Source organism: Rhinolophus ferrumequinum, chromosome 3 (assembly GCF_004115265.2).
Source record: "Rhinolophus ferrumequinum isolate MPI-CBG mRhiFer1 chromosome 3, mRhiFer1_v1.p, whole genome shotgun sequence".
Taxonomy (NCBI): domain Eukaryota; kingdom Metazoa; phylum Chordata; class Mammalia; order Chiroptera; family Rhinolophidae; genus Rhinolophus; species Rhinolophus ferrumequinum.
Genome location: NC_046286.1, coordinates 24,738,502 through 25,026,859, shown reverse-complemented (window position 1 = coordinate 25,026,859; position 288,358 = coordinate 24,738,502). Strand labels below are relative to the sequence as shown.

General features: G+C 35.7%; 1 protein-coding gene and 1 long non-coding RNA gene across 2 annotated transcripts; both read left to right on the top strand.

Moving 5' to 3' along the window:
- Positions 1–86,035: 86,035 nt before the first annotated feature.
- Positions 86,036–86,536, top strand: LOC117020369 (40S ribosomal protein S25-like). The gene has a single exon (XM_033102801.1). The coding sequence runs from the start codon at positions 86,091–86,093 to the stop codon at positions 86,466–86,468; it is 378 nt and encodes a 125-aa protein (XP_032958692.1). The 5' UTR covers positions 86,036–86,090; the 3' UTR covers positions 86,469–86,536.
- A 47,875-nt stretch (positions 86,537–134,411) lies between these two features.
- On the top strand, positions 134,412–271,194 carry LOC117016143 (uncharacterized). The gene is made up of 3 exons (XR_004421835.1): positions 134,412–134,522; positions 244,739–244,821; positions 271,144–271,194. It is a non-coding gene; the product is annotated as an uncharacterized LOC117016143 (long non-coding RNA).
- The last annotated feature ends 17,164 nt before the right edge of the window (positions 271,195–288,358 follow it).

Below are 288,358 nucleotides of genomic sequence, written 5' to 3'. Positions count from 1 at the left end.
ATTTTCACTCAATAAATGACTGACAAATGAATTAATTAACCTTTGCATGTAAGGAAAATAACCTGCATAGGATAAGCACTCATTAAATACCTACTGAATAAAAGCATAAATAATTCTCTCGCCATATGTGGACATATACAGACATTCATATTTCCTATAATCTAAGAGTTTTTAAAATATAGATGTAAATTTTTCCTCTGTCTTCTACTTGGCCATGGGGACCTAAAACAAAAAGGACAAGAAAATGCAGAGTACAGTCATCAGCCCTTTCAATAGACCCATACCTCCAGCTCAGATCTAATGATAATAGTTAGAAACATCTGAACTAATTCACATGATCTGTCTCTGCCCACCTGCATTAGGCAGAACCCTTACGGGGCAAGGAACAGACACAAAGCTTTAACTGCCCAAGGGGTAACAGCAATTGTTAAAAGGAGTCCAGTCTGGAGTGACTCACAGAATTGAAAGAAGAGCTACAGCAAACAGGGGACTGGCAAGACCTCACAGAATAGAGCCAGGTACACTGCCCATCAGCTCAGTCTGGGCCCAGATGACCCAGACTAACCACTGTGGAAGGCGGGATGTGAAACTATGATTTCCCAGCCTGTGTCACATGGTCACAGAATCTTGACATCCACTGTGAATATTTATTTATCCCTCTACCAGTCACCCCATACACCTAACCCACTATTCAAATATCTCCAAAGTACCAGCTCCATAGTAACTTGTCTTCACAACTTAGACAAGTATTTATCCATTCATCAATACTTATTTGAGTACCTACCCCCTTTCCCCGACAATCACCGTTCTAGATGCTAAGGATGGAAATGTGAACAAGGGAAAAATCCTTGCTTTCTAGTGGTGGAGGCAGTAAACAAATAGAAAATGTAATGTTAGGTAAGATTAAGTGCTAAAATGAAAACAACATGGAGAGGGCATGATAAGGGAGGTTTGGGAGGACAAGACTCTTTCAGACAAGAAATTTTTCTCTTAGAAAATGGCATTAGAGGAGAGAGACATGAATAAAGTGAGGACACAAACATATAACTATCTGAGGGGAAGCATTCCAGGATGAGGGAAAAACAAATGCTAAGGTCCTAAAATGAAGTCTTCAAGAGACCACAAAAAACTGGAAAAGGAGTAGTCAGTCCATGGTGAAGGAAGAACAAACGCAAAGGCCCTGAAACAAGAAAGACAAGGTATGGCTAGACAGGAGTGAGCAAAAAGTAGTTTTACAAGATGAAATTGAACAGACAGGTTAGGAGTTGGAATAGATATATTTTTTTTTCAGTGTGACAAGAAACCATGGCAGTTTTTTCTCATTCCAAACAAACTGCTCTCAGTTGACACTACTTCTTATTCTAGAGAGAAAAAAGCAACTACAACAACTAATGACAGCATAATCCCTATAACAATCCCTACCACTATTATTTACTTTCTGAACGTCTGTGTAAATACTATCATGCATCAGGTTTTACAATCACTTATAAAGAGATTGTGTGCAATCATGCAAGTGAACAACACGATTTTAATTTTCCATTTTCTAAAGCTTTTAAATCTATAAAGCTCAAGGAAGGTCAAATAATATTTGTGAACAAGCAGAATGAAGTAAATGAATTTCAACTATTAAGAGAAACCAACAATCAAGTATTTGAAAGAGCATATGGTACTATTCAATCGAAGAACAAAATGATACAAAGTCTTGTACTATTTTAATGATGTAAAAACTACTTAATAACTTAATCATTTCGCACCAAACACAGGTCACTTTAGTTCTTTACTTTTTTACTGCTTCTACATCACAATGAAATCATCTCCTTGTGCCTTTCGTTTAGACCAATACTGGCTCACATTTCCCTGCAAGTTATGAATCCTTACATTGCCAAGAAAATAAATATTTCACTTGACCACAAAGATACTTCTGTTAGATGAAATATCAAGTCTTAGTGATTAATGATGGTAAAATACTCCACCACCTCCTCTCCCAGTCAAAACCCTATACGCAATACAACAAATGGCATTTCCTTCACCATTCCCATTCACTTCCAGCTGAACGAGTCTCTGCCTTCTTTTGCTTCCGAGGCCCACAGACTGTCCTAACCTACACTGAATCAAACGTCAATATTGACAATGCCTTGACCACCATCCTTTAATCTTTCCTGCATCACTAATAAAAAATCCTAGCTTCTAGTTGATCTTGAGAGAGTCATAAATTTTGGTTTGGGTGGTTTTTCTAAAAAACACGTATCACATGTGACTAGTGCATTTTCATGTTCGCCATAAAATTTTTTAAATGCAATTTCTTTCCGGCAAGATATATAGGTAAGCACATGTGTGTCCCTTTTAAAACAAACCCACTGATAAGTTTATAAGATATATTGTTTATGCTTCTAGCACTTCCTTTCACTGCTGCTGCTGTTTAAACATTTTAATGAAAGACTGTATTGTGTCATATCCTGAGGCTTTAATCAAAGCCATAGTTTTAAAAATAAATAATCTAGAATCATCCAACATGTCTTATAAAACAACAACAACAACAGAAAAAAAATTACTTCCCTAAGAGGATCGAGGAGTCCATCTGATGCTGGTCCTCAGTCGCTCCTCAGCAATAGTCTGTGTTCTGCACGTCCTTCTCTACTTTTCCTCTTAAGTCCGTGAAAGATACATTTAATTTCCTTCACAAGGATGGTGTTTTCTCCTGTCCCTTGATGTTATCCTCAGTATGCCCCTCATATCTCACTTCGATCAAGAACCTTTGCTCTGCAGCTTTGAGATGATTTGCTCTCACACGTATCTTAAACCTTTCATGGTTCTATTGGTTCCTCTTTTCTCTTTATAGAAACATTATTTCTCCTGTTTAAAAGAAATCCCAACAATGCTCACATTTATACCTCAGTTCCTTTGGATTTGGCATTTGCACGTACCAGCAGACTAATAATGCCTCCAACACCTTTTCCATCCCTATCTTCCTCAATCTTCTAAAGGATGTGACTCTGCTGATCAGCAATGTCTATTAATTGGGCTCCCTCCTCGATTTCCTTCTCTTCTCAATCTCTGATTTACATATTTCTTTTTCTTACTAGTGCTCATATCCAAGCAAATCTGAAGTATCATCTCTCCATATTTGATCTTCAAATAATTCTAGCCCTAACTTTTCTAAGCTACAGACTGAGATGTATAACTTTTTCTGGACATCTCCACCCAAGTCATCCATCTGCATTCAAAATGACCATACTGAAACAAAATTCATCTTTTTCCCTAAATTAAAACGAAAATTCTGATTTTTTTTTTGTCAATAGGACCCCAAACTTTCAGTCATCAAACATCAATGTCTAAATTTTCATTTTACTTTTTCTCTCCATTAACCTTACCTAGTCACATGCATGCAGACATTCTTGCCATTCTTTTTCTGCTCACCTTGGCTATCCAAGAGGCCTTCTGAATTTCCCACTTCAATAGTTTCCAAATTAATCTTTCCATCTCTTATTTCTGTCCTCAACTGTCCAAGCCAGAAAAAAACACTTTTATCAATATGTCCATTTCTAACTCAAACAGTATTTGATGGCGGGGTGGGAAGGGGGAAGAAACACATTCAACATCGTGGCTATGAACAAGGACTATTTTGCCATCTAAGACACAAACGGCTTACAACACAAATGGGGTTTTTAGTACTTTAGAAAATACTGCCTATAATCACATGTACATACCACTTGTTTTATGCTGATTTCTTCCACAGAAGTTATTATCTGCTTTTCAACAAATATTCTTTCTTCACTTGAGTTTCCAATGCCCTATCGCCACTCACTATCACTGCTATAGTTTCCTGTCTAGTATTCTACCCTTAAAAATCTATAGTCATTTACTATTTAACTACAATATCTATTATTACGTATTATTGTTGGTTTTGGTATCAGTAAGAGCATACAGCTTAGAGACACGCGAATGTAAAAAAATTACATGTCACAGTAGTATAAAAATAAACACTAATTTAAAAAATGTTAAACAACAAATACTATACAAATGGAAGCCATTTTGGTTTCCTTTGAAGAGTGGAAGAAAGGCTATTTTCTTTGGATTTCAAGTTTTACAGATACATTTTTGGTATTTGATGCTATTGATCCTGAAAATATCTTTATACTACAGTTAAATGAATATATATGCTCCAAACTATATCTCTTCAGTACTATTTCTAATATCTGTCATATTTTCAAAAACTAGGAATTAAATTTTACAAAATTCTTAAAATCCAACTCACAAAGTTTGCTATATTACAAATATGACAGTGACATTGTAAATATTTTTATGTGATATAATATTAAATAACATTAACAAACAGGAAAATATGACATGCTAGCTATTAATATAAAATCTAACTGAAGCAGATGAGTGGCATTTCAAAACCTCCTAAAGAGAATTTCCCTTGTGGAACTGTAGTTCACTCAAGTGGCTACAACTGGCATTTATGCAATGCTTACCAGGGTATGCAGAAGCTACAAGGTTTCCCATCCATTAAATCTGCCTTTACCTTGAATTCTAACTGAATTAAATAGGATATTAACACTGTGCAATTCTGGTGGCTGAATGTACTTTATCATTTCTGAACATTTCTGTATAATTTGGTACTACTAACTGATACTCTAAGTTGTTAGATCCATTATGACCCATAACTTTCATAATCAAATTTTAATATTTATTAGTTTTAAATTAGAAAACTTCCAAACTGACTCAGACTCATGTTTTAATATTTCAATTTATGGGGTTGGGGGAAGATGAATTTGTTGAATTCAGCTCATATCTATGAGAACCAATGTCACTTCATTGAGAGGTAAGGTAATGATAACAAAAAAAAACAAAAAAACCCACACCCACTGACCTAGGAGCCAGGAGAACTGGCAACCGCAAAGCACAAACAAAAGACAATTCTTTCCTTCCTCTGAACCTGACTTTGCTTATAACACATTTACAGCATAGGTCACATATTATGCCATTTCTTTTATGTGTTCACACATACTATAAAATCTAGCACAATGCTGTGCACACATTAGGCATTCAATAAAAATGTGATAAGTGCACAAAAGAACAAATGGCTCCATTTTACCCCTACCTCGCTGTGCAACTGGGTCTGTCCCCTCATGTGTTACTGAGAGGTATGGCTTTGGCTGTAGCAGCCAAAATAATGTTAGGAGTCAGAGGATAAAGATGGAGAAGCCACAATCCAATCACCAATCTGTTATATCCATACAATGGAATGCTTTTAGGCAATAAAGAGGAATAATCTACTGACACAAGCTACAGCATGTATGAACCCTGAAAATATTAGTCTACATGAAAGGAGCCAGTCACAAAGACCACATATTATAAAATTCCATTTTCATAAAATACCCAAAATAGGCAAATCCATAGAATAAAGACATAGGTTGATTGAGGGTGAACGCTGAACATAATAGGGTTTCTTTTTTGGGGAGACGAATATGTTCTAAAATTGATTGGGGTGATGGTTACACAACTTTATGAATATACTAAAAATCACTAAATTATATATTTTATATGGTTGAATTATATGATATATGAATTATATCTCTATAAAGCTGTTAGCAAGGAAAAAAAGAAAAGAATACAGTCGCCAAACAAACTGTATTTACACCTGTAAGGGAAATGTGTTAGTCTCCACAGGCCATTCTGAGGTCCCCATCACTATGTCAAATCCCCCAAGATGCCTGCATTCCTGAGTTCCCAGTGCACTATACGTGACAAAAGGATGCCAATAGCAGGTTGCTGTCTGATGCCCAAGGCTGGGTTGATGCACAAGAAGGAAAGAAAACAAAGAAGCTCAAGCAAATCAGGTCAATGCGTTGCTCTGGGAGGAAAGCGGATGTGAACAGGAGCTCTATGCTAGAATGTCAGCAATGAGATACACAGAGGAAGGAGAAAAGCCTGAACAGCGTGGGTGAAAAACCAGGTTCTGCTGTAGGCAAATCTGGGCTCTTCCACCTACTAGCCCCCATTTTCTTCTCACTTGTAAAGTCAGGATAATAAGAGCATGTACACCTCTGTGTCAGGCTCCAAATGGCTGATGTATGTGGAGCACTTGGCCCTGCGAAACACCAGTAAGCTTTCAAGAAACTGTAACTGCTACTACCATTATTAGTATTGTTAATATTCTCCCTTCAGAATTTCTCACAGTATCATTTAGGACCATCTGCCACAAGTAGATTACTATTTCCAAATATATTCAAGTAAAAGATAGCACAGGATTATTATATAACAAACACCACCCCTCAAATGGACAACCCGATGCTGTACAAGATGAATCTGTACTTACTTTGTCTCCTTTCCTTACAAAGAGGATGGATGATACTTATAAATTCTTCATGTGTGTTAAAGTTAAAGAAAATGGAGTTTAATGAATAACTTGCATGAAAGATGTAATGAAAAACACTATAAATCCTTATTTTAAAACTTTTCTTGGTCAAAATGTAATATTAAATATTCACAGGAAAAAAATGGCAAAGCCTCACGAAAAAGCAAGTGCCGGACAGAACTATAAAACAGCCAACTTTAGTAAAGAAATATTAGATTGGACATTCTTCATATGGGTTAAAAAAAAGTAAAGTTATAAAACTTAAGGGAGTTGTCAGGGAAATGTTTGCCCCTGAATAGAATTATGGAAGAAGCCCAAGAGAAAATAATGTAACCTGGTTTTGTTCATTTGTTTCGCTTGATCATATTTTCTGCTTGTAGAAAGAATATGGGAATATGAAGCCAAAAGCAAAGGAAAAAGAAATCTAACTTTTCAAGTGAAAAGCTACCAAACAGTACTAACTAGACTATGTTTTCATGCTCGGCTACACATTAGATTCAACATGGAGTCCTTTAAAATCATCCCCGTCCAGTATTTAATAGGGAAAGAGAGCTTTTTTTTAAGTCCCCACTTGAATCTAAAGAACAGCTAGGGTTGAGAACCACTGAGCTAGTTGCAAAGAGCCTATGCCGGATGTAGTACAAAGCCTGACACGATGTTATAAAGATAATAAACATGTGGTGGATAAACACTTTTTGGTTAATGTTTTGCAGTTTTTCCTTTTGAACCGAGTTGTGGGCCACCTCCTCATCACAAGACCAGTATCTCTTCCAGGTATCACCCTGCAAAGTTAAACAGCTTCTGCACTGCCCATTGAAAGCCAACTGAGAAGTTCTCACAGCATCAAGTACCTCAGATGACATTCTAAAAGACAGGATTTTCACTATTTAGCTTAAGACCTAATGTAAGCAATTCTTCTTCAAAAGGAGAATTTAGGTTTACTGAAGCAGAAAACGAAAAGCCTTTAATACAAAGCTGTAATTAATGGGTATTATAAATCATAGCAGCGCATCTATGATTTCAGGTTTGTGGAATGCACTGCATACAACGCACAGTAATTCAACAAAAAGTGGCCTCCTGCATATAATTGCCTCTCTTGGAGAAAACCAATTTGATCCCAAAAGGTTGGAAAAGAAGGCATATAATTACATACACTTACAATGCAATTGCTTCCTGCTCTCCAAAGCAAACTTTAAAACGTATGATTTTATTTTAACCAAAATAATTTTTCTTCCGCTATTCTTTTTTACATTCAGTCTAATAGACTAGTAAGGCCAAATTGTCACATCTGCCTATTATAGTCTTAATTAGTTATTCTGAGACCTGCCCATTCCAAGATTTCATACTGATTAAATTCCTGCATTCCCACAACAGAGCGATATATTAGGTAAAGTTGCCCCAACATAAAAATACAAATCAAAAGGGATTTGAAAGACACCATTCTTACGCTGTAACAAGCATCTAACACCCTGCTAGGAAACCACTAAATGAGAACAGATTGGCAGTCTCTCCTCCACACCTGACCTTCACTTAGACAGGAAAGGCCAGCCCTAGACAGAATCTGCTTTAATGCACAAGGAGCCTGTTTAGACAGAACCCTGTCTGCCCTCTGGTAAAATTCACACCTACAGCTCCAGCCAGAGCCTCAGTCTCTCCCTCTATCCCACATCAAACTCTTCTAACTGTTAACTGACTCCAGAATAACTACAGTTTAAGGTAGGCTTTGTTTACAGTTTTAAAATGTTACCTGATCGATGATAGTAGTTCTCCAGAAAAACAGCATGTCTCAAAACAAGCGCTCCAGAATAAGTGCTATCCAAAGCGGCTCTACGTATAACTTGCATCTTTAAAAATGTTTAGCTTAAGTTTTCCTTTCTCTCCTATCTTGAATGAAATATGGAAAATTCAACTTTTCATGTATGCAATAAACTATTAGCATCACAAAGAAATTCTCTTACTGAAGTGTATACTTAATTTTTTCAGAGGAAAAGAAGGTGCAGTATTTTGACGATTCATCTCATTAGTTTGTAACGCTACAAAAGTGACAGGACGAACATCACTGTTTGCCCATTCTCCTTCAGGAACTGCGAAGCACTAACCCTCACTGGGCCTGCCCTTACCTTCAACATACACAGACACAGTGGCCACAATGCAATTTTAGAAGAACACGGGATAGAGGATCCATCTCTTCCTTCCTCACCATCTTTTGACCTTATTTATTTCACTTTTCCCTACTCTGTACCTCCATCTCTCCCTTAACTGCTTTTTTGTTACTATTTTTTCTGCCTTTGAACCCATTCTACCTCCATTCTTTTTTTCTTTTTTCTTTTTTTGCATTAGATCTGTAATAAATAATAAATATATATATTTAATGAATTATACACAGAGGGTGCCAAAAATGTACACATATTTTAAGAAAGGAAAAAAAACTATTAAAATTGTAATACTCAATATATACCATTAACAAAAGATGAATACAAGTCACGTTTGACTTCTGCAATTACAAGAGGTGCTCAAAGTGGTTACAATCAGCATCCAGACACTTCTTTTTTTTTTAATTTTTTTATTAGTTTCAGTTGCACGAAACAATGTAATAGTTAGAAATTTATCATTTATATCCCTCACACTGTGTTAACCTTCCTACCCCCATCCACTATCCCTCTGACATCACACACAGTCATTACATTTCCATTTCAGTGCAGTGATCAGGCATCTACATCTTCCCTGAAGTTGTCTCCCTAACGAGACAGGTATCCATCGGATACCCTACAAAATCTTTACAACATAATTGATTACATTCCCCAAATTAATTTTGAAAACCCCATGGCCATCTTGTGGTTACTGACTGTTTTCTAATCCCCTCACCTTCCCCCTTATCCCCACCCGCCCCATCTAGCAACCCTCAGTTTTTCCTCTATGCCTCCAAAACTGTTTCTGATTAGTTCATTCATTTATTCTTTTCTTTAGATTCCACATATAAGTGAGATCATATGGTATTTGTCATTCTCTATCTGACTTATTTCACTTAACATAATGTTCTCTAGGTCCATCCATGTTGTTGCAAATGGTAAGATTTCTTTCTTCTTTATGGCTGCATAATACTTCATTGCATAAATGTACCAGTTTCTTAATCCAGAAGTCTACTGATGGGAATTTTGGTTGTTTCCATGTCTTGGCTATTGTGTATAGTGCTGCAATAAACATAGGGGTGCATAATTTTTTTTTTGAATTAGAGTTTTGGATTTCTCCGGATAGATACCTAGGAGTGGAATTGCTGGATCATAAGGTAGTTCCATTTTCAGATTTTTAAAATACCTCCATACTGTTTTCCATAGTGGCTGCACCAATCAGCAATCCCACCAACAGTGCACAAGCATTCCCTTTTCTCCACATCCTCGCAAGCACTTGTTGTTTCATGATTTATTGATGATAGCCATTTTGACTGGGGTGAGGTATCTCATTGTGGTTTTATCTGCATTTCTCTGATGGTTAGTGAGGTTGAGCATTTTTTCGTATGTCTGTTTGCCATCTGTATGTCCTTTTTAGAAAAATATCTCTTCATGTCCTCTGCCCATTTTTTAATTGGGTTGTTTGTTTTTTTGGAGTTGAGTGAGTTTTTTACAAATTTGGGATATTAACCCCTTATCGGATATATCATTGGCAAATATCTTTTCCCATTCAGTAGGATCCCTTTTTGTTTTATTGATGGTTTCCTTTGCTGTGAAAAAAAATTTTAGTTTGATGTAATCCCACATGTTTATTTTTTCTCTTACTTCCCTTGCCTGAGGGGATATATCAGTAAAAATCTTACTCCGGGTAATATCTGTAAGTTTCTTCCTATATTTTCTTTTAGGAATTTTATGGTTTCAGATCTTACATTTAAGTCTTTAAGCCATTTTGAATTTATATTTGTATATGATGTAAGGAGGTGGTCCAGCTTCATTTTTTTGCATGTGTCTGTCCAGGTTTCCCAGTACCATTTATTGAATAGACTGTCTTTACCCCACCGTGAATTCTTGCTTCCATTGTCATAGATTAAATGACAATATAGGCATGGATTTATTTCTGGGCTCTCTATTCTGTTCCATTGATCTGTGTGTCTGTTTTTATGCCAGTACCATGCTGTTTTGATTACTGTAGGCTTGTAGTGCAATTTGATGTCAGGTATTGTTATACCTCCCACTTTGTTCTTATTTCTCAAGATTGCCGAGGCTATCCGGGATCTTTTATGGTTCCATATAAATTTTAGGATTTTATGTTCTATTTCTGTGAAAAACAACCTTGGTAGTTTGATAGGAATTGTGTTGAATGTGTATATTGCTTTAGGAAGTATGGACATTTTAACTATATTAATTCTTCCTATCCATGAACATGGCATGTGTTTCCATCTATTTGTATCTTCTTTCATTTCTTTCTTCAGTGTCTTATAATTTTCTGAGTACAGATCTTTTACTTCATTTGGTTAAATTTATTCCCAGGTATTTTATAGTCTTTGAAGCGATTATAAATGGGATTGTTTTCTTAATTTCTCCTTCTGATGGTTTATTATTGGTATATACAAATGCAACTGATTTCTGAATATTAATTTTGTATCCTGCTCCTTTACTAAATTCATTTATCAGCTCTAATAGTTTCTTGGTGGAGTTTTTAGGTTTCCCTATATGTAGTATCATGTCATCTGCATATAATGACAATATTACTTCCTCCTTACCAATTTGGATGCCTTTTATTTCTTTTTCTTCTCTGATTGCTGTGGCTAGAACTTCCAGCACTATGATAAACAGAAGTGGAGAAAGTGGACAACCTTACCTTGTTCCTTATCTTAAGGGGAATGGTTTTAGCTTTTCCCCATTGAGTATGATGTTAGCTGTGAGTTTATCATATATGGCCTTTATTATATTGAGATATGATCCCTCCATTCCCACTTTCTTAAGGGTTTTTATCATAAATGGCTGCTGGATTTTGTCAAATGCTTTTTCTGCATCTATTGATATAATATGATTTTTATTTTTCATCTTGTTAATGTAGTGTATCCTACTAATTCATTTGTGGATGTTGAACCACCTTTGCATACCAGGAATGAATTTCACTTGATCATGGTGTATGATCTTTTTAATGTATTGCTGAATTCTGTTCGCTAATATTTTGTTGAGGGTTTTTGCGTCTATGTTCATTAGAGATATCAGCCTGTAGTTTTCTTTTTCTGTGGTATCTTTGTCTGATTTTGGTATCAGGGTGATAGTGGCCTCATAAAAAGTATTTGGAAGACTTCCTTCCTTCTGGATTTTTTGGAAGAGCTTGAGGAGAAAAGGTGATAATTCTTTTTTGAATGTTTTGTAAAATTCACGTGTAAAGCCATCTGGTCCAGGGCTTTTGTTTGTTGGGAGATTGTTGATTAGTGATTCAATTACCCAGGTGGTAATCAGTCTATTCAGGATTTCTGTTTCTTCATGAGTTAGCCTTGGAAGGTTGCATGCTTCTAGAAAATATTCCATTTCTTCCAGATTGTCAAATTTGTTGGCATATAGTTGCTCATAGTAATTTCTTAAATTTTTTTGTATTTCTGTTGTCACTTTTCCTCTTTCATTTCTGATTTTATTAATTTGGGTCCTCTCTTTTTTTTTGATGAGTCTGGCTAAAAGTTTGTCGATTTTGTTTATCTTCTCTAAAAAGCAACTCTTGGGTTAATTGATCTTTTGCATTATTTTTCTGGTTTCTATTTCATTTATTTCCACTCTGATCTTTATTATCTCCTTCTTTGTACTCCCTTTGGGTTTATTTTGCTGTTCTTTTTCCAGATCTCATAAGTGTGAAGATAAACTGTTGATTAGCATTGAGGTAGGCCTGCAATGCTATGAATTTCCCTCTTAGGACTGCTTTCACTGCATCCCATAGATTTTGGGTCACCGTATTTTCATTTCCATTTGTCTCGAGATATCTTTTAATTTCTTCCTTGATCTCATGGTTGACCCATTCATTATTTAGTACCATGTTATTCAGTCTCCATGAATTGGTGTGTCTTCCAGTTTTTTTTCCTGTAGTTCATTTCTAATTTCATAGCACCGTGCTAGGAGAAGACAATTGGTATGATTTCAATTTTTTTTAATTTATCAAGATTTGTTTTGTGGCCTAATATGTGGTCTATCTTGGAAAATGTTCTATGTGCGCTTGAGAAGAATGTGTATTCTGCCGCTTTGGGGTGAAATGCTCTGAAAATATCGATTACATCCAAGTGGTCCAATGTATCATTAAAGGTCATTGTTTCCATACTGATTTTCTGTCTGGAAGACCTGTCCCATGTTGTCAGAGGTGTGTTGAAGTCCCCTACTATGATAGTGTTACTGTTGATCTCTGTCTTTATGTCAGTCAATATCTGTTTTATATAGTTAGGTGCTCCTATGTTGGGTGCATAGATGTTTACTAGAGTTATGTCCTCTTGTCGGATCAATCCCTTTATTATTATATAGTGCCCATCTTTGTCTTTTAATATATTCTTCATTTTAAAGCCTATTTTGTCAGATGTAAGTATTGCAACTCCAGCTTTTTTCTCATTTCCATTTGCATGAAATATCTTACTCCAACCCTTCACTTTCAGCCTGTGTGTCTTTTGATCTGAGGTGAGTCTCTTGTATATAGCACATTCAAGGGTCTTGCTTTCTTATCCACTCAGCCACCCTATGTCTTTTGATTGGAGCATTTAATCCATTTACATTTAAAGTGTTATTGATAGGTACACAGTTATTTTTTAAATTTGTAGTTAGATTGTTTTCATCTTTCTTCTGTCTACAGAAGCCCTTTTAATATTTCCTGCAATGATGGCTTGGTCGTAATAAATTCCTTCAGCTTATTCTTTTCTGAGAAGCTCTTTATCTCTCCTTCAATTTTAAATGGCAGCCTTGCTGGATAAAACAATCTAGGTTGTAGGCCTTTGTTTTCCATCACTTTGAGTATGTCCTGCCACTCCCTCCTGGCCTGCAATGTTTCTGTAGAAAAGTCATTTGATAGTCTTATAGGAGTTCTCTTTTATGTAACCCACTGTCTTTCTCTTGCTGCTTTTAGGATTCTCTCTTTGTTTTTAACCTTTGCCATTTTAACTGTAATATGTGTTGTTGTGGATCTGTTTGGGTTTATCCTGTTTGGAATTCTCTGCACTTCCTGGGCTTATATATCGGTTTCCTTCACCAGATTAGGGAAGTTTTTGGACATTATTACTTCAAATACATTCTTGATCCCTTGCTTCCTCTCTTCACCTTGTGGTATTCCTATGATGCACATATTGTTGCGCTTGATGTTATCTCATAGGTCTCTTAAACCATTATCATGTTTTTTATTCTCTTTCCTTTTTGTTGTTCCGTTTGGGTGATCTCTGCTAACTTGTCTTCTAAGTTGCTGATTCGATCCTCTGCTTCATCTAATCTGCTGGTAATTCCTTCAAGTGTGTTCTTTATTTCAGTTATTGTATTCTTTAGTTTTAACTGGTTGTTCATTATGATTTCTCTATCCTTCTTTTTGTCATCACTAACCTCCTTAAACATTCTTATCATCAGTGTCCTGAATTCTGTCTCTGATAGGTTGGTTACCTCTGTTTCATTTGGTTCCACTTCTGGAGGTTTTATCTGTTCTTTTTTTTGGGACATGTTCTTTGTTTCCCCATTCTGGCTGACTCTGTGTTTGCTTCAATGTATTAGGTAGATCCCTTAGGGTTCTTAGTTCTTGCTGGGTTATCTTACATAGTATGTGTGCTTTATATTTCACTTGCATCACTTCCTTCTTCTCCTCTGCGTGTGCTCTAAAGGTGACTCTTGTGTTGTGTATATTGTCCTGTTAAAGTTGATCTTTAATTGCTTTTAGCTTGTGAGTATGTGGGATTGACTCCTAGGCTGACTAGTTGTGAGACTTGGCTCTGCCCACAGCAGGATGTTCTGCTGCGTGCGGGTTGACCGCTTAAATGAGGCTTGGCCTCTATGGGCTCTTGTGCCTGTAGAGAATTCCCTCTGGGTGTGTCACTTGTAGGTCAAACCCAGTAGTACTCTGGTTTGGTCTGGAGTTGGCCTCTGTGTGTGTTGAATCTTGTGACTCTTGAGCTGGGCCCTGGTGTAGGGCAATTTCAGAACAAAGCAAATCACGAAGCACAACAACAACAAAAACAACAACAAAGAAAAAATCAAATACATTCACATGTAAAAACAATCGATAATCCACATTCAACACAGGCAAAAATATCAAAGATATAGAAACGAAACAAAACAAAAAAAGCAGCACCAGTCTTAGCTTAAGCCCAAGTAATCTCCAGGTTGTCCTCTGCTATACCAAAGCGTATTGTGCAGGCAGAGCTGGTCACCTGGTGCCCAGAGTGACCTTGGGACTGCAGATTTAGATGAGTGCAGCTAAGGGGTCTGGATGGTAGTTTCTACAAAGTCAGTGCAGTTTCTGCTCTTGCCTGCACATGTGCACACTGAGAGTAACACAACCAGCCCTGTGCCCAGTTCTCCTGAGTCTTAGGGCATTTCTTCTGTGTGTGTGTGTGTGTGTGTGTGTGTGTGTGTGTGTGTGGTGGGCGGGAGATTTCTAGGCTGGAAGCCCAGAGCTGTGTCTGCCACCTACTGCTGATCCCTGGGATTATCTCCACAGATGTAATTGCCCTGCCCTAGGCAGGCCAGAAAAGGTGGGGACTGGGGATGGAGGGGTCTTCTCTCTCCCAGCCCAGTAGTATCAAACTCTTCACAGCCTCTTCCCTGGATCAGAGGTGCACGCAGGGTCATCCCAGATCCTGAGCACTACGGCTCCTCTGTAGTCTCACACTACTCCTCAGTTCAGGGGCCAGCTTAAGTCTCTGGAAGGGCTGGGATAGGATTGGGAGAGTGAGGGAAGCAGGCTCACGTATGGAGTTTACGTCCTTTTTCCAACCTATGGCCCAGTTGTAGGTCTCAGCTGAAGTTACTGCCTCAAATACTGGATATGCTGCTGTCTCGGTGGGAGAGATCAGCTTTGGGACGCAGGGAAAGAGCCCACCTCCTAGCTCTTGTGGTCTCTGTTCCATCCTGGGATCCCCTGCGTCTCTACAGCCATGGATATGGGCCACATCTCCACTCCGCTCCCTTTCCTCTTCCTTTGCTTGCCCAATTTGCCCACCTTCAAGTAATTCTCGTATGAGTCTCTTAGCAGTTCTGTGTGATGAGCAGAGAGTCCTTTGATGAGTTATAGATGTTCAGTTTGTGATAAGCTCCGGAGGAGAACTCAAGAAGTCGACTTCACTGCTGCCATTCCTATGACGTCACTCCCATTCTTTTTTTAATACTTATTTTTCTCTAGATTCTCTCTCTCCAACTTCTGCCTCCTTTTCTCCATGCTACCACTTCTACCACCTTTTCTTCATCTTGCCCTGTAACTACCTCTCTTTGGCTCTCCTGCTCTCACTTCTGCCTTAGCCATCTCTCTTTACTGCTTGTTTCGTGCCTTGCCCTAGTCTCCTTTCCATGAGCTCACACCTAATTTCAATGTCCAAGTACCTTTCCCAAAACAGGTACTCCATGGACAAAGGAAGATCTAAAATTCCAAGGGACTAGAAACTCTAGACTCTAGATTTAAAAAAGAAAAAAAAAAGTTAATATCTCACACTATATTAGGTAGTCACACAGGAACAACTCAATGATTACTGTCATAATAATTTTCTACCAATACAATTTTACAAATTGAGTAGAGAAAATTGGATTCTGATCTCACAGAATTAAATAACTGGTTTATTCGTTTTTTTAACTGTACCCTGAAAGCTACTACTGGGATTCATTCTGGCTTTCCCTTATTCAAACTTTGAAGATCCTACGAGAGGGCAGCTAATGGGAAGAACAACTGGAGAGCCAAACACTACGAAGAAAGCATCGTCTTCATGAAACTCTGTTGCCACGCAGCAGCCTACCTGTCTGTCTCCTCGTACCTACCCCTAAAGAAAGAAAAGTCTGTGAGACGGATCCTTTCAGGGATTTTGCTTCACCTTTGTGCTTACACCTTATGTCTCCCTGTTTGGCCCCAAAAGATGGCTGACTAGTCAATGACAGGTAAGATTCCACACGGTGGGGACAACCCAAGCCAGACACAGCCACGTGGGGACCATCTGGGGAACTCACTGGTCGATAGAGGTGGGCACAGCCCCTCACCTTCCACCGGCTAAGGAGAGCCTCTGCCTCTGTGGCTGCATTCCTTCCCACAACCTGCAGAGGAAGTGACTCAATGATGTGCTCTCCATCTATTCACATGCATAAAGGTTTTGTCCCTTGGGGAGGTACATACATCCTGAGACTTATGGTTCCACTGCCTGCAGGCAAGGGTGATTGGTTTGAATCAGTTTCCTATTATAATGTATGGGATTCACAGATCTTGAGATTGACAAGCTTTATCTCCTTTACTTCCTCACCTAACTAATAAAAGCTATGTGTTGGCCCGATTCGGGGCTCAGACCTTGAGGCTTGAGTCTCTTGGCCCCACTTGCACTCTATTCTTGGCTACTGTCTTTCTTAACCCTGCGTCGCCCTTCTTGCTTCCCACAGCTCTTGTTGTGCAGGACGCGACAAAAATCTACAAACTGGGAATTATTTGAACCATAAAAATGAAATCACAATGTAAGAGCAGGCTGTAACTAAAACTAGCTGTAACTGAAATCTAGTAAGGTTTTAAAAGTCAATGGTACATTAATCTTACCAAACCAGAATTAATATCTGTTAACAGTGAGGATTTGTGCAATTGTTTAGTAAAATTCTTTTTCTGGTCTAAATTCTCAATGGGCATTTAAACATCAGAGTAGAATTCTGGGATTTCAGGTTTCCAAATGTCATCCTGAAATATGACAGTTCATATTTACTCTCTGTACATTATTCTACCAAAGCAGCAAAGCTCAAGTCTTAAGCTTTGCTGGAAAGTACCTGAAGATTACCTTTTGCCAAAAATATCTATCAGGAAAAAAATTGCCCCCTCATTTTACTTAAAGCCACTAGCACATTAAAATCCAAGCCAACTAATTTGTGATGGAATTTAAATGAAGAGCCAGCTGCAAAACACAGTACCACAGAGAAAAGAAAGTGGCAAGGACAAGAGGGTTATCCAGACAGAGGAAATAAAAGTGTTTTCAATTATTTGTAAAATTCGATTAAAAAGATTAAAGGAAAATGGAAAACATTTTTTATAAAATGCCATAATGCTCAAATAAAAATCTACCCACATTGTTGTTTTAGAAAGCAGAATATATTGAACATTATTTGTCCAAAAGACAATCTATGCTCCTTAAGATGAACTTAAGTTAAAATGGAAAGGCTTCTTTAACAGATCAGGGTAACTCAATCGACTGCAGTTTTAGTTTCCGATGTACTAGAAATTGACAGATAAACTCTAGGTAGGTAATTTTATAAAAGTGCAAAATTTAGAAGAATGAGAATGCAGGAAGGAAATATGTTCAGATGTGGGCAGGGGAATTTTATGATCCTGCGTAGCTGGGGTCTTCCTAATATATTGTGCTAGGTTCTTAATAATAGTATATATCTATTAATAAATACCATTTTCAAAACAGAAATCAGTATGCAGATACAAATTAGGTTTTAAACACATAGATATAAATGCATGAGAAAACTGAATATCCTTTCTGTTAATATATGTTAAAATACAAAAAGTTTATACTATTCAACATAAATTCACATCTACTGCATAGGATCCTGGGCCTCATTGCGTATTCTGAGTCAAGGACAAAAACTCATACTATTTTCATACTTTGCATACAAAAAACCTTGCTTCTCCAAAAATCAATAAGTCAAATATTTGACTGCTCTGTATGCTCCGATTAGAGGATTCCCATCACTAAGGTCACTGTGTCCCACCTGCTTTTTCAAGCTTTTCACATTAACAGCCAATACCAAGGGGTGAATTTTCCTAGGTTTAAATGTCACCATCTGTTCTCATTGTAATGGTGACAAAACCATAAATGCGATTCAGTAGTGTTTTTATTCTGAGGATGATAAGAATTTGCCTGCTGTGAAAATACCAATAGTTCACCTTGTGTGACATTTTCCCATTTGAAAGTATCTGCTTCCATAAACTGAAAGCTAATGTGCCAGGAGGCTGTGCTCCTCAGCGACTTACAGGGGGTTCCAGAGGGAAACTCTGCCTCCAGATGGCCCTTGACTTGCCATGAGAAGTGAGCTAAACAAGCTCTTTCTTCATGGAGAATACCAATTATTAGCAATTAAGTGTATGCCAAGATAATTTGGATGCTGAAGATAATGAAATCACTACCTGACATCAAGAAGACATCTTAACAAGTGATGCTTTCCTCATAAGTATTTCACCATTGGGGAGAATCTCTGTTTCAGAGTTTATAAACAAATATTGCAGTAAGCCTGGATTCAAAGCCTGAGGTCTTCAATGAAGCAAGTCAATCCAAAAGAAACTTAGAGATCGAGTTACGCATTTTAATAAAAATAATAAAAGCTCTGGCCCTAGACACACATAAGGAAATGGTTCTATATATTCGTTTTATAAAGAAACACACGATTATACTATATCCCATGCATAGTTACCATTCAATAAGTGTGTGTTGTATATATCAGTTGGATACGAAAGTTGTAAGCAATCTACTCCAACCAATCAATTTAAGCATAAAAAAATAATTTGTTGAAAAGATGATACATACTTTTAGAGAATATACAGAGGGTCCAAGAAAACTGAAGAAAACACTAATATACATTGTCATAAATATGGCAGACACTATTCTAGGAGTTTTGCTTTAATTAACTCATCTAATCCTCAGAAAAAACCTATGAAGTACATGCTATTATTTCTTCTTTTTACATTTGAGGGAATTGAAGCAGAGAGAGATTAACCAACCTTCTCAAGCTAAGTTACAGGACTGATAAGTAGCAGAGTTGGGATTCAAGCTGGAATGTGAATGCAGCTAGTCTGGTCCCCGAGTCCAGGCTCTGGGCTGCCTCTCACAGACAACCAGGTCAGGAACAAAATCCAAAATTATGCCTTAACACTAGTCCAGTGGGAAACCACTGCTCTGTTTCTGGGCACAGACTCTACAGTTTGCATCACAAACTCCACTAACTCTGCACCCTGGACCCTGTCTCTAGAATGGCTGACAGTGTTAATTTGGAAAACCCAGTATAGCTACTGTTCCTGCCTAATCATCAGCAGAATGGATTTTCGCTGGTACCTTCTTTGTGTCACTAGCTTCTGATTTGGAAATTGGGGCAAATGCATCATATGCCTGTACCACAGCTACAAGAAAAGCTGGGAAGGCAGGTCTGACATTTTCTACTTAAGTACAAAGAGACAGGTTCTATCCTCATGGGAGGGAGGGCGGACTTCCACACACAGGAACATCCCAGGAAATTAGATGAGTGGTAGCCAAACTAAACGACAATGTATCGACTACATTCTGATGGTGGTAGTGGATACAATAAAGAAGAAAAAAGATTTATGAGCCAAAGACAGGACTTGATCTGGGCAACAAATGCTACAGAAAGCGTTTGATCTTTTCCTAGAATAGTCCCAATTGTAGAGCATAGCTGCCAAGGATGCGGATTCTAGGATCTATGCCCAAGCTAAAATAGTCAAGAAATGGTGGTAACGATGATTATGAAAATAATGATGATGCGGATGTGGACAAGAACAGGACAACAGTGCCTGGCGCAATGGAAGGACGTAATAAATAGCCTCTGCTCCGGGGGTTTCATTATCATCATTATTTATTCCAAGTCAAGAGGCTCTCGTAGCTCGGCTGGTGCATTCACACAACCAATATATCCTTAGTACCTATTACATACATTCCAGCGCAAGTCGGGCTCTAGAAATAAATATGAAGACAGAAAAAATAGGCCTGAGCTGCACATTCGCATGGAGCTTACAGTATATAGGGGAAGGAAGTGAGTAATCCAATCACCATACAAATACATGACATTATTATGATGCCAAGTGCTACAAAAGAGACGTACGTATATGGGACAGTGACTGTATGAGGAAATGCGATTTAGTCAGACAGGTCAGGGGAGTGGCCCTTTCTAAGTGGTGCTTCAGGGAAGACCTGGAGAGTAAGCAGGACTTCGCTGAGAGGTGAGACAGCAAAGGGCATTCCCTAGTTAGGTGGGACAGCTCAGACGGCTCCTGTCAGGGAGAATAAGCAGTATAAAGACGAGTCTGTGTCAAGAGAAAGCACACTGAATCCCAGGAGCTGAAAGGAGGCCAGTGTGACTAAAAAGGAAGCAGCAGGGACCGGATTATTAGAGACCCCCATACTATGTAAGGGATGCTTACCATCTCACGGCCAGGGTATAACACAACTGCACCATATTTCTCTTCTGTAACCAGCCTACTAATCCACCCTGGGATTGCTGGAATGTCACCACCATCTAAAGACGGGAACCTCGTGTGAGGAAGATCACTTATGTGGGTGGAAGATATTGTTAATACCCAATATTTCACGTGCGTTTTGTGAAGGCCTGAACTGTTTGAAATCTCTCAAATGCTTTAACAGACATCTATTGGCACTTCTGCCTTCCACTTCCCCACAAAAAGTGTTCTGAATCATAGAATCAAAGGATAAATTAAAGAGAGAAAGATCAAGGCCTTATCTAGCCTAATGTCCCTCATTTTCTAGTAGAGGGAGTCATGCTGGTCATCGGTGACAAAACCAGGACTATTACTCCAACTCCTAGATTTCCAACCCAGCGATCTTCCCACTACTCCCCTGCCACTCAGAAAATCCCATCTCTTTAATATGCCCAACAGTCAGAACTGGCTCAACACGCTGAGAAAGCCAGCCAGCCAGCTTCTCGCTGGTGAGCAGAAGCCTGCCTTGATATAAACAAAACTAACACGCAGCCTAATGAATCAGAAACTCAGGAGTAGGACATAGCAGGGGCTGTCAGGCTACATTTGTTTAACAGCTGTCAGCTATCCTCCAAAGCAGTTAAATCTTGATTAACTGGAAACTTCCCGTTTTTGTTCAAGACTCCACTTTCAAGAGGAATCAGATTATAAGCCAAGAACTGATATCGGAGGTTTTGTTATTTTTTTTCCATATTAAAAATAATAATTAGAGGAAATAAAAACTTCTACAGAGAACACTGGGTGACTCTCTTACGTTAATTCCATCAAACACAAAAATAAGTCATGGTCAAGATGGCAGCTCCAGAAAGGGGGGTTCTTTTCCTTCTTTTTCTTCGTTTTATTATTAGTTTCAGGCGTACAAAACAACATAGTGATTAGACATTAACATCCCTCACAAAGTGATAGATCCAACCAGTCTACCACCCCTCTGACATCGTGCATAGCTATTACAACCCCATTGACTATATTCCCTATGCTGTGCTTTACATCACGTGACTATATATTTTTTAAATTGTATTTCACATTCAATTTTATTTTATATTAGTTTCAGGTGTACAGCATAGTGGTTAGACATTTATGTAATTTATGAAGTGACCTTCCTGATAAGTCTAGTATGCATATGACACTATGGATTTTATACTGTTATTGACTGTATTCTCCATACTATATCTCACATCCCCATGACTATCTTGACACTACACATTTGTACTTCTTAATCCCTTCATCTTTATCATCCAATCCCCCAACACCTTTCTCATTCAGCAACCATCAGTTTGTTCTCTGTATCTATGAGTCTATTTCTGTTTATTTTTTTGTTCGTTTATTCTGTTCTTTAGGTTCCACATGAACAGTGAGATTATATGGTATTTGTCTTGCTCAGTCTGATTGATTTCACTTAGCCCAATACCCTCTAGGTCCATCCATGTTGCCACAAATGATAAGATTTCATTCTTTTTTATTGCAGAGTAATACTCTATTGTATAAATGTACCACAATTCCTTTATCCAGTCATTTTATTGATGGGCATTTCGGTTGTTACCATATCTTGGCTATTGTGAATAGCGCTGCAGTAAACATTGGGGTGCATATAGCTTTTCGAATTAGTGTTTTGGATGTCTCTGGATAAATACCCAGAAGTGGAATTGCTGGATCATAAGGTAGTTCCCTTTTTAATATTTTGAGGAACCTCCATACTGTTTTCCGTAGTGGCTGCATCAATTTGCAATCCCACCAACAGTGCACAAGTGTTCCCATTTCTCCACATCCTCACCAACACTTGTTTTTTGTTGATTTCAAAGGTTGGACAATTAAATTTGCAAACTCATCCTAGAAAAATTGCTACATACCTCATTGCTGAATAACACTATGATCACCTTCGAAGTACTCCCCTTGGGAAGCTATGTACCGACACTAGCTGCTAGTCCACCCTTCAAAGCAATTTGGGAACTCTTTTTCTGGAATGGCCATCAGAGCTGTCAGCATATTACCCTTGATGTCCTGAATGTCATCAAAATTTCTTCCTTTCAATGTTTCCTTTATCTTCACATAAAAAAAGAAGTCACTGGGGGGCCAGATCAGGTGAGTAGGAAGGATGTTCCAATTCAGTCCTTTATTTACTGACTAAAACCTCCCCCACAGACAGTGTTGTGTGACCTGGTGCACTATTGTGATGTAAGAGCCATAAATTGTTGGGGAAAAGTTCAGGTCGTCTAACTTTTTTATGCAGCCTTTTCAGTACTTCCAAATAGTAAACTTGGTTAACTGTTTATCCAGTTGGTACAAATCCATAATGAATAATCCCTCTGATATCAAAAAAGGTTAGCAACATCATTTCAACAAGTATGTACTCTGAATTGTCAGACTTCCTATTGAAGATGGCCATTCTGACAGGTGTACGGTGATATCTCATTGTGGATTTTATTTGTATTTCCCTGATGATTATTGACATTGAGTGTCTTTTCATGTCTATTGGCCATCTATCTGTATGTCCCCTTTGGAGAAATGTCTATTCAGTTCCTTGGCCCATTTTTCATTTGGCTTGATTTTGTTTGTTTGTTTGTTTTTTGGTTGGTGTTAAATTGTATGATTTTTTTATAAAGTTTGGATACTAACCACTTATCAGAAGTGTCATTGGCAAATATGTTCTCACATTCAGTAAGATGTCTTTTGTTTGTTGATGGTTTCCTTTGCTGTGCAAAAACTTTTTAGTTTGATGTAGTCCCATTTGTTTATTTTTTCTTGTTTCCCTTGCCTGAGGAGATAACATCAGTAAAAACACAGAGCAATGTCTGAGAGTTTACTTCCTATATATTCTGCTAGGAGATTTATGGTTTAGGGTCTTGTATTTTTACAATGCTTTAAAAAAGTATTTTTAAATCTTTAGTCCATTTTGAGTTTATCCTTGATATGGAGGAAGAAGGTGGTCCAGTTTCATTTTTTTGTATGTATCTGTCCAGTTTTCCCAAAACCATTTATTGAGTAGACTGTCTTTACCCCATTGTATATTCTTGCTTCCTTTGTCATAGATTAAATGACCATATAGGCATGTATTTATTTCTGGGCTCTCTATTCTGTTACATTGATCTATGGGTCTATTTTTAATGCCAATCCATGTTATTTTGATTACTATGGCCTTGTAGAATAATTTGATATATGGTAGTGGGATACCTCCAGCTTTTTTCTTTTTTTTGTCCTGCTGTGGATATTCAGGTTTTTTTATGGTCCCATATAAATTTTAGGATTAGTTGTTCTAGTTCTGTGAAAAATGCCATTTTGATAGGGACTGCATTGAATCTATAGATTGCTTTGGGTAGTATGGACATTTTAACTATATTAATTCTTCCTATCCATGAGTATGGTATATGTTTCCATTTATTTATATATTCTTTAATTTCTCTCTTCAATGTATTATAATTTTCTGAATATAGTCTTTGATTTCCTTGGTTAAATTCCTAGGTATTTTTTTATCCATTTGTAAATGGAATTGTTTTCTTAATGTCTCTGATAGTTCATTATTGGTGTATAAAAAGGCAACTGATTTCTGAATATCAATTTTGTATCCAGCTACTTTTACTGAATTCATTTATCAGTTCTAATAGTTTTCTGGAGGAATCTTTGGGGTTCCCTACACATAGTTTCATGTCATCTGCAAATAATAACAGTTTTACTTCTTCCTTTGCAATTTGGACGCCTTTTACTTTTTTTTTCTTGTGTGACTTCTGTGGCTAGGACTTTGAGTACTGTGTTGAATAAAAGTGGTAAAAGTGGACATCCCTGTTTTGTTCCTGATCTTCAGGAGAATGCTTTCAGCTTTTCCTCATTGAGTATATTAGCAGTGGGTTTGTCATATATGGCCTTTATTATGTTGAGATATGTCCCTCTTTTCCCATTTTTCTGAGAGTTTTTTCATAAAATGATGCTGGATTTTGTCAAATGTTTTTTCTGCATCTATTGATGTGACCATATGATGTTTATTTTTCATTTTTTACATGGTGTATCACATTAATTGATTTGCAGATATTTAAACAACCTTGCATACGAGAAATAAATCAAAGTGGGGTTCTTTCAAGTGGCAAAGGAAATACTCTCTACAACACTGAGCACTTCTGCAGCAGCCTACAGAGGACAAACTGAGTCACAGGCAGGTCACAGAGTTAAAAACTAGGAGAGTAAATCCCTGCACATCCCCTGACACAATCCTGCATCAGCGTTGGGCCATTAATAAGTTTGATAACTGGTAACAAAGAAGTTAATTAATCTCATTCTTTTAATATCAATATTAGATATAAGAAGATATTGATATTAGCTTTCACATAGGATATTGATATTGTCACATAGGATAAAACATTAGTGTAAAACTGTATCAATAATTCAAAGCTTTTGGGACAACAGTTTTTTAAATCTAGTATCATCTTCAAATGGGTAGAACTGAAAATGCTAAAATGAGTTGTTCATTGCCTCAATTTCTGTAAAAAGACAGGATTTCTAAAACCTTCATACCTCCTTGGGTTATATTGTAATCTTTTGTTATATTCTCTCATTTTTGCCAAAATGGTCACCATCTATGTTTATCCAGTGCTATGACTGAATTCTGCCACCCGAAAATTCATATTTTGAAGCCCCAATGCCCAATGTAACTGTATTTAGAGATTGGATCGTTAGGGGGTAATGAAGGTTAAATGAGGTCATAACGATAGGGCCTTAATCCAATAGCATTTACAGGTCTTATAAGAAGAGAGAACTTCCTCCTCCCCATCCCACCTCCAAGCTAAGAAGAGGGCCCTCATCAGGAACCAAATTGGTCCATGCTTTGATCGTGGATTTCCTAGACCAATGTGGGAAAATTAATTTCTGTTGTTTAGCTACCCAACCTTTGGTATTTTGTTATGGCAACCTCAACTTACTAAGATATCAAGCTCTCTGCATTTGTTTTTGACTTATTGGAGCAAGATGAATGCTACTTCGAACCATTCAAGCGAAGAGAATGGAAGTCATCATCTTTACCACCATCATCAAGAAAACAGGCATTGAACAGGCATATGTGTCAACCACCCTTTTACCTAATATCTCATTTAAAATTTGTTTGCCTATTACTATCCTTACATTGCAGAAAAAGAAATGGTGGATTGGAGTGCTTCAATAGTAAAAGAGATTTAAACCCATACAGTCTTGTTCTAGAGCCCAAGCTTTTAAATACTACACTATAATTTAACTTTTATGTTAGGATGACATTTTTTAATCCTCAATGTTTTAATGTTTTCATTCCTTACATATCTTTTCTTATTTTCCAAGTACTAGTCTATATTAATTGATTATGAGTGCTATCATTTTTACATAACATGCTATTCCAGAACTGGCTAATTCAATTCTATGAGGAGAGAAAAGCAGACACTGACTGCATCTGAGGTATACTAACATTTTTATATACAAATTCTTTCTGCATGAATTCCCTGTTATATCTTAATAAAGGTATATGTATATAGCCTCAAAATTAACCAAAGTTGATCGTGATTAGCAAAAGATAACCACAACAGACCATCTTAATTTCTAATATTTCTCCTCTTCTAAAAGCTGATTTACATTGAATTCACTATCGGATTAAACGACCTGGCCTGCTGAGAGCTTTGCTATACCATTCAGGCATCCAGAAACACTGAAAATGCACTAGCACATCTGCCAGAAGCTTGTGACGCCAGGATTGTCAGAGCGAGAATGATTTAGTACTAATTGCTATGCCCTTGATAGTCCCAGGCTACAAGGTTTACCCATCTCAGTAAGATGGAGGAGGTGAGGTAGCATGTGAGGGCAGATGAAGGAAGCAGCACGATCTTCTCTGACAGCTGAACAACAAGACAATCAGTAACAGTGCTGATCGTCCTACCACGTTAGCAGAGCCACTTCCTTATCAAGCTTTGACCTAATGTTTTGCTGGCTGACCAGATGACTCCCCCTCCCCTTCCCACAGGTTATTTTCAAAATGCCTGCCTGAGCCTCCTCTGTTCTCTCTGCTCCACATTGCTGAACTATACCAGCCTTCTTCTCTTTCATGGATCATATCATCCTTAAATACAGATTTTAAACTGTCTTAAGATGGAATGAGAGACTTCTAGTTTCCTTGATTCTAATCCCCTTGCAACAGGGTACATTTTTCTTATCTGTGTCATTAATCAATAAAGGTGCTGACGAGAGAGTCACTCAATATTATGAGCCATTCAGTTGAGCTGTAACATTGCTCCGGAAAAATTCAGAATAAGAAGTCGTCAGGCTTCATAAAATTGATCTTACCCCAATAAAACTTGGTTAAGGAGTCCTTCTTCATTTGTCATCGGGAAAATCCAAGAGCAAGGAAAACACAGCTTAGAAGCAGCCTTATAAAATTAATAATATTACTTTTGCAGTAAATCAAACCCATGGGAGATTTCAGAAGTTATACCTAGAAGTCAACCTGAAAGTTCAATTTAAAGGCGTTTAAAAAAAAGAAAAGTAAAGTCAGGCTGACAGCCCTAAGCTAGGCCTATCAGAAGGCTTAAGTCAGTAAAATCTTAAAAGACATTCTTTAAAATGACACAAGTTTAAAATCCAGTAGGTAGCACATTTAACCTGCTAAAGAAGACAGAAATTAAGCATTACAGAATATCCTCCTGATGCTTTTCAGAAGTATTACCATCTGTGAAACTGCAGAGACTGTTCCACTGTCGAAGGACCAGCTTCCTGAGACTCGGGTATATTTCTGAATACCTGGGAAAGCTCTACAAAGGCGTAACAGAAACTATCACTAAGTTAAGCACTCCAACAAATTAAACATGCTCCTAACTTTTCTGGTAACACCTGGCCTGCAGTTGAAAATTTTTTCTAGGTCCATCCTCCCTCTGCTATCCAACAAGCTACTTTTAGCTCTAATTGTGAATAAACTTTTCTTTTTCTTTTAATGGAAGTTTGAGAAACAGAGCCCCCAAACAGTGTGGAGACCACAACAAAAGCCATCTTCACTGGTTTATGTGTTACTGCCGCCACCAGATGGCGAACAGAGGCCGCAACAATGAGGCTTCAAAAATAATGGGTTGAGGGAGTCTCTGCACTGGGTCTCTGCACCCCTCACGTCCTCTTCTGCTTCAAGAAGTCCCTTTGCACCCGTATGATGATTAACTTTATGTGTCGGCTTGGCGAGGCTATGGTGCCCACTCGTTTGGTCAAACACGAATCTACGCATTGCTGTGAAAGTACTTTACCGAAGGTACATTGGCAAGCAGCAGTTGTAAATAAAGGAGATTACTCTTGATAACGTGACTGGGCCTCACTCCATCACTTGAAGGCCTTAAAAGCTACAAGTTTTCCAGAGAAGAAAGAATTCTGCCTCAACATTGTAATACAGAACTCTCACCTGAGTTCCCAGCATGATGGCCTGCCCTACAAATTATAGACTCCAAACTGCAACTTCAGTTCTTGCCTGAGCTCCCAGGTCCACCCCACAGATGTCAGACTTCAGTCTCCTCAATCATATAAGGCAATTCCTTAATCTCTCTCTCTCTCTCTCTCTCTCTCTCTCTCTCTCTCTCTCTCTCTCCCTCTCTCTTCTCTTTCCCTCTCTCTCTCGTTCCCTCTCTCCCTCTCTTCCCTCCCCTTTTTTCTCTCTCCATAGTATTTCCATTCGGTTTGGTTTCTCTGGAAAACCCTGACTCATGCAACCTGTTTTAACTATCGGGCTCAGGAAATATTTGGAAAATCACTGGGGTAGAAAATCAAACAAAAAGGAACATCCATAATAAAAGTCTTTAAATAAGAATAAAGCAGAACACTCTATATATTTTGTTTTTCAACAAAGGCTAACCTTTTTCATCCATGCACCCTTTTCAGTGTTTTACTAAAAATGACATTTTTAACCAAGAACAAATGAAACGTAAACTATATGTGTCATTTCTCTTTTCTTTAGGCATTTTGTCCAATTGAAAGGACACACTGTATATTGAAAGGATATATTGGGTGTCACTGAAAAGATACTTTAATCTACATATTCAGAGATTTCGCTAAGCATTAATTATCCATTGCTGTGTAAATACCTCTACATTTTATTATCTCACAGTTTCTGAGGTGTGCCTTCGCTAGGTGGTTCTGGTGCAGGGTCTCTCATTAAGTTACAGTCAACATGGTGGCAAAAGCTGAAAGCATCTGAACACTTGACTAAAACTGGAGATCTGTATGCAAGAGTATTCATTCACATTGGCTAGTAGCCTCAGTTCCTCCTAGTTATTGGGAGGACGTCTCAGTTCTTCTTCACGTGGAGCTTTCCAAAAGGCTGCTTGAGTGTCCTCATAACATGGCAGATGTTTTCTCTTAACATGAGTGATCCAAAAGCAAGAAAAAGTAGGACACCACAATGCCTATTATGAGCTAGTCAAATACCATTACTTCTACCATATTCTGTCCGTTAGATAGCCACACTCCACCTATTGACAGAACAGTATCAAAGAGTTTTCAGACATATTTTAGAACCACCATAGAGTGTGAAATCATACTCTTGATTTGATGCTTGAGCTTTAATTGGCCTTTGTTTCTCTTAATTTTATCCTTATTTTTGGGAATGAGAATTAGTTTGTTTCTTTTTATCCTGTAAGTCTCTCAATGTGTAGACTCTGTCTATACTTTTTCATTCCTACTCCTTGTAGGAATGAAACTGGACACTTCATCTCATTTTAACAGCAGCCAATACACACAACATACTATTAGCTTTCTGTTTGAGCTCTTCCCCTCCAGGTACAAGTTCATTAGGTACATGATCTCTTCACAGATGTTTCATCTTCTTGAGCTACGGCAAATCATAGGTCACTGGCAGGCTATTAGACTAACTGTTCTTGGTTCCAGTGTAGTAGTCAACCTTCATGGAGGAGGTTGTTGGTACTGATGGTGGGGCTCTTTATGTAACCTGACTATTCAACAGGCAGAGGCGTTTCTCTTAGAAGGGCTGTAGGTTTGGCAGGCATGCTGCACTGGGGCCTATTTAGCTCACTTAAAAACCTAGTCAACTTATCACTGTACAGGAAGTCATCATTTGTGAAAAAGATCAGTTGTGAGAGCATCTTGGACTCTCCTCAGAAAAAAATGCTTAAATTGTGGCTAAAAAGGTCCATTTAAGAACAGCATTTTATCCAACCCCTAATCTCACAATTGATTATTTTCTTTCTTTTTTTTTTTTTTTTTTTTTAAAGATTTTTTTATTGGGGAAGGGGAACAGGGCTTTATTGGGAAATGGTGTGTACTTCCAGGACTTTTTTCCAAGTCAAGTTGTTGTCCTTTCAATGTCAAGTTGTTGTCCTTTCAATCGTAGTTGTGGAGGGCGCAGCTCAGCTCCAGGTCCAGTTGCCATTGCTAGTTGCAGGGGGCACAGCCCACCATCCCTTGCGCGGGAGTCGAAATGGCAACCTTTTGGTTGAGAGGACGCACTCCAACCAACTGAGTCATCTGGGAGCTCAGTGGCAGCTCAGCTCAAGGTGCCATGTTCAATTTTAGTTGCAGGGGGCGCTGCCCACCATCCCTTGCGGGACTCGAGGAATTGAACTGGCAACCTGTGGTTGAGAGCCCACTGGCCCATGTGGGAATCGAACCGGCAGCCTTCGGAGTTAGGAGCAGGGAGCTCTAACCGCCTGAGCCACCTGGCCGGCCCCTCACAATTGATTATTTTCAATCAATTAATACCTTTCAAGTAATCCTGCATAAGGTAGAGGGAAGGAAAACGACATTTATTGCTCTCTTCTCTTGTGTTGAGGGCTATACTATCCGCCATCCAATTTCACCCTCACATCAGAACTATAAGGTAGACATTATTATCTTCATTTATAGATGAAGAAACCCAGTCTCAGGAAATTTAAATAACTCATCCCAAATCATACTACTAGCGAAGTTAATCTCAAGCCCAAGCTATCTTAACTCCAAATTCCATTGTGGTAAGTAAGCTGTGCTGGTAGTAACAAATCCAAAATCTGAGTGACCTACCACATTATTTTTTGTTCATATGAAATAAAAGCCAAATGTTGAGTCAAGCTCTGTTTCATGTTGTAGGTCTGCTCTACATGTCTTCTCATACTGGGATTCAAGCATAAGGAACAGTCGCTGTCTGAAACGAATTCAAACCAAATCACACAAACCACATTTAAAGTTTCTGCTTAGAGTTGGTATACAACAAGTCTACACATGTTCCACTGACCAAAGTTAAGTCACATACAAGCCTTACTGTGGGGGGCAGAGTACACTCTGCCTACTAGAAGTTACTAGAGATCACATGGCTAAGGATGTGGATGCACATCTCCTGTAAGATTTTTAAAATGTCTCCCAGGAAAAGAGAAAATGTATTCCATGTAAGAAGAAAAGTCAAGTAAGTAAGCGATAGGTAGAGGAGCCAAACTGCAAGTCATTAATGTTGTCCACCAAGCAACTGCAGCTCCCTCCCGGGGCACCTGGAAGGACTGTACTTTCTCATCCCACTAATGTCATGTGGCCAAGTAACTAGTGTTGGTCAATGAGATATGAGCCAAAGTGCCATGTCACTTCTGGGTGAAAGCTGTATAAGCTGGTACATGATTGGGCACTTCCTTGCCTAACAGTGATTCAAATGGTGACTGCAGCTTGGGTGCTGAAATGAGGGCAATACGACACAGAGCCCCCAACCAATCTGTGATGAATAGAAATTATGTAGATCATTTCTGTTACCTCAACATAAATTAGCTTATTTTGACTAATGTATAAGTCAATTAGATTATTTCCCTTAAGAATGTAATTTAAGAAATAGAAAGGACTGGGTGATAAGAGATGACAAATGCTAAGGCTGAATCTAAGATGCTTTATGACAAGCCAAAACTAAATTATGAGTAAGCAGAAGCTATGAGACATGAAAAAAGGGGGAGAAAAAGTAAAAGATGACAAAGGTAGTATACAGTTAGAATATTAAAAATGTAGCAGACACAAAGAAAGAAACAGACACAACAGGCTCTTGAGGTCATGTGGCTCATAAGCATGTTGATGAGAGTTTCCAAACCCTAGACCTGTCTTTATTGCTGCAGCTTTCTGGCCCTATTCAGGATTAATTAACCATTACAATCCCCTATTTTTCTCAAAACGCCCAAGTGAGTTTTCAATGAAAAAATGTGGGAGAAAATGAGACCTATTAGATGTTCTAAGATAATTACTGAGAAAAAAATTCTAGGGTGACTCCAATTACCAATAATGATTCACTTCCTAATATAAGCATTACATTTTTTTCCTTATATCAAATTTAGTTAAGGTAATGTGAACACATAATCAAAAATATCAAATATATACACATACATAAACTCATTGAATATCTCCTACTAAATATCACCTAGGTAAATTTCAGGAAAATGGAAAAGTAAGGCAACAATAAGAAAAGACTCTCCCAGAATCAAAATCCTAAAACAAAAGGAGAATCTCACCTTCCTAAAAAGTGTTCTTATTTGTAAAGAAAACTTGATTCTTTTATAAACACATGCTGATCATGTACAACCTCCCAAGAAAAGCCTTAATCACATGAAAGTATCTGCTATAATACTGGGTTCAGAACCGGAATTCAATAATATTTGGTTGACTGATTGATCATATAAATCATTCGGGAAAGCATTTGCTTTATAAATCACTTAGTACATACATTTATACTTCAGATCTCAGACAAAAAGCTAGTGGTGATGACTACATTGGTTGACTATTGGGCCAGATGCTGTAATTCTAGATCTAAAATATGAAGAGAAATTAGTGTATTAAATTAGGCATATGATTGGGGAAACTGAATAGCTCAAGAGTATATTGAGCTTAATTTAGACTTGGCATGAGTTTAAACACATGCCAAGTCTTACTGACTGAAAAGCTACTTCATATTTAGCACAAGACTTTTCATAGGGAAGAAGCAAAAAACAGTCAAAAAGTATTTTATAAACTATGGTACAGTATTAAAGCACTGAATTTTTCAGTAAATTCAAACAGTAAATTGGCCGAGTGGATAACAAACCATACAATATTAGTTTCCAACAGGTTTGGGTATTAGAGACTGAAAAGAACTAATAACCAAAAAGTTATGTGGTTTTTTTCAATTGCATTTTTATGAATCAATACATTTAAAGTTGCTAACTTTCTGACAGTTATAATCTGTATGCTTACCTATTCCTTAAATCTTATTTCTGTGTTTAATTCAGCTAGGATGATGGACAGATAGGAAGATAACAAAATTTATACTTAATTGATTTTTAAAATATTGGATACATTTTCACCTTTAAGTGACAGGCTCTCTGGAATGACATGTGACAGGTAAAAGTAAATGAAATAAAACTGAATTACCCTTGTCATCAATCTTGTTTCTTTGTGTAGTAAATCTAGTTTGGGAGTGACACGTTCTGAATTTTACTATTCAAGCCCTAAATGAATCGGATGGTCTCTTCCACAATGATAGCTCTAGCACAGCAGTGATATATTTCCTCGTTTTAATTAACCTAATGGTCTATTCACCGATCATACTTGGAAGTCTATTTCATTACCCTAAATTAACATTTTCTTTCCATTAAAGTTACAGATAATAAAAAAAGACATTGCTTTCATGTGTGGTTTACAACACGTTTAATCTATAGTACTCCTTTGCTTAGTGATTTCTAGCACTTAAATTCTCTTTGAAAAGCACTTAGAACTACTAGCAGCATGATAATTTATTTACTCATATACAGGGAGGACCATTAATAAGGAAAATAAAAACGCAATATTTCAACAATAAAAATACTTATTCATTAGCTCACTGAAAGCAATTCTAAGGTGTTGATTGATCTCATTTTAAAAGGTATTATGATTCTCCTTAAAGTAAATGGATTTGTATTTATGTAAAATAACTGAATAATCCTGTCACATTTTGTCATTTTATTTTCTTTGCAAGTAGAAGATTAGTTTCTCAAGTTTAGAGTCAAATATAAGAATAACAATAAAGTAATTTTAATTGTTCAAGAGGACTGTTTAATGTGAATATTTGCCAATTTAGTGAGAAATTATTTGATCATAATTATTTGACACACATTCAGCACATAAGTCCAAACTCTTTCTGTAGAAATTTACATACATATCAGCCTATGTTTTAAAAAAAATTATTTACTTAAGTGTGTTTTTCCAGGACCCATCAGCTCCAAGTCAAGTAGTTGTTTCAGTCCAGTTGTAGGGGGCGCAGCTTACATTGGCCCATGTGGGGATCGAACTGGAAACCTTGTTAAGAGCAGTACGCTCTAACCAACTGAGCTAACCGGCCGCCCCCCAGGCTATTATTTTTTTCACTTTCCAAATTAATCCCTGTTCATCAAAATGAAAATATAAACCTCAATTTGTTTTAAAACATAAGCTCAGAAGTGTTAACTATTAAACAAAAGTGCATTCCTTTGAAGTCTCTTCCTCATTCCATTAATCCCAACTCTATGTCAGAATTTACTCTCAAAAACTATGCTGCTTCAAAGAAACGATACATTTTAAGTGAACATTCTATTTTCATTACATGATATTGTGAAACTCTTGTTGATTAAAAAATGTAGCTACCTTATAAAGGTGATTGGATTTAAAATTGATCTATTTTGATTAAAATTTCTTGTCAGGAACACATCTTAAGTGTTAGATTTTTCTATAGAAAATTCTACATAGCATTATCTTAATAAATAGTCTTAGAGGTTTGCACTTTAGAAAGTGCTTGTTATACATTTGGAGACAGTATGTTTTCGATTCTTTCAAATTGACTTCAGAAAATTGAATGCTGATTTGATTATTTCACTTTCCAAAACTGAATGAAACAAACACTGTAACACTTCAAGATGAACTATCCCCAAAACTAACCTTGGAAGCCTGGTAATATTTTTGCTGTCAATTAGGATAACACCAAAAACAAAAGGTTATTCATTCCATTTTTCTTCCATGATTAATACATAAAACTATGTTGTCAAAACATACACAGTTGACCTTTGAACAACTCGGCAGATAGAGGCACCGACACCCCCCCAAACACACACACAGTCAAAAGTCAATATGTAACTGTGACTTCCCCAAAACTTAGCGACTATACAGTCATCCCTCACTATCTGCGGGGATTGGTTTCAGGACCCCCACAGGTACCAGAATCCGAGTATTTCAACTCCCTTATATAAAATGGCATAGAACAATTCATACAGTCAGCCCTCCACATCTGTGGATTTCCAACGAGTACTGAAAACATTGTTTTTGATCCACGGTTCCTTGAATCTGTGAATTTGAAATTTGGGGATATAAAGGGCTGACACTGTATATTACTGAAAAAAAATATGCATGTAAGTGGATCTGAACAGGTCAAATCTGCATTGTTCAAGGGTCAACTGTATATATATTTTTTTGAGTTTTGGGACATTTTAATACAAAGGTAGAAGGTTTTCCTAATGTCTTAACACTTCCTCAATTTGAAATGACTCATTTGAAACATAAATTCTTTCTACATGTATAGAAGCTACTGCTGAGAAGCTTAATTTAACAGTCTCCTAAAATTGAACAGTCTCCTTCAATCTATATCTTCTCTCTGCCTTGCTTCTTTGGCCTTCCATTAGAATGCTTCACACTATCTCATTCTCGTCAACTTTATTTCCATCTGTGTTCCTAACAGGCTCTTTGCTTCAGCTAAATCAACCTAATTATTATCTCCCAGTGCTTATTTTGTTCATCACAACTTCGTACCCATTCTCTCAGGAATTCCTGTCTTCCTTTTCCTCTCCATCTTCCCAAATCCTGCCCATCTTCAGGACACAGCTTAATACTTATCTCTTAGTTTTGGAGCTTAAGAACCTGACTTTCCTTTGAATCTCTAGAAATTTATGGCTGCATAAAGTGTTGCTTTGCTCTTCAATTGTTTTGTATGTGTGTCAATTCTGTGATCAGCTACCTGAGAGCAATAGGGACCAGATTTAGCACCACATACAACATCCAGAAGCATTATCTCCATGAATCTCCATGTATGCATCTGAATATATTATGTCAATCTCCAGAGCTGAATAAAAGTAAATAGGCCCAGCCCTACAGCAAAAAGTCACTAAAGCCATTTAGAACTTTCATATATCATACACTTTTATACATTACAGAATTTGATGGAAAGATGATTGGAAAGAAAGAAGTAAAACTGTCATTATTTGCAGATGACATAATACTGTATAGAGTGAACCCTAAAGATTCCACCAAAAAACTATCAGACCTAACAAATGAATTCAGTAAGGTAGATGGATACAAAATTAATATGCAGAAATTGGTTGCATTTTCATACACTAATAATGAACTATCAGAAAGAAAAATTAAGAAAAATTTGCAGTTGGATCAAAATACCTAGAAATAATTTTAACCATGGAAGTAAAAGACATGTACTTGGAAAAGCATGAGACACTGAAGAAAGAAATTGAAGAAATAAATAAAAGGAAATCAAGACAAATAAATGGAAACATATACATTGCTCATGGATAGGCAGAATTAACATTGTGAAAATGTCCATACTACCCAAAGCAATCTATAGAATCAATGCAATCTCTATCAAAATACTAAAGGCATTTTTCACAGCACTAGAACAAATAATCCTAAAATTTATATTGAACCACAAAAGACTCCAAATAGTCAAAGCAATCTTGAGAAAGAACAAAGTTGGAGGTATCGCGCTACCTGATATCATACTATATGACAAGGCTACGGTAATCAAAATAGTACTGTACAGGCATAAAAACAGACACATAGGTCAATAGAACAGAATAGAGAGCCCAAAAATAAACCCACGCATATGGTCAATTAATCTTTGACAAAGGAGGCATGAATACATAATGGGGTAAACACAGTCTCATCAACAAATTTTGCTGGGAAAGCTGAACAGATATATACAAATAAATCAAACTAGACCACCTTTTTATACCATACACAAGAATAAACTCAGTATGGATTAAAGATATAAAAAGACCTGAAACCATAAAACTCCTAGAAGAAAACATAGGCAGTAAACTCTCTGACATTGCTCCAAGCAATATTTTGGGGGGATGTGTGATTTCCAGCAAGGGAAACAAAAGAAAAATGAACAAATGGGACTACATCAAACTGAAAAGGTTTTGCATAGCAAAGAAAACCATCAACAAAATGAAAGGACAACCTACTGAATGGGAGAAGATATTCACCAATGATATATCCAATAAAGGATTAATATCCAAAATACAGAGGGTGCCAAAAAAATGTATGCACATTTTAAGAAGGGAAAAATCTGCATTAAAACTGTAATATTCAATATTTGCCAATAACAAAAGATGAATAACAAGTCATGTGTGTACATTTTTTTTGGCACCCCTGGTACATAAGGAATTCATACTACTTAACACCAAAAAGACAAACAATCCTATTGAAAAATGGGCAGAGGACCTGAATAGACATTTCTCAAAAGAGGACATACAGATGGCTGATAGACGTATGAAAAGATGCTCAACCTCGTTAATCATCAGGGAAATGCAAATTAAAACCACAATGAGATAGCACTTCAGACTGGTCAGGATGGCTGTCATCAATAAATCAACAAACATTGGTGAGGATGAGGAGAAAAGAGAACCCTGGTGTACTGTGGGTGAGATTCTAAATAGGTACAACCACTATAGAAAACACTATGGAGGTTCTTCAAAAAATGAAAAATAAAATTATCATATGACTCAGCAATCCCACTTCTCTGTATTTATCTGAAGAAATCTAAAACACTAATTCAAAAAGATATATGCATCCTTACGCTCACTGCAGCACTAAGTACAATAGCCAAGATATGGAAGCAACTTTAGTGTTCATCGATAGACAATTGGATAAAGAAGATGTGTTAACATATATTCAACAGACTATTACTCAGCCATAAAAAAGAATGAAATCTTACCATAACTTGTGACAACATGGATGGACCTAGAGAGTATTATGCTAAGTGAAATATATCACACAAAGAAAGACAAATACCAGATGATTTCACTTATTTGTGTAATCTAGAAAACAAAATAAGCAAACAAACAGAACAGAAACAGACTCATAGATACAGGGAACAAACTGATGGTTGCCAAATGGGAGGAAGGTTCCAGGGCTGGGTGAAAAAGGTGAAGGGATTAAGAAATACAAATTGGCAATTACAAAATAGTCATGGGGATGTAAAGTACAGCATACAGAATACAGTCATTATTGACTATACTCTCTAGAGAATATGGTCATAATTATGTATGGTGTCAGGTACTAGAGTTACAGAGCAGATCACTTTGCAAGTTATAGAAATGTCTAATCACTATGTTGTACACCTGAAACTAATATTGAATGTCAGCTGTAATTGAAAAACAAATTTTTAAAAATATTGGCAAACAAATGAGCTTAAGATATACAACAGTCCCCCCTTATCCACAGGGGATATGTTCCAAGAACCCCTCCTGCCCCGGTGGATGCCTGAAACTGTGACTAGTACTGAGCCCTATATATAGTACCCTGTTTCCCCGAAAATAAGACCTAAGCGGACCATCAGCTCTAATGTGTCTTTTGGAGCAAAAATTAATATAAGACCCGGTATTATACTTTATTTATTATATTATATTTATTATTTATATTATATTATATTATATTATATTATATTATATTATATTATATTATATTATATTATATTATATTAAAAACCGGGTCTTATATTATAGTAAAATAAGACCGGGTCTTATATTAATTTTTGCTACAAAAGATGCATTAGAGCTGATGGTCCGGCTAGGTCTTATTTTCAATGAAACACGGTATGTTTTTTCCTATACATATACCTATGTTAAAGTTGAAATCTTTTCCATTTTAACTCAGCACTTATCACGCACTGTGGCCATAACTTTTGCAGTTTGAGGTGCGACAGCAAAAATAGCACACATTTCTTTTTTCTTCTTCACAATTTCACAGATAGAAAATCTGTTCTTACCATAGGTCTTAGCAACCTCAGCATATGATTTTTTTCTTTCCTCATTAAATCAAGAATTTTCACCTTTAAAAAAAAAGCACTTATGGGTTCTCTTTGGCACATGTGAATTGTCAGCATCTATACTCTTGTGCTTTGGGCCATTATTAAGTAAATTAAGGGTTACTTGAACACAAGCACTGTGATACCAAGACAGTCAACTTGATAACCAAGACAGCTACTAAATGACTAATGGGCAGAGAGCATATACAGCGTGGATATGCTAGACAAAGGAGATGATTCATGTCCAAGGCAAGAAGTGGGATGGCACAATATTTCATCGTACTACTCAGAATGGCTCACAATTTAAAACTTATGAATTGTTTATTTCTGGAATTTTCCAGTTAGTATTTTCAGACTGCAATTGACCACAGGTAACTGAAACCATGGAAAGCAAAACCACAAATAAGGGGGAACTACTCTACCTTGAACATTTTTTATTCAGGTAGTTAAAAAACAAAAAATGTCTCAAGGATATTTTTAATAAATAAATATTTTGTCCTAAATGCTATGAAAACTGAAGTTACAATCACTATTCCATGAAGATTACTTTATTTTGTATCACTTCTTCTGTTCTGGATAAAACTGATTTCACTCTCAGCCTTAAGGGTAGGTCTGAACTGGCCTCAACCAATCAGCGTGATCTCATCCCTGTTGCTACAATCTTTGATTCAGGAATGAACACATGACCTGTGTTGGTCCCATCAGCATATGCGTAAAACCAAAATGTTGATTCTCTTTCCCTCTGAACCATGTGGGTGTGTGGGTGTGAAGCCTGGCAGTGCTGTAGCCATTTTGCTACTACAAGGAAAATACCCAGAGCCAAGAGAATCACAAAGAAATGGAGTCAGAGTCTGGCAGGCCTAAACCTGCCAACTCTGGACTTTAACCATTATATAAATAGATATATTCCCACACTTATTGAAGCTATTCTGAGACAAGTTTTCTATTACCTGCAACTAAAAAGAAATGTCACTCATCATTTTGAGGCACAAAAAAGACTTAAGGCCATAGGTTTAAGAACAGAAAAGACTCCTTTATCCTCAAAAGGGTCAAGATGCTGAAGTTTCATGACAGGAATTTTCACACACAATGCTGACTAGGCCTGCAGCTCCTCCTGACCCCAGCCCTGGCTCTGGGACAGTAAATACCAAGCAATGGCTTTGTGTGCCTGTGCATGCTGAAGAAGCTGGAATGAAAGAGCTGGAAAGATTATGGCTGAGCCTCCCTCCACCATTACAAATACATGCTAGACCAACTGTGACAGCACATGAGGCATTAGGCTGCAGGGAGAACCACATTCTTCTCTCTAGAGGGCAAAGACGGCACTGGGCTGCAGGAAAATACAACCCCTTTGGTAAAATAATGAGATTTTCATGTTTCCCTTCTGTGAAAATAGTAACCAAGACCAACGATAGGAATGAGTAAGCACCTGGGGATTCTCAGGCTACTATGTAGAGAGGAATATTGAAAATAAAAGAAATTCTCAAGAAAATGTGGCAGGGCTGAGGGTAATATCCATGTAATATTAAAGCATTATAACCAGTCCTTTCCCTTCCATCTTGCCCTCCTTCTGGTTTTCAGCAAAGAGGAGTCAGCACAGTGGCTGAGGTGGCTAAGGACACAGCAGTGAGAAAGAGCCAGAAGTCTATGCAGAGGCCGGGGATGAGGCGGTGTGGGGGGAGAGCGAGAGGTGGTGAACAGCCAAGACAGCAGTGCGACGGGGACATCTGCATATGCCAACTTATTTCTGATTGAGCAAAAAAGGAAATATACTGAGGATAATAGCTGCTGTGTTTCTCAATGCCAGAGAAAGCATTTACAAAGAACTCCAAGAAGCTGGGTTAGAATTCAAGGCGTCATTATGAACTCATGATTTTATTATACACACACACACACACACACACACACACAGATAGATATAAAAATATTTACAGATGTCATGCATATGTGCATGTGTGGGTGGATATCTCTATAGATAGATGATTGGTAGATAGATAGATAGATAGATAGATAGATAGATAGATAGATAGATAGATACTAATTCTGTTCCCAGATAGGGTCTTATTTTCTTGTTACAAAAAATAAAGGGATGCACTAAAGTCATTCTGAATCCCTTCCAGCACTAAAATGTTGGCTAACACAGAGATATCCACCTTTCTACAATCTGTTTAAACCTATCAAAAATAATACTTCAGAAAGACATATGTCATGACAGTTAAATATTAAATATTCAACAGGAGAAAGCAGAATTATCAATTATAACTATCACACAACATGAAGTTGCACATTATAAATGTTCACTCTAGATGTGGTTAGCGCTTAGAGAAATTGTCACCTCAGCAAATAATTTCTGTTAATGCCAGAAAGACACTTTATGAACATGACTCTGCTTTACAATGGGGTTGGGGAGCGCTATCACTGACAAAAAGCTACCACTCTGAGTTATTTCACTTCTACTCTACAGACGACATTTTAAATTTAAAAACAAGAATGCATAACATGCAGAAAGGAGCCAAGAGAAAGCAATTAGAATGGTGAAATATTAATTGTAGCTTTTGCTTCTTATAACCTTGATAAATACATCAATCAAAATGTTAACTTTTTTGCTAAAACTAAAGTATAAAATGCCCTTGTAAAATGAGCATGTAACTGTGAACTCTTCTATTATTTTATATAACTTTGCCACTCCCACAGTAACAGAAACAAATTTAACATTAAACAAACACCACAATACCAGAATTCTGACTGTATTCAATGATTCTTTTAGGAAATATATATTTATTTTTTATCTAACTCAGAAACATTTCTATGTTAAATGGCCTATATACACCTAATTTCTCAAATGCTGTTTGAACCAGCATAACATCTTACTGATTTCCTCATTAATTATGTGAGTTAAATAAATCTTTGGCACAAGTTCATTTTACATTTACCTGAGAGTGATGATTTTACCTTCTGGAAATTATTCTTTAACACTTATAAAAACAGAAACCATGTCTGTACAGAATAATGATGGATCTTTTTATGCAACCACTGTTCTTTAACTGCTTAGCTCAAACAAAATACTGATGCAAATCAAAACTATTTACATACTATGATACGTTATTGCCTCTTAAATTGGAATCATTATTTTCAGTGTGAAAAAAAAATTTTTAATGTACTGCTTCATTTTCTCCCATTGAATTTATTAGAGTTTTTCTGGTAAGCTCAGAAAAGCTAGAAAGAAAAAGGTGTTGACCATTAAGTCTGACAGAACGAACGACTCACAGACAAGCGAGCTACAGCTTTGACAACAGGCAGGGGGTTCTCTTGATTGGGTTTTTCTTTAAATTACGCTTGAAAATGAAAGGGTACGTAGAGATGTGAAAAACCTATACAAATACACAGGTGGATGAACAATGGAACCTGTGCAGCTACAATAACCACTGTATCTCTGACTCTTACTAAACGACAAATAATGCATTTGACTTCAGCAAACAGTAAATTGCAACCTGCAATTCCAATCACTTTCACAGGGATGCCAAGAGACACAGACATTTCTTGATATCAGGCTCAATGAGAGGGTCTGATGCTGCTTATGCCAAACTCGCATGATTTCTGTTCTGCTACATTGATTTTGCACAAGGGCATTATTTGAATTTTACGGTGAAATAGCAAGTAGAAAAGCTGACTTTAGATTTTTCGGTAATTTCTATAGGAAAAAGATTTAAACAGTGTGAGCTTCACAGAGAAAGAACAAATAAGGCCACTGGGAAGCAATTTAATTTGGTCAACAAATACAATTCCTGTAAAACCTTTTTAGTTTATGGACTCATTCAAAATAATGCCAGTCAAAAGTCAAAGGTATTCCCTAAGTAAAAAGAGACTTCATGAAGACTGGATTAATCAGGGTCCTGTGTATCCTACAAACCCGAGAAAACTCTTAGGTCAAAGGCATGGAGTAATGCATGTATATGCTTCAAACTAAATCAACTGACTGTAAACAATACAATTACTTTTTCAAAAGAGAGAATTAAAGAAGAATGTGATTCCAAAACAAGTACTCATCTCTAATTCCTTTTCTTACATTTCTCTCTTGCTGTCAAGAAATAATCAAGACTATTTATAGCATCTTCAATTGGAATTCTTGGCTTAGAAGATTCTCCTAACAATAAAATACAATTTGAGCTAGAAAAAGTAATGGAAAGCTATTTGCCAGAATGTAAACTGTGGTTACTTCTATGCGATGGAATTATAAATTATTTTAATTTTCTTACTGACACTTTCTGTATTTTCTGAAATTTCCAAAGGGAACATAATATTACTGAATCATCAGAAAAAGCAAATATATATATGCATATATATGTAATTTTAATTTTTTTAAATGAGCAGTGATCATTCAAGTCATCTACTTTAAAATAATTTAGGAAATAAGCCTGAATTTTAAATTGATAATCTTGTTACCAGCTTTTTTAAAATGCTTGAAAAAATTCTAGATGTCAACTACAATATGTGATGATTGGAAACTAAAATTTTGGCATCTGCTTTAAACATATTTTACATAATCTTAAAGAAAGCACATGAAGTGACAGAATTTACATAAGTTTTCACAAGGACGAAAAGAGTACCTGTTCTCAAAGTTCATGGCAGTCTAGCCCTCTCAACATAAGATAAAAGCAATAAAATAATTCAGACCACTGACTAGGACAGGAAGAATTCTCTCAGAAAGAGAAAGGTTTGCCTAGTTTAGACTGAATTAAATAAAAAAGTTAAAATAAATGTGTCATTTTTCCATGCAATACTGCCAACTCCACTGCAAAGACAAAATACCTAAAAGCCTTCAACACAAATCCAAAGTCAAAGTAGCTATAATTTAAGAAATTTAAACACAATAAAAAGAGTCTGATCTAAACTATATAATAATCCAAGTTACAGCTGTTAAACTCCCTTTAAAAACCAATAGTGACTAAGCGATCTCTACCCTAGGATGCGACATTTCCTCAAAAAGCTCAAAAGCCAAATACATAGTTCATTAACTTGGGGAATAAACTCAGAGAGCCTGGGACCACCCTCTCCTGGAGATACCATAGCTTTCTGCTCAATTAACGAACCTTGCCATTAAATAGACTCTATAAAATTCTCCAAGTTTCAGAAACTGATCATTTTAAACTAAATCTTTAAAGGAACATTCAAATGTATGCCATTTTCCTTCATGTTTGAGGTAATATAACTTCTCTGCACCAATACCCAGAATGAGGGTGATTTCTGAAATATCTTAATTTTAAAATATGCTCACATTCATCATGCTCAAAGAGAGCTACAACTGCAGGCTAGGCTTCGTAGGCAATTTTAGAGGTCATCACCACTTTCTGGGAGTTGTAAGACCCAATATAGCACTTCCCATATTATTTTTAGCAACAATTTTCCTTCTCTTCATTTCCCTTCACAGTTCCTAAGATTCAAGAGTATTTGAACCCAGCCCCAAACAATAACCCTTCCTTGAAGGACTTTTTGTTTCAAAATAGTAAAGCTTGTAAAGCTGAATATTTCAACAGGAAGAACTTCTGTCACTGATATGCTACTTTTAAATAGAGAATGTTTCATTCCTAGGGCTTGGGGGGAAGTCTTAAAGAGCAAATCATATATTTGAGAAAAACAACTAATGGATTTTTAATTTATTAATTTAGGCCGAAGACTACATCTAAAATATTTCAAAATTGAAAATACTTTTTTAAGCCCATTTTTAAAATGCTGCTAGGAAAACATTTAATTTCTTTTAGTGACCAATACCATTTAAATGGGGAGTGGAGCTGGGGGAGAAATATATTTAAAATCCTTCACAAGAATCTTTGTTAGTTGCTAAAGTACAGATCATCTCTCTTTCAGTCACTTTACCTCATAAAATACTACTACACTGAAAAAAAAAAAAATCTAGGTCTTAACCTTCCCCTCCAAAAACGTTTTTGCATCTCTGTCATTCTACCTCTGCTAGGCAAAGAGTATGAAAGAAAGCCTGAGCAAGAACAAGTAAGAGTCAACCAGATGAAAACGGAGTAATTGAAGACAAAGAATGAGTGAATAAAAAGTGGGAAAAAATGATAGCATTCCAAAATCTCGCCCCTAAGCTAAATAAATAAATACCTAGTCTGTATAATTATGTTCTATACAAAGTGCAATAAAAAGCAATCGAGAATCTTAAAGTAGTAGCACTTTCTTCCGATTTAAAATCAGTGCACAAAATACCATATTTTGCTGTGTATAATGTGCACTTTTTGCCCAAATTTGTGAGGGAAAAATAAGATGCGCATTATACTTGGGTAGTACTAATTCCCTTTCCCTGAAAGTTTGGGCTAAAAACGTGGGTGCGCAGTACACTCAGGAATGCATTATACACAGCAAAATACGTAATTTTTTTATACATACATCCACAGGACTCATAGGGCTTGTGCAATTTAATTACATAAAAGAATCTGGGGAAAACGTCCTAGTTTTATTCTTTCACCCAAATTCTTGGCCAATAATAAAATAAACATATCACAACACAAAAGGGTTAAACCTTTGCATGAAATGTACCATACAGAACTGTATTTCATCACAAGCCCTTTGCACGTCAACATTCAAGCCTAACACACAACTCAAAGGCCCTGAGGCCCAGGTATACAGCATCTCATCTAAGTCTGTATTTCGCTCATGAACCCTCCTCAGCGGTCAGTACTGCCAATGGGAACCCCACTCATTAGAGCTTATAAGTTTTGTGACTCTGAAAAAGTTGAAAATCATGTTTTCTGTAGACAAATAATCAAACATTTAAACAGGAATTTTTCTCTTTCATGATTAACGACATCTTCAGTTCACAAAGGGTGACGACTGACAAATCACATTATGTTCTGGAAGAGATGTAGGGATTTGTAAGAATTTATAATTATGACGTAGGTTTTTCACACCTTTACTCATTCAAATCCTATTCATCAGAAAAAAGTGGTCCCTATGGTTCTTAACATTACAACCCAGTCAATACCAGTCTTGGAAACCTCAGCAAAAGCCGTGATAGTCACTGAGCAACTCTCGATTATCCACAATAATAAGGACCAGAAGTGGCACATCAGAAAAATAACCTTGCCCTTCCTATAGTGTATCTAATTCTGAAGGCAATTACACAATGAATTAACATACAGATAAAGTGCTGTTATAATGGGATGCTTCCCTATCTGGAGGGCTTTGTGAAGGGAAGAAAAAGGAAAATTCATTTTGTGGGAGTTGTATTAAGGCAAAGCTCCAGGAAAGTAAAGCAGCAGCAAATCTAGTATCTAGTAAGATTCTTTGAGTATTAATCACCCCTGATCTACAAAGTAATACAATGGTACCTCAGTTTTCGAACATAATCCGTTTCACAAGACCGTTTGAGTTCTGAAACATTTGAAAACCAAGGCACGGTTTCTCCATAGAAAGTAATGAAAAATGGATTAATCCATTCCAGACCTTTAAAATCAACTCCTACAACTGCAAATTTAGCATGAATTTTACTATCTAATGATACCATAGATCCATAAAATTTATGGCATTCGTGAACCAAACAAAATGTTCATCAACGGAGACATTCGAAAATCGAGGTACCATTGTACTGAATTTGGGGAGACACCTTAAGCTAAATTAGAAAGACCTATGGAGTGTGGAAATTTAAAAAGGAAATTGAGAGTAGGCGCTGCCTTGAAGTGAAGCAAAATGAGCTGGGAGATGGCCTCAATGTGGCAACAAGAAGATGGATACTCATGAGGCAAAGACTGGAGGCAAAGTTTAGCCAGGCAAGTTATACCAGCTCATCAAGTACTAGAAGAAAGGGATCCGAGGCTCAATAAAGTACTCCAGTACTTTCAATAGGATTCTTACTAGCAGAAGCCCGTATTTCAGAAGTGTATTTTTACAATGTTTGTCTCTTCTTTTAAGTATTAATATTTATTTTCTCCTTAGTTTCCAAAGTTCTTCTGACATTATCAGACTGTCCAAACAGGGTTAGTTCAGGGAAAGCACAGTTTAGGTTGCAGGTTAAAAGGGGAAGGAGTGATCTGAGTGAGTAGAGGGAGTCCCAGTCAAGGACAGCAAGAAAGAGGCAAGAATGGTCACACAGTTCAGACAGCAGGTCCCTCCTCAGTGTTTTCCTCCACAGTCCTTATCCAAACCTCAGCGAATTCTGTGACACTGACAGAAATCCGTTCTGTCAATAGTTTGCATCTCCTCACAGTCTAGCCTCTTACCAAAAATATTGAAAAAGTCAGAGAACTCAATAGTTTGCACTTCAAATCATTCTGTTCCTGACATTTGGTTCTCAGATTCCTGTGTGCATAAGAACCACCGAGGGTCCATTTCTAGAGATTTTGATTTAGTGAGGTCAGAGGAGAGACCCAGGAATCTGATATATTAAAAAAGTACACCACACTTTCAGAAACTCAAGCTGATGGAGAAAAATATTTAAAGGGCAGAAAGCAAGCAACATAAAGAAAAATTAAATCAAAGGATTAAAAGAAACATTTGCCTCAATTAATCTGTTACTCAATAATTAAAATTGATTGTACTATAGGGATAACCTCCATGTTACTTCAGAAATGTAGCTCCTTGGTTGATTTTCAACTCTGATATCTCATATGGATGGCATCACTTGACAGTCATTGTTGGTATAGAGAAAGCTGGGGTTTGAGGGCAAATTCTTGCGATTTTTTTTTTTTACCTGCACCCAAGTACACTGCTTTCAATAACAGAGTCTGCCACCTTGTGACTGGAGGAGTTTCAATAAAGCATTGTAAGAGCAAACCATACAAACAATAACATATATTAAGCATTTACAATATGCAAGGCACTATACTAATGCTTTATATGTATTAACCCAACAACCCTATGAGGCAGGTCTTAATTGTTGTCCACATTTTACAGATAAGAAAACTAAGGCACAACTTATCGGGAGGATCATTTTGCAAGTTATATAAATGTTTAACCACTATGTTGTATACCTGAAACTAATATAATATGAATGTCAACCATAACTGAAAAATAAAAGAAAACTAGGGCACAGAGAAGTTACTTGCCTACACAACCATTAAGAGGAGAAAGCTGGATTCAAACCCAAGTCTCCCCAAATATGCCACTCAGACAGAGTCTCAGAAGATACACTCAAAGCTGGATTCAAACCCAGTTCTCTCCAGATATGCCACTCAGATAGAGTCTCAGATAAGATGCATTCAAGCTTTAGGGAAAAAATTAAAAATTGATTTTCATATCATAAAACATAAATGAAATAACTTTCTACTGTGGGGCAAACACAATAAAATGTGAAATAGCTCTAAACATCTGCTTTAATTGTCATGCATAATTTAACTGTTAACTTCTGAAAAGATACTTACTGGTTTGTCACCTTTATTCTACCACTGAACTTTTGGCTACTGTGTCAGGTTATCTGTAACTGCTGGTTAAGGTAGAGCTCTTTTAATAATTTCTGCTTCATAGTAAGACAATGAATGAATTGCCTCTCAAAGGACCCCAAATGTTGCCAACATATATCCCCTGCTCCCTTTTGTGTGAAACAATAGCTTGACTTTTTTTTTAACCGGGAATGAGTTCTAGTCTTTCAATACAATTTTTAAAAAGCACACATACAAATATTTACATCAATTTCTTTGTGTGCCATCATTTAGCACTGGGGTCAGCAGTCTGACTGTAAATATTATTGGCTTTGAAGGCCACAAAGTCTCTATAACAACTATGCAACTCGGCTACCAAAGCCACAGACAATCTATAACAAAGAGCATGGCTGTGTTCCAATAAAACTTTATTTACAAAAATAACCAGCCTGCTATATTTGGTCTGCGAGAGCCTTAGTGTGCCAACTCCTGATTTAGCAAGCACTGCTAATGGGAGAAGAATTTAGAAAAAAGCTGCACTGCCTGTTTTGCTAATTAAAATTCCTAATCACTTCTAGTAAATGTCCCTGTTTAAGTTATGGTGTGCGTTGGACTATCCTTTAGGCATTCTGCTCACGCTGGTGAGCAAAACTTAGTTTTTCAAATCAGATAAACAAATATTTGACTGCTTACTATGTAGATGACAAAGGACTACTCAGTTCCTCAACGTTCTACATCAATTTTAAAAGAGCTCGACATCCTGTGAGGTACATAATAAGGCTCTTTTTAAATGACTGAAAATACTGTCATATGTGTCTGTGAATTATATAAATTATTTCCAAAATTATTTTTAACTGTCATAGTCTTAAAAGTAAAATGGAAAAAATGAAATTTTTATTTTAACGCCACTATATCCCTATTTGTAGAGTTTTTACACACATATTTTACTTGCTAATTGGCTATATAATCAAGGTGAACAGGTTTTTTCCTTCATTCTTTTAAGAAACTGTTAAGTGTCCACTCTCTTTAGCTTTAACAGTCCCCATGGCAGAACAAGTGAAACAGAAGTCTGGCCTCCCAGATTCCTCATTCAATATCTTTTGTTCTTCTTGCTTCACAAAAAAATATGAATGCAATTCTTAATATTTTAAAATACAATCCTAAATTTCAATTTTTTTCTACTTTACCATTTTCACTAGAATCTAAGCAAATTACTTTCATGAAAGTAATTGTATAACCTACCCTCCAAAACTGTAAACTTTTCTTCTCTCTCATATGAGGTGCGATCAACCAATATGGTGAATGCTTAAAAAAAATAAAAAAAAATTATTATAGTAAAAGACACATTGCCATTAATCTCCCTCAAAATACTGCCCCTTTCTCCAAACACACTTATCCCATCATTCTTGCCACTTTTTGAAGCAGTTCTGGAAGTCCTCTTTCATTAGTGTCTTTAGTTGAGCTGTCATGGCTGCCCCGATGTCCTGAATCATTTTGATTTTGGGGAAGAGCCAGAAGTCACCTGGTGCCAGATCCGGTGAATACGGTGGGTGAGGACACATCATAATGTTTTTATTTGACAGAAATTGCTGCATCAGAAGCAATTTGTGACACGGAGCCTTTCCGTTGTTATAAAAAAAATATGGTGAATGCTGCTGCTGAGTGACATCCAACAGAAAAGCAGGGATCTTCAATACGGGAAGAGGTGCGGTGAACCTTAGTAACAGTGTGTGTGACAAGTTTCAACTTGTGCGGTGCAGTCAGTCGGGTATGAGCTACAGTGAGAAAGTGTGTTTTAAAATGTGCTGTAAATCATCTTCCATCATGGCAATGCTCTGTGACACATCACTTCTGGTATGGCGATTTCTGTCAAATAAAAACAGTACAATGTGTCCTTATCCATCTTATTCACCAGATCTGGCACCATGCAACTTCTGGCTCTTCCCCAAAATCAAAATGATTCAGGACATCAGGGCAGCCATGACAGCTCAACTAAAGACACTCACGAAAGAGGACTTCCAGACTGCTTCAGAAAGTGGCAAGAATGATGGGATAAATGTGTTTGAAATGAGGGGGACTATTTTGAGAGAGATTAATGGCAATGTCTCTTTTACTGCAATAATTTATTTTTATTTAAACATGATTGTTTAAATGTATAGTTAAATGTTTGTTTAAATGTATTAAACTGTATTGTTTGATCACACCTTGTACTTCCAAGTTCATTTACTCCAAGAGGTGGCAAATTTGATAATTTTATTTCTTCTCTTTTTCACAAAAAGAGAAATTTTAAATGCTAGTATTTTTCATCTTACTTTTACAAAGGTTAAGTTGGTGATAACATATTGCTTGTAATAGACTACATCTATATTAAGAAAGAAAATAAAGGTTTCAATATAATTCTTAAGGTAAAACCAAAGTCTATGGTAAACCCAAGTCTAAAATGGACCACAATACCAGCATACATTAAGCAGTTTTATATGTAAATGCAATTAGGTCCTTGATGACTGGATACCTAGGTTTATCTCTCAAAAATGAACAGCTTAAATTTTCTTTAAAAATATGTCAAGACAGTATAGTCACTGAAGACTGAGACAGGTAAATGTTACCTGACCGTTAGGAATCATATTTAATAGAACTGAGGTAGTTCACAGTTGTTACATAAAGTGGGGAAAGATGGTTGATTATGTGACCACCTGAGAATAGTCAGTGCTTCTCTGAGTATGCTCTCCATTGTGCTACAGATTACGAAGACCAAAGACCAATAATTTACCAGTTTCTATATGGATTGAAAAGAGAGGAGCTGGAACAGATGAGGAGAAATAGCCAGTCCAAAGAAAAAGAAAAGGGACTGAAGGAGTGGAGGTTGGGAGGGAAGGGAAGGGGGAAGAGACAGAGAGACAGAGAGAGAAAGAGCACACATTCACTCTTAAAACTGTCCCTAAAACCTCCATCTACAAAATACACAACAGCTATGAATATTATCTGAGAAAGTGATCTGATATACCTTCAAAAACATGCAAAAGCTTTTCTGTTTTGTTCTCTTGCAATCGGTCCCTTTAAAACTAGGATAAGCTTATTTGAAGAAAACGCCTGAAGTCAACAGAGAATACATTTAAAAAGTATTCATTATCCAAATAATCTTCAAAGCCTACATTAAGGAATTTAATCATGTATTACTTACTCCTTTAGTCTAGCTTACTTCTCTCAACAGCTTTTCAAGATTTGAGAAACTCATATTAATAGCTAACATTTCATATAAAATTGCTTTGTCTTCCATTACTTATTTATAGACTCAGTCTCTAATCCAGTGTCTTCAGGATTCTGTTTTTTACTAGCTACTTACCAACTAATCCATATTAACACTATGAGCAAATGTGTAAAGAGGTAAAAATCAATCCACCTATTATTACCCTTCATGAGTAACATTCATACATTTTACAATTTAGCAAAATGGATTTCTCATTCAAGCACTGATTTTCCTTAACACAACAGAAAAGGACAATGCCAAAGACAGAGCCCAGTTGCAGAATTGAAAAGAACTATTTACATTGTGGCTGAACTAACAATTCACCAGTCCCTGAAGTATCCTACTTCCTCTAATGCCAAATGACCTTTACACCCATCCTCAATTTCAATTTCTTGGCCTTAACTCTAGGCTTGCAATGCTCTACGATTCTGATCTAAAATAAGAAATAATTGACCAAAGAGGATACAGGGATGTCACATAAGTAAATGAAAAGATGCTAAGCATCTTTAGCCATTAGGGAAATGCAAATTAAAGTCATGATGATACCAGCACACCCCTATCAGGATGACAAATAATAAAAACACTGACAACTCCAAGTGCTGAGAAGAGTGCAGAGCAACAGGAACTCTCACCCATTGCCAGAAGAACCGAAAGACGGTTAGGCTCCTCTGGAAACCAGCTTGACAGTTTGTTATAAAGGTAAACATACACTTACCATATGGCCCAACAAGCTTATTCCTGGCTATTAACCCTACGGAAATCAACACTTATGTTCACACAAAAACCTATAGATGAATGTTCATAGCAGCTCTATTCAGCTTGGCCCAAAACTGGAAACAACTCAAATGTCCTTTAATGAGTAAATAAATAAACAAGCTGTGGGACACCCACCCATGAAATGCTGCTCAGCAATTAAAGGCAGGAATTACAGATACACTACTGGATGGAGAATTATGTTTGTTTAAAAAACAAATCTTAAAAGGTTACAGACTGTATATGTATGTATTTTGTTTGCTAGGCCTGCCATAACCAAATGCAGACTGAGTGGCTTAAACAACAGAAATTAATTTTCTCCCAGTTCTGGAGCCTAAAAGTTCAAGATCAAGGTGTTGGCAGGGTTGGTTTCTTCTGAGGCCTCCCCTTGGCTTGCAGATGGCCGCCTTCTCTCTCTCTGTCTTCACATGGTCTTTTCTCTGTACACATGCAACCCTGGTGTCTGTGTGTTCCCAAATTTTCTTATAAGGACACTGGTCACATTGGATCGGGGCCCATTCAAACAGCATCATTTTAACTCAGTCACTTCTCTAAAGGCCCTATCATCACATGCGGTCACATTCCAAGGTACTGAGTTTCAACATATGAATTCTGGGAGATACAATCAAGCCTATTTACATACATCCTCATACAACAAATCATAGTGAGGGAGAACAGATCAGTGGTTGCCAAGGTTGGAAGAAAGGTGTTACTGTAAAGGGGTAGGTAGCATAAGAAAATTTATTTGCCGTAATAGAAAAGTTCTGAATCTTGATTGTGAGGTGGTTACCAATATCAATGCATGTGGCAAAATTTTATATAATAGAACACACACACCAGAATACATGTAAAAACTGGTGAAAAACTGGTGAAAAAGGGCTATAGTGTAGTTAATAGTACAATGGTTATGTACAATGTTATCTTCGGAGAAAACTGAGTGAGGAGTATAATAGAAACGTTCTGTACTACTTTTGCAACTTCTTTGTGATTCTAAAATCATTTCCAAATAAACAGTTTGAAAGTGTATATTCCTAGCTCCTAGAATCTGTGGGGAAGCCTGGAGAACCACACTTCCTGGCTATGCTGCCAGCCACACAGCTCTCCCTCCACACGTCCCCAATGGAAATAATTGTGATATCACGCTTCCGCCTCCCCACACACTGAAGTCCTATCACAATATTATAGGTATGCTGTCAAGGGGCTGAGAAAACCTGAATAGGGAGCCCTAGTGGAAAATATTTGAGAATCAATGTTTTAGGCAAAGATTATTAATGGTTTTGCTTTTTCTTTCTTCAAAATATCTTTACATGAGAATTGGAATAATTTACCTTGAAATACATAGTCTGGGATTTCAAGAGCAATTTCACACCAATTTCTGTTTGTTAATTTTATTCTCCCTAGATTTCATTTTGGAATCAATGAAGTAAGATGGAGAGGAAAAGTAAACAACTTTACATCTTGGTAGTTTTGACTCATACTCAATTATTGAAGAGTTGCCGGAAAAATGACTACATTTCAGCAACAAGACAATGACAGGTTTAACACATTTCTTTGGTGTATAATTTTTTTTAAAGAAAACTACTTTCCAGGGTATAAATAAACCTTGGCTTAAAACAATACATATCAACTCTAATTGTCTAAAATTAAGCCACATACTTAATACAATTCTTTTTTTTTTTTAAGTTAGTTTTTAATCTAGCTTCCCCCTGTCTAGATGTAGCCACAGGATTCCAAAGGACCCCTCAGGAAACAATGACTTAGCTGTGTTTTCCATATAAATTTAAATTAACTTGCAATAGCTTGAAATTTGCAGTTAATCTGCAAAGTTTCACTTGTAAGAATAAGGTTCCAATCTACAGCATTTTTATTTCAAGAAAAAAACAGTACTACAAAATACACAAACCCTATGTAAATGATTCAGGAATTCTGACTTCTGATCTTATGATTTTCTACCATCTCGGTAAGGATTCTTGATAGGGCTCTAAATTCATCATCCTTAATGAAATACAGTTTAATTTCATTTATAAATATACCACAAAACCCCCAAAAGATTATGGCTCAAGACAGAAAACAATGACATAAATAAATTCATTTACTCAATGAGGTTGAGAATTAAATACCATTTAAATACAATTCCAGAAAAGTTTTTGGTTTAAAAGACAATCTGGCTAACAATAGTTCTTGACAAACCCATTCCCAATATCTCATTAAATACCTGTGAGGTGGGGAAAATAAGAAAACTTGTAACACAAAAACTCAGACTGACAAATCAAAGAGGAATCAAAACAAAGTACTTTACTGTTTATGTCAATTTGTGCCAGGGTGATACAGAATTTCTTCTCATTTTCTAAATTCAGTTCTAAACTAGAAGGAGGAACTGTCAATAGGCAGTGATTTTTCAGACAGGCAGAACATGGGTGGGCCACGTTTTCAGTCAAGTTCTACTTGCTTATTCTAGGTCATATACACAAGGCAGAAATCCACTTCTCTTTAATGTGTTAGGAAGAAAATGAAATAGAATTCTATTGTGGTTTTTGGCTTAACAAAGATGTTGGTATTTTTTCAAGAATCATTCTGTGTTAAAATTTCTGAATATTTTTACACATTTCTAAGTCAGCCAAGGACAAATCTCAGGTACAAGAACAAAATCAAATCTATATCAGAATGTATTTATCTATTTACTGTTCGTGGACATTGGGTTTGTTTCTAGTTTGGAGCTGCTGTGTATAAAACTACTATGAATATTCATGAACCAGTCTATGCATATTTAGATATGTTTTGCTTTCTTTTGGGTAATATCTTAGAAGTGAGATTGCTGCACCATATGGTAAGTGTATGTTTAACTTGATAAGAAATGGCCAAGTAATATTTTCAAGCTAGTTGCACCATTCTACCAGTCCCAATGGCAATGCAGGAGAATACGTCTGGTCACTAACACTTGGTATTACCAGCTTTTAATTTTAGCCATTCTAGAGGGTGTGTAGTTCTCGCTCACTTTACTTTGAATTTGCATTTTCTTGGATGACAAATGATGCTGAGCATCTTTTTCACATACTTACAGGCCATTGATATAAATGCGTCTGTAAACTGTTCAAATCTTTCCCCATTTTGGGATATTCATACAATGGAATATTACTGAGAAATAAAAAGGAGCAAAACACAACTCATGATAAACCATACAGGCATTTTGCTGAGTAAAAGAAACCAGACACAAAAGTGTACATACCGTATATTCACATTTACATAAAACTCTAAAATATGCAAAACTAATCTATAATATTCAAAATAACTCTGGTTGCTCAGGGCAGAGAGTTAGAGAAGACTGACTCCAACAGAGCACAAGGGTGCTTTCTGGAAGATGGAAATGTTCTACATTGTGTTTGGAACAGTGGTTGCATGAATATATACTTCTGCCACGTATTTAAAATGTTTGAAGTTCATTATATGTAAATTATATCTGAGCAAATACTACATGAGATACTTTACGTATCTTCAAACATCATATCTAAATTATAATGTTTCTTGTGTGAAAAGAAGTGCTGAGTCATTAGTTGTCCACATATACGTAAGTTTTAAAATTTCTTTGTAATAGGAAACTGATAGCTAACTCTGAAGTCCAGGTTCAGGATCCCTTCTGGACACAAATACGTTTATATTTGACTAAAAGACCTTGTCATTCTGGATTTCCATCTAATTACAATATTTCAACTGATCACTGGGGAGAAAATGAATTAATAAAAAGGTACCCTATTTCTGAGACGCGTGATTTACTTGTATCTGCCACTCTCTGTCCCTCATCCTTGGCCTTCTGAAAGTACTTTGGAATTGTATTCCTAAATGACCCTCATCATTACTCACACTATTAATGACTTCTAGCTTCTGAGAATTATTTATCTGATCTTTAAAGAGACCATTAAACTTATGCTGACCAAATGTTTCACATGCTCAAAGGAGATTTCTAATCTTTGAGTAACATTTCAAACATCTAATGCTATTATAAATTAGACCACACTATGAATAATTTAAAAGAATTCCATGAAAAATATGGGTTTAGAATCCAAATCAAATGAAATATTATTTGCTCAAAAAGGAAAAGAAATAAAACATAACTTACATCATAATAAAAAATAGACAGACACAGTACATATTTTATGTGAGAAGAGGGTGAAAAGTAAAAGCTATTCTTAAGTATAATTCTATAGTTACCCACTTAAAGAAAAAATATGTTTTACATCTGTGTATGTTCGTTCATTCATTTGTTTGTTCATTCATTCATTCGTTCATTCATCATTATTCCTCTACCTTATATTTAAGGGAACACTGTCAAGGATTTTTTTTCCAGTTATTTTATTTGAGTAGCATTTATTTGCATATGTATAAAAGATCTAAATTGATTCTTGTTTGTTCATTTAATAATAATACATTTCAGTTGTCTCCAATTATGCTGACTGCATCAAGATTACTAACTTACAAAGACTGCTGATCAACAAAGTTCTTTCTAGCATCATGTGCAAACACTGAGGTCAGAAGTGCATACTCCAATCTTCCATTTGAAGTATCCAACTTGATGTCTTCTAAAGGTATTATTCTACATAAATAAGATTCTCTTATAGACCAATGTTATTATTTAAACATTTCTGTGATTTAAGGGTAATTAATTTAGTCTTCTTACACGAGTTTCCCAAATTTCACACTCTTTTAATGAAGCTACTGCAATAAAGCTATATCTATTCTTGATATGCTGTTTACCATTATTTGACAAATTTAAATACCTCTAGTTTAGCACTTATTCATGTTATCTTCTGGAATCAGGCACTTGCTCAGATCTTTTGCATCTGTTGTCACATAATTAACCAATTTAAAATTTGGGGCGTTTTTTGTTTGTTTGTTTTTTTGCCTAGACTTTCAATTTTGTTTACTCTCTCCCTTGATGCAACTTAAAGAACTTTTTCCCAAATTCTCTACTTTGGCTAGAATTTTACTATCTTTACTTTAATAAAGAATATTACTTCAGGCACTATAAGATGTGTAACAATAATTTGATTTCATCTTGGTCTTTTAGTTAAATCCCAGAGAGCTAGCCAAGAATGAATAAACAGAGAAAGGAGTATCTGGTGTTTAAATGAAATGCATGTTTTGTTTTCTTTTTCTTGTAATTTACTGAAATAAATGCACTTTTTCACAATCCATGCTGGCTAAGATGCACCCATCTCTACTTCTGCACCCATCCACCCATTGCTGGCCTCATAGACAAAGATTTCTGGTCAGCCCAAAGTCAAAAAGCAAGAACGCCACTCTTAAGAAATAAAATGTTAAAAAGAAAATGTTCAGAGCATAGCTTGAACTAAATAGCTGAGCTTTAATCAAGCTGAAATCTATGGGATACATATGCACATGCACACACCTGCACACCCTCTCTATGTACCCACAGGCACGGATACACCACACACACATACAGGCGCACATAAGAAGGAGCTCCAAATAGAGCCCAAAGGTGTAACTCCACCTTGAGACACGGACCTTTAAAGCTCCTGCACTAACTGGACGATTCACTGGCTCATGGGGATCAGTTATGGAAATAACATGTACCCTTAATCATAGGGAATGCTTCTCTGAGGGCTGTACCGACCAGACAGCCCTGGGTGCTGCAGTATTAAATTAGTCAGAGATGTTTATTCAGGCAATGGGAAGCTTCCCTTGGTTTTGCACATACCAAGCTTAGTTTGCTACTTTGCCATAATTATCTCCTAATTATCACCATGAATCTTATATTTAAATTCTAGAGCCTAGTAAGCCCTGATATTTTACCAGATCCAAATTCTGCTGCCCCCAAGATTTTTGACTTTACCCCAGCCTCATCGACTGCACTCAACATCATTCCCACTGTCAAGATTCACATCCCTCACACCCATTCAGGGCAATCGGGTCCAACAGAGAGAGAGAGAGAGAGAGAGAGAGAGAGAGAGAGAGAGAGAGAGAGAGAGAGAGAGGTCTCCTATTTTGCACTGGGGCCTTCTACATTTTTTTTTTCTTTTTAACATCAACTGATTGCTCCTGATAATTTTTTTTTACTATTAACTGCAGCATTTTTCAACTCATTGGCCTAAAATTAAGTTTCTATACATGCTTATTTGAATAATGATGGAAAACTGAACTATGTGAGAGCACGTAAAAGTCCATTAAAATGTTCCTAAACCTAGAACATCTCAGACAGGAAAAAAATAAAAAAAAAAATTAAAATGACCATAAATTGTCAGAAAAATACCACCCCTAATGAAGAAATGAAAATAAGCTTTCTAATAGGCTGACAAGTCAACTTCAAAATGAAAAATAAGGTAAAGGAGACAAAGCTTTAGTTATGTTGCTAAATTAATAGCTTACTATACTAATCTTGCATGCGCATATTATAAAAATCATCCATTTGTGCGATAAGGCATTACTTTGGTTAACACTGGAAACAAAGTACCTGGAGTAAATTCCAAGTGACAAGCTCCCCATTAATCATCATTCATTTTGAAACACCCATGCTTCAACCTGATCCGTTAGCTCATTAGTTAACATTTCAAGTAAATGCACCATCCGAAAGATTCACCTGCAGAAAACTTTTTTCCAACCCTTCTTAGCGTCTGACTTGCTTGCCCATTTATTCTGAAAGGTCACAATGTAAACAGAGTTCTGTTGTACTGGAAGAGAAACCCTGTTTAGCATAAAACACTGTCATTTGTATACCAGCAATACACTATAAAGGGGGAAAAAATAAAAACAAGACACCATCAGGAAAAAAATGTAAATGCTATTATTGCCACTGAAATTCTGACATATTAATTCAAATAAATTTATTTTAAAGAGACTTTTTTCTTTTGTACAGCAACTTGGTTTCAAAGTAAAATTCTAAATTTTAGTAATCAGCATAGTCACTATAGCTACTGGCCAAAAAAAAAAAACATGAAAAATACTGAATTTTTAGACTTATGAATTATCTTATAAACAACTCTGTCAAAATAGTTTATTGAAACAAACATCAGGCTAGAAATCAAAAACCCTAGCATACATGCACTCTTTACTAGAGATCACCCAGGTGCAAGCCAAGCTCACTGAGCCTCACTTTCTTCATCTTGGGGATGGGCACAGGAATAAAATGACTCTCTACCACTAGGACAAAATTAGATTATGCTTACCGGCTACTCTATCTGGAACTATGTCATACATAAAACCAATAACTAAACGATACTTTAAATTTTCATTTACATAAAGTAATAACTTATAGAGGCGCTTAGATTTTGAACCAGATGACCAATGAAGTATCCTTCAAGTTCTATGATATGCAATAATATTCAAATCATCATCTTCCATAAATTGAAAGTGAACTGCAATTAATTTTAAAACACTCTGCACAAAAATGACAGACCAGACAAATAAATCTTTATTTTAAGAAACACTTTTTGAATTTAATATCTTCTATTTGACCACATATATTAAGGTAAAAAGATTAGGATTCTATAAGTTTAAACTGTATGTTTGGTAAAATACCATGGCTAAAATCACAGTGCAAGATACATCTTTAAGACTGGTACAAGTCAAGTCCAGTCTTGTTGATAATAAACCTTCATAAATTAAGGCTGGCATCTTTGCATCTTTCATCTGGCTCTATTATCTTATATCTATTCTAGATGATTAGTCTGAAGCCATGATTCAGGGAGCATAGACGTTCATTTTGAGCAGATAAATTCTATCAGAATATCAAACATAAAGAGACAGCTCTTTAAAATAGAGAAAATGAAAATGTAAAAAGACAGCACTTAAAGATACAGAAAAAATGAAAATCTTGAGTGGCAGAGGCTCTAGCCAACAACAGTAATAATGTTGTTGTAACTTCTTATACAGTAATAATCAAATCACTGTATATGAATGGGGAGGGGCGGTTAGGGGGGGAGCCAAAATAAAAGGAAGAAAAGACAGAATATAAATAGCTATCTTTGAATAGTCTGGCACAAATATAAAGCAAGGTCAAACCATTAACAATGATCATTGTAATACTTACAAAAGACAACTTTCCACATTCACAATAAAAACACAGATGTCACAAACATTTAAATCCTCTAACATTTGTTTACAGCTTACATAATAATGCTTAATGAGCACTAAAACTGTAAAGCAAAATATTTTCCCAAGTTCTTCACACCAGAGAGCTGTTGCCTCATTAAAACAAAATAATTTGATACATCAATGCAGTTACTCAAACAGACAAATTTAACAACTAGCCTGAGAAAAATCTGTTAAGGAAAAAGATATGGGTTGTTCCCTGGTTTCAGAATTTATTTCATGATTTTAATCTGTCTAACAAATTTGACAAGAACCTCCACTTAATCCTCTTTTGTTCAAACATTACCTTAGTCCTTTACTCTGGTGCTGCATGCAGGGTTTTGTTCTTTTTACCATGACTTTCTCCAAAGTCACAAAAATACAAATGGTCTCTTCTTGGTCTTTATCCTTCTCTGTAAGATTTAAAACTCCTGACTATGTGCTCCTTTGAACTGCTCAAATAGTACACCCTCTGAGTTCTCTCCATCCTTCCAGAACACTCTTTTTGGGGCTTCTTCATGCTCTCTTTCACCAATCTTCCCTATAATTATGAACATTCCTCAAGGGTCTATCCTCAACCCTCCTCTCTCTTCATTCCATGTTGCTACTGCAAGCAGTCTCATCCAATTGTTCAACACAGTCTTGAAATCACTGTCAGTTAAATAGCTCATTTCTATCCCCAATCTCTTTTCTGAATATTAGGATTGCATTTGCAATTACATGTGACGTATCTCCACAAAGGAATATTTGTATTGGAACCCTCAAAGTAAATACATCCAATACTAAAATGTTCTATACTTCCAAAATTCAAATACACCAATTATCACCACAGTTACCTTCCATTTCTCTTCCAATTGAAAGGGTTCAGATAAAAACTATGAATAATAAAATGGCAATAATTACATTGTTATCAATAATTACTTTCAATGTAAATGGATTACATGCTTCAGTCAAAACATAAGGAGGCTGAATGGATAAGAAAACAAGACCATTACCTATGCTGCCTACAAGAGACTCACTTCAGATAGAAAGACACACAGTGACTGAAAGTAAAGGGAAGGAAAAAAGATATTTCATGAAAATGGAAATGGAAAAAAAAAAAAGCTGAGGTAGCAATACTTAGACCAGACAAAATAGACTTTAGAACAAAGGCTATAACAAGAGACAAAGAAGGACCCAGTAATCCCACTTCTGGGTATTTATCCGAAAAAACCCAAAATGCTACTTCAAGGGGACATGTGCATCCATATGTTTATTGAAGTATTGTTTACAATGGCCAAGATGTGGAGGTAGCCTGGGTGTCTGTCAATAGATGAATGGATAGAGAGGAGGTGGTACATATATACAGTGTTTCCCCGAAAATAAGACCTAGCCAGACAATCAGCTCAAATGCGTCTTTTGGAGCAAAAATTAATATAAGACTTAGTCTTATTTTACTATAAGACAGGGAATAATATAATATAATATAATATAATATAATATAATATAATATAATATAATATAATATAATACCTGGTCTTATATCATATAATATAAGACCAGGTGTTACATTATAGTAAAATAAGACCGGGTATATTCATTTTTGCTCCAAACGATGCATTAGAGCTGATTGTCCACCTAGGTCTTATTTCAGGGAAACACGGTATGTGGAATTTAAAGAACAAGATAAAAGAACAAACAAAACAGAAACAGACTCATAGATAAAGAGAACATTTTGAGGATTGTCAGATGTGAGGAGGGTTGAGGGTACATGGAAAAGGGGAAGGGATTAAGAAGTACATATTGGTAGTTACAAAACAGTCATGGGAATGTACAGTACAGCAAAGAGAATGCAGTCAATACTGTAATAACTATATGTGGTGTCGGGTACTAGAGTTATTGGGGTGATCACCTCATAAGTCATTTAAATGTTTAATCACTATGTTGTACACCTGAAACTAATATAATATTGCCAGCTGTAATTGAAAAATAAAGTTTATTTAAAACAGGAAACATTAGTTCACACATTCCATAGATAATATGTTGAATATTATGCTAAGTGCCAGAAATATCAAATATTTAACAGTTCAGCAAGCTCACTGGTAATAAATAAGGTAATCAAAGAACTTTGAAAATTAAGAAACAATACTTCACCAGCTACTACATTCAGCCAATCAAAATTTGCTAAAGTTTCTTTACCAGGTTAGTGACAAATGACTCCATATATGGGATTATTTTGTGAGTACATACAATTTCTTACAAATTAGTACTGTTTCACTTAAATACTGAAGATAAACTAGATTCTAACCACAGTGACAAGTTGTCACCATAACTATACTGGAAAAACAAACAGCTCTTATCCCCCAACCCTTTCTTTAAAACTCTCTTTAAAAGATTTCTTTTAAGTTGATTAATATTTTATTTCTTACAAATTGTTATAGAATACCTCCCCATTTTTCTCTTTTAAGTCATTCATTCAATAACCATTTATTAATCCTTTATAATATGCAAAGTAGCATGGTAAGCATTGAGAAGTCAAAGATGAAAAATGAGCATTATTTTCAATCTGTTTCTCAATTGTCATAAAAATATTCGTGTTCTTCAAATGAATATCATTTGTGATCTACCATTTGTAATCATCGCTTGCAGAGCACATGAAAAGTGGCCTCTTATTCTTCACTTCATGTTATTTGGGCTCCAAACTGAATTCAAAGGGTGAAGCCCAGCAGCGCCTCACTTTGCCTCAGTGTATCTACAATAGAACATCTTCCTAGCCCTCAACTTATTTCCCACTTAACCAAATGCTTCTAGACCTAGATCAAGTATTTGCATAGTTCATACATCAATGTATTTACAAGTACCTTTGAGCTTATGTTTAAGCATTTTCTAAGTGTTTCCTGTTGTTCAATTGCTTTTCGTCCAGAACTTAAGCTCTCATTATATAGGAACTACATTAAGTGAATCTCTATCCTTTCAAAGCCCAGCCAACAGTGTGTTGAGTGCACAGTAGATTCTCAATGATACTTAGATGGGACATATACATAAACACACACACACACACACACACACACACACACACATATACACACACATATATACATACATACACATATATGTATATGTAAGTATATATGTATATATATGGCAGTTCATGTCACATGTCTATTATAGTGCTTAACAAAAGTCTCAAATATAGTGGAAGATTTAACCATTTTTAGGATTTATTGTTTTCTATATTAATTTATATATCCTCCATCAAAACAATTTTTACTTAACTGGCACAGCACAGTCCTTAAGTTTTGGATTTCGGAAAATGCTACAGCCCCTCTTTTTCTATTTAAATGATTAGTTCCCTATTTGCCTTTATTCCCAGGAAGCTTATAGCCAAACATGAAGCACAAACACAGTATCCATACTGACACCTGAGAGTTATAATTTGTTCATCAGTTATAATTTTCTTTTTCTATTTTCTATTTTAACGAACATGTTTTGTTGTAAGCTGCCTTAGATGTTTTGTGGAAACAAACAGGTTATACATTTTTTTTTAATTTATTGGGGTGACAATTGTTAGTAAAATTACATATGTTATAAAATGAATTTACCTACTATGAAAAAGATATACACTGAGTTTCTATTTAAAAGTTCACATTTTATTTTATCCACCAAAACGTACTTCAGTTTAAACTTATACCCCTCCATTTTTCCTTCTTCTCTAAGTTTTTGTCAGTCTCCCATGTTCTGAAATTGTATTGTCTATAAATTTACTACAAAGACAAAATTTTCTGCCTGTAGCTTCATACAGTTTGAGTTTCACTGCTATTTTCTTTCATTTCTTTCAAATTACTGCTATTGAGTGGCTCTACATCATAGTTGTAAGGCTGAACCTGCTCTATTTCTCTGTGCTTTACACACCTATTTTTAGATAACAGGTAGCTATTCCCCCAAAACTTTCATCAATGACATAAGACATACAAAGCAAACTTATTAGTATTGAGATTCTTTCACTAAGTTTATAAAGTGTTAGCATATTTTGAAGAAATCAGAATACACAACTCATGGTTCTTTTGTATCACTCTAACCTTTTCTGAGTAAACTAATGTGCACATTTGATATAGGCTAATGTCCCTTTCCCTTTCCTTAGGTTATATAAATTCTATAGCCTTATACCTTTGTTTTCCTATTTCTGTTCCTTTTACTTCACAAACTTATTTTATATGTATTTATTTCCCCTTAATACTTCTGCTACGTAACTCTTCAGAATAACAATTCTAAAAAGCCTCAAGAGATTTCTGAAAATATTTCCCAAGTAATTAACGAAATGGAATTAAAAGCAATAAAATACTATTTTTACCTCTCATATTAGCTAACACTTTTAATTGTAAAATCTCATACTGTTGAAGAGTTGAACCAAACATTCTTGCACACTGCTGAAGTAATATACAGAAAAGCAGTTCCATAAAAAGCATCAAGAACTTTAAAATATTTACACTCTACCCAATAATTTAATTTCTAACTCTATCCAAAGAAAGATACCAGAAATAAAAACAAAGGCTTCCATAAAAATTAAAATTACATAAAAATTAGAAATAGGGTAAATCTTCAATATCAATGAGATAGATAAGGAAATTATTACAAATCCACAAGATACAGTATAAGTCATTAAAAATGCTGTAAATAAAATTATATTTTGAGAAAATGCTTGTGAAATAATGCTAAGAGAAGACAAAAGATTGCAAAGGCTAAATACCACAGTGCCAACAATATAAACTATGTACGTTTTTATGTCTTCACACAATCCTATACTTTCCAAATTTTTCCAAATTTTCTTTCTTTTTTTTTTTGTTAATTAAAGTTTATTGGGGGTAACAACTGTTAGTAAAGTTACATAGATTTCAGGTGTACAATTCTGTATTACATCATCTATAAATCACATTGCGTGTTCACCACCCAGAGTCAGTTCTCCTTCCATCACCATATATTTGATCCCGTTTACCCTCATCTACCACCCCCTCCCCCCTTACCCTCTGGTAATCAATAAATTATTGTCTGTGTCTATGAGTTTTTGTTTCTCAATTGTTTGTCTTGTTCTTTTTGGTTCATATACCACATATCAGTGAAATCATATGGTTCTCTGCTTTTTCTGTCTGACTTATTTCGCTTCACATTATACTCTCAAGATCCATCCATGTTGTCACAAATGTTCCTATTTCATCTTTTCTTACTGCCGAAAAATATTGCATTGTGTATATATACCTCAACTTCTTTATCCATTCATCTATCGAAGGACATTTTGGTTCTTTCCATGCCTTGGCCACCATACATAAAGCTGCAATAAACACTGGAGTACATTTGTCTTCATGGGTAAATGTTTTCAGATTTTTTGGGTAGATACCCAGGAGAGGGATTGCTGGATCATATGGTAATTCTGTTCGTAATTTTCTGAGGAACCTCCATACTGCCTTCCATAACGGCTGCACCAGTCTGCATTCCCACCAACAGTGTATGAGGGTTCCTTTTTCTCCACAGCCTCTCCAACCATTGTTACTATTTGTCTTGTTGATGATAGCCATTCTAACTGGGATGAGGTGATATCTCATTGTGGTTTTTCTTTGCATTTCTCTGATGATTAGTGATCTTGAGCATTTTTTCATATGTCTATTTGCCATTTGTATGTCCTCTTTGGAGAAATGTCTCTTCAGGTCCTCTGCCCATTTTTCAATTGGGTTGTTTTTTTGTTGTTGTTGAGTTGCGTGAGTTCTTTGCATATTTTGGATATTAGCCCTTTTTAGGAGGCACTGTTTGCAAAAATCTTTTCCCATTCAGTTGGTTGCCTCTTTATTTTGTTGATGGTTTCTTTTGCTATGCAGAAGCTCTTAAATTTGATATAGTCCCATTCATTTATTTTAGCTTTTACTTCCCTTGCCTTTGGAGTCAAATTCATGAAATGCTCTTTGAACCAAGGTCCATAAGTTTAGTACCTCTGTTTTCTTCTATGCAGTCTATTGTTTCAGGTCTTATTCTTAAGTCTTTGATCCATTTTGAATTAATTTTGGTACATGGTGACAGATAACAGTCCAGTTTCATTCTTTTGCACGTTGCTTTCCAATTCTGCCAGCACCATTTATTGAAGAGGCTGTCTTCTCCATTGTATGTTTTTGGCTTCTTTGTCAAAAATTATCTGTCAATATTTATGTGGTTTTATTTCTGAATTCTCAATTCTATTCCATTGGTCTATGTGTCTGTTTTTCTGCCAATACCATGCTGTTTTGATTATTGTAGCCCTGTAGTACAAGCTAAAGTCAGTGAGTGTGATACCTCCAGCATTGTTCTTTTTTCTTAAGATTGCTTTGGCTGTTTGGGGTCTTTTGTGGTTCCAAAAAAATCTGATGATTTTTTGTTCTATTTCTTTTAAAAATGCCATTGGGAATTGCATTAAATCTGTATATTGCTTTGGGTAATATGGCCATTTTAACTATGTTGATTCTTCCAATCCATGAGCACGGAATGTCTTTCCATTTCTTTGTGTCTTCTTCAATTTCTTTTAAAAATGTCTTATAGTTTTCAGCATAGCGGTCTTCCCATCCTTGGTTTAGTTTATTCCTTGGTTTAGTATATTCCTAGGTATTTTATTCTTTTTTCTGCAATTGCAAAATGAATTGCTTTTTTTAACTCCTTTTTCTCAGATTTCATTGTTGGTATATAGGAATGCAATGGACTTTTGTATGTTGATTTTGTAGCCGGCAACTTTCCTGTATTTGTTGATTGTTTCTATTAGCTTTTTGGTGGAGTCTTTAGGGTTTTCTATATATAGCATCATGTCATCTGCAAAGAGTGACAGTTTAACGTCTTCATTCCCAATTTGGATGCCTTTTATTTCTTTCTCTTGTCTGATTGCTCTGGCGAGGATTTCCAACACTATGTTGAAAAGCAGAGGTGATAGGGGACAGCCCTGTCATGTTCCTGAACATAGAGCAAAGGGCTTCAGTTTTTAACTGTTAATTACGAGACTAGCTGAGAGTTTGTCATGGGTGGCCTCTATTATGTTAAGGTATTTTCCTTCTACACCTATTTTATTAAGTGTTTTAATCATAAATGGATGTTGTATCTTGTCAAATGCTTTTTCTGCATCAATTGATATAATCATATGATTTTTGTCCTTTATTTTGTTTATGTGATGTATCACATTGATGGATTTGCAGATATTGAACCATTCTTGTGCCGCTGGGATGAACCCCACTTGGTTGTGATGAATAATCTTTTTAATGCATTGTTGCATTCGATTTGCTTGAATTTTTTTTAGGATTTTTGCATCTGTATTCTTCAGAGATATTGGTCTGTAGTTTTCTTTTTTTGTGTTGTTCTTACCAGGTTTTGGTATCAGGGTAATGTTGGCCTCATAAAATGAGTAGGGAGTACCATCGCTTCTTCAATTTTTTGGAAGAGTTTGAGCAGGATTGGTATTAGATCCTCTTTGAAGGTTTGGTAGAATTCACTAGTGAAGCCATCTGGTCCCAGACTTTTTGCTTTTGGGAAGGTTTTGGATGACTGATTCAATTTGCAGGTATCTTTTTCATTTAGTGTTTTTATTTCTCTTGGATATATTCCCCATAGTAGAATCACTGGATAATAAGGTAGTTCTAATTTTAATTTTTTTGAGGATCCTACATACTGTTTTCCATAAAGGTCCCAATTTTTTCACATCGATGCTAGCATTTGTTATCTCTTGTCTTTTTGATGATGGCCATTTTAATAGGCATGTGCTGATGTCTCGTGGCTTAAATTTGCATTTCTCTAATGACTTGTGATGCTGAGCATCATATATATCTTTTTTGGGAAAATGTCTATTCAGGTTCTTTGCCCATTTATTAATTGGATCATTTATTAATTGGAAGGTTTTGGATGACTGATTCAATTTCGTTACTGGTGATCGGTCTGTTTAGATTTTCCAGTTCTTCATGGCTCAGCCTAGGAAGGCTATATGTTTCTAAGAACTTGTCCATTTCTTCTAGGTTACTGAATTTGGTGGAAAACAGTCCTTCATAGTATTCTTGGATGATCCTTTGTATTTCTGTGGCATCCGTTATAACTTACCCTTTTTCATTTCTGATTTTGTTAATTAGTGTCTTCTCTCTTTTTATCTTAGTGAGTCTAGCCAAGGGTTTGTCAATTTTGTTAATCTTTTCAAAGAACCAGCTCTTTATCAAATTAATTTTTTGTATTGTCTTTTTGTTCTCTATTTCATTTAGTTCTGCTCTGATTTTTATTATTTCCTTTCTTCTACTGACCTTGGGTTTCATTTATTATTCTTTTTCTAGTTCTTTATGATGTAACGTGAAGTTATCTATTTGGGATTTTTCTTCTTTCTTGAGATAGGCCCGTAATGACATAAATTTTCCACTTAAAATTGCTTTCGCTGCATCCCCAAAATTTTGATAGGACGTATTTTCATTGTCATTTGTTTCTATGTATCTTTTGATCTCTCCTCTAATGTCTTCTTTGACCCGCTCCATGTATTTGTGTTTTTTCCTGCTTTCTTTTTGCAGTTGATATCCAATTTCAAAGCCTTGTGATCAGAGAATATGCTTGGTATGATTTCAATCATCTTAAATTTGCTGAGGCTAGTTTTATGTCCCAATATATGGTCTATCCTTTAGAATGTTCCATTTATATTAGGAAAAAAAAGTATAGTCTGATGTTTTAGGATGAAGTGCTCTATAAATGTCAATTATGTCCATTTCATCTAATGTGTCAGTTTAGGCTATTTCATTATTTCATTATTGCTATTTCATTATTGTTTTTTTGTTTGTATTATCTATCCATAGCTGTCAATGATGTATTTAAGTCCCCTAGTATAATTGTGTTTTGGTCAATTTCTCCCTTTAATTTTTTCAGTAGTTGCTTGGTATATTTCGATGTTCCCTGATTGGGGGCATAAATATTGATGCCTGTTATGTCTTCTTTTTTAAATTGAGATAAAATTGACATATAACATATCAGCTTCAGATGTACAACATAATGATTCAATATTTGATTAAAACACTTAATAAAATAGGTATAGAAGGAAAATACCTTAACATAATAAAGGCCATATATAACACACCCTCAGCTAATCTCATAATTAATGGTGAAAAACTGAAGCCCTTTGCTCTACATTCAGGAACATGACAGGTCTGTACCCTATCACCTCTGCTTTTCAACATAGTGTTGGAAATCCTCACCAGAGGAATCAGGCAAGAGAAAGAAATAAAAAGCATCCAAATTGGGAATGAAGAAGTTTAATCGTCATTCTTCACAGATGACATGATGCTATATATAGAAAACCCTTAAGACTCCACCAAAAAGCTGTTAGAAACAATCAATGAATACAGAAAAGTTGCCGGCTACAAAATCAATGTACAAAAGTCCATTGCATTCCTGTATACTAACAATGAATTCTCAGCAAAACAAATTAAAAAAGCAATAACTTTTGCAATTGAAACAAAAAGAACAAAATACTTAGGAATAAACTTAACCAAGGATGTGAAAGAACTATATGCTGAAAACTATAAGACATTTTTTAAAGAAATTGAAGAAGACACAAAGAAATGGAAAGACATTCCATGCTCATGGATTGGAAGAATCAACATGGTTAAAATGGCCCTATTACCCAAAGCAATATACAGATTTAATGCAATCACCATCAAAATCCCAATGGCATTTTTTAAAAGAAATAGAAAGAAAAACCATCAGATTTGTTTAGAACCACAAAAGACCCCAAATAGCCAAAGCAATCCTAAGAAAAAAGGACAATGCTGGAGGTATCACACTCACTGACTTTAGCTTGTACTACAGGGCAACACTAATCAAAACAGCAGGGTATTGGCAGAAAAACAGACATACCAGACCAATGGAATAGAATTGAGAATTCAGAAATAAAACCACATAAATATTGACAGATAATTTTTGACAAAGAAGCCAAAAACATACAATGGAGAAAAGACAGCCTCTTCAATAAATGCTGCTGACAGAATTGGAAAGCAACGTGCAAAAGAATGAAACTGGACTGTTATCTGTCACCACGTACCAAAATTAATTCAAAATGGACCAAAGACTTAAGCATAAGACCTGAAACAATAAACTGCATAGAAGAAAACAGAGGTACTAAACTTATGGACCTTGGGTTCAAAGAGCATTTCATGAATTTGACTCCAAAGGCAAGGGAAGTAAAAGCTAAAATAAATGAATGGGACTATATCAAATTTAAAAGCTTCTGCATAGCAAAAGAATCCATTAACAAAATAAACAAAATAATGAATGGGAGATTTTTGCAAACAGTGCCTCCGATAAGGGGCTAATATCCAAAATACACAAGGAACTCATGCAACTCAACAACCAAAATTAAACAACCCAATTGAAAAATGGGCAGAAGACCTGAAGAGACATTTCTCCAAAGAGGACATACAAATGGCAAATAGACATATGAAAAAATGCTCAACATCACTAATCATCAGAGAAATGCAAAGAAAAACCACAATGAGATATCACCTCACCCAGTTAGAATGGCTATCATCAACAAGACAAATAGTAACAAGTGTTGGAGAGGCTGTGGAGAAAAAGGAACCCTGATACACTGTTGGTGGGAATGCAGACTGGTGCAGCCGTTATGGAAGGCAGTGTGGCGGTTCCTCAGAAAATTACAAATAGAATTACCATATGACCCAGCAATCCCTCTCCTGGGTATCTACCAAAAAAATCTGAAAACATTTTTCCATAAAGACAAGTGTGCTCCAATATTCATTGCAGCTTTATGTTTGGTGGCCAAGACATGGAAACAACCAAAATGTCCTTCAATAGATCAATAGATAAAGAAGTTGTGATATATATACACAATGGAATACTTTTCGAGGGTGAGATGAAATAGGACCATCTGTGACAACATGGATGGATCTTGAGATTATAATGCTAAGCGAAATAAGTGAGAGAGAAAAAGTAAAGAACCATATGATGTCACTGATATGTGGTATATAAAACTGAAAACAACAAAAGAACAAGACAAGGAAATGAGAAACAAAAACTCATTGACACAGACAATAGTTTAGGGGTTACCAGAGCATAAGAGGACGGGGGTGGGGGGGTGGTAGATGAGGGTAAAGGGGATCAAATATATGGTGATGGAAAGAGAACTGACTCTGGGTGGTGAACACACAATGTGATTTATAGACGATGTAATATGGAATTATATACCTGAAATTTATGTAAGTTTACTAACAATTGTCACCCCAATGAACTTTAATTAAAAAAAATTCAAACCTAATACTAATAAAAGCATAGTCTCTATCATATCATAAAAAAACAAGACAATTATTAAAAAGAAAAAGTAAAGCTCATAAACATTAAAAAATAACCTGTATGTATTACTAATCTAAGGTATATCTAAGGTATAATGTGGCCATATATAATTCTAATCTTCACTATACTGATTCTCCAAGAATATGCTGTAAATATTTAACAATTAAAAAAATGTATACTCTTGTTCCAAATAGTTTCTATTCTGCTGATGGTTTCTGTTTGATAGTCATCGGGAAAGTTTACCAGATCCTTAAGACTGTGAAACCAGGAGTGAGGGATTCTTAAGTGAACTGGGGCCCAGCTGTTGAAATAGAGTTCCCATTGTGAGGCATTTCTTAACAAAAATCAATTTCAATGCCTCAGATGCCATGGATCGCTTTAAAGAGTAATATTAAGCACAGTTAAAGCAAACAGACTAAGAAGAGCAAAGAAGATAACTGACATTTTTCACTTAGGGAAACACACCCCCTCCCACACACACACAGACATATACACACACCACTCAAGTTTTAACAATTTCCAGAGGATGACCTAGAAAGAGAGAATAGCCTGCAATGCATATAAAGGACAGAACAGTTTTCTATTAACAGGACCTTGAAGGTATTATGCTAAGTGAAATAAGTCAGACAAAGATAAATACCCGATGACTTCACATATGTGGAATCTAAAAAAAGAGAAACAAAAACAAATAAACCAAACCAAAACTAACAGATACAGAGAATAGAAGGTTGGTTGCCAGAGGGGAGGTGGATTGGAGGAAGACGAGATGGGTGAAGGGAGTCAAGACAAACTTTCAGCTATAAAATAAATAAGTCATGGACATGTAATGTACAGCATGGTGACTATAGTTAGTAATATTGTATTGCAAACTTGAGTTGGTAAGGCAGTAAATCTTAAAAGTTCTCATCACAAAAAAAAAAATTTTTTTTTGTAATTTTGTATGGTGACTAGACTCAGTGTGATCTTTTCACAGTTTATACAAATACTGAATTGTACACCTAAAACTAATATAGTGTTATATGTCAACTATGCTCAATTTTTTTAAAAGTCTCTCAAAATTTAAAAAAACAACAAAGCTTACAGTAGAAACAAGGGTATAATAATTTCTCCTAACTCTAAACAAAGTGTTCTCTCTCCAAAAGTAAAATGTAAACAACATTTGGATGTTTCTTTAGTGAAGAATTACATATTTACATAAAAACAGACATTATCTAAACTGAAAACAAAGCTTGTTCATTATGCCTAAACTACTTTACATTTAACTACCTATTATTCCCTAGTTACATCTTCCCAGAAGTCGTTACTCATTCTTACCACAGTACTGTGACAAACTGGCAGAGTCATGAGGGAAAAGTTTAAAAAATAAAATTTGGGGGCCAGCCTGGTGGCTCAGCTGATTGGAGCATCGTCCTCCTAACGCCAAGGTTGCCAGTTTGATTCTCACATGTGCCAGTGAGCTGCACCCTCTACAGCTAAGATTGTGAACAATGGCTCTCCCAGGAGCTGGGGGCGGGGGGAAAGGGGGTGAGCGCAAGGCTCCTAATACCAGCATGGGCCAGGGAGCTGTGTCCTACACAACTAGACTGAGAAACAACGGCTTGAACTGGAGGGGTAGGGGGCGGAAGAAAGGAGGAAAAAGTAAAACATAAAAAAAAAATAAAATGAAACTGGAGAATACGTGTGAATGTGTGTGTGTGTGTGTGTGTGTGTGTGTGTGTGTGTGTGTATTTACACATTGAACCATGGACTCATGTCCAAAAGATACTGAATTATGAATTAAATCTAAAATGTGTTGAAGTAGTCTAGAAACATAATAAACAGTGAACCAAGAATATAGCTGAATAATTTGACACTGTAATATGAAACCTTAAAAGTTCCATAACCATATTTTTAAGATACTTACAATATTCTATTTAACACTGATTTTTGTTTCTAAATAAAACAATAGGCTCAAATGGATGGTATTCTCAGAAGACAAGAAGTTATCAACGGCAAAATAAATGTCAAATTGTTGGCTAGTCCAACAATTGCAGTACTCATAGATTTTTTAAAAAATCATTCATACATTATGTAATTTTAGCAATGGTACATGCAGGAATTACAATTTGAACTAGAGAAACCATAAAATATATTTGGCCACAAAAACACAATAAACGAGCAAAGTTGTGATGAGCAATGTGTGATGACCCACATGGGTTTCCACAGCTGCAAGACTGGTGCGTGGGAGCTCTCTTCACAGGACATTCCCCTCCCATGAAAATCAGAACCAGATACAATTTCACCTCATGTGAAATGCAATGTTTCAAAGATCAATTATATCTTCAATAACTTAAAATATACTATAGATTATAATTTCTCCCTATAAACTCTTACAAAAGTGCAATAAAATCTTCTGATTTGTCAATTTACTCCATATCCTTAATTTACTTTCTTGTAGTATTTAGTATGCAATTTTGTCTGCAATGTCACATCTTGTTTAACCACCTTAACTAAATAGCATACTTTATTGGGCCAAATTTAAAACTGCAAAGAAATGCTGGTCATGCTTCCCCCCAGGGCGGATTTACTATATTGATATTTTTTTCAAAAAATGTTAATAATGTATTTATTAAGATATTGTTATATGATTAACGATATACTTATTGATATATATTACTACAATGCATTATAGTATACTGTATATATTAACATTTCTTTCAAGGAAAATCGAGAAATACTTGAGGAAAACTGGGGGTGAATGTTCAGGTCAACAAACATTTTCCAAGCACCTCTTAGACACCAAATACTGTATTAGGAAGCAATAGGGACATAAAGACAATTATGGGAAGGTAAGATATAGGACAGGCATGTAAACAAATTAATGCAATACAGATTCCCAAAATAAAATGTAGTAGGATACAAAGCCCAACAGCAATTCCTTAAACTTATACACTGAACATTTTTTTCTGTATTTCTCATGTTATTTTCATTATGCTACATTAACATAACCTCATTTTACTCAATTCAAAAGTTATTTACTAATAAATTCCTTCCCACCTCAATTTTTCACCTCTTCATGCCTTGCTTTATCACTAAGAGGAAGTAAAAAAAATAAGATAGAAGAAAATGAGACGAAATACACAACTAGAAATATGGCTGAAGAGTTAAGAGGAACCAAAAGAGAAAAGTGTATCCCCAAAGAATATGTAAGACTCATATTAGGGGAGGAGAATTAAGTTTCTTTATAAAATAAGATTTTATAAAGAGGACAGGTGATCTAAGTATTGTTTATTCACAGACAGTACAATCCAACGGAAATAAACTCACTATCTCGAAGAGATATTTGCACTCCTGTGTTCACTGCAGCATTACTCACAATAGCCATGATATAGAAACAACCTAAATACCCATTGATGAATGGATTTAAAAAAAGTGATACACACACACACACACAGGAATATTATTCAGCCTTTCAAAAGAGGTTAATACTGCCATTTTCAAGTGTCTTGAGGGTATTATGCTAGGAGAGACAAGCGAGACGCAGTAACACAAGTATTGCACATCTCACTTATATGTGGATTCCTTAAAAAAAAAAAAAAAGCCAAAGTCATAGTAACAGATTGTGGAATGGTGGTTACCAGAGTCTGAGGGGTTAGAGAAAAGAGAAAATGAAAAATAAAAGAAAGTAGAATGATGGTTGCCAAGGGCGGGGGAGTGGGACAGTGGGAGTTATTTTTAATAGTACAGAGTTTCAGTTTTTGCAAAATGAAGTGAGTGCTGGAGATGGATGGTAGTGATGGTTGCATGACAATATGAATACACTTCATGTGAATCACTTAATACCATTACACTGTATACTTAAAAATGGTTAGGACAGTAAATTTTATGTTATGTGTATTTTACCACAGTAAAAAAAAATTGGAAAAAATATGAATAAGCTAAGACACAAGGCATTGAGTTGAAAGTTCATGGAGTTATGTAAGTGACAAGACAATGAGTATATGAAATATAAGACATGGGAAAGGTAGATGGTAGGATAAGTAGGGAAAGTGAGAATGAGTTTAACTGAGATAGAAAGTTTGAACAGTAAGACTATCTACTGAAGTGTTTGCATCCAAGATTAAGTTGATATAAACTATATCATTTTGTCACACACACACACACACACACACACACACAAAGACACTGCAAAGTCCCTGTTCTAAAACATGAATTAGGGACCTCAGTCAATGGAGCAACTTCATATGACAGAATCATAAAGAAAGGAACTAATTTTTTAAAGTGAGGATACACTAAATGTGTAACTTCCATAGATAAGGCTTACCTTGTCACCTGCCCGGCACCCAGGCCCCACAGAGTGGATGACAATAATAACCTTGCATTTGTTACAATGCCCTCCACTGTCTGTAGACTTCGCCTTTATACTGGTATGCAGACTCAGAGGGCTCTAAAGTCAGAACAGAGAGGGTATTCCCTGCTACCTTCTACAGCCATATTTCGTAACATGAGAGCAGGAACGACCTGAGACAATGCATTTCTAAGAATACCTAGAAGTGTGACCACCCTCACTCCATCACTCCAGAGAGTAGCAATGTGGATTTAGTGATCCAAGTGATAAGGGGAAGTCAAACTCATCATTTCAAAAACACCTGCTAAAATAAGAAGAAAAGCCTGGCTAGTCACTTATTCCTGAGCCCCTAACACATACAAGTCTCATGTGGATTCAACAAATGCTTTTTTTTTTTTAATTAGTTTTAGGTGCACAAAACAAAGTAATAGTTAGACGTTTATCATTTATATCCCTCACACTGTGTGAACCCCCCTCCCCCCATCCACTATCTCTCAGACATCGCACACAGCCATTACATTCCCACTGTCTCTATTCCTAATGCTGTACTCGGCTTCTTGTAAGTATATTCATACATACATACACACACACACACACACACACACACACACACACATATATACACACATATATACATATATATACATATATGTGCATATATATATGTGTATATATATATATAAACTTGTAGTTGACATTCATTATTCAGCTTCAGCTGAATAATTCATTGTTCAGCTTCAGCTTCAGGTGTACAGTGCCGTGATCAGGCATCTACATCTTCCCTGAGGTGGTCTCCCTAACAAGACAAGTGTCCATTGAATACCCAACCACATCTTTACAACATTATTGATTACATTCCCTAAATTACCTTTCGTAACCCCGTGGCCATCTTGTGGTTACTGACTGCTTTCTAAACCTCTCACCTTCCCCCTTATCCCCATCCCCCCATTTAGCAACCCTCAGTTTTTCTTCTATGTCTCTGAAACTGTTTCTGATTAGTTCATTCACTTATTCTTTTATTTAGATTCCACATATAAGTGCGATCATATGGTATTTGTCTTTCTCTGTCTGATTTATTTCACTTAACATAATGTTCTCTAGGTCCATCCATGTTGTTGCAAATGGTAAGATTTCTTTCTTCCTTATGGCTGCGTAATACTCCATTGTATAAATGTACCACACTTTCTTAATCCAGTCGTCTACCGATGGGCATTTCTGTTGTTTCCATGTCTTGGCTATTGCGTATAGTGCTGCAATAAACATAGGAGTGCATACAGATTTTTGAATTGGAGTTTTGGATTTCTCCGGATAGATACCTAGGAGTGGAATTGCTGGATCATAAGGTAGTTTCATTTTCAGATTTTTGAGATACCTCCATACTGTTTCCATAGTGGCTGCACCAATATGCAATCCCACCAACAGTGCATAAGGGTTCCCTTTTCTCCACATCCTCGCCAGCACTTGTTTTTTGTTGATTAATGATAGCCATTTTGACTGGGGTGAGGTGGTATCTCATTGTGGTTTTTATTTGCATTTCTCTGATGGATAGTGAGGTTGAACATTTTTTCATATGTCTATTTGCCATCTGTATGTCATGTTTTTTTTCATATGTCTGTTTGCCATCTGTATGACGATTAGAAAAATGTCTCTTCATGTCCTCTGCCCATTTTTTAATTGGGTTGTTTGTTTTTTTGGAGTTGAGTTGAGTGAGTTTTTTATAAATTTGGGATATTAACCCCTTATCGGATATATCATTGGCAAATATCTTTTCCCATTCAGTAGGATCCCTTTTTGTTTTATTGATGGTTTCCTTTGCTGTGAAAACTCTTTTTAGTTTAATGTAATCCCACATGTTTATTTTTTCTCTTACTTCCCTTGTGCGAGGGGATATATCAGTAAAAATCTTACTCTGGGTAATGTCTGTAAAGTTTCTTCCTATATTTTCTTCTGGGAATTTTATGGTTTCAGATCTTACATTTAAGTCTTTAAGCCATTTTGAATTTATTTTTGTATACGGTATAAGGAGGTGGTTCAGCTTCATTTTTTTGCATGTGTCTGTCCAGGTTTCCCAGTACCATTTATTGAATAGACTGTCTTTACCCCACCGTGAATTCTTGCTTCCATTGTCATAGATTAAATGACAATATAGGCATGGATTTATTTCTGGGCTCTCTATTCTGTTCCATTGATCTATGTGTCTGTTTTTATGCCAGTACCATGCTGTTTTGAATACTGTAGCCTTGTAGTATAATTTGATGTCAGGTATTGTTATACCTCCCACTTTGTTCTTATTTCTCAAGATTGCTGAGGCTATCTGGGGTCTTTTATGGTTCCATATAAATTTTAGGAGTATATGTTCTATTTCTGTGAAAAATGTCATTGGTAGTTTGATAGGAATTGCGCTGAATATGTATATTGCCTTAGCCAGTATGGACATTTTAACTAGTTTCCCTCAGAAATAAATGGCAAGCTTCTTTTCCCCCACAGCTTCTCCTCCCTTCACAGTTTGCCAAAGATCAAGAGCCCATTTAGCTGAAGATAAAGATATGTTCCATTAACTCATCAACAATACTGTCACCTCCTAGTGCTCCCATCCTCTATGGAATATGGCGCGTGCCTACCAGGTACACATTAAGAGCGTCCCCTTCCAATACAGCTGCACAAAAGCGCATTTCATCTCACCTGAGGTCGGAAGAGCTGATCACTCTTGTGGCAAACATGTGGGTTTGTTCCTCAGTCACCTAACCCCTTGCCTGTTTCTACCAAAAGTGGCTGAAGAAATAAAATATCTGCTCTTCCAAACAAAGAAAAAGAGAGAGACAGATTTGGGCCAAAGAGAAATAAACGGTGTTTTGCTAGGAAAGAGCAGTAAGGGATAACAATTCTGAGAAAGCATTTGCTCCCCTAGTGAAGAGGAGCAGAAGTGGCTGATCTTCCTACAGAAGACGTGATAACGGAAGCTAAGCAGCCTCACATCCTGCAACCCCGAGGCAATAATCAAGAGGGAAACTATAAGAGGACCTAAGAGACACCCTGACAGTGCTGAGCGACTGCAGAATGGTAAGCACCTATCCCATGTTGGGTCAGAGAAATAACCCCTACTTTAGTTAAATATGTTAAGCTACTTGTTTAAGATATTTCTAACTGATAAAATCCCCAGGTCTACCATGGCTGTGGAGTAAGGGGTTAACACATTTATGCTCATCAACATTGATCAAAAGAAAAGAAAGAAAGGAAGGAAGGAAAGAAGGAAGGAAGAGGAATCATATGTGTGCCACTTTCCACAAAGAACACATCATCAAAGACCATGAACAGAGAAACCATGGATAAAAGTGCCCTGGACTAGAATTTTGGCTCAGCAACCAGTACTGGGATCTTAGATCTAAGTTACTTAACATTTCAAAGCCTGTTTCCTCATCTGCAAAGATCATGTTAATAACCACCTTATAATGTTGCCAACAGGATTAAATCACAATGCACACATAAATTTAATAGTGCCTGGAATACAGCAAGCGCTTTAAAAAAAAAATTGAAACTTGCCTTCATCACCACTAACTACTACAACCACCATCACCCAGCAGACCAATACTTTAGCTAAAATTGGTAAAGTTCAGAAACACTTGACCTAAGAAGAATGATTAAGTGCCACATGAAAGTGAAGGGGAAAATATATATAGTTTCAAGTTCATTTTCTCTCTCTCTCTCTATCTCTATCTCTCTCTGTGTGTGTATGTGTGTGTGTGTATCTCCTGTCTCAGGCTCTAACCCATAGTAAAGGAAAATCTCCTTAGCCAAAGTGTTAAGAAATGAAAGTAGAAGCACATAAAACATTACAGCCATCAAGTTAAAAAATGATAATAATTTCTATGACTTTCAGAATGTAATATTTTTAAGCCATCCTCAAGAAGTAGAGATGATTTCCTTCTTAATATTTTAAACAAAACTCAAAAGTAGGCCAATAATTAATAAGAATGTATTTACAAAGATTTAAGCTACTCCAAAAAAAAAGAATATAAATGCAAATTGTTATTCTCTTTCTTTGGGATTATAGCTGCCCTGCCAAAATTCAGAGTTATATTAGTTTGTTTTTTCCTTAAATATTGAACAATATTTCATCTTCTTTCCATTATTTTAGCCTTTAATAGTCAATGTGGTAACTGTGGAATATTTGATGAAACAGTTATAGAAGATAACATTCTGGTTATCAATCTTGCTTGCTATTCTTCTGTTTTCAAATTTATGAGCTAGAAATCTGTCTTCTATATCTTCTTCCAGTTTCAGTTCTCTATTTTCTAGATCATTACCCCATCCATACCTCAATGTAGTAAACTCACTGACATTGTTCACCTGTTTTGCAACTCAACAAATGTAATTTGTATATGGACAAAATCAGTTTCACAAAGGACAACCATAATTTTTTTTTTTAACACCACAGCTTAAGTTCTTTCCATGTTACTAAAGTCTAATACTTCTATGGTAGGTTTGTTAGTTTAAAATGTAGGCATGAAAACACAAACTCGCCTACTGTCATGTTTTAAAACATACCCTAAAAGAATTTTAAAAAAAATTATATAAACAGCAAGAGCCTCATTAAACATTTACTTCTAAGTGCCTTTTCAAAAATTTAGGGGAAATCAAACCCGTTCATTTAGTTATTCTCTATTCTTTCATTCCTTGATTATTTCTAGTATCAATTATTATTTCTACAACTCTGGGACAATTTGCATTTGTTATTTTTATTTTTGTTCTGAACTTACACATTACCGTCTTAGAACATTTCAGATACCATTTTCTGCACCACTCCAATTTTAGCATATACGCTGCCTACTTGATTGAGGTCACAGGGTTCTCTCTGTGTCACTTGGGTAAAGACATAAAGCCTGAATAAGAGTTTTATTTCTGAGACACAAAATTCGCAATGCATGTAAATCAGAAGATGGATTCTGCATTCCCTGACAAGTTCCTCAAAATATGTAAGTGCAATTCAATAGACAAGCAGTGAAATTTGAAGGTACAGAATTAGAAGCTGGTGTGTGGACAGTATTCACCTGCCTGAATGGAGCAGGCAGGAAGAGAAATGTCAAGGCTGGTTATCAGCGGAGAGTACAGACGAGGAAGACACAAAGAGGGAACTTAAATAAATGAAGACAAAAAATAGTGATCTCACTCTCCATCCCTTACCCCCCATCAAAGATAGAGCTCCGCAACACCCCGCTCAGAGCTGACATCTCTGACTAGGTGCATCACTCTCTTTACTATGCTACCTCTATGCCCAGTACATGTTCTCTTTTACTGACCGCATCTCCTCCCCATTGCTGGGTCCTCTCACACATTCTGAACACTCTGAAAGCTTTATCATATACCTGTGTCCCCAGTGTTTTTGCCTGAAATGTAGTGGATACTCAAAAAAAAGTTACTGAATTGAACTCGAATAAAGCTCTTCTTCGGGCCGGCCGGTAGCTCAGGCGGTTAGAGCTCCATGCTCCTAACTCTGAAGGCTGCCGGTTCGATTCCCACATGGGCCAGTAGGCTCTCAACCACAAGGTTGCCTGTTCGATTCCTCGAGCCCTGCAAGGGATGGTGGGCTGTGCCCCCTGCAACTAGCAACGGCAACTGGACCTGGAGCTGAGCTGCACCCTCCACAACTAAGACTGAAAGGACAACAACTTGAAGCTAAAACGGCACTCTCCACAACTAAGATTGAAAGGACAACAATTTGACTTGGAAAAAGTCCTGGAAGTACACACTGTTCCCCAATAAACTCCTGTTCCTTTTCCCCAATAATAATAAAAAAAAAGCTCTTCTTCTAAATGACAATTCGTTATAAAGCAAAGCGAAACTAACTATAACTACTTTTTAAAATATTTCTTCTTTCTCTGGAACATAATTATTAATGTCGTAGGTAAAAAAGCAGAAATGGGTGACTTAATATTGGATGTGGCCAATCCTATTTCTATGAGACAAATTTAGTTTAATTAATACAAAATTTTTCTGTGTCGTGTGTGTGTGTGTGTGTGTGTGTCCCTCTTGTTCTCACTTTTTCTCATTAATGATGAATCAAAAAAATTTAAGAAAACTGAAACTCAGAGACATATACATAATCATTACTTTTCAATGTCCAGTCACTGTTAAAAATTACACTCTCAACACTTAATCAATCCTGCAACATTTTCCTTATTCCTAGATCGCCCTGTGCAAAATTTTTAAATTGGAAAACTAATGGGTGATGCATCTATCTTTCTTTGTAGTGACTGAATAAATTTTTGCTCTGTGAGAGTAGAACTGTCAAAGAATTGAATTTACAAGTAAAAAAAAAAAAGAAAGAAAGGAAGAAACTTTTCGGTATTCAGGTGTTTCCTAGCAACTGAATCTGCTGATACTTTCTCATCACAAATAAGAAGAATAAAAATCCATTGTCAATGAAAGCAATATAGCTCAGTGAAAAAAAAAAAACACACGTAAATAATGTGTAAAAATACTAAAAATATTTTCCAGCCAATCTAGGCTGAGGTTTTAAAACAGGTAATTATAATTCTTAAATATGATAAATAATATGAGGAATGGATATGTTTGTAAAGGGGTGTGGGTGAATCTTATCTTTTCTATGATTGGGGGATGAGGGCATGAGCAGGGGACACAAAGGTGACCGCAAAAATAGTATCCTAAGAACTAACTCCATAGAGTTAGTTCAACCATGAAGAAGGAAGCTGCTATTCTCAAAGTAGCTAGAGTTTAAACCTGGTTTATGCTGCATCATAAGTTTCTAAACAAAATATAAAACGCGCATCTTGCATACTCCAGAGAAAAACTGTCAAAAGTAACAATTTTAACGACTACAGCCAACTGTAGCAGTTCTTCAGAAATATTTTGAGATCATAAACATTTGCAAATGAGATTTCAGAAATATTCTGTTTATACAGCACTTCATACACATTATCAGGTACTTCACTCATTTATAAACAGTACACTGAAATGCAACCCTTCTAACTTTAGTTGTCTCAACAACTATGGAGAATACAAACATGCGGCTCTCCCCAGGTAATTCATCAGCTCCTGAGCACCTACTCTTCACAAGGCACTGTACTAGGCATCAGAGATAATGAACTTGAATATGACACAAACTCTACCCTAAAGAACTCTACACTTAAAATGTATAACGGAAGCACCACTATAGGGAGGGTGAATCAGAGAAAGCAGTAGACACACAGAGGTATTTGATTGGACCAGGAGAGTGGCAACAAACTACTGTAATATGAGTAAAAAGGACATTGAACTTAAGGAGTTATGCAACACTAATTAGTTATGGCCATTCAACCGTTCTGGGGCTAAGCTTTCAAGGGCAAATGAAGAGACCTGACTGGTAAGTTTTGTTGAGAGTCTCTTATACAAGAAAGCTAATAGCATACATAATAGGACAAGCAAGCATATGCACCGATATCCATAAACCTAGAGTTTGCATTCTAGTTGCCAAGAGAGAGAGCAAGATAACACACAAATGATTAAAACAACTCTAAAATCCCTTCCTGCCTCTAAAAATGCTGTATATATGTGCTGCTAACATTTGCTAGCAACTAAAAAGGAAAGAACTTAAAATAAGTGAATTATTAAAATTCTTGCCACCAATAATTACCATAAACACAAAATGCAGAACTGTACTAAGCACTATAGAAAGAAATAAAAACAAAAATCAAAACCTCTTAAGATATTATTCTTCACATGAACTAGCCCCTTCAAATAAACACCTAAAAAATATATAGCACTATGGCATTTTTAAAGCATTTTCATATACATCACTGATTTTTTTTCAATGAATGAAATCTGTTCTCTCAAAAACCTAGAATAGTTCACTAAAACAAGAAAATAACTTTTATTCAATCCTATTCTTTGAATGGTGCTAAAAGTCTCATGTTCTAAAATAAAATCCATGTGGAGAAAAATGCCAGGACTCACTTGTAACGACTTGTTTGTTTATAGAATCCAACTCATTGCGCCTGCCTGAGCCCCACACCCAACCTCGAAATGTTCACTTTGGTATTTGGTCCTCTTCTCTTTTTATTCTTTACTCCTTAAAAATTGCATCTACTAATTTGGCTTCAAATTTCACAACCACGTGGGTGACTCCCAAATCTAAGTCTGAATCTCTAAGCAATCTTCTGAGTTTCAAGCGAAATTTATCAGAATGTCCTGTTAATTCAATAAACAGGCCCAATACCAAATACTTTTCTCTCTCAAACAGCTCTGTCTCACATCCCTGCTGCTAAAACACATCTCTGGTAGCCCATGCTTTCCACCACCTAACAATGTACCTCTACTGCTCTCTGCAAGAGAGCTATTCATCTCCCTAAACCCAAATCTTTTAAAGCCAATGTCAACTCTAGCTTTTCTCTAAATGCCCTGAGCTCAGGTAATCCAATTCTCAGGACACTTCCCATTCTCTACGCAGTCACTGAGTCCTTTATATACACCTTAGCTCCCCCTACTAGACAAGAGGGCTCTTGAGAGTCAGAGTCCTATCTCATAAACTTCCCGTTCCCCGTATTACCTAGGCACTATGCAATAAAATTGACATACTTAAAGAAATGTTTGTTAAATGCACAACAAATTAAAACCGGACGTTATAAAGGGTTTAACAAACCAATACCTCAAAAATCGAGCAATAATCAAGTTTAGCTTAGCATCCTTAGTCAACAAACATGTCTCAAAGTAGAAAAAGCATGTTTATTTTTCCCCCAAAATGAGTGATTTTCTTTCTGGTAGTTTCATGGCTTTCAGCTGCAATATTTTGTTTCCTACAGATCAGTACCATGAGAGAATAAATGGGCTGGAGCCTGACAGTAAAGACAGTGAAGGTGTGGTATCCACGACTTGCAGATTGATGGATTAACGGCAGCACTGACTGGTTCACTGCAACCACCTTAATACAGCATTAAGTGGTCAGGAAGCAATATTAGAAAAGACATATTAAGCAATCCCAAACCCGAGGAAGTCAACTAGTTAGGCACAAATAAGACAAAAGAAAATTCCCATGTGATTCCAAAGTAACCATTCAAAAATATTAATTATACTTAACCACAGCTTAAGGAACAAAACTGAAGACTGCTTTTCAAAAGAGGATAAAAGATTTAAGAGGATTCCAAGCTCTTTATAAATAAAAATTACATGATCGAGTGCCTACAAAGAATATTTTTTTCAAAGCAACAAATACTTGATGAGCCATAGACTCAATAGTATTCTAAAATTCTAAATTTGTGAAAAAGAAAATCCTTTTCAAAAAAGAAAATCCTTACTCTTCTCTGTGACTCCAAGAAATGCTTACTCGCTTGTCAATTATTTCCTTGGGAACTTCCCAAAGTCCTCTTTCCACATCTAAATTAAAGTGTGTAAATATATTTTCTGAGAGTCTGGTTTTTAAAGTTTTACCAGCACGTTCTAATGATGAGTCTCACAAACAGAAAGGAAATTAGTCACACTATGTGAGAAAAAAGAGAATTTGTCTTCAAGAAACTCAGCTACAATTGAAGAAGCTGTCCCGAGTTTTGAAAAACAGAGCATGTTCTGCTGCGTCATGAGAGAGTGGAGGTGTGTGAAAGCCCCGCTCATTCATGCGCCCTGCGCACTTCTCCACTGACATCTTCCTGTGTCATCTCATAAGGTCTCATGGCTCCACATTCTCCTGCCCAGAAATCCAGACTTCTAAATCTAACTTCATACTTTCTAGCTCTGTTTGCATGCCTAATAAGCCTCTCCCACTGAACACGGTCAGAACAGAACTCTTGATTTTATTTTATATACTTCTCTTTCAGTCTTCAGCATCTTGATAAAAGGCATCACCCTCTAATCAGTTTTTCAGACCAAAATCTAGGCAGCATAACATAATGCTCTGGAACACAGACTCTGAAGCCAGACTGCATGGATTCAAATCCTGCCTCCGCTCCTCATTACCTATACAAAGATACTGTAAGCCTTAGAGGGTAATAATGGTACCCACTGGACAGGTTACTATGAAGATTAAGTGTCTTAATTCATATAAACCATTTAGAAGAGCACCTGGCAGATACTAAACTGGCATTGAGTTTAAGCTATCATCATTGTTACTATTATCCTGATTCCCCTTTTTCTCTCATACCTAGTCTGTCGTGTCAACAAAGGAACAGTTATCATCAAAAGATCCTAAGAATTACAATACTTCAAAAACATCATTGACGCCTTTTTGTCCGACATCTTAGCGAAGCGGCAGTCGTAGCGTCTGCTGTCCGCACTTTGCCATGCCGCCCAAAGACGACAAGAAGAAGAAAGATGCTGGAAAGTCGGCCAAGAAAGACAAAGACCCAGTGAACAAATCTGGAGGCAAGGCCAAAAAGAAGAAGTGGTCCAAAGGCAAAGTTCGGGACAAGCTCAATAACCTAGTCTTGTTTGACAAAGCGACATATGACAAACTCTGTAAGGAAGTTCCCAACTATAAGCTTATAACCCCAGCTGTTGTCCCCGAGAGACTGAAGATCCGCGGTTCCTTGGCCAGGGCAGCCCTTCAGGAGCTCCTTAGTAAAGGACTTATTAAATTAGTTTCAAAGCACCGAGCTCAAGTAATTTACACCAGAAACACCAAGGGTGGGGATGCCCCAGCTGCTGGTGAAGATGCATGAAAAACAGGTTCCACCAACTGTATGTTTTGAAAAATAAATCTTTATTAAATCAAAAAAAAAAAAAAAAACATCATTGACATCCACTGACTTCTCTCATTTGTTACCTTCACAACCATCCTACTTCAAGCCACCATCTAGAATAAGGTGATCGACTTCCAAACTAGTCTCCCCGCTTTCATTTTTCTATACCCCTCAAAGTGGTTTTCAAGCAGCAACCACAGTAATTCATTTAAAATATAAATCAGATCTTATCACTCCCTTATTCAAAACCATCTGATGGTTTTTGACTATATTAGGCTAAGAATCATACTCCTTACCCTGGTTTATTTATTAAAGTCCTACATCTAGCCACTGTAGTCTCATCTTGTCCCCCTCTCTGCTAGCTGACTACACTTCAGCTACACTGGCCTTTTTTAAATTCTGCAAAAATGCCAAGATTCCTTCTTTGGGGCCTTTGCATTAGTGACTTTCCCTGCCTGGAATGCACTTTTGTCTGTATTTGTAAAGCTGACTCCTTCACATCATATACAATATTGTTATTGTTTATTTCTTTAGTAATTTTCTATCTCCCACTAGAATATAAGCTTTATAAAAAAAGAAAGAAAGGAATTTCATCCGTCTTGTTAAAATACTGTATCCCTAGTAACCAAAACAATATGTGGGTGAATAAAAGTTATTTTAAAAAGTAAACCATTAACTGAAAGAACTGGCCAAAGCTTCTAACGTTGTAATGTGAAGCAAAGAAATAAATCTATCCCATTCTTTTCTGTAACTGGTTATCTATTTATTGCATCTCGGCTCCAAGTTCACCCTTTTTGCCTGCTCTGTAACTGGACCCTAATATAATTACCTTCCAATATTTTCTCAGAGATTGAAGATCTAAATCCCCTGATAATGCAACTCCTTACACAGGAACAGTTATCGTCAAAAGATCCTGAGAATTACGCTGGGAAAACCCGAGGTCCAGTTATAGCTCCAGTAATTACTAGCCAACATAACCTTGGACAAATTACTTACCCTCTCTGAGCTGCATTTTCCTCACCTGTACAATGCAGATTGTAATCCCTGTCTATCTCAGAGGCTACTGGTAAAGATCGAAGGAGATCCTGCATAAATAATAAACTACGGACAAGTAGAAGTTATTATTATTATTCAGTATCTATCGGCTCAACAAAATTTTACTGAGCACTGGCCCCATGTGATAGACCCTACACTAGATAGAACATTTTAATTAAGACAGAACCCTTACTCTCAAAGAGCTTGCTTTTTAGTTAAGGAGAAAAACACATAATCAGAATAATATCATCATAGTTCGGTAGTGTGCAGAGTGCTGTGGGAGCACAAAGGAGATATACTTAGCACAATTTTAAGGCTTATGGGAGGCTTTCAGGAGGAAGTGCGGCCACAGCTGAGTCTCAAAGCATCAGTAGGGTGATAAAAAAAAAGCCCTTATCAAATGAGAAGGTGATGTCGTCTTTTACTAGTCCTAGAACATGTCTCAAAGTCAGATTGGTTATATTATCATAAAAATCATATGATCACAGGTCAAGAAAAAACCTTCAGATATAACCTTCAATGAAACTCTTCTAAAAAAGTTTTTGCACAGCAAAAGAAATTATTAACAAAATGAAAAACCAACCTACAGAATGGGAGAAAATATTTGCCACATATGCAATAAAATGTTACTATCCAAAAATATATAAGAAACACATACTACTCAATAGCAAAAAAACCAAATAACCCAATTTTTAAATGGGCAAAGGGCCTGAATAGACTTTTTTGCAAAGAAGACATACAAATGGCCAACAGGTACATGAAAAGATTCTCGTACACACACACACACACACACAATGGAGTATTACTCTTAATTTGCATCACTACTCATCAGAGAAATGCAAATTAAAACCACAATGAGATATTACCTCACACTTGTCGGAAGGGCCGTCATCATAAAACAAACAAGTGTTGGTGAGAATGTGGAGAAAAGGGAACCTTCATGCACTGTTGGTGGGATTGCAAATTGGTGCAGCCACTGTGGAAAACAGTATGGAGGTTCCTCAAAAAAATTAAAAATAAAACTACTTTATGACCCAGCAATTCCTCTTCTCAGTATTTATCCAAAGAAATCCAAAACACTAATTCAGAAAGATATATGTATCCCTATGTTCATTGCAGCATTATTTATAATAGCCAAGATATGGAAGAAACCAAAGTGTCCACCAACAGACAATTGGATAAAGATGTGGTACATACACGTACGTACACACACACACACACACACACACACACACACACACACACACTGGAGTATTACTCGGCCATAACAAAGAATGAAATCTTACCATTTGCAATGGACCTAGAGGGTATTATGCTAAGTGAAATAAGTCAGACAGAAAAAGACAAATACCATGTGCTTTCATTTTCATGTGGAATCTAGAAAACAAAGTAAATGAACAAAACAGAAACAGACTCATAGATACAGAGAATAAACTGATGGTTGCCAGATGGAAGTGGGGTTGAGGAGCTGAGTGAAAAAGGTGAAGGGATTAAGAAGTACAAACTGGTAGTTACAAAATAGTCATGGGGATGTAAAGTACAGAATAGGGAATATAGTCAATAATATTGTAGTAACTATGTATGGTGCCAGGTAGGCACTAGACTTAACAGGGGATCACTTTATAAATTATATAAATGCCTAACCATTATGCTGTACACCTGAAACTAATATAAAATAATACTGAATGTCAATTGTAACTGAAAAATAAACACACAGGGAAAAACAAACAACTCTTCTATCAACTTAGATTTCCCCCAGCACTATTTATTTCATCCTCTACTGCTAATTAAAAAATTATTTTTTTCACCTTGAGAGCAATTTTTCTCATTCTACAGGAATATTTCCATTAATAGGACCAATATTTTTCAATTACATATTCCAACGTCAAAATCTTCTTCACTGGAAAGGACAGTGATAAAGAGACCATAGCATTAGGTTTAGATTTTTCCTTCACCATAGCCCTAAAAAATTCCCTCCCTTCCTTCCAGCTCCCTCCCATAGCTGCCAGAACAATTTCCCAGGCAACAGACTCCATCCATTCTTCTGCACGGTAAGGCAAAGGGTTCTCTGGACAACCTCTCAACCAGACTTGGCCCTGACCCACCCAGGAGAATGCCAAGCACTGCCTGAAGCAGCAATTCACTGTCCCTCTTCCATCAAATCCAAAGACATTGAGGCCAGCCAGAGCTCTCCACAACCCACTGATAATCAGGACAAATTCAGTAAGTCTGAATCCAAATCCACTATAACAGAACACAGACTACCCTATACTCTACAATTCCAATCCTGGGCATGGAACCAACAGAAATGTGTTTGCCAGAGATGTCCTAGAATGTTCAGAGCAGCCGTTTTAGTAATAACCACAAGAAAGAAAACAAACCCCAAATGCACATCAACAACAGAGTGGGTAAATAAACCGTTAAATAAAGTCAATCAGAATTGGGATGAATCAACATCATGTGTCATCTGATAAGATGCAAATGGAAAGAATATACCCTGGCTTCTTTGATATTCCTGCTCAAGATGTGTAACTGGCATCTAAACGTGCAGAAACATCATACAAACCCAAATTGAGAGGTATTCTACAAAATAACTAGCGTTGAATCTTCAAAAGTAACAAAGCCATGAAAGTCAAGGCGAAACTAAGAACTTGTTCCAGCCTAAAGGAAACTAAAAAGATGTAACAAATGTGATTTAGGACAAAATAAAGGACATGATTGAGAGCACTGTTAAAATTGGCTGGGGTCTGAGGATTAGATGGTAATCATGTACTGATGCTTCTTTCCTCATTTTGATAGCTGAGTTGTGGTTATGGGGGAGGATATCTTTGTTTATAGGTATTACACACAAAAGTGCTGGGGTGATGAGACATCAGGTTGGGAACTTATTCTCAATGGTTTAGGGAAAAAGTTATTGTTTTCTATGTGCAACTTTTCTGTAAGTTTGTGATTATCACAAAATTTTAAAAATTATTTTAAAATTTCTTAAAGTATGTTGGAGGGAGGAAGAATGAGCAGGAGAGAGAGAAGGAGAAAGAAATTCAAATTTTGTATGCTATATTTCTTACCAACAACGGACAAAGCTTAAATGCAATTTGCTGAAAAAATGAATTTATTACTAACTTAGGAATTCACAGAGTTGTATCTTTAATCTCAGTATATTTAGATCGCCCATCTTTTGCTCAAAAATAGAAATAAATTAAAATGTGCAAAAATTTACCACATATCCTTCTTTGTACATTAGATTATAAGGAAGATAAATTAAATAGCAAATATACATGTACCCATTTTAGAAGAAAAGCTTTGTTTCAAAAGCCCCCAAACAATTTCTCATATTTTCAGCCAGAATTACATTGTATCACATGCATACACCAGCAATTTGGAAAGGAGTAAGAAACCACTATGATGAGCCAGAAGATGGTTCCAACACTCCGGAAGCTTTCTGAATTACATGGTGATATTTTGGGTTGTCATGAGGGCTGGGGGCCACTACTGGCATTTAGTGGATGAGAGCCAGGGAGGCCCAATGTCCTGGAAAGTATATGGCTGTTTCACATGAGGAAGTGCTGTCCAAAATGCCAACAGAGAGAAAACAGGTGAAAAAATAATAATTATAAGAAAACAAGGGGAATGGCCAACCAATACGCAAACATCAGTGTCTGCTACAGAGATTCACAGTAGTGAAAGAGACTATCTTTATCTGTAAATAGATTATGGTCCAGGGTAAGTCACAGACAAGTAAAAAAATAATGAAAAACATCAACTTTACTGAGAATTTAAAAAAAAAAACCATTGGATTAGGAAGGGAGGAAGAATAGTAAGTTATTAAACACCTATTATCCTAGATATTTTCATAAACTGCCTTATTTAATAAAACCAGAGTTAACATTTTGGTCTTCCCGAATGCTGATATAGCTGAGTTATACATATTTAGGTAACCCAGGAGAGTCAGTAATAAAAATTATTTATACAGAAAATATTACAATTTTTAACTCAAAAGGAAAAGTTGGCCTATGCTTATACTGTATTCAGTATAACTTAAAAAGAACCACATCACATAGCTTGGAAGTTCTCTTCCGCATTAAGTACCAAAAAGTATAATAAGAACTATAGTCAGATTAAAAGGCAATATTACAAAATGTGTATATGTTTAAGACGTTACTCCTAAGTATAACACTTTGAACAAATGTCTTAAAAAGCACTGATCATGTTATTTATTCAACACAGCTACCACCAATTTCGCCCAGTAGTAGGTTTTTTTCTTGCAGGACTATCATATTCCTGCTTTTAGTACGTAATACAAAGACTTTCTTCTACATCGCCCTCTACTGACACAAAATACCAATTTAGAACAGAAATCTAAGGGTTACATCCACCACAGGCCACTCTGATTGTGAAAGGCCTTATATGAAATCCATCTCCAAACAAATAGACATGACCTTGAAGAAACCCATGGAGGCCACTTACAAAATTAATCAACTCACCATTGGTATCACTAAGAAAAAAAAAAAGTAAGCAAACTAACTATGGGTAGAACAAGTAAAAACCTCCAGTTCTAGAATTACCAGTACAACATCATAAGCCATTTGAATATCATTAAGAAAATTAAATTAACTTATTTCTTAAGAAGTAAAGAACAAACTACCAATGGTATATAACTGAATATGTGGAAATAAAGTGACTATGGAATATGGTAATAAGTGAAATACTTACTGCCAAAGCTTTAGACAATTTGGTTCTAAATTCATTCAGGATGATTGCCACAATATCCTTAAGTGGTACATAAGCAAAGCCATCTTCCAAATATACTTTCCTTCCTCGGAACAAATCGAGAGCCTCAGCAAAAGGGATCTGAATTCAGAGTGAAACAGAGAAAATAAGCAGTATCTGTCATTTTGAAATCCTCTTACGTCTTCATATTTCCTAAGTCTAAATAAAATCCTTCCTATGAGAAATTCATTAATCCCAGCAGATCAAAAACAAAAAACAAAGAAAAATCAATGTATACTCCTTAACACTAAATAATTAGCATTAGGAAGAAGTGGCAGTCCAAATAATCCAAATTAGAATGCCTTATTTTTACTTAACTCATGAATTTACAAATTATAACCCCCAGGATTTCAAACTCCCAATTCAATCCCTCTAAGCACATTGCATTCTTCTCATATAATATACCCCACATTTTATTCTGCATCAAGTAGAATGCTAATGTATATACAATATGTTCAAGTGCTGAAAATTACCAGCAAGTAATACAAATTTCTTCATCTGTTTCCATTCTTTCTCTAGAGAAATATATCACAAAATCTATTCTCAACACTAAGAAATGGAAATAATAAGCATTCAGTTTTGTTATTAAAATAAGTACTTGTCAGTAAATATTTTTTTTAAAAAACCTACTACCCAACATATACTTTTAAAGTCCTATGAACTATACTAAAATTTTAAGATATCAGCAGAATGTATTAGTAAACTGTGAAAATCATCCTTATTCTCCAATAGTTTTTCTCCTTTTTAAAAATGATGTGAAAATTAGCTTTAAAAAAAGATCCCCAAATTGCTATTTGCTCAAATTGTAGGGAAGAGTTAACAACTCTATATGCCTATCATTCTTCAATATATCCAATGACATCACTTAATAAATAGATTGTGGGATTTCTTTTAATTAAAATTTATTGGGGTGACATTGTTTAGTACAATTACATAGGTTATATGTGTACAATTCTGTAATACATTATTTGTATATACATTGTGTGTTCACCACCCAGAGTCAGTTCTCCTTCCATCACCATGTATTTGATCCCCTTTACCCTCTTCTACCACGCTGCTCCTCTTCCCCTCTGGTGATCTTGTGATTTTTAACAGTGTTTCTTACTCATTTACAGATTCCTACAACTACAATATAGTCCTTGTCCTGAAGGTGATCACTTAGTCGAGAAAACAAGACAGACACACATGGTAAGTCAAACAGCTCTACAGGGCAGTACGTGTGTGACGCTGCACCAATCAGGTAATTCACACACAACATATTAGAGGAGGAGGTAAGAGAGTTTGTTTCAACAATCTAGGCAAGAGGAGGAGCTAGAAGGATAGAAACGGGCATTCTACTCCAAGCCGTGTTACTAGACTTATGATTTCAGTACATTTAATGAATGCTTCTAAACCTCAGCGGCCAGATCTATAAAACACGGGAAGGGGAGGAAGCGATGGCCTAAATGACCTTTCGGGGTCCTTTAGCTCTAATATTTCATGATTCGAGCTTATTAGGGTGGTCACAGTAAAAATAAAGATGCCCAAGCAGAAGCAAAAGATGATGTGACGGCAGAGTAATGGGAAATGCGTGGTGTGGGGAGAGAAACATTGATTCCTACACTCTGAGTTTGGAAGGCTGACTGAAGGATGGCCTCACTGGTAGAAACAGGAAAGCGGGAATAGGGAGCTAATGGGGAAGCAGGATTCTAAACTACTGGCACTCAACCATAATAATGAGTACAACTTTTCAAAGGAAATAGTGGTGCTACTGCTATCAAATTTTAAAATACACTTCAGCTCTCCCCTCTGCCCTCCTGAAACTATTCAGTGAATTCAAGCCAAGCAGATATCTGTGCTAAGGGGTAGAGGGCAGCAGGTGTGCCCCAGTGCAAGATGCTGGCACATAGGAAGGTTCAAGAAGATCTTGCCAGGAGGCAGCAAGTAGGAAGACAGGGGCAGAGCCCCAGTGGAAAGAGACCGTGCCCACATGCGGAGACGGTCCAGGCCTGGTGTCAGAGCCCAGGAACGGCAAGGAAGACTTGCGTGCAGGGCAGTGATCCAGACCATGTGTTGGTGGCAAGTGAGTGACAGGCATATCCTTGCAGGAGGCGGCCTAGCATGCAGTATAAAGGTCTAAGCACTGTGAGGGGAGAGAATGGCCGGCAATAGGGGGTGAGAGCCCAAGCAGGGTTAGAAGCATGTCTGTGTAGGAGGACAGCCCAACACAGAATGTTAGCACACTCTCAGTAGGGTGAAGAAGAAATCTGTGCAGGACAGAGAGAGGCTGTTGTGACAAGAGGCTAGACGAATGGGTTAATTAAATATGTATATAAAGCTCTATGTGATATATTTAACAAAACCTTGGAAATATTTCAAAAGTTTACGTACCTTATACACTGACTCCAACTCCAACTTAGTCCCACCTAAACTGGGTGATGAAGCAGTAATGTCCCTTTCTCGGAGAGTCTTCTCTTCATCCTTTATCTAAAAGGAAACATATTTTGTACCATTTAAGAATTAAGTCTTCATTCAGTTTTGATAAAATACTTTCCTATTCTAGTGAAGATTCTGTATCTTCATAAAATTTTTTAAACCCTGATATCTCAATTCATTCCTAAGATGATTACTAAATCATTATCATTAATGAAGCCAAAATATGGAAGAAAATGTAAATTGAATATACTTTCAAATTTCTACTTTGCCGATTTCTGAGGACATATACCAAAAGAACAGTAGCAGAAACAGAAAATACCATAATATAAAAAAGAAAGGAATTACAATAAAAACTCAAGTTAATATAAAAGGTGAATAATATCCCAATTCAAGAGTTACGTTAACTATTAATATACCTATTTGCAGTTAAGAGTAATTTAACTATTTCTCAATTTTCTAGACACATAAAACAATTTCAAACTTAAAATACGAGTTTTGCTAGGAACAACTATAAATCTATTGTCTCAAGCTAATCATGGCTTTAAAAAAATTGATTGACCTGAAGAGATAAAAATTTTAAACTTCTATACAGAAAAATAAAAGATCTGTAAATGAAGATGAACTGTAAATGACAAACTGAGGGAAATATTTACGTCATTTGACATCTGAAATACTGTCAATCAACCTCGGTAGTAGGATATAAGTACTAGTAATCCAACAAGACTCCAAGCATACAGGTGTGTAAAAAAAATAGAAGACAAGTGTGATGATAGCTGTTTGAAGGGTAAACCATAAAAAGTTATTTGAGAAAGAAAGATGGAAGGGGGAATGGAAAGAGGAAGGGGAAAAGGGAGGGAAAAGCAAAGGAAGAAATTCTAGAAAAACAAAAACTCAGGAACAGAAATTAAAAACTCAATGGAATCATAAAGAAACACCTTAGGAGTCAGTTAACTTGGACTAGGTAATTTAGTCATCTGCATCAAAGTTCTCACAGGTTACTTAGGAACTGCCAGGCCAACAGTCAAGGCCTGTCATTTAAAGTTCACTTTCATATTTGCTAATTCTGGGAAAGAAGCTTCAAAGAGACTCTGCCAAAAGTGGATAAACATCCCTCCTCTCTAGGACCCTGAAGAACTTAGGTAGTCATAAATCAGAAGTTTATCAGCTGTCTATGGATCTACAGTCCAGTTTTCAATTATCTCGTTGGCCAGGGACCTCAGATTCTGGATTTAATTAAAATTATCCTGGACTAACAGTGCTCTCAGACCCATAAAACAAACAAACAAACAAACAAACAAAAAATGAAAACCTTATGGAGAAACATAATCCTCCTAGGTTTCAATCTAGCCCTCCAAATAACTTTCCAAATACAATTTCCGGTGCACTAAAGTAACAAATCACACAAAGGAACAAGACTCCATGAATGAGAACTAGATAGGGAAGGCCGAAAAAAGAAAAGAAAAAAAGTAAAAGGAGTAGAAAAAACAAAACTGTCATCATTCACAGATTACATAATCAGTATCCTTAGAAAATCCAGAAGGATCCACAGATAAATTATTAGACCTATCCAAGGTTTCTGGATACAAGGTCAAATATAGAAAATTAGTTGTATTTCCATATGCCAGCAGGGAAGTTCAATAATGGAATTTTTTTAAAGGTACCATTTACAATAGGATTGAAACTATCAACTATCTAGGAATAAATCTAACAAAGATGCTCAAGTACTCAGCAAATAAAACTTATTGAGGGAAATTGGAGAAAAACTAAATAACAAATATTCCATAAACATGCATCAGAAGACTTAATATTATAAATGTACCAATTCTCCTCAAATTGAGCTATAGATTCAATACACTCTCAAACAAAATCACAATAGCTTTTGTATGGTCTGTGTCTCTGTGTATGAATATTTACATGTTGGTTCTAAAACGCATATGGACATACAAAGGGCCAAGAATAGCCAAGATAGAAATAAGAGAAAGACAGTCAATCCAATAGAAAAATGAGCAAAAGACATGAACAGGTACTTTACAAAATGATAAAATTCAAAGGGTCAATAAATACATGAAAAGATGCTCAATCTCTTTAATCATCAGGTAAGTACAAATTAAAACCATAGTGAAAACCTCAGTGACATAACACCACACAACAATTACAATGGTTAAGACTTAAAAATGGAAAAAAATATTGGTGAGGATCTGGAAAATTGGAACTCTCATATATTGTTGGAGGGAATAAAATCGGTATAGCTAGTTGGGAAAAAGATCTGGCAATTTCTTATAAGACTAAAAACACCTAAATATGACACAGTCATCCCACTCCTAGGTATGTACCCAAGAAAAATGAAAGCATATGACCACAAAAAGACTTACATCGTCCCATTTATATGAAAGTTTAGAACACACAAAACTAATGAGGTAGGAAAAGATTTGAGTAGTGGTTGCCAGGACAACCACTTGGAGGGTGTGGATAACCACTTGGAGGGTCGGGATAGACATTATTCAGATAGAGCACGAGGAAACTTTTAGGGGTGAGAGTAATGTTCTGTATCGTTTAATAAATTTGAGTTGAACAAGTTTACACATTTGTCAGAACTCATAAGTGGTACCTTTAAGATTTGTACATTTTACTGGATGTAAATTTTACCTTAAATAAAATAGAAATGTTAACAAACATTGAACTCTAGTTAATGATATGCAGGCTGCAGTATTTGGTGGGAAGTGCTCTGAGTTCTACTTATTTTGAAATGGATGGTGGGTAGGTAGAAGAATGGATAACATGTGATAAAACAGGTATAGTAAAATATAAATTGTAGAAACTAGGTGGTGAATACATGTGGATATTCACTGTAAGATTCTTGTGACTTAGCTATATGTTTGAAGTTTTTCACAGTACAATTTTGGAGGCAAAATAACACAATGAAGATACTACTATACATCTGCCGGGACAAAATTAACTTGGATAATACAGATGAGAATGTAGAGCAATGGGAACTGTCATATCCTACTGACAGGAGTGTAAACTGATGTATTTTTGCTTTAGAAAATGTGGTATTATTTCATGAGTTGAAGGTACATATACCACATAACCTGGCAGTTTTACTCCTAAGTATATACCCTGGAGCAGAGATGAGCAAACGCTTTCTACGTAAGACCAAAGAGTTAATATGTTAGGCTTTGCGAGCTTTAAGTTCTCTGTCACAAATACATAGTTTTCTGTTGCAGCAAGAAAACAGACATATGCAAACAAATGGACACACCTGTGTTACAATCACACTTTATTTATGGACTCTGAAATTTATATTTCATACAATTTTCCTGTGTCAAGAAATTATTCCTCTTTTAATTTTTTTCAACTGTTCAAAAATGTAAAGGAGGGATATAAAATAAAATAAAAATAAAATTCAAATTCAAAGAACAGTTTTAGTTCACAGGCCATGCAAAAACAGCCAACAACCCGGATTTGGCCCACGGGCCAATTTTGCTGGCCCCCTGCCCTAGAACAATGGACTTCAAACTGTACCATTCACATTTTGTTAAAACACAAATTACTGGGCACCACCCCTAGAGTTTCTGATGCATAAGTCTGGGAGGGGTCCCAAGAATTTGCATTTCTAACAAGTTTCCAAGTGACAGGAATGTTAGAGTTCTCAGACCAATGCCCTGGAGAAACATGCACACAAGGAAACATGAACAAGCATTATTCATATAACCACAGAACAACATTATTCATAATAGCCAAAAAATGGTAACGCAAACATGCATCATAAGCAGAATGAATAAATAAGCATAGTATATTCACAGTGTAGAATACAGCGTAGAAACACAAATAAACTACAACTTCACACAATGGGCATACTCTTAAATACATATAAAGTAAAATAATCCAGGAACAAGATAAAACATACCCAACTATTCCATTTATATAAAGGTCTGTTTCAATACGTTACGTTATATGGTTTAGGGATGAATACTCAGATGGTTAACTAAAGGAAAAAAGGTACAGAAGTAGTTACCATAAAATCAGACTAGTGGTTTCTTCTAAGAGAGGAAAGGATTGGTTGAAAAAGAGCATAGGGAGGTATTTCAAGGGTAACAGCAATGCTTTATTCCTCACCTGAATGACAGACAAATGGTCACTTAAAAATCATCTACTAAATTGTATATTTTTGTTTTATATACTTTTCTGGATATATTTATACTTCTTAGTTTTTGAAAGATTAGAAAGGTAAAGTAAAAGTTAATGAACTGTGTTATAATGAAATATTATGCAGTCGGTAAAATTATTTTTAAAATTATGGAAATTTATGATTACTGTCACAGAACGATATCCATGAAATACTGTGAGGTCGGGGTAAATTAATACAGTTAGGTGAAGGCAAAGTAAAATAAATCTTTAAGAGATTCCAACTATGAGTATGTGTGCATATAAGATTATGTGTAGGAATAAGTCGACCTCAAAATATAACTGTCTAACTCCGGGCAAAGGGATTACAGAGAATTGCTATTTTCTTATTTATACCCGCACATATTTTATTAAATGTATCCTTTAAATATTTCATGTTCTGGGTATCATTAAAAATGGTATTTTCTTATCACTTTCTAATTGTTCATGGCTCTCTTGCATCTTTTTCATTTTGTTCTTTTACTTCAAAATTAAAGATACTGTTGACTAGCCTAAGTCTCATAAGTATTAGAGTGACACTGCAGAATCACCACCTTTGGCAGGCCTAATGATTTCCACGTTTATCCAAATCCACTAAGTCAAAGACTTATGTTTATTACTAGTGGTAGGTAAGCATTTTGTTCTGTTTTTCCATAGAAGGTAGAAATCCAACCGAAAACTGATTTTCAAATGAATTTTAAGGAACGAACATAATTCTTCAAAGGAAATCTTACCTGGAAGGATATTATGTTGCAGAAATTAGAAAGAAAAAGTTACTCTGGTTGAAGAAAGGCTGGGCCCAAAGCACTGCCCACTCAACCCACCGTCACTCCATCCCTGCCCTGCTGTGGCCCATATCTAAAGGGACAGTGAGAACAACCCCTACAAGATACTTCGGCAACTGCACAAACAATACCATAAAGAAAATGACAGCAATAAACTGAAACAGAACCGCTGGCTGGCTGACAGCTATCTCACAACTGGGGAATGGCTCGAAATGTTTGCTCACAGGTTGTTATGTAAAAGTTGAAATAATAGCACAGAGGAGGTAGTTTAAGTGTGTCAATCTATACATTGTTCAAAAATCAATAAAAGTTGAGGGCCATGCATACCATGCTAGTTAACATGCTAACTAACCACTTCACTTATATTATCTCATTTAATGCTACCAACCACCTTATAAGGCAGCTATTATCTTAGTTTTACAGCTAATTAATAGGAATAGAAATCAAACTGGATTTCCAACTAAAGTCTGGCACTAAAACCCGCAAGAGCCATCCATCCTCCAAATAAACAAAATGATATCGCTTTGCAAGAGAGCTGAACATGTAACATCAATGCAACAAAACGTTGTCAATTGAAAATTTTCAACTCAATCTCTTTTTGGTAATGAACAGGATAAAAATAAAGAAACTAAAGGTATAATATAATTAGATGTCATGAGAAGTCTTATAGGTCTTTCAAAAATTTGGAAGTATGTCACAGCAACATATTACATATAATCAACACTCATTTTAGCGTGTTTAAATTGAAGTTTAGCAATAGCAAATCATTCTCTAACAGCTAATACCAGATTATTCTGTTTTAGTATTCGCTTTGTTTACATGTATCTCTGCTGACGGTAACTTCTCTACTTGACTATTTACCTTTTATTTTGCATTCCATAGGGAAATCCTTCAAAACTCAAATATATAAGACAGACACTGCAGATAATGTTTGCGAGAAGGTAGCTATGTGTTAGACCAGTTTTAGAGCCAAGTTGTGATTCTCAAACAGTACCGATAAAGAAAAAAACACATCCGTGAGATATGGTAACAAGAGAAAAAGAAATTTTCACATTTTCATAATGGTCTTTTCATTATTTCTTAAGTGAATTTCCAACATAAATATAAAAATGTATTTCAAATTTGCTCAATGAACACATTTACTTGAAATTAAATAAAATTTTAATATAGATGCCTGCCCTCCTCACCATTAATGAGGGTATCATAATTGACTGCACGTACTGTTTATTGACCAGTTATGACTGAATCTGACAAAACTAAAGTTGAGACCAAATGTGTTAACCCACCATGGCCCTTTAATAATCACTTAATACAGCAATAAAGAAATAGATATCTTTGAACATACAGATGTTTGTACTAATAATAGTTTGGATTCTAACTAAACAAATCTCACAGCAATATATAAGTACCGCTGTTACTTCTAGGATAATATAGTATCTCTCCTTTCACTAAACTCAATTTAAATAATTGTAGTAATAGTACCACAGGTATTTATAAGCAATTAACTGCTTACCAAATAAATGTCAGGGAAGCAGGGTAAGCACACAGCAGTTCAACTGTCATAGAACAATACACATTAGTTACAAGAGACTTCACCCGTTCAAATAGTCTTCTGCCTTAGAAATATAGTCAAGACTCAATTTTTAAAAAAGTCTCAAGACCTCGAATAAAAGCTAGAGTAAGTTATTAAAGAATGTAATATTCTTTCATTGAAATGTAGCAAAAATAATTACTTAGTCTTGCTGAGATTAGAAATAACAGATAAAATCCCAACAAATTCACTGTTTTCTGAACTGTTCATACAACCCAAATCAAAAGCATACTATCTAAAATTCATGTCATTTCCTGCCTTCTAGCCTTTCAGTAAATATTCTGTTTTTCCTTGGTGCATTAAAAACTTCACCCATTTGTCACATATATTCTAAATTTTCATTTACCTATTTAGCTATAACCAAAATTTAAATTTCCAAAGTAAGAAAATCTTCACTGAAAAAAGGCAGGATGATTGTCTGAAACTTTACTACTAGTGTAAACTGCTATTGATTTCATTATTTCAAATTTTTAAAATAATCTTGAGTATTCTCTTCTATTTTCAGGGAAAAATACGAGCATGTTTCATTTTCTCAGATTCCCTTAATGAGGTTACCTATTGCATGCCTCGAAAATACCCTCTAAAGGAACAAGACAAAATTAAATGGCTTCCTGTTTCTACTGACAAAGAATCTTTCATAAGAGAGTGAAAACAGTTATCGTGGAGCAATTATAAAAGCAGAGCAACAGAGTGGAAAATATATAGTTTTTGTAATTGCAGAAACCTATGTTCAAATCTTAAACAGGTTCATTAACCTCCTCACACTTCAGTTTCTTCATCAGTAAAATGAAGAAAATAATACTTACTTCATGTAGATTTTAAATAAAACAACGTATGGAAAGTGTCTAGAATTGGAATAACAAATAGCATACCCTTAATAAATGGTAAATATTTATTATTACTATCAGTACTGTATATTTTGATTAGCTTCTGTTTTCCAGGATTTTTTTCCCCAGCAATAAAGTGAAATGTTTCCTGCAACTGAAGTTGTTTCAGTAGACTTTTATTAGTTAAAGTTACTATTTTATTAGTCACTTTATGTTAAACTAACATAGGACTGGTCTTTTGGAGGTATTCAAAATAACTAATAAAGCAAGTTAAGTTATCACTGCAACATCTTACAACCAAGGTAGAGTAAGCCCTCACTTAACATCTTCTATAGGTTTTCTGACTTTAAGCAAAACGATGTATAATGAAACCAATTTTACCATAGGCTAATTAATGAAAACAAGAGTTAAATTCCTATGGCATCTCATCCTTATAATGAAATGGTGTTATTCGAGGACCCACTGTATATCATGATGTATAAAATAAACATCTTCCTTAATAGAGTTATATGAACAAACTACTCTAAATGGAATCACATTTCCTGAGTGCACACAATCTTCACTCCAGTTAAGTTTCAATGAGCAAACACCCTGGAACATTTGAACTTTGATGTTCTTCTCTTTCCACCCCTACTCACAATTCCCCACACTTCTGTCTCTATGATCTATACCCACCCATTCAATAGTCGGTACCTGAATGTTTCAAATGGCATACAGCAGAATGGTATAATCTCTTTGTTATGCACAAATCACACTAAGCTTTAATAGATTGGGTAAAGTTTTATTTCTCTATTTTGTAATTATATTATTTCACATGCTGCCCTACTAATAAAATTCAGAATTTGGGCTGTGTTTGTGTCTTCTTCTTTTTGATATTCTCCATCAAACCCTGAACTAGGAGAGCAGTCTCACTCTGTCGGCAATTGTGAAAGGAGGCTAAGAGCAAGCTCTGAAGAGGTAAACATCCCACACAGTGAACCGATAGGTAGGGATTGTGTAGACTGCACTGCTATTCACACTATGCAGAGTCCCTCACTGACAGAGGGTTATGCTTCCCCTACCTGCTGGACTCACATGTGACCATGTAACTTTCTTTGGCCAGTGAAATCTCAGCAGAAGTGACATGTGTCATTCCCAAGCAAAAGCTTTACGAGTGCACGGTTTACCTTTTTCTCTCCTCTCTCTCTGCCACAGCAACTGGTGAAGTTCCAGATAAAGGCGGCTCAATCAGCCTGAGTTGCAACGACAATATGACACAAAACAGGGCTATAGATGGCCCACAGGAGACATAGAGCATGAACATGAAATAAACATTTTTAGTGGTCACTGAGGTTTGGGGATCATTTGTTACCACTGCATAGCCCATCCTGACTGGCAGATTCATCTCCACCCTCTTTGGATCACACATTTTATCAGTAAAATATTTTGAGCACATATTTCCAATATATGTATACATATTTATAAATCACATGTATTACTGTAAAACATGCCTTCCCCAAAAAATGTTTAAAAATGAGATTAAAAATATGTACTGTATTTATGTCCTTACAATACTCCCAAATGATCATCTTAGACACACCACTTCGGAACCATTAATCTATTATACTGGCCTCTAGAATAAAGATATAAATAAGGCTTCCCAGAGATTTAGTCCATAAACTTCCAATCAACAATATTCAATCATGTTTATAAATAATTTGACCAGAGGTTTTCTACCTGAATCCACATAGCTCTGGCCCTTAAGCAAGAACGTACATCAGATCTGCAGTGGAATTTTCAAAATTACATGTCCCTGTTGCCACATAGACCTATAGATTGAAGACCAGAACGTATATTTTTTTAAAAATCCATCAGTGATTCTGATATACATCATCAGTTTAAAGAGTGAATCCCAGGGAAATAATCCTCTTTTCTAAAACAAACTTATCATGTCCTGAAAAATACCACCATCGAGTCTAACATTTGATTTTTTTTTTATGTAGAATTCATTCATAAAATTCATTGTACTATGTACAAAGCACTATTTCTAGCAGATAGAATCCAACTATGAACAAGCAAAAAGTAAAAACACTGCTCTCATGAAGCTTACATTTCAATGGGGTGAGACGGGCAATAAATAATAAACAAGGAACTATCAGGTAATGAGCTATGATGAAAACAAAACAAGGAGAAGTGCTATGGATGGATGGATTTATACTTTCAGTTGTGTGGTCAATTAAAGTCTCTGAAGAAGCGACATTTAAACGGAAACTTGAATGAAAAGGAGTCCACCACGCAAACTTATGGCTAGAACATCCCAAACAGAGGTAACAACTAGCACAACGGTCCTAAAAGGTCCCTTTTTTTCTAAAGAGGAAAAAGGCTGGCGAGTTAGAGGACAGAAAGAAGGCCAATGGAGGGCAGTGGCAGGCAGCGAGGTGGTGTGGGAGGTGGTTAGAGAGGTAGACGGAGCCCTCAGACCTGGGTGAGACAGACTTTTACCTAAGAACTGTGCATTAAAGAGGCGTTAAGCAGCGGAAAGTCAAGATCTGCTTTACACTGCTTATGCTCAAGAGGCTCTCGTGGTAGTTTAGGGAAAAGATGATGGTGGCCTCAACTAGAGAAGCACTGGTGGACAAAACAGAAGTGGACAGGTTTGGGGTAGATTCTGGAGGTAGCACAGACTGATGGATTACAAATGAAGGGGCTCTGGAGAAAAAGACTCCTAGGATTGGAGCTTTAGTCACTGGGCAAATAGGGATGCCATTTACTGTTTTTCTTGATCCTCATTTTCCACTGCTATTTACATTTTACTTCTATACAGATTTGTCATATGTGTCTTGTTGCAAGTTACCTTGAATCCTTTGTAGAAAGGGGCATTGCATCAATAAAAGTAAATAAATGAGTTAAAATTATCAGTTTTTCTTAAAATGAAATACATTTGTACTAGCAGGTAAAAATATACGTTAACAATTCCAACAATATTAAAACTACACTTAAAATAAATTATTAATCGAAAGAATCTTTAAAACATCCCATGTATAATGAAACAATTAGGAATCATTTCTTTTATAATGACATCAAAAATGTGTGGAGGAAGCAAATACTGAAAGCAAATATCATGAGTTTTAATATCACTAATTCTAATAAACGCCGGTTTATAGAGGTTAATAAGTACTATGATCTGGAATAGGCACTTTGTTTCCCAGACGCACTGGGACCTAACCATTAGTTTTCCTGTGGGGATTAAAGATGTCTGCAAATTCTTAGACACGCCTCCCATTAAGAGCAGAGCTCTATTTGCCCTCCGCTTAACCTGGGCTGGCATATGACTACTTTGACCAATAATATGGCACAAGTGACACCAGGCCAGTCCCAGGCTTAGGCTCTGAGAGGAATGAAAGGGTGTAGCCTTGTTCTCTTGCAGTCCTGGGTCACTCCAAAGAAGTCCAACTCCCTAGTCTGCAGGGTTACGTGGAAAGGATCCCAGTAGAGTCCAGCTTTTTACAAGTTCTCACCTGGGCACCAGGCAATTGAGTAGAGCTGTCTTGTACATTTAAGACCAGACTGGCTGCCAACCAAGTAACCCCGTACAACACCATATGGATCAGAATTGCTCTGTTGCGCCCAGTCGGAATTCCTGACCCTCAAAATTGTGAGATATAATAAAATGGTTATTGTTTGAAGTTTGAGGATTAGGTTTTGGCTTTAATTTTTGATGTTAGGTCTTAGAATTGTTGTTCTAGTTTAAGGGTATTAACTACATATTAAATAACTAATAACCAGAACAATCAACCTAAAATAAAAGTTAGTTGAAAATAATTTTCTATTTACAATCCAATGCTTACAACACACTTTCTTCATTTAAATGTACAAAAGAAAGCCATATAATAGGAAAAAATATTTTAATTAAATTATTAATAAATGGTAACTCTTTAGGAAAGGTAGAAAAACGGGAAACAAAAAAGGGAATAATTACCACTGTGTGACTGTGCTAATTAACCCAAACTGATAGGATGATGTGTTACTTCACTTACAAATTCTTTTATCATTTATAATCATCCAAAACATTAAAAGTTAGAAAACGAACAGTAATTTAATATCCTGACATTCTAATTAGTATGTTGATGTCTCAGTATCTACACCAAGCTGATCAATGTAAAAACCAATCATCTGATTACTTTATTACTGTTTTAATAGCACAGACACATTTGGAATATACTAAAAATTACACTAAAATGAAAGATTAATTACTTATATACTCAAGTACATTTCTTCTCTTCTACACGAACACAAACCTCTTTTTTTTTTTTTAAATGGTTAATTTATACAAGAGTTCTTAAAAGTCTCCTAAACAAATAAAAGCAGCAGTAATTCCCGAGCTGGGCATGACAGGACCAGATCCTTGTCAGACACGTTACAATCAGACTGGACACATCAGGTCCACATGCCATTCCATCCCACCCCATTCAACAGACATTCTTCAGCACCTTCCATTAGCCAGGTACAGCACCAACAGATAAGACAACCAAAAGTAAGACACTAATTTATAAATTAACTATATGATTTAACCATAGAAAACTTTATAAACGAAGTTGACTCCACTAACAATTAAATCTGAAAGCAGCAGCCACTCATACAAGAGGAAAAAGTCTGGTTTCCAGCACACTACTGAGGACAGCAAAGCTCTGCGAGAGCCTGACTGTCCACCAGGCCTGGTGCTCAGCCTGGCTAATGAGTTACAGCTCAGCACAGTGAAGGGAAGCAATCATTATAGTGAAGGAGAGGCGACAAGGTGATCCTTTCCAGGAGCCTAATTTCAGAGCCTAGCTCACAGACTGTTTGCTCAAACAACCGCAGATAAACTGAATTGAAAGTCACCAATGGCACCGCTATGGCAGTGGCTACGGCTTACACTTACAGAACAGCAGTACAGAGGGCAGTCGGGCAGCAGTTACAGCATTAAGATTTACTGAGAACAGCTTGGTGCCACCCCAAGACCAGAAACCTAGGCAGCCAAGTGGGGTACAGAAGATGGAAGTGAGTCACTTCCCATCAACCAATCTCAATCTCTCTCTCCCTGCCCCTCCTCTTACCCCCTCCCCTACAAACACCCCAGTCTTGAAGTCTTGAACTGGTGAGCAGGACTCAAACAGTGGCCAGTTTATGGGCTGTGTCACTCCCAGGTTGATGTGGACTAGAAAAATGCCAGTAACATATAAAGTAACAATGAGTAAACAAAACATTATGCATTAAATGATGCTGAATAACTAAAAAGCATTATTAAGAAAAATGAATTTATTAAAAAACTAATATTTATTCCTGGGACCAAATGTAAAAATACTTTAAAAAAGACAATGGGTTAAATATAACAGTATCAAACCTCAGAGAAATAAGTGGCAGTGAAAAAATAGACTAGGGTTTTTTATATTATTCTATTCCAACCTGGAGGCTAAAAGCCTAGGAGACACCTGGAGTCAGATCGGAAACAACTTTACAGCAAAGTGCTCAGTGAATCTTTTGTACAATTCTTTCTATCAGTGCCTCTCATCCTTGCCTTCCTGCATCAGTGCCCAAAACATCGACCCTCTAGACACCAAGCATTGCTCTTACAGCTGTTCTCATTTAATTCAGCCCTGACCGCCATCTACCCACCTGACTCATTTGTATATTCCTTCTGCTGAACTCATTCCAAACATTTCCCACCATCAGTCACTAACCAATCCCCACCCACACAAGCTCAACCTCTTCTAAGTGCTCCTCTACCTCCATGCTGTCTCCCGAGAACACGACTCTAGCGTAAATTAGCATAAAAACATTCCCTCATTTTTCCCTCCATTCTGGGCAGCCCCTCCCCCTTACAGATAATTACTCTCCACCGTTCAATGCCTCAAATTCATCCAGCCCTCTGTCACCTCACTAAGGTGACTAACCATCCCAGTTTTCCCAGGACTTAGGAGTTTTTCAGGACAGGGACTTTCAGTGCTAAAACTGGGACAGACACAGTCCAAATCAAAACATCGTCAACATCGTAACATCCACCATCTTGCCACTGTCCAAAGTGAATGTTCATCCACATGGATGATCCAGGGACTCGTCTCGTGGTCCCCGGCACACTCTGCCCACTCACGTGACTTCAGCAGCCCACTCCCACTGTCACAGCACAGTTCACAACCACCAGCTCCGCCCCAGACACACTCTCCCCAATCAGACCTCCTCACCCTTCCTGCTCACCCACCCCTTTATCCCCACTACACAGGTTCTTTGGGTCTTTCAATGTCCCTTTTTAACCCAGGTCTTTGAACTCTTCCTGGTTTCAATTTCCATCCCCCAAAATACTTCACCCTCCAATTATAGGGACCTAAATACAGATACTATCGTGCACCATGACTTTTATCCCTATGACGTTACACATATTTCCCGTACCTGAAATGTCCTTCCATACCCTGTGTTTCTACTGGGAAAGGTCTTAGGTAGCTAACACATTATCTCTGCAAAGCTTCCCCAGATTTCCTCAGTAACATTTATTCCCTCTTTTATGTTTTAACTTGCAGTGGTCTAGCAGTGAAGCACTGAATGCATAGCTCCCTCACTCTAATATGATCCTAATCACAGATAAACGTGTTACACTTACTTTTATACTCCCAGCTCTAATCACACTACCTGGTGAAATATTTATAAACAGGAACATACAAACTATGGAAGGTGACACTATTCAAACTGAAGAAAAATACAGAAAAAGAGAATAAAAATATATTCTGTATAATGTAACCCTCAAAGACTAAAAATATATAAGGAGAGCATATAATAAAATATTTCATCAAACGATAGAAACAGATAATTCACAAGAGGTCATAAGAATTCATACCCACAAAAGGATGTTCAACTCTGATAGTAATTACAGACCAGTTAAGAGGTTACTGTAGAATAGCAACAAGCAGTAGGAAAGTAATCCTAGAATTAAGATACTATGGTAGAAATGGAAAAATAAGATAAGCAGTTTTAAAAGACGGAAAGTAAACACCGAGAAATTAAAGATGACAGAATCACGCCTGGGTGAATGTAAGAATGGTGGGACCTTTAATAAAAATGGTTTTCCCTGACAGTTTCTCCAAACAAGCACATGGATACTTAAGCGAATTAAAGTAATAGTGCCCTTAAGACCCACCCTCTCCCCAGCAGCCGTTACAGAGGCTGCAAAGAATATGCTGTGCAGGGGGATATGGTTTGCAGCCTCTCCAGCAGCACACCCGCAGATGCAGGCTCTTAGGCTCCAGCCTGGGCCAGTAGGTAGTTTCTGATTTCTTAAGTTACTCAGCTCTATTACTACTTCCCACTGAAAACAATGAAAAACACTGGATAAACCATAAAAAAATATAATAGATTAGTGTAAGAGCACCAAAAATTTGACAAGATAGGGGGAACTGCCAGACCAAATTTTGAGGAAAACCTAAACTCAGGAGAACCAAAGCCACTTTTGCCCTTAGGGCATCAGCCAACGCCATCTGCTTGTACTTCATATCCTCAGCCTCACGTGGCAAGGTAACCAAAAAAAGGATTAACATCTATCAAACGTGAGATCCTTAAGGAGCCCCCCACACACATCAAATTGGGACCCCAAAGCATGACATCCCCAGGGGAAAGAATGAACTAGAAATGACCCACCATCTCTCCCCCAATCACATGAGAATGAAAGCAGGTTCTCTTGGCATTACACAATGCAGGAAATGAGAAAGGTAGGAAAAACAAAGTCTTTGGGAAGCTGTGACCATCCCAGGCACATATCCACAGTGGGGATGGGCCTGGGAGTCACAATCCTCTAAATGGTTTATAAAGAGTCCCTGGCTGGCAATATTCCAGGAAGACTGGCAGAGGCAACATAGTACTTCTCGATGGAGAGCACATTCGTCCTGGGAACCCCCTAATAAAACTGTGTGAGGGCAATAATCAGTCAAAATAACCAGACACACAAGGAAAAAAAAGCAGTACATGTGAAGCAAGAACAACAGCAGAAATAGGCTACACAGATTTTAAGTCTTAGAATTATTAGATGCATTAAAAGGCAACCTACATCATTTAGGAAAAAAGAACAACAAATTTTAAAATACCAGTAAAGAACAAGAATCCATAAAAACTAACATAGCAGATATTTAAAAGAACCAAATAGAACTTCTAGAAATTACAATAGCCAAAATTTAAAACCCAATGGCAGTAGAATACAGAAATAAGAAATATGGAAATATGTAGTTCTGGAGAATTAATGTGTAATTCAGCAGAGAAAGAATAAAAAACGAAAATGCAGATATGAGAATGAGATGTAAAGGACTAAGAATTTCTAAAACAAATTTCATTGGAATTTCAGACAGAAAGGAGAAAGAATAGGTAGAGGGAAGTTTAAAATCAATAATGACTGAGAATTTTTCATAATTAGTACAAGATACCAGTCTACAGATTTAAGAAGGCTAGTGAAACCCAAGCAGAACAAATAAAAACAATTCCACTCCTAGACAAACTGAGAATTTTTAAATCAAACGGAAGTGAATCAAACAGAATATCTTAAAAGGAGACAACAAGCAGAGTGTATTACCTTCAAAGAAGCTACAGTTAGACTATCAGCTGACTTCTCAATAGCAAAAGTTTCCAGAAATCAGTAGAATCATATATCTTCAATGTGCTAAAAGAAAGTACCAGCCAACCCAGAATTCCACATCCAGCAAAAATATCTTTCAATAAAGAATGTAATCTACTTTGTTTTTGTTTGGGTGAAAGGTGGTTTTTTTTTAATCCAAACAAAAGAAGTATAGTAATAAATTCTAAAAACTGTACTTTACTTCACAGTAATAAAGGTGAGAATAGCTGGACATTTATGGGAAGGTGAATATTTAATGTTTTCTTACACATCTCCTTTATACATACAATCACATGTTTTCTTTTATTATTAATTGGTTATTTACGTAACTGTGCTGTGGTTCTTCAATAGAATAAGAAGACCCAAGGGTCGGGCACCATTTGCCGGCTTCACTGGATCTCCTTCCTACACACTCAGCTACACTGTGCCTAGTTTGGGAAATATTTATTGACTGCTGAGACAGTCAAGAGTTCAAGACTGAATTCCTATGATCATAACCCATTTTCACCAAAATATACTTGGATTGTATTTTAATGGTTTAACATAGAACGTTAGATTAACAATCCCTCTAATTTAACATTCTTAAACTTTATAATCAGTAAATATTTTGAAGCAAAACTTGAATGAATGGTAAGTGTGCTTTACAACTAAAGTAATCTGAAGTTCGTTCCCTCCTCCGCTATTTCCCTATGAACTAAGGTAATCAAGTCTTCGAAATTTGCAATTGTTTCTTTAATTCCAAACTATTTATTTCAAGCACCCAGTTAATTGGCAGAATGCCTATTTCTTCACACAGCTTTTTTCTTTTATGGAGCTTCAAATTTTCTACTTTATGACATCTCCCTTATGTTATCTTCTGCAATAACCTTTTTGGTGCACAATTACAGGCCTCCCAAATGCAATCTTTCTTAAAGCTCCAACTGGCAAATGTCTTCCAAAATAAATAAATAAAGTAATTTGCCCTCCCCACTTGACAACGTAGCCCAATAGAAAACTGCTCAACTTAGTCTGTTCTTAAACTATGTGTCAATTTGGACATTTTCAAGATCACTAGAAGAGATGCTGCTAAACCCTGACTCATGAAAGATCTGATGAAGACTGAAACTGTTAAAGTTAAGCAGATAACAACAGTATATTACTATTGTTAGTAGTATATTAATACCAATAAAAATATGGCTTTACTTAGCTGGGGAGAAAAGGATGAAACTTGCTTAGAGTCAACCTGGACCAATGGTAAAGCCATGTTTATTCAAGCAAGTGGAGAATGAAATAAAAGAGTAGGGGAAAATAAGTTCAGAAAAACAAATTGATTTGTTATATTTTCTATTATAGGCCATGAGAAATTACATCTTTGGAACTTAAGTTTTTTAATGTCAGGTTGATTAAATTTATATTTCCATCATATGTTTCAAATTCAAGCGGTTAATAGGATGCAAGCTATTTTTTGTACCTGGGGTGAAGGGAAAGGAGGTATTATTCTACGAGTTGCTCAAATACATATATTGGTAACTGAAAATATTAGAAATCATTTTTATGACAAAGGTATCCTATTTGTTGATCCAATTCAATATTTTTAATTCCTCAAAAAATTATTCAAGCATTTGAGGTTGCCGTTGGCACAACATTCCACCCGTCAGCGTATCTCTGCTGCCTCCTTTCTGCCTTATCTTTTAAGATTCAGTTCAAATACTGTTAGCTCAAGATTAGTATTTGAATTAGTATTAGTGTTAATATTAGTATTTGCCTACCTTAATCCAACCCACAGCAACATTCTCTTTACTTTTCTGAAACTCTTATTGACTGTATCAAACATTCTGACATATGATTATTTTACCTCATTCTCTGTTTCATGAAAACAGCCTCTTTCCTGCTCTCCCAACTGTAAACATGTTAATGTAAAATCCTCTATAACATACAACACAATGCTGAATATCCATAAAGCATTTCTCAAATACTGGCTATAAAGTCATATCAAGGACAACAGTGGCTCCAGAATTTCTGTCAGGTGGGCTTAGGAGTAGAGTTCTATTAGCTAGGGACTTAAAGATACATTTGCACAGCAAGCACATTCTTTATAAACTGGATGGTCATGTGGGGTACCTTGGTAGGAAAGGGGCCGGTAGAAAGTTCCTCCAAGCCACTTCCTGATGCCCACAAGGACTTAGACAAGTGTCCCCACCGTCTCATACATGCATCCTACATCAAAGAGGGAGAAAGGCGCTATTCACCCATTTATCTTACTTCAAAGTCCACCAACAGCTTCTTGCCCTTGGTTATACCCCTATTAGTGATTCATCTGCACTCACGATATGGATTCAATACAGGAAGAAGCCATGCTGCGGCTCAGACAGGTTGGTTTTATTCAGGGATATCCGGTTCTCAACGCTACAGTAGGACAGGAAGCAGCAGTACCTGCAATGCCCAGGGACCTCCCTGCCCTGCCCCATCAGCTCACAGCCCTCCTTCTACGACTCTACATCAGACATGTGAGATAGGAGTTCCTTTCAGCCTTGAGGAACCTACAACATTAATATGACCCTCCCTGTAACAGCCATCACATTCTTGTAACACCGTAAACGTGGATTTTACCCACATTGTGATATAATAGCTTCTCTTTCCAAAGCCTGAACTCTTACCACACCTATATTGGCCATTTTAATTCTATGTCCTCAAAATTGCCAAGAGAGAGAAAACACCGAATTCATATATTCTAGATCCTTTATATTGTTTTCTGTAATGATCTTGAGATTGATCTCTTACTCAAAATATTAGTCACTTGGGTCCTTGTCTATATTTTCCTTGCTACTGCTAGTTTTAAGTCACAAGAAAAAGGCGAAGTTTTTATTTTTGTTCTGTAGAAACAATTAAGAACAGCCTTGGGAAACTTTTAAGAGAATTTTATGCTGCAACTTGTTCACTTTGTTTCTTGCCTCCGGTAAAATCACCACAATCCGAAAGTGATACAGCTTAAGGAATCCAGAAAGCTAAGAAGCAAATGCAAAAACACCTCTGTATGTGTTTGCATTCATCCTTGGTTCTCCTATTCCTTAAGCAAAATGTTATAATAGCAGCAAATGTGTCTGCCAACACAAAAGGGTTTTATTAGGCCTCAATTGTCCTGTTCCCTTGGACTTACGAAATAGCTTAATATAGTTTCAGTTTTTCAATAAGAAACAATTTCAATAGATTATCCATATGAATTAAAATCTCCCCCTTACCTACCGTAATCTAAACTCCATATATTGAGAGTCAATACAAAGCATTAAATGCTGAATATAAAAAAGAAAGTAAAAATCTACAGCCATTTCAAAAGGGCACACAAAAATCAAGAAGCCTGTATGGTATGGTGTCTTGACTAACTTACGATTCCTTTTACTCATTTATTTATACCCCTTTCTATTTAAGAAAGGGCTTTTAAATCCCCCATAGCACCTACACAGTACCCTAAACATATCTCTTATTTCACCATCTCTTAGGTAAATTGAATTTAGTAAGCAGAAAGGACTATCCACAACCTATGCTGTAAAATAAATTCATTAATTCAGGCTATTTTAAATTTCAGCAAACTCAGAAGGTAAGAGCACTGTATAAGAAAATCAACTACCTTATACCTTATTACCTCACTTCCCAGGGTGCTGAAACATAAAAAGGTATCTTTGGAAGTAAAGAAGACCCAAAGGATCCTCAGACTGCTGGCAGATCTCAGAGATGTGGCAAGCATCTCTCCTTCAAAATTAAAAAGCCATAAGCTTCTCAGCTAACTCTTTCCAAGCAGCTTCACCAATCAAATTTCTGAAAGATAGAAAGCTTTTATTAACAGTTTTCCCATTTCTGCTCCTCCTGAGTAATCTGACCTCCCTCAGAGTTAGCTTCTCTACTCACCTGATTATCAAGATTTCATTTTCCATACTGTTAACCATAATTTTGAGTTACATTTTAATTATATTTCATAAAGTCGTTCCAAATCATAGTAGGGTTGTTTGAGGGTGTGTGGGGTGCACTGTTTTGTTGTGTTTTCAGCTCACATTAAACAAGCCAGAAGCTCTAGCTTAGCAATCTATTCCAATGATCTATTAATGCATAACATATTATCCCCAAAACATAGCAGCCTAAAACCACCACCATCTTGTTGTATCTCCCAATTTTGTTGGTCAGAAATTCAGAAAGGATGCAGTTGGCAATTCTTCCACTCCATGTCGTCACCAGGGGTACTGAGCTCGTGAACAGACTGATCTGAAAAGTCCAAGACAACATCACTCACAAGGTATCTGGCACCTTGGTGGGAATGGCTGAGGATGGGCGCCCCTGGGACTGCTGGGGAGTAACAAGGTGTGGCCTCTCCAACATGGCAGTTGCTCCTTTATAACAGGTTTCAGAACAGATCTCTCCAGCAAGTCTCAGCAAGTCTAGTTAGACTTCTTACTTGGCCTCTCAGGACTCCCAAAGTACATGTGCCAGATTCCGGAAGAGGAAGCAGCCAGTTGCTTAAGGTCTGCACCAAGAAACTGGTACAGTGTCACTTCCGCCATATTCTATTGGTCAACGTAGTAACAAAACCCACAGCACTCTATTTCCCTCTATCCTATTATAGTAACTTGTTTTTAATCTTCTGGGAGCTAAAAAATAACTGAATTTTAAAACAACTTCTCCTTTTACCCTTTGAATTAAAATGTCAATAGTGCTTATGATCGGGGATAGTCCAGATGTCAGTCTAGCACTTATCTGTACATTATTTGTACATATCCCTAACCCCTCACACTACATAAAAAGCAAGAGTTGGACTAAAATCTGTGCTTACTCATTTCAATAAAACTCTGGTATTTCAAATTCTATTAGCTTATCTTATACAACTAAAGTTCTTATAATTTTTTACTGTGCCTGTATTTTTCTTTCCTTTTTTTTTTTTTTAGTTAAAGTTTATTGGGGTGACAATGGTGAGTAAAGTTACATAGGGTTCAAGTGTACAATTCTGTAATACATCATCCATATATCATATTGTGTGTTCACTACCCGGAGTCAGTTCTTCCATCACCATATATTTTACCCCCTTTACCCTCATCTACCACGCTCCTCCCCCCACCCGACCCTCTGGTAACCACTAAACAATTGTGTGTGTCTATGAGTTTTTGTTTCTTCGTTTGTCTTGTTCCTTTGTTGTTTTCAGTTATATATACCACATATTAGTGAAATCATAGGGTTCTCTACTTTTTCTGTCTGACTTATTTCACTTCACATAATAATCTCAAGATCCATCCATGTTGTTGCAAATGGCATTATTTCATCTTTTCTTATGGCAGAATAGTATTCCATTGTGTGTATATACCACAACTTATTTATCTGTTCATCTATCGAAGGACATTTTGGTTCTTTCCATGTCTTGACCACCATAAATAAAGCAGCAATGAACATTGGAGCACATACATCTTTACTGATAAATGTTTTCAAATTTTTTGGGTAGATACCCAGGAGAAGGGTTTCTGCGTCATATGGTAATTCTATTCTTAATTTTCTGAGGAACCTCCACGCTGCCTTCCATAGCGGTTGCACCAATCTGCATTCCCAACAGTGTACGAGGGCTCCTTTTTCTCCACAGCCTCTCCAACACTTGTTACGATTTGTCTTGTTGATGATAGCCATTCTAACTGGGGTGAGGTGATATCTCATTGTGGTTTTTATTTGCATTTCTCTGATGAGTAGTGATGTTGAGCATTTTTTCATATGTCTATTTGCCATTTGTATGTCCTCTTTGGAGAAATGTCTCTTCAGGTCCTCTGTCCATTTTTAAATTAGATTGTTTGTTTTTTCGTTGTTGAGTTGTACCTGTATTTCTAGCTATCATTTTTGAATGACTCAAAGGGATATTAGGAAAAGAATCCAATGTTCTCCATATACACCATCTTTTGCAAATCTCATGCAAACTCTAGAATGGCAACAAATAATAATAACAGTTAATATTTATTTTGTTCTTATTATATGCGAAGCACTGTTCTAAGTATTTTACATGTATTAACTCCCTGAAGCCTCCCAATCTTACGAGGTAGTACCATTATATTTTCTATTTTGCAGGTAAGGAAACCAAATCGGAGAAAAAAAGCCAGTACATGGAAGGCCAGTATTCAGCCCCAGGTGGTATGGCACCAGAGCCTGTACTCTTCCCCCTCAGGCCAATGACTTCCAGATTATCCCCACTGCTACAGCTTGCTACCTCATCCTATACTACCCTTGATCTTGGTGCAGGTCAAAGCATGATTCATAGGTCTCTACCTCAGATCCCCTACCCTAACACCCTAGGTCTCCAATGCAAAACACCAAACATTTTCTGTTACTGGGCCATTTTACCTGACTCATAATAGGGTAATGGAGTTTCTGCCTTGGTTTCCCTAGTCTTATCCCTAAATCAGCCACAGACACTTAACTAAATAGTTTTCGGTCTTGGCTGCCCCTGAGAAAAAGACAACCTGGGAAGAATACAAAGGCTGGGAATGTGGATCCAAATTTTTGCTCAGTTACTGAACAAAGATGCTCCCCCTGCTTCCTGGCAATAATAATTGCAATAACTGTTGACTGTTTCCTGCCACATCTCAAGTTTGTTAAAAGGAAGATTCGGTCACCTGTGCGGAGAATCTGGCATACCTGTCTGTGATACACTTGTCTGTTTCCATGCCTGGTTTGAATGCACCTGCACATGACTCAGCTCCCTTGTGCTGTCTGATTCACAGCAGGATGAAAAAAAAAAGGGCCAGGAAAAAAAATCAGAGATCCAAAGAACCAACAAGTTTACAACTAGAGAATCTAATGAGCTCAGTAAAAAAGCCCAACAAAGTTCAACTCTTACACTTTGGGAATACTGAAATTCATAATGCCACTGTATACACGAAGTCTTTGCTGCACAGCACTGTGTTATCCTGCCCTGCAGTATGCTGGAAGTCTACAGACAACTACTGGTATTTGTTATTCCTTAAATTTCAGTCATAATTAATTTGACAAGTTGATTTTAAATAAGGAAAGCCATCTTTGAAAGGTCCATTTAGACTTGTGGTAATAATCAGCATCTGCCTCTAATCAAACTGAAATGATTAGCAAATTAAACCCTTTAATTAGCATTTTGCATAATGTAGGCAAATTATGCTTCTTAGGTTTAAGAAGGTGAAACAGGGTGAATTGATGTGTTAGATATTCCTTTAAATCTTTATTAATTATCTAATTTTACCACATATACAGGAAAAATAAAGAAATGTAAATTAAGCTCAAGTTAGTTTGCTAACACCTAGTACATCACAATATTTAGGCTAATTCTGTCATTCAAGGCAAATTAACATAATACTCAGAAGGGAAGAAAAATATTTTTTTCAATTTTCTCCATTAAGTCTGCAAGAGGTCAACTTTACCCAAACTATATTCAAATAGCATTTTTTTTGAAGGAAGGAAGGAAGGAAGGAAGGAAGGAAGGAAGGAAGGAAGGAAGGAAGGAAAGAAGGAAGTTCGAAGGAAGGAAGGGAGAGAAGGAGGGAAGAACTTCTTTGCTCTTCTGCCAGTCAACACTGCAGAAGCCTAGGTTAATTTCACTAGACATTCAATTATACAGTTTTAAAGAAAAACACTCATAAAAAGGTAAGTAACCTATTAATATTCTGTGTTAGACAAAGAGAAATCAGAGGACGATATAGTAGCAAAGCTGCCATCACAAGCCAAGCAAACCCATCATTTTTATCTACAGAAACTAACCTCTCCAAAACACACAGTGATGCTTACTTTTTTTCTTTTTAGTATTTCCTCTCTTAACTGACTCAAAACATCCTGTTAGCTAACAAAATAAAAATAAGCAATTCTGAGATTTAATACACAAAGTCAAGTAGTAACAAGAGCTTAAGGGATGGTGGAGGAAGCATTCAGTATAGTATCATTTCTAACACATATGAAACCCCAACTTCCAATGAAGATATACATGGTCTTGGAGTTAGCCCCTCTGTTCTAGAATTAATCCTCTCATAAAGAAAACAGCCAGCGAAATTCAAAAGTAGACTTTTCTCATGACTACAGATAGCAACCTATTAAAATCTTCAAATAAGGGCCGGCCTGGTGGCTCCGGTGGTTGGAGCATCGTGCTCCTAACAGCTGAAGTCACCGGTTTGATTCCCATATGGGCCAGTGAGCTGCGCCCTCTACAGCTAAGATTGTGAACTACAGCTCTCCCTGGAGTATGGCTGCTGTGAGCAGCTGGAGCCTGCTGGAGGCTGCTGTGTGCTGCCCAGTGCTGCCATGAGCGGTGGACCAATGACTGGCAACTGAATGCCTCAGCTGGGGGGAGCACAAGACTCATAATACCAGCATGGGCCAGGGAGCTGTGTCCTACACAACTAGACTGAGAAACAACGGTTTCAACCGGAGTAGTTAGGCGAAGAAGGGGGGAGGGGGAAAGGATATAGAATAAACTAAATGAAAACTGAGACAGAATAAAGAAAAAGCTATCCTTTCCAAATGCAAATTCCAATCTATCTGTATGCAGATCCTACTGCACATCTCGGAACAACCTGTATCTAGAGAACCAAACAATAGCTCTGATGTACACGAATCAACCAAACAGTTCCAAAATTGTTTCTTTAAGGATTTACTCAAGTGGCAATATTTTTAATGTAATTTACAGTGCTTTGCATCTACAGGTACTGAGAAACTATCAGTCAGTTCAATGACTGGAAAAAAATCAAGTCTACATTCCAAAGGCTGCTTTTTTCAGGCATTTCATAGTGGGTCTCAATTAGACAAGGAATCAATAGCCTAATTTTGAGCAACTACAGCTCTGAAGTGATATGACATATACCCAACTGAAAATACTAATTTCTCTTAACCCTTAAAATATCAACAGGACAATTAAAATGCAAATGTAAAAAATTTAAACTCTAGGTGTATAAGCATCCAACACATTTAGTCTTTTTCATTTACTATTTAATAAACCCCTCTAACCCTTTAGTATTTTAAAGGAGAAGAAACATATAGACAACTGCAAAGCAGGAACTTCATTTCACTATTTTTTCCCCTTCTACACTAAACGTACTGTTGGAAGTCAAAGTATAGTGCTTTGGCTCCCCCACATGACACTTCTACAGCATAATAATCCTGTCACAGAGAAAAGAAACAGATGCTAAATAAAACTGGGTTCCTTGTAGCCTACGTTCATCAGAAGAAATGTGTCAAGTACTAGGTTCAGTTTTAGTATCATCATCCCTCATTTACCCCACTCTCTACCTAATCAAAGAAAAATATTATACATTCAACCAAGAGTTTATCTTTAAGTCGCAAAAGGTAAAGGAATTATATAATTAAGGAAATGAGAAAAGTGAAAATATTGTACCCAAGTTTGCATCACAAAGGAATTAATAGTCAAGAAAAGTCAGCGCTTTCTATAAAAATACCTTAAGGTGAATTAAATAATTATCACAAAAATCAGTTCCAAGATTACAATTCACCAGACCTTCAAAAGCCAAAAAATTCTAACTTGAGAAGTAAAAATATCACTGCTAATATTATCACTTGTTTAATTTTAAATACTATTCAATACAACTTCTAAAGTTAGAAGTATCATTCAGTTGTTTTATATGCACAAGCAGTGTTTAATAAATAATAATACAGCTAACCTTCAGTGTTTACTACGTGTCAAGCCCTAAACCATTTACATAGATCATTTCATTCAGTTTCACAACAATCCTAAGAGGGATATATTATTATATGATGTTCTCTATTTTATGGTAGAAGAAAATGAGGCATTCAAAGGTTAGGTAACTTACCCAAGGTCATTAGAAAAAAACAGTATGAGATTGATTTTCCCAGTTCTTCTCACCCTTGGCAATCTTCCACAACTTCAAACACTACTGTTACGTGGTATTTTGATTATATATTTCCAACCATGACTTCTTGAACACAGCCTAACATTTTGAATTGTTCACTGCCTATCTCCATTACCCACCAGCAATTGACTCACAAGCAATACTTTCACAATCAAATGTACTATCTTATCCCCGAAACATACTCCTATTCTTTGTCTCTACCATCACTAACATTACACTATTCTTGTACTCTGTATATCAAATAACTTGGAGTCAGCCTCACTTCACATTCTGTTAGTCATCAAATCTTCAGGCTACTTCTGAAATGTCTACCATATCTGTCCACTTCCTTCCATTGCCAGTCACTTCTATAGGTAGTTCAGACCCTCATGCAGTCCCTTCATTTGGTCAGTCATTCACTCAACAAATTCCCCTCATTTAACATTAACACAGAAATTAACAATATCTTAACAGAACTCCATATTCTACTACTTGGCAATCATTTTTTTAACTTTAATTATAATTATAGATTAACAGACATTACAAAAATAGTACAGAGAGGTACCATGAACCCTTCAGCCAGTGTCCCTCAATGGTGCATCTTACATAACTATAGTACAATATTTAAACCAGGACAGGTGACGTTGGTACAATGCGTATATAGTTCCATGCCATTTCATCACATCTGTAGATTTGTGAAATGACCACAATTGAGAGTAATTATTTCTACCCTGAGGGTCTGAGTGAGAGCTAATTAATCCCATTAAGACTTTAATAGACTCACGCTCATGTTGAGTAAGTAGGCAGTTTCACTAGAAGATACAGGAAGTGGTACCCAATATTACCTGGCAGTCTTAAATCTCAAATTTTCTTATTCACTCAGCTATTGCAGTTATCTTCCTCATACTAGATTATAACATATCAGTCCACACCTCAAAAACCTTCAACAAATCCCTCCTGCCCTTATCCTATCTGGCCAGCCTCATTTCCTACTTTTCCCCATAATTTAACGACAAACTTCCTTATCATAAAAATATACAACCCAAACAAAGATTAATGTGGGAAACAGTACATGAGTATATTTCCTTGAAATAAAAAAGGGAAAGAAACAGTTAAAATAATGTTAAATGAACAGAGCATATATATGACAGCTAGGAGACCCCCAGAGGGGCAGGGGTTATGCTATGTTTAGGAAAAATGACATGATGACATTATGTCTGTGTTCAAGCTGGAAACGGGGAGAAAGAACGACACTGCATTAAGGAAGGGCCATCTGCTGTTGTTGGGGGGGCGGAGGGGGCAGCCCTCTGTCACCATCCTGTCCTCAGAACACAGATCCAGCAGCCACTTAGCTTCCACAAAGAGGCAGGGAAAGACCTCCCTCTCACCTGCCCATCCCATCCCAAACCGTCCCTCAGGTTCACCTTCAGGACCTGCAGACTGACAAGCTAACTAAATTTCAGAGGTCCCTAAGTCCAAAGGCAAAGTTCTCTCAACAGTTTATGATGCCTGGAATTCCTCTATGGCATTCTTCACTCATCATCACCACCATCATCACGAATTGAAATGTAAATAAATATTGAAAAAAATTAGAATTCTTTTTATCATTAACATTCCTCAAAACTGCTATTTTAAGTCATAATCATAAATATATACTGTCTAGGAATTATTTCTATACAAAGGTGATCTGAAGAGCAGAAACCTCCCTATATGGACAGCACAACCCAGGGGAGAAGGAGCCTTCACTATGCTCTATGTTCTATGAAGACAGCCCCAAGGGGAACAGAAAGGACTGAAGGTCCCACCCCAGGCGTATCAAAGGATCCGTGTGAGCAGATAGTCGTCTTGATTCTCTGCGTCTGAGAAGTCTGCGTGCCCTGTTCCACTGGGATATTGGGAAGCTCTGCGTTCACAACATATGAAGAGCTTTGAACCCTGTTTATGAAGGGGACTACAAAGAAGTATTATTGTGATGCTGCTTTTGGCTGTTTCCTTCATCTGCTATGCTCACATGTTGTTGTGGGTACTGAAAGTACGCAATATTGAGGGTTTAATTTAAGACTTGACAAAAAAAAAAGGAAGACATGCAGATATAACTATAGTTATGGCAACAATGTGTCTGGGATGACAGCTACATTAGTATGAGTGAGGTAAACAATATGTTTTCAAAAAGAGGATAATTCCATAAACAAAATACAAAAGAAAAATAAAAGCAAAGTTATTTAAAACAAAATAACGTATGTATGATCAGGCACCGTGCATCAAATGATGTGATCCAGTAGATACTGTACCCACTCCTAGAAACACTGTGAATGCAACAACTACCAATGCAGCCTGGTATAGTGTGTGTGTGTGTGTGTGTGTGTGTGTGTGTGTGTGTGTGTATTTTGGCGCCTCAAATACCACATCAGTGTTTTCCCATAAAGGTAAACAACTCGCAGAAACATTAGGAACAAAACAAAGTATAATCTTCCATCAATTCACAAAGTAGTTGCATTCCACAAAAAGTCAGAGTATATAAAACCATGGGAGGAGGGGATATTTTGTGTTTATCTATAAAACTGTTTGGTTCTAGATTCAGATCATTAGAAACAGTTAGGTATTTGTTTTCTTGATCCACATAAATGTCAACAGGAACATTAGAAAGAAAATCAAGCAGGACATGGGAAAAGTCATTGTACAGAACTATCCAGTGCACGGCAGGCGTTCCAGCATCTCCATCTCCTATCTACTAAGTGCCTGCAGCACCCACAAATCATTGTTACAACCACCAAAAATACCAGAGCTGTCCAGAATATCTAGTAGGGCAGTATAGCTCCCCCGAGTCCAGAACCCTTTGTCTGAACCAAGAAGCTGTCCTCCTAAAAGGGAAACAACCAGTGGATGTCCACAACTCTTCCTTTCCTTACCTGTTAAATTATTCCTATTTCAAGCATGAATCTACTCTTGGATTTTGATTTACACTGATTTGGAATATTACATGAATCAATTGTTGAAAGTTAACTAAAATATACGAGGTCAGATAATTAAGTTCACAAACTTATCCTAGAAAAAGTGCTACATACCTCATTGCTGAATATCACTACGGTTACCTTCGAAGTACTCCCCTTGGGAAGCTATGCACTGATGCCAGCACCTAGTTCTCCCTTCAAAGCAATTTTGGAACTCTTTCTCTGGAATGGTCATCAGAGCTGTTGTTGTATTACCCTTGATGTCCTGAATGTCATCAAAATGTCTTCCTTTAAATATTTCCTTTATCTTTGGATAAAGAAAGAAGTCATGGGGATCCAGATCAGGTGAGTAGAGAGGTTGTTCCAATAGTTATCTGTTTACTGGCTAAAAAGTCCCTCAGTGACAGGGCCACATGAGCTGGTGCATTGTCGTGATGCAAGAGCCATGAATTGTTTGCAAAAGTTCAGGTCGTCTAACTTTTTCACGCAGCCTTTTACGCAGCCTTTTCAGTACTTCCAAATAGTAAACTTGGTTACCTGTTTGTCCAGTTGGTACAAATTCGTAATGAATAATCCCTCTGACATCAAAAAGAGGTTAGCAACATCGTTGCAACAAGTTTGTGAACTTAATTGTGAGACTTCATACAATGTGATCAAAGAAATGTTTTTTAAAAAGGTACCAGAGAAGAAAAGCAACAAAGGGTATAGAAAAGCCATAAGCTAGATAATGAGCCCCTCAACAACAAAATTGTGTGAATAGAATGTTTTCCTTAGAGGCAGCACACATATTATATTGGGGAAACCACTTCAGTATATTTAATATGTTTAGTTTCCATTTCTGCCAAGAACCATCAGCTAAAATAAAACATCTTAGTAAAATTACAGTAATGTTTTAATTTCCTACATTAATGTAAATCTCTAATCTCACACCTGTGTTTGTATATTCCTTTTGATGGGTCCTGACACCTTAAATGTCAGCATCTTTTCCACTGCATTTCATTACTAGTTAAGGTCTAGCTGGGAAGAAATCTGCTCATATATTTTGTAACATGCTCTGTCATTTACTCATACACATTTCAAAAAATCTAGAGGACTGATTTTTGGGTTCTAGTTCTATCACTTAACTCTGGGGAGGTTACTTAACCCCTTAGAGCTGCAGTTTCATCATAGAGCTGTTGTGAGGATTAAATTGTATAATCTACGTAAAGCCTTAAGCTTAGTGTGTGGCACTTAGTAAACAGACAACAAATGTTAACTACCTCTGTCTCCTTACATCACTGGGCAGATGAAAACCTTAGTTAATCCACTGCTCATTCAGTATTCAACAAACACTCCTTCCTTAGGCAACAAGAACCCCCAAACCCCCCTATGCAAGTTCCCAAACAGTCCTCTGGATTTTCTAACATTTACGCAGAGGCCTTACTCCTTGGATCAACTAAAAGGAGTTGGAAAATATTTAGCTATTAGGCTCCAATATAGATGACAGAAGGTTTCCCTTGCCCAAGGCATCATGGGACACTGGAACTGGGAGAGCAAAGATGAACAGGAAAAAAAAGCCAGCGAGTTGGCAGGGATCAATAGCTGGTGTATGGCACCATGACTCTGAAAGCAGGAAGATTAACCACCAGTGGCAGGTAGAAAGTGAATGGAGAGAAGTGCAGAATAAGATTTCCATGGCTCTGTCTGTGTGCCTTCAAAGGGATAGGCAGTGGCAGGATGGAGATATTAACAGGCACTAGGCTAATTAAATAACATGTTACTGCAACTACTTCCTCCTGCCTTCCTAACTCAGATTTAGCCACTCAGTGACTGTGAACACAAAATTATTTCTCTCTCTTTTTCTTACCTGCAACTCCAATTAGCCCTCCACATCCCTGGTTCTTACTGTCATTCAAAGACCTAAGATAAGGCAGTCTGGCCTAAGGCTGAACTAGACCATGACATGACTTCAACTAAAAAGTTTCAATTTTCAGGGCATTTGAGGGGAACAGGGAAAGGTTAGGAAGATTACAGAATGAAAAATAATGTATACATTAAAAAACTCAGTATCATTTTTTTGGAGCACCTTCAGAAAACACAACACTTTAAAATGTAAATGTTTAACTACAGAATATAAGAACACTAATGACAATATTTAGTAAAATTAATTTCCCTCTTTCAGGATCTAAATACTAACATGAATATAACATTGTAAGACAATTAGGACACAACTATATGTGGGAAACTTTGACTAATTTAGTCATACATTGTCTTCAAGGGCAAAGTCATAAGCACAAAGTATTCAACAATGAGAACACAAAGAATTCTATATTCAAAAGCTGTACGAAAACTTTAAAAAAGAGAAATGACTCTTGCAAGTTATTTTGAAAATTTCTGCATATGTTAATTTAGCCTTCAAGAGTAATTCAGGTTGAAATTTCACATTTAGTCATAGCATCTCAAGGTTTAAACTATCTTAAAATGAGCAGAATTTAATTTTGTAGCTTGATAAGGAAAATCCAAATTGAATTTCTAAAATATTGAATTTCTAAAATACTGCCACTGAATTTCTAATATATTGCCACCGAAGACCATCGGCCATGGCATATTTTTACAATTATGCGCATAAGTGGTTAGGCCTCAATTAACTGGAAAATTCAGTGAAACTTTTCCTCATTCCCCAAATATAATAGTATAGATACCCATCAAATACATATAAAATAATACAGGGTTCGCTTCCATAATTATTTCATTTGAAAAAACACTGTGAGAGTAAAAGTATTGTAGTATTTGTGGAGTCTGCTTATAGAAAGGAAGCCCTATGTCAAGGCCTTCACTTAAATCATTTGGAAAGAAGTTAAAGGTATGCAATTGTCATAGAAACGCATAAAGAGCTCTGTCTGAATCATAAATTTTCCTATATAAAATACAGAACAAATTGAAATTTGCTAACCAGCATAATCCCTCAAATTCAGTTAACTGAATTAGACTTAACATCATCATACAAATATCTAAGAAATAACGATACACGAGCAAACACCAAAAACTATTTTGAAAGTCTACATATGTAAATCTATTAAATCAATGTAAAATCAATGTTCCAATGTTAACTGGATAAAGGCATCCAAAAGTTCCTAATAAATTCATATAACTGACATTTTAATAACAAATGATGTACTAATTCATGTTCACTAAAAAGAAGTTATCAGCCAAATATGACATGAAATAATTTCTAAGAAGAAATTAAGGTTTCAAACTAAAAGGGATAAGAAACAAATTTTAAAATGTCAGGTTCAAGATAAGGAAAACTATTATAAAATAAGCAAAAATAAATAATTCAAAGTTTCACATGTATTTGTTTTCAGTAGCAGGGCAATAAGGTTATCAGCCGCACTGGCTTTCACTCAAAAACCCATATTTCCTAAACATTTTGGCAATTGTATAGCACTAGTTCTGTTTAATATGCAGTGCAGTTTTCATTTGTGGCCCTCAGAATACTCTCCACATCTTTTAAGATGATTGCCTTCACTGTCCCTGCCATCTGTATTATTCTAATGAAAAACATTCTGCCAATAAATTTACTGGTAATTGAAATCAAATAAAAAACATTTTCTGACTGTCCTGAAAAGGTTTTTAAAAATCAAGGTAAATTATAAGCTGCTGTCCAGACTCTGAACTGAAAAAGCACGGAGACCATTTGCCTGTGAGGCTGACAGCTGTCAAAGCCTGACCTTTTCCTAACTGGTCAACTGAAGAAGCACTAATAGAATCTGTTTAACCTTACCCACTCACCTTTAATGCGACACAAGAGTAAGTCAATCAACTCAGCAATGAGAGAGCCAAAACAGTCCCCACAGACAGCAATATTTACTCCTAATCCTTCCTAGAAATTTCAGATTGAAAATCCAAAGTATTTACACATAAGTCAAAAAAATGAAAAATACCAGTTTTCCTTTTTGAAAACTTCATATTAAGGCTTTCTGTTGTATGTCATAAAGATTTAGATTCTACTAAACCCAAAAAATAGACTAAAAAAGCCAAAGTATGAAAGCACTACCAGAGCCAGAAATAGAACACAGGAGTCCCAGATCTGGTAATTAGCCCCATTCACCTCCTCTAAATTTTTATCAAATAAAATTATATCAGCCGTGACAAACTGAACAAAAACAAAATTTAAGAGAAAAAAAATGATGCAAAGAAATGAATTATCTTTTTTTACATTCTACATCAAAGCAAAAACAATGTAAGAACGTCACAGAGATGCACTCTTATGTACCATCAGAGTTGCCTAAACATTCCAGCCCTTTCAGAGAGGTGACCTCTCAGCACACTACAAGTATTTCAACAAATGCAAGTGCATATATGAGGAAAACTTGGGCAGTGATGGAAAAAACAGAAAGATTGCTATATTCTAAGAATTCCTTTATTGATAAGTGCCCTAAATCCAGAAGTGCATATGATGGTACAGACTAGCCCACGTGATACAAAAACAATCTGTGACAAACTGAAAAAGAATCTAGAATGAATTGCTTATTCCCTGACTCACACTGGCTAGGTAGGAGTTATAACTAGTTCCATAGTGACCACATCAGCAAAGTGGTGTGATATTGTGATTTAAATTAAGAAATACATATTTGGTCTTTGTCCTCCGTTCCTTCATGAAACAGAGCTCCTAAAACTCTTGGAATTTCCTAAGTGATGAAAGCCATAGAGATGTTTTTTACTATGTTATTGAGGTGACTTTTGGAAAGCCCGTAAATCACCTAAGGATGGGAGCTACTTGCCAAGGAACCTACCATGTGATTAGAGGTTTGGAACTTTCAGTCCTAGCTCCTAACTTCCAGAAGGAGGAAAGAGGCTGGACATTGAGTTCAATCACTAATGATTCAATCAATCATGTCTATGTAATGAAGCCTCCATGAAAGTCCAAAAGGACTACTAGCCTGGAGAGCTTCCTGGTTGGTGAACATGTGGAGGTGCTGGGACAGTGGTGACCTGGTCTGATGGAGCACAGAGGACCTGAGCCCTTTCCCCTTGTGCTATGCATCTCTTCCATTGGGCTGTCCCTGAGTTATGTCCTTGTATTATAAACTGGTAATCTAGCAAGTAAAATGTCTCTCTGAGTTCTGTGGACCACTTAGCAAATTAATCAAACCCGAGGATTGGGTCTGGGAACCTCCCATCTATGGCCGGTGGTCTGTGAGAAATGCGGGTGATCAATCACCTGGACTTGCAATTGGCATTTCAATTGGGGTAGGGGACAGTCCTGTGGGACTGAACCCTTAACCTGCAAAATCTGATGCTATGCCAGGTAGGTAGCGTCTGAGAATTGCTTGGTGGTGTGTGTAGGGGGAAATCTACATATCAGAATCTGGTGCCAGAATCTCAGCTGATCATTCAAGAAACCTGTGAGTCATTTCTGACATTCCCTCTTGTTTCTGCTCCACAGCCAAGTCCAATAGACTCCACCTCCAAAGTTAAAAACAAATTCATCCACTCTTCTGTATCACTCCTGCTACCATCTATCTCAGTTAAGCCTCCATCATCTTTCACCTGGACCAGCTTTCCACTGGTCTCCCATTTTCCTCTACTCTATACTTTTGTTAGACAGAAGCCAAGGAGATCTTTCAAGTGAATTTCCTTATCTTTGCACTAAAATTCTTTCAAAGGCTTTCCAATATATTTGGGATACAAACCAAATTGTTTACACGACCTACAAGGTCTTCATGATCTGGCCACTGCCTCCCTTACTCCTTCATTTTATACCACTTTCCACCTCACTCCTACACAATAGCTCTCTTTCAATTCCCCAAACCTGCCAAATATCTCCTGTCTCAGGCCATCATATTTGTTGCTCCCACTATGTAAAATCTTTGTCTGACTATACCTCACCCAGCGAAATCATTTATCCTTCAGATAACAGATTAGATGTCACTTTGTCAAAAAGACCTCTCTAGCTGTCCAATTTAATTAGGGCCCCCTTTTATATACTTCTATTACACTGGTTATTTTAGTTCATATAGTTGTGAATATATATACATATATATTTTTACATATATGTGTATGCATTATATAATCTTCCTTATTTATATATATATTTATACACATATATACATATGTACTTTTACATATATATTTTTACACATATATGTATATATTATATAATCTTCCTTATTTATATATATAAATATCTTCCATATGTATGTATGTTTTTACACACAAGAGGTCAGACAATTAAGCTTGTGAACTCATCCTAGAAAAAGTGCTACATACCTCACTGATGAATATCACTATGGTCACCTTCCAAATACTCCCCTTGAGAAGCTATCCACCAGTGCCTAGTCTACCCTTCAAAGCAATTTTGGAACTCTTCTTCTGGAATGGCCATCAGAGCTGTGGTCGTATTACCCTTGATGTCCTGAATGTCATCAAAATGTCTGCCTTTCAATATTTCCTTTATCTTTGGGTAAAGAAAGAAGTCATGCGGGTCCAGACCAAGTGAGTAGGGAGTGTTTTCCAGTAGTTATTTGTTTACTGGCTAAAAACTCTCTCACACACAGTGCTGTATGAGCTGGTGCATTGTCGTGATGCAAGAGCCATGAATTGTTGGCGAAAAGTTCAGGTTGTCTAACTTTTACATGCAGCCTTTTATCGCTTCCAAATAGTAAACTTGGTTAACTGTTTGTCCAGTTGGTACAAATTCATAATGAATAAACCCTCTGATATCAAAAAAAGGTTAGCAACATTGTTGTAACAAGTTCGCAAACTTAATTATCAGACATCTTATGCTCGCCTTTTCACTGGAGAGAAGCACTTCACAACTTCTTTTTGGCATATACAAATTATCAGCATCACTACTCTTGCACTTTGGGGCCATTATTAAGTAAAATAAGGGTTACCTGAATACAAGCACTGTGATACCACAATAGTCAATTTGATAACCAAGACAGCTACTAAGTTACTAATAGGTGGAGAGCGCGTACAACCTTGAGACACTAGACAAAGGAATGATTCATGTCCCAGACAGGCAGAAATTTCATCATGCTACTGAGAATGGCTCAAAATTTAAAACGTATGACTTGTTTCTTTCTGTAATTTTCCAGTAATATTTATGGACCAGAGTTGACTGTGGGTAACTAACTGAAATCACGAAAAGCAAACTTGCAGATATTGGGTGGGGGTGGGGGTGGGGGTGGGGCTATTGTATTATGGTTTCTACTAAGCTTTTCCTGATGCCTATGAATTCATTCACATGTGTTTGCAGATTTGTGGTCTAAGTGGAAATTTTTCAAGGATTTCTTCCTTAATAATATGTTCTAAGTTTTCTTTAATGTTTTTCATCATTTCACTTATCTATAATTCATGATCCCTAAAAAGTATTTAGCTCATCAGAGTCAAACACAGTGAAAAAACTAGCAAAGGACAATGGACATTTTTTCTGCCTGGCCAGTGAACAATCATTAGATTCGAACAATCATTAAATGACTTAAAAATATAACTTTTCAGAATGTTTTCCCTAAAATAATTTTGTGCAACTCATTTCTGTCACAGCAGGTAAAATTTATTTCAAAGCCCTTCAAACTTTCTATTGCCATTTTTGCTACAGCACAACTGCAGGATTTAAAAGGCCAGGTTGCCATGCAGGCTTTCATGATCTCGCTGAAGGGAGCATAACAATCTCTATGTTCTTGGGTACAGCCTTGAGTCAAATAAAATGTGGACTTAATTGTTCTGACAATGTCTAACAATCTCCTGAAAATGGAAAGGCTGGGTAAGAACTTGGGGTGGGAGGGGCTCTTCAAGAAGCTTTTCTTAAATTTGAGTTCTCAGATTTAGTTTCTGAGATCCATTAGGATTTTCTCCTTTTTCCCCATTTAAAAATATTGTGGTAAAATACACTTAGCACAAAATTTACCATTCTAACCATTTTCAGTGTACAGCTCAGGGGCAGAATAACATTCATATTGTTGCGCTGCTATCACCACCATCCATCCCCAGAATTCTGCTTATCTTGCAAAACTGAAACTCTGTACCCATTAAACACTAACTTCCCATTTTCCCCTCCCCCTGCCTCTGGCAACCACCATTCCATTTTGCATCTCTGTGAATTTGATTACTTTAGGTACCTTATATACAAGTAAGTGGAATTGTACCGTATCTGTGCTATTGTCCTTGACTTATTTTACCCAGCATAATGTCTTCAGGGTTCAACCAAACCCTATGGATAAATCTTTTGGCGACTTGACATTAAAGTTCTTTTGAATAATCATTATATTTACCTTTACAAACTATTGTAATTATGGAGAAAATACTTTCTAAATTTTTAATTTAAATTTTAATCTAAAAGATTATTACACGTGAAGTATAATTCACAAAAAGAAAAATGTGCATAACAGTACAGTTCTGTGAATTTTCACAAATAGACACATGTGTAATTAGTGCCAAGATCAACAAAGAACCTTACTAGCACTTTGGAAGCCCCTCTCCCAATCACCATCCTCTCTCTGCCAAGGTCACAAGTATTCTGACTTTTAGCAGATTGCTCTTTCTGTTTTTGTGCTTTGTAGAAATGGATTTAGTATGTACTTTTGTGTCTGACTTTTTATGCTCAACTTTGTGTTTCTGCAGTTCATCCATGCTGTTGCCTCTAGTTGCAGATAATTCTCATTGTTGGGTAGTATTCCATTATCTGGAAACTGTGTTTATTAATTTTTTCTATTGTTGATGGTCTTTTGGGTTATTTCCATTTCGGGACAATTAAAACAAATGCAGCTGTGAACATTCTGATAGCGGTTTGCTGGTGCACCATAAACACGCATTTCTTTCGGCTGTACACGTGCACGTGCAACTGGGGGGTCATAGGGTATGTTCCTTAAGTCGACAGTGCCAAATTGTGTTTTAAAAGAGTTGTTCCAGTATACATTCCAGTAGCAGGGTAGAAATATTCATTTATTCCACATCCTTGTCAACACTTGGTATTTTCCTTTTTTTTTCCTATTCTATTTTGAAATACAAAAAAAATGAAGCTAAGTTTAGATTGCCTTTGAGGGGACCTTTAAATTTTTGGTTTGGTTCTCTAACTAATTAACCATTTCAGACTTCTACTTTGTCCAGTCACAGCGTGCGGACTTTGCGTTTTAGACTTCGCTCGACATTTTTGCTCACTCCGCACTCCGCCACTTGGATCCCATCCGGTCAAGAAAATAAGGTATGTATCCAAGGCGAGGTAAATCCTTGGACTACTGTGGTAGTCTGAGCACAGTGTAAGCAAAACTTATGCGGACCTTCTTCGGTCAATTTTATTTTTACTAGAATCCACGCCCTAGGAGCTCCTGCCCGCCTCCGGTCTCCCCACTGCACACCGCGGTTCCCCGGAGGCACCGGGAACTCCGAGCGACCGCCCTCTCTGCTACAAGCCAGAACTGGGGTGGAGTGGGGTGGGGGGTACAGGGTTCCCGCGGAGCATGCGCAGACCAAGCCCAGCGCATGCTCCGCAGCGCGGCGGGTCCACAGATGAGGGGAGTTGAGTCTCAGGCGCCCCAACATCCCTAGCGGAGCTGCCGCAGAACCATTTGTTCTGAGCCTTGACTGCCAATAAAGTTCGTCAAAAAATCAGTTATTTTTTAAAAGAGCGAAAAAGAGAGCGGAGCCATGTGTGGGGACAGAGCCCCAAAAAGCAGTTTCCAGGCTCTCAGCCTCACATAGAAAGGTGCTGGCTCAGGTAGTAAATGGCCGTCGACTGTGATCAAATGGCCATCAGCTGTGGCTAGTTGGCCGTCAGCTGTAACCAGTGAGCCATTAGCCATGAATATAACTGCCGTGGCTAGGCTAGTAGCAAAGAGAAAAAGGGGGAGCTAGCAAGAAGATGGTGGCTGAGTCTGCAAGCGGCTCAGTGAGGGTTGAGAATTGTGTGGCTCCTGGTTCCTGTGTCTCCAACCCAGCCACCAGCGAGAGTATAGTGGTGTGACTCCCCTACCTATGGCTCCGTGGGTGTTCCTTTTTGGCCTCACCATGTCCTGCGTTCTTGTGTGGGGAGTGAGACCAGAGACCCTGCAGGGCGCCCTGCACGACACCATGTCATGCAGGGTATGATGCGGGGTCTCTGCTCCTGCTCCCCACATGAGAATGCAGGACACGGTGAGGCCCAAAAGGTACACCCACGGAGCCATAGGGGAGTCATACCAGTATAGTCTCGCTGGCGGCTGGGTTGGAGACACAGGAAGCAGGAGCCACACCATCCACAACCTGACCTCCGCTTCTCTGCCAACCAACCTCACTTGCTAACTGCAACCCTCCATGCTAACTGCAATCCGCCTCTCCTCAATCCGCAATCCATAATCCCCGCTTGCTAGTTTAGCCATGGCAGTTATATCAGTGGCTAATGGCTAACCGGTAACAACTGATGGCCAACTAGTCACAGCTGATGACCATCTTCTACCTGAGCCAGCACCTTTCCACGTGAGGCTGAGAGCCTGGAAACTGCTCTTTGTGACTCTCTCCCCACAAGCCTTGTGGGCGGACCACGGTGGTAGCTGGATCCCTAGGAGGAGGAGGTGATGGCAGCAGCGGTTGCACCGTGACCAAGAGGAGCCGGTTGCACCGGGCTGCCATTCTGCTGCCGGGGGCTGGGGACGGTGAGTAGCGGCTCGCACTCCCGGGCAGGGGCGCTGCACTCACTCGCCCCCTCCAGGGGCTGAGGACTCCTCTGGCTCAGTTGGGGAAGGACCCGCCTCTCCCCGGGTCGCGAGTTGTGCCTGACTCCCGGGACTGCCGAGGGGCGGGGCTCCCATCCCCCAGCCCTGGCCTGCGAGCGCCAGCTCCCCCCGCCTCTGAGTGCGGTGACCCAAGTTCCAGCTGGAGGAGGTGGGCGGCAGGGCCAGCCCGACACCCCCTCCCAGCGGTCGGATCTTCCAGGGTGTGGGTGCCTGGAATTGCCACTTGGGCGGGAAGGAGCGAGGTGGAGCAGAGGCGAGGCGCCGCGCCTCCAGCCTGACGGACCTCCCGGCTGCTTGCCCAGACCCAGCCCCCAGATAGAGAAGGGGCGACTCAGGCCGGGGAGACACCAGCTCGGGACGTTAGGTGCCCAGGTAAGGTGTAATGGGGAAGAGGCTCCCAAGCTCTTACCTTAGGTTTTAGACCCCTCTCCTCCCTGTGCGTGGCGGTGCCCCCCTCTTTCCCCCAGCCCCACCCTTCCCTAATTTCTCGCGGAGAGACAGCTAGAATATGAATGAGCCAGACTGCACTATTTCACTGACACTAGCTGCCATAGAATTACTTGAGGCAGCTCCCAGGCATAAGAACCTGAGGGTGCGGTGCGTGAGAGAGAAGTAACTTCACTATCAAGTAGCTGTAGACTCTGAAAAGGGCCTGTGGGGACAGAGCCAGGAGACCAGTTTCCAAGTTCTGGGCCTCACGTGGAAAGGTGCTGGCTGGGATAGAAGATGGTCATCAGCTGTTACCAGTTAGCCATTAGCCACTGATATAACTGAGGTGGCTAACCTAGCAAGCGTGGATTGCGGATTGGACAGAGGTGGATTGCAGTTAACAAGTGAGGTTGGTTGCTGAGAAAAGGATGGCAGGTTGCAGATCCTGTGGCTCCTGCTTCCCAGCCGCCAGCCAGACTATAGTGGTATGACACCCCTATGGGTGTTCCTTTTTGGCCTCACCATGTCCTGCGTTCTTATGTAGGGAGCAGGCCCAGAGACCCCACATGACACCCTGCATGACAGGGCCATTTACTTCTCTAGGTTTTATGTAACTGCTACTGCCTCCTAGGTAATTGCTTTGAACCTAGAAAGTTTTTCAGTATTTTTGTAAATATAATCATACCTGTGCTGAAGTACAGGCTATGATGAAAAAACAACCCTGTTGATCAGTGAGTTAGTTAACTCATTCTTCCCTTTTGGAATTTTTTGGATTGCATTGGTTGGCAAAAATATTTAAAATTAAATTTGGGGAAAATAATATTTACATAAAGCACTGCTGTCCAGCTTTTTAATTATTGCACTCAGAATTATGCTCATTTTCTAAGAACTTAGTTGTTTTGATACAGTGCTTTAAGTCTATGGAGTAATGGCTGATAATCACAATTACACTGCCGATATTAAAATCTGATTCCACCTTTTTTCTTTAAATTTTATTATCTTTAAACCACCATATTGTAAAATTAACTTTTTTAGAGATGTGTAGTTCTATGAATTTTAGATTCATGTAACCACCACGATGATCAGGATATAGAACAGTTCTGTCAACACCACCACCAGCCCCCAAAAATATATGTTCTCCTTTTATGTCCTTCCCCTAACCAATCAACCACAGAGGCTCCTCGACTTAGGGTGGGGTTAGGTCCCAATAAACCCACTGCAAGTTGAAAATATCTTAAGTGGAAATGCATTTAATAGGTACCACACTGTAGAGTATCACTTGCTTACCCTCCTGATTTTGTGGCTTGATTGGGAGCTGCTGCCACCGTCCAGCATCATAAAAAAAGTGTCACACCCTATAGCAATAGCCTGGGGAAAGGTCAAATTCAAAATTGAAGTACAGTTTCTACTAAATTCTTCTCGCTTTCACACTGTCATAAAGTTGAAAAATCGTAAGTCAAACTCATCGTAAAGTCTGTGGCCATCTGTACTGATCTTTTCTAGAATGCCATATAAATGGAATCATGTAGTATGTAACCTTTGGATGCTAACTTCTTTCAGCATAATGCCTTTGAGATTCCTCCAAGTTGTAGCACGTATCAACAATTGCTTTACTACCATGTTTCCCTGAAAATAAGACCAGGTCTTATATTAATTTTTGCTCCAAAAGATGCATTAGGGCTTATTTTCAGGGAATGTCATCCTGAAAAATCATGCTAAGGCTTATTTTCTGGTTAGGTCTTATTTTCAGGGAAAACAGTACTACTGGTAAGTAGTACTCCATTAAATGGATGTACCACAATTTATACATCCACTCACTGAAGGATATATGGATTATTTCCAGCTTTCGATGATTATGAATAGAACTGTTGCTATAAACATTTGTGTTATAAGTTTTTCGTGAACATAAATTTTCATTTCTCTAGGGTATTGCTAGGAGTGCGATTGCAGGGTCATGTAAGGTATAATTAACTTTAAAAGAAACTGTCACACCGATTGCCAGAATGGGTGTATCATTTTGCATTTTCACCAGCAATGTGTGAAAGTACCATTCATTTCACATCCTCTCTAGCACTTCGTATTGTCAGTATTTTTAAATTTAGCCATTCTAATTTGTATCTTGTGGTTTTAATGTGTCCTTAACTAATGGCTAAAGATGAGTATCTTTGCATGTGTTTATTTGGCTATATAATCTTTGGTGAGTACCTGGCCAAGAGTTATTTATCTTGTAACTGGAAGTTTGTACCTTTTGACCACCTTCCTCCAATTTACCCTCCCCATACACTCTACCTCTGGTAACCACAAGTCTAATACCACACACACACACACACACACACGCATGACATGTGTGTGCATGTGTGTGATATAGCTAAGAGTTTTTTTGTTTGTTTTTATATTTTTTAAGATTCCATATATAAGTGAGTTCACATAGTATTTGTCTTTCTCTGATTCTTCTTAGCATAATACCTTCAAGGTCCATTCATGTTGTCACAAATGGTAGTAATTCCTTGTTTTTTTATGGCTAAATTATATTCCATTGTATGTGTGTGTGACATATCACAAATTCTTTATCCATTCATTTATCAATGGATACTTAGGTTATTTCTGTGTCTTGGCTATTATAAATAATGCTGTTATGAACATGGAGCTGCAGGTATCTTTTTTTAAAGTTTATTGGGGTGACAATTGTTACTAAAATTACATAGATTTCAGGTGTACAATTCTGTATTACATCATCTATAAATCCCATTGTGTGTTCACCACCCAGAATCAGTTCTCCTTCCATCAACATATGTTTGATCCCCTTTACCCTCATCTCCCATCCCCCACCCCCTTACCCTCTGGTAACCACTAAACTATTGTCTGTGTCTATGAGTTCTTGTTTCTCATTTGTTTGTCTTGTTCTTTTGTTGTTTTTGGTTTATATACCACATATCAGTGAAATCATATGGTTCTCTGCTTTTTCTGTCTGACTTACTTCGCTTAGCATTATACTCTCAAGATCCATCCATGTTGTCACAAATGTTTCTATATCATCTTTACTTACCGCCGAATAATATTCCATTGTGTATGTATACCACGACTTCTTTATCCATTCATCTATCGAAGGACAGTTTGGTTGTTTCCATGTCTTGGCCACCGTAAATAAAGCAGCAATGAACATTAGAGCACACGTGTCTTTATGTATAAATGTTTTCAGATTTTTTGGGTAGATACCTAGGAGAGGGATTGCTGGGTCATATGGTAATTCTATTCGTAATTTTTTGAGGAACTGCCACACTGCCTTCCATAGTGGCTGCACCAATCTGCATTCCCACCAACAGTGTATGAGGGTTCCCTTTTCTCCACAGCCTCTCTGACACTTGTTACTATTTGTCTTGTTGATGATAGCCATTCTGACTGGGGTGAGGTGATACCTCATTGTGGTTTTTATTTGCATTTCTCTGATGGTTAGTGATGTTGAGCATTGTTTCATGTCTATTTGCCATTTGTATGTCCTCTTTGGAGAAATGTCTCTTCAGGTCCTCTGCCCATTTTTCAATTGGGTTGTTTGTTTTTTTGTTATTGAGTTGCATGAGTTCCTTGTATATTTTGGATATTAGCCCCTTATCGGAGGCACTGTTTGCAAAAATCTTCTCCCGTTCAATTGGTTGCCTCTTTATTTTGTCAATGGTTTCTTTTGCTGTGCAGAAGCTTTTAAGTTTCATATAGTCCCATTCGTTTATTTTAGCTTTTACTTCCCTTGCCTTTGGAGTCAAATTCATAAAATGCTCTTTGAACTCAAGGTCCATAAGTTTAGTACCTATGTTTTCTTCTATGCAGTTTATTGTGTCAGGTTTTATGCTTAAGTCTTTGATCCATTTTGAATTAATTTTGGTACATGGTGACAGATAGCAGTCCAGTTTCATTCTTTTGCACGTTGCTTTCCAATTCTCCCAGCACCATGTATTGAAGCGGCTGTCTTTTCTCCATTGTATGTTTTTGGCGTCTTTGTCAAAAATTAACTGTCGATATTTATGTGGTTTTATTTCTGGGTTCTCAATTCTATTCCATTGGTCTATGTGTCTGTTTTTCTGCCAATACCATGCTGTTTTGATTATTGTAGCCCTGTAGTACAAGCTAAAGTCAGTGAGTGTGATACCTCCAGCATTGTTCTTTTTTCTTAAGATTGCTTTGGCTGTTTGGGGTCTTTTGTGGTTCCAAAAAAATCTGATGATTTTTTGTTCTATTTCTTTTAAAAATGCCATTGGGAATTGCATTAAATCTGTATATTGCTTTGGGTAATATGGCCATTTTAACTATGTTGATTCTTCCAATCCATGAGCACGGAATATCTTTCCATTTCTTTGTGTCTTCTTCAATTTCTTTTAAAAATGTCTTATAGTTTTCAGCATATAGGTCTTTCATATCCTTGGTTAAGTTTATTCCTAGACATTATATTCTTTTTGCTGCAATTGCTAAAGGAATTGATTTCTGTATTTCTTTTTCTGAGATTTCATTGTTAGCATATAGGAATGCAATGGACTTTTGTCCATTGATTTTGTAGCCAGCAACTTTACTGTATTCGTTGATTGTTTCTAATAGCTTTTTGGTGGAGTCTTTAGGGTTTTCTCTATGTAGCATCATGTCATCTGCAAAGAGTGACAATTTAACGTCTTGATTCCCAATTTGGATGACTTTTATTTGTTTCTCTCGCCTGATTGCTCTGGCAAGGACTTCCAACACTATGTTGAAAAGCAGATTTTTATTTGCATTTCTCTGATGATTAGTGATGTTGAGCATTTTTGAAATGCTCAATGTTGAAAAGCAGAGGTGATAGGGGACAGCCCTATCTTGTTCCTGAATGTAGAGCAAAGGGCTATAGTTTTTCACCATTAATTATGAGATTAGCTGAGGCTTTGTCATATATGGCCTTTATTATGTTAAGGTATTTTCCTTCTATACCTATTTTATTAAGTGTTTTAATCATAAATGGATGTTGTATCTTGTCAAATGCTTTTTCTGCATCAGTTGATATAATCATATGATTTTTGTCATTTATTTTGTTTATGTGATGTATCACATTGATGGATTTGCAGATGTTGAACCATCTTTGTGCCCTGGGGATGAACCGCACTTGGTCGTGATGAATAATCTTTTTAATGCATTGTTGTATTCGATTTGCTAGAATTTTCTTTAGGATTTTTGCATCTGTATGCATCAGAGATATTGGTCTGTAGTTTTCTTTTTTTGTGTTATCCTTACCAGGTTTTGGTGTCAGGGTAACGTTGGCCTCATAAAATGAGTTAGGGAGTACTGTCTCTTCAATTTTTTGGAAGACTTTGAGTAGGATTGGTATTAGATCCTCTTTGAAGGTTTGGTAGAATTCACTAGTGAAGCCATCTTGTCCCGGACTTTTGCTTTTGGGAAGGTTTTGGATGACTGATTCAATTTGCAGGTATCTTTTTCAATTAGTGTTTTTATTTGTTTTGGATATATTCCCAGTAGTAGAATCGCTGGATCATAAAGTAGTTCTACTTTTAATTTTTTGAGGATCCTAGACACTGTTTTCCATAAGGGTCCCAATTTTTTTGCATCGATGCTAGCATTTGTTATCTCTTGTCTTTTTGATGGTGGCCATTCTGATAGGCATGTGATGTCTCATTGGGGCTTAAATTTGCATTTCTCTAATGACTTGTGATGTTGAGCATCATATATGTCTTCTTTGGGAAAATGTCTATTCAGGTTCTTTGCCCATTTTTTAATTGGATCATTTATTTTTTTTTCTATTGAGTTATGAGTTCTTTATATATTTTGGATATTAAGCCCTTCTCCGATATATGATTTGAATATATTTTTCCCAGGAAGCTGTTGTTCGTTAAGGTAAGAAATGGTCTTGAAACCATATATTGCAGTAAATTAAGTAGTGTAAGAATGTGTCTTTCCACAAAATTTCAAGTGATTACATTTTCATAAGGGTCAAAAATCAAAATTTTAACTAAAATTCAAAATTACAGAGCAGGCATTGAAGGTAGTATATAGAAAAAAACTAATATTAAGAACTAATAAGTAACCAATATTATGCCATATTCAGTTCATAAAAATAGAATATGAAATAATAAGATTCAATATTGAGCAATATATTACCTTATGAGTAGATTTAGCCTTTTCAAGTCATAAAGAAACAAAAATGGTGGATTATGTTATATTGATTTTGTTTGTTTTAATTGCAAAGATTCTTGAAAGGAAAATATTAAGTCTCAGATACAAATGTCTCTTAAAGGGAATGTAGAATAGAAAGTAGGAATAAATGCTTCTTAAGTTCTCATTTGGTTGTGTCAAAGTTAGAAAATCAACAAATTAAGTCCAGTTATTTGACAAGAGGGCTAATTTAAACCCATGACATAATGTTAACCTTGATGCATTTAATTATTCACAGTGAGTCCATGTCACTTGACCTGAGTTTTTGTTGACTCTGGAATTTTTCACATGTTACATAATTATGATATGTGATATTTTATGACATATTTTGTCATAATATGACATAACATAATATAAGCTTTAAATAATACACTTAGCACATTGAAATGATTTGTTGTTTACATAGAAGTATACCATTTACTGTCAGTGAGAAATTCACATGTTGTACTCTATCTTGTAATGAAGGTAGTTATTAGGTACCAATAATGTCAAAGTATTAGAGACAGGGAGTTGCCACAAATGACTTATAATCTCATCAGCATTGCCTTGCTTGAGGTTTATGAGGTCATGTTAAATCAATTCTAGAAGCTACAAAGGGAAGCTCTGTATATATATATGTTGCTAGGGACACAATATTAGTAACAATATTGGTATGTTACTAATATGACTTTTCTTAAAAATGTTGTGACAGTATCAATTATTTGTTTTAAAAATGTAATAAATAGTTATGTTTTCCATTATGCATGGAAGATTGGTTATAGATTCTGTCAGAATCCTCAAAAGTTTATTTTGAAGAGACATGGAAAGAAAATAGTGCTATTATGCCAGCTTTGACTTTTTTTTGTGTCTTCACTATACATGCCAATTCCTTATCATGAGTGCTAGTGGATTATTTGTGACGATTTTTAAGCTATAGTTACCGTTAAGTTGATGACTTACACAAAAAGGAATGTCATTAAGAAGTCATGGAAATTTAAGAGAAAGGTTTAATCATTCTTTTTTCAAATTAAATATTTTATCTTGACATAATTGTAAATTCTCACGCAGTTCTGAATAATACCGAGAGAACCCATGTCCTTTATATCCTGGTCCCTTCAATGGTAACATCTTGCAAATCTGTAGTACAGTGTCAACAACCAGGACTGACATTGATGCAGTCACGATACACAGCATTTCCTTCACCACAAGGACCCCTCATGTTGCCCTTTTGTAGCCTCATCTACTTTCCTCCTGCCCCTACCCTCTCTTTAATGTTTGAACAACCACTAGTCTGCTGTCCATTTCTATAATTTTGCCATTTCGAGAAAGGAGTCAGACAGTATGAGTATGTAACCTTTTGGGAACGGGTCTGATCACTCATCATAATTTTCTGGATATTCATCCAGGCTATTGTGTGTATCAATAGTTCTTTCATTTTATTGCTGAGTAGTACTATATGGTATGGATGTGTCACAGTTACTTTAACTGTTCATCTGTTGAAAGACACCTGGATTGTTTCCAGTTTGGGATTCTTGTGAATTAAGCTGTTATAAACCTTCGTGTACATCCAGGGTTTTGTGTAAACATAAATTTTCATTTCTCTTGGTAAGTGCCCAGGAGTGGGTCATATGGTAGTTGCATGTTTAGTGTTTGAAGACACTGCCAAACTGTTTCCAGAGTGGCTATACCATTTTATATTCCCACCACCGATGTCTAAGTGATCCAGTTTCTCTCTGTATCCCTACCAGCATTTGGTGTTGTCATTGTATTTTAACCATTCTATGTAGTCTATTTCATTGTTGATTTAGTTTGTGTTTCCCTACCAGATAACACTGTTGAGCATCTTTTCATGTGTTTATTTGCCAGTTGTCTATCTTCTTCCACGAAATGTCTCTTCATGTCTTTGCCCATTAAATGGGCCATCTTTTGAGCATTTAATTATTTGGGGTTTTTTTTATGGTTGAGTTTTGAGATTTATTTTTATGTATTCCAGATACTAGCTCATTGTTAGTTATGGGGTTTGCAAATATTTCCTCCCACTCTGTGGCTTATCTTTGCATCCTCTTAACAGTCTTTTGCACAGCAAAATGTTTTAATTTTAGTGAAGGCCAATTTCTCAGTTTTTCCTTTTCTAGATCATACTTTTCATTTCAAGTCTAAGAACTCTTTGACCTAGCCTTAGATCCTGAATATTTTCTCCAGTTTTTTTTTTCTAAGTTTTATAGTCTGACATTTAGGGCCATGATCCATTTTAACTTAATTTTTGAATAAGGTGTGATGTTTAGGGTGAAGTTTGTTTTTTTGTCTGTGCTGTCCCAGTTGCTCCAAGTGCCATTTGCCTACTGAATTGCCTACAATTGCCTATGCATGCTTGTTAAAAATCATTTGGGGAAATTTGTGTTGGTCTATTTCTACTTCTCTGTTCTATTGATATGTGTGTCTAGAGTTCCGCCAATACAATACAGACTTTTAAAAAATCATTGTTTTGTTTTTTAATTGCAGTTGACATGCAATATTATATTAGTTTCAGCTGTACAACAGAGTAATTAGACATTTATATAACTTATGAAGTGATCAGCTGATAAATCGAGTACCCATTGACACCATACATAGTTATTACAATTTTATTGACTATATTCCTTATGCTGCACTTTACATCATCCCCATGACTATTTTGTACCTACTAACTTGTATTTCTTAATCCCTTCCCCATTTTAACCAACCTCCAAACCTCTCTCCCAGCTGGCAACCATCAAAATGTCCTTGTATGAGTGACTTTGTTTCTGTTTGTTTGTTTGTTTTGTTCTTTAGATTCCACATGTAAAGTGAAATCATATGACATTTGTCTTTCTCTGTCTGACTTGCTCCAGTCAGCACAATAGCATCTAGGTCCATTCATGTTGCTGCAGATGGCAAGATTTCTTTCTTTTTATGGCTGAGTAATATTCTATTGTATATATGTTTCACCGCTTCTTTATCCATTCCTCTATTGATGGAAACCAAGGTTGCCTCCATATGTAGGCTACTATAAACAATGCTGCAATGAGTATATGCACATGTCCCTTCAAAGTAACATTTTGGGTTCTTTGGATAAATACCAAGAAGTGAAATTACTAGATCCTTCTCTGTCTCTTGTTATAGCTTTTGTTTTAAAGTCTATTTTCTCTGATAGTAGTGTTGCTACACTAGCTTTTTTTTTTTCCATAAAATATCTTTTTCCATCCTTTTACTTTCAGTCTCTGTGTGTCTCTTGGTCTGAAGTGAGTCTCTGATAGCCAGCATATGTAAGTGTCTTGTTTTCTTATTCATTCAGCCACTCTATCTTTTGATTGGAGCATTTAATCTATTTACATTTAAAGTAATTGTTGATAGATACGTGGTTATAGCCATTTTAGTATTTATATTTTTTATCTTTTTTTTTTTCATCTTAAATAATTTGCTTTAACATGCTTTGTAATACTGGTTTGGTGGTGATGGACTCTTTTAGCTTTTTCTTATCTGGGAAGCTCTTTCTCTACCCTTTGATTCTAAATGATAACTTTGCTGGGTAGAATAATCAGGGTGATACATCTTTGCTTTTCATCTCTTTGAATATGTCCTGCCAAACACTTCTAGCCTGCAAAGTTTCTGTTGAGAAATCATCTGACAGTCTTATGGGAACTCCCCTATAGGTAACTAATTGCTTTTCTCTTGCTGCTTTTAAGATTCTTTATTTGTCTTTAATCTTTGGCATTTTAATTATGATGTATCTTGATGTGGGCCTCTTTGGATTCATCTTTTTGGGACTCTCTGTGCTTCCGAGGCTTTTATGTCTATTTCCTTCACGAGGTTATAGAAGTTTTCCGTCATTATTTCTTCAAATAGTTTTTCAATTCCTTGCTCTCTCTCTTCTTTTGGTACACCCTGTGATGGTACACTTGAGATTGGCCCATAGGCCTCTTAAACTCGCCTTATTTTTTTGATTCTTGTTTTCTTTTTGCTGTGCTGATTAGGTGTTTTCAGCTACCTTATCTACTAAATTGCTGACTCGATCCTCTACTTCATCAAATCTACTTTAATTCCCTCTAAATATTTTTCCTTTCAGTTATTGTATTGTTTATTTCTGAATGGTTGATTTTATGTTTCCTATCTCCACTTTTATGTTTCCTGTCTCTTTGTTATGGTTCTCACTCAGGTCTTTGAGCATTCTTATAACTAATGTTTTGAACCCTGTGTCTGGTAGATTGCTTGTCTCAATTTTGTTTAGTTCTTTTTCTGGAGTTTTATTTTGTTCTTGTAATTTGAAAACATTTTTTTGTCTCCCCATTTGGGTGCCTTTCTGTGTTTGTTTCTATGTATTAGGTAGGACTGCTATGACTCTCGTGCTTAGTAATGTGGTCTCATGTAGTAAGTGTCTTGTGGTGCCCAGTGGCTCAGTCTCCTTGGTCACCTGAACTGAGTGCTCCAGGTATGTCCCTTTTGTGTGTTATGTGTGACCTTTTGTTGTAGGTGATCCTTGATTGCTGCTTGTCAGTGGGAGGTATTGACCCTCAGGCTGATTGGTTTTGAAGACTTCCCCTGACCGTAGTGGAGGAGCTGTTGTGCAGGGGTTGATCCTATGGAGCAGGATTCACTTTTTTGGGGATTTTGTGCCTGCCCAGTCTGCTCTTGGGTATGTCATCTGTGGAGGCAGCTGGGTGATGTTCTACTTGGGTCTGATGTCTGAAGGTGGCCACTGGGCATTCAAATCCTGAGGCCTCCTGGGAAGGGCCCCACCACAGGGCAAAGTCAGCTGCAGCCTGTGTCCTGACCAGGGACACCTGGCATGAGCCACAGAGCAATCTGAAGATGGCAGCCACTCCCACTGGGCTTAGAGGTCCTGGGAGAGGCCAAGCTTTGAACTGAGGCCAGCTGCCACTAGTGCCAGGCTTGGGACTGCTCAGCACAAGGTATGGGGCACACCAACGCTAGATCTTGCTTGTTTCCTTTTTTTCTTTTTTTAGCTGTTGAGAGATTTTAGGAAAGTCTGCAGTGTAAGCCAAGACAGGCCATTTGTATGAAGAAAGCTGTGGAAGAGGCTTGGGTGAGTCTGCAAGTTGTGTGGGGTGTGATCTCAGGAAATCACCAGGGTAGGGTGAATGGTTTTAGCCAGTTTGATGGAGACTCAGATATGGCAGCTGCCTGAGTCTGCACACCAGGAGGAAAATGGCTTAACAAAGGAACAATCACTTTTGCCAGCACTACTCTCTGTGAGAAAGCAGCCCCTCCAGCCCTTGCCCTGAGGACAAACAATTCTTTTCCTCCCTGTGTGTCCCTGGCATCTTTTGAGTTTCTGTCCCAGCACTGGAGCTCAGAGCGAGTGAGTCTATCAGCAAATAAGTCCATGTTTGGGCCCTTTAAGAGGAGCACCTAGAACTCCAGCCATCCTCTTTCACTCAGCCATAATTTCTGCTGGTTTACCAGCTAGAAACATGGGGTCTTCTATTTCTGGCACTAGAACCCTGGGCTGGGGAGCCTCACTCTTCCAGGGGGACTTCTGTAGCCAAGATATCCCTCCTAATTTGTAAATGCCACATGTGGGTCCTACCCATCTCTTGGTGGCTTCTTTTCTTTGTCCTCACATGTGTAGGACTTTTAGTCAGCTAGACTTTAGGCAGTTCTCGGTGATGGTTTTTCTGTAGTTTAGTTGGAATTTTGATGTGGTCATGAGAGGAGGCAAGCAGAATGTTTACCTGCTCTGTCATCTTGACCAGAAATCCCCCAGTTGAATCATTCTTTTTTGTCAGTTTATTACATTTCTTTACATTAGTTGAAATAATGCGTACACTATAATATCCAAGATTTATTCAGAATACATTTCTCCATATACTTCTAAAGTACATAATTTACAAAAGTACTGGAATCCATAAATCTTAAATAAAAAAAAAGAGGAGGAGGTACCACCAGGAAGGCTAGTCACGTAATAAAAGCCTATTAGGCACTATTATCACTACTGGAATTACTATATTATTAAATGTGTCCCATAGCAAGATTGGAGCCATGTTCATGAGCACAATATTTGAAGAAGGCAAAGACTTGCCTCTTATAATTGTTCTCATATTCTAGACAGAAAAACTCTTTCTACCCAAGATGTTTTTGCAGCACTATATGTAAAGACACAGAAGGATTAACAGAACTACAACATTGTATTGCTGGCTCCACTCTGCTTCTGGCAATCCCATGAGTGTGCCTTAACCTCTTTAAGTACCTGCAAGTATTGAAAGTCCCTGCTATTAAATTCTTAGCAGAAAATATACCTGTACACCTAGGGGACAGGAAAAGGAAAAAAAATGATGGTTTTATAAAATAAAACACTAACTCTGTGGGAAGTTAGTGGGAAGAAACCTTCTAAATCTATCTTCTTCCAAAGATCTAAGAAGCAAGAGAAACTCTCCAAAATAAAACTGACCTCTAAAATAAGAAATACTTCCCAATTAACTTTCAAAATATCATAGCTGTAATGTGAGCTTTTCACCATAGCCCACAATATTCCTCTATTTTTAGGTAAATTAAAGATTTAGAGAACTTTCTTCAAACTCAGTCATCTGCCCGGGGTAAAAATAAGTGACTATTACAAAGAGGTAAACATAAAAGAGTCTTTATTTCTATTATTAGTGGGATAATACACTAGCCAGCAGGTTTCAGACAAACCATTGCTATTTGTTCTCACCTCACTAACAGTGAAACTTAAATATTGAAGTGTGAAGACACATGACAGGTATCCCAGTGTTGATACTGAGTGTAATACAAGGGGCAAAGAAGAGAGGGTACAGACAAATTAAAACACTGAGTGGAGAATGAAAGCACACATGAAATTTTACAAGCATCAGAAAGATGGGGGGAAAATAAACTGTAACAACTCTATACATAAGAGAAAGAAAAAGGTGATGAGACAAAAATCACAGCTGTAATTCAAACTGAACCTAAGAATGATAATTCATTTCTTAGTTTTTGTTTTGACAAAAGCAGAGCCCAAAGCAGGAATTTAGATGCAGATGGTTTATTTAAAAGGATTTAGGTGCAGCTCCTTTATCTAAGACCAAAATTTAAGGAGTAGGCTGAGTGAAAGAAAAAAAGCATAAAGCCAATAAACAGTGTGTTACTGAACTAGTTATTACCGTGGGAAATAGGGGCTAAGTCTCAGTGGGAACCCCCAAAAGAGCCATTGGTGGAAGACACCTCAGACTTGTCCCAAAAAAGGAAAGGGAAGTTGGGACATTTATTTATTCACTGCTGTCCCTCAGAATATTAAATGCCTTTGAACGTCTGGGTTGTGCCTGGGTAGACTGAGTATTTTTCCCAACCTTCAGGAAAACAACAACAACAATAGAAACCCAGACATATGCTTCTGGTTCTGAGCAAATAAGTTATAAAAGAACACATTAAAGGAGAGTAGAAAATGAATAAAATTCTAAAACAATTAAGAAATATCCAGATGATGTATGCCAAAAGAGATGTTAATAGAATGTGGAGCTTGAAGAAAAAATGTAATGTATCGTCAAACTCCTATGAAGAGAATACAATTCCACAACTTATATTTGACAGCTATATTTTAAAATTTGTGGAATTCTTGAGACTGTGCCAGAAATGGTGAGTTTTCTCTTTAATAACTCTTCTCTCTGTCTTCCATAGGAATAAATATTTAGCTGTGACCATGGAAATCCTGAATAGAGACTACATGTCTCTGACTTCCTTTCAGCTGAATGGAGACATGTGACTAGGTTCTGGCCAATGTTAAATGGTCCATAGAAGTTTCTAAAGATCTTTCTTAACATAGTGTAAAAGATCAATTTTCTCTTATTCTCCGATCATTCACCCAGCTGTCAGAAAAGCAGATTGCCACCTCGATGGATTTTGGCATTTAAGTCACACAGGGTAGAGCAACAATAATAGAAGGAACTGACATTAAGAAAACCATATCACCCTAAACCATCCACCTGATTTTTAGGTGGATGAGCAATGAAATTTCATCTTGTTTAAACTACCTCTATTTGGGGTTTTATGTTTCCTGCCCCTGAACCTAATCCTACTGGATGCAGAGACAAAAGTCAGCAAATAAAAAATGTTGCTACTCTTTCTGCTTATGCATATCAATTAGCATTATATATATTTAAATTTATATTTGATATACTTCATTTATACATTAGATGCATTTGATATTTGTTGATGTACATTTTATATATATTTGATGTACAGTATATTTTATGTATATCATATTGTCTAAGTAACTTTGCTTTTCAATACATTTTTCCATTCAGTAGATTCTTTACAGCAGCATGTGAAGAGGGAGGAAACAAAAGACCTTGTTTATATTTTTGTTCATTTCTTTCTAGTCTTTTTTCCAGTGCCTATGCTTTTGGTCATATAAATGTAACTGTGTTTATGCACTTTTGTATTATTTTTCTCCAGTCTGACATAGTCTTAGCACATAATTTTTAATGGCTGTAAGTTTTTAAAGCATATGGCAAATGCATTGAATGGTTATAAAATGTGGAGTTGGTACCTAAGAATAGCTGTGTTAGGGGACAAAGTCAGTGAAACATTTGTGGATAGTCTCTAGAGAGCTGTAGGTTAAGACACAACTCACTGAAATAGCATGGGAGCCAAGGATACTAAAGTTGAGTCCATACAAGGGGGCTGAATCGAAGGCCAGGGAAAGCAAGGATATCAAATGCCAATACCATTAATGCCAAGGGCAGGGAAATCCATGGTCACAGCCAAGAATGTGTGTGTGTGTGTGTGTGCGTGTGTGCACGCACATATGTACAAGGTTGGAGGGAACACGCCTTTGGCATTTCAGGAGGTGGTTCTTGCTTCAATAATTAAGTGTGGCAGGCAGAGTTGAGATTAAAGTGATCCTGTATATACCATGGTTATATTTGCAGGTGGCTTTTAATTTTTCAGCATAAGTAATACTTCAGTAAATAAAAGGAAACAGTCCAGTACATACACATATACACACACTCACACAAGTACACACTTAATTTTTAAGATTATTTTCATAAATCATTTAGGAGAAGTGGAATTTCTGGGCCACAGTATATTTTGTTTTTGTTAAATCTCTTTATAAAATTTTCTTAATTACTTTCCATGAAAGTTTTAGCAAATAAGACTGCCACCAGTATTGAGTTTGACCTTCTTCTTTAGTCACACTGGGTATAATCAGAAATAATTAAAATGAAAAAAATATTTGGTAGATGGTAAAAATCAAGGTTATTTTGGTTTATATTTTTTGATTACTACAGAAGTGGACATTTCCTTATAATTATATACTAAATTTAGTTCCTCAGTAAATTATATATTAGTATCCTTTGCCTGTCAAGCACATACTCCATTCTAATTCACTGATGAAGTGATGCATAAGGCATAAAACTTAATGAATGTTTCTTTGTTTAATATAAACGTATCAGTTTGCTAGGGTTGCCCTTACAAAATACCCAGACTGGGTAGCTTAACTGAAATTTATTTTCTCACCGTTCTGGAGGTTAGAAGTCTAAGAGTGAGGTGTCAGAAGGTTTGTTTTTTTTCCTGAGGCCTCTCTCCTGGGTTTGCCAAAGACTGCCTTGTCACTGTGTCCTCACGTGGTCACCCCCAGGCTGGGTGTTGACTGTATCCCAATCTCCTTTTCTTATAAGAACACCAGTCATAGTGGATTAGGGCCACACGTATGACATCATTTCACCTTAATTACCTCTTTAAAGGCCCTAACTCCAAATACAGTCATAATCGAAAATACTGGGCCATTTTAGGACTTTAACATATGAATTTTGTAGACCACAGTTCAGCCCATAATAATACCCAAATGCCAGAAGGCAGGGTTTTCATTACATTAGAGCAAGTAAGGTATAATTCTTGCTCTGTTTTCCAGAAGAGGTTTTGAGGCAAGGAAGTGAAATAACCATATTTATTTGTTATTAGGAAGTAATCCTAACAACATTACAGATGGTTGAGTGTGTTTGAGAAAAAATGGAAATGAGTGACTAGCTGAAAGACTGCCAGAACAGCCTGGGAGGGAAACCCTGAGTTCTTCAACCATGTTGTGGCCAGGGTACTAGATAAGAGGACCATTCAGGAGGCATCTTCTGACCCTTAGATGAGTAGTTTACAACCTTCTCTGACAAGAACAGGGCTGTAGGATAGAACAAAATACTGTTGGTGATGGTGGCTTGTGACAACAATAATGTGAAGGTGGACGGGCGTGTGTCAGTGTTCTGAAGCATCCCTGTCGCCCTGGGTTCGCTTAGGCCTCCCCCAAGGAGCGCATGACCACTCCCTTCAGAAGCATCCCCTCAGCCTCCCCTTAGCAATTGTCTGAGCTGATTGACAGGAGCTTTGTGCTAGAAACTGACCATTTGAAATCAGGCTAGTGTCTGAAATTACAATGATTCAATTTTAATAGAAAGACCTCTGTGTGTTTTACATAAATTTTGTGTCAAATGACCCTGATGATTGACTCTGAACTTGTCAGAGAGCAGATGCCTAGTCTTTTGTGGAAGTGTGATTAGGATAAATTATAAGTAAATTATTTTAAATAGCCTCTTGGGATACTGAGCCAATATGACATGACTAGATAAAGCTGGAAACATTAACAGAAATCTACAAGCTAGGTTAGACTAATTTTTCAGGAGTAATTTTCTCCTTGCTAATCACTTAATAATAATAAATACAAATGTATATCCCAATGGTGTAAAAAAATGATTATTTTACTCTAAATGCTAGGTTTCCACACTTAGGGCATATACTAGTAATGACTTAGGGCTGGTCCAAAAGCAGGTGTTAAAATAATAGTTGAGCTGTATTGGACGTGTATTGGGTACCAGATTTTGGACTAAGTATTTGTATTAGTTTTCCCATTTTATCCTCCCAGGGGATCTAATAAAATGCAGGTTTATATCCTCATTCTACCTGGTAGGAAGTAGGAGAGAGAAGCTCTGAAAAAGTACCCAAGTATTGAGAGTTAATAAGTATCAAGGTCTGGATTTAACGCAAATCTCTGGGTGACAAAGGTTAGTCTCCTATCATGCGGAGGAGCTTTGATTGTAGAAAGTATTCATATCTGAAAACACTGCTTTTCAAAGTCCAAACAGACAAAATTAACCGAGATGCTAGTAAGTTTATTTACATTAGGATGGTCCTTGAATGTTGGTACTTCCATCACAGCCATGGATCCTCCCACAGCAACAGCTGTGTAGCTATTTCCTGTTTCCACCATAAGGGTAAAATTAATGCTAATAACCTTTAATCACAGGAAGATCTTAAAAGATCTTTATCCACTATAATATTCTAAAGAGGCTTAATCATGGTCTATGATTCATATTAATAGCATTTTATGAATATCATTGAAAGATCCTTCTGTGTATTTGGGAAAGGTTTAGTTTAAAAACAAAACAAAACAAAACAAAACCTCATTTGTCTGAGGGACATTACTTGTCAGGCCATTGAAATCCAAAGTCAGAAGGTCCAAGATGGTAGAATAGGTAAATGCTACACCTGCCGCCTCCCAGGATCACATAAAATTACAATTAAATTATGGAAAAATCACCCTCAACAATCATCTGAAAATTAGCTGAACAGAACCCTTATAATTAAGGATATAAATGAGGCCACATTAAGACTGGTAGGACAGGTGGAGGTGTGAAACAGGCTTACCCCAAACCCACAGGTTATGTTTGAGAATGGGGAGGGACACCTCAGTGGCAGAGGCCCCCCCTGAAGAGTGAGGAGTCTCAGCCCTACACTGGGCTTCCCAGCCCAGGACTCCTGTGCTGGGAAGAGGAGTCCTCACATCTGTCAGTGAAAAACAGCAAGGATTCCATCCATCCATCCATCCCAGTGAGACAAGATGACCGGAAACCCAGGCGTCCTCTTCAAGGGCCCATGCATAAACTCACTCACAGGTACTCACCCTGGGCTCTGGTGGAGGCACAGTGACTCGAGAGGTGCCAAGAACATACAGGGAAAGACTGAGTTGTGTGGCTCCAGAGTGAGGGCTAGAGAGTCGGTCACCATTATCCCTCTGTGGAGCCCGCCTCACGTGTAGCATACAGGAGGGCTCCATCTTTCCTGTGGTGAACCCACCACCAGAGGGACAAATCTAAGATCACATTGGGTCTGATATGATCCACGTGTGCACCACCTTGGTGACTCCCTGCCCAGCTAGTGTGGCTTTGCCCAAAGCACCCACAGTTCTTGGGTGGCCAGCCCTGCCCTGTGAGCTGCATGAAGCTTCTAAAGCAGCGGACAGCCCTCAATGGCCTGGGAAATTCTTGGTGGCACAGGATCAGCCCTGGCTTACACTGCAGCCCTTCTTGGGCAGTTCTCAGGGATCTGGGGGACCCAGTTGAGCAGTGCCTGGCTGCAGTGTTCTCAGGGCGTTTTACAGAGTAGCCACAGGCTATGCAATGGTTCAAGAGCTGAATCTGTGCTAGCTTCATAAAAACCCCCTGCCATACCCCATGATCCCCTAGCACCTCATCCCACCCAGCTATTGCAACATTCACAGGGGTACTCTTGGCTTATTTTGCAGAAAAATGAAACTGGACCACCTTTTTATACCATATACAAGAATAAACTTAAGTAGATTAAAGATTAAATGTAAGACCCGGAACCATAAAACTCCTAGAAGAAAATATAGGGAAGTAAACTCTCAGACATTACCCTTAGTAATACTTTTACTGATATATCTCCTTGGGCAAGGGAAACAAAAGAAAAAATAAACACATGGGACTACATCAAGCTAGAGAAGTTTTTGCACAGCAAAGGGAACCATCAGCAAAACAAAAAGACATCCTGACTGGGAGATATGCACCGATGATACATCTGATAAGGGGTTAATATCCAACATCTATTAAAAAAAAACTCATATAGCTCAACACCAAAAAAAAAAAAAAGAAAGATCCAATTAAAAAATGTGCAGAGGACCTCATAACCATTTATCCAAAGAGGACATAGAGATGGCCAAAAGACATATGAAGATAGCCAAAAGACATTCACCGTCAGTAATCATAAGAGAAATTAAAGTAAAAACCACAGTGGAATATCACCTCCCACCTGTCAGATGGCTATCAATAAGTCAACAAACAATTGTTGGCGAAGCTGTGGAGAAAGGGGAACCTTTGTGTACTGTTGGTGGGATTGCAAATTGATATAGCCACTATGCAAAATACTATAGAGGTTCCTTAAAAACTTGAAAATATGACCTATGACCCAACAAGTCCATTCCTGGATATTCAATGAAACCCAAAACAATAATTTGAAAAGATGTATGCACCCCTATTTTCATCCCAGCACTATTAACAATAGCCATGATATGTAAACAACCAAAATGCCCACCAACAGGTGATTGTATAAAGAAACAGTGGTACGTATATGTAATGGAGTATTATTCTGCCAAAAACGAGAATGAGAATGAAAGATTTTCATTTGCAAAAACATGGATGGACCTAGCGGTATTATGCTAAGTGAAATAAGTCAGACTGAGAAAGACAAATACCAAATGTTCTCACTCACATGTGGAAGCTAAAGAACAAAATAAATGAACAAACAAAACTGAAACAGAGCCATAGATACACAGAACAAACTGATGGTTACTGAGTGGGAGGGAGGTTGGGGGGCTGCGTGAGAAAAGTGAAGGGATTAAGAAATACAGATGAATAGTTACAGGAGGGTCGTGGAGATGGAAAAGTACAGTATGGGAAATAGAGTCAATAGTATTGTAAAAACTATGTAGTGTCAGATGGCTGGGAGACTTACTGGGCATCACGTCATAAATTATATGAGCGTCTAACCACTACACTATACACCTGAAACTAATATAAAATAATACTGAATGTCAACTATAATTCAAAAAAAAGTAACCGGGATGTGTAGTGCAGCATGGGGAATATAGTCAATAATGTTCTAATAACTGTGTACAGTGTCAGGTGGGTAGTAGACTTGTTGGGGTTATCACTTTGTGAGGTATGTAGTGTCTGATTACTATTTGTTCTGTGTGCCTGAAACTAATAAGAAAAAAAAAAAGCCATCCAAAATCAGTGCTAAGAACAGATACAATTTCTTACACTTTGCAAGTTAATGATGAAAATAAGTCCATCATTGATCATCCAAAACAGGATGCTAAATTCTTTACTTTAGAGCTAATTAAATAGATTTTTAGTTTGAATAAAATTTGTGTACTTCATAGATTATTTTATAAGAGAATTGTTTCAAAACAGCATGTGAGTAACCTCTAGGTGATGCTTGAAAACAGAAATAGTTCTTTTATTAAAGAATAATGTTACACTATAATTTTTAAAGAGGTAAAATAATTTGTCTCAGGCAAAAATTACAGAAATCTGTGGCAAAGATTCTATTTCACTCATTTATTAATGAGGGAAGCAGTGCTACTGTGATCAGTTCAAGGAGCATTTAAGAAGTTAGGGAATTTATAGGCAGTTTAACAAAGAAATGTTAAATTAGCATATAAACTGATTCATTAGATACAAAGTGGTTGGGATCTAACAGGCCATCAATCTTGATGGTTATCTCTTCCTCCAGACAGAAATTTGAATCTCTACTGGAGAAAATCTAGAAGTTATCAAGCAAAGTCCGCATAGAAAAATGAACAGTGAGATGAACTTATTCATCCCTAGACAATCCTTGGGTAGCTCTTCCTCCTGTGTGATAATTAAAGATTGTACCGCCCATCTTTTTGCTTTCTTTGGATGATTTGAATAATTTTTCTGGCAACAAAATGCTTAAATTCAAATTTGGTGTAAGTACATTTATTTAACCACTCAAAATTATACACTGTGTGTCTACTTTTCAATTCAACGTAAGTTGAAAAATATGACTAAGAAATTTACCATTTTCAAGGAGTTTTCAGTATAAAAGGGAAATAAACAGGTATAAAATGTATTAAGATAAACATAATAAAAGAGATATGAATGAGTAATGGTAGGAGTCTGAGGTGAGCCGCGGATTTCATTTTTTGGTGATCAGGGAAATTCCTTGAGATGACATGAGCTCTATAGTACATTGAAAAACAGATCAGACATATGAAACTTCTGGAAGCCAGGAAAATAGAAAATACACCTCCATCTTTTTCCATACATAATTTTTGGTGCATTTCCTTCTATCTTCATTTCGAGATGGGGAGTTTTATACATGCTAGTATTGTACATGTAACACTGTGACCTGCTTGTTCACTTATAATTTTCTATAGATATGTTAGGTTCTAGGAGTTTGGATGTAAAATAGAGGCAGGGTTGTCAATTTTATAGTATTCCATAAAATGTGGGCTACACACCACCTGCATCAGATTTAGGAGACTTGTTAAAAAGGCAGGTTTCTGAGTCCACTTCCCCATGACAGTCTCGCCTTGTTTTGTACTCATAGTCTGTGTGTATCACCTCACACATAATTATACTCAAGCAGTTGCTTACTAAACTGAATATTAGGAGCTAGAACTGTAAGAGATGGTCAGCTAAGGGGTTGGAGATTACCAAAGTGTGCCAGTCAGTAAATCAAGGAGCAAAGATATTCAAAAGTATCTAATAAATACCAATTTTGGAAGGGTAGTGATTTCTCAACAATCCAGTTTATAACATTAAGCAGAAGCAATCATTTTTAATGTCTTTATCAAATATATTCTAATTTACAAAACACATTTAGTTTATTTCATTTGTTGCTCTGAAATGACCTATCTATATATGTTAATATGATAACAAATTGTTGGGGGAATATATTTAAAAGCAAAATCATCCAATCCAGAAATCCTCTCCATAGAGAATAAAAGCCATTTTGTTATTGAATAAGCATTAAACTAGTATGTGACTGATGTCACAGGCAATCCACTAAGAGATTGTAAAGACAGAATCTCACCCTTTTATATAACCAAGTGACTATAAGCTTTTGCGTACATGTTTTCAAGATAAACAATAACTAGTCCTCAAGAGGACTTGACAGTACCATTTGGCACACAACTTTACCCTAACTTTACTGTAACTGGGTTGACTGTCTCTTAGCTAATTTATTAAGGGGGGGGGGGAATAAAAACTTCTCATATCTTTATAATTAGACATAGTTTTGCAATTGGGAACAAAGTACCCATCAAAGTTGGCTCCTACCCTTCCTCAGAAACTGGGAGACAGGGGTGCTATCTCCCATGATGTTTACATTTCAATGGGATGGCTCTCAGGTCCTTGAAAATGACATTCCTAGGTCATGGGAAATGACAAAAGGCCTATGTGGTCTTCAAAAGGTTATATTTATCTATCTGTATATCTAGATCTCAGTATATTTCAAAGAGAGGAGAAAGTACTTACAATCACAAATTTTCTAAAGTAAATGCTCTGAGAAAAAGGAGAGGAGGGAAAGCTCTTCCCTTATTTCAACAGGGAGAATTTAGTCTCTTATTTTTAATTTGTATTTGTCTTTGTACTCTAGAAGGTAAGCATAGAGAGAAATATCACAAATTTTATATAATGGAAGATAAAATTATAACCACTTTTTTCATCTAGGTAAAATTTTGTGGTTTGCTTTCAACGACCATAATATATACTTTATACAAAATGAAATTTTTACTCAGTAAATGTTTGTAAGGTACATTTCTTAGGGAAAATTATGATAGTTATTGATTTACTCTCTGTCTCTGTGACACTGAAACCCATCATATGTGAATTGTCATAGAACCTTTTACTAGAACAAAATAACATTTTTTTCTATTTTTAAAAGACACTGAAGCAAAAATGATTGTAAATGTAATTTTTAAAATATTTTACTGTTTTTGTGCAACAAATTATATTCCTAGGGATCCATCTTATATTATTAGAACCACCAGATTCTTCATGTTTATTTTTGGAGTCCTTACCTTATGTAACTATTTAAAGCCTGTAAGGAAAGTCTTCTAGTTTTGAGAATTGAATTATAAATCTCTGTAATTATTACAGAACTTCTTAATGGATAGAGAAAATAGCATTTGCCAATACTTTACTATTAAATTACTTTAAAACATTATTAACTTGGTATTTTAAAATTTTAAATCTAATTTCTCAGATGGAAATATATTGAAATAGAGAAACTTTTCAAATAGAGGAAATCCTAGCTCAGGTCAGACTTTTCTGACTTCATTAACCAACAGGTAGCGACCAGCCCTGCATTGTGTAACCAATCAAGAAGGCAGTAGTAAAACATGTACATAGGACTCATTCGATGGAAACTATCGCCACTTTGGGGTAAATAAGGACAGCAACTAGGGTTTTGATTTTCTATCATATTATGTGAGAAATCCACCTATAAATTGATGTATAAAGTATTCTCCATTCAGAATTGGATCTGTAATCTATGACTTGGTCTACATGACCCTTGTCTAGAAATGGGAGTCACAATGAAGTAAGGAAATAAGGGATGCACAGCTTCTAAGAAACACAACAGTTCCTTTAAAAGAATGAGAGATAAAGAGGCTTTCTCAGGTTTAGTCTTTCTACATCTACCACCATCACATTCCCCCAACAGCAGTTACTGAGAAATGTTCTAAAATTCCATTGGCATCAAATCTGTTCTCAAAGGTGAATCAGAATTGGGAGATGATAGCCTCTGCCATCAGACTACTGGCAAAGTAGGAAAATGCTTACACTATAGATGTTTACCTTCAAAAGCCCCAAGCTTTTGAATGGTTTTTATTTGTGTGGGCTCATAGGTCAATCATACTTACTTGTAAAAGACACATTCTGTGAAAATCCAAAATTCCCAAACAAAATATATCACGGTGTATACCATTTTAACTAAAAACTAAATAATTAAAATTCCTAGAGTTTTCTTTGTTCATTGTTAAGAAAAGTTCTTCTATTTCTAAGCATGTGATTTTTATGTATGCCAGCCTGCAGTGGAAAAAATACAAAGCAAATACAATTTCCAAAGGGAATATTGAGCTATGTTGATTAACTTAATTCAGCAAATATTGACTCTACAGAGACTACATTGAAGGTAAGGTATAATAAAACACAAGAAATAAAGAAAGGAGATAAAGATAAATATTCAAATAACTCAAAATGTATGGCAGGATATTAAGTACAATTAAAGAGTAGTTTAATATGCTTTTAGCAGGAGAGAGAATTGGGGTACCAAGAAGGATATATAGAAGTTATTAGTGCTTTCATTTAGCTATAAATTAGTTTTTACTTATGTGCTTATTTATTGCTTGAATTTCTACTTTATGCCAGGCACTGTTCTGGTCACTGGGGTTTAACTAGGGGATAAGGCAGAGTTCCTGATTTAATGAGATTTCCATGTTACTTGTCATTGACAGAAGCCTTAGAATCTGGATGGATTGCCAACAGGGGTAAGTGAAATGCAGTCTTTCCAGGCAGTAGGATATCACCAGGATCGTGGCAGAATGTATAAAAACAATAAGAAATAGTAAAGAATCTATTTGGCTGGAGTATAAGGTACAGGTAGAAATTACTGAGATATGAAGTGGGAAGAAAAGCCAAAATACCATACAGAAAATCATACTAAAATCAACAGGAAAGTAATATTTAGTGAAGGTTTTTGAGGAGTGGAACGCTGTAATGTGCTTTGGTGAAGTTTAAATGTGTAGGATAAATTAGGTGGGACCAGAGGTTGGGTGATGCCAGTTAAGGCATCGCTTTTATAGTCCCAGTGAAAAGTAACAAAGTATCTTAAATCACGTAGTAGATTTAGAGAAATATGATAACTTGAGGTCTTTGTAATATATTTACTTGTGCCTGAGAGATAGAATTATATTTCTAGTAAACTTCTAGAAACAGAATCACAAAGTAGAAATAGCACGATCATCTTCCTCATCCCCTTTACAAAAGCAACAGGATAAATTTAAAACAAACAAACAAAAACAGCTCAGTTTTTACACCAGTGTGAATATTAGCAATGATTTGATTCTCATTTTTGGAAACAAAAGATTGTTGCATTAAGCACACTAAAGAAGTCCAAACAAAGAGAATTGCGTGTTCATTCAATGGAAAGAAGTGAACAACATCAAATGTGATAGATCAAATGATAATTAAATACATTAACAACTGTATTTTAAAAACTACATCCTGAGCTTGTTAAAATCAATTAATCCAAATAAGTTTTCTATGAGCATGTGGAAAAAGAATGGCCTAACAATGTCTACTATGAAATTGTATATCACAGGAAGACATCGGTAATTGAATTCCTTTAGATACAATTCACATACCATACCATTCAACCTTTTGAAATGCTGAGTTCAGTGGTTTTTATTATATTTACAGTTGTGTAACCAACACCACAATCTAGTTCCGAAAATGTTTATCACTCTAAAAATGAACTCTATGCCCATTGTCAGTCATTCACTCTCCATTCCACTCTCTCTCCAACCCCTGGCGAACACTGATCTGCTTTCTATCTCTATGGAGTTGCTGATTCTGGACATCTCATAAAAATGGAATCATATAATGGAATCCGTAGACTTTTGCTTCTGGCTTTTTTCATTTAGCATAATATTTTCAAAGTTCATCTATGTTGTAGCATGGATCAGTACTCTATTCCTTTTTATAGCTGAACAATATCCCATTATACGGATATACTGTATTGTGTTTATCCATTCATCAGTTGATGGTGGTTAGGTTGTTTCCACTTTCTGGATGTTATGAAGAATGCTGCTATGAACATTTGTGTTGATATTGTTTCTATGTTGATATGTTTTCAGTGCTCTTGGTGTATACTTATGAATGGAATTGCTGGGTCATGTTATAGCTATTTAATCTCCGCCAGACAGTTTTCCAAAGCAGCTGCTCCATTTTATATTCCCATCAACAATGTATGAGGGTTCCTATTACTCCAGATCCTCACAAGCACTTGTTATTGTCCATCTGATATGTGTATTTTGTCTGCAAATTTAGAAGCATATGTAATGCGGTTTCACACTGTGGCCTTTTCAGTTCTTTAGACGTGCAAAACAGAGCTACTAAGGTCAGTCCCAGGATGCATTCAAAATCCTTCTCCTCTTTACTATGGAATTTGGGTTACACATGCAAAGGTAATATAGACTGTCATTATTCAAAACCAGTTTTGAATGTTTGTGTCTCATTGAATAATGAAAACATGTCTCACACAGCTAGGATGCCAGTCCCCATCAGCCAACACAGCAATAACAGATTTTGTTCTTCAGTATGGATGTCACTAGAATACTGAATAAGTAATAGCTATTAGGTCCCCATGCTGTACTGATGTTCTGACCTTGTTTTGTCATAGGTGGCAGCACAGAGAACCTTAGCAGTTTTCAGATTGGGTAGCTAGGTAAACATTGCTTTTAGTTAAGATCCAGAAGGTAAGGAATAAGGCAGCAATTTCAGATGTTATAGAAGCCAAGAACACACAGGGCGAGGTACATTTTCTTTACACAGCCAACAATATAAAGGACAGACATTCTTCATCTGCCAGTGCTCTGAGAAAGGAACAGAAATGGTTTAGCATTCTTTAACCCTCATAAACTGCAACCATAAATCAGCAAATTAGCTAATGACCGCCTCTGGGTAGTGATACATGATGAAAAACAAATGAGGAAAGGTACTGAAGCATTGCACTTGGTAGCTACTGAGAAAAATTAAAGATCCATCTTCATAAAAAAAGAAATTTTAAGGGATGTTATAAAGGGCTGTGCCCTGGTAGCAGAACAATTACTGCTTCAAATGAGTATGTTTTATAATAAATGATGTGTTTCCCACATCAGCTGTGCTTTTCATTGCTAACTGTTGTAAATGATTCATACTGTTCGTAGGGAGATGCAAGTGTAGGGCTCATATGGGAAGATGCAGTCAATCCCATCTCAACAGAGTGCATGGCAATAATAGGTGCTTAATCCCTGGTACCAAAACCAGGGTCATGGCATCAGTAAGGTCCCAATAAATATTTATTACTGAGGTTACTTATAAAATCAGAGAGTAACATTAATCTTTGCAAAGCCAAATTCATCTCCCGGATCTTGTTTACCCTTTATATCTACTCTGCTGCTTAATTTAAAAAATGATGAAATTTTTAAAAGTTGAATTCCTTAATGTCCACATTTATTCAAGAAGTATTTACTGAATATTTTCCACATGCAAAGCACCATTGTAGGAAAGGAGGTAAATTTAAAGACATGGAGTCTTCCTGGAAGAGGGTTTATAATCCAGTAACCATGCAAAATGATGCATAATGCATTTATTTTATTACCTATTCTCAGAGTATTTAAATAGCAGTCAAGGAGAGTAAGCGGGAAAAGAATGCTTAAACTGAGATTGGTTGGTGCCAGTTAGAACTTGCTAAATGGTTGGTTTACCTTAAAAATAAGGAAACCACCATTTCTCTTGATTAGTACCAGCAGAGCTCATGTGCCCTGAGATGTTGGAATTTCAGTTGTTTTAAGGCCTACTGGAAGTCCACAAATTCAGATTTATTTTGATAAAAATTTTAACCCTCAAATTTAATTCCAGAACATAATAAGCACATAAGATAAAGGTGGCTCCTAGCAGTCATAGAGGCCTGTTGTTTGGGTTGTATGTCTGTCTCCATTTCATTTTATAAAGATCATTTTCTGTGATTGGGGAATGAAAGATGGGAGCTTAGACTGAGTTGGAGAGCTCTTTTCCTCCTCCCCCAGAGAAGCAGGATAAGAAATGTATTTCTCCTTGGTTCAGACCTCTGAGTTTAATGAGCTCAGTTGGGCTGTCAACATTGAGGATTCGCTATGGAATAAAGCTGAAGCAGAAACACCAGGGGTGCCCAGCATCCCCATGTGCCATCACACATGCCACCTGCCCAGGACTTCTAAGAGAAAGCCAGTTTAGCACAAGCTAGTTATAAATGAATCAGTTTGTGTGATTTATTATTATCTATTAGTATCTTGTTGCAGGGAATTTTAAGCTTCAAATTGTCCCCTCTTCCTTGTTTTCATTTATTTTGTTTTGTTTTAGTTTGTTAAAGCACCTGTCCTAAGGACTGAAAGTAGCTTTAACTATGATTACATCAATTATTACATCAATTGTTACATCAATTATTAACAGAAAATTGCTATTATTTAAAACATACTAGATTATGAGTTACAGTTGAACCTTATAGTATATGAAGGAAGATGGTGCAAGCAACCAAACAAAAAATCGTATTTATATTGTCTATTTTTATAAGGCCACAAGTCAGTATGTTTAATGATGTAAAGAAAATGATCCCTTGCAGCTAGCTTGACGTAGGCAAAACATATTTTTTAAAATATGCAATTTTATATCATTTTACAGTGTAAATCCCAGTTTTTTTTGTTAAAGTCTCTGCCCATTTGAACTGAAAATTATATTGTAAAATTCCTTTGAAAATTCTTTCAAAATGGCCCTTTGTTTTCACTCATGCAAAATTTTTTGTTTGTTTTCTTGCCCTAGAAATAATTGAGGACAAATATTTTATATAAAGATAACAATAACCTGGATAGATTATTTCACTGAAATGTTTAGATTAAAATTAATGCACAAACAATATGTGGATATTTTCATTCTAAAATAAGTATTCACTCTAATGCGGAAAGAAACAGCAAAACTAGAAGCATTAGTCATGAACTTATTCTTTTCTCCTCTATGTTCCTTTACCATCCATCCTTACTTCCTTCTTTAATTATTCATATGATATGCTGTCTCCTCCTTTCAAGCAGTATTTGGGCTTCTTTATAATTTAAGGCAATCCAAACATCTGTGTTCTTGATCTTTCACCAACTTTCAATAACTTATGAACACAGTTTTCCCTACAGTGTCTTCATGTTTTACCTCTTTAGTAACTTTCTTACTCTACAGATCATTTCAGTTTGATAGTAGCTGAGCTTGCTGCGATGGTGACAAGGTTGGAGAAGAGAAGGTGGATGGGGTCCATTTCTATTCACAGGCAATCACAAATAAATCAGAAATCATTGTGGGCTACAGGATCTCCTTTATATCTTTCCTGGATTCTACACAATATACAAGTTGAAGAAGGTAATATAATTTAGAGCTTTGATTTCTTAGAAGAGACAATAAGATGTTTTGACAATAGTATATATGAATATTTTTTAGGTAAATTGTATACAGAAAGAAATGTTACCAAAATAAATGAACTAATATTAAGAATAATAAAAGCAATATCATGCCCTAAAAACGTTAGTGATAGGATGATATATCCTTTCATGATTTTTTTTTTTGTATCTTTGACTTAGGCCTGAATTAAATACAATTGTAACGTAAATTTAAGGTTTCTTTTCAAGTTTGAACATCTCAGAAATTAAGATTTACATAATATGTTTCACAACAGAAGCTTTTTAAAACAATGTTGGGTGTGTCACCAATGTTTAACTTCATAACACTTGTAACCTATATGTGTAAGAAGTATTCCGTGTCAACAATGAACTGAGACCATCTGTCATTAATCCCTATTGAAAAATTCATATACAGGTAGACAGACTTTAATCAACTTAATGTCCTTCTTTTGTGACTTTTCCAAATTTACTGATGCCATGACCCTGGTTTTGGTACCAGGGATTAAGCACCTATTATTGCCATGCACTCTGTTGAGATGGGATTGACTGCATCTTCCCATATGAGCCCTACACTTGCATCTCCCTACGAACGGTATGAATCATTTACAACAGTTAGCAATGAAAAGCACAGCTGATGTGGGAAACACATCATTTATTATAAAACATACTCATTTGAAGCAGTACTTGTTCTGCTACCAGGGCACAGCCCTTTATAACATCCCTTAAAGTTTCTTTTTTTATGAAGATGGATCTTTAATTTTTTTCAGTAGCTACCAAGTGCAATGCTTCAGTACCTTTCCTCATTTGTTTTTCATCATGTATCACTACCCAGAGGCGGTCATTAGCTAATTTGCTGATTTATGGTTGCAGTTTATGAGGGTTAAAGAATGCTAAACCATTTCTGTTCCTTTCTCAGAGCACTGGCAGATGAAGAATGTCTGTCTTTTATATTGTTGGCTGTGTAAAGAAAATGTACCTCGCCCTGTGTGTTCTTGGCTTCTATGACATCTGAAATTGCTGCCTTATTCCTTACCTTCTGGATCTTAACTAAAAGCAATGTTTACCTAGCTACCCAATCTGAAAGCTGCTAAGGTTCTCTGTGCTGCCACCTATGACAAAACAAGGTCAGAACACCAGTACAGCATGGGGATCTAATAGCTATTACTTATTCAGTATTCTAGTGACATCCATACTGAAGAACAAAATCTGTTATTGCTGTGTTGGCTGATGGGGACTGGCATCCTAGCTGTGTGAGACATGTTTTCATTATTCAATGAGACACAAACATTCAAAACTGGTTTTGAATAATGACAGTCTATATTACCTTTGCATGTGTAACTCAAATTCCATAGTAAAGAGGGGAAGGATTTTGAATGCATCCTGGGACTGACCTTAGTAGCTCTGTTTTGCACGTCTAAAGAACTGAAAAGGCCACAGTGTGAAACCGCATTACATATGCTTCTAAATTTGCAGACAAAATACACATATCAGATGGACAATAACAAGTGCTGGTGAGCATCTGGAGTAATAGGAACCCTCATACATTGTTGATGGGAATATAAAATGGAGCAGCTGCTTTGGAAAACTGTCTGGCGGAGATTAAATAGCTATAACATGACCCAGCAATTCCATTCATAAGTATACACCAAGAGCACTGAAAACATATCAACATAGAAACAATATCAGCACAAATGTTCATAGCAGCATTCTTCATAACATCCAGAAAGTGGAAACAACCTAACCACCATCAACTGATGAATGGATAAACACAATACAGTATATCCATATAATGGGATATTGTTCAGCTATAAAAAGGAATAGAGTACTGATCCATGCTACAACATAGATGAACTTTGAAAATATTATGCTAAATGAAAAAAGCCAGAAGCAAAAGTCTACGGATTCCATTATATGATTCCATTTTTATGAGATGTCCAGAATCAGCAACTCCATAGAGATAGAAAGCAGTAATTATCTATGGTTTAGAGAAGGTGTGTTTTAAAGTGTGCCATAAATCAGCCTCCATCATGACAATGCCCCGTGTCACACATTGCTTCTAGTATATGGCAGTTTCTGTCAAATAAAATATTACGGTGTGTCCTCATCCACCTTATTCACTGGATCTAGCACCGTGTGACTTCTGACTCTTCCCCAAAGTCAAAATGACCATGAAAGATAAACGTTTTGAATCTATTCAGGACATTGATGTAGCCACAAAAGCACAACTAAAGACACTCATGAAAAGAGGACTTCCAGAACTACTTCAGAAAGAGGCAAGAACAATGGAATAAGTGTGTTTGCAGAAAGGGGGACTATTTTGAGGGTGATTAATGGCAATGTGATTTTTACTGTAATAATTTTTTAATTTAATCATTCACCATATTGTTTGATTACACCTTGTATGCTGTATTATTTCAGTACCTACTAAACTGTGAGACAATAAAGTATACTTTGAGTAGTTATGCACCATTCAAATACTCGTGCTTTGTCTTTAGTTAGTGATAAAATAAAACATGTTCTGATTTATGAATTTTATTTTCTTGTTACTTTTAAAAAGTTACACTTAGTATTAGCATATCCAATGATACATGCAATTTTGAAAAATATGAAACTTGCTTTGGGTGAAGTCTGTGCATAATGGAAATCTGGAAATGTATACAGAATACATGAACAAAGATTCTTGAATTTTGGGTTATAACCCAAAATGGTACTTTATATCTAGTTTTTTTAGTATACCTTATAATACACTTAAGATTTTCTTAACATTCTTTATATCCCTGGTCTAAAAGGATGTGTCATGGATGAATGAATTTTACCATTGCTCAACAGATAAATTCTTAAACTTCAAATAATTTATTTTCTGATATATAAATGTTTAAAGAAAAATACCATTCAATGTGCATAATATAATAAAAGAATTTTAAGCCTCTGGCACCACCAACTAATTGGAATATAAACACTTTGGTGTCCTACAGGAAATAATGTTGGTTATGGTTTGCATGACCTTCAGTGCTATTAACATATTGCATGTATGTGTGTATATGTGCATATTACATCATGAATTTCTATCTAATAGATGGAACACTAAGTACAGCCACAGCATCATTACTTTTAGCCAACTGACTCTTCATCCTTACTAAATAATTGAAGAGAGGTCATAGACAACCATTTTATTTCTCTAGTTAGTTATAGCACTGTTGTCTGAATACAATTTACATTCATCTGTTGCAAATAACACAAGGCAGTCACAGAATTTTTCATGCTGCGGGCACATTTTTCTTATTTATTGAAAGCATTGACAATAAGTCCCACCTAATTTTATCTGAGTAGATAGAAAATAAAATATGAAAATTTTCATAAAATTAAAAAATATATTTAGGCTGCCTGATCTTCTTAACATTCTGTCAGCTTTTCAGGTCCATTCAATGATACATGCATCTATCATGTGGAAAAAAATATGAAACTTGCCTTATATGGCAAGTGTACAAGGACTACAAGTAGTAAGTTTTCTGCACGGGCTACCAAAACATACATAGAGAGAAGAGGGTTCCAGAGTAGTTCAAGTAACTACTTTGTGTCAGACAAAATGGTGACAAAAAAGGGACCGTGCTAGTTGATATTATTGAGCAGACACATAAGTCCCCTAATCATTTGTGATTCCATGGGATAGATAGTGAAAAGGAAGCCTAGATTGAGAGTCAGAAGACGTCATTCCAGCTCTACTCCTCCTGAGTCAGTGGAGCACTTAATTTTTCGTGAACCTCAGGATTATCAGTTTAAAAGTAAGGAACACAGTTTGACATTGATGGTTTATTAAGTGGCTCACAATCAATGTTTGTCATCCTAGGAAACCTTCCCCAAGTTTAAAAATAATAAAGTCTCAATATGTGTATAAATGGCTGAGGAAATGAATGATGGTCATTAGATTTGCAAAACTTATTAATTGACTCATTGATAAGGCCGTAGCATATTCTGAATTGTCTTAGTACCTTAACTGTTCCTATTGGAGTTTATCTTAAAAGTGTTTTATATGTAATATATATACACATAATTATATACGTAATATATATGTAATTATGTACTGTGACTGACAGTACATTTAAGTCTATATTTTTGGAATCTAGAAATGCTGCCAATACAATAGTGTTTTATTCTAGGGGAGTAAACCAAATCCCTTCAAGGGTTTGGGAAAACATAATGTATATTCTGTGCTGAAATCATAAGTCCTTGTGTTTCTACATTACCCTCTACTGTTTGAATGTTTTCATATTCACTGTCTTAGTAGATTCTAACAATGGCCGTGTGGGATGGCTCCAGCTTGTGCTAATATCTCTGTGCCATGGGAGAGAGAAATGCAAAACTGTGATTAAAGAGTTATGCCCCAGGTTCACATACCACAACTGATTAGTAAAATACCCCTGGCACTCAAAAACTCTTCTTATGCTTCACTGCTACTGCAATTAAAACACATTAATAAGAAACATTTCATATAGAATTACCATGTCAGCATGAGAAGAGTGTTTTTAAGGAAACTTCTGCAACTGATAACAGCCTGAAGTTGTCCTCTCCATCTGCATTAGTCAAAATGTCAGCAATAAATTTTGGCTGTATCTCTATAGACTTAAAAGGTCCAAAATTCAAAGGATGAATTTTAAGCTTTTCTTCTTTCCTAATCAAATTAGCAAATTTTAAAAGTCTGATGACAGTAAAATCTGTGATATTGAAGACAACATCCTGGCAAAAAAAAAAGAATTCCAGTTGGAGACCCTGCTTAACGCACTTTGCATCCCTTTGCTTTGCTTACTGTGGACACTCAAGGTTTGAAAGGAGGGATGGAAGATAGAAAGAGGGAGAGAGACTGAAAGATGGTGGATGAAAGGAAGGAAAAAGTGAATTCTATCAACATATCATATATTTTAAAAATTTGCATTTCAGTAAACCTTCTGATAAGTAAATATGATTCAAGTTTATGAGTAAACATAAAATAGAATTGTACTTTCTTTTAAATTATCTTTTTTCAAAAAAGATGCCTATGCATTAAGATTTAATCAACTTGACTTCTTTTCAATATGTCCTTCCTAAGGAGAAGAATTGAATGGTAAATGCTTCTAAAATTACAAAAAGGCAGCCTAGTCCCTTACCTTGATTCTCATCCTAAGGATGTTGACACAGTGACATCTTCTAGAGTAACAAACATAAAAAATGCAAATAAGATAGATGCCCTTAAACTAAAAGTAATTAACTTTTGAGAATATCCTTTACTGCAATTATGCTACAGAAAAGTAAATTGAAATCAGAACTACCAAAGGTGGAAAAACTCATCCTTTCTGCTGTTAATTAGTTTTATGATGTCAAATGATTGCATTTGCCTGTTCACTTCATTATGTAGTTTCATTGTGTCTTATATTTCTTATGCTGATTGAACTCATATTTTTGTTGTTAAATAACAAGAATGAAAAAATATTTTGGTTCCAAAAATGAGGAAAATACATTTGGCCGCACAAAATAGTTCTCTTTGAGTAATTCTAGCTTAGGAACATTTCTTTTTCCAAAGATAATTAATATTTAGTAATATGTAGAAAAATAATATGACTGGTTAAATAAAAGCAAAACAGAAATACTCCTCAGGTTAATGGAAGTATAGGCGAAGGCTGTTTGCATGGAAAACGAAAGTAAAATAATTTTTCATTTAGAAAATCTACCAACAGATATAGATCAAGTCATCGTTATTTATCAGATGTTTGTCGATTTCTGTTTTATGTCCATGTGTAGTCTTCCGCTAAATTCTGGTTGTTGTATAGAAACACTGTAACAGTCATTTTAAAAACAAAGTTTTAAATGAAGGGTAGAGGAAAAGAGGGAGGTGGGAGAGAAAGAGAAATGAAGAGAAGAAGGAAAGGATGGAAGGGGAGCTAGAGAACGTGCCTTTTTAAAGAAATTGAGAGTTGCTCAGCGATATAATGCTCTTTCTATTGGTATTTTCAAAAAGTCCCAGAAATATATTTTACTGGAGAGAAACTGGGCACAAATTCATTGTAACCATAGTATTTTTCATGCCAAAATGTCTGGAGCTTTCTTGCCCTTGGAAGAGCTTTTCAACTCATTAAAGCCTGTCTTGTCCAACTATCCAGAATGATGAATGAGGGAGAACTATATGCTGGGGTTTCGTTTCATTTGTATCTGGAAGGAATGTTATAGCTCATGACCAAATGTCTTCCAAATTAACACCACGTTGATTGATGTGATCCATCATAAGACAGAAGGTTTTTTGAATTGGGAATATATGATAGAAACTGAACATATGGTACTGTATAGGAAAAGCAGCTCTTCCAGAATGTGTGAATGAAATAGCATTTTCAAAGCTATTTCAAAAATATTACATTTTGGAGATGTTAGCAATCGCCTGGCCTAGAATTTAATCAACAGCAAGAGCTTTGAAAAGACTCTGGGACAAAGAATGTAGGTAATGTGAAAAATGTCACTCAGGCCAGAAAGCATTACTAATAAATTGTCATGGCTCTGTGCTACAGGCATCATTCATACCAATGTCAATAATAGCTCCACAAATTGTAATTTCATAGATATACGAAGATATCTAACGTAAACAGCCTGCTCGTTTTATCTTTTATTCATCTATTCTGGTAAATCCACTGAAATATTAAAAAAGAGAAGCTACTTTATAGGAAAGTAGCAACAAAAAAGAAATTATCAAATTGTGATAAGTGTGTATAATTGAGAGTCAGCATAAATTGCGTATGTCTGATCTAGGTATTTGTAATTTATTAAGATGTTTATAAAATTTAATTTCAAGTTACTATTTACTAATTTTAAATTATTGATTTCAATTGCCTTTTTAAAGATAAATATATGGAACATAGATCTGATATTCAAAAGCATTTATGAATTATATTATTTGCTATAAGACTTAAAGCCAGAATAGTTAGGATTCAGTCATACAAGCCCCATTTCGACATAAAAGGCTTTGAGACTCCCATCCCACATGTCTCTAGATTCCAAATACACCAAAGATCAGTAACAGCCAGATCATGACGGCTGTTTAATCATTTATCTTTCTCCATTTGGACCATACATAAGGACTTTAGATATCAGTCAGCTGCCCCTAATGCCAAACAAAGTGCGAGTTGCCAAACATTCCACTTCACACTTTAAAATAGGCTTTTATAGTCATTTTCTCCTGTGCTCCTCCCAGCAACCCTTTGAGATAAGTATTCTGATCATCTGGTTTAAGGAAAATAAAACCAGGGCTTTCCCAAGGCAGAAATGGCAGCTGAATTCAGATTTTCTGATGTCAAGTGGAAGCCTTTATTTACTTTATCATATTTTAATACTTTTGAAGCTATTTGAGGAGTTCACACACACACACCCACACACACACACGATGAGAGAAGAGACTTTTAAGTAAGAAGGTATGCAGATCACACTCAAAATCATGATTTAAGTGGCTTTATTTCTAAAACCAGTCCTGAGTGAAACATCTATTCATTATAATCTTTAGAAATTATTTAGAACACTCAATACTTCCCCACTTTATTAGTGTACAAATATCTTCATATAATGCATTATTATACCTAATTATGCTTGGAGTATGTTTACAGTTTATTATGGGTAAAAATTGCCCTTGGAAATTGTCATGGAAAATTATTATGTAATTAAATTATTTCTTAATTTATTCTATATTGTCATATTTTGAATAGCTAGATAATTTCATTTGTTTGCCAATAAAGGACTTTTTTCGTTAATTATATTATCACTCTAAGATTGAAGAAGATATTTGAGAAATTATACTTAAATCTATTGACCATGTTATGTACTTTTAATGTGCACTGAACATATTAACCACATTCATAAAAATACAGGAAGCTCCCAAGTTTTAATTAAGTTATATTATAAAGTTCCTTGTATTAAGCAGTTGCTTAGAATTCAATTTTTCACTGTAAAAGAATGTTGCAAATATTTACTAGTATCTCAGGATATCCTTCAAAAGTCCCTTTAAGTCACAGTACAACTGAATGAAACACAAAAATAATTACAATACTTGGTAGAAACCTATAATATTTTAAAAATTAAAACTAAAAACTAAAAGTACATTATAAGCTCTAAGGTGTATATAACACACACGCACACACACACATGCACGCACACACACACACATTTTTCATTTTGTTGCCTTCAGGAATTGTGCGTTTGGTAATAAATTAAGTATAAATAGGTATGTTACTTTTTCTACTTTTCTATTTGTGTTTTTTAGTCTATGATGTAATAAAATATTAATAACAAACTAGTCATTCAATAAACTTCCAGAATTAAAACAGGAAAAAGATATTGCTAAATGTCCTGTAAGTCTAAGAATTACTTTGGTATAAAAACTGCTGACCATGTCTTACCAAGGCTTAAGAATCCTTAATAACAAATTTACCAAGGAGATCAAATATATGGTGCTGGAAGGAGACTTGACTTTGGGTGTTGAACACATAATGCAATATATAGATAATGCAGTATAGAATTGTACACTTGAAGCCTATATAGTTTTATTAACCAATGTTGCTCCCAATAAATTTAATTAAAAGGAGAGAGAAATCACTGAGCCTCTGACTTGTCATTGTGTTCAGTGCATTTTAAAGTATAAATTTGGAAGAAAAAAAAAAGTCTCTGGTCTAACTACAGCTTTTCCCAAATATTCAAATGTATATTTATCACATTTTTATGTCTCTGCAAAAGAGTCAAGCATATAGCCAGAAGCTTTTTTTTTTCCTTTAGTGGTATATAAAATAATGAACTATCTTAAAACCTTCTAAATAAATAAATCGTTTTAATAAATAAAATGTTATCAAGTGTCCAAATTATCCATATCCCTAATATTATTTTGTTATTATGACTAGTAACAAGCCTTTAGAGTATATTGATACCAATAAAAAAGCATATATTTCAACTTCGACTTTACCCTTTGGCTCAGAGGTAGAATGGCAAGCAAACTTTAACTGGGAACTAGGCCATAACATTAGACCTATAAATGGGAAGCCAGGGCCAAGTTAAAACAGACAGACTTAGGAGAGACAGGTAGATTGCCAGCCTCTTTGTCAATGAGAAGAAAGAGGGAAAGAAACTAAGCTTCAAAAAATAAATTTCGTACCCGATGCAGAAATGCACAATTCAAGAGTAAATTGGTGGTTACCAGAGCGTAAGGGGGTTGGGGGGTGGGGGATGAGGGTGAGGGGGATCAAATGTATGGTGATGGAAGGGGAGCTGACTCTGGGTGGTGAACACACAGTGTGATTTATGGATGATGTGATACAGAATTGCACAACTGAAATCTATGTAATTCTACTAACAATTGTCACCCCAATAAATTAAAAATAAATTTAAAAAAAAATGAATAATGTTTTTAAAAAGAAATTCCATTAAAATTAAGTACATAGTTAAAAAAAAAAAAGTAAATGGAGATTTCAACATTCATCTCTCTCCATCGCTTTAGAGAAAATTATAGATAGGCTTGCAAAATTGTGTATTGCTCACCAATTATTCCTTCCAACTTCCTTTCAGTGAGTTGAGGAAAGAAAGATACATTTGGAGAAGACTTGGATAGGTGTTAGAGAAAATCTTTAAAAACAACTCCTGATTTTTTAGCTCTCAGTATATCATTACTATACTTCACTCTGGACTTGCCTGAAATAGGAAAAGATAACAAAAACTAACCACTCAAAATCTGACTAGGGGCAGGGTGAGTCCACTTTCTTCTATCCTAAGAATTGGCTCCACTAATATCATACATACTTGAACTTCTTGTATTATCCACTTCAAAAGTTTAATTAGAGAAGACATGAAAAGTGTGGTTTCACATTGTAAATATTCCATATTTCTTTGCCTTCAAGTTTCTCAAGATGTTATCTGTATGCCACATGAACTTGTCTATTTTTTTTTTCAATTTATTTCAGAGTTAGATGCAGAGTAGAAGTTAACTTAAGTAGGAATTATAAGAAATTCTCTTGCAAGTTTTCTGGAACATTTATGTGTGAGCATAGGAAATAAGAGATAAAAGCAGATTTTGAAATGTGGCTCCTAATCTCCATGTTGCTTTCCAGCTGGACTTATCCAGTACAGGACCTTTTATTCACTCACTTTGAATGCACTCTCTGTAAGGTCCCAGACTGTGGGTCCAATATTTGCCCTGGCCATGTTTACTGCACGAAAGATTGAATATCATGTATGACTCTAGTTTTAAATTGATACATTGCTATGGCCCTTAGAAAATGATTTGGTACATGAGTTTATGGGAACCAGTTTATACTTTACTTCAGGCCTTAACTATAATGTAACTATGTAACTTTCTTTTCCACAGTACCTAATAGACCTGTAGATAAATATTTTTAATAAATAATATCATTATATGATTACTATATTTTATTAGATCCTTTTGATTTCTGAGCTTCTGGATTTATTGATTTAGTTTATTTTTTTAAGTAAAGTCAGTAATAAAGACAACTTAAAATCCTCAATCTTACATCATGTGTCTCATATTGTGTTTCCCCAAAAATAAGACCTACCCCGAAAATAAGCCCCAGTTAAGATCGTCAGCCAGAGGGATACATTTAGTACATTATGATGATGTTCCAAAAGAAGATGACATGACTTTATTTGAATAAATGTAGATTGTTGTACATGAAAAAATAAGACATCCCCTGAAAATACACCCTAATGCATCTTTTGGAGCAAAAATTAATATAAGACCCGGTCTTATTTTCGGGGAAACACAGTAGGTAGGCAAGGAAGATCAGTGTGATAAATGCTGTAACAAGCACATCAAAGGGCAGGCAAGGGGCAGAGTGGAAGAGACAGATGTACTAAAATGTGGAAATGGTCACCTTCCAGCCAACTGGGGGATAGAGACAAGGTACCCAGAAGAGAGAACCTTTGAAGAATTAATAACAGTGACTTAATTATCAGTTATGATGAACTCTTGATGTTGTATCAAATGTTAAGTTAATGATGAAATGAAAGAAAACTGATAAATATACAAATAACTAAAGAGAATTTATAACACCCCACCCCCATACCCAGCCTCTAACCCTTTTTGATAATCTGAAACTAACATTCAGGTCTTAATCCTGAAGCTACCGCTTCGGGAAACTTTAGTTGATATCTAAATTTAAATGTGATTCTCGTTTTATACTCTCTTAAGAAACCCTGCATTTTTCCTTTATAACCTTTACCAAAATTTCTAAACTAAAGGTTGCCTATGTGCTTATTTGTGCACTGCTTCCTCACTAGATCCAGGATCAGATTGTCAAGTTGGATCCATTGGTCAGAGACTGTACCTAGCATGAAGGATGCAGGCAATCCAGAGACTCTGGCAAAGGACAGAGAGTTCTGAGAAATCAAAAACATCTCCAGGCTCTTCCTTCCTGCATCAGAATATCCTGCATATCCCAGAATAATCATGATTTTTATGATTCTTATGATTTCCTTACAGAACAAGGAGCATTAATTTACACAATACCTCCATTGTATATTAGCTGTGGGCTGAACTGTGTCCCCTGAAACTCCATGTGTTGAAGTCCAAAGTGATGGTATTTGGAGATGGTGCCTTTGGGAGGTAATTAGCATTAGATGAAGTCATGAGAGTGAGACCTCATGATGGGATGAGTGTCATTGTAAGTACCCGTTGATACAAGAGAGCTTGCTCTCTTTCTCTCTGCCCTGTGAGCATACAGTGAGAAAGCACCATGTATAATCCAGAAAGAGAGTTCTCACCGAAACCCCACCATGCTGGCACCCAGACTTCTGATCCCAGGCTTCTCCAGGATCTGAAGAGAGCTGTAAGAAAATAAATTTCTGTTGTTTACGCCACCCAGTGGATGGTATTTTGTTATGGCAGCCTGAGCAGACTAAGACAATATCCCAGAGAGTTGTCCAAGTTACGTGCATCCTCCAAGGAACCATGCCTCATAAATCCATAGATTGTGGATATACTGACCATATGGAGTCCTCGCACTTTCAGTAGAGAAGATCTCTTCCTCCTAGCAAGTGTCATGTGTCTGCTTACCTGGAGGTCCAGGAGATAAAAAAAAAAAAAACTGGTTTCTTTTTCTTCTCTCTTCCCAGGGATGGTCATCCCCCCTCCCACTCCCACAGAGGGAGCGAAGGGATCATAGGCAGGCTATTTCACAGTTTCCTCCCAGCTTGATGAGGACAGGGACTTTGTGCATTTTGTTTACCAGTGTTTTTCCAGCACTTCGCAGAGTTGGAATGACACAGAACTACAGCTGGCTCAGAGCTATTGAAAAAATGGGTGAAGTAATGATGCGTATTAACTGCTGTGTAAAACTATAACTTATATTTGTTTGTTCTCAATATGTTTTTGTGAAGCCCCAAAAAGTACACTCTACTTCTAGTACTTAGTGATTGAATTCATCATTGAACTGACTGTCTATGTTTTCTAATGAAGTAAACAATTGGTTTAATTTTATGTAGTCCCAACTCTTTCCTTGAAGAAATTATGTTTTTGGAGACTTAGGGTAATTGAAGAAGGAAAGAACACAGGCTTTGGTGCCTTCTGTGTCATAGCCAATTTTTATATATCATGTTATGATGGGTTCACTTTTAATATTACTTTGGGTTCTGTGAGTCATGCTAGAAAAATTATGAAAGTACTCTACTTTAAAAAAAAAATTTGCTAAATTTTGTTAAGGTTTTGTAAAAAAAAATAGATACTGTCTCCTCAAAGAACCGTTGAATTTTATGCAAGTAAACATTTTCACAGAAGATAGGAAACAATCAATTGTCCCATTAAATTGAAAATTGAGCATGACTTTCTTTAAAGGCCAGAAAGGTCAGATACATGACTAATTAAGGAATACTGCGTGAGTCTGTTGCCAGCCTGGATCAGATGGCACACCCAGAGGCGATCCAAGAGAATGCAGTGAAGGGACCACTTTAACTAGGGATGGTAAGGCAGCCAGGGGCTAACAACAGCAGGAAGCCTTTAAAACCCTGCCCTGGTAACCACAATGCTATTGTACTATATACATCTGTGAGTTTGGTTTTTGTTTGTTTATTTTGTTTGTTCATTTGTTGCTTTTTTGTTTTATATCCCACATATGATAAAGGGAGTCGAATATATGGTGATGGAAAGAGACTAGACTTCAGGTAGTGAGCACACAATAGAGTATACAGATGTCGTATTGTAAAGTTGTACACCTGAAATTTATATATTGTCATTAATCAGTGGTGCCCCCAATAAATTTAATTTTTAAAAAACCTGCCCTGAAGGGGCAAACAGAAAGGCATTGTTACAGAATCTGTGACAGCAGTAACACGGTGGGACAGGGGCCGCCCTACAGGAGCTACTATCCAACCTTGGTCCAGGAAAAGAGAGCATTTCTTTCTCTTGTCCTTTGATTTCTTGCTAGTGCCCCCTGCCTCCCCTTGGCCTAACCCAAGAGAAAGCCAGGTAGCAAGAGAGCCTGAGTGACACAACCTGCGGAGGTTAGCCTCCTGGGGCACAGAGTGTAGTGGGTAAGGCCAAATAATAGATATGGGAAGGCCAACAGAAAATAACCATCAGAAAACCCCTAAAAATGCCACAATTCTTTATATGAAGATCAGGGCCAAGGTCTGAAAATAAGTTAGGAACATTTGGAAAATGAGCAGAATATAGTTAGAAAAAAATCCTTTCTTTTATGATTTGCAACCCAGATGTCTTCTGACATTGTTTTGTCTGGTGAAGGATATCCTATCTCCTGTTTTTGGAGGGAGAGAGATCTTTTAAGTGGTGACATCCTAATCTAGCACTTTTTCTTTAAAATGTTATTTACAATTGATTTTATAGTGAATACGTATATTATTTGGCTGTTGTGGCTCTAAAAAATTTTATGGATACTGATTTATTAATACTCAGTCATATGAAGTAGACTGCATTGTCATTATCCTAATTCAGTATCTGAGGAACCTGAGACCCAGAGAAGTGAAGTGGCTTTTCCTAGTTCACACAGACAATAGGGGGTGGAGCCGCCACCTTTACCAGGTTCTTGGGCTGCAGTGTATATACTCTTAGCTGCCACAATATGCCACCTTTTTAATGGGGACTTGTTACGTGACCACAGCCCCAGTACAGATAAATGTTCAATGGTGATCATGTCAAAAGATCAGACAGTGGTTTTTTTGTCCATGAATTTTCACATTCCTCTCAACTATGTTAACTTGTTTGTAAAACCTGTAGAGAAGATCCATTGTCTCCTCACAGTCAAACCTATTACAAAAACTGTTTGAGATAATTATGGTGTAAGTACACACAGATTGGTGTACTGTTTGTCAGAACTAGAAATTAAGAGGCACATTAGAGAATTAAGTGTAATTTGACACAGAATTATGGCAGCTACCATTGTGACCAAATCCAGCAGGTATATCGTCAATCCCAAAGACTCCGAATGTGTTTCTCAATATGGAAACACTATGTTAAGCTGATAATTCATTTATTTTGATAAGAAAGAAAATGTACGCATTGTCAGATGAGAATTCTTTAACAAATATAATTTTAAAGACCTCAATGACATTTTATAAAAATACTCTTGTAACGTAAATGAATTCCATTTCACAACCTGGATTATATCATTTTCCATATGCTTTTGGCTAATGAAATAATTTATCCCTTGATTTCAACTAAAATAAAATGAGTATTTAAATGAATACTGAATTAAATTTGTAATAAAAAGATGAGGCTCTATGAAAATTATTGAGATAAGAACTGTGAAATTATAGATTTAAAACCACCTACCGTAATAAATCTACCCAATTTTAATATTAGTAAAGTGAACAATCAGCCATTTGAATGACATGGCTATGATTACTGCACTACTCTAATTTTAAAAATATGCAGTAAATTTTATTTTCAGGAATTTAGTAAAGGTCTGGCTTTTTTACATCAGAAGTCATTTGCAGATAATCTAACAGCTGAATCTGAATGACATCATAGAATTACCTAAAACACAAATGATTTGAATGTCTTATTATTAAAACTTAAAATCAAGCCTCCTTCCCAGTTATGTATGTTGTGTCGGTTTTCAGGATACCTTAATTTTTCAGAGGCATTTGAAATTGGAAATTCTAAAATTCATGTCTTCCAGTGCTCAGATTCTAGCACAAAGTAGAGTCCTATGCTTTCAGTAGATGTTGACTACACAAGATGAATAAAAATAGGAGCACAGGCTTTACTCCATTCAGAGCTTTTTGGCTGTAAACCTAGGTGTTTGGAGTCTTTAAAATACTCTTTGAACTTTTAAGGTCACGCATCTCTCATATTATTAAAATAAGGAGGAAAAAAGCTGTCTTTCAGGAAAACTCCAAAGATAAAACAAAATGCAAAATAAGAAAGGCTCCATAGTAAACATTTCTACATGATTTAACTTGGAACATATCTGATATTTTGGAGCATATTATTTCAGGCACTATTTCTTCATTAGAGACCCATATACATGTTTTACTGGCTCCTACTTTCTTGGTTTTAATTTTGTAAGCTCCAGATTTTATAGTAGCCACAACATATTTGAAAACTGTAAATTTGAGCAAGCTTTACTTTCAACACAGTCATCCAAAACACACATAAATATTCAGGAGGCAAACCATGTTATGAGGGAGACTATGCATAGATACTTCCTGATAGGAAAATGAATAATGGAAAACCACTGTAATGCAATAACCGTATTGATCAGTGGACTCATTACACTACTTTGCTTATAATGTGCATCACGTTCTGAGAGAAATCACCCATGTTAGGACAACATTCTGGAAGAGATACTCTGTTTCTGAGTTTGCTCACTTGGAGCATTGGACTGTTATCTGTAGCCATCAAATAACTTCTACCCAATCTCTCCATCTAGAAAAGCCTTCACTTTTAAATGAGAATTTTATGAAGAATAGCAATGATACGTTGCAAAACACTAAACCCACATGCTTTATCAGAACAAATGTATTTAAAATATGTTTAGCTTACTATAAAATATTATATACAACTATTGTGAAAGATTCCAATATAAACCCCCAATGTCTCTTCCCTAAAGAGCTGGAAATCTTAGTGAAAGCTATGGGATGGCAACAATGTGGTGTATGTCTCACCAGTCCCAACTTCTTGACCATGGCAGACATGAATGATCCATCCTCATGGTCCCGTTGCTGCTGCTTCAGAGGCTTAGAATCCACCTCAACTCTAACTTATCAGTTAAAATCACCAGAGCTTTCATCATTCAGCACGCATATGTTAACTTCGGCATCATGTCAGGCACTGGAGCTACAACAGTGAAAAAATAAAAAATGGGAAAGGTGCCTGTCCTCCTACAGCCAACCAACTGGTGGAATACAGAATTGCAAAAACAGCTAATTACAGTCCACTGTTTCAAGAATTGCAATGGAAATAATACACGCAATAATGGATACAGAGAAAAGAGAGAATGATCTCTGTGTACGGAGGCTGGGAAAGAGAGACTATTGTAGGTTGGAAGGAAAGACCACGTCACAGTTTGGAAGATGAAGTGAGAGTCTGTGAGGCAGAGATTCCCTCTGTAAACCACAGTGCTGACCTGGTCCACTCAGAACTGAACAGAAAAGCATGAAGTATGGAATGGAAATAGGTTAGCCTGGCGAGTTCATCTGGTGGCACGTAAATCTGATTTAAGACGTTTTTAGGATATTTTAAGATGTTAGACATTTATTCTAAGAATAACAGAAAAACATTACAGGCTTTTAAATATTTCAGAAAGGGACTTCTGAGTTTTGTATGGAGAACTGGTGAATGGGTGGGGCAAACCATGTTAGGAGGCTGAAGCACTGATCAAAGTGAGAGAGAATGTCATCTAATAGAAGGCCCGTGGTACTGGTGATGAAGGGAAGTATATGTATGAGACATTTAAAGGATGCATTTGACAGGACTCAGTGATCAACTGGATGTGGGAAAAGAGGAGGACAGAGAGTTCAAGGATGATGCCCAGCTTTCTGATTTGGGAAACCAGGTAAATGTTGGAATCATTCACTGGCATAGACTGACTATACAGGGTGAAGAACAAATATGGGGAAAGAAGACGAACTCAGTTTTAGATAGACTGATTTTGAAGAGCCTGTATGTCAGCCAAGAAAAAAGAACTCATCGGCAATGGGAAATACAGATTGCAAGCTAAGTTGGTATGATACAATTAGGTTTTATTCATAGAGATTGTTCCTGAAGTCATTTGCATTAATGAGGTCATTTGGGGTTGAGAATATTTTAAGGAAAGAGAAAACAAGGAAGAGCCTCAAATAATAAAAACATTCAAGGGAATTCATGAAAATTCTTTGGAAAATTTCACGCATGGGCCAACTGTGTCTTTTGACTACATAAAAGAAGTAAGTTTTATCTGGGGTGAGCATCCTAGTAGATTAAAGCCTTAGACTACTCCAGGCAACTGTAAAATCTGGACTTTGCTAAATTGAATTTTTATGCTACCAGGAATCCCCTTCCGTGGTCCTTAGGTGTGGCACAGTGTAGTTCTGGGATTATATAAAGATGAAGAAATTGCTCTGAATGGGAGAAACAAACAAACAAACAAAAAATTGTAGTGATATGATACCTGCCATTAATGGAAGCAGCGTATAGGACATCTAAAACCTAGCTAAATGGAATTCAACTTTCCAAGATGTTTAAGTGGGAAAAATTCAATGCAGTAGTAAAATGAGCTTCCAACTCCCATCGCTGTAGCAATCTCTAGAGAGATAATAGGAACATAATCAAGGAGAGGTGGGAAGAGTAAGCATGTCAATAAAATTTTCACATTCAATTCAGAGATAGTTGATCTTAGAACTGCCCTCTTACCTTTTGTATTCTGTCAGCATTTTAGGTCATGGAAACCTATCCATTGAAAAAGTTTCCAGCTGGATTGGGCTGAGTCCTCATTCATATACTTCATTAATGAGACAATACAATTACGCACATTCTACCAATAAAGTAATGCAGTTATTCTCAAATTTTAACCAAAAAAAAAGAATCATCCTGGGAGTTTATTAAAAATGCCCTTTCTAAGTCCTAAATCTAGACTTTCTGATTTAAGAGGTCTTGTTAGGGCTTATGTTTTCATATTGTTTAAAAAGTGCCCCAGTAGATTCTGACAGTGGTTGTCTGCAAACTACATTTGAAAACCCCTGAAGTAGGGGAAAATTGAAAGCCAAATGTTCTAAGACAGAGTGATTCAAGTTAGTGAGGAGTGAACTTGTTTAATTAAGAAGGAAATACAGAGGTATCTAATAGTGATGAATCTTAGGAATCCAAGGGAAAATAAATAATAATAGGTTTAAATTCAGATTCAGTCAGCTTAAGTAGTCCATATAGATGTGCCAATTCTGAGTAAAAGTCTCCTAATAACGATCATTAGGAAGCTATTCATTCCCATCAGGGTTGATATTACAAACTTGAGAGGCAGGGGTGGCAGATAAATATGGCTGTCTGGGTAGCACTTTGCTTCCCTCAGTTATCTGGTGTTTACTGCCATTTATCTCCAAAAAACTGTTATCAAAACCCACAGTCTATTAAATGTGTTACACATGCACAGAAGAACCGACAAGATATGAGATCTCTTCTTCATGAATGGGTTGTAAAAGTTTGTGATACACAAATTTCTATCAAAACATTTGCAAATGTGACTGCCAGAGAGTTCCTAAGGGCAAAAATTATTCTAGACAGGATGCATGGATTGGTTTGACCCTATAAATAATTCACCTTTCATCAAACCTAAATTCATTTTCCAAAATTAAACTCTCCCCAAGATCCAAATTCCTGCTTAAAATCACTAAAACAGGATTTCTGTACTATAGCCTCAGGCCCTGTCAAACCTATCTCTGGTCCAGTATTCTTCATCTTCCCTATAATATTTCTGTTCTCTCATTGCTCAAGCAAAAACTGTAATCATCCTGTATTTCCCTTTTTTTCACTTCACATATCAAATCTGTCAGAAAGTTCACATTATCAAATTCAAAATCACATATCAAAATCACTTCACATATCAAACCTGTCAGAAAGTTATGTTGATTACACTTACTAAACACATACTGAACATCTCTTCCAAGTATGGCCCAATCTGAGCCATTATCACCCTTGCCCAGAATTCTGTCCTCTGATGGCTGTGAAAGTCCTCTAATGGCTTTCACTCCATTAAGCCTCCTCTAATAATCCATTCTTCCTAACAGAAGGGATTATCCTTCTCAAATATAAATCAGGTATCACTCAACCACTTACAACTCTTCAATGCCTTCCCATTGCAATTTGACAAAGCAAACAAACAAACAAAAATGCAATCTCTTCTCAGGAAAACAAGACCTCTTGCAACTTTTCCTAGCACATCTTCATTAATTGTCTTGCGTGCTCAGCCGATTAACTATATGAATGTTGCGAATGAGTTTCTGGAAACAGATTATCTAAGTTTGCATCTAGGCTTTATCACTTTCTAGCTTGGGCGAGTTAATAAACCTTTCTGTGTCTCACCTGAAAATAAATGTTAAAATGGAAAGCACTTCACAGAGTGTTTGGGGATGCTTTCTGTTTGTGGGAAAGCTCACACGTGTTTATTCTTCAGGACACCTGTTATGTTCTTTATCAGTTCTGCTCATTCCTGTGTCTTGGCTTAGCCATCTCCTCCTTATCAGTTGGTTTTAGTTGGAAGTCAACTCCTCAGAGATATCTTCCCGCATCAGCCTGCTGATTTCCCTCAGTTCTCATAACTTCAACAACTGTCAAGTTAATTTATTTTTCTGTATTTATTCACCAAAATTCTAGAGGGATGGAAATTTGCTTTTTCTAATACTGAAAACAATATCTATTAGGAGAATCAAATTTACTGTAAAGTCCTATTGGAATAAAGAAGAGTGTTTGTGGATATCATTTAATCCCAGGAAAAGTAGTTACTAATCAATAAAACAAGAAACAAAATGTTAGAAACACAATGTTGATATTATTTATAGATATCTCTGTACCCAGCTTAAAATCGTAGGCAGAGAAAAGACGTATCACACCCAGGATTTTGGATATCTTTCGGGAAGGAAAGGGGTAGAGATGGAGAAAAGCATAGTAGGGACAAGGTAAAGTCCAGAATTTTGTTTTATTTCCTTAAGTTACATCATATTAGACAATATTTTGAAGAAAATTTATATAAAAAGTTTTCATTTAAATTATCCATTAAAACTGGATGGGGAAATGTCTGCCCTCAATCCCTTCTTACCTTAGACCTTCTTTTGGCCTCATTGATCACATTCATTTCCCTAAACTCATTTGTATGAATGAAATCCTTATTTTACAAGTTAAACACTGCCTACCTTACAAAAGGGATGAAGGTTTCCCAAATGTCAAAGTATTAAAGGTAGAATGAAGACTTTTATAAGAAAAAGATGTTGCAAAAAATTGAAAAGAGAGAAATTTAGAAGAAATAGTTAATTCAGTTATGTGTTTAATTACTATTGTGGATATTATGGATTTTCCCAAACCTTTTGAGATTCAGTAAAGCAATCCATAGTAACATAGCGACATATACAAGGATAAGTATTTTCTTTGAGCTAGTAATCAGACTACAGGGACATTATACTAGATAATAATTGCAAAAAAAAAAACAAAAGGAAACAGGAAAAGAAAAAAACATTGTTAGAGAGAGACGACAAGCCTGGGTGGTATAATCTTTTATGCTTATTTTGCTCACTTTGTGGATCTAGAAACACAGTTTCACTATCCTTCTAGATTTAGCAGGTTCAGGAGTAATGGCTTCCACTAATCAAACCCAGAAGAGATAGATGAGATATAATAAAACTGTCAAACTAGCAATTTACAAAAGGAGCCACACATTTTCAATGATCGTCATGTCATTTCCATCATCTAGTGTCAAAACTGTCTAGTGAACATGGAACAGCAGCAAAGTAAGGCATATACTTTTCAAGTTTATTTAATCTAGACCTGATGAAACCATATGATTTCACTTTAGCCCAAACCAAATACACCTATCCAGAGAGCCAGGTGTTCCATCCTCGGGATACTAGTCCCTTGGCCTCTCAAGGACAGTTCAGAGTTCACATTTCCAGCTTCTTGCTGTTGGAGCTTCCATTTCACTTCTTAGTCACGTCTTATCATCATCGTATACTACTGTTACAAAAACTTTTAATCTCCTCTTAGTTTCCCTAACATCCTTCTTTCTATCATTATTTTTTCTTCCTTGATCCTTCTGTTGCCTGCTTTCCATTTCTGTTACTTCATCATTCTTTCCCTGACTAGTGTTCTGATTGTAACAGTGGGAATATCTTTTTAAAAAAAAAAAAAAAAAAACCTAGCAGCAAAATGTCTTTTCTGAATGGGAACTGATATGAAGAACAATAGAATTCCATCTTATGTATCACAGTATATATTATCTTGGCATGATGAATATGAAATACTAAGTGAAATTCCTATTGTAAATTATGTAGCATTTTTAGGAATTTTCCCTGTGATTCAAGTCTCTGGGTTTTGAAATGAGGGAAAGGAGCAATGTGTTTTAAAAAATGAATGCATTTAATATGTGCAAGTTGTCAGTCAAAATGTAGAACTGCACATAGACAGCCTTGGGCGTATGAGCGCCCTAATTGCAGAAAGTCTGGCTCATCACCAATGTTTTAACACTTGATTTATTTCCGGTTCAACTTGTTCAATAGAGCCAGAGTTCATTGGTTTTCCAAATGGGTGTTAAAAATATAAAGATCTAGCTTCATTAAGTGGAGGCTATACTTATTATGCACCAGTGACTTGTAAGTTTTTGGAAAGGTTAGTAGGGTGAGCTTTCAGTGCATTGTGTACAAAACCACAGCTTTGACTTGGTGCTAATATGGCTAATAACTAATAAATATTGAAAGCCACAGTAGCTGGTAAAAATAGAGAGATTTTATGAATTGAAATTTCCCCAAAACTAAATTTATTTATTAAAGACTATATAAAAACATAGCATTTTCTTTTTCAAGTCTAATATATTGTGTTTTACTTCCAGAAAAGGTATTTAGAATTTTCCTATAGCAAAAAAAAAAAAAAAGAACCAAAAAAAAAGGTCTATGAACCATTGGATATTTAGCATACTATGAGGTTGTTTGTTTGTTTTTTAAATATAGTGCTTAGAATTTCAATAATTGCCTTTTTCTATAGTATAGCAGTACATTTAATGTGATGTTTTGACACCATAAATGACAAATGGAGGACCAAAGAAAGCTAATGTTTATTGGGATCGTTTTGGACTCCTACACCACAAGAAAATAATTAAGCAGTGAGTTGCATCTTAATTTCCAAAATAAGTGAGAAAAGAAAAAGAAAAAGAAACTTGAACACCATTATCACTAAAACTCGTTTTCATTACTGTCACATGTAAATGTAAATATCAAGAAATATCATCATCACTTTGCAGCAGAGCCATCATTAAGAGGGCAGCATTCCCAAGAAAACTCAGGTTGTGTTTGGGGAAGTTTTTCAGAAAAGCTGCATGTTTTCCACAGGAATAAATATTCATTTCATACCTCTGTGCCTCTATTTAATGATTCAGCAGCCACCTCCAGGTTTCTTGTTTCTGGAGACCAGAACAGAAATATCATCTGGAAAACTGACTTCAATAGAAGCACCAAAATTGAAATCTACTAACTTCTAGCTATGCCACCAATTGTAGAAAACATATGATTTAAATTAGGACAACTCCCATAAATTGACAAAGAATATTTTTCACATTAAAATATTAGTATAATGAAAATTCCTGTGGGAAGATGCTAAGTGTCACATCATATGAATATGGTGAGTTAATTTTTTTTTATTACATAACTGCATGGCATTCTACATTCTAATAGATTTATGTTTTAAGAGTAAGCTGATTTTTCTCTGGCAAACTTGATTGTAAAAATAGATAACAGTGTTATATTCATTTCCTAGGGCGGTGATAACAAAGTACCACAAACTGGGTAGCTTTAAACAATAGGAATTTATTCCTTCATAGTTATGGAGGCTAGAAGTCTGAGATCAAGGTGTCAGCATGGCTGTGCTCTCCCTGAGCAATTAGGTAGAATCCTCCCTTCCTTCTCCCTGGCTTTCCATGATAGCTGTCAATCCTTGGTGTTGCTTGTCTTGCTGCTGCCTCACTTCAATCTCTTCCTCTGTGGACACATAGAATTCTCCCTGTGTGTTTCTGTCTTTACATGAAGTTTCCTTCTCTTATAAGGACACCAACCATATTGGATTAGTGCCCATCCTAATGTCCTCGTCTTACCTTGATTATATCTACAAAAACTCTATTTCAACATAAGGTCACATTTACAGGTTTCAGGGGTTAAAATTTCAACATACCTTTGGAGGAAACACAATTTAATCCATACAACTGTTTTGCTGAAGTATTTTCTAAATCAGAAGCATTATTTAACTAAAATTTATTTTGTTTTGGCAAGTGATAAGAAGTCTCACAGAGGCATTGCTCCATCATCTTGGATTTGGTGGTATGGATGGTGAGGATGAAGTTTGTTCACTAACGAATTCTGATGTTTATGAGAAACTGGGTTGAAAAATCCTTCCTATAATAAAATGTGACTTTTGTTTATTTTTCTGCTTTGATATTAACACATATTCTAGTAGAACATATTAAAAAATACATTTAGCAGGGCTTTTCAGTGCACTGCTTATTATCAACATAGGGTTTTATGATGGGTATCCATGGATAACTTATACAAAGCCTAACATTTATATAACCTAGCTAAAGATGAAGAAGTCCCCGAAACTGAAAGTAGAGTCCAGAACTCATTTACTTGGTTGAGAATATTAATTTTACATTTTTCATTAAAAGCAAGAGCAAAGTTTTTCCCTCAGTAATTACTTCAGGGACAGAAGTGTTCATGGAGATTGAGTCCATACTAGTCTTCTAACAATGGTCATGGAATCGAACACCCTGGGTGTCAGGTACTATCGCTCATGTTCATGGCCACTGACCATAGGGATAACTCAGCCAAACACTTGTAAGTACAGAGTAAGTCTAGACCACTAGCAGCAATATGTGAATAGATCGGCAAGAACTCATAACCTAAAATTTCAAATTGAAGTAGATACTTATGGGCAAGTAATAATATTTGTAGGGATAGAACATTATTATTGCCATCATGTTATACTGGCTTTTCACCCTAAACTCTCATAATTCCGATTTTATGTAAGGCTAAACCATACTAACAGCAGGTGCGCAGTGTTTTGTTTTTTTTTTAAAGACTTTTTTTTTTTTTTAATTGGGGAAGGGGAACATGACTTTATTGGGGTACAGTGTGTACTTCCAGGACTCTTTTTCGAAGTCAAGTTGTTGTTCTTTCAATCTTAGTTGTGGAGGACGCAGCTCAGCTCCAGGTTCAGTTGCCGTTGCTAGTTGCAGGGGGCACAGCCCACCATCCCTTGCGGGAGTCAAACCGGCAACCTTGTGGTTGAGAGGACGCGCTCCAACCAACTGAGCCATCTGGGAGGCAGCTCAGCTCAAGATGCCATGTTCAATCTTAGTTGCAGGGGGCGGAGCCCACCATCCCTTGCTGGATTCGAGGAGTTGAACTGGCAACCTTGTGGTTGAGAGCCCACTGGCCCTTGTGGGAATCGAACTGGCAGCCTTCGGAGTTAGGAGCACAGAGCTCCAACCACCTGAGCCACCAGGCCGGCCCCAGGTGCGCAGTTTTTAATGATGTTTATTTACTTTAGCTCATGGACTAGATTGTAGTCATTTATTTTAATTTCAATTATGGTGGATTGTTATATTTTTCATGGGAGGCAGCAGTAGCTCAAAGTTATGATTTTTGTTGAATAAATGAACAACTATTTGCCTTGAAGAACCGATTTGACATATTTTTGTCACAGGATTCAAAGAATCATAGAAACTCTCATTTGAATGAATCTTGAAAGTCAGTTAGTGTAAATTTTCAGCCAGATCTCCATAAAGTAATAAATAAATAAATGTTTTCTTTCATTAATCTTGCTGGAGTTCAACCCGCCTAAAGCCAGGACTGAGCCCTTTAGTACTAACATAAACATGGATGGGGTTCAGCAGATTCTGGACAGCAGTGGGAGGTGAGGAAAAAGAGGAAGCAGTAATGGAGGGAGAGTACCAAGTGTGTGCAACAGTACCGCCTCTATGAACTGGGATGCCATCAAGGAGGGAAGACATCCTCCCTTGTTATAATTAGTTATTATGTAGTTACTTCCAGAACATGAGTTAATTTCATTTAACCTTTACGGAATTTGACTATATTGATACTGATAAGTAAAAACAGTTCTGCTAATAGCTAAGCGATGAGCAGAGAACTCAGAATTCAAAAAGAAACCACACCTTACAAGACCGTACTATGATTTGCAAAATAGATAAATGGCACCAAATAATGATATGCAAGGCAAACTAAGCTCAAACTGTTTTAATATAAGTTCATTCATACCTATCAGATCAAAAAACTATCGGAAACAGTAACTGCCCACAGATTCACGTGGTTCCAGCAATGGCTCAGTTTTGAAATTCTGACCAGCCTTGCCATTTCGATGGTCCAGCCTTGCCAGTTACGTGGTCTTCCTTGCAAAAATAAGCTAATAAACCCAAATTTATTTGACTAAAGTGGGGCTCCTGGTAGTCAGTAGGCTTTAATAATATAATAGCAAGGGTAATTATGAGTACAATATTGTCATAAAGCAAGAGTTCGGCTACCATTTGAGTAGTATCTGACTCAATAACTAACACTAACCTTCTATTCTTGGTTCATCTTTTCTTTCCTCCTCTTTGTCATTCTCAAAATATCACAATGTCTTTTCCATTGTAAGTCCTGCATTTGTTCTTAGATTTGATTTTCTTGCAATTTTTACTTCTCATTTCCTTTCCTATTAAATTGATTTTACACATTATTCACTCAAATACACTTACATGCACACATGATATATGATAGTAGGCTCAAAATCTTTTATTGGGAATGTAAATCCTGTTGATTGCAAACCATGTTAGATTTTGAGGGGTTCTCAAAATCAAACTGGACAACTTTAAGTAAATTAAAATATGATGATCATAACATACATGTGAAAAATATATAAGAATATATGTATAAAAATGTGAAAATATGTTAAGACCAATGGTGAGTATATTAGAAAAACATAAATGTTCGTATCTCAACTCTCAAGTTATCATCTATTAATAATATTTTTTATTTCTGTTTCCTTGGAGATTTTTCCACATTATGTGTGGATTTTCTTTTTTCCAAAGTACTGATTTGTTTTATATTTTATCTTTTTATTGGTAAAGTTGACATTGATAAGGCATTTTAATCTAGGAGCTAGAAGGCTATTAAGGTTTTGGACCTGAAGTAAGAAAATGTAACCTAAATTGTACATGAAGAAAATTCACATTTGATCATGGGTTGAATATAAATCTCAAAGGAATGAAAGTCGGAGTTTTGTGACATTTAGGTGGCTGAACTGATAGAAATATAAAAAGCAATGAGAAAAATGTTAAATGGGTTTAAGCCTAGGAATAAATATGACCCAAGTAGAGAAAACCAGATTGAGCAAATGATATTGAAGCTGAATTATCAGGACGCATGTTGGCTCTAGATGGCCTTCTCTCTGTACCCCCAAAGAACCTTTATTCATTGCTCTTTGGGTCATAATGCATTATTTTACTCTATTCTGATTGGTAAGAGGCAGCTTATTATATTTAATTCTCAGACACTCTCTAAATATTTTAGGAGGTTTTTGTTCCTAAGTCAGTATTCTTTACCATATCTTTGTTCTTTTTAAATTTGTAATAAACAGTATCTATTTAATAATCCAATATCTCTTATGTATATTAGTATTAGTATTCTTTTTAACATGTATTTTCTTGAGATCGTGTGACACAAGTTATAGATTTCTATCCTATGACATGTTAAAACAATTATTTACATTGCAAATCTTTCTTTACAATGATAAAACTAAGTATATTCAATGACTAATACACCAGGATTTCCCCCATGATTTATACAGCTAAAATCCTAGTTGCAGTATAAAGATTGCTGCAGTACTTATTCATAGCTCTGAAGTGATTGAAAAGAAGAAGCTATCAGAGTAGAGTATTGATGAGAACGTGTCAAAGAAGCTCCATCACATTTGTCAGACAATTTTCTGAGGCTGACATTTTCTGGGTGCAATAGTTAAACCTGACACGGGTTTGCAAAGCTTAATAAAAAAAAATTGCAAACTGTATTAGTTCAGATATCAATAAAATATTGGTTTTAGGTTTTTTTATTGATTCAACATCAACTCAGAAGGAAGCAGGAGTTTGAAGGTCAATGTTTTCTTAAGATATTTTGCAAGTACCTTCTATTAACTGACTCAAACAAAGCTAAGCAGTTCAGGCTTATGTGCAGTAATATCGTTTTGCATGAAAAGTTGCCCAAGTTTCTAGCTAACCAAATGTCAAAGCATATACTTGGGCAGTAAACTAATTGGTAGCAAACCTCATTAAGAATTCTGAATTGCAGTAATAGCTTTTCTCCTATTGCCACTGCCTTTAATGAGAAAGAACAAGAAAAAGAACAACAGAAGCCACATTACTGGTCTGACAATTTTTTCTATTGATTTATTATGCCTGCTCTGCCGCCATCTACATGAAGGGACTACAAAACATTAGTCTGATATTACATTTTGACTTCTGCAAATATAGTAAAAAGAGGCTAGTACTTAGGTGTGACACCACTGCTTGGTAGTTTACTTTTTTCCACTGGAATCCACTGGCTACAACTGAGATAAGAAATTTACATTTAGGAAATCATTATCACAGATTATTTTTATTTCAATCCTGGAAATGAAGAAATAGATGTTGCATTTAACAAATTGCTTTAGGTAGATTTTTATGCCAAATTTGATTAAGTTTTATTTTTCTATTTTTTTCTTTCCTTTATCCTTTTAGAGAAGAGGAATTTGTATGTTGCTTTAATCTATATAAATATAACAAATGAGAAAAAAAAAGAAAATTTAATTTAGAAAGACAGCTGAAAATGTATGAAATGGCAATCTGAATATTTTTTCACATTCCTATAATCTCTTACCTCATTTCAAATCTAAAATGTCCAATTTTTCCTTTAGTTACAATTACAATAATTGAAATATAGAAATTTAAACAGTAATTCATAGCCAACTTAAAAAATCCTGCAAAGAATACATTTCTCATTTATTTATTTTAGTGTTTTATCTTCCATGAGCGCACACTCCAAAGATAGGACTATGGCAATGACTCCGCTGGTGCCATTTTACAGAATTACATGCAGGAAAAAAATAGATCGTCATTGAGAGAAATCACATTTGCCCTTTTGCTCAATACTCCTTCAGAAACCTAATGCTGAAGCTCAATTTCATTGTAATTACACTGACTTCCAGTCAAAAGAAAAAAGAAAAAAAATCCTGTTTAATGGAACTAGAAGTAGAATTCTGAATATAGTTTCATGCTTATAATCTAACATCATGTAAAATCAAGTTTTTTGTTTTTGTTTTAAGGCCCATTTGAATACTCCAAGTTAATATTAATTGATTGATATTAATTTCTGTATCTTTCTAGCATACATACATGGAAACTAGGTACTTAATATGATTGTCCCCTGGAAAGAATTCTATACTTAAATATTTAAGATGAATCAATTTAATAGATTTCAACTACTAATAGTAGTTGAGTTCACGCTCTCACATTTTATTTAATATGTATATTTAAATCAGGAAGGAAGGAAGTTTGCTGGTGGGAATATTTCTTCTCGAATAAGAGGCCTACCGAGTGATAAGATGGTGCCTACGGGGTGAGCACTCAAGCAGTTGCTTTATTTGAGTAACTGAATGGGAATTTAATTTCTTCTTCAAGTCGTCCCCTAGCATGACAGTTGATTTAATATTGTTATCCAGTAGGGGTCTCTGACTATTTATTTTGTACTGATCTGTGGTACCTTGTTCACAAAGCAGAAATGTTTCACAAAAAAAAGATACCTTTTGCAGGAATGCAGAGTACATTTATCGTGAAGAAATGATTGGACATTGGAAAGACAGTAAATAAAATATATTAATTTCAGAAGTTGGAAGTGTTAGAATCTAGTTACTATAGTTTCTATAGAAATTATCCCATCCTTGGAAATAATAGAACACAAAACAAAACTGATAACTGGATTAAACCAACTTTTGAGATGCAAACAATAATAGACTTATAAGAATATTTCTGTTTGGGAAAACAGTACATATATCAAAACATAAACTTACAATTTGAACACATTTTTAATTAGTACATATAGTAATTATATATACTTCATTTTTAACTGAATCCATTTGTCTTCTGTAAAAAAGGTGTTCCAGTTATCTGTTCCTACATAACAAATCACCCCCAGAGGTGGTGGCTTCAAACATTATCAAATGTTTTATTGTCGCTCAAGGTTGTATTTTTCTTTTTTGGAGGGGGTGGGTGTCAGGAATTTGGGAGTGGCTTGCCTAGGCAATGCTGACTCAGATCTCTCATGAGATTGAAGTCAGATGGTGTCCGAGCTGGCGTAGTGAGGATGCTGAAGCAGCTGGGGGTTTCCTGGGCATTTTCCTATCTTCATGTAGACTCACGGACTCTCTTTGTGCTCTCCCTTCTTATGGATTACTTTGGGCTTCCTCACACCACAGTGACCTCAGGGATGCTAGACTGCTCACATAGCAGCTCAGGGTAACAGAGAATCAGCTGAAAGCTGTGTCACCTTTTATGACCTGGCCTTGAAATTTACATAGTGCCATCTCTAACTTAGTCCCAAGCCTGCTTAGATTTCAGGAAAAAAGCACATTGAGGGGAAGTATGTCAATATTACATTGCAATAAAAACAGTTTGATATGAAATATTGTTGCAGACATCTTTGGAAAATAAATTCTGCCACAGCATCAGTGGTTAGAGCATAGTCTCTAACCTGACTTCACGTCTCAACTCCACCATTACTTGTGTGACTGCGCACAAATTGTTGAATCACTCTGCCTCGATGTTCTTATCTCTAAAATAGGAGTAATAATTGTGCTTAACCTACAGTATCGTTATAAAGATTAAATGAGATGATACGTATAAAAGTGCCATGCACAGTGCCTGACTTATAATAAGTATGATTAAGTGTCTGCTATTATAATTATTCAATCATATTTGTCCAAGTAAGCGTAAGTATAAGAACATATAGTCTATGGGATTCTTGTAATAGGTAGTGTGTCTAAATTACTACTATAGATCCAGGGTCACTAGGCTTTTACTATTTTTTCCAGCAAGGGTGCCCACAGGCATGGTCGCTCTCCGGAAGGGGTGCTGGGAAGGACTTTGATTCTTATGCTCCTTAGTAAACATTGTTTCCATTGGAACGAGGCTGCCTGTAAAAGAATTGTGCATTGTGTCTGCAAACAATTGACAAATTGTTTTGTTCCCAATTTCCACTCATATTGAACAACTAAAGAATTGATTACGAGGAGGGGGAGGAAGAAGCAGGGCGGTATGATTCAGTCTGTGATTCAGAAAACACATTTCAAATCCGTGAAAACAAAGTCGAGGTTTAAATTAAGTCAGTGTTGTAGTCAAAAAAGCTCAGGCCAAGAAACCTGTCTAATTTCCGTTAAGGTTTTGAGAGACTTGCTTACGTCTTTATATCTACTGTTCATCAGGATGTGGAGAGCCAAAACGTTCTTGGGAGACATGAATGTAGCTCCCCTTAGGCTGCTCTTCCATGACCCACCCAGGCCTTCATTCAGCAGAAAGATCTGCCAATGAATAGATGAGAAAAAGGCATTTCTGAAGTCCACAGCTACAAATTGTACCTAGAGAAATATATAAAATGATAGGTAAAATACTGAAGAAAGGACATTTATAACTCCCTACCTCACCTTAAATAAAATTGAGAGTGTTTCCTAAATAACGCCTTTTGTACTTCAGGACATGAGTCATTTCAGACTTCTTTGTCCATGTTTGGAACTAGACTGTGGGTGAAAATATTGTAATATCTTGTGCACAGGTTAAGTAGGCAAGACTCCTTAGTCATAACTTCAACAGTAAAACTAGTGTAACATGAAAGCATTATTTCACAATATGGAAGAAGTTCTATGTTTTACATCGTCAACCATAATAACACATGGTAATTTTGAGCAAAATTGGTGAAATTAAATTTCACTTTCCTCATCTTACAATTGGTGAGGGAAATTGTTTTAGTTTTCTATTTTTTGCATCACAAACTTAGTTGCCCAAACATTACCCATTTATCGTCTCACAGTCCTATACATCAGAAGTCTTGGTGGGCTCAACTAGGTTTTCCATTCAGGGTCAAAGAAGTCTAAAACCATGGTATCAGCCAGACTCTGATCTCATCCAGGGCTCAGGGTCCTCTTTCAAGCTCACGTGGTCATGGAGGAATTCAGTTGCTCAGTTTAGGAGACTCTGAGGCCCTTGAGTCCTTGCTGTTTGTCAGGGTCACTCTCATCCTGAAAGCCACTCACTTCCTGACCATGTGGCTGTTTCAAAGCCAGAAATGACACTGTGAATCTTTTTGAGGCTTTGAATCTCTCTGACTTCCTGTCTCTGAGCTCTCTCTATGACCAGATTTAAAGGACTCATATGATTAATTCAGGCCCTCCTAGATAATACCCCTATATAAAATCAACTGATTTGAGACCTTAAGTATATCTGCAAAGTCCCTTCGTGGCAGTATGTAGATTAGTGTTTGATTGAATATTGGGAGAAGTTGTACACCAGTCTGTACACCAGTGGCCAGAAGTCTTAGGGGCTATCTTAAAATTCTACCTACTGTAAGGATTAAATGGCATCAAGTATATAAAACTATAAAGTCATTTGAGCAAATTCCTGGCACATATGAACACTCAAGTGGTATTTGTTATCATCGTCACTGCTTTCATAATTATCATCATCAACAAAAGAGCGAGAGCAGTAATACTTTAAATGACTTTTGGCTGAAATGCAGCCAAACTGAGATGAAGGGCTACTTAGTGGTGTTCTTTCTTTATCAGTTATAATGTCTATGAATTATCAACCAAAGTAGAAAAATGTGGAAGCATATTTAATTCCATCGGGCATTGTCTTAAAAAATACCCAATCGTTAATTGTCAGCATAAATATTATCACCTCCCCAAAAAGTTCTAATTAATGTCATGTCCCCATTTCTTCCAACCATGCCTAATTAGGGAACCCTTGTTGTACTCTTTAGAACCCCCTGCTTTTACCAGATTCTGTTCTCCAAGCAGTCTTTTTATCCTTAAGGATAAAAAATAATGCCTATCATCCCTGAGAAATGTCCTAGCACAAGACCATGCTCTTAATTATTTGTTAACTAAAAAATATAATAATAATAACCAATGGAAATTTCGGAAAACATTTGCTTTCATATATTGCAAGCTGTCTAAAAATCAAAGCAAAAATAAAACCTGTTGATTAGCTGTAATATACAAAATATGTAAACAAATTAGAGGCATGGTAAAAATGGGAATAACTTAGTGTTGCTCCTGTTATCATCATTACACTAGTAGACTCACGTGACAGGTAGTTGACATGAAGGAAATCCAGCAAAGGAAACCAGGATGTCCCAATAGGCAGGTGAGTGGGCTACAACAACACGGAATCTAGGAACTGATGGTACTTAGATTTGCCCATAGCAATCCACGTTAGGAAGTAGGGCCACAGTCACAAGTGTTTAGAAGCAGGAGTGTTATACAAGTCTGAGGGACTGGCACAAACAAGATGGTATCCCAATCTTGAAGCAAGAGATAGTATAGGTAGAAATCTAAAAGAGGAATTCAGAAAAGGTGAACAAATTTAAAAAAATGAATTTCCATACTAGAGTACGGGTTGGAGATGCCTAGGTCAGAAACATAGATAGACACATGACGGCCATGTCCCCTACTTACAGCCAGGATGGGCACCATATCTGAAGAAACAAGTACTCACAGATCCAGCTGTTAAGTAGAATCAGGAGGATCCTGAAAACAGCACATCAGAGTAAGATTTTTTTTCCAATTAGTTCATGTTAAAGAAGGTAAATATACCTGTAGTACTATCCACACTACTACACAATTATTCTCCAGTGTAGACCAGGATAATTTAGAACATAATGATTCAGAGACACATGGAGCATTTGCTTCGTTGCTCATGGGGAAGGAAGTGGGGGAGCCAAGGCAGAAAGGAACAGTGATGATCACCTCACTAGAGCTCCTCGTGTTAATGGTGAGAGAAACTGCCTTTAAGACATATTTTTAGACAGGACCACCGGACATTCTATTCTAATAATGCAATATGTAGCAGTATGCAATTTATCTCTGTAGGATTTGCATCACAAAACATGAAATTAACTTCTTTTTTTAAGTTTTCATTAAATTTATTGGGTGAGTTGGTTAGTAAAATTATATAGGTTTCAAGTGTACAATTCTATAATACATCATCTCATCATCTACATATTTCATTGTGTGTTCACCACCCAGAGTCGGTGCTACTTCCGTCACCATATATTTGACCCACTTTATCCCCATCGACCACCTTCCCACCCCCTTTACCCTCTGGTAACCACTAAACTGTTGTCTGCTTCTATGAGTTTTTGTTTGCTTGTTTGCCTTGTTTATTTGTTGTGAGATTATCATGCTAAGCGAAACAAGTCAGACAGAAAACAAATTGAAAACTGGTACGACTTCACTCATATATGGGATATAAAACTGAAAGCAACAAATGAACAAGAATTTACCTTCTTAATCATTCTCTTTGTAAAAGTTTTACACCAAGATTAATTAAGGACCAATAACTCTGATTCTTAGCTAAAAGGATAGAGAACTTTGAGACACTGGCATTATTACAATTCTGAACTTGAGCTAAGGATATAAAAAAAAATGCCTTTTCAGTCATTCTTATAGGTATATTATAGAGGAAATCTTAAAGGGGTGTGTGTGTGTGTGTGTGTGTGTGTGTGTGTGTGTGTGTGTGTATACCAGCATACACATAACTTAGATACTCATGTTTTGATTATACACAACTTACTACTTTATGACTTTCACATGTAATAATCAATATCCATAAATAATATTTTCATAGCACTATTAAACCAAGTGGAATCATAGTGTTGAAAGTAGAAGGAAGTGGATGTAGAAGAACAAGTAAAGTAAGGATTACACCTCGAACCCCTCTTTATTGCCCATTCAGCTATTTTTTTTCCTAAACATTCCATGCTTGAATGGACATAATGATATGGAGAAATTCAGAGACATAGTAGTGTTCATAAAGGTTTTGGTTTTATATGTCAAGAGATGTATTTGAGAAACTCTAATTAGAAGGGAGCTAACTGAAAAGTAATCTACCAAAAAAGGTTTTATGATTATGTGTTTCAAAAAATTTTTGATTTCATATTAGAAATTCTAAGTCATTACTTTGTTTCATTAAAGTATCATAATGATAATATATCTTGATTATTTTATTGAAGATATGCATTATTCACAAAACCATGAACTATACAAAAGAAAAAGACTTAGCTTAGAAATAAGGACACTTTTTAAGGTTACAACAGTGGAATTTACAATGGAAAGCCTCAAGATATTTAAAATGATGAAGAGAAAAGGAAAAAAAGACATTTATATAGCTTATATCTGTGCCTACTTGTATCTCTGACTGCCTATTTCATGCTTTCTAAAAAGAAATATATGCCTTGGAACCAATACCTTGGGGCCAAAAAACTACAGCATTAAAAACTTACTGTACTGTAATTCATGATTAATGCTGCAAAGCCTCGTGAAAGAATGCCAAGCCTCAGAGGACATGTTTCAAGTCTGTACTAGTTTTTCACTTGTTCCTTTGACTCCATTTTTAATGGCTGTCAAAATAGACACTAAGGTATAGATAGCTTCATCATCAATTCTTTAATTGTCTATTCATTTTCAGTTAATTAGCAACTTAACATTACAACTATATTTATTTGAGAATTAAGTATACTGAACATTTTTTGTCTTATACATACAGTAGTATATGTATATGTATACTATAGTTATACACTACTATAAAATGTATACGGTTTTTTGTTTAAGAGAAAACTACAGAGTAATAACTGAAAACATAAAAGACATAGTTTCCAATTTTATCTTTTAAATATTAAATATGCTAAAATGCCTCATTACACAAGACGTTAATGTAATAAGAAAAAAAGTTTCTTATTTGCTTTTATGATGATCGTGGTGGCCAAGTAAATCAACTATAAAATCTAGAACTCATATAACTTAGAACTCATTCTAATATCATAAAATTCTGTAGTACTGAAAATGTTTATGCTTTATACTTATGAATGAGTATACTATAGTATTCTTCAACCAAACTAAGTGTAACTAATTACCCTTTTCTAATGATGTTACATGGCTTTAAACAAATTTCACTGGTACAAAATGCAGCCTTGTATATTCTTTGCTGCTTTGGCAGTAAGAGCACAGATTAAGCAACTTCATGCTCAAACACATCAAGATGAAATAATTCACACTGCGTAGGGTTCTTGTTTCTGCATTTGTATGTTTCTACTCACATGGAGAATGAACTGTGCACATAGGCTGCTAATGGTGTGATGCTAATACATCAAAATGACCACTCTGGAGAGTGACTTCAGCAGCATAGCAGTATATGATGTTCCTTCTTTTTATGTCCCTTTTTAAACAATGAAATAGATACCAATCCTCAAACAAAAGTGCCTTTGTGGCATTGTGGAGTCTAGTGCTATCGGCCAAGGAACTCAGAAGGAGTTGCACCCACCTGCACATCCACTAGTAGGCAGACAGATGACAGTACAAGCTATAGAATCAGGGAAGGCAATGAACCTGCCCAGACTCCTCTCAACCTGGCCGGGAAAAAACCTGGAGAGTGCTGACCTGGGCAGATACCCACACATGAGGGAGAATTTGCAGAAGTCCAGCCTCCCCTAAGGGAGATTTGAGCACATCATTGGAGAAAATAAAATAAGAGTTTGGTCACAGGCGAGGCAGCTGTAAGAGGACCTTTCCCAGCACCACTCTCCCTGCCAAGGAAATACTACAGGGGGGCTGGTCTGTCTGGCAGCAGTAACCTCTCCTGCAGAGGAAAAGGAGAGCAATGAGTGATTGCCTGCCTATTCTAGTTGTGCAGATGGAGAAACCCATTTCCTTCCAGTAGCACCCAGAGCATGAGGTGAGATACCCGAGAATTGGGGAGGGAGGAGATTGGGAAAGAGGCAGACAAGGGACTTGGTTTTCCTGCTGACTGTACTCTGCCAAAAGTCTATCCAAGATCCTCTGGGTATACCACACCCAGAGATCTCCCTCATAGGTACACAGGCCTGTGGGAAACATCCAGAGGACTATCCCACATCTCCTCCAAGTGCTGCATCAAGAGAGCTCCGGTAGGCAGAGTACACTCAGAAAACGGGCCAAGCTCTGTGGACAAGAGAGAAACCACAAAGTTGAGCTGTAGCCCCAACTTTTGGAAACAAAAAAGGTAACCAACCAGGTGACTTGTAAGAACCAGAGAAGACATAAAAGCTTAAGAATCCTTCCATAAAATGGAGCAAGTTTAGTGAAGCAGGTTTACCAAAACAATGACAGAAGAAGAAAAACAAAACAAAACAAAAAGAAAGTGTAATAAAAACACCACCCTTGAATAGAATTCCCAATTTAAAGGCAACTAGCAAAGATTTAAAAGGATGTCTGCTACTTCAAATGCGAAAATCAGAGATTTTGGAGCTAAAGAATTCAATGAATGAAATGAAAAAATGCAATATAGAGCATCTGCAGTAGAGTACAACAAATGGAAGATACAATAAGTGATTTAGAGGATAAGAGTTTTGAAATAATACCATTAGTGGAAAATAAAATAATAAAAAAGGGTGAAGAAATCCTGTGTGATCTATGGGATTTCATCAAAAGAACAAATATTAGAATAATTGCAATTCTAAAAGGAGAAGAGATGGAGAGGAAAGCAGAAATTTTATTTAGAGATATAATAGCTGAGAAATTGTCAACCTGGGGAAAGAGTTGGACATCCAAGTTTATATAACTAATATATCACCCTATTTTCTCAATATAAAAATACATTCCCCAAGACATATGATAATGATACTGTCAAAAATCAAGCATAAAAGCAGCTGGGTGTGGATGTGTGCGGGGGGAGGGAATTATTGTAACTTATCAAAAACCCACATTAGGCTATTAGGATTTTTCAGCAGAAACCCTACAGGTCTGGAGAGAGTAGAATGACATTCAAAGTATTGAAAGAAAAAAATGGCAGCCAAGAATACTCTATCCAGTAAAATTATCCTTATACAAATTAGAAATACGTTCCTAGACAAACAAAAGCTGAAGGAGATCATCAACACTACACATGCATCCAAGAAATGCTAAAAGAAGTTCTCCAACTGAAATCAAAAGACACTAATCAGTGACATGAACACATATGAAAGTTTATAACACACTGATAAAGGTAAATATATACTCAGAAAACTCTCAATCTAATAAGATGGTATAAAAGGTCAAAGGGAAAGAGTATTAAAAGCAATTATAGCTACTATAAGGTGTTAAGAGAGATATAATATAAAAGAAGTAAATAACTACATGAAAATATAAAAAGGAAGGAGTAAACGGTGAAGATTTGTAGACAATCAAAGTTAATTTGCTATCAGCTTAAAATGGGCCATTTTATTTATGTGACATCTTATGCAAGCTTCATGGTAACCACAAAGCCAAGAACTAGAACAGATGCATAGAAAATAAAAAAAGGGGAAACATAGAATACCATCAGGAAAAAAATTACCAATTTATAGAGGTAGGCAGGGAAAAGGAAATAATAGAAATATAAAATAGTTAATAAGATGACATTAAGTCTTCACATATTGATAACAATTCTAAATGCAAACGCATTGAATTCACCAGTCAAACGGCACAGAGTGACTGGATGGATAAAAAAACCAAGACCTAACTATATACTGCCTACAAAAGACTTACTTCAGCTTTAAAGATACACGTAGGCTTAAAGACAATGGATGGAAATATATATCCCATGCAAGTAGAAACCAAAAAAAAGCAAGGATAACTATACTTATATCAGAAAAAAAATAGACTGTAAGCCAAAAACTGTAACAGGAGACAAAGAGGGTCATTATATAGAGATAAAGGTGTGAATCCATCAAGATAAAACATCATAAATAGATATGCACCCAACATTGGAGTACCCAAATATATTAAGCAAATAGTCACAGATCTGAAGAGAGAAATAGATAACAATTCAATAAGAGTAGAGGGATTCAATATCCTATTTAGAATAATAGATAGGCCATTTTTTCAGACAGAAAATCAACAAGCAAACAATAGACTTGAACCATACATTGAACTAAATGGGTCCAACAGACGTTTTAATTTATTTTTATTTATTTTTATTTTTTAATTACATTTGACATTCAATATTATATTAGTTTCAGGTGTACAGCATAGTGGTTAGACATTTATATAACTTATGAAGTGATCCCCCGATAAGCCAACAGGCATTTTTAGAGCATTCCATCCAACATAAGCCGAACACAGGTCCATCTCAAGTGAACATGAAACATCTCCAGATTAGACCATATGATAGGACACAAAACAAGTCTTATCAAAGTTAAGAAGATTGAAATGATACCAAGTATATTTTCCAGTCAAAATGGTATAAAACTAGAAATCAAAAACAAGAGGAAAGCCGGAAAAGCTACAAATATGAAGAAATTAACACTCTCCTGAATAATTAATAGATCAAGGAAAAAAATCAAAAACAAAATAAAAATTACCTCAAAACAAATAAAGTGTAAACACAGCATACCAAAACCTATGGGATGCTGCTAAAACCGTTTTGAGAGGGAAATTTATAGTGATAAATTCTCATATTGGAAAACAAAAAGATCCCAAATACACAACCTAACTTTACATCTCAAGAACTAGAAAAAGAAGAACAAAAGTAGCCCAAAGTTAACAGAAGGAAGGAAATAAAAATTTTTAAAAAATTAAAAAAAAAAAATCAGAACAGAAATAAATGAAACAGACCAGAAGAAAAAAAATAGAGAAAATATCAATTAAACTAAGAGCTGATTTGTTGAAATGATAAACAAAATTGACAAATCTTAACTAAACTAAGAAAAAAAGCGAGAAGACTCAAATAAAATCAGAAATGAAAGAGGAGGCACTACAATTGATACCATGGAATTACAAAAGATCATAAGAGACTATTGGGAATACTTATATGCCAACAAATTGGATAATATAGAAGAAATGGATAAATTCCTGGAAACATACAACCTACCAATACTGAATCAGGATGAAATACGAATTGTCACCCCAATAAACTTTAATTAAAAAAAAATAGAAAGAAAATCAGAATAGGCCAATAACAAGAAAAGATATTGAATCAATAATCAGAAACCTCTCAACGCAGAAAAGACCAGAAAAAAATGGATTAACTGGTGAACCTTACCAAACATTTAAAGAAGAATTAATACCAATCCTTCTCAACACCTTCCAGAAATATTGAAGTGGAAGCAACAATTTCAAATTCATTTTATGAAGCCAGATTATCCTGACACTACCAGAAAAGGAAACTATAGACCAACATACCTAATGAATATAGATGCAAAAATGCTCAACAAAATATTGGCAGATTGAATTCAACAGTAAATTAAAAGGATTATGCATTGTGACTGAGACTTATCCTGTGGTTACAACAATGGTTCAACACATGCAAATCAATCAATATGATAAACCACATTAATAAAATGAAGGATAAAAATCATATGATAATCTCAATATATGCAGAAAAAATATTTGATGATGTACATCGTTTTATGATTAAGACCCTTAAAAAGTTGGGTATAGAAGAAACATATTTCAACATAATAAAGGCTATATATGACAAACTCACATCTAACACTATACTCAATGGTGAAAAATTGAAAGTTTTTCCTCTAAGATCAGGAATAAGACAAGAGTCTCTCTCTTACTTTATTAAACATAGTATTGGAAGTCATAGCCAGTACAGTTAGGCCCAATAAAAAATAAATAAATAAATAAATAAATAAATAAATAAATAAATAAATAAATAAATAAAATTGCATTCATATTAGGAAAGAAGAAGTAACATTGTCATTATTTGTAAATAATATGATCTTACATATGGAAAATCATAAAGACTTAAACAAAAAAACTTGGAACTAATCAATAAATTCAGTTAAAGTTGTTGGATATAAAATCAATATCCAGAAATCAGTGGCATTTCTATACACTAACAAGGAAACATCTGAAAAAGAAATAAAGAAAAGCATATAATTTATAATAGCTTCAAAAACAATACAATTATTTAGGAATAAATTTAACCAAAGAAGTAAAAGATCTGTACAATGAAACTCCAAAACCTTGATAAATGAAATCAAAGTATACACAAACAAATGGAAAGATATCTTGTGCTCATGTATCAGAAGAATTAATATTGTTAAAATGTCCATCCCCAAAGCCATCTATTAATTCAGTGCGGTTCCTCTCCAATGGCATTTTTCATAGATACAGAAAATACAATACTAAAATTTATATGGAAACACAAACAACCTCAAATAGCCAAAGCAATTCTGAGAAAGAACAGGCCAGAGACATCACATTTTCTGATTACAAGCTATAGTACACAACTTTAGTAATAAAAATAATATGGTCCTGAATAAAGAATAGACCAACAGATTATAATAGACATACCAGAATTAATTCCCCACATATATGTTCAACTAATGTTTAACGAGGTGCCAAGAATACTCAGTGGCAAAATACTGTTGGGAAAACTGGATAACCACATGCAGAAAAATGAAATTGGACCCCTATCTACATCACTCACAAAAATTAACTCAAAATGTATTAAAGTCTTAAACATAAAACCTGATGCCATAAAACTCCTGGAAGAAAACATAGGAAAGAAAATTCTTGACATTCGACTGAGCAATGAGTTGTTTGGATATGACACCAAAAATCACAGGCAACAAAAGAAAAAATTAATTTTGGGACTATATTAAACTAAACAGCTTCTGTATAGCGAAAGATACAATTAACAAAATGAAAAGGCAACCTACAGAAAGAAAAAAGAATATTTTTAAGCATATATTGGATAAAAATTCATATAAAGAACTCATACAACTTCAATGGGCATTTTTCCAAGTAAGACATCCAAATGACCAACAAGTCCATGAAAAGATACTCAGCATTACTAATCATCAGAATTACGCACATCAAAACCACAATGAGATATCACCTCACACCTGTTAGAATGGTGATCACCAAGAAGACAAGAGGTAACAGTGCTGGCAAATATGTAGAGAAAAGAGAACCCTTGTACACTGTTGGCAGGAATGTAAATTGGTTCAGCCACTATGGAAAATAGTATGGAGGTTCCTTTAAAAATTAAAAATAGAACTACTTCTGGTTACATATCCAGAGAAAATGAAAACAGGACTTTAAAGATATCATATGTATACTCCATTATTACAGCATTATTTACAATAGTCAAGATATGGATACCACCTAAGCGTCCATCAATGGATGAATGGACAAAAAATAGTATATATACACAATTGAATATCATTCATCCATGAGAAAGAAGGAAATCCTGTTATTTGCAACAGCATGGATGGACCTTGAATTCATTATGGTGAGATAAAGACATATACTGTATGATATTATGCATATGTCGAATCTAAACAAGGCTAAATTTAAAAATGGATGGTAGAATGGTGGTTACCAGGCAATTTGGGATATGTTGTTTAAGGGTACAGACTGGGAACTAGTAGATAAGTCCTGGAGAGCCAATGCTCAGCACGGTGTTTACGGTCAACAAAACTGTTTTATAAACTTCCAAGTTGCTAAGAAACTAGATCTTAATTGTTCCCACCACAAAAAAAAGATGACAATTATGAGAGGATTTAGAGGTGTTAGTGAAAGATAAATTGGTAATCATCATATTGTAATATAAAAATGTATCAAATCAACACAATGTTATTAAACACAATTTTATTTAACACAATGTATTAAATTTACACAATGTTACATACCAATTATATTTCAAATTTAAAAAATAACCACCCTGCCTGGAGATAGTTATGCTAATCCTACATGAGATATATCTCCTTTCAGTCAAAGGACTAAAGTCCCTTTTACCAATGCATGCATTTTTATCTGATGTAGGCACATATTGTGTGTGTGTATGTGTGTGTGTGTGTGTGTGTGTGTGCGCGCGCGCGCTATCATCAGGCTATTTTGTGAGGTCAGTGAGTTGTTCTTACAACTCATTATGTTAAAATGGGGCAATATTAGGTAGTGTAAGTGAGGTATAATCAATGAGGGAGGAACTTGGCATTTCCCAGAGGTCGGGAGTAGAAAGGGAAGAGCACTAATATATTTGAGAGCGTTCCCAGTACTTGCTAACTGGTTATAAAAAGATGTTTGGGGAATGAACAGGACTGAGGTCTGATAGGCTAGTTACCATTTTTCTTTGAAACCATACATGCTCATGCTTCTCTCTTCTCTTGCAAGTTAGACTCTGACCCTGTGTGTCCTTGTTAATAAAGATGGAGATCTGAATACCTATCTTACTGAGTTGTGATGAAAAGTTTTGGAACGAAATATAGCTCACGTACACTTAATGAGCTGTTAGAAAGCTATTATGCGTGGATGGGAAATCATGTAGCACTGTGTTTAGCATAGTATGTCATTTCATGTTCAACAAACATTTTCCCCCTTCACTCAATTTCTTATTTCCCCTAATTGCAACATGAAACAGGATCTTCAGTTTTCCTTCTTTTTGTGGTCAAAAACATGCTCAGCCTGGTATGTTCAGTGATGTTTTCTTTACTTTTTTTTCCTCTTAATTTACAAAGAAACTGTAAGAGATGCTGCAATCAGGCAGAAGCTTCTTTCTATGAAAGACCGGACTTTTTAATTTTGTTCTCTGTTATCACTTACATAACTTACTTAGAAAACTGTGATATTTTTTCTGCATATTTTGTTTTGCATATATGTTTATATGGAAACATAAAATGCAGGTAGTTTGGAAACTCGAGTTCATTATCACCATTTTATAAAGTAATAAAGAATTCTCATTAAATAAGGGGGAGTCCTCATAACTCTGACACATTTTCAAGTGTGGCCATCCATTCTTATAAATTCTTGCCACAGTATACAATATATTACATCCTTTGAAAGTCTATGAAAATCAAGTACAGGGTACCTTTTAAATATAGCCAATATACCTTTTAAGTATAAAACAAATCTTTTTCATAACCAAAATTACAGCCATGCTAAGTGTTAAATATTTTTCAAATTCTTTAAGCAAATTGTGGGTTCATTTGTCATTATACATTATATTATTTTTTTAAATTATCTATTTGTTTTTATAAAGCCATTCAGTAGTGGATTTAGTGTAAACTTTAATAGGAATAGATTCAAAAGTAATTTTTGTAAGTATAAAATTAGGCTTGCTTTGTTTAACACCAACTGTCATCATTTGAATCATACTTGGTTGATAATAGGCATTCAGTTAATATTTGTTAAATAAATAGAACACTGAAAGATATGTACTGAATGCTATAGTTTACTTCTCAAAAATTATTACATAATTTGAAGATTCTTCAGGCTTTGCAATGAAGCCAATTCGCTAGTTACGCTAGTGGACAAACTAGTGGAAAAGAGTTTCATAATATGTTTCAAGTTTACTTATTTGTTTTAGTAATAAAAAGCCAGTTATGGAAATCTCATAATTGAAATAAGTGAATAAGTGAAATTATGAAAGACTAGTATTTTCTGTCTTCCAGAAAGTAGAATTTTAAATCTCATTCAATCTTAGAACAACTTACTAATATTTTCATTTTCCACATGAGGAAACACAATTATCTGAGGTCACACAGCTAAAAGTGACAAAATTGAAATTCATACTCATTCCATCTTATTCCAAATCCCATATTATTTACCACTAGACTATATCATTTGTTCTTTTTCCTTCACTTCTTTTTGAACATCCTAATATTCATGGATTCTTTGATAGAATAATGACATCCCTCACTACTTTCGAAATAAAGTACTCAGGTCTGCTGAAAAATAAGATGATTGAAGTAGAGCGGATTAAATTAGCAAACTAAAGAGTATAGTTAGTATATTATTTGTTGCTCAAATATATACTCTACAATAAGAAGAAAGAAATAAAATGTAAAAATGATTTTCAGGGGAAAAACAAATAAGTTGCATTGATCTACAGAGGGCACCCAAATAAAATTGTGGCAAGTAAAACCTTCCATGAAACTAAAGGAAGAGAGATAAAATTGAAACAGAGTGGCATTCAAACTATCTTTTTCCTTTTACATTAGTGAACATTGATTTTTAAAAACATGATTTAAATCAGTGAATTCATTATGGCTGCCTCAACTAAAGCAGTTTTAAAGATGTTCAAGTACTTGTGTGTGACAAATATAGCTCTGACTGTATGCGGTCCCCATCAAGTTATAATCTGCAAAATGTTTTGCAGCAGGAGATTTAATTTTGTGTATAAGTTGACATGCTTCCCTTCAGGTACTTTTTGTGTTGAGTGTCTGCCAGATTGTAAGCCATGCCTAATCATTTTCTTTCCCCAGAATTTCTTAACAGCTTGTCCTTCGATACATTGAGTTTAGCATTTCTAGTGCATAGATGAGACAACTTAGGTACATGATTGGAAGATAGAATAGATAATGTAAAAAAAAATAACATTAAATATTCTTTTCTGAATTCCTAGCAGAACTTCTCTGATTCACCAAAGTTCTCTGATTAAATAATCTTCAGGGACATACTTTAAAAAACCATGCATTTGTGCCGATAGCAACTTTCTAAACTTGTAAAGAACTACTTTGGTTTTTACTTTATGAAGAAATCTTGACTATATTTCAAATTTCCAGAGGTTTCATAATTTGCAAAGTTTCTGCAATTCTAATTCCATGTTCTTTTCATATCACTTGATAAGGTTTCAAATATTTCTGAGATAAAAACACTATTTAAAAAAAAGTTTGATTTTTTAGTTAAATCTTATCTAACCATGGTAAAAAGCTACTATATTTAACTGATTATTTTAAAATTTGATGTTGATAAAAATTCTCCACTAAAATGTATAGATGCTTCAACAGCTTAGAATACAGCTAGCTAACATGCCATAGAAAACATCATTTTCCTTTCTGGAGAAAATAACTTATTTGGTAATTACAAAATTGTCGTTAATGGCTAGTCCATTGGAACCAGTAAGGACTTCATCTGTTCTATGAACTCAGGTATATTACTGGATCACTAAGCCTCAATTTCCTCATCAATGCATTGGGTGATAATTGTACGTCCCAGGGTTACTGTGATCATCAAAGGAGATAAAATGTATAAAGTTTTTGACATTCTGCTCAGCACATAGTATGGGCTCAGTAAATTGAGCTATTAATGTAATATAAAAAGATTTCAGTACTACCAAAACTCTCTAAACCTTGCTTATTCTTGTTTTGTAAATTTATTTTAGCATTTTATATGTTTGACATTTCTTTGACCAAAGACATACTAAAAGTGTGGTATTGTCTTGGTAGAATGCCAAATTTGACCTATGAATCAGTACTGAAATCATCATAACTGAGGTATATCGCCAGTGCCCATTGCCCGGAGAATTGTTCTTATTATAATATATGACATTAACACTGGCATAATTCATAGGTAATGCTACAGGTGTTGATGATTATCATCTCTTTATGAGGTAACATCTGGAAAAATCTGTGAGTGCACTAGGAACAAAGGCATGTATGAATATAACCATTAAAAAATAATTCTTTGATTTGGTTTGTCGCAGCTGGTGCAATTTGCAAAGCAAGTTTATATTTCTGAATCAACTTTTTTAAATTACAACATATTGGTAACATATTGAAAGGTATGCAAGATAATATGACACACCTCTTAGATTCACCAACTAATAATATTAACATATTGCAGTGTTTGATTTAACTGATTTGTTTTAAAGAAATGAGATATTACAGTTTTATTGAAGCTCCCTTTCCATGTCTCTTCATCCTGACCTTCCCATTCAGAGGTCATTAGTTTATCTAACTTGGTGAATTCCTGTTTACATTTTCATATTTTTACTACATTATATACATCCATAAATATAATGTTTCTTAATGATTTGCAGATGCCATGTCTTACTTAACAAAACCTGACCCTATGCAATGACATACATACATAATTATCCTATATTCGTCAGTTTTTTACATTTCATTTTTTGATTTAGATCTTTATCTGAAATCTATTTTGTAAACGTTATGAGGTAGCGTACATGGTTTACTTTTTTCTGTATTAAACTTACTGTCCCAATACATTTATAAATAGACCGTTGTTTCCCCACTGATTTATAATGTCCACACTGTCATATGCTAAGTTCCTATATATGCATGGATCGGTTTCTCATCTTTCTCTTCTTTTCTTTTTATCCCTATAATAAATTCAAAGATATCAATCACCAAAACTTTATAACAAGTCTTGAAATTAAGTAGAGAAAACCCACACTACTTTTCTTAATCTTCAAAGTTACTGGCTGTTTATACCTCCATAAGAATTTTAGGAGGTGCATACACTCACAAAACCCTTTAGAATTTTGTCTGAACTTGTATCAGATTGATAGTTAAGTTAGGGAGAGCTGAAATCTTTATGATATTCACATGATATTTTCCATGCAGAATAATCTATAAAAAAATTCATACTTACTCCTAGATAACATCAATTTGGGGAGAGTATTTTTATATTTTTATTATATTTTCTAATTAGTTGTCATTCTGACTTTCATCAGCAACAATGGAAATAAAGTGGTAGGAAAGTACCAAAAGTAAAAACTTTTCAATCTAGAACTATATATTTCTTCTGTGATTGAAAAGAATATAAAATTTAAATAGAAATACAAATTTTTCTATAAATAGATACCATATGCATCAGGGCAACAGATGAGTGAATGAAATTAAAGTGTCCAAATGTCCTACTTTTCAAGATGTTCATCGGATATGTTACTTTTAGACTTTAGACTTTGACCAATTAAATATGCTAACTATAGAAAAATTAAAGACTTTAATAAGTTAGACAAATGAAGAACAGAAAGAGAAGGTTTAATTTTCAAACTCGTGGAAAGCAAAACATGGAATGAGAAAAAAAAAGTTTCAACAGATTTAAGATAGAAGAAAAAAACAAAAAACAAAACACAGAACATAAAGGCCAAATCAAGAAACAAGAGGATGGTGAGAAAATTCTCTACCCTAATGTATCACCGGTGTCTTCTATGAAACATTCAAGGAACAAATGCCAGCGTTGCCACAAACTATTTCAAATATAGAAATTCAGAAATCATTCAAGAAATCATTTTTTGAAGCTACATGATTTGGACACCAAAACCTGACAAGAGCAGTGCATGAAAGGTAAATTTCTGAAAACTGTCATTCACCATGAGTACAGATGCCAAAAAATGCTAAACAAAATGTTAGTAAATTGTATCCAGCAATGATAATGGTAATTTAATAAAAGAAAATATGCCATGGAAAAATTAGGTTTATCCCAAGAAGACAAGGTACTTTAATTTAAAAATCAATGAATGAACTCATGAGAAGAACAGACTAAAGGAGAAAATTCCAATGATTAATTTGCAGTTATTTTGAGACCTACGTGGAACACTGCAGATGAAGAGATTTGTAAGTGGAACTGCTGTTAAGGAATTATTCTTTTTGGTTCAGGCTGTTCTTGTCGGGCTCTGCTTTTGTTTTAAAAACAAAATTGCAAGTAAGGTGTGTTGTGAGAGCTTTGATTAATTTCTTTAACAATTGCTGCTTTACATTGCATTTACTTAAGCATCTTTCAAATCTAATGGATTAGAAATCTTGATAAACTAAAGGGCAAATACTGCAAAATAAGAAAGGCAAAAGAACACCTAATGAAGAAATCCTGGTAGTATTTTACTTTTATAAGGATTTCTATTTTATTTCTAGTAAAGACAGCTTTTAAAAAGCACCCTTAATGTGGAAAGTGCATTACTCATTTTGGTCAGGACAATCTATAGTCTTGTCCTGGATAAAAATGCCATTGATTTATAAGGGGTATATGCTTGAATCAATTCAGTAGTACCTAGACCATCATGAATAATAGATTATTCACCTTTCTTTATTCTAAAGTATCATTTCCTAAGAATTTCAATTAACATTATAATTGAAACTTATAATTAGTAGTTAACAATGGGGCTTACCCTTTTGGCTTATGAGAGTGAATGATTATTATTTTGTTGGCTGCATTTTCGTTTTGTTTTGTTTTATCACTGCTCTCTTCAGAGCTTGAAAACAAATGTGCCTCCATCTCCTGCTTTTTTTTTAATCTATGTATTATTTCAAATGAAGTGTTTTTGAGATCTTCTGTTTTCTTTTTCCCATTCTTTTCTAATTCGCTGTGATTCCTATGCTATCTATCCAATGCCTCCCTTTGAGTTTTATCAAGACAGTGTTATTTCCACAGGAAAGCATCAGCTTAGACGTTAGGCAGAACTTCAGATCTTTTCTTTTCTTTTCTTTTTTTGCAACTCATTGGCCACTGGATTTTTAGCACGAGAAAAAAATAAGTTTGTTTCCTCAACAGTGAAGTATGCGTAGTGGTGCATTTGTTGCATACATGTGAGATAAATGTTCTTAGGTAGGTTTTCACTGGTTACTAATATAGATGTGATCGTACATCCATGAAATATACTCCATTAACTAATTAAACTCTGAAACTCTAACCCTAAAGAAATATCTTGAAAATTTTTCTCCTGGTCATAAGACATTTAAGACTAAAGGAATTATGGCAAACCCAACCCCATTGATTAATGGACATTTGGTCCTGTCTAAAATATCCACAGAGACATTTAGTCCAGGACAGCATGTCCTTGATATTTGGTCATATTCAAAATATCCATGTAGACATTTTGTACACACCAAATGTCCTTTATCATGTGCCATCACCAGCTATGCTACCGAGGCAAAAGGGTTATTATTGGCAATACAGCCGATGAATTGGACCAATACAACATGATAGTATTTTTTATGTATTAATCCTGTTAGCCAAAAGTATAAATACACACTATGGACTATTTAAACCCAAGGATGTCTTTTAAGCATGGACGTGCTTGACAGGACCAAATATCAAGGACCACTTGACATGTACCAAATGTCTCCATGGACGTTTTGGACAGGAACAAATGTACTGTAATGGCACCTTTCCTACAAGAGCAGCCCAAAAGCCTGGTCTTTGTGTGTCAAAATAAAATGTTAGAAACTTAATTTACAGGACCTCTAATTTATTTGATTCTTTTGAGTTTTGTTTTGGCTAATCACTATAAATCGATCTTTAAAACACATGTTACCTACCTACACATATAGTTCCTTTAAATTACTAACACCACATTTTCGTTCTTCTCATGCATGTGTACTTAGCAATTTCAGTTTTTAAATGTGTTTCCATATATATATATTTAATAATAAACTTGTTTTTAGCTTTGATTTTTCCTTTCACAGTCAATTGCCCAGTAACTTTATCTACTTTCTCACTGTTCCGATGCTTACCTCCTACTACATTTTCAATTTTAAATACTCAAGATTTGCCTTCTCAATTTATCTTTGCAAATTGTTAATATCTACATATACTAACCCAAGAATTTAGTTCAGACATCTCATTCTTAACTTCATTCTACTGCCTCTCTAATTTATTTTCATCATTTTTATTGTATCTTGGGTTTAATGTGTAAAAAAATATTTAAGGTAACATTTTTCATGCTTTTCAAACATCATGATATATGATTTCTATAATGTAATCGATGAACATTTCACTTCTTACCAACGGCATATTTTGAATAAATTCCAGTCAATTTGGTTTTAGTAAAACTTCTCATTGAAAATGATTCTCCTGGAGTCAGCATGCTAGTTTAAGGAAAAAAAAGTTGGGGATTTTAAGTTTAAATAAAATTAGCCAATCTGAATTTAGTCTATAATAGAGTTGTACTTTATTAGATACGTGCTATCTATTTTGAGAACAAGGGAATATTACATTTGCATAAAATATGCAAGACTTTTACAAAAGTCATTTAGAAATATATGAGATAACTACATAAACATCTAACAATTAGATGTGAAATGTATACTAACAAATTGTTCTCACACTGATATTTTGCATGATAAAATAAAGCAATATTTCAGCTACAGCTGGAAAACACTATTCGCCCACTCTCATTAAAATTCAATGATGTTAAGCAAATAATTTGTCCAAAATGACAATAAGCCTAGAAATAATCACCACATAAAATCTCATCAAGCAGCTATAAGTAGTAGGAGTTTTCAGTAATTTGTGACATAGGCCAGAGTCAAAATCAACCAATATTTCAGAGCATGAGAGTGGCTGGGTAAGGTTTTCTTCTTCCAACAATATCTAATAGAGGATTTTGTTTTTTAATAGCTTATGAGATCACTATTTTGCCTATATCTATAAGAAAACTATGTTTTTGGCCAACATTGATTTGAGACACATGTAAAAAAAATTATTTCCTGCAAATGTATTAATGAAATTTCACTAAAATATAGTACTTAGATAATAGATTACAGTTTCTCTAACAATGCTCTATTAGGATGTATTGTGCACACCAGTAACTACACGTAAAGCAACTGTAAAGCAACTTTTTTGGGAGCAGACTTATTTTGCAGGTTTCCTGAGCTGAGCTGAGATTATGGTAAACCGTAACTGCTTAAGTTCAGTCTGTTTTTGAAACCTCACACTTCTTTAGTAAAAGTAACATTACACTGTCATTTCAAAGGAGGAAGAGAACAACTTTTCCAAGTGAATCTGATTGGAAAAAAGTGAAAAATGTGTAATTACTCAAATTGGCATTGGGCCAGAATTCAGTTTAGGACTTTGACTTTAGTGAAAAATACCAGGGCTTTTTGGATTGATGATAGGTCAGACCATTTTACAAAGTTAACAAAAACAAGCAAACCAGAAAACTTAATAAGAGGAAGAATGCAGTGCTTCATATGATACCTTTTAACTTTTCTGTAATGAGGGACATAAATAAAATGGAGTAATCACTTTCTAGGGAAATCCTTTGTTTTCATCTGTAATGAAAAACCATAAGAGTTAAAATGTGTAAATTATTTATTGTCTGTAACGCATCTGTTATGTAATTAATCTCAAAAATTATAAGAAAGTTAAAACTGATCATGGTCAAGTCATATGTAATCACTCATAATTTTATACTAAATAGAGATGGAGATTCTTTGGCAATTAGTTTTATTTCTAGAAATCTGCCCTAAGGAGATAATGAGAGATGAGGTCAGAGATTTATATGCACAGATGTTCATTACAGCATTATTTATAATAACCAAATATTGAAAACAAATTAAATGTCAAATACAAGAGGTGTAAAATTTTTTCCAATTATTTTTTCCAATAAAATTTTTTCCAATTTTTCTCTGAAAAACAAAAAAAGTGTCCCAAGTTTAACTGAATGTAATTATTCCACTACTCTTAAGTCATTGATTAACTGAAGTTCTCTATATAGTTTATGGTTAAAAATGTACTGATACTCCATCATGTATTCAAAAACACCTCTGATATGTTGCCTGTTTTTATAACATGCATAGAGATTTAGTATACTGAACGGTAACCCAGGAGAGGAAATAAAGTACTGCAATTTGGTTTCTTCTGTTTTTGTAGTATCTTATAATCGAGTTCTGTGTATGAATGCTAAGCAATCAGCTTTAGAGTCTGATAGTTTTGGGTTTAATTTCCAGCTTGGATACATCTGAGCCATGCAGTGTTGGACTTTGTGCCTCAGTTTTATGATGAGTAAAATGTAGATGGACAGTACTTACCTCATGGGGTTATAAACAGAACAAACTACAATAGTTAATGTAAAAAAAATGTGCCGGTAATGTCATATCCATTGAATGTTAGTTATTAATATAAATTTAATTCTAACTTATTTTGCACTGCCATATTTTCTAACGAGGTTGTTTTCTGATGGAGTGCTTTAAAAATAAAGCATTTTATACATTTTCTGGTTAAATGTTCTAATTATGCCTTTATTTATTTCCCAGTTTAATCCATTGAAGAGAAGTATATTATTTGCCACTAATACAGGTTACCCCCATTTTTCTTCTTGTAATGCTAATTAAAATTTTCTTGAACCATATACCCATCAAAAAAAACAGCACTTTTTAATTTTTTTAAAAATTTATTGGGGTGACAGTGGTCAATAAAAGTATATAGGTTTGAAGCAGACAATTCTATAATACGTTATCTACGTATTGCATTGTGTGTTCACCACCCAGAGTCAGTTCTCCTTCCATCACCATATATTTGACCCCTTTACCCTCTTCTATCATAATACTCTCCTCTCCCCCCTTACACTCTGGTAACCCTAAACTGTTGTGTCTGTGAGTTTTTGTTTCTTTATTGGTTTGTCTATCTTCCTTTGTTGCCTTCAGTTTTATCCCACATATGAGTGAAGTCATATGGTTCTTGACTTTTTGTGTTAAAAACCAGCACTTTTAATTCAACCATTCCCATAGTCTTCCTCCTTGTGTTATTGCTACATTTGTTAAGACAAATGTCTAGCTTTTACTCTTATATTATCCTACACCATTGCAACTCCAAGGGATATATGCCTTATGGTCCCCACGGGAAGAGAGTTTTGAGTTGGGGAATTTCAGATATTAGTGGGTTGTGAAGAAGTGAACCCAAGAAATATTATATAAATATTTCTGGTGTAACTAAAATAAAATAAAATTGTTATACTATACTACATTTATGTGTTTAAATTAGTATAATTAAAGAGAGGAATTTGTTCCACTCGTGTTGACAGATGGCATATTGGGAGGATATTTAGTTTAGAAACTGGGATTATGATTAAGAAAATGTCTACCAAAATCCCAAATTGCCAAGTAAATTAAGTGCCCCCTTTCTCCTCTTTCAAGCAGTGAGAAGCTGGAGCACATCTGGGCGGTGAGCTTAATAAGGGGAAAGGAAATATCAATGTGGAAATGAGTCTGACACTGACAGAGGTTAGACAGGAAATGAGTGGTGGATTGTTAGTGAGCAAAGTCGTGGGAAATAAGGTTACAGAAGTAGATGGAACCAAATTGCTAAGGGTCAGAAATCAATGCAGAAGGGTTTGGCCTCTAGTCAATAGTCAATCTCTTCTTTCTGATATCTCGTCCTTTAAAATGACTGAACAAAGAGATCAAAGATGTAATGTAATTCCTATTGATATTGTAGGGGGGAGTGTCATTTAGAACTGCCAGTGGAGTCAAGGAAGGAATGAAAGAAGACACAGAAACTCAACTCAACTGTAGCATAGTGGCACTATGTCCTGGCAAAGAAGAGTCATCATTGCTGTGTATGACTTTAGAAAACTGTCCTTTATGCTATAATATGACCCTTGTATCCATCAAATCAGTCTTTTTTTTCTTTTATTTTTAACAGCCCATTTTATTTTACAATATTCTCTTGTGTAATCATGTTTGCTCTGCCCTCCGTTTGGAGAGACACATAGTACTTGAATTCACTGTCAAATTAACCAGCAATGTGGTCTTAGGTAAATTATGACCAGCTCTCTAAATTTCCTCAATTGTAATTTCACTGAGTTATGATGGGCTGTTACACATGAAATTAAGGATGAGAAAGCACCTCACACAGTCCTAGACATAATAAACAGTGCCAACCTGACCCAGTTGCCTTAGTGTCAAATACTTTGTGAGTCCATGGAATTAAAGAAATCCTCAAAAGTCTGATTTTCGGACCTGGTATTAATATATATTAGTAGTTGCTCATTGTCTCAAAGACATACTCCAGTAAATGGGTTTTTTTTAAAATTAAAAAATATGGCAGCTGATACAAATCTTTTTTTTCTAACTATACGATCCTATATTCCATACCCTTAACAGAAGAGTGCTGAAATCCTGGAAAGATACCAAACATGTTGTTATGCTCTTTACCACATTAAAGGGGGTATTTCTTTGAGGTTTCTATCACCAAAGACCATAGACATCCGGGTACATGGATGTCTATTCTCTTCTACACGTGGATCTCTCTGGATACTTTCATTGTTGTGTCACTTTATAATTCTACTTCATTCTTTGCCAAATAAGTAATAGTTAGAAAGAATTTTTTTAATGCTTTCCCACGGTTTCTTGGCATTCTGTGCTTCAATGTCTATTTGCAAATGAGAAGCAAAATAACTTTATTACTCTTTTTCTGTGTTGGAAACATCTTCTGGTGTTGCTGACTGTTTGTCAGTGGTTTAATAACATAGCATGGCAAAATGCACTTTTTCTCTCCTTTACTGAGGTCCCCTTCTAAAAATAAAACGGCAAATTTATATTTTGTCAAAACTAGTATAACTTTTTACTCATAAATATTTTAGGTGCCCTCCACTTGGCATCAGCCTGAAACGCAACATCAAACTGTAAAGACGGTTACACACAGCGTGCCTTTTATATGCAAATACATCTTTGTTATACATAAAAAGCATCAAAGACCCTGAAGAAAGACTAGAAATGAGCAAAGGTCTGCAGTATGATTCTTCACTTTCAGAGGACAATGATACAGATACACTTTGTATGAAAAAGAAAGTAGATTCCTTCTAACTTCTTTGTAAGTTGAATCAAATTTTAAAACTGATGAGCTCATCATTTTAAATTCTCTATATTTTTTTCTTGACAACTGAGAAATAACTTTTGAAATTTAAACAATTACCTCTAATGGCTCTATTTTATTAATCTATATTTAATCATTTTTTTGAAAATTTTAATTTAACGTAGGCTATGAGTTTTTGACATTTTTAGAAAAAAATAAATCAAGGCACATCTGTAATATGATATATAAACATGAACCAAAAGATAGTTCCTGTTCACCCACTTTGCATAGCAATTCACAATCTGAGCTTATTTTGGAAAGATAACCATAAAATAACTTAAGGTTTCCATGTCAGTCTAAAAAGTGAGGTCCCGCATAGTGATGGGTGAGGTCCCCCATATACATTTAAAAAATTGTGACTCTATTGTTATTGCTTTGATCTCAATACTATATGACTCATGTACTTTCATTGTATAAAATGATTCCCCTGTGTTTTTTTTTTTTTTTTTTTTTTTCAGTTTTAGAAATTTGCTCCATTTTCAACTCTGAAAGGGGTCCTGCTGAGTTCATATTTGAATCTGGTCAGAAATTTATGTTTACTGCCACTCAGCACAAACTCTTCAGGAAGTTTTGTCCTCCAATTATACTCCCCTCTTCTATTTCTGTTCAGACATTGGTCCAAATTTTCCACAATAAAATCTGAGAGACCTACATATACTGCTTCTAGACTATAGTATTTAGAGATACAAGAGTGTTAAGAATCAAAATATTAATCTTTAAATATTCATTTATTCATACAATTATATATCTGTCCAACAAACGTGTATCAAGCCTTTCCTATGAGCCACAGGTGGGAGAATACACCCATCTTTGTGAACAAAACAGACAAACATTTCTGCTCTTATAGGGCTTCTCCTCTCAATTTTTATCCCTACTTCTAGGAGGTCCCTCTGGTTTTTCTGCTCAACTCCTGGGCTTTCTTTGGTTGTGGCTGATGTCACAGGTGAGGAGGGAAATTAGGAGGAGTTTATGCTAATAGGTATTAAGAAGAACTTGGAGCTCTTCGTGGAAAAGTAGACAGAATAGATCCCGAAGGCAGAATGTGGAGTGAAGAAGAGAGATTTATAGAAGCTGAGGAAGAAGAGGCAGAAGACCCAGTTCCCCCTCCAGTCCCTGACTTCAGCCTCAGCTGGAGTGTTGTAGGAGTCTGGGAACAGGAAAGAAGGTCAGGTTGGCTTAATATGTGAGGACTTTGAGAAGGGAGGCTGGTAAATAAGATTTGGTGGAAGCTTCTGCTCTGTATTATAGCACCATTGCTATCGGTTAAGAGACTTTAAATGTCAACTGTTGTTCAGGGCCATTGGCAATGGATTTGAGCTTCTTTCTTTCTGACACCATGATGAGACCAGTTGCTGTATTTCCCCGAAAATAAGACCTAGCCGGACATTCAGCTCTAATGCATCTTTTAGAGCAAAAATTAATATAAGACCGGTCTTCTATTATATTAAAATAAGACCCAATTTTAGATTATATTAAAATAAGACCGGGTCTTATATTAATTTTTGCTCCAAAAGACACATTAGAGCTGATGGTCTGGCTAGGTCTTATTTTAGGGGAAACACGGTAAGAGCCCTCCCCATTTTGCTGCCATACATGATTCCATACAGGATTCTTCCCAGGATAAAAAAAAATAAAAAGTTAGGGAGAAAAAGTGAACAGTTTCTCCATAGCTAAACCTGAGAAATAGCTATGGAGAGGTTGTGCAGGATTTCATTTTTCTAGGGCATTTTCCCAAATTGCTCAATTTCTTTTATGGATTATGTCCTAGGTTTATCCTAGTCTGGTCACTGTGGTATATGAAACATACCCAGTAAAAATTATCCCTTTGCTAGTTTAAATCATTTTCTAATGGCATCTACAAATTACTCATTCATAATGAAGAAAACCAAGAGTTTTAACTCTTTTTTTCCCTTTAGACTATAGTTGATAGTATATTTACATTATTTGATATAAGTGAACTTATATTTTTGTTAGTAATAAGAGATATTACAGAAAAGGCTTCTGTAAAAGCTAATGGAACAAAACAAATGTGGGAAAAATTCAGTCTTTTGTAGCTGTATGGAACCAAGTCTTATGTGTTCAGTTGTGCAGATTAATTAACCCCACCAATACAATGTATATACTGTTGTCAACATTTTACAAAATAGGGAAATGTTAAAGCCAAAATTCAAATCATAGTTAAGCTGGTTTCAAATTCCATAGTTTTCTACTGCACCACACTAATCTCCAAACTTTTTGTAACTTGCATATGTAGTGACAGTTCCATTGAATGCATACATGTATTTATTTCATAGAATCGCCATCAGCAGGTTTAAAGAATCTGTGCTAGGTGACTCTTATTTGACATTTATGGTGTTAGTCTTCAGACAAATAGTACCAAATACCTAATGTAATGATCTGAAATTCTGTTTTATAAATATTCAGGGACATAGTCGGTGTGCATCAAATCTTCCACATTAAAATGAACCATTAGAATTTTATACGCTGATGTCACCAGCAAATTATTATTATAATGGAAAACATAAACAAATATTCTGTGTCACTGGCACAAAATCAAATAGGTGTTTATAGGAATTGCTAAGCAGACATGCACATGTTTTCTAAAATATGTAATAGTCAAAAGTATCAGTTAAATTCAAACTCAACTGCCTTGATTAATACCAAAGAAGGCCAAACTCTGACGATATCTTTCTCTAATCTACATCCCTATTTGCATCACATAGGCATTATATCTCTTCACTGACTGCACATTTTAAAACTTAAAAAACTTTCTCTGAACATTTATCCATAAAGTCATATGTGCTTCAATGTTCATTGAAGCTTTATGGAAACAACCAAAGTGTCCTTCAATAGATCATTGGATAAAGACGTTGTGGTATATATACACAATGGAATACTATTCTTCCAAAAGAAAACATGAAATAGTGCCATTTGTAACAACATGAATGGATCTTGAGTTACAATGCTAATCGAAATCATTCAGACAGAAAAAGTAGGACACCATATGATTTCACTGATATGTGGTATATAAAAATGAAAATAACAAAAGAACAAGACAAACAAATGAAGAAACAAAAACTCATACACATAGACAATAGTTTAGTGGTTACCAGAGAGTAAGGGGGAAGGGGAGCTCTAGAAGAAGGCAAATGGGGTCATATATATGGTGATGGAAGGAAAACTGACTCTGGGTGGTGAACACACAATGTGAGATATAGATGACGTATTACAGAATTGTACACCTGAAATCTATGTAACTTTACAAACAATTGCCCTCCTAATAAACTTTAATTAAAAATAAAATAAAAAAAATAAAAGGAAGTTTCTCTGAAAAGCCTTATCTAAAAGACAACAGAAAAACTTATTCTCTATAGCATATGAAACTAGTCCACTTAAAATACAATTAGAGAAAGTATTCTAAGAGTTGCTGCAAATTTCATTGCAAATACCTCTTAATCCTGACTTTTTGCCTGAATCTCACCACTAAAAATATATTTAATATTATTAATAAACATGATACAAAAAAAATTAATCTTTGCCACTCAGTTATTGATGAAATTTTGAAAACTACTCAAGCATTTCTCCACCTTATTTCCCAAAGTGTCACTTAGTAAGTCTATTTGTATATATCTGCCAACATATTTAGATTTTATGTTTAATGTAAAGGTGCTCTGCCAAATTAGTTTTCTATAAATTTCCACGATTCCTTATTTCTATTTCAAATACGTCAAAACCAGGATTGTCATAAAATATTCCTAAAATGCATGATTTTGTATTCTATTGGTAATGGCTTTTCTATTAAAAATTCCTCTCCAGAGCTCTCCCTATTGGCTTACAGGTATAAAGAACAGTTTGGGGCCTTGTTCTTTGTTGTTTCCACACTTGTTTGCAAACCTTCTCTAAGGGAATAATACAAATGCTTTTAGAAAAACAATTATAAATTTATTGAAATTCTCTCACTTCAGAATGTTTAGGCAGAACATGTATGATCGAATTTCCCAATTAAAAATAATACAGCATGCATTTTAAATAGCTCATCTCTTTTTAGATAGAGTTCAACACTAGGACTTAAAAAAATAAGTGCATGTTATTTTTTCAAGCTATTTTGTGAATAAGTAAACAAGTACAAATGAACTGAATTCTTCTCCAGTAAATCAAGTCTACCGTTTAGTGCTTGCCCAAAGGCTCAGACCTTTACAAAAGTTTGGCCAGGCTTAAAAGACAGAGTGTTCTGGGCAAAGACAAAAGTTAATTAAAGCTGAAAAAACAATCCTTTGCACACATTCTGGCTCCTTTAGGCTGCTAGTGTTCATTTAATTTTTGTTGATTAGCCAAATCCTACCATTTTGATGCCCATCAGTTGTATCAGGCTGCTGCCTGTTCACCATAACTTGAGGCTGAAATGTGCTGCTAGGGGAAATGAAAGCGCTCATACGTTTTTTGAAATAGTTTGGTGTCTTACAAAATCTCAAGGAATCAGCTACGCATTAGGAGTAAGTGGATTAGTGAACTTGACATGCATAAAAAGTGGCTGACGTTTGGGGTACTCCTAAATCTAGCAAACCAAACACAATTCTTAACTCAAAAAAAAAAAAAACTGAAAAAAAGAATTAAGAGTAAGGCCATTTTATCCATTGGTTTTGTTTGTTTGTTGCTTTTTGTTTTATATCTCACATACGAGCGAAATCATGTTCTTGTCCTTTTCCATCTGACTTGTTTCACTTAGCATGATACTCTGAATATAATATCTTAAATTATGAGATGCAAGAAGGTTCTGAATTGCTATTAAAACTGCATTTTTGTGATGTGTTTAGAAAAGTACTATGTGAGAAGAATGGACATAGCGTTTAAACTTTTGTATTTTTAAGAAGTACGTAAAGGATGGAGTCACACAAATGCATAAAGCAATGTGGGAGTGTAAGTACTTTGGGTATAGCAGTGCTAGGTAAGTCAGGAGTTGGTATCCATCCTGGTTATCAGGATTGCTAACCTGCAAATGTAAGCAGATGTCTAGTTAAGAATGTTGTATTTGTTGTTTTAAACAAAGAAATAGTGACTATTCTCTTATTCTTTTATGCTTCTTCCATTGAATTCTTTGAAAGGATTGGAGTTATATGAACATCAGACTATCTATAAGCAAAATCATTGTTTTCATTACTATTTTAGATAGCTGCTGAGGGAATACTATCTGTTACACAAACACTGAACTTTCATTTTGGCCATCCAACAATCATTTATTGAGAGCTAGTATAATTGTATCCATTTTATAGATTGATATAAACCATCCACCACAGGTTGATTAAATAATTTGCTTAAGTCATACAATAGGACTGCATTTTATATTAGACTCTAACTAGTTTGGGAAAAGATATTAACCCTCATGGGTCATATTGGATATGTTATAAAATGTGGTGAGGGGGTGGGGGCTAGTAGTTGTTCAATGTTTCTAAGTTAAGGAATGTAAAATGTACATTTAAAAAATCCCAACTTAGAGCTCTGATGAACTGTTCAAAATCAGCAAATATTTATCAGATGCTTAATACATACAAAACACTGTCCTGGCAATGGGGTCATGTATTAATTTAAAAGCCCACAAAGAATCTATCAAAAATTCATGATCTAGTGGAGGAGAGAGATACAATTTGTACTTAGAAGCAGAATGGAAGTTCAGAGAGCAAGTCCATCTGGCCAAGTGGAGTAAACATGAACTGAATTTACTCTTTCAACTAAAACAAACAAACAAACGAACAAACACCCCCACAAAATAGATGAGATAATAGTTTCATGACACTGGATATCGGGCAGTGAAGGACAGTGATCTCTGGGTTGGAAAACAAATGAGACGAACCCTGCAAATGCCCCACCTGACAGCTTTGAGAGAGTTTCTACACTGTAATATATTAAAGAGTGACTCAGGGGAGCTCAGCAAACTCCCCTAGTTGAGAAGACAGAGGTGAGAGTCCAGGGAGTCCAAGGCAGCTACAGATTATAAGAGTACTGGACAGGAGAGAGGTGCACAGAGAGTGAATTCTAGAATCTGTAGGATAGTGATTAGCACATGTACTCATATGTGAATAAATATGTGGGAAAATGATTACCACCCAGAAGGAAGCAGTAACTGTGCCCAGCATTCACACAGGACTAGGAATAGTGCCTGTTCCCAATTTTCATACTGGAAAACATCATTTATTACTAATGGGACATTAAGTAGAATACATATAAACATCTCACTCAGTATGGTAGTAGGGAATAATGAGACCTAAGCTGAGGACTTCCCTGGTCCCACCTAACAAATATTAGAAGCAAAACCAGAAATAAAAATTGGTTTCCATACAATTAAACGACATCCCAAAACAAAGCTCTAGAAAATTTATATTTTAAAACAATGAAATACCAAGAAAGGTAAAAACGTACAATATATGACATCCAATCAAAAATACCAAGCATGCAAGGAAGTAGAAAAGCATGACACATGATAAAGAGAAGAATCAATCAAAACTTAGCCAAACTAACACAGACGTTAGAATTAGTAAACAAGGACACTCAAATAACTGTTATAACTATATTCTAGTTGTTCCAAATATTATGTAGAGACATCAAAGATATAAAAAAGACACAAAGCAAACTTTTACATATGATAATTACAGTATGTAAGATGAAAAAGAAACCACATGGGATTAATACAGATAAGACATTAAAGAAAAGATAATGAACTTGAAGACTAGTGAACTATGTACAATGAAGCACAGAGAGGAAAAAAATAAAGAGAGCACCACTGAGCTGCGGGAAAGTTTCAAGAAGCCAAGTATAAAGAAGCAGAAAAAAGGAGGGACAGAAAAATATTTGGAAAAGAGTTTAGCTGGAATTTCTCAGCTTTCATGAATACTATTTAAGGCCAAACATCCAAGAAGTGCAATGCATTCTAAGCACAGGAAACATAAAGAAAACTATGCTAAGGTGCATATCATCATCAAACTGATCAAATCAACAATAAAGAGAAAATCTTCAACATAGCCAGAGCAAAAGGACACATAATATGCCAGGGTACAAAAGTAAGGGTACTAGCAGATTTCTTATCAGAAATGGTACATGCAAAAAGACAGTGGAGCAACTTAATAAATGAGTACAATAATATCACATGAAAGTAGATTGTGATAACCTTATGACTTATACTACAAATTATAAAGCCACCACCAAAATAACAAAACTAAGAATTATAGCTTATAAGATAACAAAGGCAATAAAATTGAATGATAAAAAAATAGTGAATTAATCCAAGAGAAGTCAGAAAAGAGGAACAAAGAACAAATGGGACAAAGTGAAAGCAAACAGCAAAATGATAGTTGTAAACCTAACCACGGTTATTGAATCACACAAAATGTAAAGGGTAAAGGACACAGATTGTCACATTAAATAATTTTATAATACCCAACTTTATTCAGCTTATAAAAATTATACTTTAAATATAAAGATATAAATAGCTTAAATATAAAAAGATATAAAAAATATATCATTCTAACAATAATCAAAAGAAAGTTGATGGGGAGTGTGTGAAGAAAACTGGGATTATTATACATAATTGGGGGGAATTTAAAATGCTTTATCAATATTGGAAAACAGTTTGACACATAAAATACTAAACATAGACTTACCATATTATCTTGCAAGTCCAATCCTTGGAATATATCCAAGAGAAATGAAAACATGTTCACACACATGCATGCACATACACACACACACACACACACACACACACACACACACACACCTAGTTACTCATAATAACCAAGAAGTAGAAACAGCCTGAATATCCATCACTTGATAAATGGTTAAACAAAATATAGTATATCCATACAATGCAATATTATTTGGCAATAAAAAGGAATGAAGTGCTGATGTATGCTACAACATGTATGGTACTCAAAAACATGCTAAGTGAAAGAAGCCAGTTACAAAAGACTACATAATGTGTGGTCCTACTAAGATATTTAGAATAGTCAATTTTATAGAGATAAAAATTAGATGAGTTGTTGCCTTAAATAAGGGATTTTCAGCGAGATGGGTAAATGGACAGTGACTGCTAACCGGCATAAGCTTTTTCGGGGGGAGGTGATGAAAATCTGAAAATTAGATTATGGTCACAGTTGCATGATTCATTATAAACTAAAAACTAATGAATTGTATACTTTAAACAAGTGAACTTCATGGTTGTAAATAATACTCAAAAAAGCTATTAAGAAGTTAGAGAGGCTATATTAATCTCAAAGTAATTGTCAGAGCAAAGCATATTAATATGGATAAAGAAGATAACTTCCTAATTGATTATGATAAAAGGGCCAATTAACAATAACATAACATCACAAAATATAACAATCTTAAATATTTAACAACTAACAGAAGAGCTTCAAATACTGTAAGCAAAAACTCATTGAATTGCAGTGAAAAAATGGATAAATCAGTAATTATACTGAGAGTGTCAATACTTCTTCAATAATTGACATAACAGGTAAACAGAAAATTGGCAAGGATCAATTCAACCTAATTGATACTTATAGAACACTGTGCCAAACAACGATGGAATACTGACGTTCTTCTCAAGTGCATATGGAGTAGATTAATGAATAAACAAACTTATCCCATAGACTGCTACTCAAAAAAGTATGAATTTCAATGAAAGCCGAAACACGGATAAATTTCAAAAGAATTATGCAGAATGAAAGAAGGTAAATGAAAACGAGTACCTATACTCTATGATTCCATTTATATAAAATCTAGAAAATGCAAACTAATTTACAGTAACAAAATACAGACAAGCAGTTGCCTGGTGGAGAGACCAGGCTGGGGTGAGAGAGGAGAGGGAGCGGAATTACAAAATGGCATGAAGACATTTCTGGAGATGATGAATAAGTTCATCGTTTTGATTGTGGTGATGGTTTCTCTGGTGCATGCCTGTTTCAGAACACTGGTGCACACCTATGTCAAATTGTACACTTGAAAAATGTTTGTGCAGTTTACTATGTTTTCATTATAGTTGAATAAAGCTGTTAAAATTCAAGTAGCAAGATATAAGAGTGACAGGAAAGAAAATGATTTAATAACTATTATTCTTTAGAGTCTCACATTTCAATAAAATGCATTGTTCTTTATTTCCTGGTTAGCATTTCCATATATGAATTATTTGCTAATGAATACTATCCAGGGCTAGTCATATGTCAACTCTGAAACATACAAGAGTCATAATGTACTTGACATATAGTAAACAGTCTGGAAATATTTAATAAATGAAAATTAGTCCCTAATTCAATTAATATATCCATAAATCTATTATACTTCTCAGAACTGTGTCTGGTTTAGAAAACGACTTACTGCATAAAATTTAACTGCCAGAGCCACTGTAATATGCTAGTTAGTAATGATGCTGATATGTTAAAAACTATAATCATATTATATGTCATCTTTACCAATATTCTTCCTGAGAGCAATACATAAACCAGAAGATGTTGCTTAAGCAACTTAAAAGTATAGATGAGCACAGTTCCCAAATCATAGCATTGAGAGTCTCTAACTCCTTCTACTGGCCCAGTAAGTCTTTATTGTGCCCTCCTCACATTCAATTTATTAACTATTAAAGTAAAATTTTAAAAAAGAATCTACAGATATTTATGTATGCACTCAAGTTGATGACTTCAAGAGATTCCTACGTTCTTATGACAGTTATATTTTCTTACAGGCTTTGTTTCTTGTAGACTGGTTTTGGCTTAGCCTCTTAAGGAACTTCCCTCCATAGTCTAGGCCAAATAAGGTTCCAAAGCAGTTTTCCGAAACCTGATTGTTACTTACTATCACCTGAGGAACTTTAAAAATTTACCAATACTCAGTCTCCAGTCTGAACTCAATTAAATCAAAATCTCACGATGGGGCCAGGCAGATATCAAGAGATTTTATTAAGTAATTTATTGTGCTATCTAACTTCTAAAGCATTTCTTTAAAAACTACTTTACAGGGGTGACCGGTTAGCTCAATTGGTTAGAGCGTGGTTCTAACAACACCAAGGTTGCTGGTTCGATCCCCTCATGGGCCACTGTGAGCTGCGCCCTCCTTAAAATTAAATTATATATCACTGATATATGTATATATAGATATAGATATATACTACTTTATAGTTAATCCTTATTGGTGTTGTATTTTTACACATCCTTGAACATAAAAATCATATCTCACACACAAGATAACATAAACCCATACCTCTCAAAAGTAACCTTTGCAAAATTCCATGAAACATTAACTTATAAGATGAAAAATAAAGTGCCTGTATATCACTTGAGCTCAAACAGATGTTGTTATACTAGATTCTATTTCAAATTTGGTATTGACATCAAAATTGTAATGGAAATTTCTGGAGGAAAAACGACAATGAAAACTTTCCATGTATTAACTCTATGGGTTGAAAAACACTGTTCTCATTTCCATTTTAGCCAAGTAACACCTTACACTGGCCTTCTTAGTTGCAGTATAAGAAACATTACTTTAAATTTGTGTTTATGTGTTTGTGGGGACAGAGCCAGGAGAGCAGTTTCCAGGCTCTCGACCTCACGTGGAAAGGTGCTGGCTCGGGTAGTAGATGGCCGTCAGCTATAACTGGTTGGCCATCAGTGTAACCAGTTAGCCATTGGCCACAGATGTAACTGCCGTGGCTAAGTTAGCAAGCTGATTGCAGCTAGCAGGTGGGGTTGGCAGAGAAGCGGACCGCGGATTGCGGTTAGCAAGCAGATTGTGGGTTGAGGATTGTGTGGATCCTACTTCCTGTGTCTCGCCCAGCCACCTGCGAGACTGGGGTGCAGGAAGATCCTTCGTTGGGATACTGGCAGATGTTTGCTTTTGTGTCTTAACCAGCTGCCATCAAGACTATAGTGGTATGAACCCCTTACTTGTGGCTCCGTTGCTGTTCCTTTTTGGCCTCACCATATCCCGCATTCTTGTGATGGGAGCAGGAGATGAGATCCTGCATTACAGTGTTTCCTCATTTCTCTTTGCATTCATAACTTTTTCTTCTATTATTTCTTGGCTTGCATCCATTCAACAGTCAGTAAGTAGGGTCCACACTCAATACTCAATTTTCTTCCAATAATCAATTACAAAGATTTGGGAAAAAACCATGAGCTAAGTGCTGTGTAAGGTATTGCATCAGGTGGAAAGTCTGATGCAAAGAACCCAAAGCTATTTTCCACACCTGACGGAGAGTTGCTTCTATTACTTCATAAAGTCCTGCCCTTGTGTGGCTCTAAATGTAGTCCGAGCTTGTAACACCTGATTCTCAAACTTGTACCCCAATTAAGAGAGAAACAGAAATTCTGGGAAGTAATAATAGGCTCACCTGCTCACTTAGAACATTAAGTCTGCAGCGCACATAGGAATGAGGGTGGTGAGCACTCAAACCTGAAATGTTCTCTCGCCCCACTCATGAATAACAGGAGATGCCGTCACTTTTTGTTCTGCAGTCCCCCATCGGAATCCTTAAATCACATGTTTTGTTTTAATGTAGTTTCTAGCTTCTCAGCTTCCTGCGAATTCCAGTTAAATCACTGCCTTTTCACTCCAACACATCTATATTAGTTATCTACGGCTGCTGTAACAAATTACCACAAATTTGTTGGAAACAATGGAACTTCATTCTCTCAAGTTCTAGAGGCCAGAAGGCTAATCAGCCCTGTTGTCAGGGCTACATTCCCTCTGGAGGCTCTGCGGTAGAATCTTTCCTTGCTTCTTGCAGCTTCTAGCGGCTGTTAGCATCCCTTGCCTGTGACTGCATCACTCCAGTGTCTGCCTCCATGGTCACATCATCTTCTCGTGTGTGTGTGTGTGTGTGTGTGTGTAATAGCCCTCTGCCTCTATTAAGGACACTGTGATGGTATTTAGGGCCCACCTAGACAATACAGGATAATCCCCTCATCTCAAAATGCTTACTTTAATTACACCTGCAAAAATCCTTTTTCTGTATAAAGTAACATTTACAGATCATCCCTGGGATTAGGATATGGACATATATTCTAGAGCCATTGTCAATGTACCCCACCATTTCACAATACACGTTAATTGTAAAGGTGAGAAAACGAGTTGAAGTCTTTTCTCTGTGCCTGCCATATCCCCATCCTCCCTCCCATCTCCACACTTACTTCTCTTTCCATATAGCTCTGCAGAAGAAAATAAAAGTCCCAACACTACACACATATAAGTAAAAGAGCCACAGTTTGTTTAGCATGACCATTACTGACTAACGCCGTGGGGCTGACCATAAGTTACAAATTTTTCTCCACTGAAAGAAAGAGTCCATCTCTCTTCTACTGGGCAGTTACTTTATCTGTCCAAAATACCACCCTGTCCTTTCCAAGAAGTGCTCACAGAGTTTGGAGGATGCCAAACCATTCGGGTCATGATCCCTTACTCCCCAGGCCAAAATGACAGGTTCAAAGAAAAGCATGTGTCCTAAGCTGATCAGAGATCTTCTTTGAAAGTTTGAGAACTTCAACTTCTCTCTTCGCTTAGCCACTGAATAATGTGAATATGGAGTCGTTGGTGGTTATGTTCCCTATCAAATGGAAATGCCTGAAAGAAAAAAAAAGGCGAGAAATTGAAAGAGTAGAAGCGAGAGGAAGGTGGGGCGGGGAGAGTGAGGAAGAACCACGTGAATGGTGTGTTTACCGCATCCCTAGAGCTGCCTTTCCTTCCATTCTATGGGCTACCAAGTCCAGTGTAGTTTTAGCTGATTTTCGACACATACATGATCATGAATAAAATAGCCATGAATAAAACACCCAATGAAAGTTAGCTAAGAGTTTAGCTTCCAGTGGAAATCTGCGTCTTCTTTTTAAATTATTATTATGATGGTTTTAATCCAGAACACACCTTCTCATTCAAACAGTGCCATATGTCTCAGCCTCTCAGGAGAGCCTGCCCTGACTACTTTATTAAACTATACACATCCACTGCCTCACACTGAAAACTTGACTCTATTTTTCCCATAATATCTGTCTCCATAGCAGACTACATACTCAATTTAATCACTTTTGTTTATTCTCTGTCTCCACTTTAAGCCACCAACTAGAATATCAGCTCAATTTTTGGATTTTTGTTCTATTTATCCATGTATCACAATCACTTGGAATAGTTTTTGGCACTTTGCAGGCACTCAAAATGTTTGTCAAGGGAAAGAATTAGGTTTTCATCTTGTTAAAGTCTATATTCAAAATTAAAATATTAGAGAAAGATAATGAAAGTTTAAAAATAATGCGTTTGAGTAACATATCTTTTTGTATTATAGTTACGTTGGATATTTAGACTTACAGAAAAACAGATTTAGCAGCATGATTTAATGGACAAAGACTAGGATTTAGAATGAGGCAAAGCTAGGTCAAATCCTGTCTGCTTTTACTAATCTGTAAGATCTTGAATTGAGCAAGGTACCTAAACTCTACGGACCCTATTCTTCTCACCTGTCAAATGGGAAAAGTAATCCTTACCTTGCAGAACAATCTACATGTCATCCAAAATGCTGAGTGGGACTCTGTCCCATAGCAAACTGACTAGGCTTGTCCCAAACCTCATTCCTAGACATTTGAGGTCTCAGGGTCTCCCCACCCTTTACTGTGATTTCAGCTGCTTCGCTTCCTGTTATCACCTGCATTGTGTCCCCCCAACCCCCAAATTCCTATGCTGAAGCCCTAACACCCAGGACCTCAGGATGTGACTGTATTTGGAAGTATGGCCTTTAAGGTGGTAATTAAGTTAAAATGGGGTTGTTAGAATAGTCTGTGTCCTCATACGAAGAGGAGAGTGGAACACAGGCACACCAGGAATGTGCACAGACAGAGGAAAGACCAAGTGAGGACACGGTGAGAAGACTGCCATGTGAAAGCCAAGGAGAGAGACTTCAGAGGAAACCAAATCTGCTGACACCTTGATCTGGGACTTCCAGTCTCCAAATCTATATGAAAATTCTTTTCTGTTGTTTATCCAGTCTGTGGTATTTTGTTAGGGAAGCTCTAGCAAACTAATACACTTCCTGGAGCATCTTTCTGCCCACAGGCCCCTCCATCCAAGTGTGCCAATTTGGGTAATCGCTAAAATTGAATTAGCAGCTACTTCCTGCTTTTCCTGGTGAAATCCAGCACGATTCAGCGTTTAGGTGTTATGCTTATTTGGCAAAAATGTGATGCATTGCATCATGGACAGTTCAGCCTTTTGTCATTTAGTTGATGGCCCTTTACTCTTTTCTCTGAGTAGCTTTCCCCTCTATGTGTCATATTATAAAATTTGGGCTCCGGCAATAGGTTACATCCTGCTGCATATGACTCCTTAAGAAGTTTATTTCATAACCAATTCTTATTGTTTCTGTCATGGGTAGACCCCACTGCCACATTGAGTGGTCGTTCCCAGTTCCCTGAAACGTGGGTGATTTAAAATGCCCACTTATTATCCCTTATGTTAGAAAACTGAGTATAAATTTTGAAAAAATATAATGGAAAATGGATGATTATTCAACAACATCAGAAGCTGAGCCACTTGTTCTTTAGGTAGTTATGGTTTTTAGACATCATACCAAGTAGTCTCAGTGGTAAAATGGGGTAAGTGTTAGCCTCCGAACAATAAATGGAATAATTTATGGAATGTGTTTAGCAGAGGTCTCAATGTCAATGTTTGTTTGTTTGTTTTCTATACTACTAGGACATATTACAATATAAAATTTTGCATTTGTATATTTTGTGTTGTATATACAGTAATAATAGCAATAACATTATAGCTACTATCACTGTTTGCTTTATACTTGATCAGACATATCACCATTCATATGCAAGGCTACTCAAGATAAAAATAAGAAACATAGGAATTTGACCTTGGAAAGATCTGTAACATTTGTCAAATTTGACTATTCCTGTGATGATTTATTGACTCTTATTTTGCTTTTTTTCTCTCTCTTTTACTTGTAAATTAGAAGAGGAGCAGTTACTGCCTGATAAAGAAGGAAAATATGAAAGAAGGGAGTAAAGAAATGTTAAACGTTTAGAAAGGAGAAACAGAGGCATAGAATCAGAAGATGGAGTTATCTGGGAACACTTGATTGCTTTTCAAAGAGTTGATGAGCAAAGCACCACTGGTGCACTGGTGGATTACCAAGTTGAATGGGCATAACTGACAGTGCGTGTACATAAGTGTCAAGAACGTATAAAAAGAACAGGGGAGATTCAGAAAGACAAAGCTCACTATGTGCTGTGTGGCTAGAAGAGTCTTAATCAAGGAGGTTGAACAGAAATCCAAGCAGAAAGTGCCTGAAACCTGCAGACTGGCTTGACTTGTTCCCCTTCTTGTTCCCTGTATTACCAATCCTTGTACAAGTTTCACCACCATCATTCTGCTTCGTTTATTATCATTTGTCAATGGAACAAAAAGTGAGCTTTTATTCATTGGCCTCAGATTTAAGCATATTACAGGCGGTTAACAAATGACCTTTCATCTTTTGTGGTGCTCTCTTCTTCTTATATGACAAGAATGTTGTTTTGTTGTTTTTCTTTAAAAAGATAACAGGGTACGATCACACATAAAATATTTCTGTTATCTTCTACCCTTTTCCACACAGTAATCTTATATATTCTTAAGATAACTCTTTATTATCAATTTAATGAGTGTTGAAAACCTCCTTAAGCATAAAACCCAGAGGTCATTTTACTAGTTCATAAAGAAATAATGCAGAATATAGCAGAACTGACAACATAACATTCTGCTTTAAAATGGCAGTCTTTAAATCATCAAAGATTCAACCACGTGGATCTAATTTTTCCCCTCTATTATTCATTCTTTAAAATGATTGTAAGAAGGATAAGTGAAGAGTGAACAAGTGTTTTCATTTTCACTAAGCTCATTATTTTTGGCTCTTGTTAGGATGTTTGTATATTGACATTTTCTCAGAACTATCAAAGATGATTGTCATTAATGGTTTCTTCATTTTATTTTGAATATTCCCAAAGAAGTAACTCTATAGAATATGCCCTCCAAGTTTCTGGTCCATGTCATTCGTTGGAAAGTAAAATCACTCAAAATCACAAAAGAGAACATGAAGGGTAATTTCCACAATGAGACAGGAAAAGATGAAGGGGGCGTGCGTGGCAGATTCAAAAGAAACATTCTTTTTTCTATCAAAATTCCATAATTTATAAAATCAGCCCTTAGGCTTTTTCTCCCTCTATGGTTAAATTTGAACTGAAAAAGAAAACAGACATTAAAACATTTCTGGGTAGCTGAATATTTCATATACATCTATTTACTAGTGCTTCATCATCCAATATGGTAGCCAGTAGCCATACATGGCCACTTACATTTAAAATTAAATGAATTAAAGTGAAATAAAATGAAAAATTCAGTTTCTCAGCCACACCTGCCACATTTGTGTGCTCAGTAGCTACATCTCACTAGAGACTACCATAGAGGACGGCACAGAATATAGAAAATTTCCATCCTCACAAAAAGTTCTATTGGTCAGCACTGCACTAGTATAAATGAGGTCTCCAAGTATGAAATACAGCAGGCGTTTTAACATTATAACCGGACACAATGTTAAATTTGGAAAGAAATGACTCACCACAGAGAACATCGGTAGTTAATAGAATAATACAGCAATTTGAATGATCCTTTGATAGAAGTTTGAGTTTCTATATGACAAAATGACGTTTTTAGCCCAAATAGCATACATTTGGTAGAAACATGTAAAAATGTTTAATAAAGCACAATGCTCTATACCAATGTATTTGAAATAATTGTAGACTGAATTTTTTAATGAACTCTCAGATAAAATTTAAGATATTGCTAAAATTTAAGATATTGCTGGTCTGGGCACAGTAAAGATGGAGAGCCCCTGCTTGCTCATCCATTTCGCCTCCAGGGCTGCTGGTTTTAGGTTAGCCCTGAATCAACAGCCCCGAGGAGAATCTGAGCTATCTTTAAAAAAAGAAAAAAAAAAATGCAGGCCCAGACCAAGAGTAGGGAGAGAGTAGTTTAAAAAGTAGAATATTAAAAATCAGAACTATTAATTCAGCTTTGATACGCCTTCCTAGTCAAAGAGTATCAAAATACTTTATTTTTAATAAGTTAGTTAAGTTGGTTATTTACATTTTCTCCATGATAACAAGCACTGCTTGAAACAGAAAACATTCCAGAAAAATAAAATCGGTAATGTTGTCATGACTAAGAAAAAGATCACGTGTTAGAAGACAACTCATGTTTTTCACTCTTAAGTACCAAAAGGTTAAAGATGAATAGAAGGGCATAGTCATATCTTAAGATATTTCTAATCATAGGAATCACAAAAAGCTTAGAAATGCCTTCCTCTCAGGATAACAAAGGAATTTTTGTGATATATGGTACCATATAACAACAAAAAAATCTCCATAAAAATGAAAGTTACTTAACTGGTTTCTATAAAATTATTATTTATTTTTGAGACTCATTTGGCTGACGCAAATTAGAAAGTAATGATGTAAAACAAAATATCAAAATTGCTTTATTTATAAATGTAAATAATATGTTCTTAAATCGCTTTCTAATTGAAAAATAATATTAAAGATCAAAATTCAAATACTTTGGGGCAAGAAATAATGAAATATATTAAATAGATACATCATGCAATCATACTCTAGTTTTACAAACTATAGAATCCCTGTTTCAACAATGCAAATCATATTACCAAGTAGTGTAGCAGGAGTCATTAAAGGATTTTGAATTTTTGGATTCTGTTTTGTTTTGATTTTTTTCTAATGTATCCCCTGCCGTATCATTCAAATAAGTTAGATCATTTGAATCAGATCAGCTACGATGATGTTAACAACTTTTAGGCTTTGGTTTCTTACAGACTAAAATAGCAGATATAAAACACAGAGCTGCAACCTCACGGCACAATAATGGATTACTGCAGGTAAAAAGACCTTTTAAATAAAGCCTCTTCCTTTGTGAGGCCAGCCTATTGGATTCCTGTGATTAGAAATATATTACGATAGGACAGTTCCCTTCTAGTCATCCTTAACCTTTTGGTATTTACCAGTGAAAAACATGACTTGTCTTCTAAAACTTCATTCTGTTCTTAGTCATGAGAGGATTTACCAATTTTATCTTGTGTCTCTTGAGTGTGTTAGAAGACCTTAGAGACTTATACCACTGTTTTTAGAGCATTTGCTTTGGGCTCTATTATGAAGTAGTAATCATGCCTACAGTGTGAAGTACACAAAGCATTAGCAACTTTAAAATGGATCCATTAGCACACTAGCACTCCTCACTGCATCACTGTAAACTTCCAGTTTCATTAGTCATAGTTCTGTTCATCAACTAGACTGAACATATTGCTGTCTGATTTCTAAACTTTTAAAAGGCACTTATAGAAAGGGAGGAGGGGGTGAGAACCCCACTGACAAATGAATCTTTTCAAAAAACGCAGCACATTTTTATGGCATCCTAGGGAAAATAACCGAAATATTAAAGGAGATCTGATTTGAATTATATCCTAGAAGCGTTCTGTAAATAGCTACTGCTTACCACAGCAGACAAGAAAAAGAAATAAAAGGCATCCAAATTATTTGCAGATGACATAATGCTCTACATAGAGAACCCCAAAGATTCCACCAAAAACTATTAGAATGGATAAATGAATTTAGTAAAGTAGCAGGGAACAAAATTAATATTCAGAAACTGGTTGCATTTTTTTCTTTAAATTAAAGTTTATTGGGGCAACAATTGTTAGTAAAGTTACATAGATTAGGTGTACAATTCTATAATACATTATCTATATCCCACATTGTGTGTTCATCACCCAGAGTCAGTTCTCTTTCCATCACCATATATTAGACCCCGTTTACCCTCATCTAGAGTCCCACTCTCCCCCTCCCCCCTTACCCTCTGGTAACCCCATAAACTATTGTCTGTGTCTATGAGTTTTTGTTCTTTCAGTTGTTCGTCTTGTTCTTTTGTTGTTTTCGGTTTATATACCACAGTGAAATCATATGATTCTCTACTTTTTCTGTGTGACTTATTTCACTTAGCATTATAATCTCAAGATCCATCCATGTTGTCAGAAATGGTCCTATTTCATCTTTTCTTACCACCAAATAGTATTCCATTGTGTATATATACCACAACATCTTTATCCATCCCTTTATTGAAGGACATTTTGGTTATTTCCATGTCTTGGCCACCATACATAAAGCTGCAATAAACATTGGAGCACACTTGTCTTTATGGAAAATGTTTTCAGATTTTTTTGGTAGATATCCAAGAGAGGGATTGCTGGGTCATATGGTAATTCTATTTGTAATTTTTTGAGGCACCTCCACACTGCTTTCCATAGTGGCTGCACCAGTCTGCATTCCCACCAACGGTGTATGAGGGTTCCTTTTTCTCCACAGCCTCTCCAACACTTGTTACTATTTGTCTTGTTGATGATAGCCATTCTTATTGGGGTGAGGTGATATCTCATTGTGGTTTTTATTTGCATTTCTTTGATGATTAGTGATGTTGAGCATTTTTTACATGTCTCTTTGCCATTTGTGTGTCCTCTTTGGAGAAATATCTCTTCAAGTCCTCTGTCCATTTTTCAATTGGGTTGTTTGTTTTTTTGTTGTTGAGTTTCATGAGTTCCTTGTATATTTTGGATATTAGCCCCTTATCAGAGGCAGTGTTTGCAAAAATCTTCTCCCATTCTGTTGGTTGCCTCTTTATTTTTTCTATGGTTTCTTTTGCTGTGCAGAAGCTTTTAAGTTTGATATAGTACCATTCATTTATTTTAGCTTTTACTTCCCTTACTTTTCGAATCAAATTCATAAAATGCTCTTTGAACCCAAGGTCCATAAGATTACTACCTATGTTTTCTGCTATGCAGTTAGTTGTTTCAGATCTTATGCTTAAGACTTTGATCCATTTTGAAATAATTTTGGTACAGGGTGAAAGATAGCAGTCCAGTTTCATTCTTTTGCAGGTGGCTTTCCAATTCTGCCAGCACTGTTTATTGAAGAGGCTGTCTTTTCTCCATTGTATATTTTTTGCTTCTTTGTCAAAAATTATCTGTACATATTTATGTGGGTTTATTTCTGGGTTCTCAATTCTATTTCACTGATCTATGTGTCTGTTTTTCTGCCAATACCATTTTGTTTTGATTATTGTTGCCCTGTAGTACAAGCTAACATCAGGGAGTGTGATACCTCCAGCACTGTTCTTTTTTCTTAGGATCGCTTGGTAATTTGAGGTCTATTGTGGTTCCGTAGAAATTTGATGTTTTTTTGTTCTATTTCTTTAAAAAATGCCATTGGTATATTGCTGGGGATTGCATTAAATGTGTATATTGCTTTGGGTAATACGGCCATTTTAACTATGTTGATTCTTCCAATCCATGAGCATGGAATGTCTTTCCATTTCTTTGTGTCTTTAATTTCTTTTAAAAATGTCTATAGTTTTCAGCATATAGGTCTGTCACATTCTTAGTTAAGTTTATTGCTAGGTATTTTATTCTTTTTGTTGCAATTGCAAAAGGAATTGTTTTTTTGTGTGTGTTGTTTTTTTTTAATTTCGTTTCTGAGATTTCATTGTTAACATATAGGAATGAGATGGACTTTTGTACCTTGAATTTTTAGCAGGCAACGTTACTGTATTTGTTTATTGTTTCTAATAGTTGTTTGGTGGAGTCTTTAAGGCTTTCTATATATAGCATCATGTCATCTGCAATTTGGATGCCTTTTATTTCTTTGTCTTGCCTGATTGCTCTGGCGAGCACTTCCAATACTGTGTTGAAAAGAAGAGGTGATAGAGGACAGCCCTGTCGTGTTCCTGTCATTTCTGGTAAAACTGTGTCTCCATTGTTTCTTTGCCTTTTTGTTGTTGTCTATTGTTTCTGTGTGGTGGTATTCTCTGATTTTTCCCTGTGTTTCTTTTATTACATTATGTATTTCAGTTCTGGATTTTTTTGAGTGGTTACCATTATCTTTATGTAAAAGAAAGTTTAATATGTAGAGTATTCCATTTTCTTCAGCATGCTTACTTTCTCCATTCCTATATTCCAGTTCAGGCCTTTACTCTCCCCACTTCTGTTTTGGTTGCCAGAAATTATCTCTATCGATGGTGGTCAAATAGCCTCCTTCAGTATTTCTTGTAGTGCAGGTTGTGTGTTAGAAAATTCCCTTAGCTTCTGTATGTCTGGAAAAGTCTTTATTCTTCCTTCATATCTAAAGGAAATCTTTGCTGAATATATTATTCTTGGTTCATAATTTCTCTCTTTCAATTGTTTGAATATTTGGTTCCACTCCCTCCTGGCTTGTAGAGTTTCTGCTGAAAACTCTAATGATATTCTAATAGGCTTTCTGTTGTATGTTACCGTCTACTTTTCCCTGGCTGCCTTGAGGATTGTTTCTTTGTCGTTGATTTTTGTCAGCTTCAATACAACGTGCCTTGGAGAAGGCCTGTTAGGGTTGAGGTAATTAGGAGTTCTATTTGCTTCTTGGATTTGAGGATCCAGTTCTTTCCACAAGTTTGGGAAGTTCTCATTGACTATTTGTTTGAATATAAATCTCTGTTCCCTTCTCTCTTTCCTCTCCTTCTGGCATGCCCATTATTCTTATATTGTTCTTTCTGATGGAGTCAGAAAGTTCTTGTAGAGTTCTTTCATTTCTTTTAAGTCTCCAGTCTCTTTCTTCTTCCATCCATGTCATTTCCAGATTTCTATCATCGATTTCACTGATTCTTTCCTCCATCTGGTCAACTCTACTGCCTTAGCCGGCTATTTCATTCTTCATTTCTTTTATTGAGTTCTTAATCTCCAGAAATTCTACTTGTTTCTTTTTTAAAATTTCAATCTCTTTGGTAAAACATTCATGTTGTTCTTTGATTATGTTTCTGAGTTCATTAAAATGCCTGTCTGTGTTTTCTGCATCTTGTTGAGATTTTTAAGAACTGCAATCTTGAATTCTCGTCATTTAAGTCACATATTTAGGTATCTTTAAGTTTATTTTCTGGAAACTTTTCGTTTTCTTTCTGAGCTGTCTTGTTGCCTTGGTTATTCATGGCCATTAATGATTTATTATTTCTCTTCCTAGACATGTACAGGAGTGGGTTCTGCAACAGGGTGATAGAAAGAGGTCTTTCTTTTCTTTTCCATTAGGTGTTGGTAGCTACTTGATGACTTCCAATTTCCAAAGAGTTAGATCTCAGAAATAGGCGATTTTTAGCCTTCCCATTGAGTGTATATTCATATAAGGAAGTTGTTTAATAGCTACGATCTGCCTATGAGATAAAGATGTAATAGTGTACCTTTCCCCTTATTAGGGACTTATTCATTATTTTCATAGAAAACGTTCAGAAAATTGAAGTGTTTCCTCATTACAGAGCTAGACTGTTGCGTACTGATTCCACACTTACTGTGTGGGACCCCCATGCTATAGGATGGTTTAGAACAGATAATGACTTCCCATGGTGAGTGAGTGAGCTGACCTACTGCATCAGTAACTACACATTGTGGGGGATCCATTGCCATGCTGATCCAAACCAGCCAGCAGTCCATAATAGGCAGCCATTCTTTCAGTGGGAAAAAGAGATGGAAGATACTGTTAAAATCCTTTCTATTTTATAAGAGGCTCATCTATAAAACATCAAGCAAAAAAGATATGATAAAAATATAAGGAGATATTCACATAAAACTAAAACTAAAGAAAAAATACATAAGAAAGTATAAATAATTCATGAGTACATACCTGTCATAAGAATTGATCTTTTCCATCCTAAGGGAATACTGACTATTAAAACATGGGTATTCTGTGTTTAGTTTCTGTTTTTATAATATTTCATTATATGTTTTAAAATTTGAATTATTACAAGGAAGTGCTTTTGCAGTAACAAGATATTATACATGACGTGGACCTGCTATGCATTTTGTGGTTTAACTAATTAAGAAACGAAAGTATGTTTATAAGAATTCACCTCACTTTATAAAGAAAGTTATATGTCCAGTTCCTATCTGACCTAGTAATTATATTCAAAAATATTAAAGGGCAGCATTTGCAAATTGTTTCTGTGCCTAGTATTTTAGTGTTTGGTGACAAATTTATAATTTAACCCTCATAATTAAATTGCTTAATTCTGGAGTATTTTATGGTTCTTGATTGCATACCTAACTTTTTTTTTTTCTCAATTGTATTAGAAAATTCCAGATTATTTTCTTTTAATACCCACTCACCTCTTACAGAAAATAAAAATCCAAAATGAGAGTAATGACCAAATGCTAAATCTGTCACCAAGGGCTGTTAAATTTAAAAGTCTTCAAAGAAAGTGTGGGTAATATGACAGAGTCAGGATGACTTTTCATATCATTTACATTTGCACGAGAATTTCTTCTCAAAGCCACAAATGTCTTGCTAGCATCACAAAACATTTTTGCTTCTCTTTAACTGAGAAAAAAGACGTCAGTTTTATAATTTCTAATACTAGTGTTAGGCTTAACTATATAGTTCAAAATATATATTATATATTACATGTATATATATGTATTATATATATATGTAGTTCGTGTATAAATAACCATCTCAAATAAGGCCTTCCCTGAGAAATTCTCCTTAAAACCCTCAGAAAGATTTAGCCATTCCTTCCAATGTTCCCATAGCACTTATTACATACTCTATTGAAACACTTTCCATTGGTATTTCCATTTTTTTATACCTCTGTTGGTCTCCTCTCGTAGGCAAGAGCAGTAATATGTTAGATCTGACTTGTGCTGACTCAGGAGATCCCTTGTGAGAATTTCAGGAATTTTGTGAATTGGTTGTTAAGCACAACTGTTATTAAAAGTCAAATTATATAAATTTAAAATTAAGTTATATTAAAGACAAAGATAGTTAACACATAAGAAGTCATTATTACCTAATTATTTGGTACAGTCTATTCTCTGAGTTATTTATATCTATTGTATCTGTATGCCGGAAATAATATATATTGGTCCGCTACTATGTCTCTCTTTCCAAATCTGTTTTTAAAGGCATCATGTTGATAGCTTGAAAATAGCCATGGAAAAGTACTTATACCACAGATACTGGCAAATCCCAAAAGCCAACACTTGATCTTTTGTTAGGATGATTATGTAGGCTCAAGAACATGATGGAGAAAATGTTAAGAATGCAGATGTAACTTAAGAGTGTGTTATATCGATAGCCTTTACATTGTGAATAGAACACAAAATTGAGGAAATGTTCTTCTAGTATGTGAAAACCATTGTCCAGAACAGTGGTTCACATCACTCACAAGTGAGTACAGTTCTGACAAACATATTTGTGGTTCCCTTTGATTTTATTTGCCAACATAAGTGAAAATTTCAAGGATTTCCATCAATTCTGTGGATATTCTGTGGATAAAAGAAGTAAAAGTTTGAGTGAGGAAGGAAAATATAACAGTCTTCCACAGACAAAACGTTAAAGCTGTCTTTCATAAATAGAGACAGTACTACTATAGAATCATCATATGAAATATTTCTATTTTAGTGGTGATTGATTTGAGTCAATCCATGTCTATATAGTCTCCTTTGTGCTAATTTAACAAATTGAATACATATTTATTGAGCAGATACTCTCTGGAATACACTATTCTAAGCTCCACAATGCATCAAAAAAAAAAAAGAAAAAGTGATTATCATATAGTCCTTCAGGAGCCTTTCGGGAGCTTAAATTCTAAAAAGAGAGAAAATTGTAGAAAAATACAGTACATGTTTAGACATTCTAAGGTGAGGGGAGAAAAAAAAAACAGGCTATTAGAATTCAGAGGGTAGAGGGTTGCCATATCTTTGGAAGGAGCAGGAAAAGCTTCCTAAAGATTGTGGGATATAAAATGGCTTTTAAATCAGTAGCATTTCAAGAGATGGAAACTACCGCATACTGCAGAGCAAAAATATAATGAGATGGAAATCATGAATGAAAAAAATTGAAGTCCGATTCAGAAAACCACATGTATAAAAAATAGTATTATATAAACAGTAAACCAGAAAGAGAAGTAATAAATAAATAATATTTTAAAACTTTCTTAAGTTGATGAAAAATATTAGTCCTCAGATTAAATTATCTCAAAAGTCTTAGTCAAGATTAATGTGTAAACTTTCACATCCACACAGTTCTGTTTACATTTCTGAACAAGATAAAGACAGAGATTTATAAGCCTCCAGACTGAAATGAAGTTATGAATTGGTGGTGTGGTATAGACACACCAGGAAAGGTCCAGGGGCAGAAAAACTAAAGATGTTTTCAGAAGTAGGGAGTAATCAAAATGAATGGCTAGGGTATAAAGCCAATGACCACAAAGGGAAATAAAACTACATCATTCACGGTGATTGGTAACTAGAATGTTATCAATGCTAGCTTGCTTGTACATTCTGCAATGACATATCTGCATTAGCTTTGTTAGTGTTAATTTAGTCAGGTAATCAAACTCAACACACAACATTATTTTGTTTGAGATTTAAAAAGCGTAGAATGCACAACAAAATAAAAGGTCTTTATTTTGCTTCTTTTTCTTCCTTCTTCCCCTCCCTCCCTCTTTTCTCTCCTTTCTTCCTTCCTTCCTTCCTTTATTCTCTCTCTCTCTCTCTCTCTCTCTCTCTCTCTCTCTCTCTCTCTCTCTCTCAATAATGACTATATCTTTCTTACAGGAAGTTGAATACAATTTAAGGATCCTGAATTTCAGTTTCCATCGTAATTGTAATTACTATTAAAGAAAGAAAAAAAACTTCCAAAGGAGTTGTAAGAAATATGTTAGTACCACCATTAGTTATCACAATTGTTTTTATCTATACATGATATTTTCAAAAGAAAAATTTACTTTGAATTTCTTAAATTGTCTTCATTAATATCAATCAAAATTCTAATTACATGTTAGAGCAGGTATTGCTACTTCAGTGATACACTGAATTTAATTATTGGATATTAATATCCAACCCATGAAATACTATTCAAAGTTATGTGGAAATTGTTAATCTAGCAAAATCTGATGCAGTCGTAACTAACCAAACATTAAAACTAAATCAAGGTCACATTATATAAAATCTCATTAAGGAAAAACAGATCACAATTAATCAGATTTATTACTAATAGATCTTCCTACCATCTTCTGCCTCAGGGGTATGATGACGGCTACGGGCGTGAATATGAGGACCAGACGTATGAGACATATGATAACAGCTATGCCACCCAAACACAAAGGTAAGCCAATTGCCGTCTAAAGCTTCCTTCCCAGGGTTATTTCTAACCCTGCTATTTGTTTCTTGTATCTGAATATCAGTTATACTGTGTGAGAGTTTCTAGTAGTGGTTTTTCTCCATTATCTTTCTGTATGAAGTTGCTAACTAGATTCTGAGTCCTAAAAGTAATAATCTTTCAATTCTTAATAATGAAATACTAGTGTGTTATTTTAAGACTAGATGATTATAATAATTAATCAACTTATTAACAAGCGTGTTTTTAATGAAATACTGTTAGAGATTATTTTAGTGAATTCATAATTAAGACAAGAATGAAAACAAGTCACTTGTTCAATGTAACTTTTTCTCCTAAAATGTAATTTTAATTTGTAATACAAAGGATCAGGAAATGTTATGGTGCTCTGAAAACAGGAAAATTCATAAAATACCTTAATGAATCAAGAATTCCTTACATTCTTTGAGATGTTTCTAAATGATTGTCGAATAACACCTCTTCAGATAGGCTCAAAATTTGTTATATAAATTTTTACTTTTTAAAAATCAGATTTATTTAGGTATGACTTATATACAGTAAATTTTGCCCATCGAGGATATAATTGTATGAGTTAGCTAATGCAAACTATCCTATAACCACCTCCAAAATTAAGATGTAGGACGTTTTAATCAGTCCAAGATGTTTCCTTGTGGCTCTTTATAGACAATTTTTTAACCCAGGCCTTGGAAACCACGACCTGTTTTTCGTCACTACAGTTTTGCCTTTTCTAGAATGTCATATAAATAGAAGCAACATAATATGTGGCCTTTTGAGTGCATTTTTTATAATGCATTTGATAATCATGTTGTGTGTATCAGTGTTTCGTTCCTTTTTATTATTGTGTAGTGTTTTATTGTAAGGATGTACCACAGTTTCTTCATTTACCAGTTGAAGGACATTTGGATTGTTTCTATTTTTTTGGAGTTGTGAACAAAATTGATATAAAACAAATACATTTTTAGGAAAATAAATCATTTAGATTTTGCTCTGAAAAAAATAATTTTCTTTACATAGTGATGAATTTCATGTAAAGTCAGAGTCCTTATGACATTAATTAAATGATTCTCTCCATTTGTGATTGACAGAAACCAATAGAATTCACTGTCACAAAATTATTATAAAATTGATCATTTATTGATCAACCATATAGGCACCCAAAGAAATCTGGATGATTTATTAAGTAATATTTGGAGGAGTGAAGGTGGCAATGAAAGAAACAATTTTAGGTCATTATGAAGTGGAGGAAGTATACATGTTTTGCGTAAGTGTGCATTTTCCATGGCCCGTGGGACAGCATAGTGAAAGGGGTGGAGTGGAATTCTATTTACAGAGAAGACTATTTAATGAGAGATTAGCAGAAAGATGAGTGTAAACTGATACCTTTAAAGTTAAATATAACATAAGATACCATTATGGAAATGACCATCTTCAACTTTGACCAACTGGTGAATTTATAGTAGGTTAAATAGAAAAGCCATCATGAACTAAATGCCTTTACTGTGCGTAATATCTTAATTATGTCTATTGCATACTGGAACACAATGCAGTTATTTAAGATTGGTGACACGTTTGCATCACATCACAGACACTGAATAGAGCAGTAGATGCAACTTGGCTACATATTTAATACAACTCCCAGTATTTTCAATTAAATTGCTAGTTCATCATTGTATATTAGTACATAAAAATAGTGATGACAAAGTTCTATAACTTTTTTCAAAAACTATTTAGTAGAAAACACATTATCACACACTACAAACACAACTAGAGTAGAGCAAAATAATTTCTTGATTTAGCTTGGTAGAGGTACATTTAGCTTGTAGAGATTTGGGAAAAATTTTCTGAAAGTGAGGAACTTTCTTCATCCTTCTTCTGGTTAAATTTAAATGGATTTAACTGACACTAAGAGACAAGGAAGAAGAAAAAGTTGGGAATTAGGAAAATTCATCCTTGAATATTCTAAAAATGAATACTAGAATAATTGAACATAATTATGCATAAAAATAATGGAATATAGAATAGTTTTGGGAAAAAAACTATTTTTTTATTAGTTTCATGTGCAGAAAACAATGCAATAGCCAGACATTTCACCCCTCACAAAGTGACAATTCCCCTCTCCCAATCTACTGCCCCCTGACATACATATCTATTACAATTCCATTGACTCTATTTTCTATACTGAACTCCATATTCTGTGACTATATATATATGTATTAAATTATGTTTGACATACAATATTATACCGTTTCAATTAAATCCCTACTTGTAGATTATTTCTATTGATCCAACTATGCCAGCAGAAGGTAGGATTAACAGTTCAGTTAAGTAAGCACTTGCTAAATAATTATGTATGTCAGAAAGTATATTCGCCATCAAGTGACAATACTTATTTTTAAATTTTTGAATATATTTCAATATTTGCTCCTAATAATTTGTTTGAGGAACAGTCATTTGCAAGTTGTGTATCTATTTAAATAAATATAAGCGAAAAGACTACTATGAAATAATCAAGTATTAGGAATTAAAAGTGAGAGACAGTTCATTTCCGACAAGAATCAGTCTAGAATTGTTTCTTTTTCAAATGGTGGCTCTTGAATTGGGCTTTGAAAAGTATACTTTGGATTTATGAAGGGAAATGGAGAAAGTGTTTAAAGAAGTCAAATAATGATAATTACATGAGCATAAAACTTCTCCATCATTTACAAACAATATAAACATTATTTTACCATTGTCATGGTCAAAATCAGAAGAAATGCTGATTTAGAATCTTGAAAGTAAAACAATAGATTTTGCCAGTGACTTAGCAGAGCTGAGATAAAAAATAAAAGTCTTTAGAGAAAATTGTCCTTAATTAACTACTTAGTCAGCACAGGTGAATACAGAGATTATAAAGTAGAATCTGGCAGGTGCTTAAATGGAATAATTATATCATATTCAATCGAGAGTCAAAGGGAAGTTCATGAGGTAACAACCGTACAAAACAGTTCACCTGAAGTTCAGAAGCTGTAACAATTTTATTAATCCCCACTTGTCTTGTAATGTGTCTTTAGTTCTGGAAAAATTCAAATGGAACAGAAAGGGAACTTTACTAAAAAGTCCTTAAGAGGCAGCTCAACTAAATGACATATTAAGAACTGGTCTCCAACCATCATTTTCTCTTGCTCTTTGTCTATGAGGAGAAAAAGTAAAGAAACAGGTTGGCAAATTTATTATGCACTCTTGAAATGGCAGGACTAGTATTGCAGTTTCCAAGGGAATTCAATTACTTAAAGTCTTTGACTGAAGACAAGTTACATCCTGTGATTAACACCTTTAATTGGACCAAATATTAAATTCTGTTCATGTTCTGATACCCCATTTTTAATGTAGTCTTCAAAGTCATTAACATTTTCAGAAATCAATCTTCTGAAATTATTAAATTCACAAAATTTTACCAACCATTTGATTTTTCTCAGTGCCCAAATTTTAAGCAAGAATTTATACCGAACTAAATCACAGATGTAGAAAAAAGTGATTTTCATGACTGGTACTTAGAAACTGATAGTAATATTGCAAATGAAAATCAAAAGACCAATTCTGATCTTTGATTCCAACAGTAATCTAATTTAGACACAAAATGTTAAGAATTTATAATTTTCCAGTGTAAATTTTTTAACTACAGGTTGGTGTAATAAGCAAAATATATATAAAAAAAAATAGTTGCCTTTTGTGGGGACAGAGTCCAAGAGAACAGTTTCCAGGCTCTCAGCTTCATGTAGAAAGGTGCTGGCTCGGGTAATAGATGGCCGTCAGCTGTGGCTAGTTGGCCGTCAGCTGTAACCAGTTAGCCAATTAACTACTGATGTAACTGCTGCGTCTGCGTTGGTTGGTCAGTCGGTCGGTTGCAGGCGGAGAAGCAGACAGCAGGTTGCAGGTCCTGTGGATCCAGCCTCCAGTGAGACTATAGTGGTGTGACTCCCCTACCTATGGCTCCGTGGGTGTTCCTTTTTGGCCTAGCCATATCCTGCATTCTTATTTAGGGAGCGGGACTAGAGTCCTCGCAGGCCGCCCCCCACGACACCTTTACTTTCCTTGAAGCATGAATCAGGTGAGAAACTCACACAACCTAAGAAGAGAATCCTCTTTTCTGTAGATTAATGAAGGAACATGCTAAGGATGCAAAGATATATCTCCCGCTGATAGTTCCCAAAATTTGCAAGGATGAAGAACTTTTTTGAATATCTGTCTACACAGTAGGAGGAAAAAATGAGACTCTTAATTTTAGCATAATTTGAGGAAAATTTAATAGGGGAACTATTTTCAGTGGCAGAGTATAGTGAAACCACAGGAACAAAGCAATCCCCTGGGACTAGTTTTCCTGGGGCAAGGTGTTTGCCACCAAAACTCAGAAGGAAAGGGAGACAGAGAAAGCTGTTAGAGAGGCCTCCTGTCAGGAGCTGATTCAGAATGGCAGCCGTGGCCAACCCCCAAGGAGGAAGCTCCAGGGAGTTTATACCCCAACCTCACTTACCTCTCCTTCCAGTCTCCTAACGTTTCCATTGGCTGAACCCATTAGGAGGCAGAGGACAAGACACCCAGTAGATGGAGTTGCCATTCTCATCCCCAGGGTTTTGAACAGATTGGAGAGAAGAGTAGAAGTGGGGAAGCAAATAGAAAAGATCCAGCACAACATCCAAAATTTTTATCACACACCCAACACCTAGTAATTATACATATTAGTTTCAGTTACTTGAAGATATAATGACATGAAATTGCTATGAAAACAGTAGTGCTTTTAAATCAATTTGTGCTTTGTCAATGAGAAAATATCTATACACTAAAAAAAAAAAAAAAAAAAAAAAAGGCAGAATATGCAGTGAATAAATGGGTTCTTGGACCCCCTTGCACAACTTCTTAGCTCCTCAGGCATCAGAGTCCACATGACCGGAACTGCTGCTCTGTTGTTCAGAGGCTAGTTGGAACTAAAGCTTCCTAATAACTAACATTAGTTTTGTGCTAGCTGCTGCTGATTATTTAGGCCACTTTATCTCATTTAATCCTTGCAACAACACTAGAGTCAGAGAAAATTTGAGGCTTCAAAATATTAAGTAACTTTCCCAAATTCATTTAAGTAGTAAAGGTTGGATTCAAAATCACATCTGCTGATTCTAGAGGCCTCAGACATAAAGACTGATAAATACTGTCTAAAATCTAAATCGATTCATTACTTCAAAAGGTTTCTGTTATATACCCGAACATGCCAGAGAGAATATGCACTTAATATAATGAGAATGTAGTGAGTTATCTGTGTGCTTTTCAAAAGGCTCTAACCAAAGTACATTTCTAAGCAAGAAAAAAAACTGAAATCATTTTACATTAACTATTGTTTTTAGGCTGTAAGTTTAATGTGATACTAAGAATGTACAGAAAGAAACGCTTCTCGTGAAAACTTAAGTGTAAGGCCCTACAGTTACCCAGTAATTTAATAAAAGTTATAACATTAAGTATATAACAGCTTGTCCTATTCATTTAAGTGGCACTGTTTGCTATAAAGTGACTCACCGTTATTGTATAATTCAATTCTCTTATGTCTCAAACTATAGTCAACAATGAGATTGAATTTACAGACGGTTATTGGATTTGAGATATTTCCCACAGTTATTCGACAAGTTAGCTGTGTTTTCATGCCATCTACAGACCTTTGCATGCATAAACAGTGGATTTGGTATTGTTTAAAGTTCTCTCAACAGAGTGAGAATCCAGCTCTTGATACACGCTATTTTTGTTGTTGTTCTCATCTGGCATATTTATTTTAGGCATGTAGGATAACTGTTGTTAGCTTTAGAAAAGAAACTATATGTTTTCTAAAATTATTCAATATATATTCATTGCATTTGTTAATTATTTTTATTAATTTAAGGCTAATTTCAATGATAGCTAAAGTACTTGCCTAAATAGTTAATTTTTATTTTTAAAAATTACAATTAAAATACGTTTTATAAGACTCTAATGAGGAGAGTTAGGAAAACCATTTTCCCTAGTCATTTGAATGACAAGTCTCTCAAGAGAACTTAAGGAAGTATCCCAGTTAGTAACTGAAACTTGCTTACCATTTATTAAGATCAGGTCGTGTCAGCATGTCAGTTATTTCTCCTCAGCAGATTAGTTTAGAATTGGAGACACCCCTCAATGGGAAACAGGAAGGTATTGGGCAAAATGTGGATGAGATGTTTTATATTCAGAATTATTTTTATTTTTGAAAGACAATATAATGCATATTCTATATATTGCATATCACCTTCAGTATCATCTGGACCAAAAATATGTATTAATGTTATTATATTGAAATATATGAATAACTACACTCAACAGGATATACATAGCTATAAATAGCTTCTTATCATTTTAGATCGGAGTTTTGTTGCCTAATGATTTCAGACACCAAATTAAAGGAAACAATTTTGGTTTCAGAACTTCTGGACTTGGTATCCAAGTATAAGTAATAGGCTTGTATTATATAATACTCAGTAAGATTGAGTTAATAGAAGATGTGTGGAAGAAGCGAGAGGTGTTTGAAGGGCTAGGCAGGGAACACCTGACCAGTACTAACGGTAATCTGCTTCTAATAATAATAATGGCCACAATACAGAGCAGTTGCTCTATGCAGGTGTCTGTATTAGGTACTTTGTAAGCGTTATCAAATGAGATGGATAGTTTTATCCTCATGTGACAAATAAAGAATCTGGGACTTACAATGTTTACCTTGCCCAGGACTTTCTGTTGTAGCTTAGTAGGTAAAAGATCCAAGCTTTGACCTGATTCCTGTCAAATTCCAAAACTGGGCTCTTTGTTCTAATGTCATATTGCCTCCCAAATGCTTCATTTTTTTTAACACTTCAGCTTATTAGGAAACTCTTAAACTGAAGTAGCTTCTCCTTCCTTGTGGTCTTCATTTACATACATTGATCACTATGTAATAGGCTTTGTGAAGCCACATATAATACATCCAGCTTTCTTCCACGTATCAGCCTTTCTTTATGAAATAATGTCCCTGTATCAATACCCATCCCAAGTGTGGTAGAGTACGTTCTTGGCTATAATGCTTCACCTCCCTGGGTTCACACTGGGTGATGTTTCAATCCATCTCAAAAAAAGCAGCAGAGTCTGTTTTCCTGATTCCTCGCCATCACTTACTCATCTTGCTCTGGCTAACAGAAAAACGCCACTTCTAAGCCTACACACGAAGAGGACTATGTGTTTCCCACTTGCTCTCTTGCCATTGCCAGGAGAAGAGCTTCCCCAGGTAGCTGCTGCACCCTCAGTCTGAGTTCCAGAATGAACACATGGGGAGCCCCAACCTCATGGGGGCCAAGCCCAGATCCATCCATAGCTTAGAACAGAAACCCCAGCAAGCCCAGCCTAGACCAGCGAACCTCCAGCCAAACCACAACACATGACCTAAATGATTACTTACTGTTGTATGATGCAAGTATTTTGGGGGTGTGGAGAAACATTATTGTACCAGTAACAAGCCAACATCCAAGGTGAATGCCCGCATAGACATGGTTTTCCTCAACTGTTCTTGGTAAATTGTGATTCCCATTTCACCAAATACTCTAGCTGCTGTCTTCCAAACCATCCCAGTTATCCAGGCATCCATCTTAAGTTGTGGCACAGTGAACTTGAGGTGCGTTATATCAGATGAGAACTGACCCATGCAAAGAAATGGCATTCTTACATCCTGTGCTTCTTGTTTAAAGCCCTTCAACATCATATGACTGAGTGGTTTTCCAAAGTGGCTATGTCGTATTATTGGGTTTTATTGAATTTGTTTTCAACTGAAAACCTAGATTCTTTCTAAATGAACTGCTGGCAAGCCAGTTCTGGCACCATCCTACATCTTTGCAATTGATTTTTTTTTTTAACCTAAACGCAGAAGTGTAAATTTAGTTTAGACCTTCTCTTGTTGATTTGGAGCTACCTTTTTGGAATACTAATTCTTAAAACCAGTATATTAAGTATATTTCCTAGCATATCTTATATTTCTTTATCAAGTACTTCTTCTTCTCCTTCTTCATCTTCTCCTTCTCCTCCTTCTCCTTCTCCTTCTCCTTCTTAAACAGAGAGTACCAAGGACAAAGTTCAATTCCATGAGAACAGTTGTTAACATAGTCACAAATCAGCATGGCTGTACTGTCAGGCAGCTTACAAATTATTTACAAAGAAATTATGCAGTATTTTATAACCATTCATTTATTCAACAAACATTCACTGAATGTCACTGTTGTGGACCTATGTATTTAAAACAAATAGGACATAGCCCGGACATTGGTCTATTTACAATTAATGTTTTTTACAGAGTATGATCCTGGACTTCTGCATCAGAAACTCCTGTGAATGAAACTGCAGGTTTCTGGGTCCCAGCTGAGGCCAGCTGATTCAGAATCTGAAGAATGGGGCTCGGGAATCTGCATTTTTAGCACAGTGTTCTTGTGATGCTTATGCACACTACATATTGAGAACCATTTTGCTAGAGGAAGGGACAGGTTTTTTGTTTGTTTGTTTGTTTGTTTGTTTAAGAGTTCTGATACAATGAGCGTTGTTTTACATGAAGATGTGAGATCTCTCTATATGATCTTGTATAAGATTTTTCTTATAGAAGGCAAGTGGGAAGGAGTGATACCCGCGAAGTTGGGTAAAGCTTTCATAAGAAGCTTACCATTGAGCTAGTTCCCAGAAAGATGATGAATACCCTCCTAGGTGAAGAAGTAGAGGAAGTTCCGTCTAGATGGAAGGATAAGCATGCTCAGGGGCACAGGAGACACTCCCCCACGTCAGAGTAGAGGCTGTAGTAATGGGGAGTGGTGGGGAGGAGACTGGATGGGTCATTAGGACATAGATAGAAAGGGGACTTGTGTGCTATACAAGGAATTACCACTCACAGTCTGAGGATCAGAGAAAAGGAAGACATTAAAACACATAACTACAAGCAGGCCACAGTGGCGGTGCATGACCGAGCCTCACCTGACTTAGGTTAAAAATTGACAGCTTTTGAATGATTGTGGCCTTATTTCTTCACATAAAGAAAAGACTTGTCAAAATGGAATCATTTTTATCAATTCGTATATTCTTTCCCCAGACTCTAATTGATTTGTTTAAATTTTCAAAGTCTGGAGCATGATAAATAATCCTTTAATAAGTAACAAGTTATTCGAACATTACACAGCACAGGTGAGATTCTATTTGTGTTTTCAATGGAGAAGAATATAAATCACCATTAATGCGTAACCACAGTGCAATTTGTATGAGTGAATTCAGTCTCAAACTCAACTACAGTATTGAAATAATTAGAAGTAATGTTTATATTTACAGCACTGAAATCTTACTGATAAATCATGAATTATGATTCAGCCAAATAAATATGTACATGCAGTTAGAATTATATGTCCATTTCAAACTAGGGTTCAATAGCTTCTGTGTATTTGTACCAAAGGCACGTAACAGTTCATTTAATAATGTCGTGTACTAGGGAGCCTAATTAATCAGCCAATTGAAAGTCTTATTTATAGAAAGTAATTACTATGTTCTAACGATAATTCCGCACAATAAAGCAGAAGATTAATGTTTTTGTTATGAGATTGCTCACCACTCATTTATATAATGAAGAGTCAAAGTAAGCAAAAAATACAAACTGAATTAGAAAAAATTATTAAGGAGTATCTATAAAAAGAGACTATTTGCAGAAATGTATGTGCAGTGTTGAATCCAAAAAAAAACAACAAAAGCATATCTAAATGTATTTCTATCTCATTTGGGGCATAAGGTTGCACTCTGAAAACATCCATTTTCTATAATGGAGAGCATTGCAAAGCTGATCATAATTCTACCCAAGATGCCTTATATAGATCATCTGTCTTGATCCTTAATCTGTGAGCAGAACAAATATGTCACTTCCCTCATGAATAATCAGCCTATATTTCATCCTGTAAACATTAAATACCATCAGCTGAGACTTAAGAGGTCAGGTATGGTTATGTCATGTTTCAGAATATTTCAAGGAGATGAAATCTCCATCAGCACCTTTGTGAATATGAAAAAGAGGAGTTTTATGTCCATGCCTTCATTGTTTGGACAGTCACCATTATTAATATTTATTGAGTGCCTGCTATGTACTAGGTACTTATCATGGGTTATCTCGTTGACATGAGGTAGATACCATTACTGCCATATTAAAGATGAAGAAACTGGAGTTCAGAGAAATTAAACGATTTGTCCAAAATGACACACTCAGTAAAAATAGCAGCTCTGAATTTCAGTTCAAATATATTTTTTTCTCTGTTCTGTGTACCATTTTTAGAAGAAATACTGATTTTACTCCAAATGGATCAGAAAATAGAGACCTCACTGTTCTCCACTCTTAAAAATGTGGACTTTTTCTTTTTCATAATGAATTCATCTCATAATCAATCATTGAGTGGGAGGTTTATATCTTTGACTTTCTTAAAACAAACTGGCCAGAAAGATAACTGCAGTGCGTTATCTATCTATCTATCTATCTATCTATCTATCTATCTATCTATCTATCTTTAATGTATTTAGTTTACTAGCTAATTTTGGAAGACACAAATTTATATTTTTCACTACCATGGCTGCTGTATAATACAATACTTTCTGCGTGATACGTGGTTGAATACAAGGAATAAATAATGCAATAATAAAATTTCAAAAATATTTTAAAACTATTTATGCAATGTTGATGAATTTCAACGATACTTTAGACATATAGTATCTAAAGCATTGATCTTTTCCCTTGTTAGAACTTTGTGAAAAACATTAATATTAGAGCATAAAAAAGAGTACCCGCAATGTAACTGAAATACATACAAAAAAGAACATATTTCATTTGGTATTTTTGAGCACACACAAAGTGATCAAAATATTTTAATTTTGAATAAAATATTTTAAGAAAGTTTCATTTCTTTTAAATCCATTTTATTATTTCTGCACGAGAAATGTATAAAATAATAGTTATGGAGAAGAGATTATGGGTTTGATATGGTTTATTTTTACACCAAGTTTTTATTTACTAAATATAAATGCAATATTTAGAATTACGTCCATTTCAAACTAGGGTTCAATAGCTCCTGTGTATTTGTACCAAAGGCACGTAACAGTTCCTTTAATAATGTCGCGTAATAAATTCTCAACAAAGCAAATGATCATATACATGAATACCAATTTCTAGTATTAGAAAGGTGAACTTTTGTGTTTTAATCCCCCAGTTGTCCTCAGAATAAAGACTAATTTCTAAATGGAAAATTTTCTTAAATGGAAAATGAATTATATAAACTATGTGCATATATCAGTGGCCAAGTAATTTAAGCTATACATTTATCATATTTAAATCTCTTATTTATTCCAGTGGTAATGGTACCTGTGATTTTAATCTAAAAATATGAGATTAAAATTTTTAAACTACATATGTATGAATTCACTCATAATTAGTACTTACATATATATATTTATACTTATATATATTTATATGTATATATATATGCTTGATTTCCTATGTTTTCTCCTTATGACTGGATGTATCATAATTGTGTCTTATGTCTATCTATTTTAATACTTCAGTGTATTTCATTTCTAAACCCTTGAAATTAATTGGTAGCAGCCCAATAAATATTATGTCTTCATTTTTATCCATTTCTAGTATTAATCATGACAGTGGATTCAGAGGCCATCACTCATTTGTACAATTATCAAAATTCAAGCACATTAGATTGCTTTCAAATAAATTAATGCTTCCTCTAAATTACAGTGTTACTTCACATTTAACTAAAGTAATTAGCTATTAGTATTTGGATAAAAAAATGTACACTTTAACCTTTACAATATCACAACCAATATTTTAAGGCAGTTGTGCTATTTGCTGTTCATGTGAAGATTCTGTTATTTTTATATTGGAAATTTCTTTATAGAAGTTATACAGTTTGTGATCAGTGAAGTCTTGGGAATGGATCTGACAGTAAAGGTGCAGAATGTAGAGAAAGAGAGAAGTGAGGTCAAAATCCAGCCTTGGGAAAGACCACACTGAGCGGTGGGCATTGCCAACAATCTGTGCGAGTCTCCCTGTTCCCCCCCACGTCCTCTCCTGCAACTCACCTTTACCCTGACACGCTGGTTTCTCACCATTCTTTGAAAACTCTAAGCACACACCTACATCAAGGTCTTTATGTTAACTCTCTTTTTTGCCTGGAATGCTTTTCCCCAAATTTCAAGGTTTGCTCCTCTATCTCCTTCAGGTCTTTGCTCAATATCACTTTATCAGTAAAGACTTGTTGACCACTTTAACTATAATTTTACATTCTATCCCTGCTGGAGACAACACCTGCTGTTTCCCTTTCAGCTTTTGTCTTTTCTCTTAAGCATTAATGATTATTTAAGTGAGGCTATATTTTATTTGTTTATTTTGCTTGTTTATTATTTTACTTCTGAACTGCATGAGGGAAAGCATCTGGGTCTATTTTGTTCATTGCCATATTCCCTAGCACTTAGAATAGTGTCTGGCACATAATAAGTTGTCAATAGATTTTGTTGGATAAATGGAGAGCAAGCAATTTGAAAATATTCACAATACTAATCTATTCATACTTCCTTGCAACACTAATATTTATCATTTTAACATATCTAAATAATAGATTACTCGTAAAAAGATTGAATCAGTAATCAAAAGCCTCTCGACAAACAAAAGTCCATGATCAGATTGCTTCACTGGTGAATTCTACCAAAGATTCAAAGAAAAATTATTACCAGTCCTCTTCCAAAAAATAGAAGAAGAGGAAACTCAACTCTTCCAAACTCATTTTATGATGCTAGCATTACCCTGATGCCAAAACCAGACATATTACTTGCCAATATTCTTGATGAATATAGCACAAAAATCCTCAACAAAATATCAGCAAATCAATTTCAACAATACATTAAAAGGATGTCCCACCATGGTAAAGTTGGATTTACTCCATGGATACAAGGATGGTTGAACATCCTCAAATCAGTCAATGTGATGCAGCACGTTAACGAAATGAAGGATAAAAATCATATGATCACCCCAATCATAGGTGCAGAAAAAAAATTTGACAAAATCTAACATCCTTTTATGATAAAAACTCTCAACAATGTGGATATAGAAGGAACTTACCTCAACTTGATAAAGGCTGTATATGACAAACTCACAGCTAACATCATACTCAAAGACCAGGAATGTGACAAGGATGCCCACTCTTGCCACTTTTATTTATGATAGTTTTGGAAATCCTAGGCAGAGCAGTTAGGCAAGAAAAAGAAATCAAAAGCATCCAAATTGGAAAGAAAGATGTAAAACTGTCACTAATTGCAGATGACATGATATCATATATACAAAACTCTACAGACTCCATCCAAAAAAAAAAAAAAAAACTGTTAAAAGTAAAAACAAAATCAGTTAAGTTCCAGGACACAATATCAATGCACACAAATCTATTGCATTTCTATGCAGTAATAATAAACTATCAGAAAGAGAAGCAATCCAATTTACAATTGCACCCAAAAGAATAAACTACCTAGGAGTAAATTTAACCAATGAGGTAAAAGATTTGTATATTGAAAACTATAAGATGTTAATGAAAGAAATTGAAGAAGACACACAAAAAAAAGGAAAGATATTCCATGCTTTGGGATTGGAAGAATCAATATTACTAAAATGTCCATAGTACCCAAAACAATATACAGATTCAGTGCAATCCCTCTCAAAATGCCAATGGCATTTTTCAAAGAAATAGAACAAATAATCCTGTTTCTATGGAACCACAAAACAAAACAAAACAAACAAAAAAGCTTGAATAGCCAAAGCAATCTTGAGAAAGAAGAACAAAGCTGAAGGCATCATACTGCCTGATTTCAAACTATTACAAAACTATAATAATCAAAACAGTACAGTATTGTCAAAAAACAAACAAACAAAAAAAAAAACCACATAAATCAATAATAGAATAGAGATCCCAGAAATAAACCTATTAATATGTGGTCAATTAAGTTATGACAAAGGAGCCAACAATATGCATTGGGGAAAGGACAATCTCTTCAATAAATATTACTGGTAAAACTGTACATCCACATGCAAAAGAATGAAACCAAACGACTATCTTACACCATAACAAAAATTAACTCAAAATGCATTAAAGACTTGAATGTAAGACCTGAAACCATGGAATTCCTAGAAGAAACCATAGAATTCCTAAAAGAAAACATAGGCAGTAAACTCCTTGACATAGGTATTAGCAATGAGTTTTTGAAAACGACACCAAAAGCAAAAGTAAAAAAAGCAAAAACAAACAAGTGGAAATATATCATACTAAAAAGCTTCTGCAGAGCAAAGGAACCCATCGACAAAGTAAAAATGCAATCTACTGAATCAGATAAAATATTTGCAAATCATATATCTGATAGGCTGAAAATTTATGAAGAACTCATACAACTCAATTGCAAAAAAACACAAACAATTCAATTGGAAAATGGACAGAAGATCTAAGTAGACATCATTCCAAAGAAGGCATACAGATGGGCAAAGGTACATGAAAAGATGTGCTACATCATTAATCATCTAGGAAACACAAATCAAAACCACAATAAAATAAGTATCACTTCATACCTGATAGAATGGTTATTATCAAAAACACAAGAAATAACAAGTGTTGGCAGGGGTATGAAGAAAAGGGAATCCTTGTGCACTATTGGTGACAACGTAGATTGGTGCAGCCACTACGGAAAACAGTATGGAGGTTCTTCAAAAAAGTTAAAAATAAAATTACCACAATAACCTGTAATTCCACTCCTAAGTATTTATCCGAAGAAAACAAAACAAAAAAAGTTAATTCAAGAAATATATGCACCACCCCCCCCATATTCATTGCAGCATTATTTACAATACAATTATCCAAGATATGGAAATTACCTAAGTGTCCATCAATGAATGAATGGATAAAGAAGATGTGCCATATATATATACGGAAATCTTGCCATTCACAACAACATAAATGCACTGTGAGGTCATTATGCTTAATAAAATACATCAGACAGAGAAAGACAAATACTGTGTGATCTCTCTTATATGTGAAATGTAAAAAAAAAGAAAGTTTATAGACACAGAGAACGGACTGGTGGTTGCCACAGGTGAGGGGGTAGGAGAAATAAAATTAAACAAAATTTTAAATAAATATGTAACATATCTTTTCCTCTTTGTATCCCCAGAATGGTACTCAATAAACTTTTTTTTTATTTCATGTTGTCACAATTTTCTGGGTAAATAGAAGGCAAAGCTTTTGCTGTCAGTCCCATAAGAGGTTGAAAAGGAGAAAAATAAACTTAAAATTTCCATACTTTAAAGCCCAAGGCTCAGACCACCATAGCTTCAAGACGTCTTGTCTAATTCCCCCGGCTCATTTCCTATTATTTTGTAGTTGAAAAACATCTTTTATTCTGTCAACTGGAAGCTTTTAAAGTAAATACCAAATCTACTTTTCCTGACACAAACATATCAAAACCTTTAGACCTCCCATACATTTCTTATATATAGTCAGAGGATTGACTCCATTTCTTATGTATCGTTACAAAGTTGACTCTAATTGAAGTGAAGTTGTAGAAGGAGCGAGGAAATTGGTAAAGGAAATTGGAGAGCTCATTCCAAATAGAACTGAATGCTAACGGCTCAGTGGAATAAGACAGCATTAGGACCCCAAAATAGGAAGAGGAATCCAGGGGAGAGTACACACAGGATATATGGTAATCAATGCAATGGATTGTTGGATGATGTCTTCAGGTTCGAAGGTACCTGTTTAGAATTGGAATGAATGCAAAGCTCATCAATTCCAAGACTTCAGTTAACTCATTTAGTCAATATATCCTGAACATCTACTAAGCGTCACACACTCGGTTACTACCTGTAAATATAATGATAATCCAAATAGACCTGACCTCGTAGAAATCATATTTTAATTGGGAAGACAGGTGACATTGCAACAGTAACAATGCTGTCTGTGGGAAGTCCATGGCATTGTCAGAACACATTATAGGGTTATTTAGGATCTGAGAAGTCTTCCTAGAGCAAGAAATAATTCAGGAGGGAATGAGAGGGTGTTGAGAATTGTGTATGCTTTTGTCAGGCCCTTGTTCTTTATGGTAGCTGGATTCTTCTGAGAAAGAGAAGAGGTAAATGTAGAGGGGAGCTCACAGCTCATTGATCTTTCTAATCACAGTTAGCCCAAGATCATACTGACTTTAAGTAAATCCTTTCCCATATTTTTGTCTGGTATATGCAGATAAAGTTGAGAATGATTGTTTGAATACAAATAACGGGCTACATGAATTATAAATTGTCCATGTGAGTTCTCTAATCAGATACACAAATGTTCAGATCCCAGATTCACCACTGAAGGGCTGGGTAGCGTAGGACAAGTAACTTAATCAGCTAAACAGGTTTTCTCTTCAGTACTTTGCCTAACACCAACTCAAAAATTGTTGTGATACTTAAATAAGACATAGTATGTGAAGTTCTTGGCAGTCTTTTCAAATATTAAGTGCTAGAAATGTATTAGATACACGTTTTCATGGTTATTATAGCTATTATTGTGGCTGTCAGGGGAGAGGAGAAGAGTTCAAGGAGACCAATGGTTTAATTTCTTGTTTAAGGTCCCTTCCTATTTAAAATTTTTCAATTCTAAAATTCGGGTCATAGAAGTGGTGAAGGAGAGGGAAAGAAGTTTCAAATCAATACGGAAGTAACATTGAATAGATGTAGAGTGTGTCACTGCAGACGTTATTAAAACATTAGCAAAAAGAGAATTAAGCAAATCACGCTTCTTTATAATTCACACCTTTGGTTTGGGCCTCCTAAACATCAGACTTAATTTATGTATTCCTTTCAGTATCCACCAAATCTTCAAAAATATGTTTTTGAATTGCTAATTGAAGTTAACCAGAATCATCCTCTTTTTGTGTCGCCTTTTAATCTCTGCAAAGTTGTGGTGGTGGTGGTGGTGGTTCGGGGACGGGGGGGGGGGGGGGGGGGGGGTAAAAGACATTTAGCAGTTCAAACTGCAGATCCTGAATGTAGCTTCTAATGAAATGAAATACTTATGAGTTATGTTCACAAGTAATTTATCCCAATGTGCAAATTCTCTTATACATGTTTTAATGTAACAAAAAAGCCCAAGCTCATAGATGTAAAGGAAATAGAAATGCAAAAACACAAGGGAGACAGCAATTATGAAGGGAAATATTCATTCTACACACATGTACGTATCCATTAATTTATCCAATAAATATTTATTGAGTGCCTACTATGTGGTTGATGCTCTGCCAGGTGCTGATGATACAGTAACAAAAAAGAAAGATACCACCAACGGGGGATTTGTTTAAGGCAAAATGCAGTTATGTCTGTCCCCTTCTTAAATCCCTCATTGTCTTCACTGCCTCTAAGATAAAATCCAAACTCCTTACCAGGACTAAGACAAGATCCTTGCAGATGTGGCCCCTGCGTCTTTCTCAAGATACAGTGTTGATTTGAGCCTCCGTCTCCCTCATGCTAACCCCCTGGCCACTCTAGATGAGTAGTTGCCAAGGCCGTGCCTTTTCTTGCCTCTGACCCTGCCTGTAAGTCTCCTTCACTCCTTTTACCCTGGGAATTAATTCTTCCTCTTTTTCAGGGTTTCATCATTTGATGAATGAAAATAATAATAATGATAATGAATGAATCATGCCTTATCACTTGTTGAATAGCTTTTCTACTAGCTTGTAATTTCCATGAGGGCTTTTTTATTTCCACCTGTTTGATTTTGAATGTTTTACAAAATAGACGATATATCTGTATGTAGCTCTTAGAATTTTTTTGCTTTTGTTTTGTGGTTATTATACTGTTACTTTGCATAGCCAGGAATACAGGAAGTGAAAGAATATGATGGGATAGTTGAGTGAGGAGAGATAGATGCAGCTAGTTTCTGTGGGAATATAGGATTTCTTCTAGAAGGGCTAGACAAAAGAAAATCATTAAAAAAAACCCAACTATTTGTAAATAGGTCCCATTTTCCACCATAATAATAAGGTTGGTCCGATGTTGGTAAACTTCACCTTTAGTGCTGGAAATAGCAGATGCCCCCCAAGGGAAGACCCAGGGCTAACAGGACTAGCAGGTAACAGGACAGTAATATGATGTGGAAGAAAGCTGGGGAGCCTTGAGCTAGTTGGTGAAGTCTCCCATTTCTCCATCCCAGCAATGTGTGTTTAATGCCCTGAATGATACTGAGGTTGTGGCTGGTGGTAAAAATGGATACATGTACCTGTTTGTTGCACTCATTAATCGACACACTAGGTTTACAGCTCAGTAAGTAGCACTTTCATGGAGCTTTATGGAATTTACCATAAAGCTTTGATTTTCATATAAATGGATATAAAATAAAGGAGCTACCAATTTGTAATTTGAGGATGGGAGTTGGGCTAAAAATTAATCTTTACTTGACAGATATTTCTGGAAAAGCAATGTAAATGCACAATATAACAAGGTTTCAGCATAAATGCTTAAGAGAATAAATTTTAAGAGCACCCACTAAAGTGCAAAAATTAGTTAGATGGCTGTAAATATTTTATATTTATATTTTAATCAAGTTCCTGTTTTCCCTTCTACAGTATTATTTTGTATTTCTTACTTTTCTTCCATGGAGAAAATAATTTAAAAAGCTTTAATTGAAACTCACTCTCATCTGGTCCCGTTATCATACAAATCTTCAGCTTAGTCAAGAATCAGGGAAAGGCTAAAAGGAAGGACAACATGGCCTAAACCAAATGCAACTGGAAATTATGAATGTGGGAGCTTTAATCTTATGAGGGTCCCAACAAACTGTGGTGTATTTCTAATTTTTTTAATTATCTCAGGTAATTTTTATATCCTACCAAGGAAACAGCTGACATATTAAACAGTGTTGATTTTTTAATTACATCCTCCATTTGTTTTCCCACTTATAACAGTCTAAATGGTTTGATTATATGAATGCATTGTATGAAGCAGCGTTATCATTTATATTACTGCCAGTATCTCTATTTGTAATATTGGGATGTCCAGAAATTGTCCTTTACAAGCTGGTTAGTCTCACTGACTTCTGAACCAGTCTGCTCTACCATTCGGGTGGTGTCTCCTGCCACAGGAACATAAACACCAAAGACTAGATTGTGAAGCACTATAGAAATGTAGGAGTTATTATGTCACAGGCAGGCTCACAAGAAATTGCTTGGAAAAATAGTTTGATGATGGTGAAGGTGTATTGGGTTTCCTAGAAACCAAACATCATCCTAAATTTTTTCCTATTGTGCTCATGTCCATTTAATTAATCGTTTTATTAAACTGCTACCATAGTCTATTTAGGGTAAAGTGCTCCTCTATCCACCAAAAACAACAAAAAAATCCTGAAAATTTTCATCTCTGATTTTTTTTGTCTTGTTTTACTTTTGACCATTATTAAATTAACCTGATATTTTTCCTGCTGCTTTTTTATTATTTTTTTTCAAATATTTATTAGTGTCTAAGGTCTTGATGTCAAAAGGTCAAAATGTTGTATAAAATTTTATTAATATTTAGATATCGTTTAATAAGTCAATGCACCATAAACATATGTTGATTTTATGTGTCAGTTCCTAGGGTAATTATGTCTGCTACAACCACCGGAGTAATTGAGTTCCAAATTCCCATTAATTGTCATAGTTTTAATTAACACCTCCATAATTGTAGCAGTATGTTTAGAAACCTAGATTGCTATATTTTCTAAAGTATAAGACAAAATAATAATGATTTGAAAATTAAATAAGCTGCTTGTTTTTATACTGAATCCATTTGTCCACTTTTATTCATATTTTAACATAATTAAACAGTATGATAATGAAATAAACGTAATAAAATAGTAATAGTAATAGCTTTCTGAATTAATGAAACGAAAAGCACAGCCAACACCATAGTCTTCTTTCTTTAGCCAAGTCATATATGTTTTTAATGTTGGAAAATAATTTAACGGTATAAAAGTCACACATGCATTTGTCAGTTACATTATTTCTAAACTTTTAATCTGGGTTTCACTCGTGTTAGAAAATAAATGAGTGATTGTTTTCCTTTTTTACTGTTTCCACTGCTGTCACTATAAGTAGACATCACTTCTGAAGCATACACAAGTTTTTTAAAGACATTTACAGCAAAATATTCTAAGATTATTCATGTTCAAATGTAGTCATCTTTTCTTTGAATTATTTTATTCAATCATTTATTCATCCAACAAACCTTAACTGAGTGCCAGTTCACCTCAAGGGATTACTTTAACTGTCAACTGTATTATTTAGGCTATGGGCTAAGCTTCCATAATAAGAGCCACAATTTAGTGGCCCAAACCAGAGAAAGTTTTATCTCCTCACACATTATAAACTAGGGCAAGTAGGTGGGCTCTGCTCCATTACACGCAGGAATCCAGGCTAGTTTGTTGCCATTTGTCTTAGTTGGTTCAGGCTCTATAACATAATACCATAGGCTGGGTGGCTTCTAAACAACAGAAATTTCTTTCCTACAGTTTGGAAGGCTGGGAGTCCCAGATCAGGGTGCCAGCATGGTGGGGTTCTGATGAGAGCCCTTTTCTGTGTTGCAGACTATTGTCTTCTGTATTCTTACATGGTAGAAAGAGAGCAGGAGAGCTCTCAGGTGTCCCCTTTTTTAAGGACACTAATCCTATTCATGAGGGCATCACTCTCGTGATCTAATTACTTCTCAGTAACCCCACCTCACAAATGGACTTTAGAGGGAAACCACTAGAAGTCTTCTATGGCCCAACCTCTACTCATCTAAATATGAGTGGTACACTTCTCATTAAACAAACAAAGATATATCTACCTTCTGCCCACAGGGAAAAATCCAAGTTCAGTTTCAATTATTGCAACCAGCTCAAAATACAGAATCTCTGGGAAATACGCAGACCTCTACAATGGGTCTTAATATGGTACTTTTAAGTCTGGCAATCTATAAAATAATAGACAGATTATCTTTCCTGCCCTCTTCCCCATAAAAAATACCCAATATAAAGGGGTGGAAAAGGAACATAATAACTACAATAGAAATTTCTTTTGAGAAACACTGAAGGGCCCATAGGAAATAAAAATTACAAAATCCTGCCAAACAGAGATTAAATGACACCTAAACAGCAGCATTGAAATAAGTTTTTTTTTTTATTAGTGCATCTGGCAACCTCAGTTCTCTTTTCTGGAAATTACACTCGATTTACTGAAAGGTTCTTCCTTATTCTAATGGATAAAATGACCTCATCCATGGCCACATGTGAGTGAAGTAAAGTAGAGCATGGCCTCACTGAGGACAGTTTTACATCATGCTACCTTCAGGTACATGTTTGGGGGTCTGAGGATTGTTCTGGGGCTCACATGTGTTAGCGAAGTCTAATGGGAAGATGTGAGGGAATCTTTGAGCAACATTCGTCATCCCTTGCTACTGGAATACAGAAACAGTTGATTTCTCTAATCCTGTTAAGCCCCAAATTTCTGAAACCTCTGCCATTTTAAGTGACAGAACATGAATCAGGTTTAGATAATTTTCCTTAGCAAATTTCTGTTCACTTTTGTTTCTTCTGGAAAAATGGCTCATTCTCACTCAAGCTTATATCTCTTACAAACCTTTCTGAAAGCAGCAAGAATTATTAACAGCAAAGATTACTAACAGGATTTGTCCAGCTTTTTTTTTTTTCTTGTAGCGCCAAAGTATACACAGGCCAATAGCCCACCATCCAGGTTTTCGCTGGCAATGGCATCACAAGTGTCATCAGCTTTCTATCCTACAGTATTTTTTTTTTGCACTCTTCACCCTCTCATTAAGTCAATGCCATATGTTTTGGAATTTTAAGGGCAGTCTGCCCTTCTACATATTATTGATTTCAGTATTTGACTAAATTGTCGTATCAGAGATGCAAAATCCAGTGGTTCAAACCACAAGATAAAAAATATTTTTTTCCTCATAACAGTCCCTGAGGTAAGCAGTAGTATAGAGTAAATCTGTTCCAATGTGATCAGCTAGGCACGTTCCTCCCATGTTGCAGTCCATGACTTCCTAAGGCATTGTCCTTATTTACATGGTAGATGCTCGATCATCACTTTGGGTGCATTCTACCAACGGAGGAGGTGATCGTGCACGAGTCCAAGATGAGGAGCTTCTTCTTAAATTGGAAATGACCTCAAGGTTGCCACTCTCCCTTCTGTGTACGTTCCAGGTTTCCTGACTTAGTCACAGGGCACATCTAGCTGCAAGGGTGGCGGACGAGTGTATTTTCCATCTGTGTAAAATATCTTCCTATGGAAGAAGTGAGAAGTAATAGTTGGATAAGCAAAAGTATAGACTCAAGAAGAGTCCATTATGATTATTATCCATTTTTTCCATTATTTTGCATTATCTATTATCTTACAAATGTCTTGTATGTTTTTACCCTTTACCCTGTTTAGAGTTCTGAAAGTTAAATTCCATCTTGGTGTGTATGTATCATTTATGATAGACAATAACTGCAGCTTCTTTGTCATGGTTTTTCTCACTACTGTTCTTTTTCCCTCTCTTATCTTCATCAATTCAAATTAAAAGGAAATCCAATGAAAAACATAGTAATGCCATTAGACAGTGTTTGGTCTTCAGAGAGCACATCCTGGGAAACATAATCAGGCTGACTCACAGGATAATGATTGACTGTGAGGAACGCAGGGAGAAGCTGCTGACAATGCCCTCATTTTTCTCTTCATCCCTATAAATGGGAATGCTGCTCGTTAAATCATATTCTCGGGACTGCCACTACTTGATCATCCAGGATATCAATGTAACAACTTTCAGGAATTTGTTACACATACATCAGGGTTCTCAATTGGGTTACATCATTTCTACTAAGATACGTCTGTGAAAGAAGAGGTGAACATCCAGCCACCAGCATGGCCTGAGACTTCTACAATCTCGAGCTGTTAGAAGGATGGAGAGAAGAACATATCACTATACATGTTTCTTACGTAGTTTATCCTGGGCAATGATGGCTGGGCCAGTTAATCTCCCCCCACCCCCCGACCTTACACAGGAATTGAATTCGTGCATTACCAAGTGCCTCCTAGAAAGATAAAGATGGGCAAACTTCTCTCTGTCTCTCTCTTTTATCTCTAATATGTAGACTTTTATTTTTTATTTTCTGCTTCTCTTTCCTTACTATCAATGAAATCTCAAGTATTTAATTTAATTAGACTTATAAAATTGCCTTGAGGGATAATGACAACCACATAATTTTGGGCTTTTCTGTCTTTCCTTCCACCTTAAACCTTTGGCTTTGATAGCCCACCCTCACCTCTTATATAATTTGGCATTTGGTATAAAGCTATTTCCTTGCCACACGTCTATATACTTAAAAGGAATTACTAATCGTGAGATAATTTGTAAGTATAAATTCATGTATATGTAAATTTATAAATTAAGATTTAGGCAGAGGACTTTTAAGTGAAGGAGCTTATTTGAGGGGAAAATACAGTGTATCACAAATATTTATAGATCCCTAAGTAAAATTTAAAAAATGCACTCATTATCCAAATACTTTGCTCAAGTAAAATAATTTCCACTTTTTTTATAGTATTTTAAAAATTATAACTTGGTTACAGTAGGATTCTCATGTAAAATAGTGTCTAGTCTCCCTATGAATAATTCAGTTCTTTATTCCATAAATATTTATTGAACAGCTATCATGTTGCCAAACATTGTTCTAACCAATGATCCTGAAACCATGACTGCAAGTGAACAAACGAGAGATCAAGTCCTATATCAGGGAGCTATTACATTCTAGAAGTGGGAAGCAGCCAATAAGTAAATAAAGAAATGTATGTTTGTTTGGTTATACAATATGTACAGTGGTGATTGACAAACACTAAGATGAACAAAGCAAGGTAGGGATGAGTGAATGCTAGTTTATATAGAGTAGTGAGAGAAACCTCTTACAAATGACATTGGAGTGAGTTCTAAAAGAATGAGAGAAAAGACCACTAAATATTTAGGAAAAGCACATTCTAGATATTGGGAATAGCAGATAAAAAGGTGCTGAGACAGTCGTCTGTTTGTCATATTCAGGGAACAGCAAAGTGCCCTGAGCAGACTGCGCAAAGGAGAAAGTGGTAGAGGTCTAAGAAATACTAGGGGCCAATGTGTGTAGACAAAAATAAGAGTTTTAAAATTTTTTTCCAAAAGGATATGGGAAGCTATTGATGGGTTTTGAGTAGAGAACTAATATGGTCTAATTTACTTCTATAAGAATTACTTTGACTGCTAAGTGGAAAATAGCAACCGAGGAAGCAGGACCAATAGACCAGTTCGAAGCATATTGTGTTTGGTTAAGTGAGAGATGGTGAAACTTTAATCGCTGTCACAGCTGTGGAGATGTTTACAAATGGTCAAACTCTGGATATGTTTTGAAAGTAGAAGTGACAGAATTTGCTGTTGAACTAAAGATTAGATGTGAGAGAAAGGATAGGTCTCCAGTTTTCAGCATGAGCAACACTATTTAAGGTGTTGTCTTTTATAAAGATGGGAGGCATTCAAAAGCAACAAGCCTGAGTTGGAAAGAAAATCAAATTTTACATTTGGAGATATGTTACGTTTTACATCCAAATGTAAATGTAGAGAAGGCAACTGGATCTATGAGACCAGGGTAGAGGGGAGGCGCCAAGGCTGAGCCTATCACTTGGAAGTCATCAGAACAGAGATGGTATTAAAGCCATAGGATGAGATGAGATTGCCTAGAGAGTGAGTATCAATAGAAAAGATAAAAATTCTAGTAACTGAGCCCCTGTGGCCTTCAGGATTAAGTGGCTGGAAAAGGAAACAGGTACCAGTAGAGAAGCATGAGGAAATGGAATGATCTGAGGAGATCCAAGAGAGAGGCCATCTCACCGTGTTTCCCCGAAAATAAGACCGAACTGCACAATCAGCTCTAATGTGTCTTTTGGAGCAAAATTTAATATAAGACCCGATCTTATTTTACTATAAGACTGAGTCTTTATAATAATATAATAAAATACATAATATAATACTGGGTCTTATTTTACTATAAGACTGGGTATAATATAATATAATATAATATAATATAATATAATATAATATAATACTATAATATAATACCGGGTCTTATATTAATTTTTGCTCCAAAAGATGCACTTAAAGCTGATTGTCCGGCTAGGTCTTATTTTCGGGGCAACATGGCAGAAGCAATTGAAGTGTTTGAAAGAACAGGAAATGATCAACTGTGTTAAATGGTGCTAGAGTAAAATGAGGACCAAGTCTTGACCATTGAATTTGAAAATGTCAAGACACTGACAAAAGCTGTTTCAGTAGAGAAAACAGCCTAACTGGAATGTCTTCAAAAGTATATGGAAGGAGACACAGTGAAAAAGAGTGAGAAGAGTTGCCTCTTTTCAAGAAATTTTGCAGTAAAGGAGCAGAGAAACGGACAGTCGGACAGTCGCTAGAAAGAGATCTCGGGGGTAGGGAGCGGTTTTTGAGGATGGGAGACATAGAAGATGCTTGGATGCTAATACGAATGGTGGTGCCTTAAAGGCAGAAACTGTTGCTGTGGGACAAAGTGATGACAATTGCCGTGGGGGAAGATTTTAAGTAACTCGAATAAGAAATGGAAGAAGAACACCTCTTTCTCAGTTACTAAAATGTGGAAGCACCTAACAAACTGTTAAGTAAAAAGAAATAGCTTATATATTTGAGAAGTGCATGAATGTACTGTGGAAGGCTAAAAAGGAGTATAAATATAATTTCAGTGTTTGAAAGTGATGATAAAATTGATGCATATTTCTTAAACTAAGAGCATGAAAAGCCATAGACAATTGACCAGATGTCATCTTACATAGCACTTTTTTTCTTGGAAATAGACCTTTTATAACTCTCCTCTTGACAAATGTTGAAGTCATTATGTTTGTATTTTGGCGGAAATTTGGTTAATAAATTGGAGGATAGAGATAAAAAAGTACTGAGGTGGTATGACGAAAATCATAGCACTCCTTGTGGATAACCTGTATTTTCTTACTATTTCTTTAGGATTGTGTTTTATGCCTAGAGGTTCTTGAGATACTACCTTAGCACACACTTTGCTTTCAAATTCCATATGAGGTTCTGGGTTGTTCCCTGTTGATTACAGTAACATTGACTGCTGTCTAAATCTGTTGCAGTGTGCCTGAGTATTATGACTACGGTCATGGAGTAAGTGAAGATGCCTATGACAACTACGGTAAGATCTTTTCTTTACTAAAACTATGAAATCAGAACATCCATCTGTCACTGACAACTCAGAAATTACTTCTAGCTTTCTCCCCCTAGTTTTTACAGAAGTCTAGACTAAATTGATTTATGTAATTCCAGGGTGAGATTTGACGTACAGAGCCAGTGCCAGAAAATTGGACAGATCAATTTTGATCAAAATTTCAAAAGCAATTAATCACAATCATAAATCATTTTCAACAGCAACAGTGAGCATTCTGAATAGTGTCTTCTATGTTTCACTGTGTCTGTTGTCTGACTCATTGATTTCACAATAATCATATGTCTTTCCTGCTATCACAAAGATCGTCAGAGTATTATACAGTTAAAATATTTAAAAATGTTTAAGGGCCGATACTGTAGCTTTCAAGTTATTTTCTACATTGTGCATAGTTCTTAAAATTGCTAAATAACACTTGGCTCATAAGAATTAATAGTCAATAACTATATTAGCCTATAAAATTAATTAATTTCAAAAATGCATTACTTAATTAAAAATATGACTTAAAATTAATTGTAATTCAATTCAGTAAGATTTTATTGAGTGCCTATGATACATCAATGTAGTACATCACTTGTGAAGAGTGGTTTCTGGTTCCTTAAACTACATCTGCACCATCGACAGTAGACCACCTTGAAAAATACTCATTTAAATGTTCCCAGTTCCGGAGTTTTAGAAAAGTAATGCCAAGGCCATTCTGTTCCTCTTTATGGGGAGCAGTGAAGGAGATGATGCATGTCCACTCTGGGGTTCCACATGAGAAGGGAGCAGTGCTTCATTGGGAAGGAGAAGGAGAAGGAGAAGGAATGGTCCAGACATCTAGAGGAAAGGAAGAAATTGCTCCCTCCTTGGAACCAGAGTCACTGGATGGACTCATTCTCTCAGTGGACTACCACTAGGCTGAGTTCATTAGTAGGAGTAGAAAAATGAACCAACACCACAATTGCCATTCATAAGTTGAACACATTATATATTTTTTCCATGTATTTATTTATAATAAATTGTAATATTAAGTACTTTTATCTTCATTTGATCATAGGGAAACTTAACAGAGATTAAGTCAATATGAGAGTATAGCTGTGCAGTTCAACTTCTGTTTTTATATTCTCAGCACTGCTTAGAATGCTATTAGTTGGGGCTACCACACACCAGGTACCTATTATGGCTCTGTGCTAAGCATTTTGTGATGAGGATTAGAGATTATGAAGATAACGCTCATTACACATTATATGTATATTTATATAATCTAATTCCCATTAGAATCCAGCAAGGTTCACGCTCATATTGTCATCTGCATTTTACAAATGAGGAACTAAGTCTTAGAGCATTAAGTAGCCTGCCTCGGTCAACAATTAGCAAATGACAGAGCAAGAGTGTGAATTCAAGTTTGTCTCATTTTGTAGATGGGAGTGGGGTCAGAGTTCAGTGGACCCTGGGACAAAGAACAGGATCTGGTACTTTAAACTTGAGGGGGGTTTTAAGGAAAGATATTCAGCTTGGTGAGATTTCTCTAAATCCTGCCAGGTGCCGACCTACTAATCTAGGGGGACGAAGGTTTCTATAGTATTCTCTTTCCCAGGCTCCAGCTTCTCTGTCATCAATCAAATTGACCCCATCTTTTGCTGGTGTGAGCGATAGGGATATTCTCCAAAACAACTTAAACATATTTTCAGAAATTACTTCACAGAATTAACAGGTAATGGACAAGTTTGCATGGGTCTGACTCAGTTAATAAAGCACAGCTTTAATTTTGTTCTCTCTAGAGTTTTTCCTCATTGAAAGGAGGGCGTCAAAGGAGTCCACTGGTGTTTAATAAAAACATTAGCATCCAAAACCCAAAGCCACATCACTGGGCCAGCCAGTCTGAGCTGAGAGACTGCCTAGCGCCCCAGAACACACCTAACTCGGCAGCATTCTCTGAGTTCCACACAGCAATAGGTATACGTCCATTGTTCCAGGCACATCCTTAAACAAATGGGAGACAAGCCACATGCCTTGTAGGATTAGTTACTGAGGATGACAGAGGAATAAGACACAATATGGGCCTTTCTTTCATTTTTAGTGCGCATAAGTACTACCAGGCGCTAGGAATATGGTGGTGTACAAGACAGGCGTTATCCCTCCCTGGTTCCTGCTGTCTGCTGGTGAGAAACATGGCTACATATAAAAAGTCTGCCATGTTATAAACCATGTGATGCAGTATTTCTGTAGAAGATCAGAAAACATTACTCATTTAACAAATATTTATTTAATGGCTAATGCATATATTTAATTTATTATTCTCAATCCTAAAGATACTGCAGGGAACAGTCTGTTGAAGCTTCCATTCTAATGAAAAGACATATTATTTATAAATCACTTTTTTAAAAAGGAAATTTCATTTTCATTCACAGTCATTGTTTTCTACAGTTGGCACATCAATTGAGGAAAATCACATCTATAAGCTTTACTTTACAGCATTACATGCACTGAAATCAATGGCAGGGATGAAGTTGATGATATATGACTGGGTAGTTGGTAAGGAGAGATGATATTTCTATTTCTAAGTCTTTACATTCTAAAAATGTTAATACCCTCTAAGGCAGTGAGGAAAAGCATGTGAATAGAAACTATTGCCTTTCAGACCTTCTAGTGGAGATGCAGGAGCCACCTCTACCTTGCAGTAGAGGTGAGCTCATCTCTGTAACCCATGGATCTTACAGTGTTCTTTTCGGTTGTTTGGTTGTCCTGCTACAGCAAAATCTGGAGACAAACAATTTATTTTACTTTAGAAGCTACATGTAGGTTTCATTCTGGGTCAAATTATAGTTTACCAACAAGCAATTCTCTGCACACAGAAAGCAGGTGATAAATTATTTTTAATAAAGTAATGAGGAAAACTCAGAAAGGGATTTAACTATTTGGACAGAGTAAGGAAGATATTAGTTAAGCAGCAATTTTTACTTCATAACTTTTATTCACCTATTTTTTTAAGTAAAATATCAGCCACACTGGCTATATTCTTAATGTTGAAAGACTAGACACATATATGCCTAGAAAAACTTTTTTAGGGACCATGATCTTTTTTCCTTTGGCCGCTAGAATCTATTGCTATTTCCTGACATTATTGAGCAAGCATTAGTTCAAGAATGCACCCCACAATCAAGGTGTTTTACTCTTTGTATGAAAATGTTGATATGTCAACTCGTTATGCATTCTAATTTGGGAAGTGCTTCTTGATTTTCATGACAGAAGGATGATTATTTAGAACAGAATTAATTTACTTACTTTGTTGGCGTCAAGAGAAGATATTCCAGGGACTGAGGCAAAGAAATTTCACCAATCCATTACAGTCAGTTTTCCACGGTGAAGATTTCACTGAAAACAATATGTGTGAGGAAGTGGAGTTGAGGAGGGAAGCTGCTTACAAACCAGGATTCCAGCAGCTGAAGCTCATCCCACTGCCCAGTCATCCTCTGGCTCACTGTGGCCCATCTGTGGCAAACTTTGGGCAACAGAATAGGGGTCAGGGAATTCTGAACAAGAAGAATGCCAATGTTTTAACGGCTGCAGATGTGAATTGATTTTATTTTTTAAGAATTATATTTTGCCAGCGGTGTTTAGAAATGTAAGCAGATGCATAGGTCTGATTAATCTAAAAAATAAGTTATTTCTTTTCTTACTCTAAAAATAATACACATAGAAATAATACATTATAGAAAACTTAGATCAAAGAAAAAGGAAATGTAAATCACCATACACTGCTATATTTGTTCATTTTTTTACACTTTGTTATAAGTTTTACCAATTTTTTAATCCATCATGATACACATTTCATTTAAAAAGAGAACAAAACTGAGACTGCTTTGTAAAAATTCCTTTAAGATTTTTCTATCATAAAATGAAAAATAAAGGTTTTCTTTCACTTCTATATCATTAGGATTATACCTTGACAAAATGTAGAGTTTATCATATTTCCATATATGCTATCATAATTAACTGCTAATATGTTCAGTTGGAAAGGGCTACTCCCTTCTTTTGTATACACAGGAAATAAAGAGAATACTTGCATGTCAACCATATGTTCATAATTTAAATTTGGATAATTCTCATACTCATATTTTACATAGACAATAGAAAAAGGACTAAGTCAAATGACAAAAAATAATAAAAGCTCAGCATCATAACCTTGAAGCCATATTAAATTAACATGCATTATATGAACTCACCTTTTGTATTATTATGTAGAGGGAGCTTTAAGTGCAAGCTTCTTGCTGTTATCTACAATATCTAAATGGGCATAACATTTAAATAACGTGTTTCCCTGAAAATAAGATTTAGCTGGACAATCAGCTCTAATGTGTCTTTTGGGGCAAAAATTAATATAAGACCCGGTCTTATTTTACTATAATATAAGACTGGGTCTTTAATATAATATAATATAATATAATATAATATAATATAATATAATATAATATAATATAACATAATACCAGGTCTTATATTAATTTTTGCTCCAAAAGACACATTAGAGCTGATTGCCCAGCTAGGTCTTATTTTCGGGGAAACACAGTATGCATGTGGAGCAGTGATTTGACGACACACTCATGTCAAATTGATGTTTTTTAGTTAATCATCCATACCTCACATATAACTAGCATCCATTTATATCTTTAAATCATTATATCTTTAGTGAACAGTGCACAATCTTTTAAATCAATAACATTTATTCCAAAATATAAATCTTGCATCTCTACTTATTTGCTCACTTCCATTCTGAATTAGTAATTCCTCTCTGTTACATTTTGGTTGTGTAATGGGTGAAGATACTAAATCTCAATGGAATGTTTACATGTTTATTAAATAAGTAGCCCCAATTCTCAGTTTCCTGGCAACACCCCAGACTCAGACTGTATGTGAAGGAGCTCAGGGTCAGTTGTGGCAGACTCCCTCCTCCACTGCTCAGGCTGGTAGGAAGAATTGTGGGGCAAACCGAGCTATAGACAGGGGAGAAGGAATGCTCTGTGGGACAACTGGGTCTTGCACCCAGAAACACTCACGGATGGCATCTCTCATCCAGGATTCCTTCTGAAATGGTTTTAAATAAAACACCAGAAGTAAAATCCAATCATTCAGTGTGACACTTCTCTCTGAATCTTCATACATTGTGTTGTGTGTTGTTAAGGTCCGGAATTGTCCCCCTCAGACAGACAGAGAACCCACACAATAATGCAAGTCACACAGCGAGGTTTATTTCCAGCCAGCTGGGGTCCAAGTCTCTGCCCGACGCAGCGGGTTTTAACAAGGACCCCAAACACTTAAAGCCAAGGGGTTATATAGCATTTTCAAGGCTTTCCATAGCTTCTGAGAGTACTAGATAAACTTACAGGACTTACATAGCTTCAAAGAGTATAAGATTTACTACAGGACAAGGAGACCAGGAGTATAAGATAAGCTACAGAACTTCTAGTCTCCATGCTGCAACTGCCCACATCCTGGAATTTTATAATTATGTTGTTTCAGGCTAGGGGCTGTTAACCCTGACCTAAAGATAGCAGTTCTCATGCTAACAGTCTCTTACAGTATATTACCTGATTGAAATTGTGTTTGTCGCTTTTGAGCCCATAATTCATATTGAAATAAGAAATACGTTGACTTCCAAGAAAATCATGTACCCTTTTGGGCTTCATAGCAATTAAATTATTTAAGGTATTTACAGAAAATTTAATATTTAATATAAAACTATTTTTCTTGCAGCAATGAAAATATACAATTTTAAATATTAATTTTTTAAAATAAATATTGGACTTTAATACAATGTAATTATTATTTATTATATTTGATATGAATATTCAGTAAATATTTCATTGATGTTAGTTATTTAATATTTAAATATTATATTTCTGATAACTTGAGTTCCTTCTTGGAACATGAATATTTGACTTACAGGAATTCCAAATCAGTTTCTGCTTCTTTCAAATATTTCCTAATTTATCAGTCATTGTAATTGTTTCCGATAAATCTGAATAGCTTGTGAGTCAATAAGGTACATTTTAAATACAGTACATAGACCAGCTTGGCTAAGCAATGCTTCACATAAAAAATACCTTCTAAATTCTCTCTGAGACTGACATCTAAGAATGGACATCTTTTCTCTGTCTTCTCAGAGAAAAAAGCTGTTTATAAAAATGTATGTAATGTATCAACTGAAGAGCTAATTATGCATCCATTCTTTAGTGGCATTTTAGATGACAGCTGTGTGGAACCAAGGAGGATAATATTAATACACTGTCATGCAAAGAATGAAAACAAAAAGAATTTTTGTGCTATGTTCTAGGGCACATGTGTGCCTCACTTCAAGTCGATTGCAGAACACGAATGTATTCCTTTTCTGTTGAGGAGCTGGAATAATTATTATCCCAGTGTTAAAATAAGCACTGCATTGATTAATCTGTAAAACAGCAAGAGAAAATGAAGCTAACTGGCCATCATGCCAGCTATGTGATTCAAGAACAAAGATTGTCAATTTTAATAGTAAATAAAAATACAAATTTGAAAAAAATTAATTTTAGAAATGAAGATGAGTTTTCTTTATATGGGCAAGAATTTATCAGTCATTTTAAAAACTAATGCACACAACAATTAATTTTTTTAATAAATAGTAAGGTTGCTACATGATAATCTATTGAGAACAATACTGTGATTTATTCAATTTAACTTTTAATATAGTTTTTGAACTTTGTTTTTACTGTGTTTCCCCAAAATAAGACCTAGCTGGGCAATCAGCTCTAATGCGTCTTTTGGAACAAAAATTAATATAAGACTGGTATTATATTGTATTGTATTATATTATATTATATTATATTATATTATATTATATTATATTATATTATATTATATTATAAGACCCGGTCCTATATTATAGTAAAACAAGACTGGGTCTTATATTAAGTTTTGCTCCAAAAGACACATTAGAGCTGATGGTCCGGCTAGGTCTTATTTTTGGGGAAACACGTGCTTTTAAGTCATTTTAAAATTCATTAAAAACTTTCTATTGACTTAAAAATTTTCTATTCCTTACGCTTTCAGAGGTTACAGTGAGATGGATATCTAGTCCAACTAGTCTTGATAATAAATGCAGATTATGTTGCTTACGCAAGAAACAATCAAAAACAGCATGCACCACTACTTCATGGCTTGCAATGCTAATTTTAAGTTAGCTGTACTGACAGTTTCAGTTTTGTTTTGAATTATGCATTACTAAATTCAACAGTTTTTGGCAAAACTGGATCCTGTTTTTCATTATTTTAGGTCAGAAATTCTTTCCCTAATTAACATTTTAGAATCACCTGGTGAATTTTGAAAAAATACCAAGGTCCAGTTACCACCCCAGATCAGCTATATCATAATCATTTTTTTTTTCCAGTTGTTACCTTAGAAACTTTTTAAAAATTTTTGTTAAGTTTATTGGAGTGACATTGGTTAATAAAATTATATAGGTATCAAGTGTACATTTGTATAATATACCATCTGTATATTGCATTGTGTGGTCACCATCCAGAGTCAGTTCTCCTTCCGTCACCATATATTTGACCCCCTCTTACCCTCTGGTAACCACTAAACTGTTGTCTGTGTCTGATTTTTTTGTTTGTTTGTCTTACTTGTTTCTTCCTTTCAGTTTTATATTTATATCCCACATGTGAGTGAAGTCAAATGGTTCTCAACCTTTTCTGTCAGACTTATTTTGCTTAGCATGATAATCTCAACATCCATCCATGTTGTCACAAGTGGCCACACAAGTGATAACAATGTTGGAGAGGTTGTGGAGAAAAAGGAACCCTCATTCACTACTGGTAGGAATGCAAATTGGTACAGCCGCTATGGAAAACAGTTTGGAGGGTCCTCAAAAAAATTAAGAATAGAATTACTGTAGGACATAGCAATTCCTCTTCTGGGTAACTACCCAAAATATCTGAAAACATTTATCCATAAAGGTATATATATATATATATATATGTATGTCCCTATGTTCATTGCAGCATTATTCTCAGTGGCCAAGACATGGAAACAATCGAAGTGTCTTTCAATAGATGATTAGATAAAGAAGAGGTGGTACATATGTACAATGGAATATTACTCGGCCCTAAGAAAAGATGAAATATCATAATCTTTGAGGATGAGAACTGGGTATCAGTTTTAAAAATTCCTGGGTGGCCCTGTGTGCAACCTAAGGTTGAGAAGAAGTTTTAGACAGATGCATGCCTGGGAGCATGATGACAGTAGCCTGTGGTCTTAACATGAGAGGTCAAAACTGCTCCAGGTATTAGCATTCTCGGCAGTAGCACACAAGTTATATGTAGACTACTTTTAGAACATTAGGTAATTTGTAAGTAAACATTTGTGGTATAAAACTGGCATTTTAAATTCACTTTTACAAAAAACTTTAGGTAATGGAAATAGAATTTAGTCCCTTTTTGAAAATTGTGTGTTGAACAGTTAAATCTCAAACCTGACTTTGTCGAAAATTTACCAGAGTCCACAAAAAATTATATTAATAGTCCACATGCAGCTAACAACTCTTGTTGAGACAATAAAAGGAGCCATAGGAAAGTACTGTTTAACACTTTCTTTTCTACTGAGATAATGTACAAAAAGTATATATTTAATATGGTATAGATTTATATTTAGAATGTAGAAAAAGGGAAACTTCTTTAAAAATACAAAGTACAGAATACAAACTATGAAGCTAGGAAAATATTTTTTTACCCACATAGAAATATACCAGCTAGGAAACAATATATCCACGACATATATATATATGGAGGTCTTTACATAATTTCCAGAGTTTGGGGAGATTTCTGTGTTTATTGAAAGAGGGCATGGAATAAACATGCTACACTTCATTTACTAAATATGTCATAATTTATTGAATGACTCAATAGGAACTGATACATATAGATTGCTGAAAAACAATGCCAGCCGAAAATGTAATTATAATTATTGATGACTTACCATAATCAATGTCTTTTTTTATTTAACAAATGATTTAATTATACTGGTACCTTGTCAAACCTTTACCTTAGTTGGTAACAAAATGTGCCAGGAAAAAAACAAATCTTAATTTTATCGACAGTACTTCTTCTACTTGAAGACCTAAGAAATGTTTTCAGTGAATACCACTGAACACTTATACTTCAGGTGATCACCAAAGTCATCAACTCCATTGTCTAAAATCAAGTCAGGGATCAGTCAAGTTAGACCTTGCATGAAATTCCTGGCTAAGGAATTTTGGTTTGATTTGGAATGTGCTACAAGAGCAATTTTGCAGGTTTAATCAATTGTACTCGGAAAAGTCCCTCAGGCTACAAGGTGGAGAAGCATAGGGGTTGTATGCACACACACACACATACACAGTAGGGAATATATATATATATATATATATATATATATATATATATATATATATATATATATAGTATTGGTAAAAATAAAATCATGCAAAGGTACAAAAGTACAAAGGGGAACTAGGGGAGCTGAGTATTCTCAAAGATGACAAAGACTTGCAGTGAAATAGGGTTCGTGGAAATGGGAAGAAAGGGATGGGTTAAATATATATCAAGGAAGAAAAGACAAAGCTGGGTTATTGCTTAGATCCATTGAGAAAAAAAAGAGGAGATCATGAAGATGTGAAGAGGTTTGGGTGGGTAACTAGGTAGATAGGTAGTAGGTATTTGCATCATTTGCTCAAATGGGAAATTTGAAAAGATTTATTAGGTAGGATGGAGAAAAAGATGAGTTTAGTTTTGGAAAAAGTTGACTTTGAGACACCTGAGGAGATGTCCCACAGGCAGTTAGATATGCATATCAGAAGCTCAGAATGGTTTGTGACAACTGAAATGTGTCATCAGTATTAGATTAAGAGACTTGCTACAGGGGTCTTTCAACAAGGAAGAGGAAGAACCAGAAGTCAAATGCAGCTCTGGCTGCAAAACTCTTGGGACTCCCATTCAAAGTGAAGAGATCCTTCTGAAGGAAGCCTGTGGCTTCTTTTATAGGTACAAAATTAAGATGTAAAATATTTAAATATAATTAATTTATTCAATAAATAATTACCAAGTGTCTGCTATATGCATCGTAAAATTCTAACAAATTCCCTTTGTTATTCTCTAAGTGGATTATCCCCAATGTTACTTTTTCCTAGCAGAAAATATCTTTAAAAAAATTTGAAACAGGGATAAAAGCTGTAAATGCTTCCCATAAACTGACTGGATTTCCTGACAGCATAACTGATGGTGAACTAAAAGTTAACTCTTCTTGGAACATAATTCATTAGGTTTGTCTGTGAAAACAGATGCTGATCATCTATAGTTCTCCTTCAGTATTTTCCCCTTTTACTATCTGCTTTTTAAAACAACAAACTCAGCAATTAGAAACAGTGGCAGTACACATTGTATGGATGAAGGGTGGAGCCATTCAGTTCCAAAATTCCATAAATATTTTAAAATGCTCAGGGCAGAGCAGATAACTCTGCCTTTCACTTTGCATGAGTGAACACCTAGATTTGCACCTTTACAATTCAGTTCAAGCAGCCACATTCCTCTTATGAAAAACCAAGTTACAATCTCAGTCATTTAGTTAATTGTTTGTCCTTGGAATCACCAAGTATTATATAATCTGAAAGGAGTAAAATAAAATGAAGTCCTATTTTCTAGGAAAGAAAAGGAAAAAGAAGGGGTAGTCCAGAGTTTCTTTCAGATGAAAGTGATGGTGAAAAGATGATGAGACAGTTATAAATAAAATTTCTGGGTCTTCCCAACATCTAAACTTTCTGAGCTAGTTTTCTTTTCTTAAAAAGGAAGAGAACATTAGCACTTATCTTGCAGGAAAATTGTGAGTATTTGCTAATAATATACATAAAATGTCTAGCCCTGTGTTTCTCCCTCAGAAGGTGTGGTGGTAGTATCTTCCTTTTTCAATAGTATAGATATTTTAAAATTAAATGAGGAAAATGGATATTATTGTAAGAGTGAAGTACAACAACAATAAAATATCTAACCTATTTTCTTTGGGAATAAATATCCATAAAACAACATGTAAGTGTATATTTGAAAATTGCTTATGGAATAGAATGATGTTCCTCTGAAAGATCAGAAACTTAGCTGAGACTAACAAACTGAGCGGCTTAGAGCCAGTGTAAATTTGAATCAACCTTGTAACGCTCTAATATGATTGGAAAACCAGGCACTAGCAGCCTGTAGCAGTAGAGATTAATTTAGATTTCCTACTTTAGTTGTGGGTTTTGCTTATTGGTTTATAGTGTATGCAAAATAAATAGCACGAGCTGTCCTTTTTCATTGCAGTGTTTAAAATAAATTATTTTGAAGGGTACTTTTATTAATTATTTTTTTCAGTTACAATTGACATTCAATATTATTTTATATTAGTTTCAGGAGTACGGCATAGTGGTTAGACATTTACTATATAATTTATGCAGTTATTCACCCCAATTAGTCTGATACCCACCTGGCACTATACATAGCTGTTGCAACATTCTTGATTATATTCTCTAGGCAGTACTTTACATCCCCATAACTATTTTGTAACTACCAATTCCTATTTCTTAATCCCTTCACCTTTTTCACTCTGTTCCCCAACCCCCCTCGCATCTGGGAACCATCAGTTTGTTCGCTGTATCTATGAGTCTGTTTCTGTTTTGTTTGTTCATTTATTTTATTCTTTAGATTCTACATATAAGTGAGATCCTATGGTATTTGTCTTTCTCAGTCTGATTTATGTCGCATAGCATAATACCCTCTAGTCCATCCATGTTGTCGCAAATGGCAAGATTTCATTCTTTTTTATGGCTGAGTAATATCCCATTGAACATGGGTACCACCCTTTCTTTAGTCAATTATTTATGGGTACTTGGGTTGCTTCCATATCTTGGCTATTGTAAATAGTGCTGCAATGAACATAAGGGTGCGTATATCTTCTAAAATTAGTGTTTTGGATTTCTTTGAATAAATACCCAGAAGTGGAATTGCGGTCATAAGGTAGTTCAATTTTTAATGCTTCCAGGAACCTCCAAACCATTTTCCATTGTGGCTGAACCAATTTGCAATCCCACCAAGAGTGTAAAAGAGTTCCCTTTTCTCCACATTTTCACCAACACTTGTTGTTTGTTGATTTCTTGATGACCGCCATTTTGACAGGTGTGAGGTGATATTTCATTGTGGTTTTCATTTGCATTTATCTGATGATTAGTGACGTTAAGCATCTTTTCATATATCTGTTGCCCATGTGTATGTCCTCTTTTGAGAAATGTCTATTTAGATCCACTGACCATTTTGTAATCAAATTGTTTGGTTTTTTTGTTTGTTTGTTTTTTGGTGTTGAGTTGTATGAGTTCTTCATAAATTTTAGATATTAAAGCCTGATCAGATGTATCATTGGCGAATATCTTCTCCCATTCAAGTAGGCTGTCTTTTCATTTTGTTGGTAGTTTCCTTTGCTGTGCATAAAGTTTTTAGTTTGATGTAGTCCCATTTGTTTATTTTTTCCTTTAGTTTCCCTTGTTCAAGAAGATAGGGCAGAAAAAATATTTCTAAGAACAATGTCTGAGATTTTACTACCTGTGTTTTCTTCTAGGAGTTTTATGGTTTAGGGTCTTACATTTAAGTCTTTAATCCATTTTGAGTTTATTCTTGTATATGGTATATATGTTATAAGAAAGTGATCCAGTTTCTTTTTTTTTTCCTTTGGATCTATCTGTCCAATTTTCCCAACCATTTATTGAATAGACTGTCTTTAACCAACTGTATGTTCTTTGCCTCCTTTGTCATAGATTAAACGACCATATAAGCATGGGATTGTATCTGGGCTCTCAGTTCTCTTCCATTGATCTATGTGTCTCTGTTTTTATGCCAGTACCATGCTGTTTTGATTACTGTAGCCTTGTAGTATAGTTTGATATCACTTAGTGTAATGCCTCAAGCTTTGTTCTCCTTTCTGAAAATTACTTTGGAGATTCAGGTTCTTTTGTGGTTCTATATAAATTTTAAGATGATTTGTTCTAGTTCTGTGAAAAATGCCATTGGTATTTTGATAAGGATTGCATTAAATGAGTAGATTGCTTTGGGTAGTGTGGACACTTTAACGATGTTAATTCTTCCTATCCAGGAGTATGGTATATGCGTGTGCTTCCCTGGGTTTTTTTATCTCCTTCAATTTCTTTCTTTGTTGTTCTGTAGTTTTCCAAGTACAGGTCTTTACCTCCTTGGTTAAATTTATTTCTAAGTTTTGTTTGTCTTTTTTGATACAATTGTAAATGGGGTTGTTTTCTTAATTTCTCTTTCTGACAGTTCATTATTAGTGTAGAAAAAGGCATCCAGTTTCTGAATGTGAATTCATTTATCAGTTCTAGTCATTTTTTGGTGGAATCTTTTATGTTCTCTATATGGAGTATAATGTCATCTGAAAATAATGACAGTTTTATTTCGACATTTCCAATTTGGATTCCTTTTATTCATTTTTCTGGTCGATTGCTATGGCTGGGACTTCCAGTACTATTAATATGTTGAACAAAAGTGGTGAAATTGGGCATCCTGTCTTCTTCCTGATCTTTAGGAGAATGCTTTTAGCTTGTGCCCTTCGTGTATGATGCTAGCTGTGGGTGTGTTGTGTATGGCCTTTATTAGGCTGAGATATGTTCCCTCTATTCCCATTTTGCTGACAGTTTTTATCATAAATGGATGCTGGATTTTGTCAAAAGTTTTTTCTGTATCTATTGATATGATCATATGATTTTTATCTTTCATTTGCTTAGGTGGTGTATTACATTAATTGATTTGTATATAATGAACCAACCTTGCAAGAATACATCTGCTTGATCATGGTGTATGACCTTTTTAATGTTTTGCTGAATTTGGTTTGCTAATATTTTGCAGAGGATATTTGCATCTATGTTCATCAGGGATATTGGCCTATAGTTTTCTTTTTCTGTAATGTCTTTGTCTGGTTTTGGAATCAGGGTAATGGTGGCCTCGTAAAATGTGCTTAGGAGCTTTTCCTCCTTTTGAATTTCTTGGGATAGTATTAGAAGGATAGGTGTTAATTCTTCTTTGAATGTTTGGTAAAATTCACCTGTGAAGCCATCTGGTCCAGGACTTTTGTTTCTTGGGAGTTTTTGATTACTGATTAGATTTCACTATAGTAACCAGTCGGTTCAGATTTTTCTGTTTCTTCTTGATTCAGTCTTGGAACATTGTATGTTTCTACGAATCTATCCATTTCTTCCAGATTGTCCAATTTGTTGGCATGTAATTGTTCGTAATATTTTCCATAATCCTTTGTATTTCAGTGGTGTCCATTGTTACTTCTCTTTCATTTCTGATTTTATGTGGGTCCTCTCTATTTTTTTTTTTGATGAGTGTGGTTAAAGGTTGATCAATTTTGTTTATCTTTTCTATGAAGCAACTCTTGGTTTATTGATCTTTTGTATTTTTTAGACTCTATTTTGTTTATTTCTGCTCTAATCTTTATTATTTTTTCCTATAATCACTTTAGGCTTCACTTACTGTTCTTTTTCTATTAATAGTTCCTTTAAGTGTAAGGTTAGATTGTTTATTTGAGATTTTTCTTGTTTGTTGAGGTAGGCCTGTATTGCTGTGAATTTCCCTCTTAAACTGCATTCTCTGTGTCCCATAAATTTTGGGTCATTCTGTTTTGATTTTTATTTGACTCAAGATATCTTTTGATTTCTTCCCTGATCTCGTTGTTGACTCGTTCACTATTTAGTAGCGTGTTATTTAGCCTCCATGTGTTTGTGTGTTTTTCATTTTTTGTTCCTTGTAATTGATTTGTTGCTTCACCCCTGTGGCCAGGGAAGATACTTGATATGATTTCAGTCTTCTTAAATTTATTGAGACTCGTTTTGTGGCCTAACGTGTGGTCTATCTTGGAAAAGTTCCCCGTGCACTTGAAAAGAACGTATATTATGGTACTTTGGGATGAAATGCTCTAAAAATATTAATTAAATCTATCTAGTCTGGTGTATCATTTAAGGCCACCGTTTCCTTGTTGATTTTCTTTCTGGAAGATCTGTCTATTGGTGTCAGTGGGGCGTTAAAGTCCCCCACTGTGATTGTATTACAGTCAATTGCTCAGTTTATGGTGGTCTATATTTCCCTTATATATTTAAGTGCTGCAATGTTGGGTGCGTAAATGTTTACAAGGCTTATATCCTCTTGTTGGATTGATCCCTTTATCATTATGTAATGTCCCTCTTCATCTGTTATTATAGCCTTTGTTTTAAAGTCTATTTTGTCTTATATAAGTATTGCTACTCCAGATTTTTCTTTGCTTGTTTGTTTCCATTCTCATGAAATATCTTTTCCCATCCATTTACTTTCAGTCTGTGTCTTTCAATCTGAAGTGGATCTCCTGTGGACAGCATATGTATGGGTCTTGTTTTATTATCCATTCAGCTATCCTATATCTTTTTATTGGTGCGTTTAATCATTTACATTTAAAGTGATTATTGATAGATACATAGTTATTGCCATTTTTTTATTCATCTTTATGTTTTCTCCCCCCCCCCTTCTTCTTAAAGAAGTCCCTTTAACATTTCCTATAATGCCAGTTTGCTGGTGATTAATTCCTTTAGCTTTTCCTTGTCTAGGAAGCTCTTTATCTCTCCTTCAATTTTAAATGATTTCCTTGCTGGGTGGAGTATTCATGGTTGTAGGTCCTTTCTTTTCATCACATTGAATATTTTGTGCCAATCCCTTTTTGCCTTCCAATTTTCTGTTGAGAAAGCAGCTGACAATCGTATGGGAGTTCACTTGTAAGTAACTAGCTTTTCTCTTGCTTCTTTTAAGATTCTTTCTTTGTCTTAACCTTTGCCATTTTAATTATACTGTGTCTTGATGTGGGACTGTTTGGGTTCATCTTGTTTGGGACTTTCTGCGCTTTCTGGGCTAGTATGTCTATTTTCTTCACCAGATTAGGAAAGTTTTCAGTCATTATTACTTCAAATACGTTCTCAATGCCTTGTAAAATAAATTATTTTTGAGATTCCTTTTCTGATCTCAGAAACGTAAACAACTAGTTATGTTGGTCTAGCAAAGCGTGAACATAAGAGCTGTGCCCTCAATAATCTCTATGATTTCCTGTATCCTTTCTGAACTGACTGAAAGTTAATTTATTCTGAAGGTGGCATTTTAAACCTACTTCTAGGAAAATAAACATTAAAAGTTTATTTCCCAAGTACTTAAATAACGCTGACTTTTCCTCAATTGGTGTCTTGTTCCTATACTTCATTCCCCCCCACCCATATCTAAACATCTATAGAACCTCTGGAACAGTCATACAACACGGTTTTGCAACTTTAAAAATCATCCAGATTTTTCTTTCCCACTCTGAATGCTCCCAAAGTGCCTGGCCCCATGGCAGGAATGAGAGCACACTGAGAAATGAACACCACTTAATAGGCCTGATTCTGCTGAGAGCAGAGTATTTGAGATGCAAAAGCTTTTTAAGTCACTAGAGTAACTTTTAAGGCAGAAGAAGAGTTACCAGGGTAATTTACACCCCTTTATCAAAGTAAAATGTTCCTCAATGATTCTTATGAGCATGTAATGGAGATGTACTCCATGGCATTCTGTGAAACTTGACTCAACTGAGTAAAACAATCAGTGTGAGTTAAAAAAAAAGAGAGGTGGAGTAATTTTTAAAAGAAATACTGATATATTTCAAATATATGCAACACTATAACCTAATTGCTAACAATGTGTTTCTGAATAAGAGTCTTGTTTTACTTATTTTGCATAATTGATTTTAAAATTCCTTTTTAGTTAGTAATATTGTTTATATGTAGCTTACAGGTATTTATGGTATTCTTACCAGGCATCTGCTAACTTAGACGGTATCTTTTCTCATAGATCTTAGAATCCAGTTTAAGAAACAAGGCCAGGTGATACAAAATAATTGATACAGGAAAATCTTTAAAGAAAGAGAGTTATCTTACATAGGTTAAACAACATCTCAGTTCTTAATTATGCTACATATTTGCTCAGAATATTACTTCTTTGCGGAAAAAAAAAACAGAGAGAATAAATGTTGGAGTTCAATTCAAGTTCATTTGAATG

Coding starts and splice junctions, on each gene's coding strand:
- LOC117020369 (XM_033102801.1), top strand. CDS start 86,091: ATGCCGCCCAAAGACGACAAGAAGAAGAAAGATGCTGGAAAGTCGGCC.